This window comes from Pseudorca crassidens, chromosome 20, assembly GCF_039906515.1.
Source record: "Pseudorca crassidens isolate mPseCra1 chromosome 20, mPseCra1.hap1, whole genome shotgun sequence".
In the NCBI taxonomy this organism is placed as follows: Eukaryota; Metazoa; Chordata; class Mammalia; order Artiodactyla; family Delphinidae; genus Pseudorca; species Pseudorca crassidens.
Genome location: NC_090315.1, coordinates 47,896,436 through 48,163,150, shown reverse-complemented (window position 1 = coordinate 48,163,150; position 266,715 = coordinate 47,896,436). Strand labels below are relative to the sequence as shown.

At 40.9% G+C, this 266,715-nt stretch overlaps 6 protein-coding genes, 1 long non-coding RNA gene, 1 other non-coding gene and 1 pseudogene across 25 annotated transcripts; 3 read left to right on the top strand and 6 right to left on the bottom strand.

Annotated features, from left to right (window-relative positions):
* Window positions 1-3,759: 3,759 nt before the first annotated feature.
* On the bottom strand, window positions 3,760-84,800 carry AP1G1 (adaptor related protein complex 1 subunit gamma 1). The gene is made up of 23 exons (XM_067720057.1): window positions 84,422-84,800; window positions 57,965-58,168; window positions 45,780-45,904; window positions 40,096-40,237; window positions 38,151-38,247; window positions 36,899-36,975; window positions 33,040-33,135; window positions 32,497-32,577; window positions 32,198-32,296; window positions 28,479-28,534; window positions 27,302-27,415; window positions 24,786-24,926; window positions 23,994-24,048; window positions 19,215-19,337; window positions 18,954-19,043; window positions 18,213-18,340; window positions 17,060-17,164; window positions 16,003-16,144; window positions 15,684-15,810; window positions 11,833-11,940; window positions 11,552-11,712; window positions 8,810-8,908; window positions 3,760-7,945 (listed from the first exon to the last, which is right to left on the bottom strand). The coding sequence occupies exons 2-23, from the start codon at window positions 58,163-58,165 to the stop codon at window positions 7,844-7,846; spliced, it is 2,469 nt and encodes an 822-aa protein (XP_067576158.1). The 5' UTR covers window positions 58,166-58,168; window positions 84,422-84,800; the 3' UTR covers window positions 3,760-7,843.
* LOC137215773 (small nucleolar RNA SNORD71) lies at window positions 26,944-27,029 on the bottom strand. Its single transcript, XR_010939408.1, has one exon. It is a non-coding gene; the product is annotated as a small nucleolar RNA SNORD71 (small nucleolar RNA).
* Window positions 84,801-104,475: 19,675 nt separating the features above from the next.
* On the top strand, window positions 104,476-115,387 carry ATXN1L (ataxin 1 like). Of its 2 annotated transcripts, none has more exons than XM_067719820.1 (3): window positions 104,476-104,631; window positions 106,504-106,571; window positions 107,788-115,387. In XM_067719820.1, exon 3 carries the CDS (start codon window positions 107,905-107,907, stop codon window positions 109,969-109,971), a length of 2,067 nt encoding a protein of 688 aa, XP_067575921.1. In that variant the 5' UTR covers window positions 104,476-104,631; window positions 106,504-106,571; window positions 107,788-107,904; the 3' UTR covers window positions 109,972-115,387. The 2 variants fall into 2 exon arrangements, with proteins under 2 accessions (XP_067575921.1, XP_067575922.1); XM_067719821.1 differs by having other exon boundaries at window positions 107,785-115,387.
* A 1,934-nt stretch (window positions 115,388-117,321) lies between these two features.
* Window positions 117,322-135,305, bottom strand: ZNF821 (zinc finger protein 821). 8 transcript variants are annotated; one of them, XM_067719825.1, is made up of 9 exons: window positions 135,263-135,305; window positions 133,821-133,883; window positions 132,321-132,438; window positions 130,900-131,014; window positions 123,801-123,926; window positions 121,149-121,294; window positions 120,354-120,458; window positions 119,033-119,199; window positions 117,322-118,271 (listed from the first exon to the last, which is right to left on the bottom strand). In XM_067719825.1, exons 4-9 carry the CDS (start codon window positions 130,937-130,939, stop codon window positions 117,617-117,619), a joined length of 1,239 nt encoding a protein of 412 aa, XP_067575926.1. In that variant the 5' UTR covers window positions 130,940-131,014; window positions 132,321-132,438; window positions 133,821-133,883; window positions 135,263-135,305; the 3' UTR covers window positions 117,322-117,616. The 8 variants fall into 8 exon arrangements, with proteins under 8 accessions (XP_067575926.1, XP_067575927.1, XP_067575923.1 ...); XM_067719826.1 differs by having other exon boundaries at window positions 132,321-132,408; window positions 135,263-135,303; XM_067719822.1 differs by lacking the exon at window positions 135,263-135,305 and adding an exon at window positions 134,534-134,825.
* An 8,729-nt stretch (window positions 135,306-144,034) lies between these two features.
* On the top strand, window positions 144,035-175,118 carry IST1 (IST1 factor associated with ESCRT-III). Of its 7 annotated transcripts, none has more exons than XM_067719624.1 (11): window positions 144,054-144,187; window positions 152,724-152,804; window positions 161,892-161,994; window positions 162,427-162,607; window positions 163,376-163,463; window positions 168,349-168,432; window positions 168,949-169,059; window positions 170,284-170,484; window positions 171,264-171,406; window positions 172,463-172,511; window positions 173,755-175,118. In XM_067719624.1, the coding sequence occupies exons 3-11, from the start codon at window positions 161,907-161,909 to the stop codon at window positions 173,938-173,940; spliced, it is 1,131 nt and encodes a 376-aa protein (XP_067575725.1). In that variant the 5' UTR covers window positions 144,054-144,187; window positions 152,724-152,804; window positions 161,892-161,906; the 3' UTR covers window positions 173,941-175,118. The 7 variants fall into 7 exon arrangements, with proteins under 7 accessions (XP_067575730.1, XP_067575724.1, XP_067575731.1 ...); XM_067719626.1 differs by having other exon boundaries at window positions 144,143-144,292; XM_067719629.1 differs by lacking the exon at window positions 152,724-152,804 and having other exon boundaries at window positions 144,035-144,187; window positions 171,314-171,406.
* Window positions 175,119-175,553: 435 nt separating this feature from the next.
* Window positions 175,554-230,669, bottom strand: PKD1L3 (polycystin 1 like 3, transient receptor potential channel interacting). Its single transcript, XM_067718410.1, is given in 26 exon segments — window positions 175,554-175,804; window positions 176,205-176,339; window positions 178,114-178,230; window positions 185,153-185,268; window positions 187,527-187,712; window positions 188,632-188,772; window positions 191,035-191,128; window positions 195,469-195,533; window positions 196,604-196,795; window positions 197,431-197,536; window positions 197,538-197,565; window positions 197,567-197,613; window positions 198,052-198,276; window positions 198,642-198,840; window positions 202,661-202,804; window positions 208,228-208,256; window positions 208,258-208,413; window positions 208,697-208,798; window positions 210,632-210,862; window positions 214,170-214,194; window positions 214,196-214,389; window positions 219,013-219,066; window positions 219,069-219,263; window positions 221,398-221,447; window positions 226,268-226,384; window positions 230,351-230,669. Coding segments are annotated over 26 exon segments (3,324 nt in total). The 5' UTR covers window positions 230,643-230,669; the 3' UTR covers window positions 175,554-175,720.
* Window positions 213,649-213,826, bottom strand: LOC137215828 (U2 spliceosomal RNA; annotated as a pseudogene).
* A 2,483-nt stretch (window positions 230,670-233,152) lies between the features above and the next one.
* On the top strand, window positions 233,153-246,375 carry DHODH (dihydroorotate dehydrogenase (quinone)). Of its 4 annotated transcripts, none has more exons than XM_067718638.1 (9): window positions 233,153-233,222; window positions 235,643-235,855; window positions 237,760-237,959; window positions 240,273-240,355; window positions 243,128-243,315; window positions 243,923-244,036; window positions 245,057-245,092; window positions 245,386-245,545; window positions 246,026-246,166. In XM_067718638.1, exons 1-8 carry the CDS (start codon window positions 233,202-233,204, stop codon window positions 245,542-245,544), a joined length of 1,014 nt encoding a protein of 337 aa, XP_067574739.1. In that variant the 5' UTR covers window positions 233,153-233,201; the 3' UTR covers window position 245,545; window positions 246,026-246,166. The 4 variants fall into 4 exon arrangements, with proteins under 4 accessions (XP_067574739.1, XP_067574737.1, XP_067574736.1 ...); XM_067718636.1 differs by having other exon boundaries at window positions 245,057-245,210; XM_067718635.1 differs by having other exon boundaries at window positions 245,057-245,261.
* LOC137214614 (uncharacterized) lies at window positions 235,736-252,817 on the bottom strand. Its single transcript, XR_010938956.1, has 4 exons — window positions 249,128-252,817; window positions 245,206-247,119; window positions 236,036-243,789; window positions 235,736-235,874 (listed from the first exon to the last, which is right to left on the bottom strand). It is a non-coding gene; the product is annotated as an uncharacterized lncRNA (long non-coding RNA).
* Between the last annotated feature and the right edge of the window lie 13,898 nt (window positions 252,818-266,715).

Genomic DNA, 266,715 nt, shown 5'->3' with positions numbered 1-266,715 from the left:
TGGGCCTCCGTTGTCGGCCGCCCTCGGTTTGGCGGACTGAGGTACAGGGAGGATTATTTGCTGCTGTCCCCGCCTCCGAAGTACGGGCTGGACAAGGAAGGGGGGGTGGAGGGCTGCACCTGTCAATAGTGACGCGAGGACGCTGCCCTCCGCCAAGGGTGCCTCTTATAACTGACCTTTCCCAGACCTTCCCTCTGTACTTCAAAACCGGATGCCTATATTCAATATCCTATGATAAAACATAATGGAAAAGAATATGAAAAAATAATGTCTATATATTTATAGCTGAATCACTATGTTGTACAGCAGACATTAACACAATATTGTAAAACAACTATGCTTCAATTAAAAAAAAAAACTGGACTGTCACCCTCACGTACAAAGCCACTGAACGAATTGTTGAGAATACTCACCTTAGCAAGGCCCTTTCTCTTCCTTATTAGAGATGCTCACGGCCTTCTTCAGCAAATTCGACCCCACCTCATGTACAAAATGTCATCTCACCTCCCAGCCACTTTTAATTTCTCCTCATTTAGTAAAATTATCAGAATATTGTTCTCTGCTTCAAGCAGTAATGTGGTCTGGTCTGAAAGCCATTTTATTATTTGCAATTCTAGTTCAGAAAATTTTTATTATTTTCTTTTAGTTCCTGCAGTGATAGTTTTGTGACTGGTCAGTGGGTCAAATCAGACAGCCAGATTCCAAATTTCAGCTCTACCTCTTATTATTAGATCTATACCCTTGTGCTATTTTATCTAAGCCTTTGGTTCTTAGCTGTGAAATAGAAATTAGTCTGTATAGTAGTTATTATGAAGATTTTGCAAATGCATACAAAGTGCTTGACACATAGTAGTGATTCATAGGTGTCACTATTATTCTGAATTTCCAAATTTAAGAGACACTCAATTCCTTAGAGTCCTCTTGTTAATTCTGCTCTAAATTGTCTTAGGAAACCTTCTAGACCTCTGGATTTTTAGGTCTCCCACTCCTACACAGGTGTTGAATCTTCAGGCAACTTCTAAGGAATTAGCAGAAAGAAACAAGTTCTTGTGCTTTGAATAATTGGTATCACCTATTAACCATTGCTTCAGCTTGCCTAGTACAGACCAACTATATGTTAAGAATATTTTAATTGTAGGTTTAGAACAAGAGAGTTTGACATCTGTCAGTACAGTCTGTTCCCCTCTTCTATGTATGCGTTTATAGATATTTTAAATTCCAAGACAAAATTTGACTCTTGCAAAGATTCTGACTCTGTACAAATTATTTCTTCTGTGAAAGTTTGGTCACTACCTTCTCCCCTCTCATGAGTTACTTTGTATATACCAAAATTCCAATCTGCAGTCATCTTCATTTCTTTGTCTCATTTTAGTGAATTTAAAATGATGTCTCTGTGAGTCTGGTGTGAAGTGAAAAAAACTCTTTAAGTTGTCTACCTCCTGGGTTTTCCTTCTACCCTGAAATTACTTTCAAGAAAGCTACTCAAAGTAAAGTAGTTGGATTCCCATTTCAGTGCTTATTGGGTAACTTCTTCCAGCAAGAACACTGGTATGTAAGGGATAAGCACCAATATGGAGACAGAAGTGGAGTTGACCAAGGGCAGACAGGCAGAGAAAAGAATGAAAATGTGGTTCAGAATTAAGTGCTTCTAAAAGCCTGTTTCTTGAGGTACTACACATTACATTTTCCAGATCTCATGAGCAGAAGCTCTTTATTAGTTTATCATCTGAAGGGGAAGGATCCTGTCACACGACCAGCATTTGAGTTCATGCTGGGGAACAGCAGTGGTAGATGATTTTTTTTTTTTTTTGTAATTAATGGGAGAGTGGGCTAAAGCATCAATTCAGAATACAAGCATATGCTAAAAGTTATGTATTTACTACTTCTTCAACAACGTAGTACCTCTTTCAAAAAGAGAACAAAAAAGCTAGGAGCCCAGGTGTTGCAGGGGATAATTTATGACGCAGCTCTCTTTAAAGGTCTCCATGGTTTAAGACCCAATTCAGTTAAGTGGTGGCAACCAGTTGATTCTGAGTTTTCTTTTCAGATCATGTATTGCCATTAACATTTTATACTGTTTCAAAGGTCACATATTCATGTTCTCCCCCAGTTCAAGGCAGTGTGCATTATGTATGCCTAGGGTTATGTAACTACAATTTCTAGAAATGGTAAACAGCTCAGACTAACCCTAAAAATAAATTCCTCTGGGATTTTTTGTGCAAATATCCATCTGCCCTCACTGCAGGTTCATCATTACAAAAATCAGTTTGAATCAAGCCAAGAGACAGATAAGTCATTAGACTCCCTCCTTTCTGTATCCTTCCTGTAAGTGCATACCTCTCTTTCCACCTGGAAGGGGTTGGGGAGGGACACACACACACACTTTATCCCAGGAGCTCTTCCTAATCTTCACTACAAAATGGAAAGAAGGTCTGGAGAAGGAGAGTTCACGTCTGTAAGATTTTGGTAGAGGAGCCATAAGAGCTTACTACATTTGCTTCTTTATAGCTAGTTCCCACTCCTTTGATGATCACAAGTCATCTTTAGGCCTAAATCCTTTGTTATTTCTACCACAGATTGAGCAGATTTAGATCTTCCTTATTTTAGTTTCAAATAAACAGGCTGTATTTACCTGGCTTCCAGGTTTGAAGGATTTTTTTTCCTTGAACATTTTTGTATTGTTGAATATGGGGACAACTGAACTAGGGAAGGAAATAGCATGAAAAATACTTTAAAAAAGTGATAAAAATTGGGCTTCCCTGGTGGCGCAGTGGTTGAGAGTCTGCCTGCCGATGCGGGGGACACGGGTTCGTGCCCCGGTCCGGGAAGATCCCACATGCCGCGGAGCAGCTGGGCCCATGAGCCATGGCCGCTGAGCCTGCGCGTCCGGAGCCTGTGCTCCGCAACGGGAGAGGCCACAACAGTGAGAGGCCCGCGTACCCCAAAATAAAAAAGTGATAAAAATTAATTTGGTCCTTCTGGATGGAAGTTCAAATCTGAACACTATTCACTGTATTAAGTAAATGTCTAGAGTCTGTTACTGGCTAACGTTTTCTACTGCAGCTTTTATATTTTCCTCTCGTTACATGGAGATGAAGGTGTCAAGTAAATTTAATATTAGAAACAAAGATGAATTTTAACTAAGCCACATATAAGATTATAGAAATGTCACTTATCAAACAGCACCAAAGGGCACTTCTGCCTAAATTAGATAATTGCCAAGGCCTACTTCCTTCTACTTCTCAGTTAGGGGGCTAACTATCACACTCTCCCTCTTTTCAATAAGGGACTATCAGGGATCATCTGAGTACTAGAACACATAAGCTCCCAACTTTCAACCACTCTCACTTCTATGGAAGAGTTCATATAAAATAGATCATGAAACAGAATTCATTTGGCTGGTCAAGGCTTCCTCTTCTTAGACACAGATAAACTTGAACAAGTCACAAATAGACGCTTTAAACTAAAAGTTCATGACCACCTCTAACACACAATTCATCTTGACATGATTTATTCGCCTTGTTTGAGAATTCACCCATGTGGAGAATACCAGCATGGAAACAATCACTAGTTAAAATTTCCAATTGCACTTTTCACTGTCTGTAACTTCAAGTTTTTAAAAATTTGTTCAAGTTCCTCTTTTGGTGAGATTTCTGTGTAAAAGGAACATTAACAGGTCAGTAAGTTTAGCTCAAAGCTCTGGAATAAGAACTCATCAAAGGCTTCTCTAATCCACTTGTAAGAAGTGAGGAAGCAAAATTTAAATCATTGAGTATTGACTTTTTATTAGTCACTGTTCATAATTTGTTTCAACCAAAAGACAATACACACAGCAGAATTCTAATGCATCCCATGTAAATGTTTACATCCATTTCATTCCTCTCGCCTCTAAGACTTATCATTTAATTTAAAATTTTTTTTACATCTCAAAAATATGTCTGCAATAATTAGAACTTCATTAGCCGTCCCGCCTGGAAACAGCCTTTTAATATTTTTACAGTAAAGAAGATGTGATGGGGCTTAATGAAAATGTAACTTACAACATTATGAAAGAAAAGGGACTATACAGGGACATAGTGGGAGTTCACAAAGGAAAGAGTTCAGAAGCTCTTTCCCATGAAGCCCCCAAAGAGAAAACAAAAACAAAACACACAAAGCGCAACAGCAGGTTCCAAAAACAAAAACAAAAACAAAACTCCAATGTTCCATGTTGAAGTCAGAATCAGCCTCGTGGAAGTTCAAGAAGCAACTGTGCATGCTGCTTCAGCCTTTTCTTCTGTTTGAATGTTCCAGGTCCTGGAACCCTGTAGATGGGACCCACTCACCGCTATTGCTTGAAAAAGAGTTATTCACTTCCAGTTCTACAAGCAGGCCCACCCTCCTGAGCCAGAGCTGGTCAAAGCATTTTAAACTTCAGGACTTTCTGAGCACGTCTCTTTTCAGTGATCCTCCCCATTCCCAAACTCCTGAGTGCACAGACGTGTACCACCTCTCCACCAACCACAAAGCTCGTGAGTATCCACTTTTTGCTCTCTAGCTCACTCTCTGTTTAGGACAATGTGGGTAGTACACATTCACTAGAAAAAAACATACGCATTCAAACTTTCCTTCCCCTAGTTCTCATAGCCCAAATATTTTCCAATGCAGAAGATAATGAAGTTGAACCTTGAAAACAGTATCCCCTAATTTCCATCCTCTCAGAACAACATAAAAATGGAAAGCATGTTATATAGTAGACGGAAATACTCAAACCGTTAGTGCTAGACAGTTTTCTTATATAAATGGGACAAACAAGGGGTATGAAGCACATCTTTAATCTACAAGAGGGAAGAATCCCCTCCCAAATGTTACAGTGAGGAATGTTTCTTTAAATTAGAAAGACCTTAAAATGAACAGATAATCACTATACAGAGCATGAAACATTCCATGGCTGTCCAAATTACCTCGAGGTAACAGCACCGGAGCATAGTGGGAGAAGCTTCTTGGGTAGAGCACCCTTCCTACAGTTTTCTGAGATTACTTAGACGAATTCTCCTTTAGGATTACTGTGGGGGTGGGGAGGGAGTACAGAATAAAAACTACTCTGGAAGAGGGGAAAAAATGAGGTAAAAGTGCATGTGAAATTGTCCAAGTAAGTGTGTTTAGGCTCACTGCTTATCACCCTGGAGTTATGAAAACAGCCATGGAAATCACCCTTTCCTCACAATGGCTCTGAAGTTGTAAATCTAAACAATTTTGCTCCCCCGTGAATGGTTATACTAGGGAAAGAAATAACTGAAATGTGCAAGTATTCATAGAAATTAAGAGATTTCTCCTTTAGCAGCACGGCCAAATGAGAGGAGAACGAATTCTGATCCTAGAAACTAAGGCACACTGAAGCTTTCAAAGATCCAATCATTTGAAACAGTCTTCACAACCATCAGTATCCTAGGCAGTTAGTTACCTGGCCGCTAGTCCTTCAATACGGTGCTCAGGTTCACTCTCTGGAATCATTTCATATTCTACACAGCACCCTTTGTGTTAAGGCCATGATTTTTACTCTGTCTAGACAAAGCTATGGATGATCACATAACTCTACCTCAAAACTACATTCATGCAAGGAGACACTTTGTTCTGAGAGTAGACCCTTTCCAGCCCCATTAGCTAGCACTGTCTCATAGCATGATCTTCAGCAAATTTCTGAGATTCAAATCAGTTCAACTAAAGAAACTTGAGCTGGTTAACTATAAACGTGAGAGAGAAAATAAAGCCTCAACCACAAGAGGAATGTTAGACAAATTCTATTCAAGAAATCCACCAATATTATGTTAATCCTATCACGTTTCACAGCATTAAGTATCCATCCAATGAAATCAGTCTGCAAAGAAACCTTTAAAGACTATTTTTCATCACACAGGCAGAGCAGTTGTTTGAAACACACACTAGACCACAATTACTTTACTGAAAACTACGCACAAGGTAATATCCTGTTCTTGACTCAGTCAACCATTTACCCAGTAGAATAAGTTTTAGCAAATCTTGCTCTTAAATACTAAAATAAGACCAGAAAATTCCCCCTTTGGAGCCTTTAGTTCAACTCCAGTTTGTCAAATGTTAGGAATAATCTAGCATCTGATACAGAGCTAGATTTGACAAGACACTGAAGATTTTAAGTAAAGGCTTGGTGAAATGGAGGGGGAAAAATGGATATCTGTATCCAGTTTTAAGACCAAAGCCAAAGTGGTCCTTATACTGTACTCAATACAGTAATGATTGCAAATGTTTTAAGAGCAAGGTGGGCCTGACTTTTCCTTTTCTTTAGTACATCAGACATGGTACCTGTGCACCTGAACATACACAGTACATTCAACACGTGCCACAGGAGAGTCACCTTACCTCATGCCAGCAACTCAGTGTTAAGGTTTGATAACATGAGGGTCCTTTCTAAAAGCACTCGGTACTCTCACTAGTTTAAAAAGCTCCAGATCTCAAGTCTTTGATGCAGATACTCATAAGATTGGCCTCTCTTGAAAGACCAACTTCTCGCACTCAGGAAAGGATATTCCTACCCTATGGTGTCTATAAGACTTCCTCTGACATAGGGGGCAAGGAAGCTACAAGGCTTCATTCCAACACCATAAAGTACGATATAGGAAAGATTTCATTAACTGCGTGGTCTTTATTTCAGTGCCAGTGTTACAGATACAACACAAATGTTCCAGTTAGAAGAAGGAATTCAAACGGAATGCCAAGGTCCAAACCAGGCTCAGGAAATAAAAAGGGAGATTTGGAGTAATGGAGAAGATGACTCCAATATGCTCTAGAGTGAATCAGATACTCACTCTTCCTGTGGGCAAAGGTGCTTTTGTTAAGGAGTCTGTACTTTAAAAGTGGCAAACTCCTCTTTCCACCCATTTACCATAGTTCAGGCAAGTCATGGGTTTGGGAGAAACTTTAAAATTTGTAGTGGGAATAGGGGCATTAATAACTATTAATATACCTTTTGTAAATTGTCCACTTTGCACTTTAAGGGGAATCAATTTTGAAAATCATGGAGAGTACTCATGACTACAGCTAAAGAATGCAGAGAAAGGGGGGCTGGAAGAGCCTTTGAAGTTTCTATTACAAATAGAGCACCATATCCTTCATGCCAAATCTAAACAAAAGCTCTTTTTAACTGCATCTGTCCAGTGTTTACAAATAACCTTTCAAGGTCTGACCAGTTCTTGGTAACAAACATACATACATGTGTGTGTCTGTGTGTATACAGCAATGCACAGAAAAGGCTACCAGGAGCCTAATGCCTCTTTCAAACATTGGGGGAACCGGTAGAAAAAGGCAGGGCTCCCTCATGTCCACCGTTACATTTCCGTTCTCAATGCCAGATGTAAAAAGCGCCTGAAGATGGTAACCCAGCTAGTGAGGAGTAAATACCCCACCTCGCCCAGTCCACAGAGAAACACAGTAAAAAGAAGGGGCAACTCTTTGCTGCAGAGACAGAGTGAGTGTCTTCTTGCCATGAATTCCAGTCCTCTCCTCCAGACCAGCTGCTTATTTCCTCAGGGGCTCAGGGAATGTTGATTCTGGCTGTAAATGTAGGAGGGGCGGAGAAGTGCAGAAAAAGGAGAGGAGGAGGAAGAGTGCAAAGTAGCCTCCAGAAGCAGCCGGCCTCAACAGTGGAGGAGAGGAGATTAGTCTTTAACAATGCTTCAAGGTCAGCAATAACTTTAGGAAAATCCTCCTCAACAGTTCTCTTCAGCTCCTCATGCCCATGGTACAGTTGTGGGGGACTTGCAGCGATCATAATCTCCTTCCCAGAGTTCCTTTGATTGAGTGGGATAAGAATGAGAATGGTGCTGGACCCTCATTGCCAGGACTGAGGGGGAAAGTTGTTCACCTCTGCTAGATCTTGCATTGCTGAGCCCTTGTGATTATATGTGAGCTTGATCCGCATTCGCAGCTGTTGCTGTCAGAAGAAAAGAGAATAAAAAATTACACACTGAAATAAAATCTTTAGAATCTGTACAGTCTACAAATAGACTTTTAATCTTAGAAAACACATTATTTTAAAGCAGAACTCTCTTAAAAATGAAACACAGGCAAAAAACAACAACAAAAACCACCTAATACTCTAGCTATTAGCCAACATCATGCAGTCAAGTAGAGAAAATGCATCTCCAGAACTCACTGTTGGCTTCAATCCTAGAACCACATTAACAGGACAGAACCACTCAGGAGTATTTTCACAGAAACATTTGCTAAGTGCTTTTCTCAAGATTCAACCCTTGTATCCAATTTTCTAGAAAAATGAGGTAAACGTACTCATCTTATGCTCTACATTCAGATATACTGGTTGCTTTGTCCCCCTCCCCATGCAAAAACCTAGACTTTTAAGCCTCTAAATAGAGAAATCTTTAAATGTGCATTTTAAAGATTTTTTTTTTTGATGTGGACCATTTTTAAAGTCTTTATTGAATTTGTTATAATATTGCTTCTGTTTTACGTTTTGGTTTTTTGGCCATGAGGCATGTGTGATCTTAGCTCCCCGACCAGGGATCACATCCCCACTCCCTGCATTGGAAGGTGAAGTCTTAACCACTGGACCGTGGGGAAGTCCTCTAAGTGTGCATTTTAATGAGATACCACTAAACCATTTTGTGTGTCTGGGCTTCACTTATTATCTACAAAAAAACAAGGAGGTTAGACAAGACATTTAAAAAGATTTCTTTTCTGCTGTGAGTCAGAAAAACCTTTGAGAAACAAAGCAAATTTTATTTCAGGGAATATGCTTACACCTTGCTCAGATAATGTCTTCAACTGTGCTACTCACCTTCTGTGGGTTCAGAACTTTAATGACTTGTGTGATGGTCCCCGTATTAAATGCTGGGACGATGCTGCTGCTAGGAGACAGAAGCTGCAGCTGGAATGTCTGGGGGGAACAAAGGGCACTCTTCAGAAAAATACACTTAACACTATGTCAGAGATGTCAACAAATACAGTCAGACACGCAGATGATGGTTCAATTACCAGATTTACCTACTACTAAATTCTATTTGTTTTTCAGATATCAGCAATTCACAGCATGTGGGCTATCACTTCATGGCATTTATAAAACGCCATTGTTTCTAGCAATGAGCTACTCTTTCCTTCCTGGTAGAAGCAACTTTAGCCTACCACTTTTCAAAAAGTAACCAATTCTCGTTCTGGCAACCTCAGTTAATAGTAACTGATCAACTATGTAACTAAAAAAACAAAACAAACAACAGCAACAAAAAAAATGGGTCCCTGCGGTTAAAAAAAACTAGAAAGAAATGAAAAGCTTTCTAAAAATAGTAAACCAGCACACTAGTCACCAACTACACGCCTTCAAACTTTTGTGTATTTGGACGGTTGGGATCAGAGACTTGAACCTTTGTTTTCTAAAGCCTATATAATCTGGAATGTGTCAAAGGTTACTCCTACAGGACAGAGGTAAAGGAAAAGCTGAAAAAAGCCAGTTTGTTAATACGTATGTGGAACACATCAGGATCTCTACATTGGGGACACAAAGCCCTAACAGAAAAATTATGTGCAGAACTAACCCATACAGCAAAAGACCTGGAAAAGCCAAACACCATAATTTATTGAGTGCTGGTGGATTTTGTTTGTTTGTTTACAGGGAAAAGAGATAAAAGAGCTGTGAGCAAGACAGGTAAGTCATAGTTAGCACTATATAGTATGTATGCAGCTATTTTACAGACTAGGGTTACAAAAATTTTCCTGAAAGTTTAGTCTCCTAAAATATTAGAGAGAGAGGAGAATTAGAGAGAGCGAAAGAGAAAGAAGAGAAGAGGGGGAGAGAGAAAGAAAGGGATGGAGGGAGAGAAAAGAGAGAAGGGCAAAGGGAAAAGAGAAAGAGAGGGAGGGAAGGAAGAAAGGAGGGAAGGAGGTTCGTGGGTCTAGGTCTTCTCTAAGGCCAAAAATTATAAAAGCAGAATTTTAATCTCAATGCACAGGTTTATTACTTTGGGACTTATTCATAAGTCTACTGTCAAGATAAATTATGTAAGCTAAAATTCATTTATTTACATTTATTTCATTAAATGTTAGATGGCATCAACTGTAATTCACACCATTATTTTATATACCACTGAGAAAGAAGATAGGCTGCCAATGAAACTATGACAAGGGTATCAATTTTAAAATGTACCTCAATTTCAGAAATAACAAAAAGTAAAAATAGTATTAGTAGAATCTACGAAATACAACGTTTTGAAGTTCAAGATACATCATGATATGCAAATAGGCATTGTATAGTACAACACCAAGAAGAAGGCCATACTTTAAAGCAGAGACAGTATGTTGCTAGAACCGCAGAGTAAAATAGTAAGTATAAAACTCTAAGTTGTAGTAACTAACGTTTACTGAGCACCGAACATAAGAAAAGTGCTTAAAACAGTACCTGGCACATAAAACTCATTTATTCCTCAAAGGAACCCTATGAATTAGATATCACGATGACACACCCCCTTTGCAAATGAAGAAACTGAGGCATAGAGATTAAGTAACCTGCTTAATGTCATACAACTAGTATTGAAACCACTAACTCTACTGCTTGTAAAACATCTACATTATTCTGACTCCTAAAAATCCAAGTAAAGAAGGTTGCAAAGTCAGCAGTAACCAAGTAAAAGGTCTTCAATTTCCAAAATTGTGTTGTCTGAATGTCATACTTCACATGTCACTGAAAAGATCAGATTAGCCTAATCTATCCCAGGGGTTGGTAAAATATGGTCCATGGGCCAAGAATGAACTGACACCTCTTTCTGCAAGTGTTTTATTGGAACAGAGCCACCACCTTTATATATCGCCCATGACAGTTTTGGCACTGTGACAGCATATAGCCTAAAATACTCACTATCTCATCTTTTACAGAAAAATTTTGCCCACTCCTCATTCTACATTTTCCTTTTTCAAAACTTTTCATTATTCAATGATGAACATAAACACTCCTTAAACTAAGATTTGGTATAAACGAAACTTCAATTTACAAAAACAAGCAGTCATTGCATCAATAGTAAACTAGATGTTAATGAAGGAGGAATGGTTCTCTCACATTATCAAGAGGCAAAAACTTTTAATTCTGATCCAGTGACTAGAAGAGAATATCAAATACATGAAGTCTCTCATCTTGATTGAACTTTAATTCCACATTACAATTTGTGCTTTTTAGGTCTTTACCACTGTACTACTGAACCCCAACCTATCCTCAGTGCCCTGAGCATTAATGAATCACCTTGTAGAATTCTGCTCTGTCGCTATTAGGCTGCCCTTCCTTTATCCATTGTAGACAATACTAACTGTAAGAATATTTTTGACTAAGCAGAAAGTATTCATTAAAAATGACATGCTTAGTTAAAAAAAAAAATGACATGCTTTAATGAACCATAATAGTTAATTACTGTTAGTTTGAGTTAAATCTGCAAATTTAGTTTAATCTCTGAACATTAAAATATATCCCTTACCAAATACATAAAAAATAATCAGCCAATTTTTAATTCAAGGAAAAAGGCCAAGAAGACAATTATAGTACCTTTGGTACTGCAGCCTGGAAAACAAAGTCCGTCATGTCCAGCTCTGTGCTGTTGGAGGCCTGTATCGTTATCACTGTGACACTGGGGTTGGTGTTTGACCGTTCAAAGGTGAATTCTATCTTCAAGCCATTCTTACTGTATGCTGTGATGGAGGGGATGCCTGGGAAAGCACAGGGAGATCAGTCTAATTGTAGTCAGCCTAATGCTTGCAAAATTATTACTTCCTTTCTTCAACAACTATCTCTCATTGCTCTAATGATGATAACACCAGTGATCGTACCTGTAGCAATGTCATTGAAGAGAGGCTGTGATGAAAGCCCATCCAACAAGAAGGGGGGCTGGGATATCTGTGGGACTGAGGCAGGGGCGGGAGCAGCAGCTGGAGCACCTAAATGAAACATCCCAAAGTTAGGTCAATCTTAGCCAGAATGACAAATCTCACCAAGAAAATATGGAAGAAAATTATCATGATCTCAAATTAAGGGAAGGATGCCTTAAACAAGATGCAAAAATAACTAAAAATTCAAATACTTTAAAATGAATAACTTCTGTTCATTAAAAAAACCCATAAAAAAATAGACCAAAGGCAGAAGAAAATGTATGCTACAAAATAACAAATGGATGATTACCCAGAACTATAAATACCTTTTACAAATCAATAATGAAAAAAGTTAACCTAATTTAAAAGTGGTAAGAGAAGTGAACAAGCATTTCACAAAAGAAGGACTGCTTTGATTAATTCTTGCATATTTACACAGGGAGACATGTTACAAAAAGTGTGCATAGCAAGATAATTTCTAACAATGAAATTCTGGAAACAAAATGTCCATCATCAAAATAATGGGTAAGTAAATTGTGGTACACTGACAAAATAAAATACTATACATATACAGCAGTAAAAATGTGAATGCACTAGAAATGCACTTAACATGGATTATTCACAAATACAATGTTTAGCAAAAAAAAGCAAGGTATAAAAGTACACATGCAGTTGGATACCAGTTCTAAAAAGGCAAAAAATGGCAAAACAATACTACACACTGTATCATTCTAGAAATACACATGAATGGTAAACACCAAAGCTAACACTATTTTAGAATAGATAGTAGTTACCTCTGGGATCAAGAGGGAAGGAGATAAGGGGGCAGTACACAGGGAATGTCAACTCTCTTAGTAACATTTTATTTTACAAGCTAAGTAGATCAAGGCATTTATTAATTTTAACACACACACACACCCTGGGAGAGGTGGTGTGGAGTGGGGGAAAGAAATCATCAGATTATCATACTTATTTGATCCTTCCAAATAAGAACAAGTTAAGGAGGACCAGGGATAGAACGTGATCATGAACTAACAGAAATCAAGATTCTAAGAAGAGGCATAAGAAAATTCAGCAAAAGAAAGAGAATGCATTTTATGCTTAAATAGATTTCAAACTACTTATAAAATTAACTGAAATTACACCATTTAAAAAATTCACAAAATGAAATAAAGGCTGAATTAGCTTAAAAAAAATAATGCCCAAGTACACTAGAAAAAAAATCACATACTAAAAATTAGCAAGGAAGGTAGAAATACATATGGCTAAGCAAAGCACAAGGAGCTAAAACAAATGTGGACACCACAGGATGTGCAGTCAAGCAGATTACCAATGAAGAATATAAACAAATATTCATATAGTTATCCTAGTTTTTATAAATCTAATCTAGTAATTTTCCCACAATTTCCATTTTCAAAACAATTTTAGAAACGTGTTCCCATGGAAAATCACAGGCTACCCAAGACACACAGGCAACGTATGAGTCCCTAAGTCCCCCAAATTTTAGCTTTTTTCCTCCTGCAATGGTACAATACATAGTTTTGAGAAACAACAGAAACTCACTGCTCCAGTTCCTCTAAAAGCTCATACTAAATTTATTTCCTACTTTCTACTGATTTAAATTACTGTGCATTACGATATGACTGTAATGATGGCTTAAAGAATCTAGAACTCAAAATTTTTTTACTTAAAAATTTAAAAAATGGGAAAACGTGTTTAAACTCATTATGAATAAGGAAAGGAAAATCTAGACTTTTTAACATTTTATCATTTTACTTTTTCATTTAAGACTAGAAAAACAAGAAAGTCAGAACAAAAACAAAACATTAAGACCCCATGATAAATGAGTTAAAGGATGCAAAAGGAATGTATGAAAAGGAAATTCATGTATAATGCACATATGGATAAATATAAAACATTCCCTTGAATGAAAAAATAAAAATTAACAAAATGATAGCATCAATCTTTCAACTGTTAGGGCTTTTTAAAAAAGACGATAATATTTATGACTATACAGTGAAACTCATGGCCATATACATTGAGGAAACGATAAATAACATTTACCAAGTGCCTACTATGTGTCATGCATGTAATAAGTCACTGTTCCTCACAATACCCTATGACGTTAAGTATTTATCCTTCTTACTTTAAACAGATTCAGACAGATTAAGCCTAACTTAACTTAGCCTAAGAATGTAAACCCAAAATAAATTTGGACAAATTTATGTAATAATGATATGTTGAGGCATCAGTTATGATAAGAAAACTCTGGAAACAAACAAAATGCCCAATAGTAAGGAACTGAATAAATAATGGTTCAAACTTCTTAATGAAATATTAGACAACCATTTAAAATTATAATTGGTAAGATTATGTACTAACATGGAAATGCTATTATGTTAATAAATAAAGCATATCATCTATACACTACGGTTTGTTTTGGCCATGCCGCACAGCTTGCAGGATCCTAGTTCCCTGACCAGGGTCTGAAACCAGGCCCTAAGCAGTGAAAGCACATAGTCCTAACCACTGGACTGCCAGGGAATTCCCCATACACTATGTTTTAAACATGGGATTGTTTTTGTTTTTCCATATATCTAGGATAGCTTTGGCATCTCAAGATTTGAAAATGACTATTTGTAAATGGCTCTAAGTACATGACAAGTAACATTTTTAAATTCTGTTAAGACAAATACAAACCATAAGCTCTGGGAGGCTGCGACGTTAGGAAAAAAATCATTTAGCTTGTGATAGCCAGTCTAGATGAGCATTCAACAACTTTATCCTATGGCTGTTTTCTACGTAAGGTCATGTATGCTGTAACTCTCCATTATACTTTTAAAAAAGTCACTTAAGATAGAAATTATATGCTACAGTGATACTCTTGGACTCTTTTTTTTTTTAATTTATTTATTTTTGTCTGTGTTGAGTCTTCATTGCTGCACGCGGGCTTTCTCTAGTTGCGGTGAGTGGGGGAGCTACTCTTTGTTGTGGTGCGCAGGCTTCTCATTGCGGCGGCTTCTCTTGTTGTGGAGCATGGTCTCTAGGCATGTGAGCTTTTGTAGTTGTGGCACACAGGTTCAGTAGCTGTAGCTCACGGGCTCTAGAGCGCAGGCTCAGTAGTTGTGGCACGGGCTTAGTTGCCCTGCAGCATGTGGGATCTTCCCGGACAAGGGCTTGAACCCATGTCCCCTGCATTGGCAGGCGGATTCTTAACCACTGTGCCACCAGGGAAGCCCTCTTGGACTCTCTTGAACTCTTGTGTTCACAATATCTCTGAACACATTAATTACAAATGTCTACTACATATAAATAAAGAAAAGATATTCCCAAATGAAAAGTTATATTTGAATATTATAACCATGGATGACTTTCTCCTTCCATTGCTTTAATACCAAGGAGAGAGACAGGGAGAGAGAGGGAAGGAGGAAAACAGTTGACATCTCTCCACTCTCTACAAACGGCCACAGTTCTTGGAAACTAACAATGAGTAGAAAGAAACCTAGAAAAAGTAATGTATTTCTTGGGATGTATTTCTTTTCTAACCTGAGACAGTCCTTTCTATCTTAAAATGCTATGAGTAATTTACTCTCCAAAAAATTAAAAATTAGACTTTAAGGAATCCCTATTAATTATCTCTAGAGTATTAGTATGGCAACATATCCCAGATGTTGTGAAGACTCTTGCTTTTCACTTAGCCTCTCCCATCTTCAACTGTTTCATGTGCTAGATAGAAAGGCTATGTTCAGTACAGTTTTTCCCTAAGGCCCTTATCCCTAACCAAGCATGAAATAACTCTAGTCTGGCCTCACCTGTAAGGTTGATGTCTCCCAGCAAATCAAGAAGTTCTCCACCAGCAGAAGCTGGTTTGCTTGTAGGTGCAGTTGGAATGACAGGTGTTATGTCATTTCCTCCCAACAAATCCAATAAATCATTGGCCTAAACAAGGAAATAAAATCTTATTCATTAGTCATTGCCTAATCTGTACCTGATGCAAAGCCCTTTCAACACTTAAAAATAAGGAAGAGAACCATCAATCAATCCAGGAACACTGAAAGGTATCAGCTAAGAGATAGGTTCTAAGGAACTATAAGATCATGAAGATCCCCAGATAAGCAAGGGAAAAGCTACCTGGCTGGTGGGCTGTGGCCCAGAGGGTGGTGGCTTGGTCTCTAGAGGAGCTGGTTCTGTCTCTCCATTTGTCTGCACAATCTCAGTAGGGCCATTTGTGGTTACTTTTTCCATGACAGGCATTCTCTCAAGCAGAGCAGACCTGAAAGAATCTGAAGTGGTTAAATTCTAGGCAGTTAACCTAGCTTCCCTGCCCAAAACAATCACTGTAACTATATTGGAGCCAAACATGTAGAGACATCTCCCCTCCCCAAATCCCAACACAGACACTAAAATAGAAGCTGGATTACAAGAATACATGACCTAAATTCCTGGCTGGATTAAGGGCAGGCAAGAAACACTGAATGGACAAACTGTCCCTCTAAATCCCGAGACACTGGGAATTCTCAGTGATAAGAGAAATTGGAATGAAAGAACAGCAAATAAGTACATTATTAGCAGTTTCCAATTAAGAAGATACTGGGGCTTCCCTAGTGGTGCAGTGGTTGAGAGCCCACCTGCCGATGCAGCGGACACAGGTTCGTGCCCCGGTCCGGGAAGATCCCATATGCCGCAGAGCGGCTGGGCCCGTGAGCCATGGCCACTGACCTTGCGCATCCAGAGCCTGTGCTCCGCAACGGGAGAGGCCACAACAGTGAGAGGCCCGCGTACCGCAAAAAAAAAAAAAGAAGATACTGCATAACAGAAGAGGGAAAAAAGATAGTGCATAACAGAAGACACTGCACACCAAAATGTTAATAGTAATGATATCTGAATGCGATTCTCTTGAGAAAAAAACAACTCCCACTTCTTCACCAAATAAAATGGAAAATGAAGCAAACTTTCTCTACCAAAAGAAAGGTGAGAAGGGGACTAAAGGAACATAGTTCACTTATTTCTTTAGAGGCTAGGCAGAATAGAAGATGGACAAAACACAAGGGGCCAAGCAGTTAGAACTAAACAGAGTTGTGAAGTCCGGCTAATAAAGCACGAGGGATGAATCTCCTTTACGGGTTTATCGTGACAATTTGTTTGAGATGCTAAGAGGCACATGCATTGTTTACTTTCTTTTACTTACCTCATATGGTCATATTTCTTAAAAAGTGCATTATATTCTACTGCCCTCTGCTGGAGCTCCACATCAATGCTGCTTCCATAGATGGAAACCACTTTCTTAATTCGGCTTTGGGATAAAATGACAAACAAATTCAAATACCCAAAAGAAAGTTCATAAACAAGCAGAGAGAATAATGTTTGAAACAGAGGGTTCTGGTTAAAATTTTGAAATGCTCTTTTCTTAATGTACATAACTTTTCAAAAACAAAACACTTTTCCTTTATGTTCATTCATCTGACATATAGCTCAAGACCATCATACTTATTACCATCATACTTATTCTAGTTGTAATACTAGATTTTGTCTGTTAAATATCTCATACCCTAAAATTTGCTAGACAAAAGTACCGATTATTAATTTGCTACAAAAGAATAAATTTATAGTGTTCACTCTCTTCTTTAATAACTTTAAAATAAGCTTTTATCAACAAGTGGGTCATGGCATCAGACTTCTTTCAACAAAAGGTCATTACCTGACACCAAATTCTTCTACTTCACAATTTAAATAGTAAAAAATACCATTCTTCACGAGGCTTAACATTAAAAATTAAAGCAGAGGGCTTCCCTGGTGGCGCAGTGGTTGAGAGTCCGCCTGCCGAGGCAGGGGACACGGGTTCGTGCCCTGGTCCGGGAAGATCCCACATGCTGTGGAGCAGCTGGGCCCGTGAGCCATGGCCGCTGAGCCTGCGCGTCCAGAGCCTGTGCTCCGCAACAGGAGAGGCCACAACAGTGAGAGGCCCGCGTACCGCAAAAAAAAAAAAAAAAAAAAAAATTAAAGCAGAAGGTCTAAGAGAACTAAGTTTAAATATGCTTGGCTGGGAGACTGATCCAAGAATTAACTTTTCGTCAAAACAGTAAAAAGAAAAAAATAAACCAGAACCCTTATATGGGAAAATAACTTCACTACTTTAAAGGAGAAAACAGGCATGGGGGATGACAGGGAGCAAAGTATAGATAAAATAAGGATTAACCATGAAATGATGATTGTTATTGAGGAATAAAGGTATATGCAATTGATTTTACTATTCTACTTTTGCTTTTGCTTGAAATTTTCCATAATAAAGTTTTTAAAAATTACAAAACAACATGTTCACCCTACTTTTTCTCCATACTCACTTTACAGTACAGGTGAATCGAGTAGAAAGCTTCATAATGGCAGTGAGGGCATAACCTCGTGTCACTGAGGTGGACATATTAGAGATTAGGACACTTTCTAAAATATCCAATACTTCATCCTCTGTTACCTGTGCAGAAAAAAAAAAAGACAATATAAGATGAATTTTAACTGTAAATATCTACATCTGATATTAAGTCACAGGATGTCACCAGAAAGACAATCCTGCCATCATCATTACCAAAGCTTCTAACATAATCTGTGCTTTGCCAGAGTAACTGTACAACCTAACCCACCAACCAGAAGCAAGTAGGAGGGAGGTAAAAAGGATGGAAAATACCCATTGGGGGCTGAGAGGCATTTTATGACTTTCAAAGGCAGAAGGAGAGGAAGAAAGGAAAAAGATACATAGAGTTAAAGTGTTGTTGCCACAACTTCTCTGAAATCCAGTCCTTTAATGAGCAAATGGAAACATGGATACACTCTCATTTCTTATCAGCCAGAGGGTAAGAGAAACAATGTAAGTCAGTCTGATGGGATGGGGGATAGGTCCTAAACGCAGTTTTAATATCTCACAATGGCCCAGTAAGTTCCAACTCAAAAATCAGCAGGTTTTCCAATGTAATTCTGGAATTGCTTCTTTAAAACGTTTTCAAGGAATCAATCTCAACTGATTAAACACTACTCTCTTAAAACCAAAAAATTGTTTTTCCCCCTCCTTAACCAAGAGTGACAAAGGGTACCTGAATAGGCTCTTCCTCTTCACATTGGCCAGACACAAGAAGATCTCCATATTCACCTATACACCAGGCAGCTACTTGCACCAAAGGTTGCTGTCAAAAGAAAGTCACCGTTTGTCAAAGATTTCAGTCCTTTAAAGGATTAATACAAATCACAGGTCATCTAATCATAAAGGTCAAAACTGAGGCACCTCTAGAGTGACAGTAGTAAGAGCATATCAGGAAAATAAAGGGCAATTTCCCCCCAAAAGTGAAAGTACTTACCTGAGAATAATCACCAAGAATTGCTTTGTACAAGCGCTGGACAGTATAGGCATGCATCTCCACACTATTGGTTATTAACTGGATCAAGTTGGGAACTGCATCATCACGAACATAGCTTCCTGCCTAAAAGGAAATGCGGACAGTTACCCCTAGAAACACACAGTAATAATAAGAAATGTTAGCTAGTATTGTTGCTGTTCAAAGGAGACTACTACAAAACACCCTCAAAGATAAAGTTGTTTCCAATTCTCATGTTTATAAGCAGTTCAAACTTCAAAGTCTTTTTTTTTTTTACTGGAGTATAGTTGATTTACAATGTTGTGTTACTTTCAGGTGTACGGCAAAGTGAATCAGTTATACATACACATATATCCACTCTTTTTTTAGATTCTTTTCCCATACAGGCCATTTCAGAGTATTGAGTACAGTTTCCTATGCTCTACAGTAGGTTCTTATTAGTTACCTATTTTATATATAGTAGTGTGTATATGGCAATCCCCATCTCCCAATTTATCCCTCCCCCCTTAAAGTCTTATTTAAATGAATATTCTAAAGTTTTAAGATTTTATAAAAAATAAAAACTTCTCTTCGTCCAAAGTAAAAAAAAAAAGTTTAAAATTTAAGAAGCCTTCTCTACTCAAAACAGGTAAGGTCTACGATTACAAAAATTTAAGAAATACATTCACTGGGAACTTAATTACAACAACCTCTCCCTTCCCACAACTCCCCAACACAGGTGTTAAAATCACATGAGCTAGCTATAGTAGTCACGCTACTCTGGGGGATGGAGAAAGGAGTGTACATGAACAGTTCAAAAAGGCTTGTTAAATAAGATGAGACTGAAATAAATAGTAACTTTTAAAAAACCTGAGTTTAGGGGACTTCTTTGGTGGTCCAGTGATAAAGAATCTGCCTTCCAATGCAGGGGACGTGGGTTCGATCCCTGGTCGGGGAACTAAGACCTCACATGCTGCAGGGCTTAGAACTAAGCCCGTGCGCCTCAACACACATGCTGCAAACTACAGAGCCCACGCACTCTGGAGCCTGCGTGCCACAACTAGAGAGAGAAAACCCACACACCACAACTAGAGAGAAGCCCTTGCACCACAATGAAGAGCCCACACGTCACAATGAAAGATCCTGAGTGCCTCAAGAAGATCCTGTGTGCTGCAACTAAGACCCGATGCAGCCAAATAAATACATAAATAAGCAAACAAACAAATAAAAAACCTGAGTTTATTCACACTCCTTTAAAAACTAGTTTATAAATATAGAACCAATAAGTAGTCCCAGGAATAGGAAATATTTTGTATTTAATTATCCACATTAAAAAAAAAAAGAAAACCTTGATCTCTTTATTGTCCTCTTGACTAGTGGAATCTTGAGATTTACAACCACAAAAACAAAATACAGCTATTTAACCTATGAGGAAACTAAATTTTGGCCTTATCAGAGCACGATGATAACCAGGTTGCACAGGACATATAAACAGTGGAACCTGTGCCTAGTATCAGCCCACCTTGGTCAATCTCCCATTACTGGACAGAAGAGTTGATCGGATTTACAAGACTGAGATCAGGCCTACCCATGTGTACTTTAGAGAGGAAAAAGACAAAGAAAAAATCCCAGGTGGCTGGGATACCCACTCCTGTTAAGAAACACAAAGACAGGGCTTCCCTGGTGGTGCAGTGGTTGAGAGTCCACCTGCCGATGAGAGGGACACGGCTTTGTGCCCCCGTCTGGGAGGATCCCACGTGCCGCGGAGCAGCTGGGCCCATGAGCCATGGCTGCTGAGCCTGCGCGTCTGGAGCCTGTGCTCCGCAACGGGAGAGGCCACAATGGTGAGAGGCCCGCGTACCGCAAAAAAAAAAAAAAGGAAACACAGAGACAGAGGGAGAAGTTTAGGGAAATGGTCAAAAAGGAAAGGTGAGAAGCTAAAAAGCAGGTAATTAGTGGTGTGACTTAGATATTTACATTCTTCCCTAATAGGAAAAAGCAGAGTGTTTTATTATTTTTTTTAATAAATTTATTTATTGTATTTATTTGTTATTTTTGGCTGCATTTGGTCTTCGTTGCTGCGAGCCAGCTCTCTCTAGTTGCAGTGAGTGGGGAGCTACTCTTCATCGCGGTGCACGGGCTTCTCATTGCGGTGGTTCTCTTGTTGCAGAGCACGGGCTCTAGGCGCGGGGGCTTCAGTAGTTGTGGTACGTGGGCTTCAGTAGTTGTGGCTCGCAGGCTTAGTTGCTCCATGGCATGTGGGATCTTCCTAAACCAGGGCTCAAACCAGTGTCCCCCTGAATTGGCAGGCAGATTCTTAACCACTGCTCCACCAGGGAAGCACAAGCAGAGTGTTTTAAATAAGAGAAATCATCAACATGATCTAATTGACATTTATAGACCACGCCATTCAACAACAGCAGAATACACATTCTTCTCAAGCTCACACAGAACATTCATTAAGACAGATCACATTCTGGGCCATTAAAAATAAATTTAAAAGAACAGAGGGACTTCCCTGGTGGTCCAGTGGTAAAGAATCCGCCTTCCAATGCAGGGGACACGGGTTCAATCCCTAGTCGGGGAACTAAGATCCCACATGCTGTGTGGTAACTAAGCCCACGCACCACAACTACTGAGCCTGCACACCTCAACTAGAGAGCCTGAGTGCCACAAACTACAGAGCCCACACGCTCTGGAGCCCACGTGCCACAACTAGAGAGAGAAAAACCCAAACGTCACAACTAGAGAGAAGCGTCTGTGCCACAACTAGAGAGAAGCTCTGCAATGATGAGCCCCTGTGCCACAACAAAAAGATCCCGTGTGCCACAATGAAGACCCAAGGCAGACCAAGATAAAAATAAATAAATAAATATTTTAAAATAAATAAAAGAATAGAAATCATGCAAAATTAAACTAGAAATAAGTAATATAAAGATGGCTGAAAAGTCCCCAAATATTTGGAAATTAAATAACACACTACTAAATAACACATGGATCAAAGAAAACATCGGGAACAGAAAACTATAGACCAATATCTCTCATGAACACAGATGCAAATATTCTTAAAAAAATTAGAAAATCAAATACAACAATAATGCATTAAAAAACCTATATGTCACAACCATGTGGGATTTATTCCTGATATGGAAGGCTGATTCAGCATTCAAAATTCAATTAATGTAAGCCAACTATACTTCAATTAAATAAATAATTTTTTAAAAAATCAATTAACTTAACCTAGCACATCAATAGGCTGAAGAAGAAAAATCATATGATCATATAAAAAGAGAACATAAATTGATTGGAAAACCGAAAAGTTGGAGCAATTTTTTAAAAAAGGCTTTGATTTCGATAAACATTTTTCTCCAGGAGCTCTAATTTTTCCCTTCTTTTGAGCCTTATAAAAACCATCGTATCTTTTGTTAGAATATAATTTCCCAATTAAGTATACTGACTTTTAAACTTTTACAAAATTAATTCATTGTAGGTAAACTATTTAATTGAAATTTTTAAAATTTCAATGGTATCATTCCCTGCTACAGATGTTTCATAATTTACTTAACCCATGCCCATTGGGAGACACCTGGTTGTTTCCAGCTTTCCCCTATTATAAATAAGATTAGGATGAACACTTCTGTAATATACATTTTTGTACAGTGACCTTTTATTTTTCCAACAGAAAGTCCTAAAAACATAATTAATAAAGTACTGCCTGTTCTCTATTTTCTAACTAGCACTAGGAATTAGATTGAAAAGTATGACAAGTGAAAAATGATACCTCACTTTTATTTTATTTACTCTCTCTTTAAGAGTAAGGGTATTTTTCACTGTTAACTAGCCATTTCTTCTTTTGTCAAATGTCTGTTCAAATGCCAGTTTTTCCTTTAGTGTTTCACTTTTTCCTATTAATTGTAAAGTATTTATAGATTAAAAATATTAACACACTGTCATATGTTACAATGGTTTTTCCCCTAATTGTCATCTGCCTTTTAACTTTGTAGACTTTTTTTTCCTTCTGCTATACAAGTTTTAAATTTTAACGTGGTCAACTTTGTCAACGTTTTTTACTTCTGGTGACATAATTAGACATAGATAGTTATGCCACTACATTTTCATTTTTACTCTTAAATCTCTAATCCCTGTCTATTAATTGATCGACTGAGAAGCTCCAAAATTCTGGAAGACTACCAAAGAAAGGATATTCTATAAAATCATAATTTAAAATCCAGAATTTAGCCATTCAAAACTTTCCAATGATTTCCTATCATATTCAAAATAAAATCCTAACTCCTGTAAGGCCTTATAGAATCTAGCCCCTGCATCAAGCTTACCATTCTCTGCCTCTCTCACTCTACTGGCTTCACTGGCCTTCTTGATGCTCTCCAGACAGGTCAAGCTTGTTTGCTACCCTAGGGCTTTGCAACACTTACTGTTCCTTCTGATTTGTACACTCTTAGCCCAAATCTTTGCACAGCTCCTCATTTAACCAAGTTCTCTACTCAAATATTACCTCCTCTGAGTGACCTGCCCTATTCTACCTAAGACACCTGGCCCACTGCCCCATATCCCATCCTCTTCTGCCATCAATACAGTCCCATATGCTACTTTAGTATTTTTCATAGCATTTTCCCCTGCCTGACAAGAGAGTGTTACATATTTCCCCATGAATTTCCTACCTCCCCCACCAGAATATAAGCTTCATGAGAACAAGGGCTTTGTCTGACTCGTTAATCGACACATCCAGCCCTTAGTATATGTTGACTTAAGAACACTACTTACCGTTGTCAGAACGCGCATAATTGTGTCTATATGCCACCGTTTGGAAGGTGCATACCTGAGAAAATAATGGCACTAGGTGAAAACACTGGAACCTATAAACTAAGCTCTGCTCAGTGACTTTCAAAAATCCTGTCCTACAGCATTTTTTAGGTTCACAGGTTAAGTGATTATATCTGGATCCATTTTACCTTCAAAACTAGCAGCAATTCCCATTTCAAAGGGTGATGAAGTGGTACATAGTCAAATTCAGATGTTCCACGTAATATGCAATAGGAGTTGCTGAGCTGAGAACTGGGGACTCTGTCTCCAGTTTTTCAGAAAATAAATCATAAAGTCAGGACAGGAGAGGATAGAGAAGAAAGAAGAAAAGGGACTCTTCCAAGACCCAGGCACACCAGGACTAGAAACTTGCTCCCTTAAATTCACAGTGAAAAGAGGTGAAACAACCATACTATCAAAATCTTGAGGTACTTCTTCCTAAAAGTTTTACACAGAACCACCATCCAGATGCTGTAACTTTTCTATTCTTTTCATCAAAAGGACATCATAGATGAGAGGTTAAAGAACAGATAAAAGAGGAGATTTTATAAAAGTGGGATTATTTTGGTCTTAGCATAATGCTTAACATTAGATACTGGCTAGAATGGCCTTCTCAAACCTAATTTCTAATGGGAAGCCTGAAATAAATGTTACATGTTTAAACATGTTTACAACATTTCCCCCATGTTTTAAAGATGCTTTCCAAAATTTTCCAAGCATTTTTAACCAATGAATATAAAAATTAAATCTTACTTTTCTGCAGCAAGGAAGATTCCAGATGCACAGTCTGCTTTAAATTCTGGCTCACATGAATCCAGAAAATAAAGCAATTCCTTCATCATGCCTCGAATATTATTCCCATTTACCAGGGCAAAACTCAATTCCATTGCACGCCTTGCAGGGGGGAGGGAAAAAAAGTTATGATATTTACAGTGGGAATGAAACAAAGACCCAGGTGTGTTGTCTTTGAACACCAAGCACTAGTGGATGTATTGATGTCTTTGCATGATCTTATGATCCCAATCTTTGCACATGAGATAACCAAAGTTATCAAATTTATTTTGAACGTTCATCAACACTTTTCTTCAAAAATCCCCAAGAGATATACTACTAAAGACCAAAAATGCAGTTTGAGTTCAGCAATCTATTCTATGAAGCTGAAATTTAGAATACTTAAAAGGCTCAAAAAGAGAGGCAACAAAATTATTACCCAATGATAATACCTCTGCGTTATTCATTAAAAACATGATATATAGTCACCATACTCTCCTTTTATTACATCCACTTTAGTCCAAAGATGATGTAACATAGTTTACATCACAAGGTACATAGAAGAGTAGAATAAAAACAAACCTTGAGAGCTAAGTGAAGTAAGTTAGAGAAAGACAAATATTGTACACTATCACTCATATGTGGAAGCTAAAAAAAGCTGAATGCATAGAAACAGAGACTAGAATGGTGGTTACCAGGGTCTGAGGGGTGGGAAAAATGGGGAGATGTTGGTCAAAGAGCACAAACTTCCACCTATAAGATGAATAAGTTCTGGAGATTTAATGTATAGCATGATGGCTATTGTTAATAACAATGTATTATATACTTGAAAGTTGCTAAGAGAATAGATCTTAAATATTCTCACCATGAAAAAGAAATGGTAAGTATGTGATAGGATGCAGGTGTTAACTAATGCTACGGTGATAATCATTTTGCAATAGATAAGTGTGACAAGTCAATGTGATGGACATCTTTAACTTACACAATTATATCTCAATAAAGCTGGGAAAAAAACTGAAAAAGAGAATAAGAGCCATGAAAAGGAAAAAAAGGGTATGTGCTATGAGAGCAAATAGGAGTTTCTAAAACCGCCTATCAAATTTGGCAATGAAGGCAAATATGGACATGTTTTACATATAAAAGTTATAAGGTTACGACAGGCATCTTTTCACATTTGGTCAATAATGTCAAACATGGCATATAATTAACTTTCAAAAATCCCAATTTAATAATACTTTCATCTTAGTTAATCTACAAGCAACAAAAACTCAATCCTTACAGAAATGCAATAATAACTAATTCTTACACAGTGCTTAAGTACTTTACATATGTTAATCCAGTTAATCCTGCATATAACCTTTTGAAGTGGGTGCTCTTGTATCCACATTTTGCATATGGGACAACTGAAGCACAGGAAGGCTAAGTAACTAGACAAAGTTTATTAAGGGCAGAGCCAGGATTTGAAATGAGGCTTTCTGGCTCCAGAGTCTAAGCTCCTACTGTTATATAACCTGTCAAAGAGACCCAGGTTTTACTTTTGAAATGCAAAGCCCAGTCATGAGCTATACAGAAACAACACAATAGAAGTCAGAAAGTCTGATTTCTATTCCCACGTCTGCCATGTCCAAGGGGTAAGGTTTGGAGTAAGTCTTTTGATTCCTTTGGTACTGTATTTTAATCTGTTAACTGGGGATAGAAGTAATTGCCTAGTCTCTCTTACTGGCTTGCTCTGAGAACCAACTGAGAGAGTGCTTATAAATCCTTTGCAAAGCACTATGTAAAAGTTGTTATTACTGACTCTAGGTCTTATCTTTAGTTTGCCCAAGCACTTAGCACCTGTTCTCTGCAAATAAAAGGAACACAATTATCAATGAATGTTTGTTAAGTGAATAGTTTCAGAGATCATTTCAAATCTAATTTTTTCTGGTTTGAACAGTAAACCAAAAGTTCACTGAGGCCAACTATAACTAGGTTTTACAAACAACTAGTCATTCTAAGACGAGAACCAGTAGAATTACTACACCAAGGAAAAAATATACATGCCTTTTCTAAGTCCTATGTGCTGCCTAAAAGTCATTCCTAGATGCACTGTTCTAAAGAAACACGGCTGCCTCTAGTATTTTGAAGTACTGTGAGAAAACGTGTGCTGTCAGCAATTTGAGTTTCAGCATTGTGATAAAACACTCAGCCGATGGATCACTCCGTATTTTCATCCTCCAACACACAGAACACAGTACCTCTGTTGAGTAAACATATGCCCAGCTTATCTGTACCTGTTTTACTCATCAAAGAACCAAGGACAACTTCAGTGTGCACTTCAGTATTCCGTACTGGCCTCTTTCATTAATCTAAACTTCTCCCTGCCAATCCTTTCGAAAAAAAGGATTTACTCTGTGAAAATAATGACTAAATACATAAATGTCTACATTCTCCCTCTCAAAACTATTACAAAGTTATCAGGTGATGGGTGGGGAGCAGAATTTTCAATAATCTGTTACCGTTTTATTGAGACATCCAAATCTTTTAGACAGTCCACAATGGTACTTCTGTGCCTCTGTACTGCGTTATGATCTGTCTGCACAGTCTTCAACAAAGATGTTAAAGCTACATATCTGGATGACATAAAGCAGAAGAACAGAATTAAAATTCAGGATAATTCTCTGCTTAACGACAAAGAAGATGTCCAATGACTAAGGGAAAGCATACATTGTTAAATATTTAAAAGACAAGACAGATTAGTGAGTAAAATGGAAACACAGTAAAGCCATAAAAATACTATAATCTAAAGCTGTGGCAACCAGAAGCCTTGGATTTAGATTTGTATTCATGGTCAATTCCATTTAAACTTCTAAAAGTGACTGACTTGATTCTTCCAAACTCTTTCAAATAGTACAACAAAATAAGTATATAGTATGCCTTTTCAGGCTGTCTGAGCCCCAAAACACAAGAGGAAATTATTTCAATTTTACCATTTCCTCTGCTTTTGTTTGATACCAGTACCAAAACTGCCCCTGCAAAAATTTGAGTTTATGATCCAAGTATTTAAAAATTCTTCTGGAAGGAGAAGATAATTCAGGGTACCATAATGATTATTTCCACATTTTTTCAATCGTTAACATGACAAGAAAGAATAGAAGGTAATACTGATAAATTCATCTACTTTAAAAAAGTAGCTGGAGTTCACAAACATGTTCCAGGTTTGCAACTGAAATGTTATATTTTTCTTCTTAATTTAGAGCAGGGGTCAGCAAACTACAGCCTATCTGCAAAAACCCAGCCCTCTGCTGTCTGGTTTGGTAAATCAATTTTTATTGCAATACAGCCATGCACATCATTTACACAGTCTATGGCTGCTTTCACACCAAGAGGCAGAGGTGAGTAGTTGCCAAATAGACCCTAAGGCCCATGGAGTCTAAAATACTGACCATCCATCTGGTCCCTTACAGAAAAAGTTTGCTGACTCCTAATGCTAAAGTATAAACAGGACTAAAAATTAACTCATGAGGCAAATACTTAAATTCTTATCAAAACGGTTTTAAGACCAGACTAAAAATAAAAATCCTGAGTTGAAGTTCTAGATATGTCACTCAATACATGTGTGATCTTGAGCAAAGTCACTCTTGAGTACACTGAGTTTATAATAGCCAGATACAAGACATTTTTCAGTTGACTTACCTAATATTCTTGTCGTTGTTCAATAAGAAACGACCCAGGATATTTATGGCTAGGACCTACAGAGAAACAGCATAGCTTAAAAATTTAGGAAAATCAAATATCTATATTGTTTAAGGGTCACTTTCTGGCCTCTGATAGATGCAAACTATTTAAAGGTGGTAGTTCAGTTAGTACTTCTATAGATTGCTAGCCAAAAAAAAATTCTGAAGGTAAACTCCTAAAACCATATTTTACTTCTGCTGAAAGATTGTTTTAAAGTTTTTATATCGTTAGCTGAAAAATAATATTGTTACAGCCTCACTGGAGGGAAACCTGGCAGTAACTATAAATATTTAAAATGAGGACTTCCCTGGTGGTCCAGTGATGAGGACTCTGTGCTACCACTGCAGGGGGCATGGGTTTGATCCCTGGTTGAGGAACTAAGATCCCGCATGCCACATGGTGCGGCCAAATAAATAAATAAAAGCTACAAAATGAAACTATATCCTCTGCTTCAACAATTTCACTTCTAGGAATTTAGCTGACAAATGTACTTGTACATATGCACAAAAATCTACTGCAACACTATCTATAATCACAAATGATAGGAGAGTCCATTAATAGCAAATTTGCTACATGTACTATGGCACATCCATACAACAGAATACTATGCGACCATTAAAAAGAATAAATCCTGACACATGCTGCGAAATGGATGTACCTTGAAGACATTATACTAAGTGAAATAAGCCGGACACAAACACCCCATATTATATGATTCCATTTATGTGAAATGTCCTGAACAGGCAAATCCATAGAGACAGAAGGTAGAACGGTGGTTGCCAGGGGTTGGGGACAGGGGATAAGGGAGAGTTATTGTTTAATAGGTACGTAGATTCAGTTTCGGAAGGCCAAACAGTTCTGAAGATAAATGGCTGTGTAGGTTGCAAAACATTGTGAATGTGCTTAATGCCACTGAACTACAGAATTAGAAATGGTTAAAATGATAAATTTTATGTTATGAATATTCTACCACAACCTTTTTAAAAATGAAAATGGTCTCTATACATGAATATAAACTAGTTCCAACATAATGTTTTCACCTAACATGAAATGTGTAAGGTGCAGAACAACCCAGATGACAAAAAGAACTATACACAAATACTGTAGTGTAGTTAGTAAATTTGTTTCTTACAAAGCTATGGGTTAGCAATTATTATACTAATAAATGGTTGAAAGAATGAATAAATTCTTGAGGGAGAGTTTTTCCTTATAGAAGAATTCCAATTATTTAATGAGGAAAAAATGAGGGAAATAGAACGGTATCATTAGAACACCACCCTAATAACTGTTGCAGACAAGATCCTCTGATGGGTACTGAAATGGCAGGTAAAAGTCTGAGGAGAACAGAATATCTGCATAGTGTCAAAGTGTTTCCTCCAAAATATTATAATTACAAAGGGGGAAAAAAACAATTATACAGTGGAGAGACACCACCTTAACCAAAAGATCAAGCTTAATATCACCAGTAATGAGACAAACAGATAGCAGGTACCTCCTGATATGAAGCTGAGAAGGGCACACCACTTCTGTGGTAGCCTTGCCAAAAAAGCATAACCTCAAACTAATTATAAGAATGTATTGGGGGCTTCCCCTGGTGGTGCAGTGGTTGAGAGTCCGCCTGCCGATGCAGGGGACACGGGTTCGTGCCCTGGTCCGGGAAGATCCCACATGCCGCGGAACGGCTGGGCCCGTGAGCCACGGCGGCTGAGCCTGCGCGTCCGGAGCCTGTGCTCCGCAACGGGAGAGGCCACAGCAGTGAGAGGCCCGCGTACCGCAAAAAAAAAAGAGAATGTATCGGGGTGGGGGGACTTCCCTGGTGGCACAGTGGTTAGGAATCCGCCTGCCAATACAGGGGACACGGGTTCGAGCCTTGGTCCAGGAAGATCTCACATGCTGCAGAGCAACTAAGTCCATTTGCCACAACTACTGAGCCTGCGCTCTAGAGCCCGCAAGCCACAACTACTGAGCCCGTGTGCCGCAACTACTGAAGCCCCGTGCCTAGAGATCGTGCTCCAAACAAGAGAAGCCACTGCAATGAGAAGCCTGCTTACCGCAACAAAGAGTAGCCCCTGCTCGCCACAACTAGAGAAAGCCCGCATACAGCAACAAAGACCCAAAGCAGCCAAAAAATAAATTTAGAAAAAATTTTTAAAAAAAGAATATATCAGGGACTTCCCTGGTGGCGCAGTGGTTAAGACTCCATGCTCCCAGTGCAGGGGGCCCGGGTTCAATCCCTGATCAGAGAACTGGATCCCACACGCATGCCACAACTAAGAGTTCGCATGCCACAACCAAGGAGCCCGCATGCCACAACTAAGACCTGGCACAACCAAATAAATAAATAAATATTAAAAAAAAAAGAATATATCAGACAGAGCCAAATTGAGGGACATTCTACAAAGTAACTGATCAGTACTCTTCAAAAGTGTCAAAGTCACAAAAATGAAGGAAAGACGAAGGAAATGTCATAGATTAGAGGAGACTAAGGAGACATGACAATAGATGCAATGTGGGATCAAGGATTAGTCATCAGTAGAAAAACTGGTGAAATCTGAATAAAGTCTGTAATATGGTTAATGGTACTGAACCAATATTAACTTCTTAGTTTTGATAATTATACTACAGTTATACAAGATGCTAACATTAGGGGAAGCTGAGCGAATGGTAATATTGGACTCTGAACTATTTTTGCAACTTTTGTGTAAGTCTAAAATTATTTTAAATAAAAAGTTTTTAAAAGTGGGATAGACAAGAAATACACATGTACAGACACATTTAAATATGGATAAAATATCTCCAAAAAAAAGTACATTAGAAAATGGTGAGAGTAGCATTAACACATTTACACTACCAAATGTAAAACAGATAGCTAGTGGGAAGTAGCTGTATCAGCTTGGTGCTTTGTGACCACCTAGAGGGGTGGAGTAGGGAGGGTGGGAGGGAGAGACAAGAGGGAGGGTATATATGTATACATATAGCTGATTCACATTGTTAAATAGCAGAAACTAACACCATATTGTAAAGCAATTATACTCCAATAAAGATGTTTAAAAAAAAAAGAAAAGAAAATGGTAACCGTATTTCCCACTAGAAAAATTGAGAGTCTACACATGAAAGCTACAGACAGACATCTTCCTCCCTGCATACCTTTTGTACTGTTTGAATTCTTTTACTTTGTGTTTATTTCTCAAATAAAAATTTAGAGAAATGAATTAACTCAAATATCATGTCTCATTTGAAGTGATTGAGCCCAACTCAAATCATGGCTTTAAAAAAAGCTCATTCAGAAATGCTTCCTTGGGACTTCCCTGGCGGTCCAGTGGTTAAGACTTCCCGCTTCCAATGCAGGGGACATGGGTTCGATCCCTGGTCGGGGAACTAAGATCTCATATGCCACATGGTGTGGTCAAAAAAGAAAAAAAAAAAGAGAAAGAAAGAAAATTTTCCTTCACTTAACATTATCTATGTGTCTAACCATACCTAAGCTCTTCCAATTTCTATTATAATCAATATTAAGCCTTCAGTGGAGAAAATGATACTTCAGATACCAAAAAAAAGCACTATACATTCTGCATCATTCTTTACTAAAGTTAATTTCCAAATGGAATTCATTTCCAAAATCCAAGTCAATTATTTTAAATAAAATGTTTAGAGAAGAAAAGATTAAAAAGACTTACTCGCAGTCCACTCTCTGACTTAATATCCATGATAGTCAAAACCGTTTCATAAAGAATAGCATTTCCTACATTTTTACTAGTCTCCGTATTAGTGGCAACCTGAAAAGACACAGAGGGTGTTACAAAAGTGACAAAACAATGCTTCCAAAAAATATCCAGAGGTAACAGGAGACATTTTGTGACTGATTACAGCCACCAATTAGAAAACACAAATAAAAACTGCTCCATATACTCAAAATCATTCTACTCCTTGCTTTACTAAAATGAGTGTTTACTTAAATGCAAGTTTAAGTACTCACCTGTGCTAATATATCATTCATAGCTTCACTTGAGTCATCATCATTTCGTCCTAAAATTCTTAATAACCGCAAAATTCGTACCTAATGTGCAAAATATGACAAATGTCAACAAATTCCGCCTGGCACAAAGGAACTTTGCTTGATATGAAATTCAAATAACTTAAATGAAGTCTTAGATCCCAACAGAAATGGTAAAATTCAAACAGAAGAAATTTAAACATTATCTTTAGAGAAGTTATATATGGTTCTATGTCTTAATGAAGTTATTAGACAACCCACACTTTGACACTTCACAGCCAAAGGTTACCACCACCTGCAGAGCTGTATTATATTGGTAAATCAAGTTTCCATGTAGTATATGATTTGACTATTACAACTATAATTTTATCCTATTAATCTCATACAGAATTGTGTCACTATTCATTTGTTAATGTAATTAGTTTAATCAATTAACTACCAAATCTCTACCCAACACAAACATAAGAGGAAGGAAAAATCTATTCCAAAATATATCATTTATCCAAAACTTTCTTTCGACCTCACCTGCAAAAAGGGGTCACTGATCCCAGAAACATCATGTTCTGGTGAATATCCGGACATGATGAGGTTCTTTAGAATACGAACTAACTGGGGCACAAGCTGGGGGGAAGAGAGATGCATCAAAAAACAGTGAACATCAAAGAATTTCTCATGAATAGGCAGGTAATTTGACTTAGAAAAAGGATGCAAGGGTCTGAGTCCAAGCAAATTCTACTGATACAACATACTAGTATACTGTTGATGTTTGATAAATATAACTTAGGAGTATTCTGGCCAAGAACTCAAGAAGGTATATCTGAATTAAAAACAAACCAGATATTTTTACTCCAGAGTTATACATGCAAAGGTACTATAAATAACAGTAGGTTAGAAAGCCTCTGAGAACGAAGTAAAACAGGTACCTATGGGGCATATTGCATTTCTACTTCTATAGGACTTGACACACCAAGGTTGCACAAATATATTCAGTTTTTAATACATTCAACACATGTGGATATAAAATGTTATCACACCCAAAATACTGGTGATTTTATTAAAATTATAGTCTTAAAACAAACTATCTCAAATAGAGAAAAAAATTCTCCCCTCTTAATATTTGGCTAGTTATATCCTTTTCCAACAAACAACAGGGAATACAAAAGCCTCCAACGCTGACTAAGTGGAAAAGACACATGAAAAATTGTATCCTTCACTTTAGGAAGACAGCAAGGCCATGAATAATGTCCTTTTCCTATTCTTAACTCATATGACATAATTTTAGGTAAAATTTAATTTCAGCACCTAATTATACATTTGTTGCCTGTCTTATCTCACTGATGAAACTATACATTCCTTATGGTCAGAATGCCCTTCTTCTTTTTACTCTGTCCATTAGACTGACTGACAGTACATAGTAGACGCAATTTTACTCCCAAGCTGAACTTAAAAATGCTTTAAATATTATCATTCATTTCAAACTCTGTTGATCAATCATTTAAGGTTAAAACCCTATTCCAAAATGTTTGCCACAATAAGAACATTTCCAGTCTCAAACTACAAACTCAATTTAGCTATATAAACAATTCTAATCACCTAACATTAAGAAGTGTCCAAAGCGAACTGAATCCTATCTCTTTTGGAGGCAGTCAAAACAGCCCCAACTTTGCTGCAACTCAATTATTTTTTTCTCATCGTATTTGGATTCCTCCCTACTCTCCAATTCTAAAAGGGGATCAAGACTGAAACAAAAGCCAAGCTCTGCCCAAGGTACACACTCAAAACATTTACAACACTAAGTCTATTGCTAAATACAAGACAACATAATCTGTGGGAATTTAAATAAGTTTGGCCATAACACTTCAATTAAGCACTTCGTAAGTCACCTAAACAAAAATCTAATTTGGACAATTCCAAGATTAAAACAAATCTAAGCTATAATGACCTGTAAATTCTAAACAGAATCCTCATTAACTCTGTCAACTGTGGACAGATTCATATTAGAGGTCAGAATAATATAACTGTATAAACTGCTTTAAAATGTAATAAAACCGGGATCATCTAATTACCAAGCTCTGCACAAAAAGTAGTTCGCCTTGCATACTTCCCAATGGTCTCCTTTTTTGTACTACCCATATCCTCAATTACTTTTTGCGGTATGTGGGCCTCTCACTGCTGTGGCCTCTCCCGTTGTGGAGCACAGGCTCCGGACGCGCAGGCTCAGCGGCCATGGCTCACGGGCCTAGCCGCTCTGCGGTATGTGGGATCTTCCCGGACCGGGACACGAACCCGTGTCCCCTGCATCGGCAGGTGGACTCTCAACCACTGCGCCACCAGGGAAGCCCTCAATTACTTTTTAAAATCTGGTTTCTGGGGACTTCCCTGGTGGTCCAGTGGTAAGGAACCTGCCTTCCAATGCAGGGAACACAGGTTCGATCCCTGGTCAGGGAACTAAGATCCTTCATGCCACAGGGCAACTAAGCCTGTGCCACAACTACTGAGCTCACGTGCCTCAATGAGACAGCCCGCATGCCACAAACTACAGAGCCCATGCAGCCTGGAGCCCGCGTGCACAACTAGAGAGAGAAAAACCCGCACACCACAACTAGAGAGAAGCCCATGCACCACAATGAAGAGACAGCGCACCACAAAGAAAGATCCCACGTGCCACAACTAAGACATGACGCAGCCAAAAAAATTAATTATTTTTTTAAAAAAATCTGGTTTCTGTCTCAGAGAAGTCCTTTTTCCTTCAGCTACTAAACTCACACCACATAAGAGCACCCGGGACAAAAAGCACAAATGTCTAAGTGTTCTGCATACAAATTCCTGGAATCCAGCTTTATTTTTCTGACAAAAATGCAAGTTACTAAAACTGATGACAAGACAAACAAAATAAAATGACAAAGGGAAAGGCTGCAGCCATGAAAATCAGTTGATGCCCACCCACTCTACCTCAAAAAACTTTTAATATTCCAAAACTTCAAGGCAAGACTGAGGGCAAGTAAGGGGGAAATTAAAGCTCTAAGTCCGAACTGAAAGTTCAGAAGTACGTACGGAGCTTTTTAAAGCATGGGGTTACCCACACGGCTCTAAAATATCTGCTTCAAGAAGAAGCAGTGTTTGGTGTCAAGGATCAAAACTGATCTGGAACTGCCATCACCAATGGGAAACTGCTCAAAGTTTCTCAAGTGAAGACAAAGGAAAGGCAGAGAAGGAGGCTTACAAATCAGGAAAGGCTGCAACTGAAATCCAAGGCTGACTTTGGAGTCAGGAGTTTAAGTGACAAGACAAAACCTGGACTAGGAAGTTAGCCAAAAATGCTAGGACAAATAACATAGTATTAAGCACAACTTCAGCATTAGTATATTTTTAAAAGCCACATTTGTGGATGGATACACAAAAGCCACTAAGGACCTAATGCCAGCATGCACCATCTAAAAGAGGGTTAATTCTTACCTTTTCATTCTAACATACAGCAGGATTCCAAACAGACAACAGGAACAAAACATACAAAGCAAGCATTAGGGACAGATACGGGCCTCAAACTATTTTATAATAATTTAATCAATACATGAACATCTAAGGGGGCAAAAAAGCCTCCCAAAAAAGAGCTGCTATTAGAGCTTCATTAGATCTAAAGTACAAAGTAAGCCCAATTTATGGAGTGATCAGCACCCTATAAAAGGAACTGAAATGCATGTAATTACCCAAAGAACAGTCTTTCTCTGAGTCCTCCTTACTAGTCCCTTCTAAACATAAGTGGAGAAAAAAATTTCCACTTTAGAATGCTCTAAGAAAGGGAGGGAGGGACTTAAGAAAGCTAGAGACTTCCATCACTGGAGTCACCACAGCGTAAAATGAATAGTGCGGGACCCTATGTTAGGTAAAAGTAATGTCAAATTTCAGTTTGCAGTTTTCACCTTTAAAAAAAAAAATTACCTGCCTTAAACTACATACACACACACACACACACACACACACACACACACACACACACACACACACACACACTCTCTCTCTCTCTCTCTCTCTCTCTCTCTCTCTCTCTCTCTCTCTCTCTCTCTCTCTTCCTGTGTGTAATTTGACCTCAGGCTACATTTCCTAACTTCAATGTGAAAACAGCAGATAAAGCAATGTGAGAGACTGGTGTGTCTGCCAACAATGAGAGAAGACTTCTATTATGAAAGGGAAAACACTGCACTATTGCCAGTTCTTATATGCCTAAATCTGGCTTCCAGCCCTACCACACAGCAGGGCTGTTTAAGTCCTTTATTCAGCTCCACAGCTTTCTTTCAAAAGAAAATTCATAGGTGAGAAAATCATGTACTTTTCAGGAAAGCCATTTTCAATCAAGAAAGGCTTAGATATACAGAATGGCACCTACCTTTCTGAAATGTGCAAGCATGTCTGGGCTTCGCTCACACATTTCTGTGAGGAGGACTACAGAAGTGTGAAGGACACCTGAAAGAAAAGAACCAATGAAAACTAATAATGAGGCTATATTATTCAACTTCATAGTACAGGGCTCTGAGTTTTGAAGGTCAATTCCAAAAGGATAGCTGCTATTTTTGTTTTTTAATCTCTCAAAGAATCTAAGCATTGAGGTGAATACAAAGAAGGTATTAATAGATACCTGCTGATTTAATACTGGTGATGTCAATCAAAACAGAATATTCTAAAGTTATATGACCAAAATAATTGCTAAAAAATGAGAACCAATACACGTCTCTACATTTGAGAATATCCATAAAGACATGCTCCTAGTCAATATAAACTGGACATCACCTGCTCCAGACTTAATAAGCTCTTAGCTGAGTTTTGATAGATATTTCAAGAAGAAAAATCTTACTAAGATTTTAAATTTCCAGATAAAATATACGAAAAACCCAAGGTAGTTGTGAATGACAAAGTAAATTTGCTTGGTCAAGAGTGAGTGAAAAGAATCACACCATACTTTTCACTAAATAATAAATAAATATCCTAAACATTCATTTGTTCAACAAGTATATTTTGAGTCTTCTAGGCACAGGACTGCATTAATCAAATTAAATACACGTTAACATTTTTTCTCTTAGCATTTAGGACACAAGAATTTTCTTCACTCAGAACTTGTTTCACTGACTTCAAAATAAGAATAAAATGCTCGGTAAAGAACTGCCACATTTCATTTAATTTCTCTCAAGCTTTATAAAAATATATCTGGGTAACCATTACAAATTCCTGTTACAAGTAACCTAAAAGTAGTTTCACAACTCTTACACTACTATGGCAAAGCAATAAAAAAATAACTTTTTCTTCTATTATAAAATAGCCAGGAAATCAAAGGGTTTTACACATGAAAATCAAGGCTAGGATCATTTGTAATTACACTAGTACTTAATATAGTATTTTTAATATAGTAAAAAAGGACCAGAAATGAAAAACAACAAGCTTACTGTAAAGGAATCAATCTCTAATTACAAAAACTAGGATATGGGAGTAGAAGAGAGATTCAACCCATTAGCCCTTCTGGAAAAGTGTCCAAGCACAGTAGAAAGGTGAGTCTACTGCATGAGACAGAAGGCCAACACTGCCTGAAGCCTGTTGTCTTTCCCCTTCTCCCTCAGTACTTCATGAGTGCATCTAAATCACATTACCATGGTTCTTCTCATTCAATAAATTTTTTGTTGCTGGTAAGAACATCTCCATAAGTTCAGGAACCTTCCTGATGACATGAACAGCACAAAGTGCTGCCTATAAAAAACATAAAAAGGACAAAAGAAGATTTATTTCAATTAAGTCAGGACAACCAATCTTATAAACAACAAAACCTTATCAACTAGTTCACCTACATGAAAAAAGAAAGGACTTAGGTATCAGATTTATTATTTATCATTATCAGACTTATTAGTTATTAACTGGTTAGGGCTTTCCAACTTATACTTACTGCATTAACGAGAACTTCTAACTCACCTGTCTCTTCGGTCATATATTACCAAATAAGTGGACAAAAGCTTTCTCGACTAGACCATGGTTAAACACAAACTTATCAAACATGCTAAACATAATTTATGTGGAGTTTCGCAAACTAAAAAATAAAGACTTCCATCTGTGATAATCATTCTTCTGAGTAAAAAGACCAAAAGGTTTTATAAAAACATTATGCAATTGAAAGATGCTTTAAATCTGCTGCTGCTTTTAATAATAGCTATACTTTCCCCAATTCACTCTCTACTGAAATCAAGAAAATCATTTGAAAGTTACTTAGGATCTTAGTTAAACGCCTCTCAGTTAGCTAGTCTCTACTGAAGAAACTTGTTCACAGGAAAGAAAGGCATTCAAAGACTGATTTTGGTTAAACGCCCCCACCCCTGGCAAAAGGAACCATAACTACTATTTGTTGGAATTGAATAACATAAAAGTTTAGATACATTAACAAGAAAAGATTTCAGCTAATTCTTCTCATGCTACAGTGGAGGAAAACAATTTTTTTCCTAATCTGTAGGAATTATTTTATTTAATAATTATTAATCTTTATTAATATTTATTTAATCTTTCTGAACAAGAGCAGCCCACACATTTTTTAAGAGAAAAGACTGGCTTTGGTTTATAGCCATCATTAACAGTACATGTTCCTGGAAAACAGCTTGGCCCTTTCAACAGCTTTGTCTCACACCATTAATACAGAGGCACAATAAACGCCAACCAGACGATATTATGTGACTCACTTCTAAAGTCCTAAATTTTACCCTTTGTTTATGAAGGTTTTAGGATTCAAGCACAATAAAATAATAACAAAATGCTTATATCAACAAATAAAAGCAAATAAGTGAATAAGATCGCTGTCTTCCATTACTATTCCATTTAGATATATCAGTTTTAGGAAGTATGTTCTAAATCATTCCCTAATAATTATCTAGGTCCCCATGGAACTGCACTTCCAAGATTCAAAGGCCCTAATACAAAGACATGGGCACTAAAATAAATTTGTAAAGATCTGTTCATTATCACTTTGTTTAATACTGTTTAGAATCAGGTAACTTAGGAAGTAATTAGGTATGCCATCTAGGGTCCAATAACATTTGCTTGTTTATAAATCATTTCCTTGAAAAATGACGAATTAAGAGAATTAAAGTGTTCACAATCACTTATTAATTGGTGAGTTAAATAGCAATAAAAAAAAAAAAAAATCACCTCCGGGCTTCCCTGGTGGCGCAGTGGTTGAGAGTCCGCCTGCCGATGCAGGGGACACGGGTTCATGCCCCGGTCCAGGAAGATCCCACATGCCGCGGAGCGGCTAGGCCTGTGAGCCATGGCCGCTGAGCCTGTGCGTCCGGAGCCTGTGCTCCGCAACGGGAGAGGCCACAACAGTGAGAGGCCCGCGTACCACAAAAAAAAAAAAAAAATCACCTCCAAAATTAGTATAAAAAAGATTTTGATTTATAAACAACTGATTCACATATAATCATTTAAAATACATTTACTGCACAGGGAAAGATAAGTTATATTACCATTTGAGCTTTCAAATATGAATAATCTGCCTTCTCATCTCCATAATACTGCCTAATCCAAATGCATACATTCGGTTTCATGGAAAGTTACCTTTTTTCTTAAGTAAGAGTTGGAGGTTTTCAGGAGTTTCTCTACCTCTCCTGCAAGATCTCTGCACATCTCTGAGGAGCCCATGCAGCCGAGGGTACAAAGTGCTAGCCCCTGTACATATTGCGTGCTATGATTAAGATCACTGCAAAAGAAAGAAGGTGGCAGAAATGAACATGCCCTGCCTGGTGCTCTCCATGAAGAAGCTTCACAATCTAACGAGGTAGCTCTGAACGATTCATGATTTCTCTAATATGGAAAATATTTATTAGGATTATTTTTGCAAAAAGTGTTTATTCTAACTTTATTACAAATTACAACACAGCAAACTGACTGACATTCTGTTCTACATGCTTGCAACCCAATGTTCCCAAATACCAAAGCAACATAAACTGGACAACATGCTATCTGTTGGATGTTAAAAGACAACTCTCTTTAGGAAACTCAGCAAACCACTGAAAGTAAAAACTAGCAATGACAGAATATGAAGCACAACTGTATATTTAAAAGATTTTAATATGCTCTATTACTAACTACAAAAAAAAGTAATACAGTAACCAAAACCTTAAAAAAAAATCAGAAAACAATCTCTACTGCTAGAGCATTTAAGATGACTTAAACATCACAACAGAAACACTCTATACTATATACTCTATACTTAAACACTGTATACTCTAAATACTATACCATAAGGTCTCTGATCTTATGATATAGTATTAACCTTGATGTTACATTAATTTTTACACTTTTATTTATTCAAAAGAAGAAAAAATTAGTAACTAAAAAGATAGCTAATTAAGCCATCATAAACTAAGCTAGATGTTTACAGTGAGGCTCAGTATCTAGTGATACAGATACAAAAAATTCTATTTCTAACAGGCACTGATTACTATACAAAATTATTTCTAAACCAGCCTGAAGTATACTTTCAGAAAAGCTGAAATATTAAAAGCTTGAACCAGTAAACTCATTTACATATTATAACCAACTCTTACCATTCAGAAGCTGAATTATTGAGTTATGCTACTTCTACCAGCTTTAAGAGCATTTTAAAATCGTTTAGCTCAGTGGTTCTCAAACTGTGATTAAAGAATTTCTGGAAGTCCCCAAGGCTGTTTCAGGGGGTCCACGAAATATAAACTATTTTCACAATACTAACTCATTATTTGTCAGCTTTACTGACACCCGCACTGACAGTGCAAAGGCAATGGTGGGAAAAACTATGGCATGTTAGCACAAATCAGGGCAGAGGCACCAAATAATAGTAGTCACTGAATACACTGCCACACACTTAGAGTGAAAGAGGGGAGGGAGGGAGGGAGTTTCACTTAATACTGCCCATGACAAAGCAGTAAAAATGATTAGTTTTATTATACCTTGACTCTTTTTTTTTTTTTTTTTTTTTTTTTTAAAGCCACGCCACACGGCTTGCAGGATCTCAGCTCCCTGATCAGGGATTGAACCCGGGCCACTGCAGTGAAAGCCCAGAATCCTAACCACTAGACCACCAGGGAACTCCCATATACCTTGACTCTTGAGTGCACATTTTTTAACATTCTGCGTGACAAAATGGAAAGTATGCATAAAGTACTTCTGATGCATACTGGAGTAAAGTAGCAATCTCAGAGAAAAGCACTTGTGTATTTCTTTCATTTGCAAGCTAAACTACAAACTAGCTACTTTTAAAATGAACATCATTCTTATTTGAAAAATAACTGACAACTATAATTATTAAGATGTGATTATTTGCCAAACATTTTCTTGAAGAAGAGCCAAGTAACCTTATCACTTCAAGAGCAACAAGTGACAATATTTGTTGCCAATGATAAAATCTAAGCTTTGAAGTGAAAATTAGAATTTTGGAATATTTTTATTGCCACCATGAACCTGACAGTCTATCAATACTCTAAAACTCAGTGAACCAATTTTCTCCAAATGCCTTAAGCATGATGTTTAAAAAGCATGCAAGAGTAAAAGGTTCATTCAAAGTGTAAGACAAACCAATGGGTTTTAATATAACAAAGAACCAAACTTCACTGATATGGTTTCAGACTCCACATTGTAATTAACCCTAAAGAAACTACCACTTATGGAGTTGTGATATACCATCATAGAACATTATCCATAGTTAATCTGAAAGGTTATTAAAGTCCTCTTTCTTTTTTAAACTACATTATCTGTGAAAGGCTAGATCTTCTTCATATACTTAATCAAAACGCAACATAAGAAACTGAATGCAGAAGCAAATATGAGCATCTAGCTTCTAGCTTCCATTAGGTTAGATATTAAAGAGATTTACAAAATTGTAAAATAATGCCATTCTTCTCACTGAAATTGTTCTTGTTCTGAAAAATAGTTTTTCATAAAAAAATTTATTTCTGTTAACATTGTAATGGGTTCATTATTGGTCTTTTTATTTATTTGGGGGGGGTAATTTTAAATGAACTAATAAATGGTTTTAGGCTTCCCTGAAGAACAAAGAAAGGAAAGGAAACAGAAGGTAAAGTGTCAATCAGTCAGATTTGCTATTGTCTACCAATTTGAATATTTAAGATAAAAATTACTGATAAAGTTTAACTTACCTATGGCTTTACCATTTAGTGTCCTAGTTCCCAAGAGTACTTAGTTGACTCTTCAATCATTTTTCAATGATTAAGAATATTTGCATAATGCAAGCTCTTAAAGTATTATATTTAATTTTTAAAGATTTAATTCCAAGATCATTAATGTCAGAGTTTTTCTAGGCCAATGAACAATGAGGTAAACATTCATCATTAAACAGAAAAACTGTTGGTACATATGATGCCCCATAAGCAAAATGCGAAAAACCTCACAAATAAAAAAACTCATTCATTAACACATTAAAAAAACACATAGGGGACTTCCCCGTGGTCCAGTGGTAAAGAATCCGCCTTCCAGGGTTTCCTTGGTGGCGCAGTGGTTGAGAGTCCGCCTGCCGATGCAGGGGACATGGGTTCATGCCCCGGTCCAGGAAGATCCCACATGCATGGAGTGGCTAGGCCCGTGAGCCATGGCCGCTGAGCCTGCGCGTCTGGAGTTTGTGCTCCGCAAGGGGAGAGGCGACAACAGTGAGAGGGCTGCGTACCGCAAAAAAAAAAAAAAAAAAAAAAGAATCCGCCTTCCAATGCAGGGGACGCAGGTTCAATCCCTGGTTGGGGGACTAAGATACCACATGCCACAGGGCAACTAAGCCCACGCGCCCCAACTACTGAGCTCGCGTGCCTCAATGAGAGAGCCCACGTGCCGCAAACTACACAGCCCAGGCACCCTGGAGCCCATGCACCACAACTAGAGAGAGAAAGAGAGAGAAAACCCATAGGCCACAACTAGAGAAGACCACACGCCACAATGAAGATCCCGCACCACAATGAAAGATCCCACATGCCTCGACGAAGACCCCACGTGCCGCAACTAAGACCCGACGCAGCCAAAAAAATAAAGAAAATAAATTTTTTTAAAAAACTGAATTATCCGAAGTCCTTTAACTGAGCTTAAACTTAAGTGCCAGATCAATTCCCAACTATTATTAGCTCTCTCCTAAATTCACTTGGGGCTTAGCCGGGTCTCATGAAAATTAAACACAAAGATTCCTTATTTGCCTGTATGCCTATTCTTCAATTTTTATCAAGCTACAAACCTATACTTGAGTTTGGTATTAAGTCTCTAATATGAACTTGCTGCTAGGCAGAACTGCCAAATTATCAACATATAATTGAAGGCTTGAATAATAAGGGCACAGAGCATACAAGAACAAAAATTAAAGGAACTTTCAGAGGCCTGTCCAGAATAAATATGTAAAGTCACATTAAACATCTAAAATGTAACCTCCATGACACCAAGGATTTATGTCCATTTTTTTCATTCTCCATCCCCAAAGCTCGTAACACCTCCTGGCATACAACAGGTATACAATAAATATTTGTTGAATAAATGAATCAATTTAGTATTTTCATTATTAATATTTATTACAAGGCCAAAAAGAAGAAGATTCTCCCAAGTTAAGTCACAGAGTCAATATATTTACATGACACACTCTATATTTACAAGCAATCATAATTCTCATTTTGAAATTTTTCATTATTCATTGGGAAATTTTAAATTATAATTTTTACCACAGCAAAATACATGAGTTCAGTGTCTTCAAATTGATCACCTATATCCCCAATTCTACTTTCTGTCAAATACAGAAATACTATAAATGAAAAAGGAATCTAAAAAAGGAGATTAAACCAACAGACAAACCAAAACCAAATCAAAACAAACCAAAAAGTACCTTTAATCAATATGGCCATCAGAACTTCCATAACTTTCTGTTTTTTTTTTCTTAAATTTATTTATTTAATTTATTTATTTTTGGCTGCGTTGGGTCTTTTTTCCTGCGCGCGAGCTTTTTCTCTAGTTGGCGGCGAACAGGGGCTACTCTTCATTATGGTGTGTGGGCTTCTCATTGCGGTGGCTTCTCTAGTTGCAGAGCATGGGCTCTAGTCACGGGGGCTTCAGCAGTTGTGGCTCGCGGGCTCTAGAGCGCAAGCTCAGTAGTTGTGGTGCACGGGCCTAGTTGCTCCGTGGCATGTGGGATCTTCCCGGACCAGGGCTCGAACCCATGTTCCCTGCACTGGCAGGCGGACTCTTAACCACTGCGCCACCAGGGAAACCCTAAAACTTCCATAACTTTCTAAGAGAAATTTATTATAAGAGAGATACTGAGGGGGCTTCCCTGGTGGCACAGTCATTGAGAATCCGCCTGCCAGTGCAGGGGACACGGGTTCAAGCCCTGGTCAGGGAAGACCCCACATGCCACAGAGCAACTAAGCCCATGCGCCACAACTACTGAGCCTGTGCTCTAGAGCCCGTGAGCCACAGCTACAGAGCCTGCGAGCCACAACTACTGAGCCCACGTGCCTAGAGCCCATGCTCCACAACAAGAGAAGCCACTGCAATGAGAAGCCCGCCCACCGCAATGAAGAGTAGCCCCCCCTCGCTGCAACTAGAGCAAGCCCGCGCGCAGCAACAAACACCCAACGCAGCCAAAAATAAATAAATTAATTAAAAAAAAAAGAGAGAGACTGAGAACTGTTAATTCCCTACTCACAGGTCCTCTAATTTCTCCAGAATGGCAAGCATTAACTTTGTAAGTTAAACACATAACTGGACTAGTAAATCAGTAAAGCACCCATTAGAGAAAAAAGGACTTATACACAAAAATTCACAGGGCTAAATATAATTCCCAGCAACTGAAATCTGGGATTAGACTGCTGACAAACAAGACCTCTCTTTTTACCTTTAAATGGTATTTATTAAGAATATACACTGGTAATTATTTAATAAACACAATGTTTCATTACTCATGGTATTCAAAAAAATATATGATAAGAAAGCTCAGATTTACCAATGCTCTTTCTATTCTATGAAAGTCCGAATGCTTATTCATGGCTAAATAGTTGCTATGACTCAAGATGTACAGCAATACCTTCAGTTAAATTATCCCCTACAGAAGTTTTAATCCTTTGCTTAGTCTCTTTACATATAAGCTATAGAACCAAAAGCAGCTCAAATACATTCTAGACAGTAAATATAAAATCAATAAATAGAAGCTTTTTATGCCTTATTATAAAAAAGACCTAAAAGTACAAAGTAGTTATTGGAAGAAAGAAATTAAGACTTACTTCTTGATACAGTTGGTCATGAGAAGATGGACATCTTGTCTTTCATCTAACAGCAGCATTGCCCCTAAATAGCCAATGCGTTTGTCTGTGAATTTTTGAGAGGCGATAAGCTTGAGGCACTCCAACTACAAATAAAAAATAAATAAATAATTTTTAAAAAGAAAGAAAGAAAAAAGGAAAAGAAAAAAATTAAGAAATTGCTACCATAATCAGGAAAGCAATGTTTTTAACCCAGAGTCAATGGTTAACTAAAGTACATAGTTATAACCTGTATCATCAAACCACCTAAATAAAAGGCAAAGGTTTAAGATCGTTCAATATCTTGATCATAATAATCAAGTTCTGGAATAGATCATCTTGTCAAGGTCCTATGGTATCTGCCATCCAAATGGCAGTTTACCTTAGATCTACATATTCATACAAACTACTAAAGTGTTGTCATAAGGTTTTAATAAACCTAATTCCTAATTTAATTCCCAGGTTATATTAAACGAGCAACAAGCTCATGTGTGTATTTAATGTCTGGTTCCTATTGTGAATATCAAAAACTCAGTAACTGGAAACATACCAAGGTGCCAAACAGTGTCCTAAACACCAGGAATGTACAACTGAAGAAGAGATAGACAATAACTAACTTTAACATAATGTGGAAAGTGCTACACTTAGGGCTCGAACCAAGTACTATGGAGAGGTGAGGTTTTAGAAATCAAATACAGAAGTAAACAAACACACACAAGCCAGAGGAAAACCCAGTAATGGAATTAACCTAAAATGTTTTATATGATTTCTTCTTTACATAATTCTTCTTTACACAATCCTCAGAGCTTAAGAATCCGTGTAGTTATTTACAATAGCCAAGACATGGAAACAAGCCAAGTGCCCATCAACAGATGATTGGTTTAAGATGTGGTGTGTGTGTATGTGTATAAAAATATATATGTATATATACATATAATGGAATATTAGTCATAAAAAAGAATGAAATAGTACCATTTGCAGCAACATGGATGGACCTAGAGATTATCATATTAAGTGAAGTAAGTCAGAGAAAGACGAACGTTATTTGATATCACTTATATGTGGAATCTAAAAAATAATACAAATTAATCTACTTACAAAACAGAAACAGACTCAGGAAATAGAAAACTTATGGTTACCAAAGGGGAAAGAGAGAGGGAGAGGGATAAATTAGGAGTAATTAACAGATACAAACTACTACACATAAAATAGATAAGGAACAAGGATTTACTGTATAGTACAGGAAACTATATTCAATATCTTGTAATAACTTATAATGGAAAATAATCTGAAAATATATATATATATATATAAAAAACTCAATCACTTTGCTATACACCTGAGACAATATTGTAAATCAACAATACCTCAATTAAAAAAAAGAGTCCTTGTATTTAAACAGTTTGTCTCTCTACTTAGCCTTTCTTGAACATCACAGTCACTCTGATATACTTTATCATTCCATCTTGACTAACATGGAAGAGGCCAAACATTCCCTCTCGGGCAGTGGTTTACAAAGGGCATACACAAGTTAGACTCTTCAAGAGGGGATTTTCAAACTATGATCCCATTTAGAATCACTGTATTCCAAGGAAAGGGGCTCAGATGCAGACTGGTGTAGACAGGAATGTAAGATCACATGAGACGTACTTCCCACACGAATCTGCCTGTAAGTATGAAAGTCAAACTGAGAAATGTAGAAGAGTTTACAAATAAACCTGTTTCGAGCTATCTAAAAACTGCTCTCTCAATGTACCTACAATGAAAACACCTAAAGGTTGTGGGATGACTACACCATCATGAGCAAGTCAAAGAAGCCTCAAAGGGAGAATAACCAGGATCCCAAGGAAAACTGAAATGCCTCTGAGATCAACAAAGATTATCTAACAACCCTTCCCTTCCGTCTACACATTCAACTTAAATTTCAAAAACAACTTCTGAAATAGAAGATGTTTATAGTCATTCTTACAATGTCAGCAGAAAAATTACTGCTGAGGTGAATGAGAAAATCACAAGTTAAAATGTTATTAGAAAAATCTTTCTCTTTTTCAAACTGAAGGTTTTTAAAGCTTCCCATTTAATCATTCTATAAATAAATATTTTAGCAGTAGAAGAAAATGTTCTAAGAATCAGGTATCACTGAAATGTTTATCATCCTCACTGAATCATGCTTCAGGCAAACAGCAAACATTACACAAACTATCCAAATTTTTTTTCTTAAGGTGAACTAATGAGAAGGACACTCAGGCATTAATATTACTTCATATTTTTAAAGGCCAAGTTTTAAGACAGTCACACTAAAAGTCATTGATGACTGGTGAGTACAATTTGTTGCTTTTTGTGACAGCTGTTAAAACTTACCTAATAACTAAATAGCCAAAAGAAAAACTAAAATTAAAGGGACAAATACTAAATTAATTCTTTTCTAATATTTCCTGTTGGTACAGTGACTTTGCTCTAAGAATGAGCTGCTGTTTTTTTTTGAAGGTGACAAATTTGCGGGGAAAATACAAGATTATATACTGGAAATGGCCTCTGAAATACATACTCCAGTGAAGGATTAACTCTGATCACACTTCACACTTACAGTGGCCAGCAAACAGAGCTCAGACTGTACTACGTGTCATCATTAAAAGTGTTATCAAGGTTTTCAAATGTTGAAAAAGAAAATGATTGGAGGAGAATACAATGGGATGTCAGTAAATGTGAGGAGAGGGCATCCACTTTTGAGCAGCAATCACTAAAAACACAACTCAACACTTACATGAGTTACAGAACAGAAAAAAAATAGTAACCAATTAAATGTATCTACCCCTTAGAAAACAACCTCAACTTCCATCTAGTACTACTGCTCCTCACTTAAAGCTACTTGAAACCGCCACCTGAAACACTGCTAACCCACAAATCTGGCTTTAAATCCACCATAAACAGTCCACCACCAAGGTAACAGAAAACTTTTGCTTTTACCCCAAACTCTTTGAGCAAAAGACAAATGACAAACTTGGAAAAAATATTTGCAACTCATTTCACAGACACGAAATCCTATACAACAGGATTCTACAAATTATTTTTAAAAAGACCAACAACGGGGCTTCCCTGGTGGCGCAGTGGTTGAGAGTCCGCCTGCCGATGCAGGGGACACAGGTTCGTGCCCCGGTCCGGGAAGATCCCACATGCTGCAGAGCAGCTGGGCCCGTGAGCCATGGCTGCTGAGCCTGTGCGTCCAGAGCCTGTGCTCCACAACGGGAGAGGCCACAACAGTGAAAGGCCCGCGTATCGCCAAAAAAAGACCAACAACGAATATAAAAAGTCAAAGAATTTGAACAGACAGTTCAAACTAAGAAATAATTCAAACATACAAAATGAAGTTCAATCTCCTCATAAAACAAATGCAAACCCATCTAGGAAAATTAACTAAAACATCATTGACCTGTACACCTGAAAAGGGTGTGTTATATGATATGCAAAATGTGATTCAATGAAGTTATTAAAAAAGAAAAAGAGGGCTTCTCTGGTGGCGCAGTGGTTAAGAATCCGCCTGCCAATGCAGACGACATGGGTTCGAGCCCTCGTCTGGGAAGATCCCACATGCCGCGGAGCAACTAGCCCCGTGAGTCACAATTACTGAGCCTGCGCGTCTGGAGCCTGTGCTCCGCAACGGGAGAGGCCACGATAGTGAGAGGCCTGCGCACCGCGATGAGGAGTGGCCCCCACTTGCCGCAACTAGAGAAAGCCCTCGCACAGAAATGAAGAGCCAACACAGCCAAAAATTAATTAATTAATTAATTAATTTAAAAAAAAAAAGAAATGCAAATCAAAACCATATTGAGATACCACTTTTTAACCTATTATATAAGCAAAGATAAAAAACTGTCATAACAGTACAAGGACATTAGTAATGGCAGTATAAACTGGCACAAGATGCAGTAAGAAAGATTTGGTCTATCTAAATTACAAACACACATACCCTTTGACTCAACAAATCCACTTTTAGGAACTTACAATGCATTTATATTCACACATGAGCAAAATAATGGATATTATTCCATTGTAGTATTACTTTAAACAGTAAGATTGTAAACAAATGTCCATTAATAAGACATCAGTTAAATAGATTCACACATATAACAGAATATTATGCTGTATTTACTACCATGAGCATGTCAATAAAGTTGGAAAAAAATAAGTACAAGGAAGCTGATATATTGGTATGGGTTAACCTTCAAGACAGATTAATAAGGGGACAGTGCATACAGTATGTTACAATATATTTTTGGAAGAGGTGAGAATATACATGTCCATTGCCTGGAGATGTATAAAGTGTCTCTAGAAGTATAGTCAAGAAATGAATACAAGTTGCCTATAAGGAAGGAAACTAAGTGATTGGAAGAGGATAGAAAGCAGAGTTTTCATCATATATCCTTTTGTATCCTTTAAATTTTGCATCGATGAACTGTCATTATTTATTTCAAAGATAAATAATATTGGGCTGGGAGAGAAAAAACTGCAGGATAAAGAGAACTTACATCTAACTTGTAGTTAGAAAAGTTAGTACAATAATATTATAATTAAAAAGGAAAAAAACAACTGAAATCATTTGTTCCCCCTCCAAAGTTAAACATATATTTCAAAAAATAGCAAAAAAGCATTTGAGTCTTAGAATCATTTCATGAAAAAGACTTTGAAAAATTTAAGAAAATCATATGAAAATATAACTCAGTAAATGGAAACTACCTTTTAAAGATAACTTAAATTCATAATGAGCAATTACTGTGCTATTCTATCATACCTGTGATGCCGTAGGAACATATTAAGAAGTATGCTCCCTTCTTATCTCTATTCCCCACAAGGGCTGTGCTCTTTTCTGCTGACAGTTATTTTGTATTCTTCACCTACTATCAATTTCTTCCTTAACAACCGGTCTTAATATATTGATACTTGCTTACCCACAGCAACCTTCTCCCTCTCCCCCCACCTACATCCCAAAGGGTTGACTGTGGTAACTCTTTGCTACTCACTGATTTTTTTATATTTATTTTCCAAGTGTTTTGAGACACTGTGGTTTTCCTTTAATTTAGAAAGCTCCTGCTGTGTCCAAACCAATGTGCTAGTCATTCTCACTGACACACAGAAAGACACATAAAAGAAAACCAGCATTTGAATATTTATCATAACATATGATAGATATATACCGTGACAGTCATGCACAAGCTACTGTGAAAACAAAGTAGGAAGGCCACCCAATTCAGGTTAGAAACTAAGAAAACATCTGAGAAAGGTTTCTATCTCTTTATATAACACTTAGTGGAACAGAAAGAAACCAGTTAGGAGCTTTGTCTCTCTTATCCTGGTTCTAGCTAAGAGACCTAAGTGAGTTATTTCAACAATCTGGGCCTAATTTCCTTATCACTTAGGTAACTGAGCCACATCATGGAAGACAGCACCCTAACAGCTGTCCTACACTCCATGTCTTCCAAGGCAAATAGTCCCTAATTCTCTCCAGCTGATCCTTGAATTTTTCTCAATATTTTCTCAGCAGAAGCATTCCAGAGAGCCATAAGCAACAAGCCTTAAGGGACTGAAGTTATCAGCCTCCTTTAGAACAAATACAGTGCCTTAAAAATCACTAATCAAAATCACCTGGGAGGGTTCTAAGATTTTTTTATATATATATATATATATATATATATATATATATATATATATGTCACCCCCAGGATATTCTGATGGAGTAGATTTGAGAGAAAGCCTAACAACTTAATTTTTACATACTTTTCCTAGATGACTCAATGCTCCAATTTTCCTTGAATTTCAAAGCAATTTTTAATAGGAGAACTTTACCAAGTTTCTGGCCTTGTTACATTTTTCTGAAGCAAGTACAAATATATTGCCTTTTATCAGCATTTAATCTGGTTGCCCTTTAGAAAAAGCTGCACTCATTTTGTTAGCATTTAGAACAATTTCCCAAAAGGTCAAATGCACATATACATTTGCTTTTAATTTAACATTGAGCTTTATGATGTGAACAATCATCTTGATGAAAAGATGCAATTAAAATATTGTAAACATTAACGGATCTGCAACTGATTGGTTAGGTCTTAGTTATTTGTATTTCATTTTAATGCTCAGAAATAACTTTCCAGTTTATACACATACCCACACACACACACACACACACACACAAACACACACACACACACTCACTCACTCACACACACACAATTTTTGAAGAACAAGATTATAACTGCTTTACCACTGGGTAGCTTGGCAACATAAAATCTACATGGACCAGAGCCTGTTTTTTCATTCTTCTGGCATTAACATTCCTATTGTATCCCATTTTTTTTTCTCTTGAGAAAATTTATCATGAAATATTTTACTCAAAAATTTGACCCACCAACGAGCTTTATCAAATCTTAACATTTTACCCTATTTATTTTAATAAATTTAATATTACAAATTCAACTGAATCCCTCTGAATAGTCTGCCTCAATCTGTTCCCTCTCTCTATCCCAGGACTGACCAAAACTCAAAACTGCTGTTGATCATTGTCATGTCATGTCCTTAGCTATACATGTAGAGACAATTGTTTCTGAATGTTTTAAACTTTACACAAAGTATCATATTGTATTCCTGCTCTTTTCACTCAACATCTTTTGAGCACTACTCACATCCAGACAAGAATCTCTAATTCAGTCATATTCATTGCTATAGAGCATCCCATGTATGAATATACAACTTACCTATTCATTTTTTAAAATAAATTTATTTTTTTTATTTATTTTATTTTTGGCTGTGTTGGGTCTTTGTTGCTGCACGCGGGCTTTCTCTAGTTGTGGCGAGCTACTCTTCGTTGCAGTGCGTGGGCTTCTCATTGCCGTGGCTTCTCCTGTTGCGGAGCACAGACTCTAGGCACGTGGGCTTCAGTAGTTGTGTCACACGGGCTCAGTAGTTGTGGCTCACGGGCTCTAGAGCGCAGGCTCAGCAGTTGTGGCACACAGGCTTAGCTGCTCCGTGGCATGTGGGATCTTCCCGGAGCAGGGCTCAAACCCACGTCCCCTGCATTGGCAGGCAGATTCTTAACCACTGCGCCACCAGGGAAGCCCAACCTACCTATTCTTTTTGTGGAGATACAGATTGTTCCCAATGCTTTCCTAACAGAAACAAAACTACAATGAACACTTATAAAACGTCTCTTTTTAAACAGACAAGGAGCCTTGATCAGATTCAGGTTTATCAGTTTTTCTTTTGTTTTGATTTAGCAAATATAATTCACAGGTGGTGGTATGAACTTTCATCAGGAGGCATATAATTATTTCTGGTGGTTGTCTCTCCTGTGACATGAGCAGCACCGGCGATCATCAGGAATTGCAAAATGGTAATATCCTAATTCTTCCATTCCTTCTTCATTAGCTGGATTATTCCTCTAAGGAGCAATTTCTCTATGTATACCACTGGATCACCAATAGTTCCTTCAGAAGGAACTTAGCAATAATTCCTTTACAAGGAACTACGGGTAAGGAAAGGCAGGATAAATGTTTGTTTCTTTCATTTATCAGTTTTCAAAATAATGAGTCAGTTCCCTAGTATCCTCCAAAGATGACCAATGAAGTTTTCAAAAAATTTTTAAATTATTATGAACTCACTGATATAAACTTACTTGGTATGTTTCAACTACAATTATTACTTTTATTAAAAGCTCAAACTTTCTCATTTTGAGCCATGACAGCCTCCTCTTGTGGCTACCATATCCTTTTAAAATGACCTCTGTAGTTTTTCTTGCCTTCTGGTACAGTACAACAGTCCAAGCTTATTTTGTACATTTCCTGCCCCAGATTTGGGATCAGCCATCTTTCTAATGGGCCTGACCCTTTTAGAATAAAAGGGTATTTGGAGACCACAATCTGAGCTTAAGTGTGCTCAAGGCAAGGATGCCTACTATCACCTCTTCTTTTCAATATTGTTCTACATGTACAGTATAATAAGGAAATAAGAAAATGTTTAAGGATGGAAAAGGAAGGGAACTGCCATCATTTGCAGACAGTATTGTTGACCATATGGAAACAATAGAGTCCACAGGGACTCTTAGAACTAAGTAATGTTGCTAGGCAAAATCAATTATATTTCTATATACCTACAACATAATTATTAAAAAATTTAAAGAATGCTATTTCCAATAGGAACAAGAGCTCCAAAGAACCTACCAATAAGTTTCACCAAAGATGTGTAAGACCTTATGGAGAATACTGTAAAACTTTAGAGAACCTAAGGAAGTGAAATGCTATACTATACTATACTGATGGAGAGGAAGACTATTGCAGACAGGTAATTGGGTACAGCAGGCCAGGATGGAACTGGGGAGAAACAGAACGCATGCCCAGCCTGGAGAAGGTCCCTAGCCTACTACTACCATGTGAAAATGTGGATCCAGTGTTGCCAAATCCTCTGACTTTCTCAGAGAAACTAGAAATCCAGATTTCCATGAGAAGTTCTTTGATTTTTATACATAGACAGCAAACTCAAAACAATTTTAAGTACTGTGCAGGACAAACAAAATACATCTGTGAAGAATTTGGGCCCTGAGTCACCATTTTCTACTCCTGCAATCTACCCACTTCTTCAGATATTCAACTTTATTTCTGGGTTGTGTTTAAGCCAGACACGTGAAAGGTTACACACCCTACAGGAAATCTATCATTGCTTTTGTTGTAAAAATGTTGAGGATATTGTCTCTTACATTACTAAAAGAGCCCTAAATAAAAGATCCATGAAAGAACATCCCTTTTAGAATTCAGTGCTTTTCCTAAATTTTGTTTGCTGTCCCTTAGGAAATGGTAAAATTGGTAATGTCTGACAGTTTTTTAAGAACAAAACATAAATGTTTAACATTTATTAATTTAATTAACCTCTAGAATAACCCTATAAAGTAGTATCACAAATATCCCCATTTTACATATGAGGAAACAAGAAAGGTCAATAGGTTCTTGCTCAAAACCACACAGACAGCAAAGTAACAAAGCCAATTCACATCGAGGCAGTCTGGTTCCCACAACTGTGCTCTTAAATTCTAGTAATAACAACCACATAACTGAATCTTTTTTTTCTTGCCTGAGCTGCCTCCCTAACAGCAACTACACAGGCCTTGTGTTCTGAATTCTTCCTTCTCCTAACTCTTACCTTCTACTATTCTTTTTCCCTTTTAAATAGATGCTGGTAACATATGCCATCTCAAATCCTTTTTACTGCAAGGCAGGGCTAAAATAATTAACTTAAAGCAAATAGCTATTTATAGATTTAAACTAAACACAAAGAATGAATAGGTTTTAGAGTTATACAAGGTTGAGTCACTTAAGTCACTTAAACTCTAAATTTCAGTTTAAATAAGTCACTTAAACCCTAAATTTCAGTTTCCTCATCTGTACTATGAGGATACTATCTACCTCATGGGTTTTATTGTAAAATTTAAATAAGACTCTTAAAATATGGTTATTAGAAATTTTTAAATTATACATCTGGCTCATATTTAATTTCTGTTGTACAGTATCATGTTAGATACTGCAGTGAAAAAGAAACAGGTGAAATTAGCTTTAATAATATATTTTATTCAGCCCAATATATCTAAAATATCATTTCAACATATAATCAGCATATAAATTATTAGTTAGCTATTTTACATCTTTCTTTTGTACTAAGGCTTCTAAATACAGTATGTGTTTTACACTTACAGCACATCTTAATTTGTACACTACATATCCATCAGAAATATGTGAACTGTATTTAGATTTCATAAAACTCACAATTGATAAATAGATTCACATACCCAAGTTTTAAAACATATTTAAAAGTTTTCCAATAACTGCATCAAGTACCCACCCAAAATTTATTTTCCTTTAATATTCACCTCAGTTGAACTAGCCACATTTCCAAAGCTACACAACTAGTGGCTATCATAATGAACAGTGCACATCTAACAAATAAAATGCAATTAAAGGCTGGCTGTTTTTACACATAATTAAATGAAAATGACACTGTGATTCATACATGCAGGAGAGAGAATCTTGATAGGAACCTTTTTATGGGTACATTATAAAGGCAATTCCAATGGGTAGGGTACCAAATTACTGATACGGATAGGGCCGTGACTTATTCAGAGGGAATGTTTGAATTCCCTTATCCAAACAGAATGAGGGCCTTAAAATTATGATTCCTATTCCCACTCAGAAAAATCTTTATTTTTTTTGTATCAAAACTTTCCTTGAGTGTGAACACTCTCCGCCTAAGACTTAAATGTTTTATCTAATTAAGTTCCAAAACACCTAGACAGACCTGAAAAGCAGTTTCATTTAAACATGTTATAAAAATAAATCTTAGAGATATATAGAGAAAACTCCTTTACAAAATGAAATATCACCAAAGTCTATCCTATGATTTTAAATTCAAGAGTTTGTCTTTAAAGTACACCGTTTGGGGTTTCCCTGGTGGCGCAGTGGTTGAGAGTCCGCCTGCCGACGCAGGGGACACAGGTTCGTGCCCCGGTCTGGGAAGATCCCACATGCCGCGGAGCGGCTGGGCCCGTGAGCCATGGCCGCTGAGCCTGCGCGTCCGGAGCCTGTGCTCTGCAACGGGAGAGGCCACAACAGTGAGAGGCCCGCGTACCGCAAAAATAAATAAATAAATAAATAAATAAAGTACACCCTTTGGAGTATATAAATCTACTGTTTCCATGATGTTAACAGCAGTACACTCTGAGTGGAAGGATTAGGAGTCTTCCCTTCACTTGACTATCGAACTTAATGAGTCTACTTAAAATCAACCAAAAAGAATATATGAATATCTACTTGCTTTATACTAATTATGTCACATACTACATGCATAACCACACCTAGATCCATTTCTGATATAGTAAAAGCATATGACGTTTATTTATAGAAGACAGCTGTTGTTTTTGACTGCCTAGTATCTGGTCCTTTCCTCTGATATTAACACCTCAATTTTCCTTTGGGGAATTAATGCTCTCCCACTCTCAACCATGTATTTCTAGAGAGGCTGATCTCATTTCCTGCCCCAAAATGAGCATAAAAGTAACCCAGGTCAGCCTGGTAAAATTCAATCCCATTACTTTTGCTCCTGACGCACAGGCCCAGCCGCTCCGCGGCATGTGGGATTCTCCCAGGCCGGGGCACGAATCCGTGTCCCCTGCATCAGCAGGCGGACTCTCAACCACTGCGCCACCAGGGAAGCCCAATCCCATTATTTTTTTGTTTTAACCTAAGGGTGAGGGAATTTCCTTCCACTGAAGTTAATGAGCTGAACAGAAGATAAACTGATGACCATCTTTCCTGATAAATATATCAAAACATTAACAACATTATCTTTGAATAATGCAAATATGGGTAGTATTTTTTTCTACTTGTACCTTATATTGCACATTGTTTCTTTTAATTTTGCAGTCTTTTCCATAAAAAGACTACTTAGCATATAATTAAATTCTTAAGTGAAATCAATAAGTGAAATTCAATAGCATTCATAAGAATTAAAAAACAACCCACTATTCCCTTCTCTGTGACTCAATCTCCACAACAAACGTGGAAAGAAGAAAGCACTTATCACCAAGAATATCATGCCCAGACTGGCTGTATGTGTTTGTATGTGGGAGCAAATCAAGAGGCAGACCTGTACAGTGGTTATAGCTATCAAGGAATGAGGTAATTAGAACAAAATCCTTAAATCCTATTACTTGGCAACTACCTAATTTCTTTTACTTAAAAACATCTGTCAGTGTTCCTCATAGTATCACTGCACTGAGGAAATAATTAAGAAAACATTTAGCAAACTTTTTAAAATGTATACTCATTATAGTCCAGGCCCTCTGTCAGAACAATCACAATCTACTGGTTAATCCCGGTCAATCTTTAAACTCACTGCCACCATTAAAACATACCCTAATCCACATAATGAGAGATTCCCAATGGAAAGGAACTGATGGCAATATCATGCCTTCCCAGGTCTGCAGCTTTCTCTCTCAATTCTACCCTCAGTCCACAATAATCAGACTACAAGGACATCAAAAATAGCCTGTCCTCCCCAACAGGAAAGACTAACAATCCCTGACCTATTGACATTAAAATAAGAGTACCCTTGCTAGATGTGGTCTCAGCCCAGCCTACCTGTCCAAAGTGAGCAGGGTAGCCCAGCATGTGCATATATAGTAATTTTGCCACATTCCGACACCGGTATGTATTGTCTTCTTCTCTAAAAGATGACCGAATTGCAGCACATTCTTTCTGGATCATTTCTCGTTCTTCGGCTTGGGTTCGGGCTGTCCGGATGGTCCGGATCAGCTCCCGCAATCTGATGGGGGCTGGCATCCTCTGGATATGGAAAGACATTAAATAAAGACGTTCATATTTTTTACTACCAAAACCATTCACACAACTTCCCACACACATTTCTGATTTTTAAGAATTTAAGACTTGCTGAGTCCAGTAATACAAAGTTCCAGCAAAGCTATTACATACAAACCTCTCAATTCATTAAACCTCTGGAAAGAACACAAATAAAAATGTTAAGTATTAACTAAAGCAAAATAAGACATAAAATACACCAATGACGTAAAGCCTATCACTAATATCAAACTATCTTAGGAACTAACTCAACCCAAATCTTTAGGCAATCCTTAAATTAAGGAAAGGCCTATGCCTAACCTTTAAGAAGATAGATATTTTCTGCTCAACTGTTGTTAAACTCAACAAAGCTCAACAAAGTATCAGAGAAATACTGAATATGATCATAATTAAAGCTCAATTCAACAAAATGAAAGTTTAGGAGAAAAGACCAAATATCAGATTTAAACACCTTTCCAAGAAGGATAATCATCTCAGTATCCTAGGTACTCTTTGAAAATGTGATGAGGAAAAAAATAATAAACTGATCTCAGCATACAAAACTGTCAACTGAAAAAAACGCACAACCTAAGAACTGAGAACTATGTTTTATTCAGGGCATTACTGATGCCCAGGATACAGCATCTCAGATAGCTCTTCCAAAGAAGTAAGGGAGAAGCCAGGATATATAGGAGGTTTTGCTGTGGAAAAAAAACATGTAGTTGAACATCAAAAGATGACTGCTAATCCCAAAAACAGATGTCTCAAGGTAATGATTTTAGTGCTTTTCTATGTATGGGAAGATGCAAGAGTCTGGGCTGACTGAAATCATTCCTTTGATATGCATCTTAACTATCTAGGGCCCGTATCCTGTTTTTCTCCATCCCGAATTCCCCTCAAGGTGCACCATGCGGGACAGCTGCAGTGGCTGATGGTTTCACAGCTACAACATCCTTTGTTTACTGAAATGGCAGGTGACAAATTTTTGTCCAAAACACTACTGGTGTCATATTCTCATGAATATTTTTTAAAGTAATAATAATAACAGAGGACTTATAATAGACAAAACAATTACGAAAATTAAAAAAAAAAACCCACAGGTGGAGAATTTGCACTACCTAATTTCAAGAAATACTACAAAGCTACAGTAATCCAGACACTGTGGAACTTAATTTAAGGACAGACAGAGAATAATGGAGCAAAACAGAAAGTTTAGGAATAGACCTACACAAATATGTTCAACTGATTTTCAACAAAGGGGCCAAGGTTATTCAATAGGAGGAAGGACAGTCTTTCAACAAATGGTGCTGGCACAACTGGATATCTACATGAGAAGAAAAAAATTAACCCTGGACCCTAACCTCACACAATATACAAAAATTAACTCAAAATGGGACACAGAAGGAAATCTTTGGAAATGTGAGTTTAAGCAATCATTTCATACACAAGCAAAAAATACAAAAGAAATAATTAATAACTCGCATTTTATAAAAATTTTTAACTTTTACCCTTCAAAAGATGTCATTATAAAAATAAGGCAAGCCACAGAAAGAGAAATAATACAATTCCTATCCTACAAAGGACTTGTATTTAGAATATATACTTCTACAACTCAAAAATAAAACAATCTTACTTAAAAATGGGGAAAAGATTTGAATAGACACTTCTCAAAAGAAGGTATATGAATGGCTGTAAGCACATGAAAAGATGCTAACATCATCAGTCAGCAGGGAAATGCAAATTAAACTATAAAGAGATATCACTCCACACCATTAGAATGGCTAAAATTGTAGGCAAAAATATAGAACAAATGAACTTTCATAGACTGCTCACGGGAATGTAAAATGGTTCAAATACTTTGGAAAACAGTTTGGCAACTTCATATAACGTTAAATATACACTTGGCATATGATTCAGCAAATCCACTCCGTATTTACCCAAGAGAAATAAAAATATATATTCTCACCAAGACATGTACACAAATGTTCAAAGAAGCTTCATTTATAATTGCCACAAACTGGAAACAACCCAAATGTCCATAAACAGGTGAATCATAATCAGTATACCCCTATAAAAGAATACTTCTCAGAATAAAACAGAACCAATACACAACATACAAGAGTCTCAAAAACATTCTGCTGAGCAAAAGAAACAAGAACAAGAGAGTACATGTTGTATGATTTCACTTATATGAAACTCTAAGAAAGACAAGTCTCACCTACAGTGATGGCAAAGAGATCAAAGATTACCTGAGAGGATAAAGATAGGGACTGGACTGGGATGCAAGGAAACCTTCTGCGGTGATAGAAATGGATATATGCACTTCTTGAAATTCACCAAACTGTATACTTAAAACAGTTGCATTTTATTTTATACATATTATACCTCAAAGTTAAGAAAAATGATAGAATTAGATAATCATTACAATCATCTTCAGTACATATTAGCTGTGGAATCCTAAACCAATGACTTTCAATGTTGTTCTAATCTAATATACCAGGAGGATGTCCCACTCCAATCAGTTCACTATGGTATCAATCCTCAAGGTAGGGATAGTACATTAGGAATTTAGAAAAGTTCCCTAGGTATTGATATGCTCTGGTATATTGGCCCTCTTAAGATTGTGTGTCCTAAACTATGCAAAACTACCTGTATAAGGCTGTTTTGTTACTTTTTTTAATATATAAATTTATTTTATTTATTTATTTTTGGCTGTGTTGGGTCTTCGTTGCTGCCTGCGGGCTTTCTCTAGTTGGGGTGAGCAGGGGCCACTCTTCGTTGCGGTGTGCAGGCTTCTCATTGCGGTGGCTTCTCTTGTTGCAGAGCATGGGCTCTAGACACGTGGGCTACAGTAGTTGTGGCTCGTGGGCTCTAGAGTGCAGAGCTCAGTAGTTGTGGCGCACGAGCTTAGTTGCTCCGCAGCATGTGGGATATTCCAGGACCAGGGCTCGAACCCGTGTCCCTTACACTGGCAGGCAGATTATTAACCACTGCGCCACCAGGGAAGCCCCTGTTTTGTTACTTTTTAAAAGAACTATTCAAGGGTCTAGCGTTTGTAGTTTACAAAGCACTTTTACATTTATTATCTTCATCATCTCATTTGTTCCTTAGATCATTTTGAAGTAAGGGCAGAAAATCATTATCCCCACTTTGCCTTTGATGAAACTTGGTCTTAGAGCAACTATTCAACTTGCTTAACGTCACAAAGGCGGTAGCTGACAGAGCTAGCACCTGAACCTGGTATTAAAACTCCAAGAGTTCTTCCCAATACTTCAAAAATAAACATTATATTGGACTTCCCCAGCAGTCCAGTGGTTAAGACTCAGCACTTCCAATGCAGGGGGACATAAGATCTCACATGCCGTGCGGTGCGGCCAAAAAAAAATTTTTTTTAATAAATAAATAAACATTATATATACATGAAATAATATGATTGCTAGGATTTGTTTTAAACTACTCCCGGGGGAGGAACTTCCCTGGTGGTCCAGGGTTTAAGAATCCGCCTTCCAATGCAGGGAACGCACGTTTGATCCCTGGTCGAGGATCTAAGCCCGTGTGCCACAACTAGAGAGAAGCCCAAGCACCGCAACAAACAGCCCACACACAAAGAAGGATCCCGCATGCCGCGATGAAGATCCCAAGTGCCGCAACTAAGACTCAACGCAGCAATAAATAAATAAATAAATATTAAAAAAAAAGAAAATACTCCCAGGGGAAAAAATATTGAGGAAGGAAAATAGGAGAGAAAAATATGCAACAAAATGGGCAAAATATTGATCACTGATGAAGGTATATGATAAATACATGATGGTACATTATATTATTCTCTATTTTCATGTGTATTAGAAATTGTTCATAACCAAAAGCTTTTTAAAAGTCAAAAAGCCTCAACAGGGGCTTCCCTGGTGGCGCAGTGGTTGAGAGTCCGCCTGCCGATGCAGGGGACACGGGTTCGTGCCCTGGTCCAGGAAGATCCCACATGCTGCGGGGCAGCTGGGCCCGTGAGCTATGGCCGCTGAGCCTGCGCCTCCGGAGCCTGTGCTCCGCAACAGGAGAGACCACAACAGTGAGAGGCCCGCGTACCGGAAAAAAAAAAAAAAAGCCTCGACAAACAAGGCATTTCAATCCTTAAAATTTTTCATAAATAATAAAAAATATTAATAGAGATCTAAATAAAGAACTACTTTTCACAATAACCATAAATACCACGAACTTCAGGATAAAACAAAATTTAAGGGTAAGCAAAACCAACATACTCTATATTCTTTCAACACAGTGAAATATAAGAAAAGCATAAAGCTACTACAGCTCTCAGAGATCAAGAACTAAATATAAAATCAGTTTTCAACTGTCTAAAGCCCAGTCACTGTACTTTCTTTCCTTCTTCTTTTTTTTTTTTTATCTTTTGGCCATTCTGTGCAGATGTGGGAGCTTATTCCCTGACCAGGGATCGAACCCATGCCCCCTGCACTGGAAGCATGGAGTCTTAACCACTGGACTGCCAGGGAAGTCCCTGTACTTTCAAAGAGAATAGTATTTATTATCAACCCTAACTTGGTGTGTGGGGAAAAAGAGAAATCTAAAAATCAATCGAGATTAATGGTAATACTCTGCTAAGAAATAACTTCTCTCTAGGAAGACCTCAATGATTCTACAGAGCAAACAAAGACTATCAGAAAAAGCCTAAATCTAGTCCCAAAACGTGTAGTCCAATGGGAAAAATCACAAAAGTTTAAGCCAGCTGAGAGAAAAACAAGTTACCTGGAGCAATTTCTCAGCTATCAGCCTCAGAATCACAGAAATATAGTTTATTCCACTAGCTTTTTTTTTTTTTTTGGCCGCACCATGCGGCATGTGGGATCTTAGTTCCCCGACCAGGGATCAAACCTGCGGGCCTTGCACTGGAAGCACAGAGTCTTAACCACTGGACCACCAGGAAAGTCTCAGAGCCACTACCTTTTTATGGAAGAAACTGAGGATGCAGGATGTTAACTACCTCGCACAAGGTCACAGAATTAGTTGCTAAGGCTGCCTCTAGCTTAGAGAAAAGCAGTGATTTTTTTCCCTTGGGTTATGACAACTTACTACTACTTGACTTCTTTATATATCACAGGAAAATATCTTAATAGGTGTCAACTAAAAAATGCACATGGAAGTTGAGAATTATGTTTTATTTGAGGCATTACTGGAGACTATAGCCAGGGATAGAGCCTCTCAGACAGCTCTGAGGGACTGCTCCAAAGAGGTAATGGAGAAGCCAGGACACATGAGTTTTTGTAGGAAACAAAACAAAACAAAAAGAAACATGTAGTTAAACATCAAAAGATGTTAATCACAGGGCTTCCCTGGTGGCCGCAGTGGTTGAGAGTCCGCCTGCCGATGCAGGGGACACGAGTTCGTGCCCTGGTCTGGGAAGATCCCACATGCCACGGAGCGGCTAGGCCCATGAGCCATGGCCGCTGAGCCTGTGTGTCCAGAGTGCTCCGCAACCGGAGAGGCCACAACAGTGAGCGGCCAGCGTACCGCAAAAAGAAAAAAAAAAAGATGTTAATCACAAAAAACAGACATCTTAAGTTAATGATTTTAGTGCTTTTCTATGTATGGGAAAATGCAAGAGTCTAGGTTTACTGAAATCATTCCTTTGATATGCATCTTAACTACTGAGGGCTGGTATCCTGTTTTTCTCCATCCTGAATTCCCTTCAGGGTACACCACTGGGGGGCTGCAGGGGCAACAGTGGCTGATGGCTTGATGGCTGGAAATGCTCGTTGTTTACTGAAATGGCAGGCAACATTTTTTTTGTCCACATAGGTATGAATGAAAAACAAAAGTTTATTTACATAGTACTGAATTTAGTTTATATTTAGTATATTTCAGAATATATTCTAAGATCAAAACTAAACAAAAAGTTCTAGTTCCAGTGAAGATGGGTATAAACAACACTCCATGGAGACTCCTTCCTCTCTCTCCTCTGAATGCAACTAAAATCCTCGACAAAATGCATGCCACAGCTACCTGAGGACTCTGAAAAATAAATGACAGCAAGCAGACTGGAGAAAGAGAGCAGAATTTTAAGTTCCCTCAAACTGGCAAGAAGCTATCATTTTCCTCCAGTATTGCCCAGCCTGTACCCAAGGGCAGCCCAAAACCCAGAAGTGCTCTGGGTACAGAGAAGGAACTCTAAGAAAAACCCTCTCTTTCTGGTCCAAGGAGCAGGGAAAGAAATATAAAGGACAATGGAGGAAAAGGCTCTCTTTTGTTTAGTTTTGTCCTTCACTCCACCCGTGCCCCTAGGCAATACTGCAACGGTGCTGGCTGTGGCAGAAAAGCAATGGCAGTAACAGCCAGGCAGGCACCTAGAAACGGGGAAAGGGAGACTCTGCTCTTCTGACCAGAGGAGCTGTGATCCTAAGAGCATGGCATAAGTCACTCCCTATCCTCCCACTGCTTGATAAAGGGTGAATTCGCCAAGAAAATACAACAATCCTAATTGCAAACGTATTCGACAGTAGTGCTAAAACATATATGAGGCAAAAATTGACGGATATGAAAGGAAAAATAAACCACCACTCAATTATAGTTAGAGACTTCAACATGCTTTCTAAGAATAGAACTATAGACAGAGTATCAGCAAAGGTGTAAAAGACGTGAATGCCACTGTCAACTAACTGGATCTAACCAATATCTATAGAACACCCCACCCAACAACAACAGAATATACATTCTTCTCAATTACAGAACATTCACCAAGATAGACCATGTCTTGGGCCATTAAAAAAAAAAAGGGAATTCCCAGGCGGTCCAGTGGTTAAGAGTCGGTGCTTTCACTGCCGTGGCCGGGGTTCAATCTCTGGTTGGGGAACTGAGATTCCACAAGCCACGCAGCCAAAAAAATAATTAATAAATTTGAACGAATGGAAATTATACAAAATATGGTCTCTGACTGTAAGGGAATTAAACTAGAAATCAGTAACAGAAAGCTAACTGTAAAACTCTCTGTGTACTTGGAAATTAAACAATACATTCCGAAATAATCCATGGGTAAAAGAGGAAATATCAAGGGAAATTCGTAAATACAGTGAACAAAAACATAAACACACATCAAAATCTGAGTTATACACTAAAGCAGTGCTTAGTGGGAAACATACAGCATTAAATGCTTGTATAAGAACAAAAGAAACATGTCAACAATCTGACAATATAAGGTTCTACTTTAAGAAACTAGAGGGAATTCCCTGGCAGTCCAGTGGTTAGGACTCCAAGCTTTCACTGCTGAGGGTACGGTTCAATCCAGGTCATCCGTGGTCAACCCTGGTCGGGGAACTAAGATCCCGTGAGCTGTGTGGTGCAGCAAAAAAAAAAAAAAAAAAAAACAATACTAGAAAAATAGCAAAATAAACCCAAAAGAACTAAAAAAAGCAAATAATAATAATTTTTTAAAATCCAGAAATCAATTAAATTAAAAACAAAAAATATATCAAGTCAATGAAACCAAAACCTGGTTCTTTGAAAAGACCAATAAAATTGATGAACCTCTGACCAGACGATAAAACAGAAACAATACAAATTACCAATTATTAGGAATGAAAGAGGGGATATCACCACAAACATCAGAAGGATAATTAGGTAATAGTATGAACAACTCAATGCACATCACACCTGGACATCCATATGCCAAAAAAAAAAAAAAAAAGAACCTTGACCTAAATTTCACACCTATTAACTCAAAATGGATCATAGATCTAAATGTAAAACATACAACTATAAAACTTTTAGAAGAAAATATAGGAGAAAACCTTCATGACCTGGGGTTCGGCAGAATTCTTAGACATTATACCAAAGGCACAACCCACAAAAGAAAAAAATGATAAAACTGTACTTCTTTTTTCATAAAAAGTACAAACTTTTGTGCTATGAAAAACACTACTAAGAAAATGAAAAGACAAGTTACAGAGACTGGGATATTTGCAAATCACATATCAACAAAGGACATGTTATGTATTCAGAACATATAAAGAACTCTTTGCGGTACGTGAGCCTCTCACTGTCACGGCCTCTCCCGTTGCGGAGCACAGGCTCCGGATGCACAGACCCAGCGGCCACGGCTCACGGGCCCAGCCGCTCCGCGGCATGTGGGATCCTCCTGGACCGGGGCACGAACCCGCGTCCCCCGCATCAGCAGGCGGACTGTCAACCACTGCGCCACCAGGGAAGCCCTAAAGAACTCTTAAAAACACAACAGTTAAAACAAACCAACCCAGTTTTTTAAAACAGGCAAAAGATTAAAATGGATACTTTACCAAAAAGGTATAAGGATAATAAATAAGCATATTTAAAAGATGCTCAACTACATTAGGCATTAGAGAAATACAAATTAAAACCACAGTAAGATACTGCTACACACCTATTAGAGTGGCTAAAACACCAAGTGCTGGGGAGGATGCAGAGCAAATGGAACTCTCATACACCGCTGGAGGGGATGCAAAATGGTACTGCCATTCTGGAAAACAGTTTGACAGTTTCTTATGAACTTAAAACATACGCTTACCATATGACCCAGCAATCCCACAACTTGTAATTTATCATAGAAAAATGAAAACTTTTGTTCACACAAAAACCTATACATGAATGTTTATAGAAGCTCTGTTCATAACTGCCAAAAACTGGAAATAAAATGAGGTAAATCCATAAAAATGGAACACTATGTAGCAATTAAAAAGGGAACAAACTATTGCTACATGGCATTACACAGCTCTAAGGTATTATGCCTAATGAAAGAAAACTGTCTCAGAAAAGGTTACATATTGAATGATTCCATTTATATGAAATTCTCAAGAAGACAAAACTATAATGATGGAGAACAGATCAATGGTTGCCAGAGGTTAAGGTTGGGGAGACTAAAAAGGGACAGCCTGTGGAAGTTTTTCTGAGATGACAGAACTGTATGCTAATTGTGGTGGTTATTACATAAATCTATACATGTGTTAAAGTTCACAGGACTGTACACTTCAAAAAAGGTCGATTTTACTGTATGTTAACTAAAAAATTAGAGTTTTTAAAAAGTAAACAAAAAAGCCTTCAATTAAACAATTTAGACCTATTTGACCAGGTATAATAATATACACTTGGGATATTAAGTAGGCTAGTGAGAAAGTTACTAATTGTTCCAACCTGCTTTAAGACACATTTAACTGCTAATAAAACAAAACTGTTCAGCCTGTAAAAGATAATAGCAAACCCTTATTTAAGGGGTGGCTGAAGGCAGGTCTCACCTGAAAGATGAAGTCATGTTCTTTGCCAGTAAAGTAGGGATGGGTGACAGGGAACGAAAAGGTGCTCTACTGAGCTAACCCCCATGAAGGTGTGAAGGTGTCAAGCTGTCTAGAAAGGAGTTCCTGAGTGGCATGTGAAACGTAGTGCTTTCCAAACACAGGCAGGCCAGAAAAGGTGTCTGTTAAGCCTGTTAAGCTATATCCCTTTTGGACTTCTAAACAGGTGAACTGAGACTAAAAGAGGATAATGCTTTAATTACATGGAGAGGGACAATGACAAATCTTTGAGTACTTGTATTTCTCTTTATTTCTACCTTAGGGCTTCCCTGGTGGCGCAGTGGTTAAGAATCCGCCTGCCAATTCAGGGTACACGGGTTCGAGCCCTGGTCCAGGAAGATACCACATGCCGCGGAGCAACTAAGCCCGTGCGCCACAACTACTGAGCCTGCGCTCTAGAGCTCACGAGCCACAACTACTGAGCCCACATGCCACAACTACTGAAGCCTGAACGCCTAGAGCCCGTGCTCCGCAACAAGAGAAGCCATCATAATGAGAAGCCCGCGCACCACAACGAAGAGTAGCCCCTGCTCACTGCAACTAGAGAAAGCCCGCGTGCAGCAAAAAAGACACAACACAGCCAAACATAAATAAACAAAACTATATTTCTACCTTAGATATGTAAGAAAGTCTATTCTAAAATTCCAGCCATTTCAAATCCTGCAAAAGAGAAAATCAAAAAGCTTGCATCTGGTCTTCCCTGGTGGCGCAGTGGTTCAGAGTCTGCCTGCCAATGCAGGGGACACGGGTTCGAGCCCTGGGCTGGGAGGATCCCACATGCCGCGGAGCAACAAGGCCCGCGAGCCACAACTACTGAGCCTGCGCGTCTGGAGCTTGTGCTCCACAACAAGAGAGGCCGCGACAGTGAGAGGCCCGTGCACCACTATTAAGAGTGGCCCCCGCTTGCTGCAACTAGAGAAAGCCCACGCACAGAAACGAAGACCCAACAGAGCCAAAAATAAATAAATAAAATTTAAAAAAAAAAAGCTTGTGTCTATGTTTTGGCCAAATCACTGAAAGGAGGGAGGCACACCACAGGAACTATGCATTGGAAGTAGTAGCAATTAAAGTCAAAGAATTAACAAATGGAAGGAAAAATTACTGGGCTACAGAATTGGGCCTAGTAAGGTAGCCTCTCCTCTGGCCTCCTCCCCAAGTCTTCTCACATTAATAAACCTTAGAGATTATGGTTTTATATTCTGAATGAAGATTTTGAATGACAAAGTTCTTAAATCTTTCAAATACATACTCTTAACATGTTGAATATCCCTCAGACACTGTTTCTACAAAGAACATATTTAAAAGAAATGTTAGCATCAAAACAATAAAAGAAAGATCCTAATAATCAACCACCATTGTCGGCCAAGCTACCTAAGGCAAAACCTCCAGACTTCTCCAAGTCTCTGTTCCATCAACTAAAAAATAAGGGTATCAAATCAGCTTTAAAAATCTGTGGGGGACTTCCCTGGCGGTGCAGTGGTTAAGAATCTGCCTGCCAACGCAGGGGACATGGGTCAGAGCCCTGGTCCAGGAAGATCCCACATGCTGCAGAGCAACTAAGCCCGTGTACCACAACTACTGAGCCTGTGCTCTAGAGCCCACGAGCCACAACTATTGAGCCCACATGCTGCAACTACTGAAGCTGCCTAGAGCCCATGCTCCGCAACAAGAGAAGCCACCACAATGAGAAGCCCACACACCGCAAAGAACAGTAACCCCATTCACCACAACTAGAGAAAGCGTGCATGCAGCCATGAAGACCCAATGCAGCCAAAAATAAATTAAAAAAAAAAAAAAAAGAGCTGTTGGAGAAAGTTCACAACTCTTTCAAAAAAAAAAATCTATGAGAACAAATATTTGATGATCACATTACATATCATCCTATTCTCAGTTTGTCAATTTTAAAAGTATCATTATTTATAAATCAAAGGTACTCCCTTTATTTGACTGTTTGTACAGTCAAAGCATCTGTACAAGCATCTCTGTACAAGGAAAAAATAAACTAAATCAAACTTCAATAAGGAACAAAATATCATATACTATACTTAACTGAAATACAGCCATTAAGTTTGAGAATCTTGAATTCAGAAAGCAGCAGGATCAAGGTCTTTAATCAGAAAATGAAAATGAAAAAAAGAAGTTTAACAGTTCAGGGCCCATTAGACTACAATTATAAAACAGAGAATACAACATCATAAATGACATCAACATTAGCATTATTTAAATCCATTTCAAAATGGAAAGGGAGAATGTAAAAACTTTGGAATCAGAAGTTAGCTTCGTGCACCTCTTCGTTTTCCTCCTTGTTCAATTCAATTAGTCACACTACCCCAGAGATGACCTAAGTAACACGTAAGGGAAACACGTTATACCAGTAAGTGCCAATCACTCATTCAACAAATATTTGCTGAGCATTCTCTATGCCAGGCATTGCAATAGGTGCTGGGGACTGGCAAGGACACAGTCTCTGTCCTTAAGATCTCAGTCTACTGAGGAAAACAGATTTTTAAATTGCAGCCACACAATAAAAAGCAGAAATTGCTAGTCAATGACAGAACAGAAAATTGTATTTATGATAAGCCAAATTTAGTCATGGCCAAACTAACTCAATATAATTAGAAATTTTTTCTTTTGTGAAATTTAGTGATTTCTGGATCAGCATGATGACCCTGGAGTAAAATTACCTAGGTTTGAACCCCAGCTCCACCACTTATTAGCTGTGTGTCCTTGTGTAAATGGCTTAACCTCTCAGAGTTGTGTCCTCATCTGCAAAATGGGGGGCGGGATTGTGTGTGAAGTACCTACCTCAATGGATTGTTACAAGAATTAAATCAGAATACATGTAAAATTCTTAGCAAAGTGCCTGGCACCCAGTAATCACTAAACAAATGTTGGCCATAATGTTGGCTATATGAACAAATTATTCTTGCATAAAATAATTGAGCAAAAATAAGTTGAAGAAAGATACACAGTATCAATACTTATAAAGGTTTAAAACACATGAAAGTGTCTATTCTTTAGAGATACTACAAAAATGCATTAAGAGTATATGTATAACTGAATCACTTTGCTGTATACCTGAAACACTGTAAATCAACTATACTTCAATTTTAAAAATGCAGTAAGAGAATAAGAAAGAACATGAATGTAAAAGATAACGGTCAAATCCAACACAGCGGCACATCTGGGAGGGAGGGGAATATGATCAGGGGCAGTGATACAAAGGAAACTTCAGCTATACTAGTGATGTTTTATTTCTTAGACTAGGTAGTAGGTAAGTGAAGGTTTATTATTTTCCATATGCTTTATATCTGAAACATTTCTAAAAATTAGGTTCAAATACATCTAATCTATGTAATGAATGTTGCAGACTATGTAACATACTTTTATTACAGTGTTGAGGATTTCCTTATTTTTTGAAAGTTTTTACTTGCTTTTCAAAATACTCAAAAACCACGAGATTCCTTAAAATACAACAGCTTAAACACCTATCATAAAAAACAATAAACTCTATGCTTTTTAAAAAAATTTGTAAGAATATAATGTATATAGTAATGACTCAGCTATATGGAACATAGCTGAGAATCCAAAACACATTTTCATAATCTCGTGCAGCCAATAGAGAGCATCACATCAACACACACCTACACAGAATATCTACTTTACTCTATTTGCAGGTTCTTATTCAGCCTTTTCCAGAATAGAACAAATTAGAAAACTAGAGCAACTGAAGAGGGTGGGGGCCAGGAGAAAGAAGTTGTTTTGGGAAAGGACACTGATGGTAGTTAAAGTGTCACCTAACAGCAAGGGAAAAAACAAAAACGGTAGCAAAACAAACAAATAAAACTTACATATAACAGAAAAAAGCATTCAAAAGCATAGTAGCAAGACTAATAAATTCTAGAGATCTGCTATAACAACACTGTGCCTATACAATATTATACTGTGCAACTGAAAATTTGTCAAGAGGATAGCTCTTATTGTATTCTTACTACAATTTAAAAAATAAAGTTTGTGCCCTTACTTGACTTCTATACTATTAAAAAAAGTTAAATGATTAATCAAAAAGGAAAAGATCAAATCACTGGTAAATCTCTGCCTTTGGGGCTTCCCTGGTGGTGCAGTGGTTCAGAGTCCACCTGCCGATGCAGGGGACACGGGTTCGTGCCCCAGTCCGGGAAGATCCCACACGCCGCGGAGCAGATAGGCCCGTGAGCCATGGCCGCTAGGCCTGCGCGTCCGGAGCGCTCCGCAACGGGAGAGGCCACATCAGTGAGAGGCCCGCGTACCGCAAAAAAAAAAAAAAACCTCTGCCTTTGACTTCCACAATAATTACCTTAATTTACAGCTTTTTTAAAAATATCCTCAATTAAAGTATTTATCTTACACACACACACACACACACACACACACATACACAGAGCATAGTAGTCTGATGATACTTAAGTGTGCTAGCAAAAAGTCTTCAAGTCTCCCTATAGTCCTAAGGGTATTAACAAATTACAAACAGTACCATAATCCATTTTTATAATAAGACCCTGGTTCATCAAGGAATGGTTCACAAAGATCAACATTTAAAGCAGAAGGTAGAAAAAACTGAATATAAAACTATATCCTAACTCATCAAATTATACATTAAATATGTGCAATTTTGTCTATTATACCTCAATAAAGCTGTTTAAAAAAATAAAGGTAACAATTACATGAAAATAAAGAGTATCCACTGAATAACCAATTTCTAAAAATTATGTAGTTCAGATACTGTCTGCTCTTATTAATTTAACTACCTGACCCATCAAAGGCTGAGAAAGATATATTTAAGTCTATTACCATGAGTATGTGCCTGTCAACTTCTCCTTTTACATCTAACCACCTACATTTAGTATTTCAGTGGTTTCAGCCAATGATTAAATGTCTATATATTTTATATGTACATGCTTGTACACTTTTTCAAAATAAAATGTCCCTCTTTGTCATCTTTTATAAAACTAATAATAAAAAGTAAAACACTAGGACAAGGACAGAAAGGAAACACAGAAAAATTAAAAGTCTGACTTGTTAAGGTACAAGGACTGTGGTTAAATATATTCTATTTAATTAATGGTTATGATAAATAATGATGAAAAATATAGAGAAAAAAGGAAGTGTGAAATTCATTTTGGAAAAATTTCTATCCAAAATGGTTAAACAAAATTAGGTTCTGGAGCTTAAACTAAATTAGATTACTTTACATACCCAAAGTAATCAAAATTATAAATGCTTCATATAGGAGAGAAAAATTTTAAACAGTATAAGAGACCAGAAAAAAAAAAATGACTGCATATGTTCCAATTCTCCTAAATTTTATCCCCCAAATGGAGAAAATGGTTATTTTCCAAAATCTCTGCAAATCCCTTTGTGGGATAAAGATTTTCCTCATACATCAATACCACCTCCAAGCCATAATCTCCTCTTTTTTTCCTTTGAAATACCTATTTTTCCCACTCAAATATAAGTTTCCTGAAGCCTGATCCTTATTTGGTTTATTCATCCTTGTATTCCTCTTGCCTAAAAGAGTAGGAACTCACTAAATACCGTATTTATTGAATTCTAAAGGCTAGATAGAAGTCTTATCTAAAGAAAATACACTTGTCCTTTCCAAAGCATACAAAATAAAGTGCACTGGCTGCTAACACCTATGGGAAAGGACTCAACCCAGTCCTCTATTCTACCCTGCTCAGTTAACTTTCTTCCTACTTCTGAGCTCACTCCCGGGCTATGAGCTCTGAGCTGACAGCCAACAGTCAAAAACATATAACCAGGACTTCCCTGGTGGCACAGTGGTTAAGAATCCGCCTGCCAATGCAGGGGACATGGGTTCGAGCCCTGGTCCAGGAAGATCCCACATGCAGCAGAGCAACTAAGCCCGTGCGCCACAACTACTGAGCCCGCATGCCACAACTACTCAAGCCTGGGCACCTAGAGCCTGTGCTCCACAATAAGAGAGCCCCGGCAATGAGAACCCCACGCACTGCAATGAAGAGTAGCCTCCACTCGCCGCAACTAGAGAAAGCCTGTGTGCAGCAACAAAGACCCAATGCAGCCATAAAAAAATAAATGTACTTATTTTATTTATTTATTATTTAAAAAGCATATAACCAAGAGGCTGGGGCTCCTGCTTGCTATTTGGTCCTTCTTCCTCTAAACTTAAAGCTTAGATTTGAGCTCTAAATCTAAAAAGAAATCCTAAATTAAAAGCGATTTTCAATATTAAAATTATCTCCTTTTCTATCGACTCACTATACTTGAAGTCTTTCTTGCTAAACAATCAGAAATTAGATCTCAGTTAACTTTACCACTCATTACTGTTTAACAATCCAGTCACAGATTTCTAAGTATGGCTGAAAATACTCAAGGGACCTAAGTTAACACTGGGCAAAACCCTCCAAAAGAAGTTACTCTGCTTTCTCTCTCATACTCTCCATATGGCCTATAATTTCAAATTATGCTCCCCACAGAACCTCTATTTCAGATTTTTATCTTGTATGTATATTTGAATTGCTTTAGTGCACTTAAAACTTGCAAAATACTATGACCAAAATAGTAAGAATGCTTAATAGTAAGAAACTTAAACCAAATTGATCAACAGTATTATGCTTCAATCAGACTTTTACTTTCCAATATATCTTACAGACACCACCTGTCATTAATATGACTTAGCTTTCTCACTGTGTTTTTATGGTTTTCTTTCTTTTGGGGAAAGTGGGCGGGAAGGGGGAGGCAGTGCACATCTATTTCTCCTGTATGAAGAATGTGTTCATAGAAGGGAATGTTCTACAGAGTGAAGAAAAAGGAGAGACCAGTGTTAGTACATCATTGTTTGAATAAAAGAGATTAAATCTGGGGATAAGTATTTTGGCCTCTGGAGAGGCAAACACCATTGTGGGACAGGGATAGTTCTTTCATCAAGTTTCACAGTGGCCTAGAATGATGAAACACTCAAGACCAGCCAACTTTATATGCTCTGGTTTCAGGCTCACAATGCAGCTTTCTGATTATTAATCACCTTCTTAAGTACCCTGCCTCCCAAACACCTCCATACAAGGAACAGAAGAATGCCCTGGAAAGTAGACACAGGTAATTCAGTAGAAAAGCATAACCCCTTATGAATTACAACACTGTTATTTTAACTTACACATTAGTGAGTTCAATCAAGATGAATCATTCCAAGGTGAAATACTGAAATGGAATTTCTGGATCTTCAAGGCTAAGGCTGTGAAACGAGTGACCACAGTAAGATACCATCACACCCTCTCTAGGCAGCCAGTCGGCATCCCTCTGAGAGATCTTAAGCTCAATTCTCCCTAAAATGCCACAGTGTTACAGGAATCTTCTTTTATGCTTAATTATCCATAACCAAAACTGAGATTTTAAAAATGGATGTATGTAAATGCAAATGTCTACTGAACGATTCGATCACATTAATTCACATGAAAAGCAATAAAGGCCGAATAGGGCTTCCCTGGTGGCACAGTGGTTAAGAATCCGCCTGCCAATGCAGGAAACATGGGTTCGAACCCTAGTCTGGGAAGATCCCACATGCCGTGGATCAACTAAGCCCGTGTGCCACGACTACTGAGCCTGCGCTGTAGAACCCATGAGCCACAACTCCTGAAGCCCGTGGGCCTAGAGCCCATGCTCTGCAACGAGAAGCCACCGCAATGAGAAGCCCGGGCACTACAAAGAGTAGCCCCCGGTCACCGCAACTAGAGGAAAGCCCGCGTGCAGCAACAAAGACCCAATGCAGCCAAAAATAAATAAATAAATAAATTCATTTTTAAAAAAGGCCCAATAAACAATGATAGATGAACATGATCAACATCAAATTTGACACAAGTAAAATAAAAAGCAATTTTTCACTCTCCTAACCCTGATTTTAGCAAAGATATCCTAGAGTCCTCAATTATCAAAAACTGTCATAAAATTCTCCAAATAAAATCTTAATTTTCTTAAAGATACGCTCCAAAGGATAAGATAAATTTTAAGGGAAATATCTGTGCCTAGTGTAAATATAGATGCATTTTTAACCTCTGTATATTTTGATATCTTTCATATAATGAACATACATAATTTGAGAATTCTTGCTTTGAAGAGTCAAACAAATTAACAAAAACTACAAGAATGGATAAATAAAGCAAAACTGCAAACTTTCAAAATAATAAGATGGTATTCATCCTAAAAGGACAGAGTCACAGTTATCTATGGGCATTTTTCTACACGGTGACATTAGAAAGTTATGAGAAAATGATTTAAAACTAAGACAACAAATTCTCCCTAGCACATTCTTCATGAATCCAAGTTCTGTTAATTTGGGATAGCAAGAAGGGGGTGGGGATGAGGGGCTCTGGTCTATAAGAAATGAAAGATTCATTTTTAACCTATATTTGACATTAGTTAGAAATAGAGGGGGGAAAAGTCCCACTTACAACAGTGCCGAAAACTATAAAATATCTAGGAATAAATTTAGCAAGAAAGGTACATGAACTAGATGAAGACAGGTATTAAATCTATGAAACCTCTACTGAAGAACCTAAAACTAAAATAAGACCTCAATAAATGGAAACATCATAATAAGGAAAAGTTATCCTCATTAAAAAATGTCAGAAAAAAAAATGTCAGGCCTCCCAAAATTAATATATGAATACAGTGCAATTCTAAACACTGGGCTTGGGCTTCCCTGGTGGCACAGTGGTTAAGAATCTATCTGCCAATGCAGAGGACGCGGGTTCCAGCCCTAGTCCAGAAAGATCCCACATGCTGCAATTAAGCCCGTCTGTCACAACTACTGAGCCTGTGCTCTAGAGCCCACGTGCCACAACTACTGAGTCCACATGCCACAACTACTGAAGCCCGCACACATAGAGCCCATGCCTCTCAACAATAGAAGCCACCACAATGAGAAGCCCGCGCACTGCAGAGGAGCCCCCACTCGCTGCAACTAAACAAAGCCCACGCACAGCAATGAAGACCTAACACAGCCAAAAATAAAATAAATTTTTAAAAATTAATTAAAAATAAAAAAACACTGGGCTTTTCTGAGGTTTTCTGAACTCAACAGAATTATTTTCAACCCATACAGATATAAGAATAAATGTTTAAGAACAGTCAAGAAAATGGAAAAGTACAGTGACAGGAGCTATTCTTAACAGAGTGTAAGTTTCTATAAAGTTATGATATTCAAAACAGTAAAATAATGGTACAGGAAGAATAAAACAGAACATCCAGAAATAGAGCAAACATATATGGGAACTTTACATATGATAAGGTGGCATTTAATTCATTGAGAAAAGGATGGTTTATTTAGTCTAGACATAGTTGGCTCTTTATACAAAGGAAAACCATAAGACCCCTTCACACTATATAAAAATTAACTCCAGATTAATAAACGTATGTGTTATACAACAAAGAATTAATGTACCATAAGATGTTCCTACAAGATAAGGAGAAAAATAACTTGAAAGAAAAATGAACCAAGGACATAGACAATTCTCAGTAAAGGAAATCCAAAAGGCCAAAAATCGTATCAAAAGAGGCTAGCTTCAGCAATAGTCAAGGAAATAAAATTAAGACGAAACTGAGAAACCATTTACCAACTAGCAGAGCAGCAAAAATTAAATTAAGTAATTACGTCTAATGATGTGATGTTATGGAGAACCCACTGCTAGTGGAGATGGAAATTATGACAACCTATTTAGAGAGTAATCTGGCAATAATAACATTTAAAATATAATTCCTTAAAAAAATAAATAAAATATAATTCCTTTAACTCAGAAATCCCACCTTGGAGATTCTAGCCTGTAGAAATAATAGCATCAGCAAATAAGGTGACATGTACAAGGATGTTTACTGTAGCGCTGTTTGTAGTGGCAAAATCTAGAAACAGCCCAAACGTCCACAAGAAAATAACTGAATAAGTTACGTAGAGTACATCCATACGATGAGACATGATAGGGATATTTAAAAAAACAAGATAGAATTATATTTACTGACTATGATGTGTTAAGAAAACCTTGTTACAGAGTAACATAAAAAGTATGATCAAAAAAAAAAAGGTATGCTCTACCTTTTGTAAAAACAAAGAATCCTTATATATGCACATTTATGTTGTATATATAGTACTTAACAAAGCATGGAGAGAAATGTTGAAGTATACCCATAACCTGGTAAAATGGCTGGGCAGTAATAACAAAGGGATTAGGGAAATGAACAGCTTTTTTAGAAGTATGTCTTTAGATTTTTTTCATTTATTACAATGGACCTCTATGATGTTGTAAATTAAATGAATTAAAGACTTTTAAAAATCCTCAGCACTATTAAAGTAGATTATTCAAACACAAGGGGAGAGGGACTTCCCTGGTGGCACAGTGGTTAAGACTCCTTGCTCCCAATGCAGGGAGCCTGGGTTCAAGCCCTGATCAGGGAACTATATCCCACATGCATGCCGCAACTAAGAGTTCACATGCCACAACTAAGGAGCCCACATGCCACAACTAAGACCCAGTGCAACCGAATAAATATTAAAAAAAAATTCACTTTGTTATACAGCAGAAACTAACACAATATTGTAAAGCAATTACACTCCAATAAAGATGTTAAAAAACAAAAAACACAAAGGGAGAGTCAGTAACAAATCACTGAACTATTTCCATTTTGGGGGAAAACAAATCACTGAACTATTTCCATTTTGGGGGAAAAGACTGAAGTTCTCAACTTACTATTAGTTTCTTCAGTATAATGAATTACATAATAGGTATTCAAAAGAAAGAAAAAAGATGGCAGGAAGAGTAGATTTCTTTGCTGTCACTTGAAGCTTTTGCATAAGAAAGAGTCTGAACAAATTGCAAAGAGGAAAGGATAATATCAATTTTAGAATTAAACATCTAAATAATATTTTCAAAGACACGAGATAAGGTTTTGTATACGTTCTAAACCTGAAAATAAACTTCACTAACATCAACTCTATCGGTCACAAGTAAATGACCTGTAGTAAACTTCCATAGCTCACTTAGGACCCTGACTGCTTTTGGCTTGACCAATTACCATATATCTGAGGACCTGAACATGTTTCCATATTATTTTCATTCACATCATCTATTCTGCAGAGTAGCTACTAAGTGCCAGGCACTGTGCTATGTACTAGGGATGCCATCAATTAGATAGTTCTTGTCCTCTGAAGCTCAGGAAAAGCAAACAATTCAACAAATACTAAAAAAAAAAAAAAAAAAGTACTATACTCCTTTGCCTGGTGTGGAGAGGAAGGAAGAATAGGTTCACCAGATGGAAGGAGAAAGAAAAGCATTCCAGGTAAAAGCAGAACAGGTACAATGAATGAAAGAACATGGAGTATTCAAGGAACAGCAAAAAGTTCAGTGTGTGTAAATAGAATAATATAACCAAGTGCTAGTAAAGTCAAATTGTAAGCAACTTCCTCATTCTACTTTCTTAAATAATCAACACCATCTATTAAGCTTTCATCATGTAAAGTTTCTAAAGAAAATACAGAGGTCATGTCTTCACTGACAGAGAGAAATACACATTTTAAAAAATCAAATATATTTATTGAGTACTATCAGAAAAAGAGGCTCAGGGACTTCCCTGGTGGTCCGGTGGCTGGGACTCCATGCTCCCAATGCATGGGGCCAGGGTTCGACCCCTGGTCAGGGAGATGGATCCCACGTGCTGCAACAGAGCGCCTCATGCCGCAACTAAGACCCGATGCAGCCAAATAAATAAATAAGTAAATATTTTTGAAAAAGAAAAAGAGACTCTTTCTTTTTTGTTTGGTTGACTGTTTTTTAAATTTTTGGCCACACAGTGGCATGCAGGATCTTAGTTCCCTGACCAGGGATCGAAACCACACCCCCTGCAATGGAAGCAGTCTTAACCACTGGACCGCCAGAGAAAGCCCAAGACTGCTTCTTCTTACAACAGTTTTTCTTCGGTAATCATACCCAAAAAACCCTAATATCTACAAAGATTCAATTAACTCTACACAGTGTACCTATTTTTTCAGTTAGTTTCCCCATTTATTTCAAACCAGTATTTTCACCATATTTTAAAAGTATCATGTTATGAAAAATTTCAAAAAGTGGGAAGGGAATCTTTCGTGCAGACTTTAAAAAGGAATTTAAAAAATTAACTTCCCTTCCTTTTCTTCAGCTTGAAACTGAACAATTTCCCAAGAGTGAGGTTTAGTAAGTAGCTACTAAACTGAGCTGCAAAAACACTGATGGAACTTCTTTTAATTTGAGTTGTTCAACTGTGTGATCATTTACAAAAGTTACATCTTATAACCAAGTAGTGTACATCATCTATGCTCTGACAGTCTTAATTTTAACCCAAAGGCTTATAAGGAGGGGAGTGCAAATATTTTACAGTTCCAAAGATCTAAGTTCATGTCTTTCTCATATTTGCTCTTCCCAAGAATCCATAACATTAACCTCAAAGCCAGATAAGCTGCAAAGCCTAGGATGCTCAGCCCAACACAATCAGCTATAACATGCAAACTGGAGTGAGCAAAGCAACTGCATATCAGGTTACACTGTGACTGCTGCACTGTAACAACAGAGAAAGGAGGGTAAAAACTACTTGCCTTTAAGATGTCTTTAATTATTAATAAAGTGCAAAGGTCACATATGTTTTCTCCATCTTTAAAAAAAGAAAAAACAATTTTTTTTCCTTCTAAGACTGTTTTTCACTGGTAATACTTATAACTCATTAATTTTCTCTCTCCAATGGTCTGAGTAGGCCAAAACAAGGCCCCCCCAAAAAAGGCAAAATTTCCAAGTACCTAGTGAAAAAAGCATTTCTCGTTTTAATCATATTATCCTAACCCTTGCCCGTTTTTGTACAAAAGTGTTAGTTAATACTGACTCAACAAGTTTGGCAAGTGTGGGGGTTTTTTTCTTCCACTTTTGGACTCTTCAAACTTTGACAAGAGATTGTTCCAGTAAGCAGAACTCATGGCAAATTAAGCGTTTTATGTTACTCCTTCAGTGAAGAAAAACCTTACATGTGCTTTGAAGGTAGAAATGAGGCCTTTACTGATACAAAATTTTCTATACAAAAAGCAAATGGAGGGCTTCCCTGGTGGCGCAGTGGTTAAGAATCCGTCTGCCAATGCAAGAAACACGGGTTCGAGCCCTGGTCCAGGAAGATCCCACATGCCACGGAGCAACTAAGCCCATGTGCCACAACTAAAGAGCCTGTGCTCTAGAGCCCGCGAACCACAACTACTGAGCCCATGTGCCACGACTACTGAAGCCCACGCACCTAGAGCCCATGCTCCGCAATAAGAGAAGCCACCACAATGAGAAGCGCACACCGCAACGAAGAATAGCCCCCGCTCGATGCAACTAAAGAAAGCCCACATGCAGCAATGAAAACCTAATGCAGCCAAAAATAAATTAATTTTTTTAAAAAGCAAATGGAAAAATCCTAATACTTTTTAACAAAGATGATTCTCAAAACCTATAAACCAAGAAACATAAGAACTTAGATAAATCTATATGTTCCCTTAATTTTAAAACTGCTACTTTAATACCATCCTGCATGAAAGAAACTGAATGTAAGTAACAAAGGGATGAAAGAACGCCAAAATCAACTGAGAACGATTCATAAAGGAAGACTGAATGATAAGCACCTAAAACAGATAAACAGGTTGCTGCAGTTTGAAGAAAGGAATAGTTTTAGATTTTCTGAAGCTAAATCTAAATAAGAGTTTTAAAGTTTTGATATCAAATCCTGCTGTATACACAAAATTTTTAAATTCTCAGCAAATGCAAATAAGGGGATTAAGCATTTTGAAAATCTGTTTTGGTATGTATTTTCCCAATTCAATTTTTTTAATTAAAAAATAATCTTTTGGAAAATACTCATTCAACTTTTTCAATTTGCATAGAGTTGTTACAAATCACATAAAAACTTGAGTTTTTGTTTTTGTACACGACTGATTTCAAGACTACTTTAAAAATAGTGAGATGAAATATCACCAAGGCATTGCTGACAATTTTTGTACTTTATAGTTTCACTCTAAAATTCATCTTCAAATCTAGAACTGCTGTCAGTGAAACAGATCAAAGAACAAGCAACTGCTCCAAAAGAAAATAAACTGAGGTTTCCTAAACAATGTTTATTTCAAGTATAATCCCAAGAACCCCTTAGACAAAGCAGACATTCAAGTATGTGCTGATCGATCAAAGGTGCACTAAAATAGGTGCTTCCCTGGTGGTGCAGTGGTTAAGAATCTGCCGGCCAATGCAGGGTACACGGGTTCGAGCCCTGGTCCAGGAAGATCCCATATGCCGCAGAGCAACTAAGCCTGCACTAAGCAACTAAGCCTGCACTCAAGAGCCCGCGGGCCACAACTCCTGAAGCCCGGGCGCCTGAAGCCCATGCTCTGCAACAAGAGAAGCCACCACAACGAGAAGCCTGCGCACCGCAACGAAGAGTAGCCCCTGCTCACCACAACTAGAAAAAGCCCACACACAGCAGCAAGGACCCAACGCAGCCAAAAATAAATAAATAAAATAAATAATAATAAAAATTTTTTAAATGTGCACTAAAATAAACACTTTACTTATCATTTGCAAGGCAAAGGATGCTTTCTCCAATTGAACGCAAACTACCTAAGAATGAATGACTTTTAAATACCAGTACATAATACCATGAAATGAACTGAGTAAATAACACCTATCTGATAGCTCTTCCAATACCTTGTTTTAAAAGTGTATCTCAGAGACTTCCCTGGTGGCGCAGTGGTTAAGAATCCGCCTGCCAAGGCACTGGTTCGAGCTCTGGTCTGGGAAGACCCCACATGCCGTGGAGCAACTAAGCGCATGCACCACAACTACTGAGCCTGCGCTCTAGAGCCCGCGAGCCACAACTACTGGGGCCGTGTGCACAACTACTGAAGCCCACACACCTAGAGCCCGTGCTCCTTAACAAAGACGAGCCACCCCAATGAGAAGCCCGCACACCGCAACCAAGAGTAGCCCCTGCTCACTGCAACTAGAGAAAGCCTGTGCGCAGCAACGAAGACTCAATGCAGCCAAAGATAAATAAATAAATTTATTTATTTAAAAAATAAATAAAATAAAAAATATATATAGAAGTGTATCTCAGAAATGGAACATTTCAGTAACAACTACAAGGGGATACTTAGTAAATGAGTGAGGATTCCATATATGTTCTGTTTGACAGTTCTTCAAACCAAAAGAGAAAATTCCATGGCTTCAGAGTAAATACACAAATAGTAAATATATTTTTGAAAAGTCTCCTTAAAACAAATAACAAGAACACTATTTACAATGAAAACATTCACTTTTCTACTAAGACATCATAAGACTAGTACAGGAATTTATCTACCTGATAATAACCTGATAAGAACAACGCACTTATACATGGATTAGCAGTATTAAAAGATTTGATCCAGTTCAAGTTATAAATTTAAGTTTCAGCAGTCACTAGGCTACAATCTCAAATAAGTTATTTCTCTTTTGCAGATGTTAAAACGCAGGCTGAGGTGAAATAGAGGTGACTAAATCACACCTAACTTGAAATGTAAGAAATAATCAGTGAATTGCAGTGAAATGCTTTTTATTCAAGCATGCTATACTGCAAAACATATGTTAAGAGTAGAATAAAATTGGTGAAATTATGGGTACCTGGAGAGTCTATATTTTTAAAACAAAAGTTAAGGGGTATACAGTCTGACAAGCACTATGGAGAACAGTAAAAGTGAGTATTTAAAATCCAACTATCTCCAGAAAAATCCAATACTCGAAGTCAATCCAAGTATCTTTTTGGAGTTAGTCAACGAAGAACACTACTGTACAAACCACCTGAAAGTTAAAATCACTAAGAAATTTTCATTCACTCCTCTCTTCTGTTAACTAATCCCTACAGTAGCCAAAAAAGTTACTTTCCTTTCTACCAATGTCAGATTAAGATTCTTTTTCACAGGCAGAGTTCCATGGTCAGGGATATACATCAAGAAAAAAACTAAGTGTCAAAAAGTACCCAAAAGCTAAGTGTTCAGCACAGAAAAGGGAATCCACAAATGAGAAAACATTTGACAGCCTCTGCCTACCACCTTCCCCCCCAAAGCCCTTTAATGAACTTTATAAACATTTACTGTTGAAGTACACTCTGAGCGAGTGGTTCGACGAATCTCCTATACCTAACAAGGAAACACAACCAACGTCCCGACTCGGTCAAGAAGATCGGGAGAATTATTAGTTATCGACGCCTGCAGGCTCAGGAGTTTGAGAGAAGAGTAAGCAGTGTATTCGCAGGTGAGTTTAAGAAAATAGAGGAGAGAGAAAAAAGCCCGGAAAATTGGGAAAGAAGTTGGTCGGAAGGCTAGAGAGAAGCGAGGCCAATGTCCAGTTTGAAAAGAACGGCAATGCAGGTGCAGACGACGTTCAACTGAGCATTTGGAAGTGCTGAAGAGAGTTCCACGAAAGACCTGACCCAGGTACGAGATACAAGAACGCTGATACGTGGCATAGAGAATACACGCGGGGGTGAGACCCGCCCCGCAAACCCTAGGCTCTCTGAATGAGCCCCAAAAGGAGGAGCGCAGGCTGAGAAAATCAATGGGTCCAAGGAGGCCCGCACCGGCCGGGCAACGCCACAGCAAGGAACGCAGCCGCGCGCGGACCCTCCCGGTCCGACGCTTCGGGGTCGGCGCTCAAGAAGTCGTAACAACCCCTGAGCTCCGGGCCCCTCCTGGCCCAGCTTCTGTCCTCTCTTCACCCCCCACGGTCTGGGACCGTACACCTGGGATTGACAGGAAGCTTCTGGCCGAGCGCTCCCGGCAGGCGCGGGGTAAAAAAGGCAATATGCTCTTTGCGCCGCGAGTGACACTCACCGGCCCGAAACCTCGAACGAAACCTGCAGCTCCGGGGGCGGCGGCAGCAGTGGCAGCAGGGGCAGCAGGAACCTAACATCCAAAATGGCGGCTCCCTCGGGCTCACCACCGCTACTGCAGGCGGAGGGATCCGTAGGTCGGAAGGAGTTTTTAACTAACTTTGCACACTATCGCAGAAACTTCGGTCCCTATCTCCCTCTGCTTGTCGATCCCGCGTCCCCTGACCGCAACTTCTCGTGCCTCCCCTCTCCTATTATCCAAGAACTCGGACCCCACCGAGGACTATTTGCCAAGGAGGAGGTGACTGCTCCTGACAGAGCAACGCAAAGCGTAGCAAGAATCGGGGCTGTCACTGATGACGCGAGACGCTGCTGCCGAGTCACCGCTGCGAAGAGTCTGAGCGAGAAAGATCCGGTCGACCCCAGAGCCCACGGACATTGGTTCCGCATTGGTGGAAGTGGGGGGGCTACCAGGAAGTGGCGGGGCCACCTGAAGAGGGTGGGGCTAGCAAGGTAGCGAAGGAAGTGGGGAGGCGAGGCAGATGGGGGCGGAGGACACTGAACCAGGCTGTGCCGGTCCTAATCCACCAGAACCCCAAATTCTCACCCATCACGTTTGAGACCTTAGCTTTCTCTTTAGGTTAACTTCAGGAACATGCTCCAAGTGGTCTTGGATTCTGAGGTTTTTATGGCATCTTTGCAATGTATTTTATAAAAATAAAAAGGATGACACAGAAGAATAGATTCCAAGCCCAGTATCACCTTTCAACCTGTGCATTGAACAAGATATTTAAACTCTCTGGGCTTCAATTTCCTCAAACGTAAAAAGAGAGGATTTGGACTAGTGATAGCTGAAACCATTCCAGAATGGGCTTTCTGACTGATTCCATGCACTAATGACCTGAGCCAAAACAGTCCAACCATACAGGTCCTGGCTTGATAAATAATCACTAACACCTGACACGAATATTTTCCATGTTTATGTAAAGAGAGCCAAGATATCTTGGCCCGTTTAAATGAAAGGTGACCTACCATTCCTTCAGATGAAATGGCAATAAAGTATCCCTGAAAGTGAATAAAGCAGAGCACCTAGCTAGATGACAAAGAGAACTGAACTAACCACAAATCTTGAGTTTAGGACCTGTCATCAGCAGGAGGTTGTACTTTTTTACTTTGCGGGTTTCATGCAGGGGATTTCAAAACAGTTTACAAAAATTGAATTTAGTAGGCCCGCCTGTACAATTTCGTTCTTGAACTACTGGGGCATGCCAAGTGGCCGTAAAGAAAGGAGGCCAAGGGCGTAATAATAGTAATTATCATTTTTCATGATCAAATATTGATATCACATTGTTTATAAAAGCATCTTCGTATATGTAATCTAATTTGACCCTCGCGACAACCTCCTGAGTCAGACTGGACAAGCATAAGTAACTTAGTTTTACAAATAAGGAGACTGAGGCTCAGAGAAGCTGTAACTTGCTAAACGACCCTCCCTCTCTCCTCCCCCACTAGGGTTCATCTATGTGGTACCACCTTAGGAGTAAGGAAATTGTAGGTACCCACTCACCCTCCCCCACACTGAGCGGTATCAACCGAGAGCAAATGATTTGGGGAGCAGAATGCTTATGGAATTCAGTCACTTCATATCCCCTCCATGCGCTACTGTATAGTACAGCTGTTGATCACAGGGCAAGTAAAGTGTAAAACTAGAACACCATAATAATGCCATAACACAGATTTCACTGAGGTATAGCTATACATGCTAAAGTACATTATGGGGCTCCTGTAAAATAAGGAGTGTGCAGGTTCCAAAGCAGTTACCTACAGCATTCTGTTTGCAAGTCACAAAAATTTGCTTAGAAGTCGAATTTAAGTGTTTACCATTGCAAACCACAAAAGAAAAGTTAAACTATCTTCTTAAGAAACAGGAAGGAGCTTGGATTCTACCATGCCAAGTGGCAGAACATTAAAGAGAAAATGACAGACATTATAAAATGTAAATCCTCTTCATGTATTTTTTTACTTATATTTATCTTTATAATTACTAAGCTCCTCTCGTAATGCAACTGAAAATTAAAAGCAATTGACCCAATATATAGCATAATCATCATTATCCTGGGATCTTTGGTTTCTGTGGCTGGCTATTAAAGTTTGGGAAAACTTACTGCCCATCTACTCAAACATAACCTCAAATGTCAGATAAATAAATTACAGCACATCAATAAAGTAGAATACTATGCTGCCAATAAAAATGAAGCTACACCTCTATCTTTACTAGCAGGGTATGGCAGATTTTTAAAAACATATTACAAAATAGTATTATAGGGCTTCCCTGGTGGTGCAGTGGTTAAGAATCTGCCGGCCAATGCAGGGGACACGGGTTCAAGCCCTGGTCCGGGAAGATCCCACATGCTGCCGAGCAACTAAGCCCATGCACCACAACTACTGAGCCTGCACTCTAGAGCCCAGGACCACAACTACTGAAGCCCACATGCCTAAAGCCCGTGCTCCACAACAAGAGAAGCCACCACAATGAGAAGCCCACGCACTGCAATGAGGAGTCGCTCCCGCTCGCCACAACTAGACAAAGCCTGCGCGCAGCAACAAAGACCCAACGCAGCCAGAAATAAATAAAATAATATTTTTAAATTTTAATTTATTTATGGCTGTGTTGGGTCTTCGTTTCTGTGAGAGGGCTTTCTCTAGTTGCAGCAAGTGGGGCCCACTCTTCATCGCGGTGCGCGGACCTCTCACTATCGCGGCCTCTCGTGTGGAGCACAGGCTCCAGACGCGCAGGCTCAGTAATTGTGGCTCACGGGCCTAGCCGCTCCGTGGCATGTGGGATCTTCCCAGACCGGGGCACGAACCCGTGTCCCCACTAAAATAAATTTTTAAAAAATAGTATTATAGGGCTTCCCTGGTGGCGCAGTGGTTGAGAATCCGCCTACCGATGCAGGCGACACGGGTTCGTGCCCCGGTCTGGGAAGATCCCACATGCCGCGGAGCGGCTGGGTCCGTGAGCCATGGCCGCTGAGCCTGCGGGTCCGGAGCCTGTGCTCCGCAACGGAAGAGGCCGCAACAGTGAGAGGCCCGCGTACCGCAAAAAATAAAATAAAATAAAATGAGCTTGTAAAAAGTGTATATATACACAGAAAAAATGTTGAAGGATAAAACTAAAATGTAAAAGTGATTATCTTTGGATGGTGGGATTATAGAGGACTTTTATTTTCTTTATTACGTTTTGTTTTTTGCAATAAGTATACTGTATTTTTATCTGGAAAAAAAGACTTTCACATTTTGGGGGGGGAAAAGTCCTTATAAGATAATGTAGTTTTATGGATCCAAATACTAGAGGAGATTTTTGTTTTTATTTGTTTTAATTTATTTTACTTTATTTATTTTTGGCTGTGTTGGGTCTTTGTTGTTGCGCGTGGGCTTTCCCTAGTTGCGGCAAGTGGGGGCCACTCCCTGTTGCGGTTCCCGGGCCTCTCATTGTGGCGGCTTCTCCTGTTGTGGAGCACGGGCTCCAGGGGCACGGGCCCAGTAGTTGTGGCACACAGGCTCAGTAGTTGTGCCTCATGGGCTCTAGAGAACAGGCTCAGTAGCTGTGGCACACGGGCTTAGTTGCTCCGCAGCATGTGGGATCTTCCCAGACCAGGGCTTGAAGCCGTGTCCCCTGCATTGGCAGGCGATTCTTAACCACTGTGCCACCAGGAAAGTCCCAGATTTTTGTTTTGAAATCAGCAACAACCAGAAAGGATTCAACAAATTTCCAGCAATAGATAATGGTTGGGGAAAAAAGATCATTGTTTTTATGGTTTTGTTTATTATTGATAACTAGTATGCTTCGATTTAACAAATAATAACAACAAAAACCAAAAACAAACTGAAGAGGCATCTCCAGGAGTCAGACCACACAGATGTCAGTCCTGGCTGGGTTTAACTGAATTTGTGCCCTGAGCAAAGTGTTTAATATTTCTGAACCTGTTTCCTCGGCTGTCCAATATTTATTTATGACTTGCTTTATTCCAGAATGGATTCTAAGTGGCTTATTATCCAGAGGGATCAAATGTGTGAAAGCACTTTGAAAAGTATCACGCATCATGAGAATATAAGTGTAAACACTTTTTGTGCCACCTCATAATTCAACCAAATCATTTACTGATTGTCCACTACTGGTGCAGTAGTGTGTTCTGTCTTACAATTTACAAAAATATTTTCATATATATTGATTCATTTGCTCCTCACCCACCATGAGCTTGTAAACCATGCAGGCTCTATAGCATAGTAGTTAAAAGTGTTGTTTTCTGGTGCCAGACTGCCTGGATTTAAACTTGCTCTTCCTCTCTTCATTGTGTGGCCTTCAGCAAGTTCCCTAACATCTCTGAGCATTTCTGAACCTCAGTGTACCCGTCTGTAAAATGGAGTTAATAGTAGCACCAGCATCTTGGGACTTCCCTGACGGTCCAGTGGTTAGAACTCCACATTTTCACTGCAGAGGGCATGGGGTTGATCCCTGGTTGGGGAACTAAGGTCCCACATGCCACGTGGCATGGCCAAAAAAAAAAGTATCATCATCATCTTAAGGCTGATATGATCATTAAATGAGCTGATACATGTAAAGTATTTAGAAACAGCAGGTGGCACTAAGTAAGGACTCAATAGATACTAGCTCTTTTTAGGATAAATATTATCATCCCTATTTTAGATACAAGGAAACAGAAGGTCAGGGAAATTAAATGATTTGTCACAGCTTCAAACAGCAGAGATCAGATTCAAATCTAGATCGTCCAACTTTGAAAGTAACTTTTAGTCCATACAGTAATCATTCAATGAATGTGCTGCCTGAGTCTTTCCACTACACCACACTGCCCTGGGTGCACAGAATATGTAATAGACAATGCAAAAGAGACAGTCCCTACCCTGCAGATAATTATAATCTCATTGAGGAAAACTGGATTTTTTTTAATCCAGAAAAATATCAGTGATATTATTACTCAGCAGATAAGTCCTAGTTCCCCAAAATCAGAAATATGAGAGGTCACTGGGCACCAGAGCAGTGAAAGATGGTTTTTAGAAGACGTGGCATGTCAGTTGGAATCTGTGGTACTAGAAGGGGACCTGTTCTCTTGGGCCTAGATGCCGCAGGATTCTTAAGTGACTCGGTATCAGCAGCTGAAGCCATATGACCTTTGCAGCGCATGGGGAAAGCTCTCACTACAGAAACGTGGTCAGCGTCTTTCACAAGGGACTCTTCCTGCTTCTCCACGTGCCAGAGACCTCAGCCTAGAAAGAAAAGGAAAGAGGGGATGCAACCCTGGAGGAAATACACTGACGTGAGTCAAAGAGGCAGTTCCACTGGCCTGTTTTGCTATCCTTTGAGTCACCTGAATCTATAAATAAGCCTGAGAGACAGAGTAAAATTAGTCCCTCTGTTTTCTATGTAATGTTTGCACAAAAAGCATTTTTACAATTCTTTTAAGGGTGGCCCCTAAGCACAATTTATCCTGGCCTGAGAAAAGGTTTTAGGAATCAATCCTACAGTTATAACAAAAACCAGAAATGATGTAAAAATTAATTTTCCAACAGCTAACTCCATACACTCTTTGGCCTCCTACCAAGAGCATTAGAAATCTGCTATATGTTCCTTCAAAGTAAAGACCAAAGCCCAGAGGATATGAGGCTCTGACAAGCTTCCTCTTAGCTTTTTAAGGACTTTTTAAAAAGAGGAAACCCATAACTAATAAGAACCTGCTGTTTAAAAAAAAAAAAAGAGGCCAACTGAGATGTTTTATGTCACAATATTTTTTTAATTAATTAGATTTTTGGCTGTGTTGCGTCTTCGTTGTTGCACACGGGCTTTCTCTAGTTGTGGCGAGCAGGGGGTACTCTATTGCGGTGGCTTCTCTTGTTGCGGAGAATGGACTCTAGGTGTGCGGGCTTCAGTAGTTGTGGCACGCAGGCTCAGTAGTTGTGGCTCACGGGCTCTAGAGTGCAGGCTCAGTAGTTGTGGCTCACGGGCTTAGTTGCTCCACAGCATGTGGGATCTTCCCAGACCAGGGCTCGAACCCGTGTCCCCTGCATTAGCAAGCGGATTCTTAACCACTGCACCACCAGGGAAGTCCCTATGTCACAATATTTTGTTTTTTCTAGAGTAGCTGTACTTCGTGTGTAAATGATTCTATACTATGCTAGCACCTTTGGAGTGAAAAATCTTACCAGATATGAGACTGCAACCACCTCAAACCCCAACTTGAGGAAATGGTGCCAGTTTCCTGTTTAGGAAGACAAAACTGAGGAGGGGGACTTAGGGGAGGGGGGAATGAAGGCAGTCAAAAGGTACAAACTTCCAGTTATAAGATAAATAAGTACTAGGGATGTTATGTACAACATGATAATGAAAGTTGCTAAGAGAATAAATCCTAAGAGTTCTCATCACAAGAAAAAAAAATTAACTTTATACCTATTTGAGATGATGGGTGTTCACTAAACTTGTGATAATCACTTCATGATGTATGTAAGTCAAATCATTATGCTGTATACCTTATTCTTCTACAGTGCTGTGTGTCAATTATATCTCAATAAACTGGAAGAAAAAGAACAACTGAGGCCAGTTGTTCTGAGAACAACTGAGAAGGTGAGAAGGATGCACCATCCAGAAACAGAGCAGGGCTTCTGACTCATTGTTTCCTACTCAAGTTATTTTATTTCCTTAGTATGGGCACTGTCATTTCCCTGGAAGGATTCACGGTAAAATGGTTTACTTTTCCTTTAAGTGCATAGCCCCATCCTTGTTCTTTTAAAATCAGTCAGTCCTACAAGTTGCTTTAAAATTAGCCTGGGGGCTTCCCTGGTGGCGCAGTGGTTGAGAGTCTGCCTGCCGACGGAGGGGACACGGGTTCGTGCCCCGGTCCGGGAAGATCCCACATGCCGCGGAGCGGCTGGGGCCGTCCAGAACATGTGCTCCGCAAAGGGAGAGGCCACAATAGTGAGGGGCCCGCGTACTGCAAAAAAAAAAAAAAATTAGCCTGGGAAGTCCAAGAAGTGTTGGGACATCCGCAGTAACTGGGGCAGCCAGTTCCTGGTACCCAGTTCAGAGAACACCAAACTCCTCCGCCAAGCTATTCACACATGCCAGAGGATGATCTAGGACTTGACCAGGTGCCAGGGTGAGGTGGCTTATCCCAAGGAGAGGCAGACAGAGAACCATAAAGTTTAAGAGATGAAAGATATTGTAAATGAGAAAACTACAGACCCACACACAGGTGGCCATATTAAAATTTGTGCCCAGGTGCCCTGATTCCCAAAAAAAATAGGCAATCCAGTACTAAGGAATTAGGTGGTTTCATCAGCATTTCAAGTCTCGGTTAAGAGCTTCAAAATCGACATCCTCAGAACCATAATGACACTGTTTAATATTATGAAAGTAAAGAGTATGTGTTACACATATATACTGAAATATTTACAGATGAAATTATAGGCATAATGTTTAAGATTTACTTTAAATTCCTTCTGTATCAAAAGAAAAATAGGAAGAGATAGGTAGATGAAATAAAAGCAGCACAATATTGATAACTGTTGAAACTGAGGGATGGGTACATGAAAGTTCATTATATTATTCGCTCTAATTTTGTATATGTTTAAATTTTTCATAATAAAGTTTTCTTTGTTTTATTTTTAAGCAGAGGACTTGAATACCTAGAAGCTGAGCAATACACAAAGTGGTTCAGACAAAAATTTCAGCAAGGAAAATCAGAGTCAAATTATGTCTGAGGACTTCCCTGGTGGCACAGTGGTTAAGAATCCGCCTTGCCAATGCAGGGGACATGGGTTGGAGCCCTGGTCCGGGAAGATCCCACATGCAGCGGAGCAACTAAGTCCGTGCGCCACAACTACTGAGTGTGCACTCTAGAGCCCGCGAACCGCAACTACTGACCCAACGTGCCACAACTACTGAACCCCGTGCGCCTAGAGCCCATGCTCCGCAACAAGAGAAGCCACCGCAATGAGAAGCCTGCGCACCGCAACGAAGAGTAGCCCCCGCTCGCTGGAACTAGAGAAAGCCCGCGCAAAGCAACGAAGACCCAACACAGCCAAAAATAAATTTAAAAAAAATTATGTCTGAAATATAAAATCTTTTAAAAAAAGAGCTTCAAGAGGTCAGAAATACTTAGGAAGGCGAAAAGAATAAAACAATTTCTCTTTACTTCATACCGAAGGAACAAAGAGTAAAAATAATTAATGCATATGGTTCTTTAGGTTTTTTTTTTTTTACTTCTCCAGAATTATGTACACAAAGTTATGAGATTTTTATACTATTTTCAACATAAGAGAAAATTGTTTTCACTACATAGTAATTAAATATATCTACTCTAAATCACTACACATTAAAGACTTTCAAAATTGACCAGCTCTTAAAAATGTTCTTTGCAGTCTATACTGTGGTATTGTCAAGAGGTAGATATAAGACTACAGCCCTATTTTCTCATGAATTCATCATAAAAACCATCAAATATCAGCTAAATGATTGCAAATATGCTCCCTGGCTTTAAAAAAAACTTCACAAAGATCATTTTACTATTCAAAAGCCCATTTAGAAATATGTTCTAGCGCTGCTTGGAGTCCCATTCCAGATTCAGTTTCTCTAACCATACTGACCTGTCTTTCAGGAGAAAGGGGTGAGAAATAAGGGGCTGGAGATGACACAAGTGAGGGCCCTGCTGCTAATACTGGCGATGCCCCAAATGGATCACCCGTTCCTGCTACAGTTCCACCTCCTCTGCAAAGAGCACTTTTCTTGACATCCTCGGTGAATTCAGTATTAACCAGGCCTGCTGGGGCTTCAGCCTGAGGCAAGAATCACATTGGCTTCTCAATTTACCACACATTTGTTCACTGCATACCTACTACACTCCAAGCACTCTTGGAAATCCGGGGGAAGAAACAGCGAGCAAGGACACGTGGTTTCTGCCCTCATGAAGTTTAGGGACCAGGGTAAGTCAATGACAGTTACAGCAAACTTCAGGCTTACTGGCCCACATACTTCTTCTTTCTCTCTGTTTCAATGGCTGTGTTTTGAGTGCTTATGAGGTCAGACACTGTGGTACACCAGTGATTAAGAGCTAGATGTCAAAAAAAGAGTTAGATGTCAATATGCATAGATATGTCTACAAGAAAGTTTATCATACTTTAAGCAGTGGTAAACTCTGGATGTATCCGTTCATTTGACAAAATCTATTGACCTTGTAATATAAACTAGGCATAGTGCTGGGAATGCCACAGTGAACAAACCAGACAAAAGTCCCTGTCCTCGTGGATCTGATATTGCAGGGGGAGAGACAGATAAGAAACAAGATCACTAAGTGAACGATAACGGTGTGTTAGATAGAGATAAGATTGATAGAGAAAAAATATAAAACAGTGAAGAGGGAAGAGAAGGTAGCTGGGAAGGGCTTTGCAGAGACGAGAACACTCAAATACAGACCTGAAGTGAGGGAGGGACCAGGCGGAGAGCTAGAGAACACAGAGTCCCAAAGTACAAAGGTCCTGAGGAGGGAGCAGGTGTGTGTTTGAAGAAGCACGAGGAGGCCAGTGTGGCTGAGGCAGAGTAAACACGCGGAGAGTAGAGGGAGTGAGGCGAGAGAGAAGAGGTGACAGTAGGTGTGGGTGGCCTCCTCAGTCATAGGAAAGCTGTTGCCTATTATCCTAAGTGAAATAAAAAGCCATTGGAGGGTTTTAAAAGCAGAGGAGTTACATGATCTGACCTAGGTACTAACCAGATCTGACTGCTGCATTGAACATCAGTTAATGGGGAAAAGGGGTGGAAGCAGAAAAACCAGTTAAGAGGGTACTGCAATCAATTCAGACCAGAGACTATTGCAGGTTAGATCGTGGTACTGTCAGTGGAGATGGTGAGAAGTGACAGAAATCTGGAATGTAGAGTAACCAGCATTTGTTGAAGATTGGTTGGGCTAGGGGTTGAGAAAAAGGAAAGATATCAAGATTTTCCCCTAGCATAGAATTACCACTAACTATAGAATGAGTACGTTCTTGGAAAGGGTGAGAGCACTTTTGGACATGGTAAGTTTGAGATGCATCTGAAACATCCTAGTGAAGATATCAAGAAGGGAGGCGAGGGACTTCCTTGGCGCTCCAGTGGTTAAGACTCCCGCACTTCCAATGCAGGGGGCGCGGGTTCCAGCCCTGGTTGGGGAACTAAGATCCCGCGGGTCATGCTGCATGGCCAAAAAGAAGACGAAGAAAAAAAAAGGCAGGTGAATGCATCAGCCTGGAGTTCATATCAGCCTAGAGGCCTTAGCTAGTGATAAACATGTGGAAGTCCTCACCACAAAGATGGGATTAAAAACTACAATGTTGGATGAAATCACCTAGAGAATAGGGAAGAAGTTGTCCAGAGACTGAGCTCTTAGGCACAACTCTGGTGGCATTTCATGTGGCTTTTACTTCTTCTTAGTCCCTTTCTGTATTGTTTAAATTTTTTTTACAACATGTCATTTTTCAACAAACCACATACTCTTTGGAAAAGAAAAAAAGAGTCCCTTTCAGGAAACCATCAAGAGCAAAGCATCAGAAAAGACAGGTGTGCCCTTTAATCACAATCCAACATGGTACCTGCTGCCAATTTGAGGGCATTAGGGAGAAATTTCTCTTGCCCTAAAACAATTCATGATCACTTTTGGAAGCTTCATCCATCCTCTGTGATAATGATGAGGATGAAAAGCAAAACTTGATTATATTTGCTATGTGCCAGGTACTGCATATAAATTCCTCGTATGTATTAGCTCATTTAATCATCTCAACAAATTTATGAGATTTTAAAATAACTCTTAACTGTTATTATCCCCCTTCTTACAGTCCAGAGAACTGAGTCTTTGAGAGGGTAGGCCACTTGCCTGAAGTCTCACAGTTAATAAATGGCGGAGCTAGGATCTGAATATGGGTTGTTTCACTACTGAACTTAAACTGTGAAACAAGGCTAAATGATGGTGCCTTGTGCCTTTGGATCTTGTAGCCTTTATTCCAAGAGCTCTTTATTAAAATGCAAAATAACCCTCGGATAAAGCTGAGATCTTAAGAACTAAAAACATTTTATACGCTTCTAGGTATAACACCAGGTAACTTCATCTTTGTTTTCCACTCTATTGTTAACAACTTAAAAGGGTTATCTGACCACAGAAGTCCAGCTCTGCTAGAAAAGGTATGTGGGTGGAGAAAAGGTGCAGATGTCACCTGTTTACAATCCTGCCAGAGCTACGGTGGAAGCCACATACCTAAGTTGAAAAAAAATCTTCTGGTGCACAGTAAGAATCTCTGCTTTAAGTCAATTCTCTCTTCTTGAAAGTACTGACCATAAAGGTTGCTTTGGATTTATATGGGCCATTATAGTTCTTAGCCATTTCTGTTAGGTACTGTTCCACTGGAACCTGGGGTAGAGCGTTTACATTCAATTTACACATTAGCTGCAAAATAAAGAGCATAAGAAACAAAAAGTGTTTAAGTGGTCTTTCACTTTTGAATCATAGTACTTCATTTTTCTAGTCTCTGTTATGTAAGATGTATAATTTGTTTTTATTTTATTTTTTATTTATTATTTATTTGGCTGTGTCGGGTCTTAGTTGTGGCATGCGGGGTCTTTTGTTGTGGCACCTGGGCTTCTCTCTAGTTGTGGCGCAGGCTCCAGAGCACGCGGGCTCAGCAGTCGTGGCGCGCAGGCTTAGTTGCCCCGTGGCATGTGGGATCTTAGTTCCCTGACCAGGGATCAAACCCACGTCCCCTGCGTTGGAAGGCAGATTCTTAACCACCAGGGAAGTCCCAAGATGTATAATTTTTAAAAGATGTATAATTTAGCAACAACAAGGAGGGGCCCTGCTTGTTTCATAAGACAGCCTATCCTAGGGCAAAGGAACCAAGTAGAATAAGAGGAAGAATATAAACACAAGAAAAAATACTTTGAGGTAAGAATTCTGATTTCATGATAAACATTTTGAATTATGTCAGAGGTAATAGTCAACATATTCAACAAGGCACTATCCAATCAGAATGGACACCCTGAATGATGAGAGTGTCCACCAGCCTGAAACAACTACTGTGGCCACATGCCCGTGTCCCAGCTGAATGTCTGTCTGAATTATGTATGTGGTCATGATTAAGATGTTCAAAAGTTGAAACTTCTAAGTTGGATTAACTTCCTTCATATTACTAGGCCAGTTACATTTAGGAAAATGTATGCTTTCTTAATAAAGAAATCAGCTCAGTTTTCTTGACTCTAGCTTTTTGATAAAGATCTGAGTTTTCTAGTCCAAAAGCTTTATTCAAAGTTGTGCTGCCTCTAATGCAAAACTTATTTCTAAACATCTTTCAGTCTGTACAAAATTATATGATCTGAGTTTGCTCATATTTGCTTCTCCCAGACTTCTTGGTTTAAAAAATAATGTGTGTCTCTGGAAATGGTATTACCCAAGAGCTGACAGTTCCAATCTCATTGCTTTGACACAGCTGACCATAATTCTCAGCTGTACTTTTTACACAGCCGATTAGATACCTGCAGAAAACCATCACCAAGAAAGAAAGAAAGGCAAAATTCATCAAGTTATGGCAACTTTGCTTTAGATGAAGAACCACCAAAATAGCAAAACTAATTTCATGTTACCTCTTTGGAATTATGTTCTATTAGCTTCAGAACAACAATAACAATAAAACAAGTGCTTTGCTTTTAAGTATCTGATAAATGTGAAACTTAAAACCTCTATTTCTAAACACCTGATAAATTATAACACCCCAACCCTCACAAAAGAAACCCAGTTTCAAGTTTTTGGGTTTTTATAAATTTATTTATTTACCTAGTTATGGCTGTGTTGGGTCTTTGTTGCTGGGTGCAGGCTTCCTCTAGTTGTGGCGAACGGGGGCTACTCTTCGTTGCGGTGCACGGACTTCTTATTGTGGTGGCTTCTCTTGTTGCAGAGCACGAGCTCTAGGCGCATGGGCTTCAGTAGTTGTGGCACGTGGGCTCAGTAGTTGTGGTGCACGAGTTTAGTTGCTCTGTGCATGTGGGATCTTTCCAGACCAGGACTTGAACCTGTGTCCCCTGCATTGGCAGGGGGATTCTTAACCAGTGCACCACCAGGGAAGCCCCCCCCCATTTTCAAGTTTTGTTTTATTTGTTGCCATTGCCATTTTTTTTTAAAAAAGTATTTTTCACTTAAAGACCAACAGAAGAAAATACTTCTTTGGTTAACCCTTAGGAGAAAAAAGGATCCTCCAATTAATCCTAAAACACCAAGCAAGTAACACTAGTGATACCCTCACCTACGTCGTGACACAGGCAGTTAAAAACAGTCAAACAACTATTTTCAACTCAGGCACCTCTGACTGGAGGTGAGAAGCTACCCAGATTAGTGTAGATACAGATTCAGACAGACCAGAATCCAGTTCCTTAAAGGAAACATAAAAATATCAGGGCTTTATGTTTCCCTCTTTTCCCACGGACAATACTCAAAACATAATGTTAAATAAAAAAGTTTTTTAAACTTAAATTACAATACAAACCTATATGTATATATCTGTATATATACACACACATAGATACATACAGACATATAGACTGAAAGGAATATATTAAAATTCTTTTTTTTTTTTTTTTTGGTACGCGGGCCTCTCACCGCTGTGGCCTCTCCCGTTGCGCAGCACAGGCTCCGGATGCGCAGGCTCAGCGGCCATGGCTCACAGGCCCAGCCACTCCGCGGCACGTGGGATCTTCCCGGACCGGGGCACGAACCCGTGTCCCCTGCATCAGCAGGCGGACTCTCAACCACTGCGCCACCAAGGAAGCCCCAGGTTACTTTTATGTTCTAAAATGTTCCATACTGAACATTTATTATTTTTGTAATAAAAAGAGTAGTTATTTTCAAAATGAGAGTGCATGTCATGGTTTGCATTTTAAAAAATGTTTTCTTATATACAGTTCCATTTGATCTGAGTAACACCTGTGTGAGGTTTGCATGTTATCTGCATTTTGCAGCTGACAAAATTGGGATTCTGAGAGATTAAATGGCTTGCCCATGTTCACATGACTAGGAGTAACTGGTCAAATTGGAACTCAAAACTAAATCTTCAGGTTGCAAATTCCTATGCTTTTCCACCACATTATGCCATAGAATGAACAAGTCAAGTCATGTTGGAGATGTAACAAATGTAACCTGTCCCAGATTAATCCACTGCGATAAGGGAAGTCTTACTACCTTGAGCTATCAACTGATGACTGAGCCTGGGGAAATAGGCTTTTCATGAGTCGGGGAAACCTGAACCTGCAAATCATACACTCTGCCTGTCTGCCATACCCTAAAAGTGATGCTCACCTTCTAATCATGAATAGAAAGAGTTACTCTTTCATTGCAAAAAATCTTGACATGAGACTGTACTTGAATCTGAAATAAATGCAAAGCTCAGTACTTGGAAGGTTGCTTAGCTAAGTTCAAAGTACGAAAATGGCCTTTGCCCTGGACATCACAGAGAAGAGAAATCACAGTAAAACTGGACTGTTTCAGATAAATGCTGAACTGTTGTTACACAAGTGCTAATATTGGCAAACATTTATTGGGTGCCCAGGTTATAGTCTGTATTACATATAGAACCCTGGAGTGATAGAAGGTCAAGATTATCATCTCCCTTTAAAAAAGAATATATTTAGTTAAGAGAGCACTCATTAGCTTTATTTATCTTGAATCATTCAGGCATTCCATGTTTAAATTTCTCTATTTGTAAGAAGGGGATAAAATGTATCTGAATAATAATATGTATCCCTGATTGTCAAAATCGAATAAAAGAACACATGGGCATGCAGTTTAAAATTCACAAGTTCTATGTACACCATCAATGTCATCCTCTTTGTTCATGGTAACCATAATGGGTACCACTGGTTTTCCCTAAATTTCATTTGTTTTGGGTACTTTCGTTAGGCTCCTGTTATCTAAGTAATGCACAAACACCCTCTGCAAGATTTGGCTAAAGAATGCCCAAAAATCAGTTTGGAAGTTTGGGTAACATCTGCCTCTCTACTACTATAATAGGCTATAGTAATTCAATAATAAATAGTGCTATTTACGGAGCACTAGGAAAACTGTGTTTACATGAAATACTTATTTCACCTGAACCCTCCTCATAATCAGAGATCACGTTTCTCAGTTTATTGAGGGGTCCATCCCACATGTGATCCATTGGAACAAGGAAAGAGAAAAAGGCAACATAAAATAAGTTGGACTTACAGCAAGAAGACAACAGGCATCAGCTACTACTCCTGCTCATGGGTGTGACACTACTTGAGCTGTCATGTGATAGAAGAAATAGCATTTTTTGTGTGTGTTTGAAAAAAGCTAAGGAAGCTCTTTCAGAAATATTTGCCCGGGAGCTCAAACTTAATAGCTACTGCACATCTAAAAAGGCTTGGCTAGATAAAGTTCTATGCTTTGGTGGAGAGAAATCCAGTAATTTGGACATAATGCTATATTTTAAACCTTTGGAAACATTTTCTTTTTCTTTCTTTTTTTTTTGTCCACACCAGGCAGCACTCGGGATCTTAGTTCCCTGAGCAGGGATAGAACCTGTGGCCCCTGAAGTGGAAGCACGGAGTCCAAACCATTGGTCCGCCAGGGAATTCCCTAGAAACCTCTTTTTAAATTAAACTTTTTATTTTGAGATAATTGTAGATTCACATGCAGTTTGTAAAAAGTAATACAGAACAACCCAGGGTACTCTTTACCCAGTTTTCCCTGGTGGTAATATCTTGCAAAACCAAAGATATTGGTATTGACACAGAACTGTCAAGATACAGAATGTCAAGATACAGAACTGTGTTTGGAAACTTTTAAATGATTTGATCACCGTAATAATCATTCCCACAATTCAGAAACACTCCTTTAAATTCCAGAGTTGCTAAGTAAGGTCTTAGGAGATATGTCATGGGGCTGGGAGGTGGTGGCACAGAGGATTGCACAGGAATCTGAGAGGCAGCTTGCTGTGCTGCCTGGAGAATTTACTCATTTATCTTTTTTTTCCAGGAATTTTAAGCGGTTGACAACCAGTGGCAAGTTGACGCAAAGGGGATCAGCTTTGAAGGAAGAGCTGAAATGATTTCACCACAAGGCACAGCAGCTCGCAAGTCACCTTGCTGAGAAGTTCCCCAGCCAAAGAGAGTTATCAGAGGCTCTAATTTTTCCACATCCACGTTATTTATTCAACAAATCCCGTGTAAGGAATTCCTGGCTGCTTAGTACTGGCCTTAATGCACTTGTTTCTCTGTGGACCAGTTCCCCAGATACAACTCTTGTGATTCAAATAAGGGTTAGATCTCTTTCAGTTTATTCCAATTGTCAGTGTTTTTACTGCAACTTTTGAGAGTTCTGCAGGAAGTTTCTGACAAAAATGAAAGTCTTTGGCAAGTGTCTGAGGAAGTAGACAACAGAGGGAGATTTCCCTCCCCAACGAACATAATAGTCACTTACGGAGAAGTTATAAAACCTCCTTCTAAATAAAATATTTATGAATTTGAAAGGGAAATCCCCATTGGAATCTGGAGAGGTTGCATAACGTTAAAAGCACATGCAAATGAGAACACAGAGAAGTAGATAAAACAGAAGCTTGAAAATTGCACATTCCTATATTTGGCCAGCTAGAAAACTTTTGAAAAATAGTTTAATACCAGGAACCAACACGTTTCTAGGGAAAGCTAAATCTGCTAAGGATTTCTATAATTTCAATGTATGCTTGAGATTAGTTGTTGTTTCTGCCATTGGATCTAAAGATAAAAGTTCCAGGGGCTTCCCTGGTGGCACAGTGGTTAAGAATCCACCTGCCAGTGCAGGGGACACGGGTTCGAGCCCTGATCCAGGAAGATCCCACATGCTGTGGAGCAGCTAAACCCGTGCGCCACAACTCCTGAAGCCCTGGCGCCTAGAGCCCGTGCTCTGCAACAAGAGAAGCCACCACAATGAGAAGCCCACGCACCGCAATGAAGAGTAGCCCCCGCTCACTGCAACTAGAGAAAGCCCGCGCGCAACAGCAAAGACCCAATGCAGACAAAAATAAATAAATAATAATAAAATTAAAAATAATAATAATATAAAGACAAAAGTTCCTTTCCTAAAATGACACCTTGGCATGCTAAAGCATACAAGCAGGAAGACATGACAGTACGAAAAAAGCCACCTACTCCTCTTATGACACACATGGTTTCCCAAGTTAACAGCACTTCTCTCTGGTTTGATCCCTTAATGTCAAAAAAAGTTGGGATAGTTGTCTGAGCTTACCCTGCCTGTACTACATGTCTAGAAAAATCGCCAACTAGGAACTAAGCAAACATAGAGCTGGTTTGAAACTCCTGCTTGCTTTTAGGCAGAGTAACTAGCATGGCAGGGTTTTGTCCTTGTTATTTTCTGTCCAGCAGAGTAGCTCAAGCTCTCTCATCACACAAATTCAACCTACACACATCAAAGAAATTTAATAGGAATCCAGGGAAATGGAAGAGGTGGACAAAGCAGACTAAAGTTTAATTTTTCAGTCCCCAAATGTCCCAAATACCTTTAAAAAAATCTCTTTTCACTGCATCAGTTCTTAAAATTCTGTGGAAATTTAAGAAAAAAAAGCTGTGAAAGAAATGAAGGATTTTCAGATGAGACTAAAAAAAGCCAATAGGCAAAATAGATGAGAATAGAAACGAGGAAATGAGAGCAAAAGAATTAGCAAGGGAAGTCTCCCATTTGGGGATTTCTTTGTGAAATTTCATTCAACGACTATTTATTGAGCCAATTACAGTTTTTTAAACCCTAGGTTGACTTAAAAAACTTTAATAGGGAATTGTCCACATTCCAGAGAATAATACAGATTTTTAGAGAAGTGAGGTAACTTTGGGTTATTTAAGTATCTTAAATTTAAAACTGTATTAGTTTACTTGTCACTAACATTCCTGTCAAACTGTCACTATGGGGCTTCCTACCATCAATATGTACAACCAAAGAAATGCGGATGGCTTGGAGTAAAGAGTTCTAGAAGAGGATACAGAAGATATGACCCACCCTTTTGGGACTGCAGCACCAAACCAGGAAGTCACCAGTGCTTCACCAATCAGAACATCCTTTTTTAAAAAAATTAGACACACCTTTGCACCAAGTGATTATGTTAATGTCTGGTAGCCAAAAAACTTTTTGTTTGCATCTACCAGTGTCTGCTCTTTCAACTTTGCCTGAAAACCAGCTCTCTGAGGGTGTATCTTGATCTGGGAGAAACTGATTATCCTTGAATACACCTGGATGGTCTCTATCTTGGCAGTTTTAATGCCGGTTTAGTGAGCTAAGCAATGAACTAGAAACCATTCTGCCAGTTAGTACTAAAATGGGGCCACTGAGCGACCACAGGACTTCCTTCTTGGACAAACTGAGAAGACAACTGTTATGAATAATATTAATATTCACAAAGCAAAGTTCCCTGTTGATTTAGATGGCTACAAATCAGTAGTGTCACTATATTTTACCCACTGGTGCAAGGTGCGTGTGTCTGTGTAGTGTTCAATAATTTTGATAATTCTCTGTTCCCACCTAAGTGAGAAAATATCAAAGTTGAGGTCTAAGGGTTCTCTAGAAAGAATCTTAGCGATCATATACTTTATTTGTATTTTAACTTACTCATTTTAGTATTTCTAAGGTAATAGTCTCCTTAAAAAATCCAAACAGTAACATAATCCCTTTTGTTCCTCTTGGCCACCACCCAATTCCACTTTCCTCTCCCGAGATAACAAATGTTAGCTAGTTGTTACATATCCTTCCACTCCTTTTCTCTACAAATACATAAATATATGAAACTGTAATATTACATGTCTTTTAACAACAAATATGTGATCTCACACTGTATATATGTGCTTATTTTTTCATTTAAAATGTTTTGAGAGCTCTCCTATCTACATTTCACCCCCACTCCTTCATTCAGTTCAAGTTCCTCATTTCACAGAAGTGGAAACCCAAGTATAAAGTAGTAAAACGATTTTCCAAAGGCTGGATAGCTAGAGCCCAGCCAGTAGTACTTTCAAAATCAAACAAAAATCAATGATTATTTATTGAACAAAGTTTGCAGAAACTGAAAAGGGAAAAATCTGCTCAGAATCCAATTTCTCCAATAGTTAAAGTTACTTTTTTCTCAGTTCAGTTTTTGTCTGTATGCAGAACTACTTTTTTACATAGTTGTAATCAAAGCATAAATTCAATTGGTGTTCATTTTTTTTTCACTTAGTTTTTTTTTTTTTTCTCTTCTATTTTGGCTGAGCTGTGGGGCTTGCAGGGACGTGGAATTTTAGTTCCCTGGTCAGGGACTGAACCCGGGACCAGCAGTGAAAGCGCCGGGTCCTAACCACTGGACCACCAGGGAATTCTCTTTTTTCATTTAAGTTAATCAGATGTTCATATTACTATAAAGTCAGCTAGTTTATTGGCAATGAATGGTGACCTCATAGTTCATCAAGTAGTCAAGCCCTCTTCCCTCTAAACTAAGCTGCTTCCCACTGTACTAATCCCCATCCTCTCACTCCTCACAGACTTTCAAGACATTAGCTTCACTTTCCCCTAGGTCCTGGTTCCGGCCCATTCTCATCCCCCTCAGAGCCATTTCTCAACTCTTAAAGAGCTCCATCTCCATCCTGGGTCTCTAGGGGGATCTCATTACCCTCCTGGGCCGGGGTCGCCTCGGAGCTCTCCGAGGTTCCCCAATGAAGTCTTCACAAAGTCAGGTCCCGAAGTCCAGGAAATGATGGCCACGCCTCAGGGCTGTGTTTGGGAACCCCCAGAATTTACTGGAGTAGACAGATATCAGGGTCCTTGTGGGGTCAGGGTGAAGGGGCCGGGCCCAGTCCTATTTACGTGACCCGGCCCCAGGGAGAGGAGTTCGTTTTCCCACCAGAGGGGGGCGCTGGGGGCGACGGTCGGACAGCCTGCACAGTCCTCTCCCGGGTACTCCTGGGCGTCGCTCTCCGGCCCAGGGCCGTGACGCAATCTCCCCGCGCCGGGGGCGGTACGCGCTTGACACCATCTTCGGGCGCCCGTCTTGGGGGGCGTTGGGTGTGGGGCGGCTCCGGGGCCGGGGATGGCGGCGGCCGCCGTTGCGGCGTCTCCGGGACCAGCGGGAGGAGCCCGGGGAGCGCCGTGAGATGGGCCGGTGAGTGTCGCCGGGAATGGAGGACGCCGAGTCGGCCTCACTGGGGCCAAGCAGGCCTGGGCTCGGAGCTCCGGAGGAAGTGGCCCCCCAGAGCCCGTTGCCCCGCGGACCGAGGGAGCGAAAGAGGCCGCGCCTAGACCCCCGATCGCTTCTCACCGGCCCGGCCCAGAGAGAGGCCTCAGGTTCCTGCTCCCCCGCGACTGTGTCCTGGCGGGGCGGGGTGTCCGAGTCCTCGGGGCGGGAAGGGGCCCCCAAACAAGGAAGCAGCGCCTGCGGGGCCTCGCCCTTACCCCTCTGCTTGAAAGGTCGACCCCCCACTCTCTAAATGCAGAGTTTCCAATTTCGGGCCCTACCCCTTTTGGGGCAAGGATTGCGGGATCAAGGGAAGCCATAACCCCTGTCTCTTCTAAGCTCCTGTCTTTCTGGCGGGCGCACCTCTCGCCCTCAGCGAATTCGAGTCCGAGGCTGGGTTCACCCTCTTGATTCCGGGCTGTGCTGCCAGCGCTGGCAGCTCTCCGGAATGGTCCTCCTTTCCCGTTAGCTCGGTTGGGGTCACAAGCTGCGTCTTCCCCTGGAGAAATCCTCATTGACCCTCTTCAGAGGCCGAAGTTTCAGATTCCGAAATGTGTTTTGCGTTGTGGGAACTTAGTGCACAGGCTTGGCTCTTTGTTATTCCTGCAGACCTTTTGCCTCTTTCAGTCCTTTTATTAGCCTGTGTTTGGCTAACCCCTCTGTGACCTAGAGGCAGGTTTTCTTTAATGCTTTAGTTGTGAGAAGCAAGTATCATTCTGAAATTGAAGTTGTGACCCCATTTTCAGTTGGGAATGAGAGAGAAATCTAACTGCTTTTCAGTCACTGGAACTGCTGGCAAAGAAGGGATGCAAGACTTGTGCCCACTGTGTGAATTTGTGTTTATGGAACCAAGAATTTGTCTTTCCACCTTGTTTTCCTATCTTGTCACTTTTTTCTTTTTGTACATCTGCACCTTGCTGATCTTAAGAGGGAAGTGTCTTCAGTTTGGTTTGAGGCGTGCAGTGTTCTTTAGGACTTGGACAGCGCAGTGGGTAGTAGTTTCTCTGAGTACTGGTCAGTAGTACTTTCTCTGTTTTTAGAGATTAAGGCTCTGTTCTTCAGTGCTTAACGTTTCTGGCATGTGTAGATTCAGATATTGACAGTTTAGCATGAGTTTTGTTTCCCACTGGTAGGCTACATGAGGACAAAGGGAATGTTTTCAGTTACTGTCACACCTGATTCAGCACGTGGTACAAAGTTGTCACTTAGAAAATTTTACACACACACACACACACACACACACACACACACACAGAGGAGCCTGTTTTTTTACCCTGGAAATCTGCTAATAAGGCTTCCCTTTGAGTGACTCCCCCTTGACCTCTTTTTCTGCCCCAGAAACATAAATAATTGTTCTTTTTCCTCTAGTGCCTCTTATCTCATTTAAATAACCTCCACATCTGTGTTTTCATCAGCCCTGAATAAAAGTGAAATCCGTGAGGCTGATTTTTCCTGCTTCCCTTTGTTCACATGGGGACAATGTTGAGTCTTCCACGTTTATTTGTACATTTACCTGAAATTGGGATTGGAAGTAAATTTAACCTTTGGGGAATAGGTACAGGTAGAGAATGAAGAATATGATGTTAAGGAAAACAATGAAGTTTGACACATGGAAATTTTTTTCCAGAGATGTTGTCCTACAAATTAGAATTTAATGTGTTGTTACCTCTGGAGAAGAGTAGGAGGCAGGGCCTCCTGGACTTTAATGTCTTTGTGGTTTTGGAATTACCTTTCTTGATGATCCTGGGGAGGATCAGAGGCTAGGTTCCTGCTTACTCTATTCCTATTTCTGTCTCCTAGGCTCCCAAGCCAGTGGGGAGGACACTGCTTCTTATTACAGCTGCTCAGAAGCACCACTGGAAGCTCAGGTAATACAGGCGCTTTGGATACCTTGTTGTGGAAAAACATCTGGAATTCAGCAGTGGAAAAACAGAACAGAGTGTAACATCATAGAAATCTCATTTCAGATCCGAAGAACTGAAGCCTGATAGGAAGAAATAGGTGAAAAATTTCGTATGTGTTGAAATGTTCAGACCAGAAAGATACTTTATGAAAATGGACAAAAGCATGTGTGAAAGGTGATAGAGAAAGGGGAGAGAGAACTTTCTTATGAATCATATAGACCTGAGATAGCAATAAACAGGCATGTTTGGAGGAATAGAACCAGAATTTTAAGAAGTGGTGCCTAGAGCAGACCTACAATGGAAAAGGAGCCATTGGCAAAAGAAAAAAGAAAGGGAATGCATGAAGAAGGCCAATTGATGGTGGTCAATGGGAAGAAAAGAAGTCTTGCCAAACTAGGGAACACAAAGTCTATGGAAGGTCAGAAGAGTTTTGTTGCCCTTTGGAGAGGAGAAATAAATAAACTGTAGAAAACACCAGTACAACCACCTCCCCATAGGGCCCAAGTTTGAATGTAGTATTTCATGGGGTGAAGAAGATACTTTCATAACATGTTTAGGGAACACGTTTTAAAAAAAAAAACAAGACGTGCAGCCCTCAGGACCTATTGACTGACCCCTGGGTCCTTGGGGTAGTGGTGATATGAGGCAAAGGAGGATGAGAGTTTAGGCAGGCCTGGGGTGGGGGGGATGGGGATAGGTGAGATAATAACCCAAATTAGGCTGGGGAAAGGAAGCAAGGATGAGATCATATGTTCAGGAAAGAAGATAGCATGGTAGTGTTTGGTGGCAAAAGGAGAAAGTTAGGAAAAGGAGCCAGCAGCAAAGACCACGTGTTCAAATCCCCCTTAAGGGAAAAGGCTTAGAATAGTCAAGGTCCCCATCAGAGGAACAGCTAATCATGAAGCTGTTGGTTTCCCTGGGGTTGTGGAGCCCACAGGTTATTTATGCATTGTTGAATGCTTGTCCTTGTACCTCTTTGTGGTTTCCGTGATTGTTTCTTTCACGTCCTAGGCTGGATGAGCGAGAAGGGTAGCATCTTTGTCTGCTCCTTTCTCATTCCTCTTTTTTTCCAGCAGTCCCCTTTGTTACATCTTCCTCCGTGGACACAGTTCCTGCTCTTTCCTTTGACTTGGTTTACCCCTAGGTTACTTTTCTTTGCCTCTGATTTGTTCCCTAGCAGATGTGGGCGCCCCAGCCAGCAGCAGAGAGGGGTGCAGGGGAGCCACAAAGAAGCCCCTTCTGATGCCCCAAGGAGCAAGCCGACCCCTTCCAGGCTCCAGGAACACCACAAAGCAATATGAAACCTGTTCATGAGAGGAGTCAGGAATGCCTTCCACCAAAGAAACGAGACCTCCCCGTGACCAGCGAGGATATGGGGAGAACTACCAGCTGCTCAACTAACCACACACCCTCCAGTGATGCCTCTGAATGGTCCCGAGGGGTGGTGGTGGCCGGGCAGAGCCAGGCAGGAGCCAGAGTCAGCCTGGGGGGTGATGGAGCTGAGGCCATCACTGGTTTGACGGTGGACCAGTATGGCATGCTGTATAAGGTGGCTGTGCCACCTGCCACCTTCTCCCCAACTGGCCTCCCGTCTGTGGTGAACATGAGCCCCTTGCCCCCCACATTTAATGTAGCGTCTTCACTGATTCAACATCCAGGAATCCACTATCCCCCAATCCACTATGCTCAGCTCCCGTCCACCTCTCTGCAGTTTATCGGGTCTCCTTATAGCCTTCCCTATGCTGTGCCACCTAATTTCCTACCGAGTCCCCTCCTTTCTCCTTCTGCCAACCTCGCCACCTCTCACCTTCCACACTTTGTGCCATATGCCTCACTCCTGGCAGAAGGAGCCACTCCTCCCCCCCAGGCTTCATCCCCGGCCCGTTCATTCAACAAAGCCCCCTCTGCCACCTCCCCACCTGGGCAGTTGCCACATCACTCGAGTACTCAGCCACTGGACCTCGCTCCAGGCCGGATGCCCATTTATTATCAGATGTCCAGGCTGCCTGCTGGGTACACCATGCATGAAACCCCTCCAGCAGGTGCCAGCCCAGTTCTTACCCCTCAGGAGGGCCAGTCTGCTCTGGAAGCAGCCGCTGCCAATGGACAGAGACAACGAGAGCGAAATTTAGTGAGACGGGAAAGCGAAGCCCTCGACTCCCCCAACAGCAAGGGTGAGGGCCAGGGACTGGTGCCAGTGGTAGAATGTGTGGTGGATGGACAGTTGTTTTCAGGTTCTCAGACTGCGCGGGTAGAGGTGGCAGTGCCAGCACACCGAGGGACCCCAGACACCGACCTCGAGGTCCAGCGGGTGGTTGGTGCTTTAGCTTCTCAGGACTATCGTGTGGTGGCAGCTCAGAGGAAGGGTGAGCCCAGCCCCCTCAACCTGTCCCATCATAACCCCGACCATCAGGGTGAGGGGCGAGGGTCAGCCAGGAACGCAGCAGAGATGGCCGAGAAAAATCAGGCCCGAGGGTTCTACCCTCAATCCCATCAGGAGCCCCTGAAACATAGACCTTTACCCAAAGCAATGGTTGTAGCCAATGGCAACCTGGTGCCCACTGGAACTGACCCAGGCCTGCTACCCATGGGCTCGGAGATCCTGGTGGCGTCAAGTTTGGACATGCAGGCCAGAGCCGCCTTCCCAGACAAGGAGTCAACGCCACCCCCCTTTACCTCTTCCCACTTGCCCTCCCATTTCATGAAAGGCGCCATCATCCAGCTGGCTACAGGGGAGCTGAAGCGGGTGGAGGACCTCCAGACCCAGGATTTTGTGCGCAGTGCCGAAGTGAGCGGGGGGCTGAAGATTGACTCTAGCACAGTCGTGGACATTCAGGAGAGCCAGTGGCCTGGATTTGTCATGCTGCATTTCGTGGTGGGTGAGCAGCAGAGCAAAGTGAGCATCGAGGTGCCCCCCGAGCACCCCTTCTTTGTATATGGCCAGGGTTGGTCCTCCTGCAGCCCTGGGCGGACTGCACAGCTCTTCTCTCTGCCCTGCCATCGGCTACAGGTGGGAGATGTCTGCATCTCTATCAGTTTACAGAGCTTGAACAGTCACTCAGTTTCTCAGTCCAGCTGTGCTCCCCCAGGCCAGCTGGCTCCTCCCCGAGAAAGGCCTGAGAGGACAGTCTTGGGACCCCGAGAGCAATGTGACAGTGATGGGAAAAGCCGGCCGTTAGGCGAGGGCTCCCGAATGGTAGAGCCCTTGCAGCCAGAGCCTGGTGCTCAGGCCTGCTGGCCAGCCCCGAGCTTCCAAAGATACGGCATGCAAGGGGAGGAGGCACGGGCTGCGCTGCTCCGTCCCTCTTTCATTCCACAGGAGGTAAAGCTGTCCATTGAAGGGCGTTCCAATGCAGGAAAATGAACCTCTCCCAGACCTGGACTGGGATGCTACCCCAGAGCTGGGCCTCACCGTGAGCAAGCAGAGGATTTGCACATGCCGAGCAGGGGATGGCTCTCTTGGCAGTGAGGTTAGTGGGGAAGAGAAGGCGTGAAGGCAGCCTCCCAAGGCATGGTCTGTTGCCCATTACCCCATGGCATCTTTTCAGAACAGCCCCAGAGGGTGCTGTGATGGGGAGCAGCAGGCCCGGGCCAAGGAAGGAAGGGGGTGCACGCAGGATAAGAAACATTCCAAATATCAGGGCCTCCCTGTTCTTTCCTCCTCATCCCTAGCTCCTGCAAGGAGAGAGTCAGGCTTTGGGAGCAGGTGCAGAGGGAGGGAGCAAAGAAAGAGCCAAAAATGATGATCCACAGCTTATAGTAGCAGTTCAGCTTTCTGAAGTTTTTTGTTTTTTTGTTTTTTTTCCTTTCTTTTTTGTGATGGGAGGGCAGGAGGCCCCATGCTTGGAAATAAGAGGGTTCCCACCCAGAACTCTTCTTTTGAGAGCTGTGCACTTTAAAGGGTAGTTTTGTTACAGATGTCTAAGGCTGGGTGTGCAGGGGACTCTGCTTGATCCTCTGCTTCAGCCCTTTCCCATCTCTCCCCATCATTCCTCCCACAAGGCTTCTAGCATTAGGAGAGAGAAGCCGCTCCAGGGTTCAGAGTGAAGTACTGCCTTGGCGGGGACCCAGTCACGGGACTTTGGGAGAAAGACCCGATGGCCAGACTGACCGGGCTGTAGGCAGGGCTTCTGGAAAGGTAGCTGACCTAACAAGGCTCCTCCTACTCAGCATGCCAGACCCACTTTGAAATTGTACTGAATCTCTAGTTGGTAATGGTGACTTTTGAAAGAACCAGTGGACCCTTTTCCCTGGGCCCCTACACCCGATCCTCTGTCTGTCTATGTTGTGCCTAAGTGCCTGCACTGCCCCCACCCTTCCGCTGACCTAACCTGTCTGCATGGTGTCTTGACCTGGGCCTATTTGTAGCTGCACTGCCTTTCCCCTTCTGCAAAACTGGTTTTGTCCACTCTGACCAAGACCTCTAGTTTTTGGTGTGTAGGGGTCTCTCTGGTTTCCCTTTCAGTTCTATTCTCTATTTTTAAAAACTCAGAATCATGTCCTCTCCTCTTCTGCAGCTGAACCAGTTGGTGGAGAAACGAATGGAATTATGCCCCGGGTTGGGACCAGTACAGCTGGCTGGGCAGTGCCCATCCTTGCGCTTTTAGAGTCCCTCCCATCTTACTCCACTCCTCCCAGCATTCAGGCTTCTCCAGGCTGTCTCCTCCCATAGCCAGCTCTAAGGTTTTGGGATACTCTTTTTTTTTTTTAAATTTTGGCCACACCATGTGGCATGTGGGATCTTAGTTCCCCGACCAGGGACTGAACCTGGGCCCTCAGCAGTGAAAGCGCAGAGTCCTAACCCCTGGACTGCCAGGGAATTCCCTAGAATAGTCTTGATAATGTTTCAATACCTGAAAAGTCTCCTAGATTCCATTTCATGGTGGAGTATTCCTCTGCCAGGAGTATTTTCAATCTTAGTTGCGTTTGCCCCCTGTGTCTTAAGCCCACTTTTTCTTCACGACTTTCAGCATCACCTCGGACTGTGGGATTCCAGTGGGTGTTGAGAATTAGGCTTCCCCCATCAGCTTTCAGGTGGGTGGGTGGGTTTTTTGTTTGTTTTTTTGGGGGTCTTTAGACTCTTGAACAACTCAGGGTATTGTCCACTCAGCTCTCTTATGAGGCTTCTCCTGGGGTATGACCCTGGCATTTCCTTTCAAGATGGACTGGCCAAGGCCTAGCCTGTTGTCAGGAGTCCCAAACCTCTGAGGTCTGATATCTGCTCTGTCAGAGACTTTAGGCAAGTCTTGTGACCTTTCGCTCTTTCACTTCCTCCCCAGCTGCCAAATGGGGATAAATAATCTTACCTACCTCCTAGGGGGAGGGGGAGTTCTGAGAATGGAGTCCTTCTTAGTGTTCAGGTGCTAAAGGTTGTTCTCCTGGGGGAACAAAGTGACTGAGACTGGCTTGTTCGCTGCAAGCCCTACACTCCACTGTTTCATTCCTTGAGAGCAGTTACCTGGTCAGTCAGCTTTTGGAGCCCCGTCCAGAGGAAGCTGCTGACCTGACCACAAGTATGTAAGTCTCCAGTTCACCTCAGAACCAAATACCAACCGTGTCTGGTGAACACTCAACCTTGTACACATTTGGGATCATGTCTTTTCCCTTCTCTGTCCCCTTATCTCTCTGAATGCTGCTTTCTCTGGCTTGTTTCCCACAGTTGGGGGCCTGTGGGGCTGAGTCTCGAGGAATCCTCTCAGAGGACGGCCCTCGGAGAAGGCCTTGTTTCTGGCTGTTCCATGAGCAACTCATTCCTAGTTTCTCATGCATGGGTTTCTCAGAAACATCCTTCCTCATTAGGAAGGCTCATCAACTGAATATAGCGACAGGCACACAGTGGACACTAAAGAAATATCCACCAAGGGCACCAACCGAGCTTCCTCCTTATGGGAACAAACCTATATCTAACCAGATAGAGGCCGAGTAGTGTAAATACAAGAAACCCTCACTGCCCAGCCTGATAACTTCCCCTTAATCATGGAAAGAGAAAATCTTGTGCACCTTGGCGAGTTGGGCCCTGAACTTTCTGCTGCTGTTCCTCTTCTGTCTCTTGCTGGTGAAGCAGCACCAGCACTTCCTATAATACTGTGCCATGCGTATGTAATATATTAATACTTGACTTTGTTGAGCTGCAGAGGTGTCTTCTCCCAGGGGAAGAAGCTCTGCTCTAAATCTTGGTCAGAGCTGAGGTATTCCCCTTACCTTTTCCCTCTGTTTCAGTCTTTTCTTCCAGGCATGAGGAATGAGAGTAACCTATGGTGTGTCCATTCGTCCTTTTAAAGATTTCATAAGTGTTATTATAAGAGATGTAAGAGCAGTTTTGAGACAGCATTTTGGAGGGAAGCTGTCAGCTTTTGGGGGAATGGGCAGTTAAAGAAGGCCAATGTCATTAGTAGGACAGTCCCAGAGCTTAGGGGTAGAAAGGAAGATGGCTAACTCTGGCATTAAATAGAAATGCCTATACCAGTTTGGGAGTAGGGGAACCAGGTGAAGGACGGTAATACATCCAAGTCTTGGATCATCATTCCTATCAAGATTAGTGTACACAGAGGAGGGAGAGTGGCATGGGGGAAGGGGAGACTGGGAGGTCAGAGCTGAGCACTCGTACCCAAGGGGGAGGGACCCCAGTAGATCTGGACTGACCCTTCTACACTCTTGGTCCCAGTTGGTCTGTGCTGCTTTGCCACTGCTGCTGTCTATTCACTGTCCTGCTTGCTGCCCTTGATAGCTCTCTGTCTTTCTGTGTCTTTGGCCATATAGGTGAAATCCAGGCATCCTGTCCATCCTTACATGTGCAAGGGTTACTTTATAACAAAGTCATCTTGAGTAGGGATAGTATGAAATGCTGCTGGTGGGCTGGTGAATCCAAAGGGATATGGCTTCAGTGCTTGTTGGGAGCCCTTTGGCTCCAAATATCTGACTCTCTTGAGGGAGAGACAAGCAGGTCCTATAAGTGGGTGTTTTCTTTGTATTAACTGCTTTCCTTTATGATATCTTGTGTCCTGTTTTAAAAATTAAATGATGGGGAACCAGATTAGGGCCTGTGTCAGCATCCCAGGGAGGTTCATCTGGCTCCAGTTAAATGGATTCTGGGGTTGGGGGAGCGTTTGAAGTTTGAAATAGACCCTCAGGTGGGGTTTAGTTTTATTTTTACCACTGGGCGCCATAGAAGATGCACAGGGTGGTGGTATGATTTAAACCTGCAACAAGCAGGCATGTTGAAGAGTTGAGTGATCACACTGGAGATAAAGGGTGGACGTGGGTTCACTGGGCAAGGGCTTGGGTCCATTGGAGTAAAGATAACCAGATTGGTTGAATTGGCCATGGGAGATTAAGTCACAGTCTTAAAAACAAAGCAAATAGGGCAGAGGCCAAGTTTTAGGGAGATTTCTTGGCCTCCTAGGGCTAAGTTTACTAAACCACACTGAAGCTACAATACTTTCCAGATGGGAAAAAGTGTACACTACAGTTGAAGAGCTGAACCGTGTTAGGTTGGATGTTGACCAGGAACCTGTTAGCCCTTTGCCGGGAAGCCTTCACCCTCCAGCATCCCTGGGAGAGGGAAGGCCTCCCACATTATGCAATAATAAAATAAGCATCTGGGTCCTTGCAGCTGTCAGTTGCTCTTTCAACTCTAGGATCCATCTTTGGGCCAGAATCCTGGTCTGGGCCTAGGATGACACTGGCCCTTGAGATGCTAGAGTTGACTGCACTCTCTCCTTACCTGCAGACTATGCACAGTGCCTGGGGCGGAAGGAGGAGAGGTGGTGCGGTTTACCCTGCTGAGCCTCCCCAGCAGGAACAGTAGTAATAAATGCACTTTTCACACTAAGGTTTCTTTATTCGTTCTCCTGTTAAGCCTAGATCCTCCCCTGGTAGACTGCAAATTCAAAGTCTGTGTGATCCCCAAGCCATTCTGCTGCAAATGCCCAGCAGTGAAGATGGCCTCAAACTGGGTTCCTGTCTGCAGTGTGTGTGGCGGCAGCCCATGTGCCTTTACCTATTGTCAAACTTTCAAGCATTTATTTCTGTCTTTATGACTGTCATGGGGACTGAGGTTCTTCAGAGAGAGAGAGAGAGAGAGAGCGCGAGTGTGAACAAGCTGATGACACAGTGGTTTTACACCCACTCCCCAGACAGGGAGTATGCACATAGTTGTGAGCTGTGAGTGGTTAGTGCATTGCTGATGTTGCTGAAGGCAGGGTTCATCCCTCATTTGCGTGACACTCGCATTCAGGAGAAGCTTGTGTCGGGGAAGAGACTCGTGGCAAACTTGAAGTATTAAAAATAAGGCTGTCCCCTACAACCTTCCTAGTCACACACAGGATCCCTGTAGCCAAAACAGTATATGTTCCAGCTGCAGAGAGCAGACTGCTCTCAGCTTGCACAGCACCTTAGGGGAGGGAAGAATATATGGATAGGGAATGGGGTGGAGAAAGGATGGAAATGTTGTCATCCAGGTGGCTTTAGGGTCCTCAGGAGTAGTAGAGAAGGACGGCACTGGGGAGGTCTGATGGATGGATCTGATTTGTGTAGGAGTTCCCTGTAGATAAATTACTGATCCCCCAACTACTATCCCCAGTATGTAATGGCTAAATTAATATGTAATCAACTGCATTGTATCTAAAGCCTTAGAACTAGTCAGGTGCTCCCCCCACCCGATACCATTTCTTACCCTCTAATCCTACCTGATCTTTAACAAAGCATTAATAATTCTAAGGATAATCTCTATTTTGTTGTGCTTTTTTGTAACTGTTTTAAATAAATCAATTTGTACTGTATATTTGTACTTTTGTGAGATCCTTTTTGCTGTTTTACCATTTTAAGTCTCTGTACTTGGCTACACACAGATTGTATTTTTATTGTTAATGCTCTTCTTATGGATACCTGCATTTAACTTGTGGACTATGTAAACACAATATATATCAATATCTATATATCTATATATCTATCTATATAAACTACTAGCTTTTCCTTTTGGTGTTTGCGCCTTCTTCGTATCCCAGCCTTAGATGGTGGCCATGGGGTGGGGGATAGAAGGCCTATGCGGCAGAGCTTGAAATAGAGAGCAAATGGCGCCCATCTTCATGTGGTGGGCTGGGGGCAGATTGCACGAGCTAGTCCTGAAGCATGGTCTGTGTGTTCTGTTGTGTGTGTTTCAGAGACCCAGAAATCTACCTGTAGACTCAGATACTGTTCTAGCACAATCAGTCACAAGGACCTGTAGATGCCCTCACTGCTGGCCTTTTCTCCAATTCTTTTCTCAGGAATACTGCCAGAAATTTCTGGAATAAGTCAGCTCCAGAACTTAGCTTGCCACTAGTAAGAGGTGAAGCACTCAGATACATGATAGTTACTCATACATTTATTGAGCACTTGCTACATGCCACAAAATAGCCTAGGTGCATTATATATTAATACCCATTTGTTGCTAGTACTATTATTTTCACTTTGTGGGTGGGGAAACCAGGAGGTTTAAGTAACTTACCCAAAGTTACACAGCTATTAATTAGCAGTACAGAATGTTAAATCCAGGCACCTAATTCCTGAGTTTGCGTTAACTCACAGTTCGTTGTAAAAATTAAATGAGATAATCCACGAAAGTGCTCAGAACAATCTTTGACACATAATGAGTGCTCAACCATTTTGAAACATCCCAAGTAGGACTTCCATGTGGGGCTCTGTGAGAAAAAGCCATTTGGCTCAATTAAATATTTTCTTTTAAATGTCCAGTATTTTGTAAAAAGCTTATTAATATTTTTGTATTTTTCAAGACAAATATTTCGGCCTGCCTGGTGGGAATTAAACCTGGTTTGGTGGGGGGTCAGTTAACACTCTTAAATAGCCTTGAACCTGTGGAGGTCAGAGAGGAGTCCAAGTTTCCTTGTTACGATATTGGAAGAGGTCCACATTCCTGGCATAGTTATTTTTCTGGCTACAACTTAACTAGGGCACTTCCTTCTGGACTTCAAGATCTGTAATTATCTAAACTGTATACAACCTTTGGTGCAGGCTAAGGAAAGTTCTGTGCTTGTTGTGTACCATCACAGAACCTTTTTAGAAATGACCTCAGCTCGTCTCCTCCATGGTTTGGCAGCCATACAAACTGCCAGAGTCGTCATTTTGCTCTGGCCTTGACCGCTACTGACCTGAGCTCTCGTGGCACCTTAATTCTGGATTTTCCTCAATTATCCTACCTTGGCTCTGAGGAATAAATAAAAAGATGGGTTTTTACCTCTTCTCTCAAACATGAGTTCCTCGGCACTATGAACCTTAATATTGCAGCTATTTCTATGAATGTATTCCTGAATGCAACTGAGTGCTGTCTAGGGTAGAATATTTAAAAGTTTGGCAGACTGGGAAAAGTAGCTGGTACCTGGTCTAAATACGTCATCCTCTTTAGAAATGCCAGTTATGAGGAAAGGCGTCTACTTCTGAGTTTGGAAAAGGAAGCTGGGCTGAAATAGCTCTTGGGATCACAGGTGATCTTCATTAGTGTTGTGGGCATGAACCCTCACAAAGTCAGCATCGGTTCTTCCTTAATGTCATTAACTTGTGAAGGGCCAGATAAGGGATCTCTGCTGGGAGAGCCTTTGTTGAGGAGCACCCTCCCTCGGAAAAAGACAATGGCTAGACGTCCCTGCCTGAAAACTTCCATCCACGTCTCTCCTAGATTTGCTAGAATGAAATCGAGAGAAAAGCAGGAAAGGGCCAGTAAAGATAAAATTAATTTATTAGCCCTCACAACTCCGTGGGGTGGGTGTGGGCCACACTAGGGCCCCAGAGTCCTATGCTCATGCCCTGCAGCAGTGGGCTGGGGAGTCAAGGTGTCTGGAGTGCCTGCTCCCTCATCCAGAGCTGCCTTGAGCTGGGTCCCTCCTGACCCCATCATCCTGCTCCCATATGCAAGGGGTACACAGGTCCACCTGCAAAAAACTCGGGCCTGCCTCCAGCAGCAAGGACAGGACCCTGGGGACGGCTGAGTGGGAAGGCAGGCAGGAGGGTGTGGTTCAGTGCAGAGAGCTGCTGTTCTGCTCTTCAAAGGCCATCTTGCCCAGGAGCTGGCTGTCCAACTCCACCCCACTCACAGGTAGCTGGAAGAAGTTCATTTCGGCTGCTAAGGCTGCCATGGCAGAAGGGTCCTGGCCAAACTGAGCTCGCAACATCATGTCCATTTTCTCCAGCCTCCTCTTGAGCCGCTTGGCCTCCCGCTCCCGGATGAGCCGGGCCTGCCGCTTCTCCGGGGTTTCATTGGCCCGCTTCAGCCTCATGGCCTCCCGATCTCGCTGCAGCCGGCGTGCCCGCTGCTCGTCTGTCTCCTGCATGCGCTGCAGGCGCTTGGCTTCTCGGTCCCTCATGCGCCTTACCTCCCGCTCCTCGGGGGTCTCATTGTCCCGCCGGCTCTTCTTGGCTGTGCGCTCTCGTTCCAGCCGCTGCAGCCGGACTTCCAAAGGCTCGTTCTGTCGACGCAGGGCCCACTTGCGTACACTGGGGGTCTGGGCTTCTAGCAGTTTCCGGTAGGCAGCACAGTTGTTGCACACAAGCAGAATTCCAGCAGGGTACACTGGAGGACTAAAGGCAATGTCCTTCCCCTCAGCACTGGAGGGGCCCTCACTGTGGGCTGGTGGTAGGGATTCCATATTAAGGACTTCAGGAAGTTTCTCACTGGAAAGCAAAAAGTTTAGATGGTTAATGCCACGGTCTAACAAGGCTCAGGTATCCAGCCCTGACTTACTCTGTCCTACCAGGCCAGTTGCTCCAAGTTCACCACTAGGGGTCAGTATGAGTGCTTGGGAGACCTCCTCTACCTTTCCACCCTTGCCCTTCTTTGGGCTAGGTTGTCTACCAAGTCTTAAAGCCCACCTGGAGTTAGGGGCTGAGCCAACCACCACAGCAAGCCACCAGAAACCAGATGAGCCCTTACAATGTGCAGTTCCATTCAAGCTGGACTGATGGTATTTGTAGGAACTGTGCAGGGCAGTCCTCCTTGAGGCGGAGGCTGCCTTCAGGGGAGGTCCAGTCCACTGGCTCCACCTCCCCCCAGCCGACCCTGCGTTGTACACTAGCAAATGGGACTCAGACACAATTTACACAGTTCCAGTCTTCCTGGGACACAGTGGAGACTCTGTCCTTACATTAGGGTCCTCTCAGCACCCTGTAACTTCTTTCTCATGAATGGTCTTGGTCTTCCCCACATCTCTTTCTAGTTGAAGATATTCTGATCGAGGAAAGAAATAAGAATTCATTTCCCTTTGAGGATGTCTAATGGAATGGACATATTTACTAGCCTCATTACTTGTATTTACAAAGAGTCAAGAGTCAGTTCCCTTTGCATTGCCCATCTCTAACCTTCACTTCGACTTGGGAAAGCAGAACCCACACCCAGTAATTTGTTCCCAGCACAGAGGGTCAGTTGCCCGGCTAACCTGTTAAACGTGGCATGGCTAGTAAAACGGGCTCCACACACAGCACAGTTAGACCGCTGGTCCTCCGAGTGGATTAAGAGGTGGCGACCCAATGACCCGGGGGAGCTAAGGGCCCGGCCACAGACAGGACACATGTAGCTCTTGGCGCTCACCACTGCTGCAGTGTGCTGTAAAAGAGAGCCTTAATCTGTCAACTCACACCAGCTCCAGGACAATCTGTACCCACTTAGGAACTACTTTCTGGGAAACGTCCCCTTTCCTTAGTGTTAGAACAAGGACTTGCAACTATTCTCCCTATCTAGCACCTGGAAAAGTAAGAGTCTCTTGTGTTAAAGGGCCTTCGGAAGGGCAAGGCCATCCAGACCATCACTCAGATTTCATTAGTTTGAGTTCTGACTACGTACTGGGACATGTGGCTGGCTTGGGGGACAACGGGACTCCACAGCCTGAGAAGAATTCTTGCTCAGGATAATTTCTCACGGCCTGCTTGCCACATGCTGTGTACAAGTGCATTTTTTTTTGTGTGTGTGCGGTACACGGGCCTCTCACTGTTGTGGCCTCTCCCATTGCGGAGCACAGGCTCCGGACACGCAGGCTCAGCGTCCATGGCTCATGGGCCCAGCCGCTCCGCGGCATGTGGGATCTTACTGGACTGGGGCACGAACCCGCGTCCCCTGCATCGGCAGGCGGACTCTCAACCACTGCGCCACCAGGGAAGCCCACAAGTGCGTTTTAAAGGAGCACTGAAGGTCAAGTCTAGAAGCTGGATGGAAAGACTGATATCCAAAAGGTATTTAAATGCACTGCCTTTTCTTCAGTCTTTTAAAATCAGTCTCCTGAAGAAATGCTTCTCCTCATGAACCAATTATTTTTATGGTAAAACTCAGGCTGCCATGTGTGCTCATGCCTGTTCAATACAGAGCATAAGGCACATGTTCTGCGACTGGATCAGGAAAAAAAAGGAAACAAAAGTTTGTCTAGTTCTGATCCCCTGGTTTACACTATCTTTCTCCAATACTTCAGAAACACCTATGTTAACTCATTTTTTCTTCTTTAAAACAAAGCCCACTTTCTATTTCACTGTTTTAAATATGTCTTAAGTAATTTAGAAAAAAAATGATACTTAATTTTCACAATGTGTCTGCCTGGGAACCCAGAACATATTCACTCAACATATCCCACTTATTCTCTACAATTTTCTGAGGATTGGAGTGGAGTCTTGGTGGAAGCAACAACCCAAGGTTCTTTCCGGGGTTGGAGGCAAAGGCTACACAAGTTGTTGGCGCCCGTGTTCTGGAGCATGCGGCTCCGCACGCCATACCTGGTACACATGCGCAATTAGCTGCCCCCGACTCCCACAGTCCAGCTGGCAGAGGGGACACTGGCAGAGTCCAAGTAAGGGGTCGGAATTCAAATTCTCCGTGACCTGCAATTTAACAAGTAGGCAATTCATGAACACAGTTTACCAGTCTCTTCCCTGCCCCTACTTCTTTTAAAAGGGTATCCTGTTAAAAGGAACACAACCTCTTATCATATGTTATTATTAGGTTCCCACTGTGGGTCAAAGGAAAAAGTGATAGGGGAAAGGGAATTAAATTTGCTCCCATCTTCATTTTCTCCAAGGCTTCCTGCCATGAAGACATAGTATTACTCCAGAGAGAGCTTATCTATTTTTTTTTCCCCTAAGGTAAACTCTGTAGAGAAGATCAGCTTTCCCTACTGCCATGCCTCTTGCAGGAATCCTTAGGAAACAGTTTAGTGAAAAGATGGCACCTCAGTTAATACTTTGACTGAAATTTGCAAGCATATTCAAGAGTACACCTGAGGAAGTCAACTAATAGTTTTGCAAAGACGGATGTTCTGCTGGGAAGAAGTGGGGAGCTTTAGGAAGAAGAGCTGTGTGGGAGTGAAGTGATATGTGGGTGGAAAAGGAAAGCTGGGTGTGAAGAGAACTGTGTGTCTGAGGTTTGGGTAACTCATGTTGGGAAGGAAGACAGGCTTCATATGAAGCCCAGGGGACCCTCAGAGGCAAGAGTGTTACATGTGGAAGAGAGGCATCTTGGGCAGAGTAGAAGGGTAAGGAGGTTCCCGGACTCAGGAGCCATTTGTCACTTGCCTCATGCTCTACCACACTGTTCCCACCAACAGGCTGTTCTGCATTTTCTAACTCTTTTTCCACTTTGACCACCCCTCCGTCTTCCTCTGATGTATGGGAAGAGACTTCATCTTGTGTGGTCTCCTCTTCATCACCCTCACTGTCACCTGGAACACACAAACTGGTCACTTCTTCTGATTTTTGCATGAATACATCTTACGCTGCTTTCCACCCTAAAGTTTGCAGCTAAAATGGAAAACATTCTCAGATCTTCCATAATATAGTTTGTATCAGTGCTTATTTGGGTACAAATCACGTTAAGTGGAAGCCAGCTATAATTGTTTATATTGCCATATACACACTAAAGAGAAAATCAGAGGCAAAACTGTATTGGAAAATGGTTATTAGGTCCTGTATATTATCATAAAAATGATAACTTCTTACACAGCGTTCCCAAATATCTCACACTTTCAAATCACACCTCCTATGCACCTCACACCATGCTCATTCCAACACACCACTTCTGACTTACCAATGCTTATCACTGATTTTATTACTTACTTTTCTCCATAACCTCCCTGCACAATTTCTCCATGGTGTCACATACACTATTCTATTCTGAAACCCACTAATCTGTTCTCTCCCAACAAACCCCAAGGCATGATTACAGAAACACCAACAAGTTTTTCTTTCCTCTTATCAATAAAGGAGGCAGTAGGAAATTAGGTAAAAATGTCACTTTATAGGGAAAAATTTCAGTACAGTGGAAAAGTTAGCACAGCAACCAACCTCGGGCATTCTGTCGTGGTATTTGACTCACAGCGTTCTTACCCTGCTAGTAACTCAGCATTCTACGTTAAATAAGTCCATTGTTTCTGTTGGTTCTTTGGATTATCTGATGGATTATTGAATGCATCAAGTGGAGGGAACAGGACATTCTTTACTTTAGGATGAAATATAATTTCTCGTGGCTAAAGAAAGAATTGATTTGTTTTAGTTCAGGGTGCAAGATGTGGCCATGCAGAGGTCTGCCTGTGGCTAGGGGATCTGCAAGGTTTGTGTGTGCTGATTTCTTTCCTCTATTACTTATAACATTGGAAAAGAAATGATTTTTAAAAAACACAATAACATAGGGAGTTCTTTCTGAAAGGAAAAAAAAGTGCTAGTACTTTGAAGATCACAAGAGGAAGCCAAACCTAGGGAAGCTGTCAGACTCCAGTCCCATCCTAACACCACCTAGATCCTGGACTCCTGGGCCTGACTGTCAGCAAGAGAAATACAGGATAGAGTTTCACCAGGCTCTCAGCATCAGCAGTGAGACTCAGCTTTCCTAGCTAACAGTGTGCTTCTTATCTTCTCTCTACTATCCCTTACATAATTTCTAAATCTACCAAGAACTGGGCAAAACTGGTTACATTCCCTTTCTTCAAAAGAAAATCTAACCAAATCATCTGCTAGTAGATACATGTGTCTCTGTTAGATACTTCACTTGGTTGGTGGACTGGATTTGGGCCCTGGAAAGATCTACAGTATGCCTTATTCCTTGGTCCAAAGCTTTAGTGTGAATCCATCTCAGTAATAAGGGTTGGCACAGATTAAATCATACTATATTTTCTCACCAGCTTATTTGGAATACTTGTAGTCTAAGACAACACTGTATCAAACACTTTTTGTAATTCATCAAAAATCCAAATATATCTCTCTACTAGAAAGGTTAAAAAAAGAATAAGTATGCCATGCAGAGGGATGATGCAACTTTTCCAGAATGGAAACCTATCAGACTTCTATAGATATTGCCATTCCTACCTATTAGTCAAACTGGTGGCTCCCACAGATTTTCTAGAAATATTTGGTTCACTTTTCTGTACCTGAGCAATTACTTGCTAAATTATTATTTTTATTGCTAGAGTATTAGTTTAAATAGAAAATGTAGTTCCTGGAAGGTACAGAACTCTCTGCCTCTTCTTTCTTTTACAACCCCGAACATGGAGAAAAATCAGAAATGTCAATATGAATTGACACTAATAATAACCAATATCAGATGGATCAGATGTGGAAATCATCCTAGGAAATAACACATCTCAAAGTGTATTTGTTCAAGCAAGTCACAGAACAGACAATCCATGAGGCTCAACCAGTTACCAGCCACTGTCTTTTCAATCTCTTAAGCAAAGGGATCTACTCAGGACTTGGTGTGGGAAGACCTCGACATTAGCATTTTACATGCTGCATAATCTCACTGGTAAGCAAGTCCTCTTATAAAACATTAAAACTGGGTCCTCAAGCAAAACTTTCGTTAATACCACTCTTACATTTTATTAATTATGAATAAACAGATCCTAAGAGACAGGGATTTTTTTCTTTTCATTTGACCTAGCCCAGGGGCTGCTTGAGCACTCATTATTCCTATGCCCCTGTCTATCACAGTCATCACTAATCTATCTCTGTATGGCACTATGCCAAGTACTGCAGTCCTTGAGTTAAAAAAACCTGTTCTCTCTCTGGACAAACATATGCCCATACACCTTAGAACACCTTTGGGAACACTGAGGATCCACAAATCTCCTTCTTCATGTCTTCCTCCCAACCCCCATGCATAATCCCCAGAGCACACACACTCTGATAATTCTTCTCCCATTGCCCTGAGTCATTACCAGAAGGTGCAGAACTCACTGCTACTGGAGTCCTGATCTCTTAGTTGTTGGATAGCTTGTCGCTGACTGCCAAGGTCTCCAGGAAAATCAGTTTTCATCATCGCCTGGCGGGCTTGCTCTTCTAGCCCAGCAAATACTTGATCCCCTGGTGGTCACAAGGAAAAATAGTCAGGCCACCAGCTGGGCAGTACATCCCCAGGCAAGCTGGTTGGAAAGTCAGACCATTCAAAGGTAGGAGACAGGCAGGTACCCTGTGGTGGGGTCATTCATCTCCAAGTCAGCTTGTTGCCTCCAGTGGTTTCCGGGGACAGCTACTCTTCTTGGGCAACAAGCCAGATGCTCTAGAAAGCATCATTTGCTTCTCTTAAATCCTCCTAATATTGACTCCTTTTAAAGGTGATCAATTGCTACTTTACCAATTTAACATCAAAATCTCAATTCTATTTATAACCTTCCATCAGGACTGGGGAGACAGAGGCAAGTGGCAAAGTGATGGAATGAAGATGGGGCAAAAAATCTGGGCACAATCTCTGAATCTCAGTGTATTAGCAATATGGTCCTGATTCTGTCTGCCTCTGACTATAAACAAGTGCTTCAAATAATCCAACTGAAACAGTATCTATGACCCCATCTTTCATCCATTCTCCTTATAAGACGTACTCTAGAAGTTCTTCCTTTACTCTCTCACATCTATTAGAATTAGCCACGAGCAAATAAAAAATAATGGATTAAAAGGAAAACAGATAATATGTGAACTCATTTCTGCTGAGGAACAAACTTCCTGAAACATGCCAACCAATTTGCAACAGGTAATATTTCATCTAGTCTCCTTGGTTTAGTGTGGTCTTTTTTTTTTTTCTTCTTTGTATGCAGTATCCAAAAGCCCCGGACCCATCCTTGATTATGCATTTACTGTGAGGAACTCTGCCTGGGATCTGTGTGGTTATTGAAGAGTTAACATTTAAGTGCTCTTTTATTTCCAAGAGGCCAGGCATAAGGAGAAAAGAGAATTGGGTTTCTTGAGGTTTCCATTATCTCAGTCAGAGTGGAAACTACAGTCCCCATTCTCCAGCCACCAAGAGAGAATAATAAAAAGCCCTAGTGAAATGTCTGACAATAGACCAGGCGCTTTCTTAATGAAGAGAGAGAGGAAATTAAACAGGCTCAGGTTCCGAGGCTGATACAATGATGTAGGAGGAATGAACTGGTCAGTTGACCTGTACAACTAGTCCTTGGGCAGTGAAAGAACTGATGTGAAGTAGGCTTCATGTGATTCATTTAGGTATTTGTTCAGCAAATATTCATTGAACATCTACTATATGCTAAGTGCCAAATGCTAATAATAGTGATTATTTGGCACTTCCTAGTTCCAGGCTCTACGTTAAGTGCATTATAGTGGCTACCTCACCTGAATTCTCTGCAAAACTCTATGTGGTAGGTATTACTATCCATATTTTACTTAGAAGAAAACTAAGGTCTATGGTGGAACAAAGTATTCAGACCCCAGTCTGTCCAACCCTTAATTACCATATTTTTCAGTTGCTTTCTAGCAGAGTTGTAAACAGAATTTTAAGCGGTTCATTAGAGCAATTTTACTGAAAACAAACGCTTGTCTCTGTGTGACAAGAATAGCTCTGATCCTAGTGTGTTACCTTCCTACCATCAGAAACTGATATATACAACTCAAATACCAAAATAATGTTCTCAAGGCCAAGACTGACGGAAGGAACCATCATTTTTATGGTTCTGATTCCATGTGATGAGTTACCATGCCTGGGTTAGAGTAATATTATGGCTATTCTGACTGACACTATGAATGGGAATAGAGGTGCTAAGAGTCCAAGTGTACTTCTAGCCACTCAGCCCTCAAGTAAACGAAAAATAACCTGCTTTAAGTCCACTTTTGTAATATTCAGGATGACACACTGGATATAAATTACCGCTAGGGAGAGCAAAATATGAATTCTGTGTTATAGCGCCTCCTCTTCCCTCTTTGCAGGAGTAAAATATTTAATTTCTCCACGTTGGTTCCTCTGTAACCACAAGACCATGGCTAACTGGAATAGTTACTGAATTCTTCTGGGTAAATGCATGTTTTTGGACCTGGTGGCTGTGGGCAGATATGACACTAAGGAACAAGTTATGTACCAGCATATAATGATCAAGGGCAGACCATTCTCATCAATGACATCTCTAAAGAAACCTATCCAGAAACCAGCTAGGTTTATAACATACTAAGAATCTACACTTCCCCCCCTTTCTTTTTTTTTTAAATTTATTTATTTTATTTTTGGCTGTGTTGGGTCTTCATTGCTGTGCGCGGGCTTTCTCTAGTTGTGGCAAGGGGGGGCTACTCTTCGTTGCGGTGCGCGTGCTTCTCATTGTGGTGGCTTCTCTTGTTGCAGAGCATGGGCTCTAGGCGCACGGACTTCAGTAGTTGTGGCTCGCGGGTTCTACAGCACAGGCTCAGTAGTTGTGGCACTCGGGTTTCAGTAGTTGTGGTGCATGGGCTTAGTTTGCTCCGCGGCAGGTGGGATCTTCCCAGACCAGGGATCAAACTCGTGTTCCCTGCACTGGCAGGTGGATTCTTAACCACTGTGCCACCAGGGAAGTCCCCCCCCCCTTTCTTAATGGGGAATCACCACTGAATTAGAAGGACATCTATAAAGGTATGTAATTTTCAAGATCAGCTAGTAATTCAGTCTAGTCTCCATCAAACTTGAGGTAAAAATTTATTCCTATTGAAGCTGTCTAAACATTTCAGCCTTCACAGAACAGAGAAGAGTCTTTTCAATACAGCTGCCCTATCTAGGACTTTTGGGAGCATTCTCACCTAGGATAGTTGGGCTATTCCTTTTTTGGCAGTTTGGAAAGAAAAGCTATGCTCTTCTATTTTATTCCATTCCTGACTTGGGAAAAAGGCTAAGGTAAACTTTACTCCTTAGGGCTATTCTTATTTAAATACCAACATAAAGCAAAATATATAAAAACCATAAAGAGGGATTCTGGCAGACCTCACAGAAAAAGATATGTGAATGATCTCCCAGTAGTCACTATTCACCTAATCCCTAAATCTGACTGTCCAGAATTATCCTTTCATAAGAAGGTAGTGATAATTGCTAAAAGTATGTCATATTAACTCAAGTATAATGTGATCCATAGAGATACTAGTGATTAAGAAGTGTTATACAGTTGCCTGCTTTTACAATGTAGCAGTATTATTTCCTTCTATCCTGAGACTGTTGGAGTAGGTTAAAAAAAATCCTCTGTCTTCTAGATATTAATGTAGGGCAACCATCTTCTTTAACATGGTATTTACTTGTCTATTAATAGTGGAGAAAAAGTCATCTAAGTTCAACAGTAAAAAGCAAGGTACTACCTCTCCTTTTTGTGGTATGAAATCAAGATACTGTTGGTCTGATTTGGCTAAGGTTTTTTAGACCAGATAAGAACAAAGCCATGCAAACAAGCCTGTAGAACAGATGAGAAGCCTGAGATGAAAGTTACTGGAAGACAAAGATTTTACAATTCTCTTTCTTGAGTCTTTGGTGCAGTTAAATAAATGCAATGTCTGGCTGACTTAAATTAAGTAAAGCAGCTGAGACATATTCTAAGACAGCAGATGCCTAATTCAGAATAAAATGAGCTAGAACTGGGAGTGAGGCACTTAGGATTCCTTTTCTAGCTGACAGTCTCCGTAATCCGAGGTGCTATCACATATTGGGAACAGAACCATTTACCTCACAAGGATGCTAACAATGAATGAAGACAAAACAAACTGCACTTTTTAGAAGAGAAGGGACTTTAAAGCCTTCTTTTTCCTACTTCTCTGTAAAAGCTGAAAACTTTAATTGAAGTTGAAAGTTTTTAGTCTCATATATAATCTGAAAACAAAAGTCTCTTAAGAAACGGAAGTTTTCCTTTACTTAGTGGTTTGCTTGGTACAAAAGCACCAAATGAGAGTGTGCAAAGGATTGTATTTTCAACCTCTCTAGAAACAGTTACAGAAATCTGTATTCAGAAGGGGGTGAGATGAGGAAGGAGGGAGGGAAGAGGTCTACAGAGATTTCAACCCATATGCAGTTCCTCTGTGACTAACAGTTCTGGACTTTTATTCCAAAAGCTCTGCATCAAGTCTATTAAGGAACTGGGCAAAACACAAGAGTCTGCCTGGACGTTTCTGGGTAAAGGAGAGATCATGACGGTAATTTAGATACAGAGACAATCCTGAGGAAAGCCAAGTATATGCCAGAGCAGCCTGCCCATTGACTTCTAAAGTGGATCTGACAGATGCTGCCAGGCTACAGCAATGGGATTCTTAATATATTCTTTTAGGAGGGCTTCTTAATATATTCTTTTAGGAGCTGCCTGCTACACAATCCTCTTGTTCCCAGAAGGCAGATCTAATGGAGCTCAGCCATTACTCTGCTCAAATGCCATTGGCTTTGACATTTAAGCAAAGCTTCTGCAGACCTTCCTGCCTCCCAGACCTTGAGTTCATTCTGTTTACTTTAAATAGATGAGCAGCATTAAATTCAATACATTTGATTGGTTCTATTTCACTGCAAGGGGTTAGGAGACGCACGTGGTCAGAAGACTGAAATTACCTATTTCTACTTGGCATTATTGTGGGCAATGAGAAGATGACCTTTCAAAAAATGTAGGACCAGCTTCAGTCCCCAAATAGTAAATAAGTAGAAGGTCCTCAGAGACCAGCAAATCTCAGTGTCTTTCTTCTTTCTTAGTCCATCATGTGAGATGCCTTCACATTTCCCTGCCCAAATGCATCACTGAAAATAGCCCCTCCCTGCGGGTCTGCTTTTTAGTTACACCGAACATTTCTGTTCACAGCCCTCTTAATGGTCACCACTGCAAAGTCCCACCCGCTCCACCACAATACTACAAGCATCACTAGCTCAACTCTAGAAACTGCATTTCTGCAGCTGCGGATATGATATTCCCTCCTTCTCTGTGGTCTGTTTGTCCATCTGTTTTCCAACTCCAGTACCAGCTCATCTTGGCTTTGACTGATTACGGTGGGAGGAGATGCAGCTATCGACTTATGCTATGTGGGCGCAGGCACTGGCCACACAAGCATTTACTGGCTTCCCTGTACCTACCTGATCATACTATCATCCCCACCAGCTACTTTTCTCAGTCTCTTTGGACAGGTGGCTTTTAGAGGTAAATGCCCAACTCCAGTGATTGCCTTATTTGTGAACCCATCACTCTACTAAGAGTTCCTTTCCTGCCCTGCCTTCTTGGGGTCACATCTGTGTCTCTTCTCAATATCCACCTTCAACCAGAGAGGAGAAGACAATCCTTCTGAACCTCTGTGTTGTATTACCTATGGTAGAGATACTTCATTTTATCTCTCTTGAAAATCGTCACATTCAGGCCCACTAAATTTCACTGTTTTAGCAGCAGTTTCTAAATCCTTCCTGAACCACTCACCTTTATATTAGGCAGCCTTCCATATCCACCTACTCCAGAATACACTCCTAGAAGTATCCAACTTGTGCTGTCTTATAAAACTTTTCTAGGACTTGAAGAATGAATTGTATATGAAAGTTTGCTACCCTAATCTCATTTAATCTATAAAATGCTGAAGTCCTCTTAATTCCTCTGAACCTACTGTTTTCTCTCCTACTTTTGAAATTACCCAATAAAATAAAATAAGGTACATACTGTCTGGCATATGGTATGTTTTTAATAAATTTTAGTCCTCTTATATTAACTCCATGACTGATCTATCCTCTCAAATGTAGGTTTTTTTCCTTAAAAAAAACAAAAAACTTTCATATGTTATACCACTGAATTCCCTTCAAATGTTGCTGTAGTCAGTCCTCCATAAAAACACGGAGCTATTTGTCTCTTTTTTACATTTGAATGAGGATGCTTATCTCCTCAGATCATAGGAAACTGGTTAATTGTCTCAAATCTACATAGATATATTAGTGTTAATTCAATAAGGCACTTTTGAAAACCCACTATGAGCAGTGCTAGAAGTAGAGAGGGATAGCAGGAATTATATATGGGACATAGTGTCTGCCCTCCAGAAATTTACAATCCAATTACTAAAATAAAACGTATATATGAACCTGCTGAGAAATAATGCAAGGCAATAGTGCATAGCTGGTTCTTGTTACCAGTCTCTTCTTCATGTGATCCAGCCCACACACTGTTTTGTAGTCCCAAAACACTGTATTCTGAATGTCACTCCATTCTCCCTGCTTAAAAACCTTCAGTAGCTCCTTACAGTCAGGATGAAGTGTGAACTTGGCCTGGCCTTCGGGCCTCTACAATGCAGAGTTAAATGTCTCCAACGTCATGTTCTATGGCTTCTGGACAAATGCAACTTCTGCTTCATACAAAGTCTCCTTGTCCCCTGAGCATACCACGTGCATTCCCTCTTTGTTTCTTTGCTTTCCCCTACCTGATTTTACCTCTCCTTTCCTCTTTTTTTAAAGAATCCACTTTCTACCTTCCAAGGTCCAGTTCAAGTTCATAGTCTAAGGCCTCTTCCATCAAGCATTCCCTGGCTATCTCAGTCCATGGAGCTCTCTCCCTCCTCTTTTTTTTTTTTTGGCCTCAGGGCATGTGGGATTTTAGTTCCCCGACTATGGATCAAACCCATGGCTCGAATCCTTGGCCCCTGCAGTGGAAGTACAGTCTTACCCACTGGACCGCAAGGGAAGTCCCTCTCCCTCCTCTTAATTTCTGTAGTACACACAGTCTGCAGCATCCCTATTTGGCACTTAGCATATATTATCTTGCTATATGCCCATCTATCTATCTATATATCTGTGGCTACGTTATAGTCTTACATATCTTTATATTGTTTTACGGCCTTGGCATCTAGCACAAGGCTTTGCACAGAGTAGGAATCCTATAAATGTTTGTTAATGTGAATACTAAGGATGAATCAAGAGCATCTATTCCTAAGACAGGTTTCTAAGACCTCCTCCAGCATAGAAACACTTTAAATCCATCATGTTTGACACTTTTAACCCTTTTTTCTTCACAAATTAGTGTGAGTCAATCACCTAAATTCAGATTACACTTCCTTTCCAACCCTCAGGGTTCTCAGGTTCCAGAATAAAAAGCCCAGTACTCACAGTGAACTTTATTTGGATTTGTCTGTTTCCGACGGGACATGTTTCCCTGATCCAAGAGCTCTGGCTTTTCCCAGTTTCACAACTGGATGTTACTACCTCCTTGCAAGATGCTGACCTACAAAAAAAAAGGATAATGTTAGCACATGTCATTTTGCTCATAAATTATACACAATTAAAAGATGAGAGACTTTTTAAAATAGTTTTTGAGTATATATAAAACTCACCAGTTATAAATCATTGAACTTCTTAAAGAAAGAAAGAAATGAATAAATCTCTAGCACACTTTAAGGTCCCAAGAAGTTTCAGAGAGAATTCCAAAGGATTTAGAGAATTCCACTCTAAATCCAACTCTGGAATCCATAATACTGTTAAGTGTTCATGATCAAGCTCAGAGGGTAGAAAAGGAAGCAAAAAAACTCAGGCAACCAGCGTTAGAAGCACCATAGGCTCAAAGGGATAACCCTCATGAATTGTAAAAGGAAGCAAAGGAAGCTAAACAGGGTGGCAGCTCATATGTCACATGCCCTCTGGAAGTCAAGCCCTGCAATCTGCACCAATGAGAACCTCCAGATGTTTTTTTCAAGAAGTTATCTCTCCTAGAGGTGACGAAGGCACCACATCCCTGTGAGACAAGAAATATCTCAAAACTTCTGGGCATCTGTAAATGAAATATGGGAAATAGAGCCTCTACCTAGGGATGCAGGCACAGTGCTAGGCACTGTGGATGACAGGGCACTAAAGCAAATCAGACTTCCTGTTGAAGATGGGCTTTTACCAGAAGAGCCAGGTGCCATACACATTGTTGGGTACTAATTCAATACCTCAATGTGGAACATCAACCTGACCCTGCTCACATGCTCCCGAGTGGTGGTCAAAGTTAATAACTTTAGTGCCTCTTCTCAATCCAGCCTCTTGTAGCAAAGAGTGGGAAGAACAAAGAGAAAAGGTCCCCAAATGAGAAGTGCTGCAGAGACATGCACCTGCTTCCCTGAAATAGGTGAGAACAGATACTTAAGCCTAGAGGTTCCTGGTTAGTTATAAGAAAGGCTTTCCCAGTATTAAGTGTTGTTAGAGAGTCCAAAATGGATTAGTAGTGGAAGCTGTGAATTTTCTTTGAAAGACAGAGTGAATGAACAGACATAGATTAAAAGGAGATATTCTCTTTCCTACCAAAGATGAGAACGTGGATCTGGTCACCCTCTAACTTTTCTTTCAGTTCCTGCCTTCTCAAATTGTACTCACACTAATAAGCAAATACAAAATTGTAGTTTATTGCCTTAAGAGGCATTATGAGAGGCTACTTACTATCATCTACACTTTGCACTCCAGTTAGTGAAGACTCACCTCCTGTTATGCCAACTAACTCCTCTATGTAGCTAGAAAGGACCTCAGACCTGTAATCAGATCCTGCCTCCCCTTACCAAAAGAAGAAAGAAACCGCAAATGGCAAAGACAGGCCTCCACAGGAAGTGGCAAAGGAAGCAGCTTTCAGGCAGTCTTCTATCATATCTGCATATCAAACACAGTTCTTTTTCAGACCTTTAATTAAAAAAAAAAAAAAAAAAACTCCAAATGTATACAGTAAAAATCAATTTTAAGGTAGTATGTTGAGTGCTAATGCTAATGACACGTGTTCTCTAAGTTTTGTTTGTGTAGATCATTTCTTTCTAATCAAGTAGTTATTTTACAAATTGAAGCAGTGAATGAATATTACACTTTGGATTTTTTCCTATAAGTCTGTGGAATCACAAAGTGGAAAGTTGAATGAAATGCAGGTTGCCTATCATTTTTTTTTCTAAAATTTGCAGAGCTATAGCTCTCTATTGTATAAGGAAGAAAATGAAACCTTAACTAATCTTTAAATTTTCTTCCTATTAAGATCAGAAATTGAAACTGTGAGATAAAGGTAATAAAGATCCTTCTGAATGAAGGCCAAATAATATGACACAGGCTCTGTTCAGATCATCTTGGTGAGGCAACAGCTCAATACTAAAGCTACAAGTCAGCAACAGAAATCAACATCTGGCATATTTAAAGCACCAGTGTCCACTGCATCTCACAATCCTCCTAGTGGCCAAATGGGAAACCAACCAGATGGTACCCAATGGGACTTCACACCTGAGGGATTAAGGGGAAAACATAAGCAAATACTCTTCCTCCCTCAAAAAAAGAAAGCCTGTGGGGTCGTGGACTCTTGAAAATAAGTAAGTTAATTAATTATGTAATTAATTAACAATAAAAAACTAGCACTAGCAGATAACATTCTTGACTGCACAACAAGATCTCAGAGGTTAAACAATTGTTTTATAGCAGTAAAAGCTAATAAAATCCATAGACACATTGCCGTAAAGTTCACTAACTCAGTTTTACTTTCAACACTGCCTCAGTTCCCAAGCCTGAATCTGAAACCGATACAAAAATGTAAATGGATAGCCCGAACATCACCATCTGGAAGAAAAACAGGATGGGAAGAAAGGTAACCGGTGAGATTCAGGTCTACAAGGGATTCTATTTAAAAAGGGAGGCAGTTTTGTCCATCTTTTGTTTTTTTTCGGTACGTGGGCCTCTCACTGTTGTGGCCTCTCCCGTTGCGGAGCACAGGCTCCGGACGCGCAGGCTCAGCGGCCATGGCTCACGTGCCTAGCCGCTCCGCGGCATGTGGGATCTTCCCGGACCGGGGCACGAACCCGTGTCCCCTGCATCGGCAGGCGGACTCTCAACCACTGCGCCACCAGAGAAGCCCAGTTTTGTCCATCTTTAGAATGTGGTTAAGAATACTTGGGAGCGGGGCCAACGTCTCCCCTTAACACTGCCCCTGCTCTCCCACAGGTGTTAGGTTGCAGCTTCCAGGACACACCACAGACTTTAGCAAGAAAATACGGGTGAAATCCAAGCTTTAAGAAAAGAGGGTGCACTCCCACCTCCAGCTCTGGTGCAGTTCCCACGGAGCAAAGTAAACTCGCCTGAATCCCCGGTATCTGTATCTGCCAAAAAGGAGAGGACAAGAAAGCTGGTCACGTAGCCGCCTCACAGTTCACCCTGTTCCCGGGTGTATAACCAGCCGAGACGGTCCCTCTGGCTTCCTGAAGCATGAGCACAGGTAGATTCCCGGGAATTATCAGACAAGAGCCAGAGGTCTTCCGAGGCGGCTCAGACAAACCCTCAGACAATACAGTCTTCTCAGAAATCTAAATTTAGAAGCCCTTCTGCGAGAAGGCGACTCGGGACTGACACCCGGGTCGGCGCCCCCACGCCCATCCTCCCCTTCCCCCAGCTCCAGCCCAGCCTGTCAGACGCCCGGGCCGTCCCGGCGCTGCCCGGCTGAGCCCGACCTGGGCCCACGCGGGGAGGGCGGCGACGCGGACGCCCCTCCCGCGCCCGAGACCTCCAGAGGGACGGAAAGTGGAACAGCCGCTGTGGGGAGCCAGCCCGGTCCGGCCTCGTCGCGGGAACCCGGGGCAGGGGGAGGGTCAGAGCCAAGGCGGCCCCCGCCCCCCAGGCCAGAGCGAGCCCCTGTTCCCCTCCCCAGACACAGACTGACAAAAGGACCGACAGCCGGCGACCAAGGGAGGGGGCGAGGAGCCCCTGCATCCTCAGCCTGGTCCCGGAGGGAAAGAGTCGGGGGTCTTTTTACCCGGCGCCTTGGCGCTCCGCGGCGCTCCGGGTCCCTGGGCCCCGCCTCCGGACAGACGGACCCCCGGACAATGGGCCCTGGGCCGCAGCTCGGGCCGGCCGGGCCGGGGCTCTCCTGGACTGGGCCCCGGCTGGCAGAGGGCAGCTCCGGGCCGAGCTGGTGGCGGGGAGCCGAGGGGCGGCGCTGCAGACGGACAAAGCCAAAAGCAGACAGACAGACGGAGGGGGAAAAGATGGCGACGCGGGCGGCGGGAGCGCGCTGCTCGCGCACCCGCAGCGAGTGGGGCGCGTGCACGAGTCTCTCCTATCCCCTCCTCCCCCCTTCGCAAGCTTCGTCCCCCTCCCCGCTCCCCAGGCGCGCGCCCGGAGGCATGGGCGGGGCTTAAGGGGAGAGGGGTCCGGGGAGGCAGGACTTAAGGGAGCATCCAATCACAGACATTCGAGAGGGGCCTCGCCTTGTTTCTCGCGCCATGGAGACCACCGAGCCTCGCACCCTCCTAGGTCTTTTTCTGGTCCTGTCAAGTCCTCAGCTCCCCTATGCTCTCCTGAACCTTTAAACTCTACCCTGACTGTCAGATCTGATCCTGGTTTCCTACCCCACCTTCGAGTTCAGCCACAAAAGCCCACATCCCCCAACCACAGCTCCACCGCAGGCTCCCCCTCTCCTTAGCCCAACCTCTTCCCCTTCCCCCAACCCAAACCCTCTTCCCTTCATTTCCCCACATCTCACGGTTTCTTCGGTCCCCACGGCGTTTAATGTGACCGAGATCTAGGGGCCACGGACCTTTGTGGGAGGGGCTAAGTTCGGCTGTCAGAACCTCAGAGGAGAAAAATCTTTAGCTTCGTTTTAGACATGTAAGTCTCCAACATGATTCTCAACTAATAAAACAACAGTAGCTGTAGACCCTGGGGCATAGAATTAATTTAGAGAAGGGTAACTTGTGGCACTGTTGCCACTTAAGAGGCATTTGGGGCAATTGAAAGTGGTTAGACTCACTTCCTAATAAAACACCTCCTTCCCCTCTCATTGTCTCTTTCTATTTCCTCACCGCTTTCCTTCCTTTCCTCTAATTCTCTCGTCTTGTAGAATGCCTAAGCCTGCCTTTGACATAGCTCACTTGGAGAAGTAGGGCATGCGGTGGAAAGATGGAATCTGACATTAGAAGATCCAGCTTTGAGTCTGCAGCTGACCAGCCTGGTTACTTTGGGCAAGTCACTTCCCTATTCTGAATCCCTGCTTCCTAAAAATGTAAAATAGTTAATAATATAATAATTCCTGGTCTCTACTCTCATAGGGTTGTTGTGCTGATTAAGTAAAATGAATATATGAAAGAGTTATGTAAACATCCCTTATGATCACTGGCCCCACAACGGTGGAGCTAATGAGGATGCTGATCATTGCTTATAAAGCAACAAGTCTTGGTATTTGCATAAAGCGCTCTTGCAAAATGTCCTTTCCAGAAATCTCTAACGAGATGATATCATTGTCTGCATCTTGTGTTTAATGTGAGAGGATCTTGGTCCTTCACAATTCTGTGGTAAATCGCTCATTCATTCATTCATTCATTCTTTGTGGCTGGGATATGAGGTAGGAATTATTCTTTTTTTAATAAATTTATTTTATTTATTTAATTTTGGCTGCGTTGGGTCTTCATTGCTGTGCACGGGCTTTCTCTAGTTGCGGCGAGCGCGGGCTACTCTTTGTTGCAGTGTGCAGGCTTCTCACTGCTGTGGCTTCTCTTGTTGTCAAGCACGGGCTCTAGGCGCACGGGCTTCAGTAGTTGTGGCTCGCGGGCTCTAGAGTGCAGGCCCAGTAGTTGTGGCGCACTGGCCTAGCCACTCCGTGGCATGTGGGATCCTCTCGGACCAGGTCTCTAACCCGTGTCCCCTGCATTGGCAGGTGGATTCTCAACCACTGCACCACCAGGGAAGCCCAAGGTAGGAATTATTATTGTTTAACTTCAGTTAAGGAAACTTTTAAATTTCATTTAAAATTTTAATTCTTGGGTAGGTAGCCAGAAAATGGAATATTCTCAACCAATCAGAAGGTTTTTAGTCAGTGTAAGAATGCAAGCTGGAATAAGCACTGGCTTTTGTACTTAACAGTAATTCTTGATGAGTTTAGACTGAGGGATACAAAGATGGCTTTATTATGTCACTTTAAAGTTGATGTAGTTGACATTTTCAACATGACAATAGCTAGCAGGTAAAGTATTAGGAGAGAGCCTCCAGTGAAATTTCTTGGCTTCATCAAATAATAATGTGTAATACTGGGCGTCTTGTTTCATCTCCTTGAGCTGCAAATAAAATGGGATCATAATAATGCTATTCTTAAAACCTTCATGTGTCCTAGAAATGCCTCTGAGGTGTTGTGATTCAGGGTTATAGTCAAATAAGGCAAAAATTATTAAATAAGGAATTAGTTTACTTTTGCTCTCACCTAAACTTGTTCTGGAGCTACAAGACTTTTTCTTTAATCATGGAATTTTTTCAGCTTCATTTTTTATTTCTACTTTTCCGGTCTACTCATGGATTTATGCAATTATTTTGCCATTTTAAGTATCTTAACTTTCCCTTGAAATATCCTCTGGTTTATATTTATTGGCTCCTACCAAGACCCTGTTAGGGCTTTACATTACAACAGTATTGGTAGGGTAATTTAAAGAGCTGCACTTAAAAATTTATTATGATATAATTCACTTACCATGAAATTCACCCTTTTTTGTTTTTTTGGGTTTTTTTGCAGTACGTGGGCCTCTCACGGTTGTGGCCTCTCCCGTTGCGGAGTGCTCCGGACGCGCAGGCTCAGCGGCCATGGCTCATGGGCCTAGCCGCTCCGAGGCATGTGGGATCTTCCCGGACCGGGGCACGAATCCGTGTCCCCTGCATCGGCAGGCGGACTCTCAACCACTGCGCCACCAGGGAAGCCCATAAACTTTTGAGCTTATATTTAGAATCTAGAGTTATAAGTTTTCATTTCTTTGAATTCATTTAAGGAAAAATTACGTTTTCTAGGATGATTGCAATCATGATAAATGTCATGAAAAAAATCTGATTTGAGAACTCTCTTTTGATCTGATATGTGAACCCATATCAGATCAAATCACAGTTTATAACTGTGATTTAATGCATTTTTCTTTTTATTTGTTGATAAATTCAATATACACACATTGAAGGTAAAACAGGATGCAAATTATTATGGAAATATGGACATATGAAAATTATATCATGTCAAGTCTCAAGATCTGGGTTCAAGATCTGATCTTGGCATTTATTGCTGTTGATCTTGGATTGCTCACTTTACAGCTCTAAGCTTCACTTTCTTCCTGTAAAAACTAATAGACATTTCTGACCTACAGCTGCTTCACAGGAATGTTGTGAGCCTCAGACTGAGGTCATGTGCTTGTAGGTGCCGTGTAAATTGCAAAATGCCATGGAGATGTTTAATATTTGTATATAGCCCTAATTATTGATGTTAATAAGTTCTCTGAGGAATCATTTCATAGGTGCTCTAAAAAATGCTCTTGATTTTTTTCTAGGCCTTAGGAAGATATCCAGAGAAGTTTCTATTTCATTCTATAATTTCTAGACTAAAAGCTTTCTGAGACTTTCCCCTTTCTAAATGTTAGTACTTAAAAAAAAAAAAGGCAAATTACTCAATGCCCATCATCTTTCCCTTCTCTCTCACACAATGTGTAATACTTTCTTCTATTGCAGGAGTCCGGAAACTTTTTCTGTAAAGGGTCCAATAGCAAATATTTGGCCCTTTACAAATAGGCTTTGTGGGCAATATAAGGGTTCTGTCACATGTTCTTCCCTTTTTTGGTTTTGTTTCTTTACAACCTGTTAACACTGTAAAAAAAAACCTTATCTGGAAGGGCTGTACAAAAACAGGCCTGACTAATTTTGTCCTACAGGCTTGTAAGACTCTTATATTATTGGGTTTAAGTATTATATCAGGTTTTAGTTACAGCCACTAGTTATAATTGTGTACATAAAAAAGAGTTACTGGTTAGTTAACCAAAGAATGTTTTGTGTTAATTTTTATCCTAAGAGCAAAACAGGATTTTCAAGTGAAACAGTGTGAGCCAGTTTGTTTCTTTGGATTATGTTTAGCTTTGATTGAAACTGGTCTATTCAGCCAGGGATAGAGATACTGTTTTGAATAATTGGTTGGTTGTGGTACAGTTCACATTGATATGTTATCGGATCTAAATAACTAGATGGGACAGGACACAGGTGATGATTGCTGAATCCAAGAAACTACTGAGTTGGAAGCAATTTTTCTAAATGAATCATGTCATTTTTAGCAAGACATGGACTCAATGACACTTTTCACTCGTCTTTACTTTCATGGTTTGTTCGAGGGTGCAATAATGTCAAGGATTCCAAAAGTTATCTAAACACACTGTGTTACTGAGGGCATGGGGAAATAGAAACTCTCATACATTGGTGGTGGTGGTGTAAAACAATACTTCCTTGTTGTAGGGTGATTTGGCAATATCTATCAGCATTAAAGATATACCTACCCTGTCACCAGTTCTTCTGCTTCTAGGAATTTATACCCAATTCGTACAATCCATATAGGCAAATATCTAGTCATTGCAGCATTGTTTATATAGGCAAAATACTGGAAATAACCTAAATGCCATCAATAGAGCAGTACTTTAAAACTATGGTACACATATACAGTGGAATATTATGCAGCTCTTTAAAAGAATGAGAATTATTGATAACTACTGATATGAAAGTCTCCGAGATATGTATCTTAAAGCAAGTTATAGTACTAGACAAGTTACGGTATACAGTCAGCCTTCCATATCGGACAGTTCTACATCCATGCATTCAATCAACCTCGGATTGAAACCAGTGGGAAGGAAAATTCCAGAAAGTTCCAAAAAGCAAAAATTGAATTTTCTGCTCACTGGCAGCTATTTACATAGCATTTACGTTGTATTGGGATGATCTGAAGTATACTGGAGAATGTGCATAGGTTATACGCAAAAACGACAGCATTTTATGCAAGGGACTTGAGATTTTGGTATCCTTGGGGGATCCTGGAACCAATCCCTTGCTGATACTGAGAGACAATTGTAGTATGTATAGTATGCTACTATATGTGTAAAAAAAAGACATATTTATACATATAGTTATACATGCAGATAATATCACTGGAAGGATTTTGATAGCATTAAACATTGTCAGACACTGTTCTAAGAGTTTTTCATAATTAACACATTTAATTGTCCTAACAACTTTATTAGGGTAGGTGATATTATTCCCATTTTACAAATGAAGAAACTGAAGCACAGAGAGATTAAGTAACTTGCTCAAAGGCACGAGAATCTGGTAGCAATGGTTATTTTACTTCTAGAGCAAGGGACTGAAGGACTAAGGGTCTGAGGAAGGAGACTTAATTTTCATTGTACATCTTTTTCAGTTTTGTGTGTGTGTGTGTGTGTGTGTGTGTTTTGCCATATTTATGCCTTACTTTAAAAATTATTTTTGAAAGTTTATCTGCACCATTAGGAAAATGGGCAGAAGACTATCATGAGCGCTATTTACAAGAGAGTCAATCTTACTAATTTTCAAAGATATGCAAATCTTACTAATTTTGAAAGATATACAAATTAAAATAACTGCTTAGTTTCAAAAGGATTAGAAAGGTTGATAATGCCTGCAGTTGGGGAGTATGAGGAGCTGGACACTAGGAGGATAAAGTCATAGAACCTTCTGGGAGAGAAGTCTGGTGATTGGTTTTGCTAGTTTGCATGTGCTGCCATAACAAAGTCTCCAAATAAAGTCACATTCTGAGACACTGAGGGTTAGAACTTCAACGCATGTATCTGTGGGGTACAATTCAACCCATAAATAACATGGGTATCAAAATTTCATACATGCATACTCCCTAAACTTGCAATACCACTTGTGGGAATCTGTCCTTAAGAAATAATCTGAAAATATGCACAAATATTCTTAGAAGGATATTCACAATAGCATATTACAGAATATATTGGAATCTACCTAAATATCAATAAAAGATTGGCTAAATAATGATATAACTTCTTCCATTGTTAAAGATAATGTGGATCTATATGTACTGACATAAAAAGATACGCAGAATATATAAAGTATAAAAAGCAGGTTTACTGAACAGAATGTATATTATCCTATTTGTGTTAAATTTTAAATAAATAAAATTTTGGAATAAAATATTCTAAAAATTAATAATGGCATGGGGAGTGTTACACAGGCTTTTCTTTCATTATACTCTACATATATATATACTCAAATTAGTAAAAACAATAAACATTTTTCTCTCCTCAAAAAACAAAAAGAAGGTATTGAACTCAGTCCCTTTTATTTTGCTTTTAAACTCAATGCAGAACAGAATCAGAATATACTTAACTGCTGGGATCTTGGCTTAGTCTGGTAGTTTCTGGGGGAAAACTACCACTTCCCATTGAGATATATAATAGCCTAGTATGCACACACACACTTTTTGTTTTCCAAACTATATGAAAGTAAGTTGCAGACACCATGATCCTTCAGTTCTACACAGTTCAGCATGCATCTTCTAAGAATAAGGGCATTCTCCTACTCAACTATGTTATTACACCAATGAAAATTAACAATAATTCTATAGTATCTAATATCTAGTACATATTCAAATTTCCCAAGTTGTTCCCCCAAATATCTATTTTTTTCTAATCAGGATCCAATTGAATTTCATTTGGTTATTATATCTCTTAAGTCTCTTTTAATGTAGAGCCAGTTTTCTTGTAGAAGATTCCACATATTGCATTTAATTATTAGTATATATACTGTTTATTTAATTCTCCCCCACAACATAGACTTAATTTGAAAATTTTTACTGTGAACATTTTTTTATTGTGGTAAAATACACATAATATAAAAGCTACCATTTTAATAATTTTTAGTTGTACAGTTCAGTGGCATTAAGTAGTCACATTGTTGTGTAACCATCATCACCACCCATCACCAGAGCATTTTCCATCTTCCCAAACCGAAATTCTGTACCCATTAAACAATAACTCCCCACTCTCCCTTCCCCCAGCCCCCCTGGCAACCACCATTCTACTTTCTCTCTCTGAATTCGACCTCTAAGTATCTCATAGAACTGGAATCCTGCAGTACATGTGTTTTGGTGACTGGTTTATTTCACTTACCATAATGTCTTCAATATTCATCCACATTGTAGCATGTGTCAGAATTTCCTTCATTTTATTACTACCTTTTTAAAATTAAAAAGAAAAATTTTCCTTTTTAACTAACTGGTTATGCTGAAATAAAGTCAGTAGAGGTAAAATATATATATAGAGAGAGAGAGAGAAGATAGTAAAATAATAACTGTCATCCAATTAAATAATTATCAAAAATTTTGCCCCTACCTACACTATGCATTTAAAAAAATTTTTATTTATTTTTGGCTGCGTTGGGTCTTTTTGCTGTGTGTGGACTTTCTCTAGTTGTGGCGAGCGGGGGTTACTCTTCGTCCCTCCCAGTATGCATTTCTTAAACAATTTAAAAAGGACCTCTTCTCGGGCTTCCCTGGTGGCGCAGTGGTTAAGAATCCGCCTGCCTACGCAGGGGGACACGGGTTCCAGCCCTGGTCCGGAAAGAGCCCGCATGCCACGAAGCAACTAAGCCCGTGTGCTAGAGTTACTGAGCCTGCGCTCTAGAGCCTGTGAGCCACAACTACTGAAGCCCATGTGCTAAAAGCCCGTGTTCCGCAACAAGAGAAGCCACAGCAACGAGAAGCCCGGGCACCACAACGAAAATTAGCCCCCCCCCCGCCCCATATGCCACAACTAGAGAAAGCTCCTGTGCTGCAACGAAGACCCAACGCAGTCAAAAATAAATAAATAAACAAAATAAATAAATTTATATATAAAAAAAGGACCTCTTCTTACAAAATCTCAATGATATTTTCATGCTTAAGAAAGTAACAATGCTTTGGTTAGTTGGTACCATATAATACCTGGCCCATCATCTAATTTTCCCAATTGTCTAAAATAATATCTTTATAAAAGACTATAGGCGGACTTCCCTTGCGGTCCAGTGGTTAAGACTCCGAGCTCCCAACGCAGGGGACACGGGTTTCTTCTCTGGTGGGGGAACTAAGATCCCGCTTGTCTCTAGGTGCGGCCAAAAAAAAAAAAAAAAAAGACTATAAATTGGTTTGAATCAGTATCTAAACAAGGTCCACACAGGTAACATTTGCTTGTTGTGTTTCTAAGGCTCTTTAAATTCGAGCAATTTGCTCTCTCTTTTTTTAAGATGCTATTACTTTATTGCAAAATGGACTCAATTCATATATGCACACATTTACCAAAAAAAAAAAAATCCACCACATATTAAATGAAAAAAAGCACAGTGTATTTTGAGGTTCTGAAAGCTGGTTTTAATTTAGAAATACTGAAAGTGGTTATACAGACACGTTATTTCTAAATCCATATGACCCTCTTATGGATACACGTAGCTCCATCCTTGTCACATGACCGCATCACAATTTAGCAAACCACAATTTTGGTCTTGGTAGATGCAGCCTGTACGGCAGGGGGCAGGATTACCTCCTTCTGGAAGCCAAAGCTCAGGAATCCCCTTCCAACGTTAAGCAGAGAGAATGGTTTTCAAGTTGAACACAAGGATAACTAAATGAAAAAGTTTCCTCTCAATCCAGAGATAAAGTAAATTCCCAGAGAATGTGGTGCTGAGGAAACATCTTAAATAAGAAATACTGTAGATATTCTGATTGCAAGAGCAATCACATTTGGTTTAAAAGCGGAGGGGGGAGGGCAGGAGGGGCTTCCCTGGTGGCGTAGTGGTTGAGGGTCTGCCTGCCAATGCAGGGGACGCGGGTTCGTGCCCCGGTCCGGAAGGATCCCGTATGCCGCGGAGCGGCTGGGCCCGTGAGCCATGGCCGCTGGGCCTGCGAAGCCACAACAGTGAGAGGCCCGCGTAGCAGGGAAAAAAAAAACCAGCGGGGCAGGAGTATTAAGAGTGCTTAAGAGAGAGGGTGGGTGGCCTGAGGGAGGAGTGCTTAGAGTCGGATGAAGAGCTGTGTGCTGCCAGAGAAGGGCGGAATCCTGCCCAGCAGGTCATTTCATGAAAGAAACCGAAACGCAGGAGGAAAGCCTCCATGGCGAGTGGAGTCGAGCGAGGAACGAGAGCAAATCTCAGAGACTAACTCAGGGAGTTTGGGAGACGGTGCTGGAGCCGGTTTTTCCATATACTGGAACAACGCTAAACATGGGCGCGGACTCGGAAAACAAGCCTCCTCCGCCAGCCTCCCTGCAGCCGGGGAAACACCAGCGAAATACAACGAACGCCCCAGCAGGTGACTCTGGAGACGTCACGTGTATACGCTGCCGTCCGTGCCTCCGCCGCTGGAAGTAGTCCCCGGCTGCGCCAGCTCCGAAGGGAGCCCGGCGGTGGAGCCCGGACGCCCTCGGGGCGTGAGTCCCGAGCGGAGGGTGCGCAGCCAATCCCTGGAAAGAGGGCGTGGCTAGCTCGGCCCCGAGGATCCCTCCGCCCGTGCTCACTGTGCTGAGGGCTTGTTAGTCGCCATTTTGGATGCTAAGCCTTCTTCCCCAAGTCTGTCTCTTCCGTTTTCAGGTCCGGATTCGGTCAGGTGAGTGTGGCTTCTTCAGCGTCAAGGATCTTTGTTTTCCTCCTCACACTGCGCTCCGGATTTAGAAGTCCCTAGCCCAGGATTCAGAGGACCTTGAGGTGGCAGGTGAGGAGAAAGAGAAGGATCCTGGATGTGAGGGTCGGGCTGGAGGTCGGGCCGGAAAGGCTGTGGCACGGAAGGCCGCCCAAGGCCGGGCCCGGGGGCGTGGCAGGGCCGCAGGCAACTTGGACACCGTTGGTCCCGAATACTTGACGCCGCCAAACTTTGTTGTCCTCCCTGCTCCGAGGCGTCACTTCCCCGGGGCGGAAACGCCGCGGCCTGGGCTTCGGCACCCGACAGGGACAGGGCCGGGCCGGCGCTCTCGGGGACTCCCTTACCCGGTCCCTTTTGGCCCAGGGAGACTTCGGTAAGGTTGTGTCCCCGGTGCCTGCGGGAGTCTGTTCGCTTCCGAGCCCGGCAGCCTCCCCCCGGGCGGGGCGGCCTCCAGGGAAGGTACCTGGGGGCTCCGGAAGAAACTGCGTTTTTCTTTAGCGGAAGCAAAAAGCGACCTTTGGCCCCCTTTCGCAGACCCCTGCCTGTCTGATGAGCAATCTAGTGAGGAGCCTGTAGCCCTGTCCTTGCCCCCCTTCCTCTTTCTGTTCTCATCGCTCCTCTTCCGCGGTGCTGGAGGTGAGAGGACTTGAAACTCGACCTGCATAGTTTTACCGGGATCGGGACCGAAGAGTGTCCGGTTTAATGATTAGGTAATAGGAGAGGCAGCGACTTCCACTCTCTGAAGTAGTAAGATTGAAATTAAGAGCTGGTCATAGTTTTTCTATTATGCTTGCGTATTCATTATTTTTTATTACGAACATTGCAAACAAAGGTAAAGACTGTAATGAATTCCCTCCTAATCCATCTTCAACAACGATCAGTTCATGTCCAATCTTGTTTCGTTTATACCCCCGTTGTGTATTTATTTAATAAAGTAACAGTTGATATATATATATGTTTCCTCCCCCTCCCCCTCCCCCCCTTTGACTCCTTTACCTACGGAGAAATTTCCACGGGAAATTTTGTTTTTACAGCTTCTTCAGAACCTCATCTTCTGGGATAGGAGGACTTAGTAATATCCTTTTATTAGAGGATAAAAGATTGTTTTGAAACCTCAATGTTAGTATTACATTTTAAAGCCACCCAGTTTCTCAAGTTTTCTCATTTTTAAAGTAGTGTTATTCTGTCCAAATTGTTTTCTTTCTTCCTCTACTCCTGTGCCTCTGGCTTCTCAATGATAGGAGCTCCAGAATCCCCAACTCTAGTCTACTTAGTTTAAGCTCTCATTCCTTTAAAATCAGAATCAATTCCCAATGATGTGTAGTCTCTTTTGATTTAAAAATAAAACTAGAAAAGAGTGTAGTCTAATGAAGTAATTTAAAATACAGGAAAAGTAGTATGCACATGAATACTAACTTCAGCATTATTTTATATAGCAAATATAAAAAGGTTGAGGAATTAAGTAAAAATGATTACTCAGTGTGGTATTAGGCAGCCGTTTAAAATAAGGTTCTATAGGCTGTAGCAGATATGCTGTTAAGTGATATAAGGATTCACTAGTGATCAGAGTCCATCATTAACAACTTTGTAAAAATATGCCTTAAGAGAAACTCTTGGTAAAAGTATACCCAAAGAATTTTTTTTTTTTTTTTTTTTTTTTTTGCGGTACGCGGGCCCCTCATTGCTGTGGCCTCTCCCGTTGCGGAGCACAGGCTCCGGACGCGCAGGCTCAGCGCCCATGGCTCACGGGCCCAGCCGCTCCGTGGCATGTGGGATCTTCCCGGACTGGGGCACGAACCCGTGTCCCCTGCATCGGCAGGCAGACTCTCAACCACGGCACCACCAGGGAAGCCGTACCCAAAGAATTTTTTGTAATTTTTTTAATGTTACTTTTATTGAGAAACAAGATAAAGATCCTTTTATAATGCCTACACATTTCAGTATTTATAGCTCCTTCCAGAAAATCTTGATGGTCTCTGAATTCTGAAGCCTGTACTTTTGTTGTGAGTTATACATGATGCTACTGGTTTTGTGGTCCTTTATTTTATTAAATTTTCAATCTTGATTAGTTTGGTCACTGGAGATTTGATTACAGTGTGAAAATACAGTAAACTGGGCATTCTGTAAATGAAATGGTTTTAAGAATTGGGCTATATTATCTTGGAAATGCTTTCTAGCTTGCTTGTACTTTTATGTCACATCTTCATGTCTGCAATACCTAAATCATACCTAAATCTGTTTACATCACTTATTTTATAAGAAAGAAGTATTCAGGATAAATAAAATAATACATTTCAAATACAGAAGTTTTCCTGTGTACTACAAAATTATCATTCTATCCACTATTGACTGTTGCCTCCCTTCCCAGCTTGGTTCTTTTGGAGCTACAAGACTCTAAAGTTGGTTTCTTAGGACATGAGGGTCTGTTTTGCTATTTCTAGCTAAATTTTCAGGATTACTGCCTCTAGGCAGCTTCACTAATTTGGGTAGCTGTTCTGAGCTACAGCAGTCTTTCCCTTCTCCCCCCAGGTAAAATGAGGAATGAGCCAGTCCATGGTTTTACGTTTTCCCTTATTCAGGATGGAGAGATTATCCAGTTTTAAAAGGCTCCTGGAGCTGAGTGATAAAAGAGGGACTAGATCAGTTTGTTGCTCCAATGTTAAGGTCTGGGGTAAAGTGAGGGATCGGAAAGAGCCAAGAAGGGAACATGAGGTTGCTGCCCAGTGTGTGACATAATGGTGTTACACTAATAAAAATAGTAGTTAGAATACTGAGAAGTAGATTTGCAGTCACTAGTTCATAATCCTTTTATAAGGTTTATGTTATAGTTGTTTATGTATCTTATAGTTGTTTTTGTGTCACTTGTCCCCATTAGATTGTGAACTCCTTGAAACACCAGGGTCACATCTTACTTAAATGTCTCTTGTCTCTGTTGGCTTAGCACAGTACTTGATAGAATAGCACTCAACAGATGTTTGGTGAGTGGATGAATGACAGTAAAAATGTTGAGGCACAAAATGATCTCAGAATAACCTGTAAATCAGAAGAGAATTTTAAATTAGGTATTGGACAATATTAGTATGTGGTAATGTATATATGTTTGTTTTATGTGTGTAAATGTTTGTATATGTATAAAACAGTAACTGTTTACCAGAACAGTTTATTAACTTTTAGGTTATTCCTAAAATTAATATTCCTAATCATGTAAGATACAAAGTTTATGGTAGTTAGCTTTGGAAACACAGTTTCAAATCCTGAAATGTGGGAATTCCCTGGAGGTCCAATGGTTAGGACTTGGCACTTTCACTGCTGGGGCCCGGGTTCAGTCTCTGGTCGGGGAACTAAGATCCCTGCAAGCTGTGCTGCATGCCCCCCCCCCCCCCAAAAATCCTGAAATGGTAATTAAATTGATCTTTTGTATTAGATAAGTTTTGAGTCTGATGATTTTTAAAATATATTGGTAATTATTTAGGACCTGTGCCCCCTGCATTGGAAGCACGGAGTCTTAACCACTGGGCAACCAGGGAAGTCCAGGAATCTAATTTCTGAAAGTTGAAAATCCTCAGAACTCAAGTTGACAAAGTGTTTTGGCAAATTATTTTCCTTTCCTTAAATCTAAAACAAAACTAGATTCTGTAAGTTTGTGAAATTCAAAAATCAATGTTATTATTTCATTAATTTTTATTATTTATTTTTGGCTGCATTGGGTCTCCGCTGAGGCACACGGGCTTCTCACTGCGATGGCGTCCCCCGCTGTGGAGCACAGGCTTCAGGTGCGCAGGCCTCAAGCCGTGGCTTGCGGGCCCAGTTGCTCCACGGCATGCAGGATCCTCCCGGACCAGGGGTCGAACCCGTGTCCCCCGCATTGGCAGGCGAGCTCCCAACCACTGCGCCACCAGAGAAGCCCCTAAAAATCAATGTTATTTTTAGTTAAATTTCCACTAATTAACATGATGAATGAGTGACAGCTTTGTACTAAGTACTGTAAGGCAGTGTGAGAATAACAGTGGAACCTCAGAAATAGTGTTTGCCTTCAAGAAGAGCTATACTGATTATGTACAGTTGAAATCCTCCAATGACGTCAAAACAGTTAATCAAAAAAGTTAAAGCAGGGGAAAAAAGATACAAAGCATACCTTTAACATTTTATTTTAACCTAAGACACATACAAAATTCCATTTAATAATGGAGTGTAACCTTTAAAAATTGTGAATCACTGTATTGTATATCTGTAACATATAATATTGTACATCAACTATTCAGTTTTAAAATTTTATTTATCAGCTGATCTTTAGATTATTAGACGTTTTCTTTGAGTATCGGTCTTTTTTTTTTTTTTTTTTTTTAATTTCTGGCTGCATTGGGTCTTTGTTGCTGCGTTCGGGCCTTCTCTAGTTGCCAGTGAGTGGGGGCCACTCCTCGTTGCGGTGTGCGGGCTTCTCATTGCGGTGGCTTCTCTTGTTGCGGAGCACCGGCTCTAGGTGTGCAGGCTTCAGTAGTTGTAGCATGCAAGCTCAGTAGTTGTGGTTCGCAGGCTCAGTAGTTGTGGTGCACAGGCCCAGTTGCTCCGCAGCATGTGGGATCTTCCTGGACCAGGGCTCGAACCCGTGTCTCCTGCATTGGCAGGCGGATTCTTAACCTCTGTGTCACCAGAGAAGCCCAGAGTATGGGTCTGTTGACTAGAGTTTGTTTTATTTTACTTTATTTTATTTGTTTATTTTTTGGCCGCGCCTCTTGGCTTGCGGGATCTCAGTTCCCCAACCAGGCATCGAACCTGGGCCACAGCAGTGAAAGTCTGGAATCCTAACCTCTGGGCCATCAGGGAACTCCCTAGAGTTTATTTTAACAAACGTTTATATGGCGTTTATTGTGTACGTATGTTCTAGGCACTGTTCTAAATGCCACAATTTTTTTTTTTTTTTTTTTGGCTGTACCGCAAGGCTTGCGGGATATTAGTTCCCCAACCAGGGATTGATCCCAGGCCCTCGCCAGTGAAAACACAGAGTCCTAACCACTGGACAACCAGAGAATTCCCTAAACTCCACAGATTTTCATTTAATCCTCATACCAGCCTTTTGAGTTGTGAGGGTTCATGTAAATATTTGTGCTAATTTTCCTTAAATGTTTAACAGAGAAGCTACCTGGGCCTGGATTTTCTTCTGGAATGGTTCCTAATTTTATATTCAATTTTTGTAATGTTTAGGGGCAATTACATTTTTGACTTCTTTGTGTCAGTTTTTGTTTTTTTTTTTTAAATTGAAGTATAGTTGATTTACAGTGTTGTGTTAGCTTTGGGTGTACAGCAAAGTGATTAAGTTATACGTGTATATCTCTTCTTTTTCAGATTCTTTTCCGTTATAGGTTATTTTTACAAGATGTTGAATATAGTTTCACTTTGTGTCAATTTTGGTAAATTGCGTTTCTAACAGATTTGTTCATTTTGTCTCATGGTTGAATTTATAGGTGTAGATTAGTAATAACGTCCCCTTCTAATGTTTGTAGGATCTGTAATGATATCTGTCTCTTTCCAACCTGATACTGGTAATTTGTGTCTCCTCTCTCTCTTCCTCCCCCTCTCTCCCTTCTTCCTCTTTTCAAAAGAACCTGCATTTGGTTTCATTGATTTTCCTCATTTCTGTTTCATTGGTTTTTGCCTTGTTTTTATTGTTTCCTTCTGCTTGCTTTGAGTTAATTTTGCTCTTTTTATCGTTACTTGTGGTGGAAGCTTAGATTACTAATTTGAGACCTACCTTCTTTTTTTAAATATAAATTTATTTATTTTTGGCTGCGTTGGGTCTTCGTCGCTGCGCTCGGACTTGCTCTAGTTGCGGTGAGCAGGGGCTACTCTTCGTTGCCATGCGCGGGCTTCTCATTGTGGTGGCTTCTCTTGTTGTGGAGCACGGGCTCTAGGTGTGCAGGCTTCAGTAGTCGTGGCACGCGGGCTCTAGAGTGCAGGTTCAGTAGTTGCTCCGCGGCATGTGGGATCTTCCTGGACCAGGGCTCGAACCCATGTCCCTTGCATTGGCAGGCGAATTCTTAATCACTGCACCGCCAGGGAAGTCCCGAGGCTTTTCTTCTTTCCTAATGTAAGCATTTAGAGTTGTAAATTTTGCCCTAAGCACTGTTTTAGCTTCATCCACAAATTTTGGTGTTATATTTTAATTTTCATTTTCTTACAGTTTAAACCTTTAAAAATAATTTCCATTTGAAACTTCCTCTTTAACATGGATTATTTAGAAGTAATGGTGTTTAATTTCCAAGTGTTTGGAGATTTTCTGTTATCTTTCTTGTTACTGATTTCTGGTTAATTTCCATTGCAGTTGAAGAACATACTTTGGGTGACTTAAGTTCTGTTTAATTTGTTAAGGTTTGTTTTGTACTTCAGGATACGGTCTGTATTCATGAATGTTCCCTGTGCTTTGCTGTGTTGAGTGGAGTGTTCTATGTAAACATCAGTAAGATACAGTTGGTGTTCAGTTCTTGTATATCCTGATATTCTGTCTACTAGTTGATGAATTACAGAGGGAAGTACAGTTGAAGTCTCCAACTACAATTAAGGATTTGTTTCTTTGTCCTGTCCTGTCTTTTCTTCTTGTATTTTGAAGCTCTGTTGTTCCCTGAATTCACTATTAGTATTGCTACATTTTCTTGGTGAATTCACCCTTTAATGATTATATAATATTCCTTTGTATCCCTGATTTTCCTTGCTGAAGTCTACTTTAACACTTCAGCCCCTTCAGCTTTTTTTTTTAAGTTGAGATATAATTGATCTATAACATTTTATTAATTTCAGGTGTACAACATGATTTGATATTTGTATGTATTGGGAAATGATCACAACAGTAAGTCTAGTTAACATCTGTCACCATACAGAGTTACAATTCTTTCTCTTTTGATGAGAACTTTCAAGATTTATTCTCTTGGGAGTTCCCTTGCAGTGCAGTGATTAAGACTCCAAGCTTCCACTGCAGGAAGCGTGGGTTCAATCCCTGGTCAGGGAACTAAGATCCCACATCCCACATGCCATGCAGCACAGCCAGAAAATTAAAAAATAAAAAAGATTTATTCTTTTAGCAACTTTCGAATACACAGTACAGTATTAACCACAGTCACTACACCACATTGTACATTACATCCCAAGACTCACTTATTTTATAACTGGAAGTTTGTAACGAAATGGGTAGAGGGGGTCGAAAGGTACAACTTCTAGCTTTCTTTTGATTAGTGTTTGCGTGATCTAGTTTTTTTCATCCTTTACTTTTAACCTACCTACATTATTGTATTGACGTGAGTTTTTTCTTGGCAGTATATAGTTGGATCATTTTTTGAACCATTCTAGAAAGTCTAGTTAACATCTGTCACCATACATAGTTACAATTCTCTGTGTTTTGTGTTTAGATCATTTCTATTTAATTATGTAATTATTAGTATATTTGACTTTAGTTCTACCATTTTATTATTTGTTTTGTTTTTCATTTCTGTTTCTGCTTTCCTGCTTTCTCTTGGGTTATTTGAACACTTTAGTATCAAATTTAAAATCTGTCGAGTTTTTTAGTCTATTTTTTGATATAGTACGTTTTATTTGGTCACTCTAGGGATTACAGTGAATGTACTTAACTTTTCACAATTTACTTAGAATCAGTATTTTATCACTTATTGTGGAATATAGAAACATATAGGTCCCTTTGCCCTGCCCCCCTTAATACTATTATGTTGTGGTTATCTTATGTATTACATCTACATACATTGAAAAAAAAACCCATCAGACAATGTTACTAGTTTTGCTTTTAACTGTCAAATACAAATTTTTTTATTTTGGCCATGCCACTTGGCATGCAGGATCCCCAACCAGGGATCGAACCAACGCCCCCTGCAGTGGAAGCACGGAATCCCAACCACTGGACCGCCAGGGAAGTGTCCCTCAAATACGTTTTAAGAGACTCAAGAGAAGAACCATCTATTATATTTACCCAGATATTTGCCATTTCTGTAATATAAGATATAAATACTTGCCATTTCTTCCTTTTTTTAGTTTTCCAAGTTTTCTTATTAATTTTCCCTCATCTGAGAATGACTTATTTCACCTTTATTTCTGAAGGATATCATCTCTGGATATAGAATTCTGGGTTGACAGTTCTTTTCTTTTGGCACTTCTTTTTGGCCTCCATTGTTTCTGATGTGAAATCTGTTATTTGAATAGGTCATCTATTGGTAACATGTTTTTCTCTGACTGCTTTAAGTATTTAAAAAGTTTGTCTTTAGTTTTCAATTTGATTAAGATGAGTCCAGGCATAAATTTCTTTGGAGCTCTCTGAGCTCTTTCAGTCTGTAGCTTTATGTTTTTTGCTAAATTTGGGGAGTTTTCAAAAGTTTTTTGGTACCAAACTGGTTCTCCCATCCTTCTGGGATTCTGACAGTGCAAACATTAGGTCCTTTGCTGTTTGTTCTACAGATATCTGAGGCTTTGATCACTTTTTTCAATGTTTTTTATCTCTGTTTTTCAGATTGGATACGTAGTATTGACCTATCTTGAAGTGCATTGGCTTTTTCTGCTGTCATTTGCTTTCTGCTATCCAGCTCACACAGTGAGTTTCTTACTTTTGATGTATTTTTCAGTTCTAAAGTTTGTTTCTTCTGGAATTCCCTGGTGGTCCAGTGGTTAGGACTTGGTGCTTTCACTGCTGGGGCTGGGTTCCACGCAGCCAAAAAAAAAAAGTTTGTTTCCTCTTTATGTCTTTTGTTTCTTTACTGAGACTTTCTGTTATTCATTTCAAGAGTATTTGGCCTTACCTGTTGCAACGTTTTTTTTTGTTTTTGTTTTTTAAATAAATTTATTTATTTATTTTGGCTGCGTTGGGTCTTTGTTGCTGCGCGCGGGCTTTCTCTGGTTGTGGCGAGAGGGGGCTACTCTTTGTTGCGGTGCGCGGGCTTCTTGTTGTGGTGGCTTCTCTTGTTGCAGAGCATGGGCTCTAGGCGCACGGGCTTCAGTAGTTGCGGCACGTGGGCTCAGTAGTTGTGGCTCGTGGGCTCTAGAGCGCAGGCTCAGTAGTTGTGGCGCACGGGCTTCATTGCTCCACGGCATGTGGGATCTTCCTGGACCAGGGCTCGAACCCGTGCCGGCTGCATTGGCAGGCGGATTCTTAACCACTGCACCACCAGCGAAGTCCTCTGTTGCAACGTTTTTTTAAATTTTTTTTTTATTGAAATATAGTTGAATTGTTGCAACCTTTTTATAGTAGCTGCTGCTTTTTGCGGTACGCGGGCCTCTCACTGTTGAGGCCTCTCCCGTTGCAGAGCACAGGCTCCGGACGCGCAGGCTCAGCAGCCATGGCTCACGGGCCTAGCCGCTCCGCGGCATGTGGGATCTTCCCGGACCAGGGCACGAACCCGTGTCCCCTGCATTGGCAGGCGGACTCTCAACCACTGCACCACCAGGGAAACCCTATAGTAGCTGCTTTAAAGTCTTTGTCAATTAATTCCAACATCTGTATAATCTCAGCATTGATGTATGTTGATTGTCTTTTCCATGAGTTGACTTTCCTGGTTTGGTGTATTTCACCCACTCTGTCCACACCAGGGGTCCCCTTTCTGGTTTCTCAAGGCAGGACTAGAGAGCTTCTCTTGATATTCTTCCTTTCTCTATCAGTGTTCACTTCTGGGTTTCAGGCTGCCTTGCATCTAGGCCAGGGAATATAAGAGGAAAAAAAGTGATAAACTCACTACCACGTTATTGGCATATCAAATTCTGGTCTCCATCCAGCTTCTATTATTTACTTTTCAGAATTCTCGAAGAGCTGCTCCATACGTGCTCTTCAGGATTTATAGCTTCATTCAGTGAAAGGAATGCTGAACCTAGAACCCTGTTCTTTACTTCTGTTTTTTAAGGACTATTCATGTTTTTCTAAGAGTAGCTAGTTCATTAATTCTGATTTCTGGATAGTATTCTGTCATGTTTCTGTTACATTTTATCTGTCTTCTTGTAATGGACACTTAGCATTCCTCCACCTCCTTACTACCACAGAATCTGTATACATGTGTCTTCATGGTCTTCTGTACAGATTTCTTTCAGGGTATATGTCCAGGAATGGGATTGCTGGATCCTAAGGTACATGCATACATTTACCATTAAGATATATATATTATTAAATACTGATAGACTAATACTGCTAGAATACTGATAGATGAATAGAGTATTATTTAACCTTCAATGGAAGGAAACTCATGTGCTACAACATAGACTATTGGAGTATACTAATATTAGTACTCCATTGTGTGTGTATATATACACACATGTATATACATTTTGTTTATCCATCTGTCAATGGACAGATTGTTTCCACCACTTGGCTATAGTGAATAATGCTGCTATGAACATGAGTGTGCAGATTACATTACTGTTTTGTTTTTTTTTTGCGGTACGCGGGCCTCTCACTGCTGTGGCCTCTTCCGTTGCGGAGCACAGGCTCTGGACGCGCAAGCTCAGCGGCCATGGCTCACGGGCCTAGCCGCTCCGCGGCATGTGGGATCTTCCCAGACCAGGGCACGAACCCGTGTCCCCTGCATCGGCAGGCGGACTCTCAACCACTGTGCCACCAGGGAAGCCCTACGTTACTTTTAAGAAATAAGATTTGCAAGAGATGTCTTGAGGATTAATCTCAATTGTCTATGCCTTTTTGCCTATTTCATATAATTCAGTACAATGGGATATTTAGTGTCCTGCAGAATCATAGGGTTGAAACGGACTTTAGAGATTATGTTGTAAGAACTTAAATTATATTCACTATACCGTACTTATTATTGTAGAAAGACCATTTAGCTTCAATTTTCTAGCTTGGTTAACTGAAGTCTTAGTACAGTGTAAATTTGAGGTTGCTTTGGTAGATGTAGGTTCTGGCTTCTTTGGTCTTGTGGAGAAATAATAGTCTTTGGGCTGGATGCCTTCTGTTTCCTCCTCCAGAGCCACATACCATCCTTTTCCCTCTGATCTACATCCCTGGAGGCTCATTCACGTGTACCGTGTCTGTGGGCCCCTTTGCTTTCTGGCTTCCAGTTGAAGGGTAGATGGATTGGCAGGAGGAATGAGGGCTAGGTATTTATTCCCCTGCTGCTTCCCTTCCAGGTTGCTGCAAGTGGTCTGCATACCTCTACCAGTGATTCCTGTCTGGTGGCCCCTTCCATATAGCTACCCTCTCCAGATTCTACTTCCTCATCTTGCCCCTTCAGGCCTAGATGTGTTAATGGTTCTGGGGCAATTCACTGTCCTTTGTTGGTTTCTCTAAGTCTTACCCACGCCTTTGTAAGTAGTCTCTCTTTTTTTTTTATTCTTCTAAATGTCTTTATTGTACATCACAAATATTTCACATTATTTAATTGAGAGGCTTACAGAAATAGAGTATATTTCTATCATTGATCAGTAAAGTTCCTTCAAACCCGCATTGTCTTTATTTGTGCACAATATACTCGATATATTTTGTGGGTTTTTTTGACTCATTTAGAAGGGTTAAAAGCAGCAAGAACTTATGTTTCTTTCCATTACATGCAAAAATCAATTTTGACAGTGATAAACTGACTACCTTATGGATTCTAAATACCACTTTTAGATTCTGATCTCCCATATAGCTATCTATTCCCCTAACCAAATGAATAATCTGCATTTTATTTCATTTTTTTCCCTAACATTACTTATATTATTTTAAAGATGGAATTTTGATAGGATTAGGGGCTAATAATGAGTATGTGGTACCTCACTTTTATTGTTTTTTTTTTTAATAACAAAGTGAATCAGTTATACATACACATATGTTCCCATATCTCTTACCTCTTGCGTTTCCCTCCCTCCCACCCTCCCTATCCCACCCCTCCAGGCGGTCACAAAGCACCGAGCTGATCTCCCTGTGCTATGCGGCTGCTTCCCACTAGCTATCTACCTTACGTTTGGTAGTGTATATATGTCCATGCCTCTCTTTCGCTTTATCACAGCTTACCCTTCCCGCTCCCTGTATCCTCAAGTTTATTCTCCAGTAGTCTGTGTCTTTATTCGTGTCTTACCCCTAGGTACTTCATGACATTTTTTTCCCTTAAATTCCATATATATGTGTTAGCATACGGTATTTGTCTTTCTCTTTCTGACTTACTTCACTCTGTATGACAGACTCTAGGTCTATCCACCTCATTACAAATAGCTCAATTTCGTTTCTTTTTATGGCTGAGTAATATTCCATTGTATATATATATGTGCCACATCTTCTTTATCCATTCATCCGATGATGGACACTTAGGTTGTTTCCATCTCCGGGCTATTGTAAATAGAGCTGCAATGAACATTTTGGTACATGACTCTTTGAATTATGGTTTTCTCAGGGTATATGCCCAGTAGTGGGATTGCTGGGTCATATGGTAGTTCTATTCGTAGTTTTTTAAGGAACCTCCATACTGTTCTCCATAGTGGCTGAACCAATTCACATTCCCACCAGCAGTGCAAGAGTGTTCCCTTTTCTCCACACCCTCTCCAGCATTTATTGTTTCTAGATTTTTTGATGATGGCCATTCTGACTGGTGTGAGATGATATCTCATTATAGTTTTGATTTGCATTTCTCTAATGATTAATGATGTTGAGCATTCTTTCATGTGTTTGTTGGCAGTCTGTATATCTTCTTTGGAGAAATGTGTATTTAGGTCTTCTGCCCATTTTTGGATTGGGTTGTTTGTTTTTTTGTTATTGAGCTGCATGAGTAGTCTCTCTTTTTAAAAATATTTATTTATTTATTTGGCTGCTCTGGGTCTTAGTTGTGGCATGTGGGATCTTCGCTGCGGTGCATGGGATCTTTACTTGGGGCATGTGGACTCTTAGTTGCAGTATGCATGCGTGATCTAGTTCCCCAACCAGGGATTGAACCTGGGCCCCCTGCATTGGGAGCTCGGAGTCTTAACCCCTGGACTACCAGGGAGGTCCTGTAAGTAGTCTCTTTATTAAAGTCTCACATTACCCAGGTGTGGATACTATGTGTTTCCAGCTAGGACCCTGATTGTTAGACTCCTTTAAAGGGGCACTGTGATTTTACTTATTTTTGTAAATTTGAACAAATACTATTACTGAATCGTAAGATTAGTAATTTAGGTTTATTTTTATCTGCTTTCTACAGTAGGTTTACAGTAGGGTTTTTGGGGGAGAGAAACTTCCCCACACATTCCAAGCCAAAAGATTAACAGTGAAATATAGACCTCACTTCAGTGTTTTCAACTTCCTTCACAGAGTTCGATTTATATTTGCAGCATAAAATATTTTTAAGCTCCTCTTTCAGAGAATTTTAGCACTTTCTTCTTCAGAGTCCCTATTCTTATGATTGTTTGGGTTCCTTTCTTTTCCAAGCTGTTTCATTATGGTCCCAAACTAGCATTTGTGGATGCTGACCCATTTTAGGCAAATATGTGAAATAGAGATGTCTTTACACCCTCCAGAGTTTCTTCATGTTGCTAAAGCTACCCCCTTATTACCTGTCTCTTCCATTAACACTTTTGTGTCTTTCAGTGTCTAGCCACTTTAGATACCTATTCTGATAAGTTGATCTTAATGTTTACTGATGAGTTAACATTTTGCTTTTCTAAGGAGGCAAATGAATTTATTTATATTTTTCTTTGTCTTTTGATAGAAATTCCGAATTATATACTTTCTGAGGTAGATTTCGTTTTTAGTGTTAGCTTTAATGTTAGTTCAAATTCCTTGGATTTGAAAAGAGTTTTACATATAGGAAAAACTAAATCTGTTTTTGTTTGTTTTTTTAGTCTAACCTTTGTCTTTACATATGTGCTTTTTTTTAAACTCAGAATTTGGAGTCATCCTGCATATATAGTCATGCTTTTTAAACTAATATCATTAATAAATAAGTTAATAAATGCTTTTTATTTATTTATTTGGCTGCATTGTGTCTTCGTTGCTGTGTGTGGGCTTTCTCTGTATGCGGTGAGTGGGGGTTCCTCTTCATTGTGGTGCACAGGCTTCTTATTGCGGTGGCTTCTCTTGTTGCAGAGCATGGGCTCTAGGCTTGCGGGCTTCAGTAGTTGCAGCACGTGGGCTCAGTAGTTGCGGCACACAGGCCCTAGAACGCGTGGGCTTCAGTAGTTGCGGTGCATGGGCTCAGTAGTTGCCGCGCGTGGGCTCTAGAGCACAGGCTCAGCAGTTGTGCTGCACAGCCTTAGTTGCTCCGTGGCATGTGGGATCTTCCTGGACCAGGGATTGAATCCATGTCCCCTGAATTGGCAGGCGGATTCTTAACCACTGTGCCAGCAGGGAAGTCCCAGTAAATGCTTTTTAAAAAATATTTTAGTGGCTACTTAAAATTCCATCGTAAATATATATAATTTGTTTAACTAGTAAGAACAGTATTTCATTATTCATATGGTTCATTATTTCAATTTTTTGGTCTTAAAATGTGCTGATAAATATATATATTTATTTTTTATTTTTTATTTATTTATTTTTTTTGCGTTACGCGGGCCTTTCACTGTTGTGGCCTCTCCCTGTTGTGGCCTCTCCCGTTGCGGAGCACAGGCTCCAGACGCACAGGCTCAGCGGCCATGGCTCACGGGCGCAGCTGCTCCGCGGCATGTGGGATCTTCCCGGACCGGGGCAGGAACCCATGTCCCCTGCATCGGCAGGCGGACTCTCAACCACTGCGCCACCAGGGAAGCCCCATGATAAATATTTTTGTATAAAATTCTGTGCATGAAGCTCTGATTATTTCCTTAGGTTAAGTTTCTAGGAGTAGATTTACTAGGTCAAAATGTATATGTTTTTAAGGCTTCTGAAAATAAAGTACAGATATGACTAATATTTTGTTTGCAAGTATTGACGGCATCTGATGATTATAGACTACTTAAGAACTACCGAGGAATCTTGACGTTTTTCTGTCATAACTGTATCAGACCCCCAGTATTGTTATCTTTTATCTATGAGATGGTATCCACTGAAGAATTCAAATCCCATAATAATAAACTCCAGAGAACCATTATTTCTTTGTGGCCCTTACTGCAGTTGTTATTTTAGTTACTGATGTGATAAGTTTCTCTAACTAGACTATAAACTTCCATAAGGGCAGTAACTGTGTCTGTTTTTCCTTACCAATATTATCTCCAGGGCCTGTCACAGTATAGTAGGCATTCAATAAATATTTGTTGAAGGGGGTTAAAAATATATATTGTATCACAATTGTTAGTACCAAAAATGATGTAGCACTGTATGATTAGGATTGTTTAATTGGATTTTGAATTCAGATGCACTTAGGTTTTATCCTTAGCTCTACCACTTAGTTGCTGGCTGATCTTGGGCAAGTGCCTGGTAGAGTAAATGTTAGTGCTAGTTACTGTTTCCCAGGCTGTTTTTCTAATTTCCATCTATCTCTGGTTATGAATGCCTTCAGAACAGGAATACTGTATGGATCTAGTCAGCACCAGAACCTGCTATAGCACCTGACATCATCTAAATAATTTTTGAATTGAAGTTTGTTTCTTTTTTTTTTTTGCGGTACGCGGGCCTCTCACTGTTGTGGCCTCTCCCGTTGCGGAGCACAGGCTCCAGACGCGCAGGCTCAGCGGCCATGGCTCACGGGCCCAGCCGCTCCGCGGCATGTGGGATCTTCCCGGACCGGGGCACGAACCCGTGTCCCCTGCATCGGCAGGCAGACTCTCAACCACTGCGCCACCAGGGAAGCCCTGAATTGAAGTTTTGAATTTAGGATTATGAGACATGTGGCATAAGCTGTAATTAGTACCATGCTTCAGCTGTACTGAACTTGTGTTTCTCACAAAACTTCTTGTTCTTTCTAGTACCTGGATTTTACATACATCACTCCCTCTGCCCAGGATAGTCACACCCTCTTTTTACCTTACGAATATCTTGCTTGTCCTTCAGGACTTGGCTTAGGCTTTTCCTTCTCCTAGAAAGAATTCTGTAACATCCCTGAGCAGGTTGCATGTCTTTTCTCTAGAATAGGTTTTTTAATCTTGACACTATTGACATTTTGGGCTGGATTTTTTTTTGTTTGGGGCGGGGGTGTTGTCCTGTTCATTGTAGGATGTAGGCAGCATCCTTGTATGCCTACTATATATGCTAGTACCATCTCCTGAAATCACGACAAACCAAAATGTCTCCAGTCATTCCCAAATGTCCCCTCTAGGCAAAATCACTTCCAGTTGAGTACTACTCTAGAATTCTAGTTCTTAGCAAATAGTAATGTAGTTGCCAGATATTCTTAGCTGTTTTTTTCCCAATAGAATTTAAGTTCTTTTGATCACAAGGACTGTGCCTTCTAAATTTTTTTATCTCCAGCATCTAGCCATTGTCTGTCATAGAGATAATCAGCAAATATTTGTTAAGTGGATTGAACATAATTTAGTATTATCATGGATCCCAGATATTTACCATTGTAAACTGGGACTTGGGTTAATTATTAAATGAAGTATAAAGGATTCTGCAGGCAGTTTCACAAAAGGAAAATACATCTGATGTTTTCTGTTAGTGGTTTATGCACAGGCAGACATACTATTCCTAGTGTTTGTCCTTACACTGGGTATGTTTTTTGGTTTGTCTGTCCTTCGGTTACTTTGTTAGGCCTAGCTTTTGTTTGGATATTACATGTTTTGAAGTTCAGGTCCATAATTAATAGAGAGCAATAGTGCTGTCTTGATACAGAGTGCACAGTGGTCAATGCACAGTGTTATACCCTTAAGTCTTATGGGTGGAGGGAGTGGTTTTGTTGACTTTAACTCTGCTGTTCAGTAAAAGTCTTAGTAAATAATAGCCTTCTGTTGTCGAATTTTATTTTATTTTGCTTTTTGTTCTTAAATTTTTTTTACTGAAGTATGGTTGTTTACAGTGTTGTGTTCATTCCTCCTGTAGAGCAATGTGATTCGGTTGTATATATGTATACATTCTTTTTTTTTAATATTTTTTCCATTATGGTTTATCATAGTATATTGAATTTAGTTCTTTGGGCTATACAGTAGGACCTTGTTGTTTATCCCTGTTGTCGAATTTTATAGAGCAGTTTTTTTTTTTAACTTTTTTACCTCTTTGTATATTTCTTTGTAGGTGGGTAGATGTTAATGATATTTCTGTGATCTTGGGCAGTAGCTTGTTCCAAAGGCTAAGACTTAGTAGGAGGATTTGAGGAATTAAGGTGATAATATTTTTGAATTTAGTTCTAAATTTGATAATCTTTTCTTATTACTACCTCTTATCTTTTTGGGGGGAGAAGTAGGAGGACTTCCAGCTTCTTTGTTTTTATCACCCCACTCCTACACCAGTACAGAGATAGATAATCATTTTATCCATCACCAGGTTCTTTCATCTCTGTGCCCAAAACAGATCTCAAATCCAATCACTTCTACCATCACCACTGCTAACTATCCCAGTCTAAGCTATTTTCATTTTTTGTTTGGACTGTTGTAATAGCCTTGTTCTTGGTTCTCTTGCTTCCATTATTATCCTCCCCCAATCAGTTGTCCACCCAGCAGCCAAATGACCTTTAAAAACTGTGAGTCATATCATGTTATTTACCTGTATTAGAAAACTACTCTGGTTTATAATGTCAAATAATCCACCCTCTAACTTGGTCTTAGTTCCTGAACTAATTTTAACTTGAAAGTAGTCACTGTGCTTCTTATCTTTTTCCAGGAGGAATAGCACAGCATGCTGGGCTCTGGATTTAAAGCTGAGCGTTTACGAGTCAATTTGAGATTAGTCATAAACCGTCTTAAACTATTGGAGAAAAAAAAAAGTGAGTTATGCATGATTGCAGTATATTTTCTTTCCCAAAATACACCACTGAGTCCTAGCACCTCAATATTGGCTCTTTCAGGCTAGCACTATGAAGTTTAAGGATCCCATATCCTTTAGGTTTTGGATACATTTCTGCTGTCCTTTGTGACTAGTTAGACTGAATCACTTTGTTGCAGGGAAAGGAACATATTCTTGCTGTGGAATAGGTAACGTGACTCCATAGGTGGAAATTTCTGGCTACACAAACAATATTCTCATCTAGACGAGGTAGCAAATTCTAGACTAGGTGAGATGAGACTAAATTTGCTAAGGGAGGGTGAGCTAGGATATAGTAGAAACACCCACTTTTCTGTTTTGGGGTGGATGTCTGCCTGCAGGCCAGGGCCCAGTATACTACTACTTTGTGACTGGAGTGGGATTTGTGCTTTAGCGGAACTGGCCCAGAAAGCAAGGAAGGAGATTGCTGACTATCTGGCTGCTGGGAAAGATGAACGAGCTCGAATCCGAGTGGAGCACATTATTCGGGAAGACTACCTTGTGGAGGCCATGGAGATCCTGGAGCTGTACTGTGACCTGCTGCTGGCTCGGTTTGGCCTCATCCAGTCTATGAAGTAAGCTGGTTTGTCTTTTTTTTTTTTTTTTAAACTTCATTGAGGTATAGTTATTTAGGAAAAAACTTCACATATTTAATGTGTACAATTTGGCGAGTTTGGACATAGGCATACACCTGTACACCATCATCACAATCAAGTTAGAAAACAGTTATCACCTCCAGAAATTTCCTTGTATCCCCCTTTTTTTGATAAGAACATTTAACATGAGATCTGCCTTAAACATTTTAAAGCACTCAATACAGTATTGTTTAACTGTAGGCACAGTGTTGTTCAGCACACCTCTAGAACTTTTTCATCTTGTATAACTGTAATGAAGTAAGGTATTTTAATTTGAAGACCTAAGTCAAATCACCTCTGGAATTTGAGAAAGGAGTAGTAATACTTGTCTCTTCCTACACGTAGGGCGATAGCACTAAGGGACTACCACTTCACATACCCAACAACATTCTTCCTGCTATTCACTTGAAGGCTTGATCTCAATGTAAACAACTGGTGAAAAGAAAATTTGGAATCTGAAATCAAGAGGCCTAAGTTTGAGTCTTGGCTCAACTATTTTCTGACTTTGTGACCTTGGGCTTGTTACTTGTTTGTGTTTCCCCCTCCAAAATAGGATGACAGTGATGGCTTGAAGCCTAGAGTTATTGTGAGAATCCAGTGAGATTTGTGAAATTGCCTTAGAGGCTATCAAGTATGGGATACAGATGATGGGGTTTTGTTTGTTTGAAAGAATGTTAAATTTTATTTATTTTTTTTTACCTTAATTAGGGAGTTAGATTCTGGTCTGGCTGAATCTGTGTCTACACTGATTTGGGCTGCTCCTCGACTCCAGTCAGAAGTGGCTGAGTTGAAAATTGTGAGTACAACCAGTTTCAGTGATGCATGAAGTTTATCCTATTAGAAAGGTTGGTAAATAAGTCACTTCTGCTTTTTTGACCACATATTTTTGTACCCTTCTCATGCTGCCTTTGAAAAAGTCTTTGTAAACTTGTTTCTTCCTCCTTTTCAGGCCTTATATCATGGAACAGAACAGTGTTTTCCAAACTTGAGTAATTTTTCTAAGGGGCAAAGTTACAAATATTCCCCAGTTTTTTCTTAAATTATTTTTATTGTAACGTTATTTAAGTATGTAAAAATAGAAGAGTTTTTATACAACTGTAAACCAGTAAAGTTAAAATAACGTTAATTTAAGGGAACGGATGTTTTGCTTCATTGATTCATTCCACAAATATTTATTGAGCAGATGTTGTGAGTTGGGTGGGTACTGAGAGCACAGTGGTGAGCAAAGTATGACACGAGCCCTACTCTTGTAGCTTAGAGTCTGGTAGAAGAGACAGAAAAATTCACTGAGAAATTGCCTGCCACATCGTGGATATGGTACTGACTGCTCAGGTACAAATTCAGTCGAGTTGTTTTCTCTTCTATTTTCTACATCTTTGCCAGTTATTCACTAGGAGATTGTCTCAGTCTTATCTCCCAACCTATCTTATGAGATTTCCTTGTCTTCTGTATGTTTTTATTTTATTTTTTATTTTTTTATTTTTTTGTGGTACACGGGCCTCTCACTGTTGTGGCCTCTCCCGTTGCGGAGCACAGGCTCCTAACGTGCAGGCTCAGCGGCCATTGCTTACTGGCCCAGCCGCTCCGCGGTATGTGGGATCCTCCCGGACCGGGGCACAAACCCATGTCCCCTGCATCGGCAGTCGGACTCTCAACCACTGCGTCACCAGGGAAGCCCTGTTTTTATTTTTTAAGAGCTCTTTTTAAGTCTCTGAATATGTATTTTTTTAATAGTCTATTATTTTTGTTTCATGGCTACAATGTCTTCTAACTCTCTGAGAATATTATAGTCCCTTTTTAACTTTTCTTGTTTCTGTATTGTTTCCTTCTATCTATTTCTTAGATTTAAACTATTTTTATAATAGAGGCTTTTCTGAAAGGTTTCATGGCCCTTGGCTGTTCATATTTAAGAGTGAGGTACTAAAAAGTGGATTGGAACCTCTTGTGTGCTTGGGTGGGCTTATTGCCAGATGCCAATTCATTGTTTGTTTGTTTGTTTCTCTTTTTTCCTTCCAGTTTCATTGAGGTGTAATTGACATACAGCACTGTATAAGATGTACAGCATAATGACTTGACTTACATACATCATGAAATGATTATCACAGTAATTTTAGTGAACATCCATCACCTCATATAGATACAAAATTAAATAGAAAAATTTATTTTTGTAATGAGAACTCTTACTATTTACTCTCAGCAGTTTTCATATATAACATACAGCAGTGTTAATTATATTTATCATGTTGTGCATTACATCTCTAGTACTTACTTACCTTACAACTGGAAATTTGTAGGACCTTTTGAGTGCCTTCATCCAATTCCCCCTTCCCTCCCACTCCCTGCCTCTGGTAACCACAAATCTGATCTCTTTTTCTATGAGTTTGTTGCATGTTTGTTTGTTTTTGAAGTGTAATTGACTTACAACATTATGTTGTTCCTGTTACACAACATAGTGATTTTTTTTATACATTTCAAAATGATCACGATAAGTCTAGTTATGATATGTCACCATACAAACACATTACTTAGTTATTGAGTATATTCCCCACACTGTACATTTCATACTTGTGACTGATTTATTTTGCAGCTGGAACTTTGTACCTCTTAATCTCCCTCACCTATTTCCTCCTTCCACCCACCTCTTGCAACCACCTGATTGTTCTCTGTATCTATGATTCTGTTTCTGTTTTTGTTTGTTCATATGTTTTATTTTCTAGATTCCACATATAAATGAGATCATATGATATTTTTCTTTCTCTGTCTGACTTATTTCACTTAGCATAATGCCCTCTAGGTCTGTCCATGTTGTTGCAAATGGCAAGATTTCATTCTTTTTTATGGGTACTATATTCCATTGTGTATATGTACTGCATTTTCATTCATCTATTGATGGGCACTTGGGTTGCTTCCATATCTTGGTGGTTGTAAATAATGCTTCAGTGAGAATAGGTGTGCATATATATGTTTTTTCTAATTAGTGTTTTTGTTTTCTTTGGATAAATACCCAGGAGTGGAATTGCTGGATCAGATGTTAGTTCTGTTTTTAATCTTTTGAGGAATCTCCATACTGTTTTCCATAGTGGCTACGTCAATTTACATTGCCACTAACAGTACACTAGTGTTCCTTTTTCTCCACATCATCACCAACACTTGTTATTTGTGGTCTTTTTTTTTTATGATAGCCATTCTGACAGGTGTGAGGGGATATCTCATTGTGGTTTTGATTTGCAGTTCCTTAATTAGTGATATTGAGCATCTTTTCATGTGCCTGTTGGCCATGTGTTTGTTGTCTTTGGAAAAATGTCCAGATCTTCTGCCAGTTTTCTAATTGGATTGTATTTTGGTGTTGAGTTGTATGAGTTTTTTGTATATTTTGGATATTGACCCCTTATCAGATACATTGTTTGCAAATATCTTCTCCCATTCAGTAGGTGGCCTTTTCATTTTGTTGGTAGTTTCCTTCACTGTACAAAAGCTTTTTAGTTGGATGTAGTCTCATTTGTTTATTGTTGCTTTTGTTTCCCGTGCCTGAGACATACCCAAAAGAGTATTACTAAGACCAGTGTCAAAGAGTGTACTGCCTGTATTTTTTCCTAGAAGTTTTATGATTTCAGATCTTACGTTTAAGTCTTTAATCTGTTTTGAATTTATTTTTGTGTATGTGTTGAGAGAGTAGTCCAATTTTCCCAGTGCCATTTATTGAAGAGACTATCTTTTACCCATTGTATAGTCTTGCCTCCTTTGTTGTAGAATAATTGCCCATATAACTATGGGTTCATTTTTGGGCTCTCTGTTCTGTTTCATTGATTTGTCTGTTTTTATGCCAGTACCATACTGTTTTGATGACTGCAGCTTTTTTAGTATAGCTTGAAATCAGGGAGCATGATACCTCCAGCACCAGCTTATTGTTAAATGATCTGACTAAGCCCTTTCTTGAGGGAACTCTAGACTGTCAGGAACTAGTTTTCTTTCCTTGGAATGGTCATTTTCCTCAGAGAGGAGTTCTGTCTTCTACCTGGAAGGTATAAGCTGGCTGCATTTTTGAGAGCACAGGGAGAAGGAAGCCAAAGGTATCATTCCTCTCTTAGAGAAGATTTGCACATAATTCTCTTGTTGCCAGTATCTCTGCTCTCTGCTGTGCATGGAGCCCACAGTTCCTTTAGTTTAACCTCCCCAGAGAGTAAGCCTCCTGTATTCTGATAGGGTAGGGAGGGTGGTTATACAGTTTTGTGGGTAGGGGAATGGGAGAGTAGAGGCAACTACTTCTACTTTTAATGTAAATCTTGTTTATAGCCTCTCTTGTACTCCTCCTTTATATCAAGATTAATTCCAGATGAAACAAAGATTTACATGTTTTTTTTAAAAAAATGAAACCTTAAAGAAACAAAGTTAGGCATTAAAAAAAATAATCTCATAGTGGAAAAGGCATAAACATGCCACAAAACCTAAAAGCCATAAACAAAGAGTGATAATATAAGTAAAAAAGATTTCTGCATAGTATAAAGCAGAACAAAAACCATCGTTAAAAGACAAATAACAAACTTATAAGTACCCAGTACCACTGAAAGTCTACCTAACACTGAGTGCCCCCTCACTGAACTTCCAGGTATTGGGACCACTCTGGTCTAATAGCACTGTCATCTCCTGCCTGTACTAACTTCTTTTTTTTTTTTTTGCGGTACGCGGGCCTCTCACTGTTATGGCCTCTCCCGTTGTGGAGCACAGGCTCCAGACGCGCAGGCTCAGCGGCCATGGCTTACGGGCCCAGCCGCTCCGCAGCATGTGAGATCTTCTCAGACTGGGGCATGAACCGGTGTCCCCTGCATCGGCAGGCGGACTCTCAACCACTGTGCCACCAGGGAAGCCCTGTAGTAACTTCTTGAACGTTTTTTCTACATCTACTTTGGCTTCCTTTAGTCTGTTCACCATTCCATCAGAACGACTAAGGGTTCTGTTCAAAACACTCATCTGATCCTGTCACTACCCCTTGCTTTAAAGTCCTTTAGTAGTTTCCTGTTGTTCTTGTGATAGAAACAAAACTAATAAAGCCTACACGGCCCTGCACTGTCTGGCCGCCATCTGCCTTTCTTCATTTCCTACCACACTCTTCCTTTGGGCCTTGCACAAGAGGCTCACTGATTTTATTTTGGCTTGAGGATTGGCCCTGTTTTTCCAGCAGAGGCCTTTGCACATGCTGTTTTCTTTTCCTGGAATGTTCTTCCTTCCCTCCATGTTTAGTTAACTCCTGATCATCCTTTACATCTCAGTGAAGCATCACTTTATCTGACTTTTCTGATCAGGTCTGATTCTACTGTTGTAAGCAGATAGTTTAGTGTACTTTTCCTTTCCCCTATCACAGCTGCATTTGTACCTTTATCTTTGTGATTATTTGAGTAATGATTGTTTTTACCCAGAGACTGTAAGATTTTATAAGAGTAGGTACAATGTCTGTTTTTCTTCATCATTTGTAGTGTATAACATAATGTTTATAATAGAGTTTGGCACATAGTTGCAGCTCAGTGGATGGCTGGGTAAACAAATAACTAAATGAATTAATATGTACCCCTTAAGGCTTTACAGACCTAGTCTTTTGGAAATCCTGTTTACTGTTAATAGGAGGAAGCTTGAAGCCCTCTGTAGGAGTGGTTTCCATTTTTATTTACTGTTCTTTTTCTCTGTAGGTTGCTGATCAACTCTGTGCCAAGTATAGCAAGGAATATGGCAAGTTATGTAGGACCAACCAGATTGGAACTGTGAATGACCGGGTAACGAACATAATTGTTAAACATGAAGCAATGGGTGGGGTGGGGCAGGTTATTTTTATTGCCTGCAGTGAGTCCAGTGGGTACCACTGTAATGTAGGGTTAATCTGGGATTGCACCTTCCATAGAGAGAAGAATGCTGTCTGGCAGTGCAGTCAGCTCCTTACCCCTGTCCTACACCTCTGATTGTGAAGCTTTCCATCATCCTGTGTCATTCCTGATTTTGTACCTTATCCTTTGTGCCACTTGTGATTTATGGAGGTAGAAGTGAGGTGGGGAGAAGGGTAGATGATCTCAAATGTGGAAGGCAGCAATATCAGTCTTTGAGGCATATGTAACCAGAGAATGTGAGAGATACACGGGTCTTGTGCTTTGTGATTGAAAAAAATAATTTAACTGGATGGAGCTTCTTTTTTTCCTCTCAATTTGAAATGTGAGGAACAAAGTTTAAAATTGATACAGGTTAGGCTTAAGCTGGTTGATGCAGATGCATCTTAACCCTGGATCTTTTACTTACAGCTAATGCACAAACTGAGTGTGGAGGCCCCACCCAAAATCCTGGTGGAGAGATACCTGATTGAAATTGCCAAGAACTACAATGTGCCCTATGAGCCTGACTCTGTGGTCATGGTACGTTTAGAGTCTTTTAGAATACAAAGGAAAGTGAGTCTCTCAATATCACTGTCTTTGAAAAATAACCATTTTCTTTGCACTCAAGTTTGCATATGGGAGTTTAAGCCTTTGTCCAGTTAATGCCTCTGGGGTAACAATAAATATGCCTGCATCTCTCAGAGTATTTAGGGATCAGATGAGATGAATGACTGAAAACACTTTGAAAAGGTACAAACTTTGATACAAATATAAAGTGGCATTATTGCTACTTTTCAGTGAAGTTCAAGGAATTGAGAGGCCCCTATGGGTAGCAAGAAAAGCCTCAAGACCCAGAACAGAGCCTGAAAACATCTTTTGTGTGCCTGCCATGTGCTCCAGAAAGCTGAGAATACAGAAAATATATAAACAAGGTCCCTGTCCTAAAGAGGCTTACAGTGAAAGAAGGGCAGATATGCAAATAGTAAATCAGCAGTTCATGTTGACTGGGTATAGTATATGTTTTGGTGTGCTGCTCAGACAGCCCTCCCCCTGCCTGAAGTACACATTTCAGGACAGAAACATTTATTCCGCCAGCTCTTTTTTTATTTTAAGTAAATTTATTTTTGGCTGCATTGGGTCTTCGTTGCGGTATGTGGGCTTCTCATTGTAGTGGCTTTTCTTGTTGCAGAGCATGGGCTCTAGGTGCACGGGCTTCAGTAGTTGTGGCGCGCGGGCTTAGTTGCTCCGCGGCATGTGGGATCTTCCTGGACCAGGGCTTGAACCCGTGTCCCCTGCGCTGGCAGGCAGATTCTTAACCGCTGCGCCAGCAGGGAAGCCCCTCTCCCAGCTCTTGAGAGTATTGATGACTGGTGGCTCACGCAGCTGAGTGTCCCTCCAGCAATGGCCCTCAGAAGACAGCTTCCTTACCCAGGGTCTTTCCTGGGGGCAGCCTGTATTTGGTAACTGGTCACTGCAGGGGATTAAAGACTCTGCCCCTTTGTCCCCAGTTGGGAGCACCTGCTGTAGTCCCAGCCTAGCTCCAGAACTCCCTGGGGGAATTAGCTGACCCCCTTTGTTGTGAATGCATGGCAGCCCACCTTCTTCCTTTGCCCAGCCCTGCTTCCTTCATGTCCCCACAGGTGTCTGTCCCAAGAGACCTCTCTAGTAAACAACTGTCAACGCTAATCACCATCTCAGAGTCAGCTTCCTGGGGAACCTAGCTGGTGACAGGCCTAATGATACGGGTTTCTCTCTTTTTCTTAGGCAGAAGCTCCTCCTGGAGTAGATACAGATCTTATTGATGTTGGATTCACAGATGATGTGAAGAAAGGGGGCCCTGGAAGAGGAGGTGGGGGTGGATTCACAGCACCAGCTGGTGGACTTGATGGAACAGTGCCAATGCCCATGCCCATGCCTATGCCATCTCCAAACACTCCTTTCTCATACCCTCTTCCAAAGGGACCAGTAAGTACACATACAAATAAATATGGATATAAACTCTAGAAAATGTTACAGAAGATGACAAGTTGGCTCTGTGAATACACTCAGGAATTGTAGGTTATCAAGAGGATTTAGCAGTAAGAATATTTGGTATTAGTTTATTGCTCATACTATGGAAAAAATAGCATTGGGATTTGGAGAAAGTCTTTTGGTTCATCTGTAGGTAATGAAGTGGGAAAATCTAGAGAGATGGTACTAGAAAAACTCCTTTTCATGTAGGTTTCTTGAACCTTTGGGACTTGTAGGTATACTAGTAGCATTTTCCAAAAATGAATAACCAATACTTATTACCAGGTCTACCTCCTTTGTAGATAAGAAGATGAAAGTCATTGGTAGTAAGAAAGTGGGGACTTCCCTGGCAGTCCAGTGGTTAAGACTCCATGCTTCCACTGCATGGGGCGTGAGTTCGATCCCTGGTCAGGGGACTAAGATCCCACGTGTTGTGCAGTGCGGTCGTCTCCTCTCCCCCAAAAAAGAAAGTCTGGTAAGAAGCTTCCCTTGTAGACATTGAGGCAATTTAGTAATTTGAAGAATAGCCTTTGGGTACAGATCTTTAAAAATCTGGATTCTTCCTAATCACATGTGGTCCTTTTAGGCACTTTTTCTTTTGGGGCTCTTGAATACATGTATTAAATACATATCTTAAATATATATATATGTATTCAATGTGAATATGTACACATTGAGAAAATAGTTGTATACACACACATATTTATTTCTCCTTTCCTATTTACACACTTCAGAAATTGCAGATCGGGGCAATGTCTCTGATGTTGCCTTTCTCCTCTTGCAGTCGGATTTCAATGGATTGCCAATGGGAACTTATCAGACCTTTCCCAATATTCATCCACCTCAGATACCAGCAACTCCCCCATCATATGAATCTGTAAGTGCCTGAGCCTCTTTTATAAGCAGCAGGAGAGTGAATCCATGAAGAGAGAGCAAAATAATGGCCACAGGGAAGGCAAAGTTTTGATCAACTAGTACTGGCATTGCTCTATGCTTTGGATTCTTGTGTTGCTTTAATATTACCCTGGAAATGGGGAGTGGTGGTGGTGGTGGCAGCAGCGGCAGCATCGTTGGTGGCAATGCTTTGTCTGCAGTTAAGCCAGGAATCAGGAAGGAGCTGCAGATCCTGTAAAGTTGGGGTAGGGCACTTGATCAGACTTTTTTTTAGACTAGGCAGAGAATCATATTGAGCTGGTACAGTCTTGGTACTAGAATATAATAATTGAAATACCAGTTTTATAAATTCTCAACACTGTGTAAAGGAATAAGAACCAGATTTTTGTCTTAAACAGATCAGTGTCTAGTAAATTTCAGCCTATAGCATTAATTTTATATTTTAGTCTTATAGTTAGAGCTTGCTGTTATTGCTAATATGGTAATGATGCCTTGAACTGTAGGTGGTTGTAACGGTTTTGGTTGAGAATTAGATGACTTTTCTGCCAGCCTTGTTTGCTCATCTAGGGAGATCGCCCTGTTCCTGAGCTTGCTTAGTGTTCTTTCCTTTGGTTTTTACATTGGGCCTGAATTTTTATGTTTTGGTTTTGCACGCCTTGAAGCATTGCCCACAGCTGTTTCTAGGAACGAGGTAGAAGATCTTTGTTAGTATTTGAGGACTTGGTTCTTGGAGATGAATGCGGTGGTTTAGAATGCTTTCTCTCTGCCTGGAAGGTGAAGGTAATAGATTAAAGAGAGATGTTATGGTGTGGTAAGAATTTTCTTTTCCTCTGCTTGGCAGTTACGAGTTCAACATGGTATCTGTCTGGTTGGAAGAAGATCAGGAAAGGAGTATAGGGGGCGGAGGGGCAGTTTCTTTGGAGCAGTTTCTGTTGCTTTTGCTGAGCAGCTTAGCTTTTGCAACACACATGGGCTTATACCATTACTTTCACCAGTGATGCCATTGCTTTCTCCTTTGGTCATGATCTTTGTGTTTCAGGTTGATGACATTAATGCTGATAAGAATGTCTCTTCTGCACAGATCATTGGTGAGTCAGAAACCCTCTTGAGAGTTTCTCAGTACTGAACCCTTTGCTGTTTTCTCATCTCTGTTCCTCCCTCAGATTGTTTTTATGATGGTGGCATTCTACCTACATGCCACGTTCTCTCCCCAAATGCAGTATGGTGGAAATAGAACTCAGGATTTCCCACTTCCAAAAAGAAAAGATCTTTCGTGGCTCCAAAGAATCTCCCAAGTTTCTGTTTCTGGTAGTGGTATCATTATTCTTTTTCACCTTGCAGTTTTCAGTCATCCTCAAGTTCGGTATGTTCCTGCTGCTTCCATTTCCACTGTGCCTGGAAATACCAAAATTGTTTTTAAATTTGGGCATTAAAGAGGGGGAAACAGACATAAATCATAAGTGTATAGCTCAGTGACTTTTCACAAAGCAAGCATGCTCATGTAGCCATTCACTGAAAAATTAAAACACTACCAGCACTTCAGAAACCCAGAGGGGAATATTTTTTAAAATTGGGACAGTTTCATTGAGGTATAATTTACATACAAAAAATACACAGAAGTGTATATTGTGATGAGTTTTGATGTGTCTCCACACACATGCATTATGTAACCACCACCTCAGTAAAGATACAAAACATTTCTATCACCCCAGAAAAGTTACCTTGTGTTCCTTTCTAGTCAGTTCCATCCCAGAGGCAAGCACTGTTCTTATTTCCTAAAACTATGGTTTAGGTTGCCTGTTCTAGAACTTAGATACAAATGGAAACATACAGTAGGTAGAGAGGGCGATGATTTTAACTTGTAAGATACAAAACGGAAGACTAGAAATACAGATCACATTCTATTACATCAAACGGTATGGATGTTAACATTCCATATAAAATTTTTTTCCCATAAGCCTTAAAGAGTAGCTCATCCCAATAGAATTCTAGTACCATTTCTTGGACTTTCTTATTATGGGAGTAGACCTTTGTGAAAGGGGACAGTCCATTGAAATGAATGCTGTGTACCTAAGCCCCATGCACCACACTTTGACTTTCCCTTAAACTTTTTTCTCACTGTAGGAAAGTAAAACATATTCAACCATAATTAGAAAATGTAGCTGTTAATTGTCTGAAAATTTTTATTGACCTTTAGAATTATTTTTTAAAAAACAATGTTTTCTCCAGTATTTTGATTATTTTATTGTTTCTGCCAGGGGGGATTGTGGGGTTTGAGGATCTGAGCCACTGGCATTTTTAACACTGTGCTCCTTACTGTAATTTAATTAGGTCCTGGACCCAAGCCAGAAGCTTCTGCAAAGCCCCCTTCCAGACCCGTGGATACCTATGACAACTTTGTACTGCCAGAATTGCCATCTGTGCCAGACACACTACCAACTGCATCTGCTGGTGCCAACACCTCAGCCTCTGAAGACATTGACTTTGATGATCTTTCCCGGAGATTTGAAGAGCTGAAAAAGAAAACATAGGCTTCCTAAACCAGGCAAGGTCCAAGTTCTGGGAAATGAGACTGAGCAATTTCTCCTTGTAACAAAGAATCTCCATGAAATTCTGCTTCATCTGTTAACCGTCACTGAGTACACTCTTCCTCTGGGCTCTCTTCCTGCTCTGACACACTCTGCTGCTTTCCGGTTCTCCATTGTTCCTGAGAGACTAACAACTGGAGATTGTGAGGTTGGAGCAGCTGGCTCCTGGCAGCCTTGCTTGTCCATTTCCTGTCAGTGTGATCCCATTTCTCTCCTTCCTGTCCCACCATCTCTCCACAGGGGAGTGAGAAGGGGAGAGCTGTCAAAGATGGCCGGATGGTGGAGGAGAGTACTTCATGAAGTGTCTCAGCTCTGTGCTGAGGTTCTAGACTTAGAAACAAAGCCCTCCGTACAGAGGGATTGGTGGTGAGTGAGATTCAAGGCCAAGTTGTCTATTTTCTCGCTCTAAGATGAATGGGAGAGAGAAAATGGCTCAGGAAGCCATTGTAACAGTTCTTAGAAGCTGGGTCTTCTCATTGACGTACACACTACTCCTTGCTGCAGGGCACTGTTCCACCTGGATCCAGTTGCAAACTTTGGAAAGTTGAAGGCCTCTCTTAGTTCTACTGGATTCTCAGGGAGCCCTCTGTGGCCTTTTGCTTTATTTTGAGTGCTGTGTTTCCCTTTTAATAGAGGGCAGCACTGTATATAATTCCTGTTTTTCCCCATGGCATGTTCTGTTGGATTGCATTGCTGGCCACATACTGGGCAAAAGTCACCATTCAAGGCTAAGGTGGGCTTCCAGTAGCCTTAATAGAAATATTCAAGTCTCTTGAGTAGTGAGCTGGAAAGCCTACAGGTGAAGAGGGGTTCCTGTTTTCATTTGAAAACGTTATGATCAAGAGAACCTTTAAAAACTGATCTCAGATAAATTTTTGGTGCCCATGTGGCTGTAGGTGTTTTGCTCCTTCCCTTGACGGATGAGACTCTTACTGTTTTGCCCCCTTGCTAAGGCCATCCTTCCCCACAAGGATGGATTTGGGATCGGAAGATACGACTTCGGCTTCTGTGTGGTGTATCTGTACACACTTGTTTCAAGCAACTTTAATGTTTTTGATTGATTTGTATGTCATGGCTCAGTAGCTGCTAATAAAGTTAAAAATTCTGTGCCCCGCTTTCTCCATTGTTTTGGTCAAATGACGAGGGTCAGGATTTTAGTGGAGAGTATTTAAGCAAGTGACCCATACTGGGCACAAGCCAGACCTTATTGGCTCCCTGGGTAGGATGCCTGGGGAGTAAGGGGCCCATTTCGATCTCAGTATTTAAGCCCAGATTGTTACCTGTGAGTTGGCTTGGTTACTTCTCTGTACAGGGCTCCCCCTTAGCCAGATCTCATGCTTGTATCTTTAATTAAAGTTGCAGTGAGCTTACTTCTGACTCATGTTTCCCATAGTCATCCTGGAACATGAATGATATTACTTGGTGTTTGTTTGGCAGCAGAGCTGGTTTATCCTGCACCACTCTTGCAGTGTTAACCCTCTGATAGTGCCAAGTTCCATAAACATAAGAATCTGCAGCTAAGGGGATTTTGATTCTTCACTGACTAACAAAATTAACTAAGTATATTATAAACATCTATAATTTTCTAAAGTACACCATGCAAATAGCAGTATTAATATACTAAGAAGGAATAAGCCAAGCGAAGAGGTAACAGGATTAATCTTTTGAAACTTCATTTGTCAGTGGCCATTGCTGTTACAGCCGTTTGCTTACTTATATGTGTTCTGGTGTTGCTGTATTCCTAACAAACTTGAGAGCTTCAGTAGCAGCATATCCATCAGTGCAGCTTCTTTCTGAGTCTGTTGGAAGACAAAAAGAGAAAAGCAAGGAAATCGAAATTGCTGCTAATGGTGGAGGAAAAAAGTACCAAAGATATTATTTTTAAAAAAGTAGATATAAAGTGTAAAGATACTGTTTCCTTTAATGGTTTACTGTCAGGCCTTGGAGTGTTTCTGCTACTTAACAGTGGAGGGTCAGCTATTTATAGGACAGTGGATATAGAACATAATGTACTTTTGGTAAATTGGGTTTCCTAGGAAAATGGTTGGCAGAGCTGTGGAGACTAATAAAGGGAGTATGCTGATACTGTGCGTTATGTCAGTCTGTAATCTTAAGAGCAGCTAAAATTGAGCTTTTCCAGTGATAAAATCATGATACGGTTTATATTTCAATTACTGAGTCAGAGTTACTTACCTTAAAGGACTTTCTTTCTTTACCAAAGGTCATTAAAATGGCAGAAACAAAAAGGTTAATGATCACAAATACCATCAAAACGACACTGGTTAGGAGTATAAGAAAGGAGCCCAGGACTGGGTTTAAAGCAATAACCTGAAAAGACAATAGGACATTTCGAGTTTAAACACTGAGAGTTTAATATCTACTTTAAAAATGTAAGATATATGCTAACATTTGGGATATATTCACGTAAGGAAACACTTATGTCTGGTGGAAACTAGAAAAGCAAAAATATTAAAAAGGAAAATACTTTTGAGTGGACAGAAAAGCAAGAGTGACTGACTCTAAGAGTGTAAATAATTGTGCCTTCAGGGCTTTCACAAGAAGAAAACAGGTGAGTTGTAATGGAATTATAAGTGACTCAAAGCCCTTGTGAGTTGTTGGCAATTCTGGAAAATATTTCTAAACATGGAAGCTTCAAGGAATAGCAAAAGTGTGTTGAAAGAATACATAGATACCAGCAGTGATAATGAAAACTGTCTCTGCCGTTCCAAGCACTTTCTACTCTGAACATAGGAGCATTTCAATACAGTTTAAAAGGTTAGCCATAGAAAACTGGCTTTTAATGCTTTTTCTAGATTTTTTTTAATCGTTATCTTTAAAAGTATAATTACTGAGTTTTGCCATTCTTGCCTTTTCAGTACAAAGAGATCTTTCTCTTACTAGAATGGTTTCCAGTAAAATTTGGTTTCCAAATTCTTTAATTTAGGTGTTCCTTTTAAAAATGATTATTTTCCTTTGGTATTGGCTCATTCATTATTGCCACTGGGCACTGTTTTAAAAAAAAAAACACCCAACAACTTAGAGGATGAATACTTGCAATAAATACTATTGTGATGGAAATCTCTGTGACAGAGATACTATAATGGCTGCCAGCTTATATCTACTTATTTTAAAAGAGCTTAATCATAACTCCAGGTAAACCAAACAGTTTGGGCAAACGCTGAGTTTGTGATGCAAGACTATTCCCAGTAAGTATACTCCATTTTCCCTTTTAAGTCAAAAAGTAGGTGTCAGCAAAAGTTTATTATGATTGTTATTTCTTTAAGAGCTTTAGTATATAAAGTGTTCCAGGGGTGAGGACTTCATTCCCTAGTGATTGCGGCTGGAACCACAACAAAACAGTCCACCCAAAATAGCAGTTACGTTAATCTTTCTTAGATTTTAGGAAGGTGGTGGTAACTTTCCACGTTAGAAACTATGTTAATTTACCCATTTTAATTAGTAACCTTTGATTTCTAGAGTATCAGAATGATGAGCTTTGATGAAAATCTTGCCAGTTTCACTAATTTGAATTGCAGTTTTTTTCTTATCAAATCTATATGTGCTAGTGTTTGGGACCCAAAACCTCACCTGGGTTTCCTACTTTATTTTTTATGTTGAGTAGAAAGGGATTTGTGTAGGTAGTTCCTGGGAGAAAATAACAGCCTCTCTGAAATTAGTATTTATAAACAGAAATAACTGCAGTTCTTTCTGGACTTGTACCTCCCTAATTTTTCTTTTTTAAGTCACTTCCAATTGTACCCTTCAAAAGGCCGTTGAGAAAGCAGCAGCAATCATGTTAATCTGGCCAGGTGTGAGAACACAAGTTCAGGCCCAGTGTCTTTGGCAGTAAGATTAAGGATAGAAGAAGTGAGAAAGGTGGGACTATGTGCTTAGGAAAGGAAGGATTTCTGAAGGTAACAGCCACTCAAAAGCTATACAGTATCTATAGGTAATACCATAAAATAATGGCAAAGGAACTAAGTTTCTCCCTTTTCCAGTATGCAGTGGTACAGTAGGGGCTGCTTTTATAAGCAATTCTCCCCTTGTTTGATATATTAAACCAAATAGAATTCTGCAGGGAAACCAGGAATAGGGTTTTTACCTCCTTGTGATGAGAGATTCCCATCAGGAGACCAACAACAGTCACTGCTGAACTGAGACAAGTTTGGTAGTCAGAGATGCTCCATCCAAACAGCAGGTTAAACTGGAAAAGAGAGAACTGTCAGATGGGGGTGGAGAGCAGTAAAGGGGACTGCACTTCTTTGGGTCCTGAGGTGCTTGATAATGGTGAGGTCAAGGTAGAAACAATGGAATAGAAATTAAGGAAGCTCCTTAGTGGCCATTCAAATTGCTATGCCTAAAAACTACATAGAATTCTTCTGTAATTACAGTGTTTTCATATAAATTTGACTTCCATATAGTTCATCCTGTGAACTAAATGTTATCCCCATTTTAGAGATGAAACAAATGTCTTGAGTTTATCATACTGCTAGTTAACTATGGGCCTACACAACTAAAACCAGCTCCACTGTCTTCTCCAAAACTCATTGCCAACTTGAACTGATGGTTTTCCATTTAGTGACCTTTTCTAAGGGAAGCAATGTGATTCCAAGACGACAGCACTTAGGAAAAGACAGACGCTAGATGCAGCAAAAGCAATTCTAAGAGGGAAGTTTATAGCAATAAATGCTTACATTAATAAAAATCTCAAATAAAAAACCTAGCTTTGCTGCTCAAGGAACTAATAACTGAGCCTAAAGTTACAAGAAGAAATGAAGTAATAAAGATTAGAGCAGAAATAGCGACTAGAAAGACAACAGAAAAAAAAGTTAGCTTTTTTGAACAAAAGTGACAAGCCTTTAGCTAGACTAACCAAGAAAAGAAAAAGGATTCTAATAAATAAAATTACATAAACGAAAGAGGAGACATTATAACTGATACCACAAAAATACAAAGGATCATAAGAGACTACTAGGAATAATTACACGCCAACAAACTGGATAACCTAGAAAAAATGGATAAATTGCTAGAAACATACAACTGAATAATGAATAAACAGAAAAACTGAACATATGAAGTATAAGTAAGGAGACTGAAGCAGTAATCAAAAACCTCTCAACAAAGAAAAGCCCAGGACCAGATAGCTTCATGGGTGAATTCTATCAAACATTTAAACTTTTAAATTCTCGGACTTCCCTGGTGGTCCAGTGGTTAGGACTCTGTATTTTCCACTGCAGGGGGCTGTGGGTTCGATCCCTGGTCAGGAAACTAAGATCCCATGTAAGTCAGTAAATGTGATACACCATATTAAAAGAATGAAGGATTAAAAACATCTCCATTGTACATATATACAATGGAATATTACTCAGCCATAAAACGAAACGAAATTGAGTTATTTGTAGTGAGGTGGATGGACCTAGAGTCTGTCATACAGAGTGAAGTAAGTCAGAAAGAAAAATACCGTATACTAACACATATATATGGAATCTAAGAAAAAAAAAATGGTCATGAAGAACCTAGGGGTAAGATGGGAATAAAGACACAGACCTACTAGAGAATGGACTTGATATGGGGAGGGGGAAGGGTAAGCTGTGACAAAGTGAGAGAGTGGCATGGACATATATACACTACCAAACATAAAATAGATAGCTAGTGGGAAGCAGCCGCATAGCACAGGGAGATCAGCTTGGTGCTTTGTGACCACCTAGAGGGGTGGGATAGGGAGCGTGGGAGGGAGGGAGATGCAAGAGGGAAGAGATATGGGAACATATGTATATGTATAACTGATTCACTTTGTTATAAAGCAGAAACTAACACACCATTGTAAAGCAATTATACTCCAATAAAGATGTTAAAAAAAAAGACATCTCAACAGATGCAGAAAGAGCATTCAACAAAATTTAACAACCTTTAATGATAAAAACTCTCAACAAATTAGGCAAGAAGGAATGTACTTCAACATAATAAAGGCCATATATGTCAAGCTCACAGCTAACATCATACTCAATTGTGAAAAGCTACAAGCTCTTCCTCTAAGATCAGGAACAAGACAAGGATGCCAACTCTCACCACATCTATTCAACACAGTACTGGAAGTCCTAGCCAGAGATGTTAGGTAAGAAAAATAAATAAAAGGCATCCAAATAAGAAAGGAGGAAGGAAAACTGTCTTTGCAGATGACATGGTCTTATATATAGAAACCCTAAAGACTCCACCAAAAACCTTGTAAAAAAAATGAATTCAGTAACGCTACAGAATAAAAAATCAAAATACAAAAATCAGTTGCATTTTGTTATACTAACAACTAGCTGAAAAAGGAATTAAAAAAAGTCTCATTTACAATAACATCAAAAAGAATAATACACTTCGGAATAAATTTAACCGAGGTGAAAAATCTGTTCAATGAAAACTATAAGAGATTGATGAAAGATATGAAAAAGACAAATGGGAAGATTTCCCACATTCATGGATTGGAAGAGTTAATATTGTTTAAATGTCCATACTACACAAAGTGATCTACAGATTCAATGCAGTCTCTGTCAAAATTCCAGTGGCATTTTCCCCAGAAATAGAGAAAATCCTAAAATTTGTATGGAACCACAAAAATACCATGAATAGCCAAAATAATCTTGAGAAAGATGAACAAAGCTGGAAGCATCACACTTCCTGATTTCAAACTATATTGCAAAACTATAGTAATCAAAATACTATGATATTGGGATAAAAACAGATACATAGAACAATGGAACTGAATAGAGAACCCGCAATTAAACCCACACCCATAGATTCGGCCAACTAATCTATGACAAGGGTGCCAAGAATACACAATGGGGCTAGTCTCTTCAACAAATAATGCTAGGAAAACTGGATTTCCACATGCAAAAGAATGCAGTTGGACACTTTTATTTTGCCATATTCAAAAAAATCAAATGGATTAACAACTTAAACCTTAGACCTGAAACTGCAAAATTCCTATGAGAAAATAGAAGAAGCTTCTTGACACTGGTCTTGGCAGTTTTTTGGATATGACGCTAAATGCACAGGCAACAAAAGCTATAACAAGTGGGACTACCTCAAACTAAAAAGTTTCTGTGCAGCAAAGGAAACAATAAACAAAAGGCAGCCTATGAAGTGGGAGAAAATATTTGCAAACTATATATCTGATAAGGGGTTAAAATCCAAAATCCATAAAGAACTCATACAACTCAATACCAAAAAAAAATCATCCTGATTAAAAAATGGGCAAAGGACCTGAATACACATTTTTCTAAAGAAATACAAATGACCAACAGGTATATGTGAAAATCACTAATCATCAAGGAAATAACAAACTGAATCTGCAATGTGATATCACCTCACGACTGTTAGCATGGCTATTAAGAAGACAAGAAATAACAAATGTTGGTGAGGGTTTGGAGAGCCCTGTTGGTGGGAATGTAAGTTGGTACAGCCATTATGGAAAACAGCATGGAGGTTCCTCAAAAAATTAAAAATAGAGCTACTAGATGATCCAGTAATCCTACTACTGGCTATATATTGAAAGGAAATGAAATCAGCATGTTGAAGAGATATCTGCACTCCCATGTTGATAGCAGGATTCACGAAAGTGAAGATACGAAATAAGCCAAACAGAGAAACATGTATGATCTCTTGTAAGTGCAATTTTTAAAAGTCGAACTTACAGAACCAGAGGGTAGAATGGTGGTTACCAGGGGCTGGGGTGGGGAGGGGGATGGGTGGATGTCAGTCAGAGTATACAAACTTTTAGTTTTAAAATCAGTAAGTCCTGGAGATCTAATGTATAGCATGATTATAGTTTATAGATTATAGTTAATAGTAATATATTGTATACTTGAAATTTGCTTAGAGAATAAGAGTTCTTATCACACTAAAAACAAAACATGTAACCGTGTGAGGTGATGGATATGTTAATTAGTTTGATTGTGGTAAACATTTCACAATTTATTCATATATCAAAACATCACATTGTACCTTAAATATATACAATTTTAATTTCTCCATTGTACCTCAATAAAGCTGGGGAGAAAAGAGAACCTAAAAACTATTACTTAACAAAAATTTAAGCAAGCTGGCTGGGTACTAAATATAATAAAATCAATAGCCTTCATATATTCAAACAATATTTACTTAGAAACTATAGTGAAATAAAATCTCATTCACAATAGACCACAAAAGATAAGCCTAACAAGAGATGTGCAAGATTTATATGAAGAGAATTTAATATTACTGAGGGATACAAATGCAGATGAGAATAGAAAAAGCATACCACACTCCCAGATAGAACATCATAAGCTACCAATTCCCTAAATTAATTTTTATAAATCCTTATTTTGTTTCTGTATAAATATCTAAATCTCTACAACTGAACGAGCTCTTAATACATAAAAAGCTCCCATTTATCAAAACAAGCAAACAAAACCAAGCAGCCCAATGAAAATGGGCAAAAATTATAGAATGACATTGATTCATTCTTTCTCTCAATCAGTATGTATTGAGTGCTCACATACACCAGGTCCTGTTCTAGGTGCTGGGAACACAGCAGTGGACAAGAGTCCCTGTCCACAGAGCATTCACATTTGAGGAGGGAGGGAGACAGGCAATAACCAAACAATATTCAGGTAATAATTGTGCTATGAAGAAAACTGAGCCGCGGAGCAACTAAGCCCGCATGCTACAACTACTGAAGCCTGCGCGCCTAGAGCCCGTGCTCCGGCAACAAGAGAAGCCACCGCAGTGAGAAGCCCGCGCACCACAATGAAGAAGAGTTGGCCCCACTCACCGCAACTAGGGAAAGCCCACGCACAGCAACGAAGACCCAACGCAGCCAAAAATGAATGAATAAATAAAAAATTAATTAAAAAAAGAATAAACTGAGTAGGAAGAGGGGATAGAGAGTGTTCTGTGAGGAGGGAGCAGTGTTATTTATTTACAGGATGATTAGAGGTTTCTAAGAGGAGGTGGCTTATGAGAAAGACCCTAATAAAGTTTGGAGCTCCCAGTGCAAACGTCAGTCAGGGCAACAGCAAGTTCCAAGGCATGTGCATTGTGTTTAAGGAGAGCACAGAAGCTTGTGTGGCTGAATTAGAGTGAATGAGGGTCAGAATGAGGGTAGGAGAAGTAACAGATGTAGCTACAGCTCTGGACAGGGAAGGCCCTAGAGTAAACTTTAGAAAGGGTTTGGGCTTTTATTTTAAGTATGATGGAATCCATTGGGAGGTTTTGAACAGGGACAAAACACATCTATGTTGTAAAAAAATAATATGGGGAAGATGGAATGAAGAAGGGCAAGAGCAGAGGCAAGTTTTGTCCATATGAGAGGTGAAAAATGGTTCCTTAGTTTAAACTTGCATTTTCTCATGAGTGCAGTTGCAAACCTTTTGTATATTTCAGAGTTACCTGTATTGTATGAAAACACCAATGTTCACTGAACTGTTGGCGATGTGGGCAGATCTAATACATTGCTCATGGGAACATTAATTGGTACAATTGAGGAGAACAATTTGGCAATATCTTTCTAAATGAAAAATGGATATACATTTTTAGCAAGTCTTTTCAAGGTACTTATCTTACAGATATATTTGCACATGAGTGAAATTACATGTAAAAGGGTATAAATGGTAGTATTATTGTTAACAGTATAACAGTGGAAACAATCTAAATGTCTATTAATAGGGAACTGGTCATAAAACTTATGGTACATCCACGCAGTGGCATACTATATAGTAAATGAATAAAACATAAAAAGGGACAGCTTTATATATGCTGATGGAACAATCTCCAGGCAAATTGAGGGGAAAAGGCAAAAAGGCATGACAATGTGTATAGTATGCTGCTATTTATCATCTAATGTATTTGCAAATGTATAGATTACCTCTGAAAGAATTTACAAGTATACCTTGGAGATACTATGGGTTTGGTTCTAGACCACTGCAATAAAGCAAGTCACATGAATTTTTTGGTTTCCCAGTGCATATAAAAGTTACGTTTAGGGAATTCCTTGGCTATCCAGGGGTTAGGTAGGACTTGGCGCTTTCACTGCTGGGGCCCGGGTTCAATCCCTGGTTGGGGAACTAAGATCGTACAGGCCGTGCGGTGTGGCCAAAAAAAAAAAAAAAAAAGTTATGTTTACATTGTATTATAGTCTATTAAGTGTACAATACCATTATGTCTAAACAATGTACATACACCTAAATTAAAAATACTTTATTGCTAAAAAATGCTAATCATCACCTGAGCCTTCTTTTAGCAATAGTAACATCCAAGATCACTGATCACAAGTCACCCTAACAAATATAATAATGAAAAAGTTTGAAATATTTCGAGAGTTACCAAAATGTGACACAGAGACACGAAGTGAGCAAATGCTGTTGGAGAAGTGGCGCCAATGAATTTGCTTGACACAGGGCTGCCACATCTTCAGTTTGTTAAAGAAAACATGCAGTATCTGCGAAGTGCAGTAAGGTGAAATGCAGTAAAGTGAGGTATGTCTGTATAATCAATTGGGAATGTAGTTGCCTCTAGGAAAGAGAGAAGGGGGATCAGGGGATAAAGGAGAGTTGCACAATATACATCATGGTACATATGGATTTTCTACATATTCATGTTTTAATTATGAAAAATGTTTTAACATGAAAGAAAAAGATTATGTTACAAAATTTGGCAGGGAGAGGTTTGCAGTAGGTTATTAAAGGACCTAGGGTCCTGCAGAAGATAAAAGAGAAAGGTAAAGGGTGACTTAACCTTCAAAGATGGCCTTACTTTATATTTCTTAAATAAAAACTGTGCAATTCTAGAATTGTGATTAGTGTTTTTTCACCTCAGAAGAAAGTCAAAAGAGATAAAGTTTAAATTGCTGCAAGAGGAATTTTAATTAAATCCTACAAAAAAAATTCTTCCCTAAATGTGTTTCAACATTGGACTAGGCTATTTAGGAAAGTTCTGTTTTTATAGGATACAGATTTATTTACAGGATACAGATTATCTGCCATGAATGGCTTGGGCTTCAATATTCCTGAAAACAAGTGGACTAATGGGACCGGGCTGCATCAATTCTGAAAGCGAAAATTTTTTAGCAGTTGAAGAGTTAAAAAATGTTAGTTACAATTTTTACTGCTGTTTACCCCATATCTACCTAATTCTGTTTCATTATCTACATCTGCAGATTGCTGCTGCTCTTCCTTAGTATGTCCAGGTAACTCATGTAAACTCTGTGGTTCTAGTACAACCAGAGCTCCAACTGCCCCAGTTAATAACAATAGCTAACACCCATCGACCGAACAGTATGTGCCCGACACTGTTCTAAGCACTTAGATCTACTAAGGTTTTAATCTTCACATCTATCTTACAGTGTAGGTCCTAAGATTATCCCCATTGTACAGATGGGGAAACTGAGGCACAGGAGGTTGAGTAATTTACCCAAGAACACACTGCTGGTAAGTGGAGAGCAAGGATGTGAACCTGGGCAGTCTGGGCAGCCTTCTGAGTCTGCGCCTTTGGACCACAACACTATACTGTAAAGCAAAGGAGTCTAAGAGGAGAACATGTCTATTGTGATGGCACTAGCCTTAGCCACCCAGGGTCTGATTCACTTTTTATTTAAGTCAGTATAGACAGTTACTGACTGCAAACAGAATATGCCCTCAACCTAGAACTGTCACCATTTAAAACTCAACTAGAAAGAATCAACACGCAAGGTACAGAAGTTGCCATCTGTTAAAACTCTTAAATGCAACAAGTACACGTTTAAGAAAAGATCATACAGATGTAGAAAACAAACTTATGCTTACCAAGGGGGAAAGTGGGGGAAGGATAAATTGGAAGATTGGGATTGTATATACACACTATTATATATAAAATAGATAACTAATAAGAACCTGCTATATAGCACGGGGAACTCAGTACTCTGTAATGACCTATATGGGAATAGATTCTAAAAAAGAGTGGATATATGTATAACTGATTCACTTTGCTGTACAGCAGAAACACAACATTGTAAATCAACTATACTCCAATAAAAATTAATTTTAAAAAAACGACTATACATGTTTGCTGAGATGAACATATCATTCAGATTTTTTTCAGGAACCTAGGAGATGTTCCAAATCCCAACAGAAAGCCACCAATCCTGAGATTAATGAATGTAACAATTTCCAGAATACAGCTTAATAAGATATAAAGTTATAATATGGCAAGGTGTTGGTAACTGGTGAAAGATACTGAACAAGAAGCATTCATACTGGGACTTCCCTGGTGGGTGAGTGGTTAAGAATCCATCTTCCAATGCAAGGGACGTGGGTTCGATCCCTGGTCAGAGAACGAAAATCCCACATGCCGTGGGGCAACTAAGCCTGAGCGTGGCAACTACTGAGCCTGCGCGCCACAACTAGAGAGAAGCCTGCGCTTCGCAATGAAGAGCCCATGCACTGCAATGAAAAGATCCTGCGTGCTGCAACTAAGACCCGATGCAGCCAAATGAAAAAAATAAAAATAAAAAATTATCTAAAAAAAACCAAGCATTCATACTAACTCCTCTTTTTTTTTCTTTGTTTTTTGACTGCGTTTGGGTCTTCGTTGCTGCGCGTGGGCTTTCTTTAGCTGTGGTGAGCGGAGGCTACTCTTCGTAGCGGTGCACGGGCTTCTCATTGCAGTGGCTTCTCTTGTTGTGAAGCACAGGCTCTAGGCGCACAGGCTTCAGTAGTTGTGGCACGTGGGCTCAGTAGTTGTGGCTCGCAGGCTCTAGAGCACAGGCTCAGTAGTTGTGGCGCATGGGCTTAGTTAACTCCGCGGCATGTGGGGTCTTCCCGGACCAGGGCTTGAACCTGTGTCCCCTGCATTGGCAGCTGGATTCTCAACCACTGTGCCACCAGGGAAGTCCCCATACTAACTCCTCTTGATGGTGAGGTTCTTTGAGGGTACAAACCATGTAATGTCCATCATTTTATTAGCTCCTAGGACAGTTCCCAGCATACTACGTGTTCACTACATATTCGTGGAACTGAACTGGATAACCAAGAAAAGTTACACAGACACATCACAGACTTGGGAAAGACTGCACATCAGGCAATATATCAAAATATCATCTGGTGTGGAGATCTTTCTGGTTACACTGTTTTCGTGGTTTTGTGCTTATAAAACAAACTTCTCAGCTACATGTGGTTCCCTCCTTCACAAGGAGGCAACCAGTCCCAGGGATCACTCCAATTACTTTTCATGTTGTTAGTGAATAAAGTCTCAATTTTGTTTATCAGCCTCTTGTGAAACTCATCAGTGGGAATCAGCCTTCATGGGCCTGATCACCCTTGGGTGAACAGACATACACCTGAACCTGCTTAGATGGGGCCCTGGGAGTGGACCTTTGGGTGCCCACAGAGGTGCAGTCATTTTGAAAAAGCCAGCGGACCTTTCTCCAGTGTTCTAATGGGTTCCTGCAGGGGTGTTTGGAAAACCAACTGCACCCCACATTTGCAGGGCTGGGCCCCAGGACTGTGTTCTTACCTCTGTAATCCCTGTACAGGTTAGGAAGGACGGTGCTACTGGCCCAGGGGTAGAAATGCTTAAGAAGTTTGATCTCTGAGAAGCGGTAAGGAAAGCTCTTGTGGATAGCTTGACGGAGGTAAAATCTGTTGGAGTTGTGTGCTGAGTAGACTGCAGTCATCAACAGGATAAGGAAGAGTATTTGTACTAGTTTTAGAAGAGAAAATCACAGGTGAGTAGTTAGCTTAGAAATCCTCTATGTTTTTCTTCATTTTTTCCTAAGCTGACCGACTTTTACAGGTCAAAAACAGTCAAAAGTTGGCAATTTGATATGGTTCAACCTAATAATTGCAAACAGATAAGCAAAAGCATTTGGCTCTTAGCAATATCTCTCTATATATCTATAGATATCTACATATATCCTTCCCAGAATTATTCTGCCACTGATCAGAAATTTTACTTAAAAATAAGATACATAAAATCTCACACAAGTGTTGTATTTTAGTTCTTAGGTCTAAATGTCCCCCCAGACCACTCCTTTCATCTCCTCCCCTTCCCCTCCCCAGTTATCTATAGATTGTCTGTGTTCACAAGAAGGGAAGGCATGATAAAAACAGAATTTGTCTTCTTTGGTCCAGAGAATCCAATAACCCAAACACTAGACGTGTTGAACCAGTTACCTTGCACTTACAGGACAGCAGTTTTTTTTTGGCCATGCTGCGTGACATGTGGGATCTTAGTTCCCCCATCAGGGATCGAACCCGTGCCCCCTGCCGTGGAAGCGCGGAGTCCTAACCACTGGACCACCAGGGAATTCCCAGGACATCTATTTTTCAAAGCATATTCATTTTCCCTCCACCATGCGATGTAGATCAAGTTTCATTATTACATTCTGCAGGTAGAGAAAGTGACTTACTGAAACACACAATTAGATCTCAAGATTCCAAGTTCAGGAGTCCTTCCATTCACCTTACAGCCTTGCTTAAGGGAATCCAGAATTTTTCGAGGTGAATATTTTAAAATAGTTTTCCACCCTTCTTCTATATTTTCCATTTAATTCTCATTCCCCCTTTTCTTGATGGGAAATGTGCTGCTGTATCAACAGGTTACCATTTTTTCTCCATACCCAAAATATCTCCTGTCAACTTGAAGAATTTCTTCTCTTTCAAGGTTCTTTCTGGGCGCTTAACTGGACCATTCATAGCTGGGGCTACGCAGATGGGGTTGTTTTCATCTCTTGAACCGGGTAATGATGAAGGACATCTTGCTGTCAAAAATTCAAATATAGGCCAAAAAAGGGTATATTTCATTAAGTAGTTATTCATCAACATTTGTTGAGCATCTTCTATGAGTATCTCCTGTTAAATGTTGAAATAGAGAATAAAGCTCTCTAAGCAGCCCTTCCCAAACTATCATGAAAGACTTAAAAAAAAAATTTCCAATCCATCAGGGACTGATACTTTTGTAAAAATACAGTAAAAACGAATTACTAGGAAAATGACATAGAACAGAGGCCTACAAAATACAAGAACCATTTTGAAAATTAGATTCAATAGGCCTCAAATTAGTCTGCCCAACTGCCCTAAAAGTTTCTAAATGCTTATTCTCAATTTCTGTACTTATCTTGGACTAGAAACACAGTTTTAGTCAGTGGACCGCCCGATGGGAGCACTGTTCCAGAGTGGTGGTTCTCAAAGTTTAATGTGCCAGGGGATCACCTGGAATTTTGTTAAAATGCAGTTTCTGAGGTGAGGCCTAAGATTCTGCATATCTGACAGTTCCAGGAGATGCCAGCGCTGCTGGTCTCCAGACCACACTGTAAGCAGAAGAATATAGAGACACGTAAATCAAGACGGAGAGAGAAAGGGAGTTAGAATATGACCTAAAACTTGTCAGCCTGTAAGAACCAAATGCTGAGGGATCACTGAAAGGAAAAACCTCCCTGAGGAATTCAGAGAAGGTGGCCCAGAGGCAGTGACATGTGACATCTGTTTTGAATGTTGAGTCAGAAAGAATTCTTTAGATGGACAAGGATAAGGACAAGAAAAAAGTCATTTTAGTAGAGGGAACAGCAATTCAAGAGACGGAGAGATGAGGGCTAGGAAGGCAGTTTGAAGTCAGATTACTAACTTTTTAATCTCATAAGGAATAAGATACCAACCCCTTAGCAGCGTGCCCACCACTCAGTTTAAGAAATAAGTGATTGCCAAGATAAAATCCGCTGTGTACCTCTGTGATGGTATCCCTTCTTTCCTTCAGAGAGCTAATCCTCTCCTAAATTTTGGAGTGTATCATCCTATGCATTTCTTCATTAAAAAATATGTCTCTAAGCAAGACATGCATTGTTTTGCATGATTAAAATGGTGTGTTAAAAAAACAAATGGTCGGGCTTCCCTGGTGGTGCAGTGGTTGAGCGTCCGCCTGCCGATGCAGGGAACGCGGGTTCGTGCCCCGGTCCGGGAAGATCCCACGTGCCGCGGAGCGGCTGGGCCCGTGAGCCATGGCCGCTGAGCCTGCGCGTCCGGAGACTGTGCTCCGCAACGAGAGAGGCCACAGCAGTGGGAAGCCCGCATACCACAAAAAGAAAAAACAACAACAACAACAAAACAAATGGTCATGAAGAACCTAGGGGCAGGATGGGAATGAAGACGCAGACGTAGAGAATGGACTTGAGGACACGGGGAGGGGGAAGGGTAAGCTGAGATGAAGTGAGAGAGTAGCACTGACATATATACACTACCAAATGTAAAATAGATAGCTAGTGGGAAGCAGCCGCATAGCACAGGGAGATCAGCTCGGTGCTTTGTGACCACCTAGAGGGGTGGGATAGGGCGGGTGGGAGGGAGGGAGATGCAAGAGGGAGGAGATATGGGGATATATGTATAACTGATTCACTTTGTTATAAAGCAGAAACCAACACACCATTGTAAAGCAATTATACTCCAATAAAGATGTTCAAAAATGTGTTAATTTTTCTGCAGTTTGCTTTTCAGCCATCTTTGTGTTTGTGAGTTTCATCCATGTAATATGAGTGGCTCTAGTCAGTTATTTAGAGGGTAGACTCCCTCAGGTTTGGTGACTGAATGGTGGGTGGGATTTAGGATTATTATGTTTTTAGAGAATGGTGATGCTATTAACTGAAATGAGAAAACAGAGTAAAGAAGTGAATTTGTGGGGCAGGCAAACAATTCTGCTTGGGGCATGTTTAATTTGAGACACCTGCAGGCATTCAGATACAGAGGGCGAGCAGTTGGAACCAGCCCTTGGGGCTCAAAGCTAGAAACACTAGGAAGGAATCTCGAATACAGGGAAGAGTAGAAGCATTGAGAGATCTAGGGAGGGGTGGATCACAAAGAGTGTTGGTGACGCACTGGTTAGTCTTGGGCTGGGAAGAAGGTGCAACAGCTGGTCAAAGACAAGATCCTGAATGGATAGATTCCTCTGAGCCAGTGAGGTGGCTAGGAGCCCACTGTTCTGATACAATTTGCTATTTGCAAAATTAGATATTAGTTAGAACTACTTGAATTACCCAAGACTGCCAAGATCCTGTTGATGTTCCTTCTCTTTGTGAAGCACAGCAGCCTGTTCAGCAGCAGTGAGTGAAACAATGTGAGGAAGATCACCTAGACAGGAAAGTCAGAGAAGAAACTTAATGAGCAGATATTACAGGAACCAAGAAGGTGGCGCTGTTAGGTAAAGGTGAAGGTGGGTATGTTTAATACATTTCAGTGACTTGGCCCTTTATTTTTATGGAAAACTGAGAATTAAGTAAATTCATAATTATTTTTGCATAACCATGAGGATGTGGTTGATATAATGTTAATCTTTGTATTTTTGCTTGTAGTCCTTAATCTGCTTGGCTAGGAAAGTTTAAACTATTAAATGATTTGTGATGATCTGTATAAGGTGTTCACTGACACCTGTTTTTGGAACAACTTTGATGTGCTAGACTGAAGAAGCAACATTTTTGAAAGTGCCAGTTTTGCTGAAGCAGGCATGGAATCTTAGAATTGAGTAAGACCTTAAGCCTCTGTTAGGGGAAACAAGTATCCCCCGCTCCTTAAATTTCCTTGGAGGGGAGGAAAGTGCTCCAGTCCTCAGAGAACAAAGGACAAGAGTAGTATTTCCGGCCCGTTGCCACACACCCCTATTGTGATGTGGCAATTCCAGGTGTGTCTGCTCTGCAGACCTAAAGTCGCCCTCTAGTGGATTGTCTCAAGCATTACATTTGAGGGGAAATTACTAAAAAGTACACTTGGCCATGAGTTCAACCAAACTGCACTTTAGCAATACCGATGGCTAAGCTAACACATTGGTTTCCATCTCCTGTTCCTCTTTTAATACTTTCCAACTTTTAAAAACTTATATACATTTATTATAAAAATTTTCAAAAATAGAGACTTTTAAGAAACTTAAAAAATTTGGAATACATCCATTAATCATTTTTGTCTTAATATATCTGGACCAGTTTTCCACATCCTTACATTTTCTATAACATTTTAAATGGCTGCTCGGTATCCCATTACACAGAGATGGCTGTCTTATATTAAGCAATATCCTATTTTTGAACATTTAAATTGTTGCCATTTTATTATTATAAACCACTCTGAATTTTCTCAGGATAGATCCTTAGAAATGAAACTTACTCAGCAAAGGGATGCAGAATTTGAAGGCTTTTACTGTATACTGCCAGATTTTCCTCAACCAGCATTAAGTGCCCATTTTCCCTGGGATCACTGTGTATTATCATTTGTTTTCCTTTGCCATTTTTAAAAGCAAAATTGAATCTTACTGTTCTAAGTTATTTGATCAGTGAAGAGGAACTTTTTAGTTTTTAGCCATTGTAATAACAAAGGTTTTTAGCTTTAAAAAAATGTATTTACACACATTAAAAAAACACACTCTTTTTGGTGTATAATTCTATGTGTTGGCAAATACACAGAGTATCCACCACTATAATCAAGATACCTTACAGTTTCATCACCCCCCAAAATTCCCTGATGCTGCCCCTTTGTGATCAGCCCTTTTTACTACCTCCATCTCTGGGAACCACTGAAAGATTCTTCATCCATGTAGGTTTTGCTTTTTGCAGAATGTCATATAAATGGAATCATAAAGTATGCTTTTGGACCTGGCTTCTTTCACTTACAATAATACATCTGAGATTCATCCATGTCACTACATGTACCAGTAGTTTGTTCTTTTTCATTGCTGAGTAGTCTACTGTATGGATGTACCACAGCTTATCCATTCACCAGCTGATGGGCATTTGGGTTGGTTCCATCCTTGGCAATTATTATTATTAGCCACACCATGTGGCATGTGGGATCTTAGTTCCCTGACCAGGGATCAAACCCGTGCCCCCTGCAGTGGAAGCGCAGAGTCTTAACCACTGGACTGCCAGGGAAGTCCCATCCTTGGCAATTATGAATAAAGCTGCTACAAATATTCACACCATTCTGTGTGAACATAAGTTTTTATTTCTACTTATTTATTTACTTATTTATTTTTGGCTGTGTCGGGTCTTTGTTGAGGCAAGTGGGCTTCTCTCTAGTTGTGGCGTGAGGGTTTTCTCTTCTCTAGTTGTGGCGCACAGGCTACAGGGCGCATGAACTCTGTAATTTGCAGCACGCAGTCTCTCTCATTGAGGCGCACGAGCTCAGTAGTTGTGGCACATGGGCTTAGCTGCCCTGTGGCATGTGGGAATCTTAGTTCCCTGACCAAGGACTGAACCCGCGTCCCCGGCATTAGAAGGCAGATTCTTTACCACTGGACCACCAGGGAAGTCCCGGTTTTTATTTCTTTTGGGTAAACACCTGGGAGTGCAATTACTAAGTTATATGGTAACTGTATAACTCTGTATGAAACTGGTAAACTGCTTTCCAAAGTGGCTATGCCATTTTTTCATTTCTACCACCAATGAATGAGAGTTTCCAGTTACTCTGCGTCCTCACCAGCATTTAGTATTATCGATATTTTAGTCATTCTACTTCAGACAATACTGCAAAGCTACAGTAATCAAAACAGCATGGTATTGGCACAAAAACAGACATATGGCTTAACAGAACAGAATAGAGAGCCCAGAAATAAACCCACACACCTATGGTCGATTAATCTCTCACAAAGGTGGCAAGAATATCCAATGGAGAAAAGACAGTCTCTTCAGCAAGTGGTGCTGGGAAAGTTGGACTGTAGCATGTAAATTAGTGAGTTAGAACACACTCTCACACAAAAATAAGCTCAAAATGGCTTAAAGACTTAAAAATAAAACATGACACCACACAACTCCTAGAAGAGAACATAGACAAAACATTCTCTGACATCAATCATACCAATGTTTTCTTAGATCACTCTCCCAAGGAAACAGAAATAAAAGCAAAAAAACCCAAAAAACAAATGGGACTTAATCAAACTTATACGCTTTTGCACAGCAAAGGAAACCATAAATCAAATGAAAAGACAATCTACGGATTGGGAGAAAATATTTGCAAATGATACAACTGACAAGGGCTTAATTTCCAAAATACACAAGCAGCTCATACAACTCAATAACATAAAAACAAACAACGCAATCAAAAACTGGGCAGAAGACCTTAATAGACGTTTTTCCAAAAAGACATACAGATGGCCAACAGGCACATGAAAAGATGCTCATCACTGTTAATTATTAGAGAAATACAAATCAAAACTACAATGAGGTATCACCTCACACCGCTCAGAATGGCCATCATTAAAAAGTCTACAAATAACAAATGCTCTAGAGGGTGTGGAGAAAAGGGAACCCTCCTACACTGCTGGTGGGAATGTAAATTGGTGCAGCCACTATGGAGAACAGTATGGAGGTTCCTCAAAAAACTAAAAATAGAGTTGCCATATGATCCAGCAATCCCACTCCTAAGCATATATCCGGACAAAACTGTAATTTGAAAAGATACATGCACCCCTATATCATAGGGGTGTCACTATTTACAACAGCCAAGACATGGAAACAACCTAAATGTCCATCAACAGATGAATGGATAAAGAAGATGTGGTACATATATACCATGGAATGCTACTTAGCCATAAAAAAGAATGAAACAATGCCATTTGCAGCAACATGGAAGGACCTAGAGATTATGACACTAAGTGAAGTAAATAAGAAAGAGAAAGACAAATACCATTATATCACTTACATGTGGAATCTAAAAAATAATACAAATGAACTTAACTGCAAAATGTAAACAGACTCATAGACAGAAAACAAACTTATGGCTACCAAAGGGGAAAGGAGGTGGGGAAGGGATAAATTAGGACTTTGGGATTAGTAGATACAAACTACTATATAAAAAATAAACAATAAGGTCCTACTGTATAGCACAGGGATATTCAGTATTCCCTAATAAACCATAATGGAAAAGAATACGAAAAAGAATACAAATACTTATAACTCAATCGTTTGCTGTACACCAGAAACTAACACAACATTGTAAATCAACTACATTTCAATAAAAAAGGTGTCTTTCATACAGCAAAATGTTTAATTTTGATGAAGTCCAATTTACCTATTTTTTCTTTCCTGGATTGTGCTTTTGGTAATGTATGTATATAAGAACTCTCTGCCTAGCCTAAGGTTTCGAAGATTTTCACCTATGTTTCCTTCTAAAAGATTTGTAATTTTACCTGTGAGTATATGATCCACTGAGTTACTATTTTTTTAAATATTTATTTATTTTGTTTATTCATTTGTGTGGCTGCACCGGGTCTTAGTTGTGGCACACGGGATATTTAATTGCAGCATGTGGGCTTCGTAGCTGCGGCATGTGAACTCTTAGTTGCAGCATGTGGGATCTAGTTCCCCGACCAGGGATCGAACCCAGGCCCCCTGCATTGGGAGTGTGGAATCTTAACCACTGGACCACCAGGGAAGTCCCCATTGAGTTATTTTTATCTGACATTTTATTATTAAAATTTAAAAACATACATAAAAATTGGAAAATACAAAAGTTAACTTTTCACCGTATTTGTTTTGCTTCTTTTTCTGAAGCACTTGAAAATAACAGACATGACATTTCACACCTAATTAAAGGTAATTCTTACTTTACATGGTAGTGTGGGATCATACAAATGACCTAGCAAGCTGAAACTGTGCAAAGTGATCTTAATCATCAGTGGGGAAAAATTATGATCATTCTGTGACATTTAAAGATTTGTGTCAAAACATTAAAATCTCTTATTGTTCGTTATAAAGGTACAAGGAAAAATTTAGAAGTAGTAAAACTAATATGTAATTTAAAATATTAGAAACGTTGAGAAGTAAAGTTACTTCTTTGTAGAAAATTTATCAAGAATAATTTGAACAGTGCTGGCCTTCCTCTTGTATAACTTAGGATACGGGGAGAGCATTTTGTCTGTGCCTTTGGTGAACTGTCATACTGTTCTAAGTTTGCATTGGCTTCCAGCATCTTATCCTTTATGCTTTCAATGCTGTGAAATATCTCCGAGAGTCACTTTAATGTTAGTTTTTTGCCAGTGTTACTTCCTTTGGGACACCATCATCCTTTTCTTCATAACCAATTTCTACATTTATGTTGGTAAGTTTGACTTTACTAAGTTCACCTGGCTGCGTATCTACAGTTTCTTGAACACAGGCCACCTTCCCATGGTCAGCGGCTTCTTGTATAACTCCATTTACATTCTATTCAAATTTCACTTTCAGTGTTATTTTGTTAATTTGCTGCATTTTCATCTCTGTTGGCCAAGGTCCTCTTTCAATTATCCATTTCATGGTAAATGTCACAGAGTTTATGACTGGGAGACAAAGAAATAACACAACTACACAATTTGCTGTCTGTACATAAACAGGATAACAGGTGACCAATCACCCAGACTTTGAGAAGTGACACGATTGATCACTGATCATGATGTGCACCTGTTAATTTATGTAGTGAATTATGGCCATTAGAGATGGGCTGCTTCCCGTCTGGGCTCAGGATGGGGAAGGCTCTGGCTGCGTCCCTTAGGAACAGAAGTTGAAGGAATAATCTCATAGCCAACAGCTGAGAGACAGGTTTAGGAAGATTACAGGTGATAAAGAAAGCCTGGTGCTATGCATTAGCTGGATGGCCCTTGCTCTGTGGGAAGAATATGCATTTCCAGCAGTTCCTGGAGTTCTTGCAGTTGGCTGACTGCATCTAGGAAGTCACAAGGCTGATGGGCCTGGGCGGGACCCAGTGTGCCTAAGTGAGATTGAAGCCTCCGCAGAACTCTGAGCAGGTAGCTGTGGAAATGATGGTGGTTTTCAGGAACCACTGAAAGTACATTCCAGGTTGACACTTGGACAAGTGGAAGATTTCAATAAATAGTAATTCCTGGTAGAAATCAGCAACTCATTAACTGATGATGAGGTTAAATTTTCCCAGTCACTGGAGACTGGACCCAACACCTGCAGAATTATTGTCTTCTCTGAGCACGCTGGTGAATTCACAGCAACTTGTAAAATTCTATACTTTGATACAGAATCGAAAAACTTGTAAAGTTAATTGCACTTTTTCATCAGAACTGCAGTACATGTAAACTCTAAGTGCTCAGAAGGCCCAAACTATATTCAAGAATCCATAAATCGCATAATCTCATCATTCCATAGAAGAAAAAGAAGGACAAGTTTCAATAGCCCCCGACAAAGTAGATGAAATATGGGGGTCTGAGACAGAGGACATTTTTTGTGGGTTTTCCTTAATCCTTTACTTTGTAAGACCAGATATATTGTCTAAGAAGCCATCAGAGGGATCTAAGCTATCAGCTCCATACTGGAAGTTTAAGGAAATTAAAACAAGCAGAAGGTCATACCATGCATGTTGGTTATGCTGAGAGGTAAGAATGAATACGAAAGTAAGAGAGTGGGAGGCTGATAAAAGATTAGATATGGAAACTTACTGAACTTTACCATTTGCCCAGTAGGGTTCTGCCCGCTGGTGATGGCCTTGACCCTCTAAGTAACAACAGACGAGGCTGGATAAGAGCTTCACCAGCTGGTTAATGTTGTAAGAAAGAACTCCATGAAGACTGTTCACACTCAGAGTAGGTACGTATTTCTTCTGAGCAGGAATCCCACAGTTTCCTTTAATTCCTGAATGTAGAACCAAGATGAGAAAAGTTAGTTTTACATTAAACCCAGGACCGGTAGGAATTACAGATGGTAAGAAGGCTGTTTCTTCTGGGCATATGCTTAGTGTAAAGAACCTCAGTTTTTCACTTTCTCTCCTTTTTCAGAAAGAAGTCACCTTACAGTAGCTTCAGCACTAGTTTTATGAGAGAATCTAGGATGAAAGAAGAGACCGTTTGATCAAACGTCGAAAACTAAAACACCTCCAGAGTAGTACATTCTGCACACACATCAGTGCTCACATCACTCCATAATGAAGAGAAAAAAAACAGAGGCACAGTGATGACTCGGGGGACAGGAATTAGAGAAAAACTATTAAGTTTAACAGGACCTCAGGAGCCTTGCAGGAGATCCTTTCTACTGACCTTTTCCACTACATGGGGGAGGGAGCATGACGTTTACCTGTAAAATTTGATACCAAGCTTACCTCATCTATCTCTGTGAGAGAGACAGAGGCTCAAAAGGAGCATCTGAGAGGCAGGAGGCCTGGATGGGAGGAAAGAGAGGTAGAGGTTCCTGTGGTTGAATCAACAGGAAAAGCCGCCCAATCCCAAGACTGACGGGGAAAAGGATGACAGCAGTTTGGATGCTGACGAGCAGTTCAGACCAGGTCACAGCGAATGGGCACTGAAAGAAAAGCAGGACGTACAGCCCTCATCCTCAACAATTAAAATCATCTCCAAGGCATTCCTCTCCCAGGTTTAAGTATTTATTTAGCAATTTAACTATGATTATCTAAGGATAACAAGTTATCATGGCAGTAAAGATCCTGATCATGTGTTAATAAAAGAGATCTGTGGGAAAATGTGTAATGTTAGAATAAATGATTATTCTCCTTTAAGAGTGGAATTAAATGAGTATCTTCTAATGTGAAGGCAGCAGAGGAAAAATGAAGGCACATATACTCATTCTGTTTCTAACTTTGGAAGGAAGGAGAGTGGAGTAATCAAAGGACTACGTGCCACAAACAGCACACATCAGGGCTCACCCACAGCGTGCTCATGTCTCTTGGTGGTGGTGCCGTTCATCTTCTAGAACGTGACATAGGTGACCATGTTGCAGAGAAGGAGGGTCATGCAGCAGGTGAGCCGCTGGACTCTTATAAACTGGGTCCAGGGATGTCAAGTTGTGACTGAGAGCCACAGACAATCCTGGGTGAGATTTTCTACAATCATGGAGGAGAACAGGCGTCTAACAAGATAAATTAGAACAGGAAAGGCAGGAGATTTCATTCTGAAAGTGCCCTAGTCTAGAACGTGGTTTGCCTGGCAGCTAGCTGCACAGCAACAACTCGGCCACTGTTCAGCACCTCTGTGAAGAAGATTTCAGGCGACTTGATGATACGATTTTTTTGTTATTTTGGGGTAAAAGGTTTTTGAAGATAAGGGTAATTTTATTGCATGAGATTTTAAAACCAAAACTTGTTTTAGCTTTATCAGAGTTTCGATAAATCTTTTACTCTTAGAAAGTTTGCATTAAGCTTCCACTCAAGATAGTTTGGTAAATTCATACTTGGAGCACCTTCTCTACTCCAAAAGGAACTATAAATAGGATATAAAAAGAAAGAACCCAAAACACTGGCTGGGCTTAAATACACAATAAAAGTCTCTGAGAAAGAGGACTGGAATGAGAAACAACATGGTAGGTGGGGAAAGAAGCCACAGGATTCTGCGCTCCAGGTCTGGAAGAAGGCATACACAGGTCAAAGTCGGATTCCCATAGAGTAACTGGAACTGAAAGTGATTCATGGAGTGGGGAAAGGGAGAGTAAAGCCAACTTCACTGCCTGAAGCCAGGGTTGAGGCTGGAGCTCGTGGAAGAATTCTGCAGAACCGAAAACTGCCACAGGGCCACACATTTGTAAGTAGGGAGGTGGGTGAGAGTGGACAGCCCCACGGCCAGGAACTGAGCCAAGAGATCCACTGGCTCATGGCAAGACGTGCAACAGATCTGGTTTCTTTAATTTCACGGAGGAACAGGAGCTCCAAAATGGTATAATAGAATAAGACCTAGTTCTAGATTAGTGATGTGAAGGGTTGGATGAAAACATCAAAAAAGTACGAGTCAGGGATGTGTGGAGAAAAAGAGAGAGGTTGAGATTTAAAAATGAAACCAACCTACACGCCCAAATTCCTAAACACATGAAGAAATATAATGCTAAGAAAGGCAGCCAACACAGCCAGTAATTCAGTCCAGAAGAAATTAATTTCATGGGACAGTCTGACAAAGACTTTAAGTATTTCAGGTTGCTCAAAGATACAAGGAATAATGTTCACTTTAAAATAATAAAAAATTATGAAAAACAGGAATAAATTAGAACTCTTGACACTGAAAAATATGGTCCTCAAAACAAAAAAATTAGGAGAAAGGGACCTGGTTAAAGAGAAAATTAGTGAACCAAAAGGTAGTATGAAAGAATTCACCCAGAACACATCACAGAGAGACAAAAAAGATATGCACGCAAGAGCGGCTTAAAAACGTGGAGGATCGTTTGAGAGGCTCCAGCATAGAGTAAAGCAATGTCAGAGGAGCAATATTTTCAGACGTGACATCTGAGAATTTCTGCGAATTTAAGACATGATTCTGTATATCAACACTACATTTTATGTTATGTGTATTTTACCACAACAAAAAAATTTTAAGTACATTCTGAGTACTAAACAGTATAAACAGTGAATCTACAGTGAAAAGAATTATGGTAAAATTTGGAACATCAAGGATAAAGAGAAAATATTAAAAAGAGAAAAGACAACATACTTTAGAAGAATAACAGTTAGACTGACAGAACAGAGGCAGTGTTGGAAGGCAATTCTCTATGAATGCTTCCCATTTAGGCATTAATAAAAACTTTGCTCCTGGACTGTCTTTTCAAGTATCTTTGTATAAGCAGACAGCCCTGAAAACAGACAGTCAGGAACTCTCTTTGGAGCCAACTTATTTGCATTTCCAGATTGTAAAGATAGAGACATCCTACTCCCCAGAGACATTCTAGGGTCATAAAGATAGAAATGCCCTCTTCTCACCCCTTGAGAGATTTCTCTACATTCCAGGCTAATGAAGATAATGTCTCATTCTACAGGGAAGGATAGGCAGGTTTTCTGGCAGCTGGTATATCAGATCAGAGTCTCCTAACCTTGAGGTTCCTCTTTTGTGATGCACCTCCATCGCATGTGCAGCTAACACCTGGCTCTCATTACATCACCCTGTCGAATCTGGGAACTGACACAAAATATTGCTCTGGTTGCTACTACTGCTATAAGTAGTAAATTGTCTAAATCCATTTGGGTCAGTGGAAACGGTGGAGTAAAGACCTCTGAAAATTCCTCCATAAAAGCAATGATAAAAGTTCTCTTAAAAAGCCAGAATCAGGGCTTCCCTGGTGGCGCAGTGGTTGAGAGTCCTCCTGCCGATCCAGGGGACGCGGGTTCGTGCCCCGGTCCGGGAAGATCCCACATGCCGCGGAGCGGCTGGGCCCGTGAGCCATGGCCGCTGAGCCTGCGCATCTGGAGCCTGTGCTCCGCAACGGGAGAGGCCACAACAGTGAGGCCCGGGTACCGCAAACACACAAACAAAAAAGTCAGAATCAAAATTTTCAGAACTCAGGTAAATAACCAAAGGTTTGTATTAACCTGGGAGTGTTTACGCAAGAAAAATGGCTGCATATTAGTAAGAACAGTGAATTTTGTGGCATTTTAAATTGCCCTATTTTCCCAGCTCCCTTTCTCTAGCTCCATGGTAACCTTAAAACCAACAGCCTTTGATCACAGTGAAAACCAGCAGCCTGGCAGTCACTAGAGGGAGGAGAATGGGGTTGGAGCTCCTTAAAAGCTGCCTTCCCCAGACAATTGGCATTGTTTGATTTGTCTGATAGTTCCTTGGAAAGCTCCACTTGCAAGGCTGTCCTTATATGATGTGACTGGAGGCTCTTCCAGTGAAAAAGGCTTTTTCCCTGAGGGCACTGTCAAAAATATTCAGAGGCGACCTGTTTACCTTCACAGCTGCCTGATATGGGAGGCAAACGACAGGCTAACCAAAAGGCTTAAATGGAAAAGCTGGAAAATGAGAAGTCCACAGGAGTTTTGAAAAGCTCTGACACAGTCATACACATGCCCAGGGCTGTATGCATGCTCGGGAAATACCTGAGAAGGCCCTACGCTTTCACCCCTGGCTGACCCTGAAGCTCTCAGCAAGCAGGAAGCGAAGGCTGAGGCAGAGCTGTCAGTTGCCTTGCTGAGTGCTAAAGGCATGGCACAGCATGCATGCAAAACCCCTCAGCGGGGACTGGGAGCCTTACTGGTTCAGGCATCTAAAGAAGTCTCTGTCTAGTTATTAGCCGACCACTAAGCTAACTGAGCAGAAACTTCAGTTTTCACACATGACCAAGAATACAGACGTTACAGAATTAATTAGAAACAGACACTAGACAACAACAAACACTAAGAACAACAAATACTGGGGGAGAGGAAGGAAATCTGATCTTCAGAGTTGCCACATTCTATTATTTAAAATGTCCAGTTTTCAACAGAAGATCACAAGACATGAAAAGAAACAAGAAAGTATCTCTCTCTCTCTCACATCCCTCCACACAAGTCAATAGATTATTGTTGAGGAAGCCAAGACACTCGGTTTACTAAAGATTTCAAATCAGCTATTTTAAATATCTTAAAAGAACTATAAAGGAAATCATATCAAAGAACTAAAACAAAGTAAATGAGAATGCTGTCTTGCTAAACAGAGAGCATCAATGAAGATACAGAAATTATTTTTAAAAAGAACCAAATAGAAAGTCGGCAGCTGGAAAAATAAAAAGACTGCAGCTGAAAAATACAGTAAGTGAAATGAAAAGTTCACTAGAGGCTCAGCAGCAGATGTGAGCAGGCAGGAGAAAGAACCAGCAGACTTGAAGAGAGATCAATTGAAATTATCCTGTCTGAGGAACAGAAAGAAAAAGGAGTGAAGAAAATGAACAGAGCCTCAGAGACATGTAGCGCACCATAATTTCTCAAGAGTACCTAAAGGAAAAGAGCTCCTTCTCTGAGACCGGTATGAAGCTCCAGTCACGCTCACACTCTCCAAGGTCCATGGCCAGCCAACAATTGCACAGGAAATGCCACTTCCTTTTACCTGCCATGTCAGTGACAATTTACATACCTATAGTAAAAAAAAAAAAAGAATCATGTTAGGGAGGTGGGCATGAATCAGTTGCTGTAATAAGAAGTAATCTTAGGGAAACAACCTAATTGTCCACTGATGGCTGAATGGATAAAGAAAATGTGGTATGTGTACAAATGGAATATCATTCAGCCATAAAAAAGAATGACATTTTGCCATTTGTGACAACGTGAATAGAGGGCATTATGCTAAGTGAAATAAGTCAGATAGAGAAAGACAAATAAATACTGTATGATTTCACTTAGATGTAGAATGTAAAAACAAAGCAAAACACAAACGAAAAACCAAAACCAGGGATATCCCTGGTGGTCCAGTGGGTAAGATGCAGGGGGCCCAGGTTCAATCCTTGGTCGGGGAACTAGATCCCATGTGCTGCAACTAAGAAGTCTGCATACTGCAACTAAGAACCAGTGCAGCCAAAAATAAATAAACAACACACCAGAGTTCATCAAATAGGTTTAAAGAAAAAAAAACAAAACCAGAATGGAGCTCATAGATACAGAGAACAGATTAGTGGTTGTCAGAGGTAGGGGGTGGAGGGCTGGGTGAACCAGGGGAAGGAAGTCAAAAGGTACAAACTTCCAGTTATAAAATTATCAAGTCATGGGGATGTAATGTACAGCAATGGTGACTATAGTTAATACTGTGTTGCGTATTTGAAAATTGCTACAAGAGTAGATCTTAAGAGCTTTCAGCACAAGAAAAACAAAATTCTGTTAACTATGTATGGTGACGGTTGTTAACTAGACTTATGGTGGTGGTGATTTCACAATATATACAAACCTCGAATTATTATGTTGTAGACCTGAAACTAATATAAAGTTGTATGTCAATTATACTGCAATAAAAATTAATTTAAAAAAGAAGTAATTTTTCACTGACAGTGAGTGTCCAAGTAAATGGATTCTGTTTCATCATGGGGCAAGAATTAAAGAAAGAAACCAGAGCTGATCCCGTTTTTTCCTTCCCAACCTCTAAGGGAGTTCATGTACCAAACACCAGAATGCAGACTTCCATAACCTAGGAATAGTTCAGTGGGTGTTTGTATTCTATAAATTTTCTTGTTCCACATGTGACAGTGCCCTGCCACCTCTGTAAGCATCCTATCTGCCTCTACCTTTAATTACCAGGGTCTGAGGGGGTGTCTTTGGGGGGTGAGGTGGGGAGTGGTCTTTAATGTTTATATTAATGACTTGTCCTATTTGGGTCTGTGGCTTCATCTTGGCTTCAGAGCCACAGGCCCTGAAGTTGCATCCTCTTTCCAACCACAGTGTTTTACCATGTGTCTACCTTCTCCCCTAATTTCAATCATCAACGAACTTGTCCTCGGGGACCCCTAGTCGTTCAGCCTGTTTGACTTCATCTGTACCTAGTCAGCTAATCTCCTCCTTTACTGTAAGGATGCTACTTCCCCAAGAGTCTCTATGAAACCATTCAAATCTCTCTGGTCAAAAGTCTTGCTTAATTTTAGTTGGAAATTATTTTCTGTGCAAGGAGTACAGATTGCTTTAGAGCTAGAATATTTCTGGGACTCTCTTCCTGAGGCAGTTTATAAAATCACAGGTGACTAAGTTGCATTTGAGTTAAACTTAGCTACTGCTACATGGTGGAGTCGAAGGATGTGCGCTCACTCCCTCTTGCGAGGAATCACAACTAACTGCTGAACAATCATCGACAGGAAGACACTGGAACTCACCAAAAAAGATACCCCACATCCAAAGACAAAGGAGAAGCCACAGTGAGATAGCAGGAGGGGCGCAATCACAATAAAATCAAGTCCCATAACTGCTGGGTGGGTGACTCACAGACTGGAGAACAATTATACCACAGAAGTCCACCCGCTGGAGTGAAGGTCCTGAGCCTCACGTCAGGCTTCCCAACCTGGGGGTCCGGCAACAGGAGGAGGAATTCCTAGAGTATCAGACTTTGAAGACTAGTGGGATTTGATTGCAGCACTTTGACAGGACTGGGGGAAACAGAGACTCCACTCTTGGGGGGCACACACAAAGTAGTGTGCGCGTCAGGACTGAGGGAAAGGAGCAGTGACCCCAGAGGAGACTGAACCAGACCCACCTGCTAGTGTTGGAGGGTCTCCTGCAGAGTCAGGGGGTGGCCGTGTCTCACCGTGAGGACAAGGACACTGGCAGCAGAAGTTCTGGGAAGTACTCCTTGGCGTGAGCCCTCCCAGAGTCCACCATTAGCCCCACCAAAGAGCTGGGTAGGCTCCAGTGTTGGGTCGCCTCAGGCCAAACAACCAACAGGGAGGGAACCCAGCCCCACCCATCAGTAGACAAGTGGATTAAAGTTTTACTGAGCTCTGCCCACCTGAGCAACAGCCAGCTCTACCCACCACCAGTCCCTCCCATCAGGAAACTTGCACAAGCCTCTTCGATAGCCTCATCCACCAGAGAGCAGACAGCAGAAGCAAGAAGAACTACAATCCTGCAGCCTGTGGAACGAAAACCACATTCACAGAAAGATAAATTTAGCTACTGTTAAAGCTTCCATTTAAGAGCAAAGTATAAAAAAGGAGAAAATACTCATTTTCTGATTGGTGAGAAACTAGTCACGGGTCTTTTTGTGCTTTTATTCTCTTATTCTTTCATACAGAAGAGAAACAGAGACTCTAATGTGTGTTAGAAAAATCTAGTTAATGCATTCAGTATGACCAATAGAAAGATATAGAAAGCATTATCATTTCCTAAGAAAAAATGCTGGCTGTCTGTTTTTTATTGGGGGTGGGTAGTTCTTTTGCTTTTCTGTTTTCCAAGTTTTACATTCAAACAGCTATTACTTTTGCAATTGAAGAAAGAAAAGCAAATGTTGACTAAAAAAAGTCTTCAAAAGAGCCTTAATAACAAGCTGATATGAAGCTCTAGAGGTGAACAGGTAACTCTGAGAATTTAATTGTAACAAATATTTATTGTTACAATATTGACTGTAATTACCAATTGTAACAAATATTTATTGAGTCCTACTATAATTTTGGCACTGTATGAGTTTTTTTTTTTTTTTTTTTTTGCGGTACGCGGGCCTCTCACTGTTGTGGCCTCTCCAGTTGCGGAGCACAGGCTCCGCGCAGGCTCAGCGGCCATGGCTCATGGGCCCAGCCGCTCTGCGGCATGTGGGATCTTCCCGGACCGGGGCACGAACCCGTGTCACCTGTGTCGGCAGGCGGACTCTCAACCACTGCACCACCAGGGAAGCCCCTGTATGAGCTTTTGAGAATACAAATATGAATAAGACAGCATCTCTATCCCTGAGGAGCATAAAGTCATTATGAGTTAAAAAATATAATTAAAGGCCACATATAAAATTAGAATTGATATAAACCAGTGATAAGAGTAAGAAAAGTGGAAAATATTATATAGGTGTGAATTCCTTTAAGTGTTTCCTCTAAGAGAAATAGCTTTTTTTAAAAAAAACCAAAGGTTTATTTCTTCTTCATGTTACATGCATATCATGGGTTAATTGGTGGTGGGAGGGGTTCTCGATGGTGTGGTTCTGCCCATTGCAGTTACTTAGGGACTCAGAACGACAAAGCAACCACGTGGCACCTGTTTACAACTCTCTTGACAGAATTATATGGTACCACCCACGAGAAATAGCTCCTTAAATTAAAAAATGTACTTCCAATAATTATAAAATACAAATTTATTGTTAAAAAATTTTGGAAATACTTAAAAGTACCCTGAAGAAAAACTTAAAAATTCATAATCCTACCCAGCAATAACTATTGGTAATAATTTAGTGTATATAGCACTAGACTTTTTCCTATACACATACTTTAAAAAAAATCAACTTTGTTGTGGTATAGTTTACATATGATAAAGGCACCCATTTAAAATGTACAAAATTCAATGCATTTTGACAAATGTATACACTTGTGTCCTAAGCACCACCATCATCACCCTGGAAAGTTCCCTTGTGCCTTTCCCAGTCAGCCCCCCTCAGGCTCACCCTTGGCTTCAGGCGACCACTGATCTGCTTTCTGTCTCTATAGAGTAATTTGCTGTTTTTAGAATTTCATCTATGTGGAATCGTGCAGTACGTCTCCTTCTGCGTCTGGCTTCTTTTGCTCAGCATCGTGTTTTCTGAGATTCATCCACACTGCTGTGTTCTCAGCAGATTGCTCTTTTTTGTCGTGAGTCGTATTCCATTGAATGAACATACTAACATTTGTTTAGTCATTCACCCGATGGACATTTGTGTTGTTTCCAGCTTGGGGCCATTATTCATAAAGCTGCTATGAACGTGTCGGAATGGACATATGTCTTCATTGACCTTGGGTAAATAACGAGGAGTGGAATTTCTGGCTCATAGGGTCAGTGTATGTTTAACCTTACAAGAAACCGTCAAACTGTCCTCCACCACAGCTGTGCCATTTTACACCCACCAGCGGTGTGAGAGCCCTAACTGCCCCCCCCCCAAATCCTGGTTTTGTTAGACTTTTTAATTTCAGTCATTCTGGTGGGTGTTTAGTGCTATCATTGTGGTTTTAATTTGCATTTCCTGATGACTAATGATGCTGAGTATCTTTCAAGTGCTTATTATACATTACTTATAAATGAAAGTGGAATGATAGTGTAACAAACCGCTTTGTAGACACCTGAACAGAAAGCAAGCAGCTTATCAGGCTATCCTGGCCTAGTGGTTGGTGCGTCTAGCCTAGCAGGGAAGGACTTCTTTTGCTATCACTTTTAGGCAAGCAGCATGCTCTTTTCAGGTGGCCAATATTCAGCAACTGACTTGTTTGAATACTGGCCTGAGACCTTTGACTTCATTCCCTTCTTTTTTCCTAATCCCAACAAGCCAATAATCCTCAACCTTAACTAATTTTCATCATCTATTCAATAATATCTCCACCCTCCTCTCCTAATTCTTAGAGTGTTGCCGAAGGAAGATGCAGAATCATCTGGATCTAGCACAGGGCAGGTGCACGCACTCATCACTGACCGCTTGTCTCTCTAACTCTCTAGGCACATCCCACACCGTAATTCCGTTCCTTCCCCGCTCCTTAAGCTCTTCATTTTGACCCAAAGTATATTCAGTAGACAGTCATTTACTAAATTTACTCTTTGAAGATAGTTTTCCTATTTAGAGATACTTTCAATTTATGGTACTTTCGGGCACTATTTCATTATTATTTGCTGTTCACCATCATGACAACATTTGATGGAAAAAAAATCTATCATTCTACCACCTGTAAAAAATCGTGTTGTTAATTTTCCATATTTCCTTCCAGGGTTTCTTCTGTGTAGACAGCTCTGAAACTAAAATCTAACAGTCATTTGTTACTATTTGACCCAAAGCATTATAGTTATTTATCGTAAAGCCATGCAGGTCTTTCCCCAGAATGCTAAAGATCTTCAGAGAAGAAGCAACATGCCAGCCTGATACAGGTACTTACCAAGAAGGGCTTACGCCAGAACTGCATGTCATGCCAGAGCTGCAGGCTGTGTAATTCCTGCAGAGAAGACGGAGTACCCAGGAGGAAGACATCCAGTCCCCCTCGTTCAAAGACTGCTTTCTGGGAATCACAAAGATGATGGGGTTCGCTCTGCCCCTCTGATCCATAAAGGGTGATAACCACCTAAAACGTGACAACGAAAGATACAGTATAGGAAGTTATAACGGGATTCTTTTGGTTTATCTCTAAGGAGAAAGATGAGGACAGAGAAAACTGCAATTAAATGAAGTCTTGGGGTCTGAGACAAGCAGAAAGAGCTCTTCAGGTGTACAATTTAGAACCAGGAAAGATCACTGTCTGGGATCCTTGTAAGGGACAATTGGACACAGGGATATCACCAAGTCAGACTGTACCTCACATGGCAGAAGACACCAAGTAACAAATGAGGAACATTTATTTCACTAACGTTAGCTGTTGTAGCAGCCCTTCTTCGACAGCCCATGGAGACCTCAATAAGGTAGTGGAACTGAGAGCTGGGGTCATTATCAGCCAGGACAGTGACCCTCATCTGCAGGAAAAAGCAGAACCGAGAAAACTAGATCTTCACTTAGCATAGACCCCTGCATTCTCCAGCTAGAAACAGGAGGACGCACTGCGGCAGCTTTGGCAGCTCTGTGGAAAGAAAGGGTGAGGTGTGGGGAGAAGATGTACAGATAAGTAGACCTAAGTTAAGTGACAAAAGGGGGGAATAAGGGCTGACAGTCCAGAGTTTATGTCTCTAAAATGAAATATTCATGGAATCAACTGATCGGGTCTTAGACCTCTAAATATCTCCACCTCCCACCCACCCAGAAAGGGTTATCAGATAACATACAGGACACGCAGTTAACTGAATTTCAGACAAATGATGAATAATTTGGGATCATACTTATACTAAAAATGCATTCACTATTTCTAATTCAAATTTAACTGTCTTATATTTTTATTTACTAAAAATGGTAATTCTAGACCAACAGCCATAAAGAAACAGATATTTTGTGTATTCTAGAATTTCCACATGTAGGAAAATATAAGAAAGATATAGAACAGAAATTAGAAAGAAACTGTCATCAAAGGATTTTTTTTGTTTTAAAATAAAGTTTCTGGGTTTCCCTGGTGGTGCAGTGGTTAAGAATCTGCCTGCCAATGCAGGGGCCATAGGTTTGAGCCGTGATCGCGGAAGATCCCACATGCTGCAGAGCAACTAAGCCCGTTCGCCACAACCACTGAGCCTGCACTCTGGAGCTCGCGGGCCACAACTACTGAGCCCGCAGGGCACAACTACTGAGCCTGCGTGTCACGACTACCGAAGCCTGCGTGCCTAGAGCCCGTGCTGCGCCACAAGAGAAGCCACCACAATGAGAAGCCCTCACACCACCATGAAGAGTAGCCCCCGCTCGCTGCAACTAGAGGAAGCCTGCGCTCAGCAACGAGGACCCAACGCAGCCAAAAATAAATAAATTAAAAAAAAAATAAAGATCACTTACAGGTTTCCTATATATTGCCGTTAAATTATAACTTGACTTACACATAATTTTCATATCCAATGTATTAAGTGAGATAAACTTGCATTTGATTATAGTTAAGTTCTTTGGGTGTTTTCTTTTGGCTTATTCCCAACCTAAATGAATCATATGCAGGTTCAACCTTGGCTAAAAGAAAAAAAATGGAGATAAAGAGTTAAGTCCCTGGGCCTTAAGCCAGAAGATATGAAGAGAAATTTAAGAGAAGTCCCACTTGAATTCTTACATTACCTGCCTTTTCTTTTTTTAAAATTAATTAAATTTAGTTTATTTTTCGCTGCATTGGGTCTTCGTTGCTGCACGTGGGCTTTTCTCTAGTTGTGGTGAGCGGGCTTCTCATTGCGGTGGCTTCTCTTGTTGCGGAGCACAGGCTCTAGGCACACGGGCTTCAGTAGTTGTGGCGCATGGGCTTAGTTGCTTTGTGGCATGTGGGATCTTCCTGGACCAGGGATCGAACCCGTGCCCCCTGCATTGGCAGGCGGGTTCTTAACCACTGTGCCACCAGGGAAGTCCCTACCTGTCTCTCTTTTTTTTTTTTTTTTTTTTGCGGTACGCAGGCCTCTCACTGTTGTGGCCTCTCCCGTTGCGGAGCACAGGCTCCGAACGCGCAGGCTCAGCGGCCATGGCTCACGGGTCCAGCCGCTCTGTGGCATGTGGGATCTTCCCGGACCGGGGCACGAACCTGTGTGCCCTGCATCGGCAGGCGGACTCTCAACCACTGCGCCACCAGGGAAGCCCCCTACCTGCCTCTTTCGATGAAGGGTTTTTGTTTCTTTTTTCATCTTGTTCCACATATTTAAGACATTGTGGCAAAGTTTTTGAAATCAAAGTCTCATCACCTTCTGCATATCTGCTTGGTCCTTTCTCCAAGCTCCCACAAAAATGAGCATATAGACTCCAATAAGGCTGGCCAACAGGGGCACCCCGATGGTGTTGCTGGTCACACGAAGGAACAGCTCAGCTGTGTCTTCCGCTTTCACTGCCCGAGGCACAATGAAGAAATCTCCGCCCAAGTAGGTTAGGTGGTTACACAGACACTGTGTCCTCAAAAGTGGGCTCTGTGGCCCAACGTGGAATAACAGTCAAGACGTTGATTCTAACTGGCGTGCTAAGAAAAGGACGCATGTAAAACAAACACAGGCATTTAGATCTGGGAAACAAGGGCTGATCGCTTATTCTCTGCTGGTGTAAACTGGGACAACTGATGGGCACAGCAGCTTGGCAACATCTAGTAAAACTGAAGAAGCAAAACTCCTTGAATCCTGTGATTCCAGTTCTGAATGTATATCCTGGGGGAATTTCACACACGTGCACAAGGAAACGTGAGAAAGGATGTCTCTGTCAACACTGTTTACAACTAGGAGATATCAGAACAACTTGTGTGTCCAGTAACAGAACATACAAACAAACAAATAAGTAAGCAGAGGCAAACTAATGGGCTGCTGGACTTCTCTGGTGGTGCAGCGGTTAAGAATCCACTTGCCAATGCAGGGGACACGGGTTAGATCCCTGGTCAGGGAAGATCCCACATGCCACGGAGCAACTAAGCCCATGCGCCACAACTACTGAGCCTGTGCTCTAGAGCCCACAAGCCACAACTACTGCACCCGTATGCCACAACTACTGAAGCCCGGGCACCTAGTGCCCATGCTCCGCAACAAGAGAAGCTACCGCAATGAGAAGGCCTCGCACCGCAACGAAGAGTAACCCCTGCTCGCCGCAACTGGAGAAAGCCCGCGCGTAGCAACGAAGACCCAACGCAGCCAAACATAAAATAAATAAAATAATTTTAAAAATCCACAACTGATGGACTGCTATACAGCAGTTAAAAATGAGTGAATTGAAGCTGGATTCATCAACTTGGATGAATGCTGAATGAACAAAGCAAGTTAAAAAAAGGATATAATAGGGACTTGCCTAGTAGTCCAGTGGTTAAAACTCTGTGCTTCCACTGCAGGGGGCACGGGTTCGACCCCTGGTCAGGAAACTAAGATCCTGCATGTCATGAGGCACAGTCAAAAAATAAATAAATAAACTTAAAAAGAATATAATAGTATCGTACCATTTACACAAAGACCAAAAGTGTGCAAACCACCATTCATGAATCCAGTTTGTCAGCCTCCCTCATTGGAAAGTAAGCTCATGAGGACATTCTTGTCCAATACTAGCTCCTATACGTGGGTCTGGAATGTATTAGATGCTCAATAAATATCTGCTGAAAGAATGAACACATAGGACTTCCCTGGTGGCACAGCGGTTAAGAATCTGCTTGCCAGTGCAGGGGACGTGGGTTTGAGCCCTGGTCCGGGAAGATCCCACATGCCGCGGAGCAACTAAGCCCGTGTGCCACAACTAATGAGCCTACGCTCTAGAGCCTGCGAGCCACAGCTACTGAAGCCCGCGCGCCTAGAACCAGTGCTATGCAGCGAGAACCTACCGCAATGAGAGGCCTGTGCACCGCAATGAAGAGCCCCCGCTTGCCGCAACCAGAGAAAGCCCGTGTGCAGCAATGAAGACCCAATGCAGCCAAATAAATAAATACATTAAAAAAAGAAAAGTTTGATCCTTTAAAAAAAAGAAAAGGAATGAACACATATACCAAATTCCGGACAGGGGTGAGTGACCCTTTGGTAAGAATGAGGAAATGAGGTTGGAGAGGGATAGATTCAGATCTTCCATTATCCCAGTGTTTTTTTAAATTTTAAAATACTTGAACTAAATACAGCAAAATACAAACTTTGTGATAAAGCTGAGTGGTGTCTTTAATTTTTTAATCATATTATTCCCTATAACTTTTCATATATTGTAACATTTCTTTATAAAAAATATCTTTTAAAATGTCACTAAGCAAATGAATGGAAGGTACCAATTCCACACCTGATTTTGTAGATGAAAAGCCTAAAATGCTGTCAGGATGACTGATTTCCTTCCACAGAACAAGGTTAAGTTCTGGTTGCCCAGTCCACTTTTGGCCATTGGAGGAATTCTCATCGTGCACTCTGAGTTCTGATACTTTCATGGAGTCCAAATTACAAAGGCTTCAAGGAGGCAGGAAATGTCCTGATGCCTCTTGCAGTAGGTGGTCACTGCTGGGAGAGAAGAAAATCTCCCCCACCTCGCTACTCCATGGGGTTTCCCTGCCGAGCCGCACTGGACACTTGTCAGAAGGCAGACTCTCCGGCCCGCCCCAACTTACTGCGACAGACTCTGCATTTTAACAAGCTCCCAGTCTGAGGGGTTGCATGAATGGTGCGGAAGCCTTCCAAGGAACCCTCGTTCCTTGTATTCTCAATCTGGATAACACTCTCACATTAAAAAAAAAAAAAAAATTATTTGTTTTTATTTTTGGCTGTGTTTGGTCTTCATTGCTGCGTGTGGGCTTTCTCTAGTTGCGGCGAGCCGGGGCTACTCTTTGTTGTGGTGCACGGGCTTCTCATTGCAGTGGCTTCTCTTGTTGCGGAGCACGGGCTCTAGGCACACGGGCTTCAGTAGTTGTGGCTCGTGGGCTCTAGAGCGCAGGCTTAGTAGTTGTGGTGCACAGGCTTAGCTGCTGTGTGGCATGTGGGATCTTCCCCGGCCAGGGATCAAACCCGTATCCCCTGCATTGGGAGGCGGATTCTTAACCACTGCGCCACCAGGGAAGGCCTATCAGATCTTTTAGGAAGAGCTGCCTCAGGATTTCCAGACGCTTACAGCCCATTCTTTGTGCACATGAAACCAGACAGGATCTCACAGGACCACTAGTGTGAAAACGTACAGCACCCTTTTAAAGCGGTCAGACACCTGGAACGAGGCAGTAATTGCAGAAGTGACAGTCTGTCCCCACCTGGCTTAGAGTGTACAGGAATCTGTTAGCTTATTTTTAAGTACAAGAGTTCTCTTTTTTTTTTGGAGTGAACGGAGCAAGCTCCTATTCCAACTCCCTGCTCCAAAAATCCAGTTGCTATATTGTCCTTGAACAGAGGCTGTATCAGATATTAAATTGACATAAATAGATACTACACTTGATCTTAGCCAAAAGGCCAAGAAGCAATAAAAGTTCTCTTTTATGCAGCAGAAAGTCGGCCTCATTTTACCCTCCGCATATTTAGTACTTGTAGAATTGATCAGCTTCCACATACCACTTGTCTTACTTTATGTAGATTGTCAGATTCACCCTGGACTAATGTTTGGGGAAAAAATGACACATCTAAAGCAGAAGCCTGCTCCAAAGAGACACGTTCTCTCAGCCCACCACACACGCCTCCTACTTTTAACCAGGCTGATTTATCTCCCTTCCAACGCTTTTGCTTTCTGGGCCGCCCCAAATGAGATGACAGAGCACTGAGTTTACTGCCAGCCGAGGTGGGAGAGCGGCACAAGTGGGCAGCTTCTGACCTGGCATCCGCTGCTCCTCCACGTGGTTGCCGCTGTCCCAGAAATAACACTGGGTGACGGCAGTGACCATCAGAAACAGGGCGGGCGTCTGCTGGGCACCCTCCTTGCTTCTATTCAACAGGGCTGTTATGTAGTAGGTGCCAACCCCATACTGCAGGCTCTCTGGAGTCAGCACCCGTGTATATTGCTCATCTGAGAACAAACAAGAGTACTTAGCTGCCTTTCAAAGGGCGTAAAAATACCATTAGAGCCTTTCTTCAGAAGGGTCTATTATTATCATTATTTTATTTTACAAATGGGGGAATGATAAGCCTAGAATCACAAATGGTTTTTTTTTTGTTTGTTTTTTGTTTTTTTTTTGCGGTACACAGGCCTCTCACCATTGTGGCCTCTCGTTGCAGAGCACAGGCTCCAGATGTGCAGGCTCAGCGGCCATGGCTCATGGGCCCAGCTGCTCCGCGGCACGTGGGAACTTCCTGGACCGGGACACGGACCCGTGTCCCCTGCATCGGCAGGCGGACTCTCAACCACTGTGCCACCAGGGAAGACCACAAATGGTTTTAAAGAAAATGACCGGTGATATAGTCTGGGACTTTGGATGACTCCTGTTCCAATAAAAAAAAAATCATATGCTTTTGATAAATTAAGACTTAGAGCTAATGAATTAGAATGTATTATGAGTTTTAGAAAAATGAAATAATCACACATCAAAATGAGTAGCTAGGGCTTCCCTGGTGGTGCAGTGGTTGAGAGTCCGCCTGCCAATGCAGGGGACATGGGTTTGTGCCCCGGTCTGGGAAGATTCCACATGCCGCGGAGCGGCTGGGACTGTGAGCCACGGCCGCTGAGCCTGCACGTCTGGAGCCTGTGCTACGCAACAGGAGAGGCCACAACCGCAAAAAAAACAAAAAAAAGATCAGATCAGAAATAAATGAAAAAGAAATGAAGGAAACAATAGCAAAGATCAATAAAACTAAAAGCTTGTTCTTTGAGAAGACAAAATTGATAAACCATTAGACAAACTCATCAAGAAAAAAAGGGAGAAGACTCAAATCAACAGAATTAGAAATGAAAACGGAGAAGTAACACTGCAGAAATTCAAAAGGTCATGAGAGATTACTACAAGCAACTATATGTCAATAAAATGGACAACCTGGAAGAAATGGACAAATTCTTAGAAATAGACTTCCGAGACTGAACCAGGAAGAAATAGAAAATATGAAAAGACCAATCACAAGCACTGAAATTGAAACTGATTAAAAAATCTTCCAACAAACAAAAGCCCAGGACCAGATGGCTTCACAGGTGAATTCTATCAAACATTTAGAGAAGCGCTAACACCTATCCTTCTCAAACTCTTCCAAAATATAGCAAAGGGAGGAACACTCCCAAACTCATTCTACGAGGCCACCATCACCCTGATACCAAAACCAGATGAAGATGTCACAAAAAAAGAAAACTACAGGCCGATATCCCTGATAAACACAGATGCAAAAATCCTCAACAAAATACTAGCAAACAGAATCCAACAGCACATTAAAAGGATCATACACCATGATCAAGTGGGATTTATCCCAGGGATGCAAGGATTCTTCAATATACGCAAATCAATCAATGTGATAAACCATATTAACAAATTGAAGAATAAAAACCATATGATCATCTCAATAGAGGCAGAAAAAGCTTTTGACAAAATTCAACACCCATTTATGATAAAAACTGTCCAAAAAGTGGGCATAGAGGGAAGCTACCTCAACATAATAAAGGCCATATACAAGAAACCCACAGCAAACATCATTCTCTATGGTGAAAAACTGAAAGCATTTCCTCTACGATCAGAAACAAGACAAGGATGTCCACTCTCACCACTGTTATTCAACATAGTTTTGGAAGTCCTAGCCATGGCAATCAGAGAAGTAAAGAAATAAAAGGAATACAAATTGGAAAAGAAGAAGTAAAACTGTCACTCTTTGCAGATGACATGATAGCATACATAGAGAATCCTAAAGATGCTACCAGAAAACTACTAGAGCTAATCAATGAATTTGGTAAAGTTGCAGGATACAAAATTAATGCACAGAAATCTCTTGCATTCCTATACACTAATGGTGAAATATCTGAAAGAGAAATTAAGGACACACTCCCATTTACCACTGCAACAAAAAGAATCAAATACCTAGGAATAAACCTTCCTAGGGAGACAAAAGACATGTATGCAGAAAACTATAAGACACTGATGAAAGAAATTAAAGATGATACCAACAGATGGAGAGATATACCATGTTCTTGGATTGGAATAATCAATATTGTGAAAATGACTATACTACCCAGAGCAATCTACAGGTTCAATGCAATCCCTATCAAATTACCAATGGCATTTTTTACGGAACTAGAACAAAAAATCTTAAAATTTTTATCAAGACACAAAAGACCCCGCACAGTCAAAGCAGTCTTGAGGGAAAAAAACGGAGCTGGAGGAATCAGACTCCCTGACTTCAGACTATACTACAAAGGTACAGTAATCAAGACAATATGGTACTGGCACAAAAAGAGAAACAGATCAATGGAACAAGATAAAAAAAACAGATAAACCCATGCACCTATGATAAACTAATCTATGACAAAGGAGGCAAGGATATACAATGGAGAAAAGACAGCCTCTTCAATAAGCGGTGCTGGGAAAACTGGACAGCTACATGTAAAAGAATGAAATTAGAACCCTCCCTGACACCATACACAAAAATAAACTCAAAATGGATTCGAGACCTAAATGTAAGATCGGACACTATAAAACTCTTAGAGGAAAACAGGAAGAACACTCTTTGACATAAATCACAGCAAGATCTTTTTTGATCCACCTCCTAGAGTAATCGAAATAAAAACAAAAATAAACAAATGGGACCTAAAGAAACTTCAAAGCTTTTGCACAGCAAAGGAAACCATAAACAAGACGAAAAGACAACCCTCGGAATGGGGGAAAATATTTGCAAATGACTCAACGGACAAAGGATTAATCTCCAAAATATCTAAACAGCTCATGCAACTCAATATTTAAAAAAACAAACAACCCAATCCAAAAATGGGCAGAAGACCTAAATAGACATTTCTCCAAAGAAGACATACACATGGCCAAGAAGCACATGAAAAGCTGCTCATCATCACTAATAGAGAAATGCAAATCAAAACTACAATGAGGTATCACCTCACACCAGTTAGAATGGGCATCATCAGAAAATCTACAAACAACAAATGCTGGAGAGGGTGTGGAGAAAAGGGAACCCTCTTGCCCTGTTGGTTGAAATGTCAATTGATTCTGCCACTATGGAGAACAGTATGGAGGTTCCTTAAAAAACTAAAAATAGAATTACCATATGACCCAGCAATCCCACTACTGGGCATATACCCAGAGAAAACCATAATTCAAACAGACACATGCACCGCAATGTTCACTGCAGCACTATTTACAATAGCCAGGTCATGGAAGCAACCTAAATGCCCATAGACAGACAAATGGATAAAGAAGATGTGGTACATACATACAATGGAATATTACTCAGCCATAAAAAGGAACAAAATTGGGTCATTTGTAGAGATGTGGATGGATCCAGAGACTATCATACAGAGTGAACTAAGTCAGAAAGAGAAAAACAAATATCGTATATTAATGCATACATGTGGAAACTAGAAAAATGGTACAGATGAACGGATTTGCAGGGCAGAAACTGAGACACAGATGTAGAGAACAAACGTATGGACACCAGTGGGGAAAGCCGCAGGGTGGTGGTGGTGGTGGTGGTGTGATGAATTGGTCAATTGGGATTGACGTGTATACACTGATGTGTATAAAATTGATGACTAATAAGGACCTGCTGTATAAAAAAATAAATAAAATTAAATTAAAAAAAAGAAGACATTAAATCCTGAAATGGGTATAAAACCCATTGTGGAATATTTTCATGGACTTGTTTTAGTTTTTGCTTTTAATTGGGATATAGGCTTGTTTGTCAGGGGAGGAATACTTTTCCCTTCTTCCCTTCCAGGTCCTTTGGCTGGTCTAGTCATTTTTAAGTTGACATAAGACAGATTAACAAGAGAAAAACAAATTTAATTACGTATGTATGGGAGTCCCAAAGATGGGAGACTCAAAGGCAGGCTGCTGAGGTTTAGCTGCCATCCTGAGCTAAGGAGAAGGGGGTAGGGGTCTGGGACATCAAAGGGGAGGAAGACATTTCACAGAAGATGCGAGGGGGAAAGGTCTGTTAAACAAATGTTCGCCACACCATGCGGAGATGTGTCTCTAACGCAAGGAAAGTTATATTTGGTAATAGCTCTCTTCCTGGTACAGGCTCCCTATCTAATTTCTTTTTGGCAATTAAGAGGGAGGTAAAAAGCTCTTCTGGGCTTCCCTGGTGGCGCAGTGGTTGGGAGTCCGCCTGCCGATGCAGGGGACGCGGGTTCGTGCCGCGGTCCGGGAAGATCCCACATGCCGCGGAGCGGCTGGGCCCGTGAGCCATGGCCGCTGAGCCTGCACGTCCGGAGCCTGTGCTCCGCAACGGGAGAGGCCACAACAGGGAGAGGCCCGCGTACCACAAAAAAAAAAAAAAAAAAAAAGCTCTTCTTGAGTTTGTTGGGCCTTCACCATCTTCGGCACATTCTGGGGCAGCCTGCCCTGAACCCCATCATCTGTCATGCATTCTTAGGTTCCGCTCAGAGGTAAAGGGTGAACCCGGCTCCTTTCCAGCATCATTTTCTTGAAACATCACCATATTAGAAAGAAAGAGTAAAAGTGTTTTTTCAGGGTCACAAGGGTACCCAAGTTGTGACTTCAATTTTCCATATTTACCTGATCAGATGTGTTGTGAAATGACGCTTGTGGATGAGTGGTGAAGACACTCTGGAATGTGAGTCCTCTTTGGGGCTTGAAGTTATTTCTACCGGAGCTTTTCCAGCATGTGTTACAGATGCAGGTCTGGTGAGCTCTGGTGGCACAGGGAGAGGCTGGCTGGTAGGTACAGGCATGACTGATACTCCCTGCTGTGTGACTCCAGGTGGTATTGAAGGAAATGGGCTGATGGAATGGCGCGGGGTCTTGGACTAAAAGATTAAAATATGCAAAGGAAAAGGCTGAATATGATTATACCAAAGGATGAATAATTAAGGCAGTATTTCTAAAAGTGTTCTAGAACCCCCATGCCCTGTGAGGTAGTAATAGGCATTTCTCTCAAAAAGATCCTGTGCACTAACAGTTTTGAGAAAGTGGCAAACCATAGTACCTTCTTTAAAATTCACAATTTATATTATTGGGCTCACTGTCAACCATTCACTAAATTATAATTAAACATCTACTATGTGAAGCAATGTTCTGGGGAACTGAGGATACAGCAATGAACAAAACAAGCCAAGTTCTTGCCCTCACGGAGCCTCCATTTTTGTAATGGTGGCAGATAGCCAAATTGTATCGTGTACTGAATAAAGTAAAGGAAAAAACATAAAAAACAAAGGTAAGCGGATGAAGAGAAAGGGTGCTCAGCTATCAGGAGAGGGCATTTTTGCTGACAGTTGGATATAGGGAGAGAGAGAGCTCTGCCAATACATTGGAAATGGACATTTGAGGGGTGAAAAGGCCCTGAGGCCATAGCCTGCTGGCTTTGAGGAACAAGAAGGCTAGATGAGAAAAAGGGGGAATTGGGGGAGGCCAGGAAGGTCCCGGGGTGGGGTGGGAGGAAGGGACGAGGGTGGAGAGAGCATGTCACGTCAGGCGATCAAGAAGAGCATGATTTTACTCTCCATGAGATGGGAAGATACTGGGGGGCTCTGACGAGCAGCAGGATGATCTGATTGTGCTGGACCCCCTCGGACTGCTGGGTTGAGAGGGGACAGCAAGGGGCCAGGCCTGGAAGCAGGGAGATCAGGAGGAGGCACATGCACAGTGTAGAACGGCTGCTCGGAGACGGTGCGCAGTGGTTAGGCTTCGGCACATGAAAGGCTCTGAGAAGTCCTAAGGTCAAAAACCTTTGTTGGGCTTCCCTGGTGGCGCAGTGGTTGAGAGTCCGCCTGCCGATGCAGGGGACGCGGGTTCGTGCCCCGGTCCGGGAGGATCCCACGTGCCGCGGAGCAGCTGGGCCCGTGAGCCATGGCCGCTGAGCCTGCGCATCCGGAGCCTGTGCTCCGCAGCGGGAGAGGCCACAACAGTGAGAGGCCCGCGTACAGCAAAAACAAACAAACAAACAAAAAAAGCTTTGTTTTCCTTCCTTCTGGCAACATTTTAAGAATGTTGGTTGTTATCTTACAGAATATCACTTCGGAAATGCTGCTTTGAGGGGCATTTATTTCACCCCTGTTCTCTTTTATGTTGCTAGAAAACTTACATTTTGCATTTAATGTTGGATCAAATAAATATGCATCTATATTTAGACATCCACTAAAAGGTTTCTATGCAGGACACAGAGGCAAGAAGGCTGAGAAGTTTCTTGAAGGTGAAATTTTTTTTTTTTTGGCCATGCTGAGTGGCTTGCGGGATTTTAATTCCCTGACCAGGGATTGAACCCGTGCCCCCTACAGTGGAAGCATGGAGCCCTAACCACTGGTCTGCCAGGGAATTCCCTTGAAGGTGAAATTTATAGATTATGCAGAGGTCCTACCCTTATTTTCCTTTCACTCAAGATTTCCTTTTCCCTGTTTAAAAATTATTTTTTTAAATTTATTTATTTATTTTGCGCGGGCCTCTCACTGTTGTGGCCTCTCCTGCTGCGGAGCACAGGTTCCGGACGCGCAGGCTCAGTGGCCATGGCTCACGGGCCCAGCTGCTCTGCGGCACGTGGGATCCTCCCTGACCGGGGCACGAACCCACGTGCCCTGCATCGGCAGGCGGACTCTCAACCACTGCGCCACCAGGGAAGCCCCTAAAAGAATTATTAAACTTTATTGCATTGCATATATTTTGGTAAGATGCCACAAGTCCTCTTTTGGGATGAAGCAGGGAATAAACCAACAATCACCCAACAAATGCTAACTGTACCAACATGAAAGCCAAACAGAGGCTTTCAAATTTTCTTTAATAAAGCATCCACCAAACCTGATTCTTTCCTGCACTTAAGTACTTTCCTTTCCTTCTTCAAAAATTACATCCAGAGCCCTCTACGAGACAGAGTAGAGTTCTGCCAGGACCCACCAAGAATGACAAAAAGAATAATATTCCAAGATGCGCACTGTGAAGGTCAGTACTTACCAGAGTAGCACGAGCAGGTTGGTGGCATGTGGTTGAAAGATGAGCGACCACTATAGGAAAAAGAAAGTCAATGAAGCTCAAGGAAAAGTTTTAGGATAGAAATAGTTCTATTTTACTTGGATTATTCACGGCTAAAAACAACACAAACTGTTTTATATAGGAAACCACAGTGATCATTTCCCCCTGTTGATACGTCTGTAGACAAGCCAGAAGACTGACTAACAGGATGGAGGATTGAAAACAGAAACTGGATTCTACAAGTCAAAAATCTGGGGTCCAGAGCTGGTTTGCCTTTCACTGTAACTATGAAGCCTTGAGCAAATGACTTAACCTCTTAGTTTTCTCATCTTGAGAACCGGTGTAATAATATCCAACGATGTGAAAATTAAAGCAATGTATGTAGAGCTGAGTAAAACCTCACCTCAGATTAGGGTCATTAGGTTGACAGCTTGCTGAGAACAGCAAACTAACCCAGAACTTCAACCGTCGATCTGAGAAGGGGTTATGACCACTAAATAAGCCAACAGGCTGCTGAGTTCAGGGTGATACAATTTCTTAGTCTTAGACAAATGCGTTTTGACAGATCTTGCCTTAAAAGATAAGGAAAAAAACAAAGAATAACATGGAGCCTATGAATAGCACTTTAGAACCTGGGAATTGACTCCAAAGGACACAGAGGAAAGTGTAGCTCTGAAAATCATCAACAGCAAAATCCAGAAGAATATTTCAGAAAGCTGTTTAACATCCTTAATTGAAACAGTCTGGTTTTTTTTGTCTGTACTGCGAAACAGAGAATCTTAAAGATAAACCAACTGAAGCTAATATGCATAAGAATGAGACAGATTAAAAGAGAAATAAATGATAGTAGAGGATTTCAAGAAAACCAAAAATGCTACAGAAAAATTTAGATCCATGTTGGAGGTAATACAGGACAGAACTGAGGTGGAAAAGTCAAATCAGTGGTACGCAGGATAAATGTCAGGAGTTCTTTCAGAATGTACAAGAGTGATAAATAGGAAACCATCGTTTCACTTAAAAGAATGACAGGAAAGATATGGAGGACAGGAGCCAGCAGGATAGCACATAGATAACTGGTATTGCTCAGGGACAAAACCAGAGCAAATGAGATAGAAGGGGTAAGTGGGTAGAATAGAATAAAACTTTCATAAGCTAAGAAAGATGTATATATGCCACATCACATTCTAGGCAAAATCGGTGAAAAGTAACCTAGATGCATGCTAAAAGAAAGTTTCTGTAGCACAAGGATTAAAAAATTCTACAAGCAATCTGATATGGGGAAAAAAGGCTACCAGAAAAAAGGGGGAGTGGCTAGCCTTAATCTTTTCCACTGTGGCATTAAGCGCCAAAAGACAATGATGTCTACAGAGTTTTGAGGGGGAAGACTGTGAGGAAAGAACTGCATCACTTTCATTGTAGAGTGTTGGTTATTCTCTACTATGTCCTCCCTTCCTTCCATGAGAACATGGCAGTCCAGCTAAGGACTACGTTTCCCAGCCCTCCTTGCTTGCAGTGGTGTGGGCATGTGATCAGGTCCTGGCCAATGGGATATGAGAAGTAGTAGATGCAATTTCCAGGCTGTGCCCTTAAAAAAAAAAAAAAGATCAGTCCCCACCCCACCCCTCTCTCCTTCCCACTTGCTGGAACGTGAACATAGAGTGCAGGGTGATAAAGCAGCTTTTATAGACCTGAGATGGATGCTGCAAGTTGATGATGGCAGAACAAGGAAGAGCTTGGGTCCTGTAAACCACTGATCCTTTCAGCCTTAGACCTCTTACTCAGACTGTTATGTAAAAGAGAAATGAACTTCCATTTTGTTTAAGCTACCATTTTGGCCTTTGTTACAGCAACTGATCCTACCTTTTAACTGTACACCCTGCTAACATATGCCTCACTGATGTTAAAGTAACCAGATCAGGCCCAAGATGGAGTCACTCATGCTAAGCCCCGCATCAGCAAACAGCTCTTCCAGGAAAGGAAGGCCAAAGTCAACCAGTCAGTGCCTGCCTGCCCAGTACAAGTTACATAACCCAGCTCCATCACTTCCCTTTGCTCCTTCTAAGAGAAGTAAACTTGCATTAACCACTTAGTAAATGCCCAGTACAACCTCCTTGCTCCTGCTCATCTCTATAAAAATCTCTCCCCTTGTACAGCTCTTAAGAGATCCTTTCTGTCTGCCAGAGTGGATGTTGCCCAACTCATGAGTCACTGAATAAAAGCTTACTAGATCAGTAAATTGTCTGGGGAAAGTTTTCCTTTAACATTAGGAAGGGACAAGAAAGACCCCTTTTGATTATTCACAAGCTCCCAAAATATTTCCACCAATAGATCTTTCTTGAAAAAACAATTGGAATAGAGATGAAACGAAATTAAGAACTCGGAAGTGGAAAGTTATGGTACAAAGTGGTTGGTGATAAATACGAAACCAGTTAAAACAAATAAATTCTAAATTATTGTTGGAAATCTGGCTTTGATAAAAGCATGAAAAAAGTATTCTGAAGTTGTATAGTATAAAAATAATTATTTACTATAACAATAACCTGAATAAAACCCACAGAATATCCTAACAAGATCTAGTGAGTGAGGGTGGGGAGGTGAAAAAACTAACCTGTGCTATAATTCTATAACCAGATGAGGGGATTTCAAGAGAGACTGTTTCATTCCTGAGCCCGACAACTAGAAAAACATAAGTATAAGAATGTGTTTAGGGCTTCCTTGCTGGCGCAGTGGTTGAGAGTCTGCCTGCCGATGCAGGGGACACGGGTTCGTGCCCCGGTCCGGGAAGATCCCACATGCCGCGGAGCGGCTAGGCCAGTGAGCCATGGCCGCTGAGCCTGCGCGTCCGGAGTCTGTGCTCCGCAACGGGAGAGGCCACAAGTGAGAGGCCAGCGTACCGCAAAAAAAAAAAAAAAAAGAATGTGTTTAAAAAGCTTCTTGAAGGTAAATAATTAACACAAGACTACTGAAGAACAAAATTTCAACAAAAGACAAAAGCAAGGAAGCGTTAGAACCAGAAGGCACAGAACAAGGCAAGGAATGACATGTTATTAAAATAAAGTTGAATATGATAAACTCTACTATAAAAATATTCTCAGTGAGTGAAATAATTAGATGCATTCACATGAAATTTAGTAGGCACACAGCTAAAGCAAAGTGACAAAATTTTTTAAAGGACCCCCACATACATAAATATGAGGTGACCTCCTTTCTCAATGAGATTTTTTAAAAGTTATTTTTGAGCAAATTTGACTATATAAACTTGAAGGATGTATGTGAAACAAATGTCTACTTATTTAATTCAGTAATTTAGTTTTACAAAGGCATAATTAAAATCACGTTATACAAAGTAGTATATTCATTTAGAAGCTTTGCTCTTGTGAAACTCAATTTCATGACATAGCTTTATTCAAACTTTTCAAATGCATCTTCAACATCACTGCTTTCAATATAACCAGAAGAAATTTCAGAATTATTTAGGTTTTCCAAAATATCTCATCTTCACTTCCGTCTAATTCTATCACTATCTTTTTTCCCAACTCACAAGTACTCATTTACAAAGTATTCAGAAAAGCTGATTTTTACATTTGTTCTTTAGATACATATTCTCTCTAGATGAGAGAATGTCTCTGCAACAATCACACTTTCTAAATTGCTTTTTTAAAGGATACTTAAGGGGCTTGTTGACAAGGACACCCAACCCTTGAAGTTGTGCGCTGCCACCCCTAAGAATATCATTAGATCCACTTTGTTTTTATTATTTTTAGTTTTTTAAAGAGTTTTTTAAAAATTTATTTATTTTATTTATTTTTGGCTGCGTTGGGTCTTCGTTGCTGCGTGCGGGCTTTTCTCTAGTTTCGGCGAGCGGGGGCTATTCTTCATTGCGGTACGCGGGCTTCTCATTGCCATGGCTTCTCCTGTTGCGGAGCACGGGCTCTAGGTGCGGGGGCTCAGTAGTTGTGGCACATGGGGTCAGTAGTTGTGGTTTGCGGGTTCTAGAGCACAGGCTTAGTAGTTGTGGCGCGTGGGCTTAGTTGCTCCACAGCATGTGGGATCTTCCTGGACCAGGGCTCGAACCCGTGTCCCCTGCACTGGCAGGTGGATTCTCAACCACTGCACCACCAAGGAAACCCTAGATCCACTTTAAATTTGTCTCTTTTTTCACCCATTCTGTCAGGTGATCTCTATAATTAGCCAACATTGATACTGATTGAGGTCATTTCATACTCATGCATTTTCCCCAAATAGTATTTGTTTTTCAAAATTGTTTTTTAAAAAAGGGAGAATACCACGATATGAAGGACTTTGCAAGGGCTTTAACACGACTCTTTTTTGATGGAAACTTTTGTGGGAAAAAAACTTTTCTTAGGGCTTCCCTGGTGGAACAGTGGATAAGAATCTGCCTGCCACTGCAGGGGACATGGGTTCGAGTCCTGGTCCAGGAAGATCCCACATGCTGCGGAGCAATGAAGCCCGGGCGCCACAACTACTGAGCCTGCACTCTACAGGCTGCGAGCCACAACTACTGAGCCCACGTGCCACAACTACTGAAGCCCACGCACCTAGAGCCTATGCTCTGCAATAAGGGAAGCCACCGCAATGAGAAGCCCGTACACCGCAACAAAGAATAGCCCCCGCTCGTCACAACTAGAGAAAGCCCACGCACAGCACGATGACCCAACACAGCCAAAAATAAAAACAAATAAATTTAAAAAAATGAAAGCAAACACTGCAATATTAAGATCAGACAAAATAGAATGTAAAGAATATTTACTGAGTACCCGTGATGTGGACACATTTCGGCATTAAGTCTTGTGCATCCCTTAAGGGTGGAATTGATTTCACTACACATTACCTGAGGTCATTTTGTTTCTCGGTATTGTGACTTCTCTTTTTGTCCTTTTGGGTTTCCTATGTGAATGAGAATTATTCCCATTTCTTTCATAACTGGCATCTTGGTCTGAAAAGGCATCTATTTGGAGGCCAATGCAAAAGTTAACTTATAGGATAAAACGCTAGGTGGAAGTCTACAAAATAATCAGTATGCACACATGTGATAATTAAAACACATGTTAAACAAATTAAAGATAACTATCCAGTCGTTTTTAAAAAGAACAACAACGTAGGAATTCTGAAGTAGGTCTTCTGCTCTGGAGCACAGTCACAACATCTCAGAATTAGGTCCACCAACTGGGTCAACAGTGAGAATACAGAGAATTAAGTTTACTTTAGGAAATTACATTCTAAGCATAAGATTCTCCTTTGTATTCGATAATCCTTATTGGTAGAGATTAAAGAGTTCAGAAGGTGGGCAACAGCATTCTTGAATGTGCCTCTCTGTGTATATTTGCTGTCTCTTATCACGCTGCTGAACGTGGCTGGAGAAATCATACAACCCCGTTGACTACGTCTCAGCTTAAATTCAGGATCATGAACCACGAGGGGCCTGCGTTCACCCTGCCTGGTAATCTAAGTATTTCCCTAGTCTATTCTCACTTCCACTCTCCTGGGTGGCCCTTTCCCACTTCCTCCTCATTCTCTCCCCTCAATCTTGCCATGTCTTTATCGTAAAACCTGAGTCGTTTATCCTGTAAAGCTTCCCAGTTCTGGATTTTGATGACTGTATTCCCATGGTGCCATCTCACATGCTCTCAGTTCTGACTTTTTATAAACTGGTTGGCTCTAGAGGCTTAATCAGATTCAAGTTCTACTTTCTATAAGAATGCTTAGTAGGTGGTGTCAAGTACTTCCATCAGGAGTCACATAATATCTGTGTGATAACGAATAACTATTAGTCTAGCAGCCATTGGTGACTATTCCCTAGATCCATTTTTTCATTAGGGATTGTGGGAACTTGTGTTTCATATTTTATTACAAACTACTGAATTTATAAATATCAAAACATCACGCATGTACTACTTAAACAAGAGATATAACACACTAACAACAAAACCAAAGTCAAAGCTACATTATTCAGAAGTAGTAGCAAGTATGTAATTTGAGCTAATGTTATGCTGGTGCTTCTCCTAAAGCACAGAGTGTTTCAAAGGATGTGCAACACTGCGACCTTAGCCAGAATGGCAGATAGGTCTAAAAATATTTTTCAGATGTCTCTAGGATAGATCTCCATTTATCAATAGCTGTCATATCATCCTATGATCGTTAGTTTGAAGTAATGAGTTTATAATATTACTTTACTTTCCCAATGGCATGGAAGTATTTCAAAGCTTTCACAACCAGTACAGCTGTCTTGGCACTTACAAGAGGAATATTAACCCTATTACAACACCACTTTTAACACAAACTGTTACTTTTTATTCCAACTTGTTCACTGTTCCAATTTCTTAATGCTCTTACATGTGAGCTTTAAGTGTTTTTATTTTTAAAGTAAATGAAAAATGAGTTCAACTGTTCAAATGTTGAAAAAGTCAATAAGTATCTGAAGTAATATTGTACAATAATATGAAGCATCAGACTTCTTTTTTGAACGTTAAGTATCTGAACATTTACAGATATTTCTCCTACCGGCATGCTATTTTGGAAGAGGCATTTCTTAAATTCATAATAAGATGTATAAACACTCTGATAATAATGGTTAATACCAATATTGGATCTCCAAAAGTGTTTTCACCTTTGACATGAATGTGAAGCTATCTAGAAGCAGAAGGTAAACTTTGAACAAAAAATTGAAACTGCACAATAACGTTAACAGTAATAATTGCTATAGTATGTGAATTGTTCTAATACCTTATTTGTATTGTCTTAATTAATCCTCATAACCATCCTTGGAAGGACACTGGGCTGCGTGGAGGTTAAGCTGCTTGCCCAGGGTCGCAGAAACAAGATGGGAACCCAGGAAGCCCGACTCCACAGCTCCAGCTCTTCACTGCAGTGACCTACTTCCTCTCATTATCGGAACATAGACTCAGAATTTACAGAACTGGCTTGGGTAAATTGAACAGAATTCTTTTTGTCCAAGATTTTCTTCTGCACAAACTTTCTATGTTCTACAGCAGAAATCTCTTGCCAGTACGTGAAAAATAATACCGGGAAATGCACCTTCACTCCAAAACCAAGAATAACTGAGAAAGTCTAAAAGCTCAACTCTTGGAGAGTGAAAAATGGATGGACAATCAACACTATTTAGACTACATTAGGGGTTGTTTTTCCAATCCTGGAGATGGGTCTGGCGAAATAAACTCCTGTGATGAGAAAAGCGCACAGTTGTAAGATGGCTGCCAGTTCTAGGGATGCAGTTTGTAAGAACGAAACACTTGGGCACTTGACTTGTGCAGAGATTATGCTCACAGCCTTGGCCTCATTAACAATAGCATGCTTACAGCAGAAACTAACACAACTTTGTAAAGCCACTATACTCCGATACAAATCAATTTTTAAAAATAGCATGCGCGTTATGGCAAAAGGGACAAAGATATCACAAAGAACTTGAAAGGGTGACGAAGGAGAGGTCTGAAGCTAGAAATATATTACTTCGAAATACTGGGCCCTTTCAATAGCCAGTATTTGAGGAAGGTGATCTTTTTTTTTCTTGTAATAGAGAAATATTGCAATGTATTCTGTTCTATGAAGCATCCAGAGCTGCTGTATATTTTAATAAGAATGTATTTGTGATTTTTTTTAAAAAAGTGCAACAAGATTTTTACCTAAACAGTCTGAGACATCATTGAGAATTCTCAGAATTCTCTGTCAATTCACTGAGCTATGAACAAATGCTTTGTGACTACTGCATGAAGAACGTTAATTGAAAAAAAAAAACCCAACTACGCACACCCCCTGCTTAATTCTCACCTCCTACCTCTGAAGAAGCAAACCTCTAAATGATAACAAGCTCCCCTATATTCCACTGTATTCTGTGTTCCTCCTTTGTTTCCTGTTCTTCCCCCTAAAGCCCAAATGCTAAAAGGACTGGAGGGGTACATGTGGTTAATGGGGTTTATCAGTACACTTTCTCCCACAGCCCACCAAGTCAGGAAGTGAAGGGAACGTCAAGGAATGGCTCTGCCCAACTACCAGAGGGGCTGCAGGAGGAAGCCTCTCCCGTCCATCACTCACAGACTCTTTACCTACTGCTCTCACACGTTCTCCTTGTTTACAATCAGTTTGTGACAATTAGGTCTTTGGCAGCATGTGGTCTCATCACTTAACAGCCTGGCAAATGAACTCATGCCCCAGCGAGCACAAGTCCACTTTTGACCAGGTCCGACTGGGGTTTCGGAACAGGTAAATGCAGGTGGGCGTGGGGGCCCAGTGGGCTGTGACATCTGCTGCAGAGAGACCAGACCCGGATGAGGCTCATACTCAAAAGTCGAACATTTAGAAAAATATAACTATGAAGACCAAATCCTGCTAGCTTCCAATAGATGGAAATTTAGGATTGCCCCCCCAACAAATTAGAGATTGTTTATTTTTTCATATTATGCATTATCACAAGGCTTAGTATTAATTTACCTAGACTTCAATGAAGATGATGATGATATAATAATGCCTTGGATTTTTCTCTAAGACCACAGGATTATGGTGCATAATTTTGAAAATATCTGTGTAAGAAAGACAAGAGGCAAATAATTTCTCTCCAAGGTTCTGTTAGGAAACGTGGGGCAGAGAATGATAAAGAGATATTTACCAGGAAAAAAAAGTGACCGTAAAAGGATTCCCATTTCAGAATCTTGCGCGACACTTTTAGTGAAATAGCAGGTAAGTTAACTTTAGAGAGGCTCTGAGAAAAATCTCATCATTTTTCTGACACAAACCAAGGCTGAAGCACAAAAGTGGAGATATTTCAGAGGAATGATGGTAACAAAGTGAAGTGATTGCTTTTTCTGTATACAAAAGGGGAAAGATTTAATTTTTTTTCCTTCTCTTGTCTCAGTAAAAGTAAGGAAGTTTCCTTCATAAACACTAAACCTCAGAGCCTTACCTGGGTTGTTTTTTTCTTGATGTTTTCCCAGCAGCGTTAAATTTTCCCCAACGTACCACTTCTTTCCTTCTTCCAGAAAGTCCCGGAGGTCTTGAACCTCCTGGTTCCAAGTGCAAGCAGGGTGTCCTCTCTGAGCACGACAGTAATCTTCTGCTTCCTGAAAGCTGCAATGAAACCTGTTAAGCTGATAACAATTATGTTCTCCATGTTGCTCTGGGCTATCCAGCTCATTTCCTAGAACGATACCTGTTGTGATGTATAACCAAAGCCAGGTTCTTCTTTTGAAGAACATTTTCTCTGTGCACTGTGCACATGAAAAGTGTAGAGGCTCACACAGCTACTGAAGCCCGCGCGCCTAGAGCCCGTGCTCCGCGAGAGAAGCCGCTGCAATGAGAAACCCGCGCACCGCAAAGAAGAATAGCCCCTGCTCGCAGCAACTAGAGAAAGCCCACGCGCAGCAACGAAGACCCAACGCAGCCAAAAATAAAAAATAAATAAAATAAATTTAAAAAAACGTGTTGGGGCTCAGCAGCTGCCTGGTCCTTTAAATACATCCTTGGTGGGTTTATCTTATTAGTATTATTCTTTTAGAAATTGGTAATAATTTGTCAAGGAGACAAAAGGTTTTGTTTTAAGGACCCAGGTGGAGTTCCTATAAGCTGAAAACAAATGCCAGAGATCAATAAAGCAATGGGCCTTCATAGCTAGGGCAGCACCACCTGTGTCTACACAACCGGCTATACCTTTAACTTTATAATAGATCTTTATTTGCTAAGTCTAAGCTGTAAGGGGATAGAGGACGATGAATATCTAAGTCAGTGTTGCTAAAAATTTAGTGATGTATTTTTTTAAAGAAAACCATTCTTGCAGACCCCTACGATGGATTTAAATTATTGTATTGTTTCTTAAATATATTTATACACAAAACTAGGCGTAATCTCTCTCCTAAAGCTCTTACATAATCATAAAAGCCAAAGAATCAATATTTGATGAAAGAATGAATAGAAACTATATAAACAAAACTGAAAACCAATGCAATTCAAATTTTGCCAAACTAAGTAGCCACTTAGCAGATAAACACAGCTCTGGCCTACGACTGCACAGGTTCTTTTGATTTTGTCATTCACGCTACTTCGTACTGTAGGGAAGAATCAATTCTCTCACCACTTTTCTTTAATTTGCTGAAAAACTTTTGTCCAGGGCTTCCCTGGTGGCGCAGTGGTTAAGAATCTGCCTGCCAGTGTAGGGGAAATGGGTTCGAGCCTTGGTCCGGGAATAACCCACATGCCGCGGAGCAACTAAGCCCGTGCACCACAACTACTGAGCCTGCGCTCTAGAGCTCACGAGCCACAACTACTGAAACCTGCGCGCCTAGAGTTCGTGCTCCGCAACAAGAGAAGCCACCGCAATGAGAAGACCGTGCACCACAACGAAGAGTAGCCTCCGCTCACGGCAACTAGAGAAAGCCCGCATGCAGCAACGAAGACCCAACGTAGCCAAAAATAAATAAAATAAATAAATAAAAAACCTTTGTTCATAAAGCATGTAATTTGATCTTCACCTGTAGCACATCCATCATCTATGTATTTTAGCCAGTTCTCTTTCTTGGCACCAAAATGAGATCACAAATACAAATAAATGTGGGCAGTGAAATTGCCTGGCAGCTTTCAGGGTTCAGTTGGTTATCCAAATGGTCCAAATGATGCTTACATTACTTTAAAAAATCACTGTGGAAGTGGACACCAAAATCAAAAATTCTCTGAAGTGTAAACCCCAAGAACACATCCCTCAGTTTGAAAACCAATGCAATAATCAAACGACTGGTACGATGAAATATAGTATCGTCCCTACTTTCAAACAGTTTACAGTCTAATTAGGGAAGAAAAGACATAACACGTGTAGTTAATAAAGTTCCACTACAGAGGTATAGCTTAAATCTGTGAAGGTTCAGATGAAGATGTATTTCCAGCACTTGAACATATAAGGGTGTCCACGTCTAGGAAGATAGAACAGGCATCTTGGCAGAAGCGTCCACGAGAGTAAATGCATGGAGGTGAGACGGTGGAAGGCATTTATACAGAGAAAGAAATAATGCTCTCTTTGTGGGGGGGGTGGGTAGAGGGACAGTAGTGGGAACTGCAACTAGAAAACTGAATTGTTTCAAACGCCAAGAAAATAAGAGTTTGCAATTTGGGGGGAAGATTTCTGAGCAGAGGAGTCCAAGTCTGGGCTGCAATGGAACAGTTTGGGTGCAGGACACTTTCACTTTTCGAAGTTCACAGTCTTAATTTCCCAATATCCTTACAAACATACATACGTTTTAGGCATTTTAAAAAAGTGAAACCTGATGCTCAAGAAATCTTCTTTTAAAGTCAACTCAGGTAGCTTACACAGCACTGTAAATCATTTCAACCCTTTTTAGTGCCCGGTATATACTCAATCCATGCTTTATCTAAAGCACAAACACTATCAATAGCATGTTTAACTTAAATGACAAAAAAACTGGTGAGTGTGGCTTAGAATCGAAGAAACAACATACAGTTAGTCTTCTCTCCAGATTGCAGGATGCAGGAAAGCTCTGCGAAGCAACCCAACCGGATTCGGCTGAGCCTCCGCAAAGCGCAGCGAAGACGCCAGAAGGCGGGCGGGAACGCGGGGATTGCGCCCGCGCGTGATCGCCCAACCAGACTCTCGGAGCTGAGCGGGGCTTTTCCCTCCGCGGAGGGGGCCCCGCCCCACCCTCTTGCCCAGCGATTGGCGAGTCGGCAGCTGGAGGGGCGGAGACTAGAGGAGTCACCGCCATCTGCTCCAATGGAAACGAGACAGAGGCGGGCCCAGTGGCGGAAGGAGCATGGCGTGGAGACAGCTCAAAGTGAGTTCAGCTGGTGCGGCCCTGCAGCGGCGAGGAGAGAACTTGCGGGAAGGCAGGTGGGGGGAGGATGGAGGGAGGGCTAGCCTGGGCGAGGTGTGGACGGGAGGCGGCTCCGAGAGGGTGGGCCTCTTTGGCACGTTTGTGTCTTTGGGGACAGCCGCAAATGATCGTGCGTGTGCATTTACACATGTACGTGGTCACTGTGTAAACGGACGTGTAAACGGAGTAGATGCCGACCTGTGTCAGCGCACGTGGGCCTTTATTGAGCCAGGCACAGGGCGCTTAGTGAACACAGGATCGCCTAGCAGTGTGGTGCAGCATCCAACCTGGAATAAAATTACAGTAAAACATGGTGCCAACCCTTTTAGATAAAAGTTTAGGGCAGGGTCTTTGTAACGGCGCTCAGAAATCTGTTGATCAACATAAGGGGCGTTCCTACAGTCTCCTGGAGGAGAAGCGAGAAAAATGAATACTAGATCTATGTTGACGGCTAGGAGTGACCCTGAAGGCAAATCCGATCAGGTCACTTCCTTGTTCAGGGAACGAAACTCAAATCACCTGGGTGCATCTCATTCTCCTCTGCCGCCAAGAGTGGAGAGAGCATTTACACCGCCCCGCCCTGCCGCCTAATTAACTTCTATTTATCCTTTGAATATCAGCTTTAAGGCACTTGGTCAAGGAAGCCTTTCTCTACCTCTTTGATTGTAAGGTTCTTCTCTCACTTTTTTCTTCATAGCTTTGTCACAGTTATATGTTTGCATGATCATTGATTTCTGTCTCCTTCTGAGGTTGTACTCCTTGTAAAGGCAGGGACTCGGTCTGTAGCCCATCCTTGAGTGCACAGTCACTATGTGCTGAATGATTGAATGAATGAATGAGTGAGGAACTCAGCATTGGGCAGTGATAATTAGAGAAAAGTATTATGAGCGATGTTTGAGCTTGATCCAAGAAGACCTGATGCTCTTTAGAGAACAGACCTGTGGTTGCCAAGGGGGAGGGGGGTGGGGGAGGGAAAGATTGGGAGTTTGGGACTAGCAGATGCAAACTATTATATGTAGAATGGATAGACAGCAAGGTCCTGCCATATAGCACAGGGAACTATATTCAATATCCTGTGATAAACCATAATGGAAAAGAATATGAAAAAGAATATATACATGTATAACTGAATCATTTTGCTGTACAGCAGAAATTAACACAACATTGTAAATCAATGATACTTTAATAAAATTTAAAAAAAAGACCTGAGGCTCCTTTAAAAAAATTTTTTTTTGCAACCCTCTTTATTATCCTGAAGTGGAATTTATGTATAATGTAATCTTTCTATATATAATTTTAAAAAGTCAACATAATGTCCTAACTGGAATATAAAGGAGAAGTAAATTTATAATAAAATAATATGTATTTCAACCCATAAATATTAGGGCATGAGTCACCTAGGTAGTGAGTCAGGTGTTTAAGCCTCTACTTAGAAATTCTAGTGCCACAGGAATGTTTTATTGTCAAACATCTAAGCAAAGCACTGAACCATTCCACATGGATTTTCTGAAACAGTGAGTGATTCTTGGTAATGTTCTGTGCAAAACAGTATAGTCATCCCTCAATCTACAAGGTAATTGCATTCCTGGAAAGTCAATACAGATGAAAACCACACAGGAGATTGTGTTTATGTGGGGAAATAGAGTTTGCATTTCTAGGCTCAGATAATATGAACAGATATTTTTACCTAGTGAATGTCAGTAGGATGTTCAAAAGTCACACACGATAGGGACCGTTCTCACTTTACTGACTTCCTGCTCACTAAATCTATTAACATTCTCCTCCGGGTGCCCACCACATGTCCCTAGGGGGCAATACTGCCTCTCTTAAAGATTTTTAAAAAATTTTTAATATTTAATTTATTTATTTTTGGCTGCGTTGGGTCTTCGTTACTGCACGCGGGTTTTCTCTAGTTGCGGCAAGTGGGGGCTACTCTTCGTTGCAGTGCGTGGGCTTCTCATTGCGGTGGCTTCTTGTTGCAGGGCACGGGCTCTAGGCGTGCGGGCTTCAGTAGTTGTGGCGCACGGGCTTAGTTGCTCCGCGACATATGGGATCTTCCCGCACCAGGGATTGAACCCATGTCCCCTAGTATTGGCAGGTGGATTCTTAACCACTGCGCCACCAGGGAAGCCTTGCCCCTCTTGAAATCCCTGGCCTGGAGTCCTTCAGGGCTAGAGGAGTGCGTGTCAGCAGAAGTGCAGATACAGCCTCTGACTGTAGAGGCAATACGTGAGCAAGAACCCAAGGAGACCAGCGTTAGCAGAAGGCCACGGACATCACTGCATGTTATGTCCTCTGTGTGTGTGTGTGAGTCGTGTAAAGGGTTCAGAGAAGGTGCTACAGCCTGGCCTTGAGGGGGCCCCATTGGCTCTTTTTTCCAGAAGCGGGCCCAGGATGCCATGGTGATCCTGGGGGGCGGAGGACTTCTCTTCGCCTCCTACCTGACGGCCACGGGGGATGAATGTTTCTACGCGGACCATTTGATGCCGGCTCTGCAGGGGCTGCTGAACCCCGAGGCAGCCCACAGGCTGGCTGTTCACGTCACCTCCCTGGGCCTCCTTCCTCGTGCCACGTTTCAAGACTCTGACATGCTGGTAGGTACTCCTGTAACACCTTGTGCGATAGACACGAGGGTCAAGGTCAAAGTTCCCTAATTTATTTAGCTGGGGCTGATCCTTTTGAAAACCAGAGTCCCAAATTAGCCCCCCACCCCAAACCGTCATCCCCATCTACAGATCAAGAACGCTGAAGTGCAGAGTAGTTAAGTGACTTACCCAAATGCACACAGCTAGGAAGTGGCTAAGCCAGGAATCAAACCCATGGAGTCTGGCTCAGCATCCGTCCGTTAGCCGCCATCCTGCCTCGCGGAGGTCTCGGGTAGCTCAGTGTTCACCTCTGCTGAAAAGGGAAGCATGCCAGCATCACTAACATCTAATGTGATGTAGGCATGTCTAGCCAAGCCCTTTGAGGAAAGCATACGACTCCTGTCCCAGCCTCATTCCGTCCTGCATTCAACACAGGGGCCCCACCGTATCCCCTTACTCTTCTGTGTGCTGGGGTTTCTGCAGCGAACAAAGTGCAAGAATCCACGTCCTAGAATCTACATCCTCGTGCAAGCCCAGACAGTTTCCATTTAGGAGACTTCTTACCAAATGGGGAACATTAGAATGATGTGAACATGAAGAAAACACACTCAGACCTCTTTGGGGAAGGGTCACTGTTAGCAATCAAAGGGGCCTTCTCTACATTTTCCCTTTTTGTCTTAGAATCCCTTTCACTTCCCATCCTGCAGTTTTGAGCACACGTGGCACCTTTTTCTGTAAAAGTGAAAATCCTCTTTGGATTCCTGTTGGTTAGAGAAAACAGGTACAAATGTAGGTCTTTCGTAAAAGCAAAGTGACATAAAGAGAACTTCGGAAAGGTGGGGGAGACCTGTACGCAGATGCTCTGGTTTGGTGCCAGCCCCATTTGACCGTCATCTCTGGGCCTGAGGACTGAAGACTGCCCAGGGAGCCTGTTGAGCAGCTGGGGCCGAGAGACCCATCCTGGAGCACGGCCCCCAGGGCCCCCAGTGTGGCCACCCTCCCAGCCTCCCAGTCCCCGAGGCACCGCATGCACACACTCACTGCCATCTCTTCTTCCCCTCCTTGGGGCAACCTTGCTTCCTCCTGCTTCCAAGGCCAGATGGTACCACCCTTGGAGGTCCTTGCTAGTCCTGGCACAGGCTTTCCTGCCATATCAGCTGACAGTGACGATGCTGTTGGCGACTGCTGACTTTACGATATCCCGATTCCTTTCCCACATTTTAACGTATTTATCTTGCTTCTAGATTTGTTGGCTAGATCAGGGTGTGAATACTAAGTCCCTCAGGAGTTAGGCTAGACCTGACAGTAATTAGGCCCCAGTCACTTTCATCATAGAGAACAATCAGGAATCCGCCCCATGTTTGCCAGGGAAGAACCTGCTTCCAGCCCAGCCTGGTTCTGGGGCCCAGCAATCAGTGCTGCTGGGTCGAGCACTGGAGTCGTGAGGACACAGCTGGGCCGTGGTATCACCTGGCTGAGGAGGGACACAGCGGGGGCTGACTTACTAAGATTAAAGGATTTTGCTGCCTGACTGTTTCAGAATAGCACCATCTAGGGGCTAAATAGTGGATAAGAAGGTACAGTTCTTCACCGTAATTGGAAAAGGCAGCACCTGTCTCCCGCTCAACCCATGGTGGAAACACTGTTTTTCTCCTTAGTGATGATAAAGCCTGATGGTTCTCAAACTCTGGCTGGCATCAGAATCACCTGGAGAGCACTGTTAAAAACAAGTTCCCTCAGAGTTCCATTCTTCCCCACCCTCCCCCAGAGATTCTGATTCCTTAGTCCGGGGATGGGCCCTGGGATCTGCTGTTTAACAAGCAGGTGATTCTGATGTAGGCGTGCCGTGGACCACGCTTTGAGAAACACCAACGTGGCCTTGTGTGCCTGTGACTTTGTCTCCTTCTCCCTAGGAAGTGAGAGTCCTGGGCCATAAATTCCGAAATCCAGTAGGAATCGCTGCAGGATTTGACAAGCACGGGGAAGCTGTGGATGGACTTTACAAGATGGGCTTTGGTTTTGTTGAGATAGGCAGTGTTACACCAAAACCTCAGGAAGGAAACCCCAGACCCAGGGTCTTCCGCCTCCCTGAGGACCAAGCCGTCATTAACAGGTAGGTGAGCAGCCTTCTCCCCAGCAGGACACTTGGGGTGTTTTTTCTGCCATACAGTGTGGACATTTTTCTGTCATTTGGAATGTTCTGGAACCATGTTGAGCATCTACTCTGTGCGGGCATAAAAGCAGGTTTTATGATTTCAGTTTAACGTGTATACACGATGAGGTTAACAGAGCTACACGACTTAGCTACAGTCACGAGATCAGAAGCGGGAGAACCTGGGAACGGATGTTGGCTTATCTGACTTTAGAGTTTGTGCTTTTTCCACATTGTTACTCCAGTGTCCTTGCCCAGCTCTGTCCAGTAGAAATATCATGAGCCCTATATGTAATTTAAAATATTCTAGTAGCCACAATAAAATAGCAAAAAGAAACAGGTGCAATTAACTTTAATAATATATTCTATTTAATTATTATTTGTAACAGTTATTCATTATACTACTTAATTAGAAATACTTAATATACTCTATCATAATTTTAATATTAAGCAATATAAAAATGACTGGCTGTTTCCCTTCTTTCACTTGTACCAAGTCTTCGAAATCCAGTATGTTTTCCTTACGGCACTCTTGCTTTGGACTGGCCAGGCTTCGCTCTCAGTGGCCACACATGGCTAGTGTCTCTTGCACCTGACAGCACAGCTCCAGCCTTTAGTAACTGGGAAATTTAATAATCAACATAGACGGCTGCTTTTAGGAAGAGAGGCCCTTCTAGACCGTGTAAAGCCCTTCTCTTTGTAAGCCCTGGGCAGTTTTCTCTACAGCTAACCCAGAGAGTGAAGAAGTTCCTTCTTTTCGGTAACAGAGTTTTGAGAGCCTCGTTGGGGGCGTTGGTAGGCACCTTTGGGATCATGAAGGGCCTCCTGGGAGACTGACGTGGTTTATTTGGCTGCACGTCCTGCATCATCGTGCTTGTTTCGGGGAAAATTTCCAGCATTAGACATCGAGTTACTGACCTTTCCCCTGTAGGCTGGGATCAATATCTTCAGAACATTCAGGCAAAAAATATTTGTTGATGATTCGGCTGCCACAAATAATTGCAGGTACCAGGAAGACAGTGCCTGGCAGAGTCCCGTGGGTGAGAAGTGGCACAAGAGGGCCGGGCCTGAGCTCCAAGCACTTGTGTGCCCAGGCTCCCTGCTCTGCCTCGCACAGGGTGGGTGCTGAATGAACATGAGTCAACAACTACATGTATCTGTTAGGTGTTTTTGGCTGCAAGTGACAAAGTGGCTTAAACAATAGGCATTTGTTATTATTTTCTTCTCATTACGGGTGAAGTAGGCAGTTTTAGGGTTGGTTGAGCGGCAGGGTGGCGTCAGTACTCTGGTCCAACCTCTGTGGGCCTTCCCTTCTCGTTTGTAAGATGCCTACCCCAGCTGCAAGCATACATCCTCGCATGAGGACATCAGAGAGCAGAAAGGGAAAGGAAGTATGGATATGGGGGGAGATATTTTCCCAGAAGCTCCCTGGTAGGCATCACCTTGTGTCTCAGTGACCAAGCCCCATCTCAAGTTCATGCTTGAGTTGCCAGCGAGGCTGGGAAAGGAGTCATTGGCATTTTTACCCCATGTCAGGGGAGCTGGGTTCCACAGGCAAGGAGGAAGGGAGTGGGGATGGCCATTAGGCCAACAACCCACCGTGGGGCTGGGGACGTAGAGATGATCAAGAGGGGCGAGGCCCAGCCTTTGCGGAGTGTCTAGTGGCAGGTGAGGGAGGAGATGTGTCCCTTGTCCTCGAGGAGACTGGAACCCAGTAGGGGAACTGAAGCATATACGTACATCCCAAGCTAGGAGAAAGATAGGTACAAAGCACTCCATGAATGCCAGGAGGTGAGGGATCATTTGTGGCTGGAAGCTTTATGCAAGGAGGAGAGGGTGCATTTGACTTGGGCCAGGAAGAGGGAGATTTAATAGGTAGAAAGGATGGGGGAATGGAGCGGCAGGATGGGTTCCAGGAAGCGTGTTCGTGGGGCACAGGCAGGAGGTGGGAAGATGGGTCATCAGAGTGGTGAGGGCCCCGTTGGGTGGGAAGCAGGAGTGGGCTAGGTCCAGACAGGTCTGGGCTGTTTATAGTGCTAGTTGGCTAAGTGGCTTGTTGGCAAATTTTAATCTTTCCCTTTGTATTTGATGGTGTTCTGGCAAGTTCTCTAGGACTTCCAGGGGTGTTTAGACTTTAGAAGTCTAAGAACTGACTCTGATTTTTACATCATAAATATATGTTGAAAATGGCCATGGAGCCATCCCTCCAGAGTCTTTGCTTTCTGCCTGAGGGCTCTAACCTTATCTCCTCCCTAACGCTCTTCTGTGCTACAGATACGGATTCAACAGTCATGGACTCTCAGTGGTGGAACACAGGTTACGGGCCAGACAGCAGACGCAGGCCAGGCTCACAGAAGGTAAAGGGGGCCTGCCTAAGAGGGCTGTTCTTCAGTTGTTGGAAGGAAACTTGTGGGAGAAAGTCAGGAACATTCCTAGTGAAGTGAACATGATTGAACAATAGGAAAAAACAGTATGGAACTCAGGGCTCCTCTGCTAGAGGAATTTTCCTGGCTCCATCACACCCTCCAAGCTCTTAACTGAATTTCGCAACTGAGCAAAGATACACTTAGTTCCTGCCTCGTTATGTAACCTGTGTCAAACTGGGACAGCTTGGAAGTAAGCAGTGCAGAGTGGCTGCTCTGTGATCACATAGGCAGTTGATGCGAGCAGGGCTTGGGCGCCATCTTTGTACATCCTGCTCTGTTGTCCTTTTGTCCATTATAAATAATGAATGCTAATTATAGAAGTGTTAGTAAATGCAGGGAAGCATAAAGAAGAACATTAAAATTACTCACACTCTTCCCTACTCAGAGATAACTACTCCCGGCATTGGGGAAAATATCCTTCATGACTTATTTGGAAACACCATGCATTTTTTTTTAATTCATTAATTTATTTTTGTCTGCATTGGGTCTTCGTTGCTGCACTAGGGCTTTCTCTAGTTGCAGCAAGCAGGGGCTACTCTTCGTTGCATTGCATGGGTTTCTCATTAAAGGGGCTTCTCTTGTTGCGGAGCACCGGCTCTAGCACGTGGGCTTCAGTAGGTACAGCACGCGGGCTCAGTAGTCGTGGTGCAGGGGCTTAGTTGCTCTGCGGCATGTGGGATCTTCCTGGACCAGGGCTCGAACCGGTGTCCCCTGCATTAGCAGGCAGATTCTTAACCACTGCGCCCAGGGAAGCCCACACCATGCATTTCTGAAGGCTGCCTTGGAGGTGCTGATACTCATTCCCTGGGGCTCTCTGCCTTGCTGTCCCTTGGGGTGAACACAGTGGTCTTGGCACCATGCCATCCTCACTGTACCTTCCCAGGTGCCCTCTAGGGTTGCATGGGGTTGCAGCCATCTTCCTTGGTGGGCCTTTCTGGAACTCCTTCCAGGAGTTTAGCCTCGTTAGATGTCCTGGTGGTGAGATGAGAAAAACCTGCGGTACTGGATTCATTTCTGAACGCGAGATTGAAAGGGCCGAGGCAGTTAGCAATCTCTGATTTGGGGAGTAGGAAATGACCTTGTTTGGAATTCCCTGGCTTTGGCAGAACCAGACCCTGCTATACTGTAGATAGACCTTGCCACTTGTGGGCTTTGAAGGTCATGATAGGACTTTCATGGTTTGTGATACTCTCCTGCCTTCTTGTCTCCCTTTCCTTCTTTTAACTGTTCACGGTGCCCCTTATACCACTTTTCTCCCGTTCTCCCTTGCCCGTTCCTCGCCCCCCACTGTGGTGCTGACATTTGTTGGAGACAAAATCCCATAGCAGAGCTCTGCACATGGTGTTCACCGGCAGCTGGAAGCCTTGAAGACAGCTTATTGCTAGCATCATACCAAGCAACATGAGTTGTTAAGAGCTGTGGTGCCCTTTGCGGGTAGAGTAATTCAGCAATTTTTGTCTAACTCCAAAATCTTGTCATTTGGGGCAAATGGCTACTAATGAAAGATCCACTGGCTACATGAAAGTGATATTCTCTATTAAGCTGGTTTACCTGTGTGGAAAAGAATTACAGTTTCCAAACCATCTTCACTTGATTTGGGAGGCTTGGAGACCTTGTTATATAATTTGTCTAACTGGATACTAAACCCCTCCCCTCCCTTCCACTCATGAAGTGAGTGACACGAATTTCATTTACTTTCAAGTTGATGATAAAACAGGTGACTGCATTTAAGGTGTGAGAAGGTAGTTAGCAGTACTGGATGTTGTTCTTTGATCCTCCCTGACCTGACATACATTTTGTGAGCTAACTGGACGTCCCAGTTAGCTGGAAAAAGCAGGTGGTACCATGGATATACTTTAGCCTTTGCAGATAAGGTAGTATCTTAGGAGAAGTCAAGTACAGACAAGCCCTTGCTTTCACACATAGAAAAATACATTTCAGAAACACACTGAAAGTCGAAAATACAAGTCAAGTGATAATTCCCTGGATTTTAAAGTAAGGTGACCATATTACTTACTGTGCAAACTGAGACAACACTTTTGAGAGTGGAAGGGATGCAGGCATGAATAATTATGCCCAGGCTACAGGAGTATTCAGGGCTGTCCTGGGAGCACTGGGATGTGTGGTCACCTTAGTTACAAGGGGGAGTCCCTTCTCAGAGAATGGAAATTATAAAACCGTTATGCCTCTACATTTTAGGCATGAGAATCGAAAATATTTTCCAGTATTTTATACATATCCTTTAATTTTGCTTTTTCTTCATGACTGCACACCCAGTCACGTGACCCAAGTCTAACAAGCAGCCCTTGAGGGTAAACAGCTGCCCCTGTGGCATGCTACTGACTTCTGTCTCTTCTCAGTCGTATTTCATTTACGAGCCCTACCTTTTTAAACACTAGTATTTGCGCTCCTAATTTCTCCATTTTCCATTAAATCTTAAAAAAGAAAAAGGGCACAAAGCGGTAAAACATCCTAGGAGCTGCCCAAACCCAGCTGCGCAGATGAAGGTGGAGGGCTCGGTTCTTGGCCCGCAGGCAACAGCGCCGTGCGTAGGTCAGCGTTTGTCAGCTGGCGCGGGAAAGGTCACATTTGGAGTTGGAAAGCCTGTGAGGCTGTTCGTGGGCTCTTCGGTCAAGGATGGCTTCAGAATGTTGCACAGGAAGCGGTGAGTGGGGACAAAATCCTGACCAGTGATATTTACAGATGGGCTGCCACTGGGAATAAACCTGGGGAAGAATAAGACCTCGGTTGACGCTGCCTCGGACTACGCAGAGGGGGTTCGAGTCCTGGGCCCCTTGGCTGACTACCTGGTAGTGAATGTGTCCAGTCCCAACACAGCTGGGCTGAGGAGCCTTCAGGGAAAGGCCGAGCTGCGCCGCCTGCTGACCAAGGTGGGCAATTACATCCCGCTCCACCAGCCTGTCCTACCTGCTCATCCTCTAGGGCAAAGCTTCAACGTTGCTATCCACTATCGAGCAGTTGTCCTTAAGACCTGGACCAGTTAGGACCCCTTGCTTCCCTCTGATTCCCGGTATAACACTGATTGTGCTCAGTATTAGTCAGCTGCTCAGTTATGTATCCCTGCTGTTAACCCACAAGGTCCGTGAGAGCAGGGACCACATCTCTCATTTACCACCCTGTCCCTAGCATCTAGCACATTGAATGAATGAATAGAATGACTTTTCATTAAACCGTGCTTGTGACAGTATTTGCTGTCTCTTTTAGGAACAAAAGTCTAAATAAACCTTGATATATTAGCCAATGCCAATGACATTAGGGACTCACTCTTGGGGATCTCTTGGTTCAAGAGAGTGGAATCAGCTCTGACTTGATGGGGTCTTTTGCATAATTGAGAGCGGTGTTTCCTGAAAAGGAGAAATTGCTGGTGCTTTATTCTGACAGCTAGTGTGAAAACACACTGATCTGCGGCTGCAGGTCACGGTTATACTGTCAACTGCAGTCTTGGGGGTCCTCATCTCTGGCCCCATGTTGCTCTAGGTGCTGCAGGAGAGGGATGCCCTGAAGGTAGTGCACAAGCCAGCCGTGCTGGTGAAGATCGCTCCTGACCTCACGGCCCAGGACAAGGAGGATATTGCCAGTGTGGTGAGAGAGGTGAGTGTCGGTGCCTGGGGGATGCCCTTCATTGCCTGTAGAGGCCACCTGGCCAGCTGGGTTAGCCCAGACGGCAGTCTTTGTGGTTTCCTTTCTGTTATATGGAGGGCTGTCAGGATGTAATTTATCGTATACAGGCAGACCTTGGAGATATTAAGGGTTCAGTTCCAGACCACTGCAATAAAGCAAGTCACATGAACTTTTTGATTTCCCAGTGCATATAAAAGTTACGTTTACACTACTGTAGTCTGTTCAGTGCACAATAGCATTATATCTAAAAAAAATGTACATACCTTAATTAAAAAATACTTTATTCTTATTTTCTGTTTTATTAAAACATTTGAGGTGTAATAATCCAGATTAAAAAAAAACTTTATTGCTGAAAATATGCTCACCATCATCTGACAGTGCAGGGTTGCCAGAAACTTGTAAAAAAAAAAAACCAGTACCTGTGAAGCACAATAAAGTGAAGTGCAATAAAATGAGGTATGCCTGAAATAAAAAGTAAATGTTTCAATAAATGTTTGAATGGGTCATTTTCTCCTGCCTCTTCCCTCATCTTCCCTCCTCTTCCTTCAGCAAGGGCTTTAAGGCTGTGCATCCTTCAGTCTTGGGCAGACTGCAGTGTTCTGTCTTTCTCCAGTCTAACCCTGGGTTTGTGTGTCATACGGGAGTAGCGCAAACACAGACTGAGCCCGGCAGTCCGGGGTTGAAATCCTGATTCCGCCACTTACTACCTGGAGGCTTTGGACAGGACACTCTAGATTGAGTTGTTCTAAGGATTAAACCGTGTCCTGGGGGAACTGTACGGGTGGTTGGTACATGATGGCTGCTACTATCATGTTGAGGCTCACTCTGACACTTGCCCAGAAAGCATAGTGAGTGAGGCCTGGTCTAGCTCTTGCTTCTGTGGCCTTAGGCGTGGGCGCCCGGCCTGGCTGCTCTCTCAGACCCCCGGGGAAGCTTCTCCAAGTCCATCGTGGCCTGACTTAGGGGCTCTTTCTCTGTCTCACACTGCAGTTGGGCATCGATGGACTGATTGTCACGAACACCACAGTGAGTCGCCCTGCCAGCCTCCAGGGGGCCCTGCGCTCTGAAATGGGAGGGCTGAGCGGGAAGCCCCTCCGAGATTTATCAACGCAAACCGTCAGGGAGATGTATGCACTCACCCAAGGCAAGAATTTGGCGTCCCTGTCTTCAGATCTACGTGTGGCTCAGGCGCCGGGTCTGTGATGGTATCGGGGTTCCTGAACTGCTGCACTCAGCAGGGGGCCGGGGCTGCAGCCAAACAGCTCCTGGCTCTCCTGTCACCCAGCCTTCCTCACAGTGTGCTGTGTGCTTCTCTGCAGGCAGAGTTCCCATCATCGGGGTTGGCGGTGTCAGCAGCGGGCAGGACGCGCTGGAGAAGATCCGGGCGGGGGCCTCCCTGGTGCAGCTGTACACAGCCCTCACCTACCGGGGGCCGCCCCTGGTGGGTAGAGTCAAGCGGGAGCTGGAGGCCCTTTTGAAGTGAGTGGGGCCACCTGTGGCTTGAACCAGGCAAAGTTAATGTGGTATCAACTCAGAATGACTCAAATCAAGGGGATGCTATTCATCAGTCTTTATTCTTCATTGAAAATGCGTTTGAGGGGTACACCCCAAATGCAGGGGAAACTTACCCTGTTGCTCTTTTGACAAAGGTCAAACAGTGCCAAGGAATTCAATTAACTTCCAAGGCAATGGTGTTTATAGGCCCGAGGAGTTCTGGTGGCATTCAGTAACACTGGCTTGATGTCAGGAGCTGTCGGTACTTAAAATTGATTCCCTCCCTGGCCTGAAGACCTGGGTAGATTCCAGGGTGAAGACACTGTACAGGGCACGAGCATGCGTTTGGGAGAGCGAGGCAGGTGCAGTTACGGACGAGATGGAGCCTGGTTGAGCGTGGGCTTCCAGTAAGAGCCAGGCCTTTCCTTTACCATTTGCTGAAATTGCTTTGTTTTCTTTCTCCAGGGAGCAGGGTTTTACCAGAGTCACAGATGCCATTGGAGCAGATCATCGGAGGTGAGGATGGGTCGGTGGGAAGCCTGATCTGGAACCGTCCCGCTAAATCAAGCGAGCCTTTGTGGCTGATGGAGAGAGGAGACCACATCCCCAAACCACAGGGGCCCCTCCACCGGCTGGACTGGAAAAGCCAAGCATGAGGGTCACCAGAAGCAATGCAAGGCTTTGTTCAACCACTTGTTGGACAGGAACTGCATCCATGATTCTTTCTAGATTCAAACCCCAGGATCCTTTAATATTACAAGGACATTAGACATTTGGAGGGAAAATCACGGTAAAATAAAGTCATTTAAAAACTGAATTTAAATCCCAGCCCTCTTGCCCAGATCCTGTAGGTCCTTCCAGGCCTCTGCTCCCCCGGGATCTGTAGTGGGCTTCCCAGGAGCTTGACTCTCTTTCATTCTATCTTTATTTTTATTTAAAATTTTAACTGTATTTTGAAAATATTTCAAACTTAGATAAAAGTTGCAAGAATAGGGCTGTGGATGGCCATCCTCTCCATGTCTGCACCCGGTCTTCCCTCTGTGCGCAGAGGGACACTGGTCATGCTGGTCATTTTAACTTGATTACTTCTGTAAAGGCCCTGTCTCCAAACAAGGTCACATTTTGAGATACTGCCAGTCTGGATTTTAACATGGCAATTTTGGAGAGACATAGTTCAGAAAATGGGCTTGTTATCCCCCTTATTTAAAAATCTGTGACTTGTGGGCCATTGGGCAGGCAGGTTCTCGAGGTGCTTGAAGACACTAGACAAGGGGCTCAAGAGGTCTAGTCATTAACTAAAGAAACAGAAATGCTAACCTTTTCAAAACTGAAAAGCAAATGGTGATTGGAGGTTGAAAACCTCGGCTGGGAAGTGCTGTAGATGTCAGTACGCCTTCGCAGCCAACAGGAAATTACCTTTATTCTCTTCACCTCAGTGCAGGTTTGATTTTAAAATTTCTTGGTAGCTCTGTGGAGAGGCCTGTGGCTGCTGTAGAGGTAATATGTCCTTGTCTCATCGTTGAATCTCGGCCTCAGCCCTCAGCCTCTGCCCACTGCCTCTGCCAAGAAGCCAACAGTCAGTCTCCTGCTGTCTTTTACAAAGATCTTTTTCCTGTTTCTTAAAAAAGAATCTTAGGGACTTCCTTCGTGGTGCAGTGGATAAGACTCTGTGCTCCCAGTGCAGGGGGCCCAGGTTCGATCCCTGGTCAGGGAACTAGATTCCACATGCATGCTGCAACTAAGAGTTTGCATGCCACAACTAAGGAGCCCATGTGCCGCAACTAAGGACCCGACATGCCACAACTAAGGAGCTGGTGAGCCACAACTATGGAGCCCTGGAGCCGCAACTAAGGAGTCCACTGCAGCAACTAAGACCTGGTGCAACCATAAATAAATAAATAAATAATAAAAAATAGAGGTAATGATCTCTTAAAAAAAAGAATCTTAGTATGAAAATAATACCTATTCATGAATTAAACAGTATAGCCCCCAAATAAATGTTGTCTACCTCCTTCCCTCCTCAAACAATCCCACGTATTAGAGGTAGTCACAGTTAACTTTTGTATCCATCTAGATTTTTCCAGTCAGTTTTCTTTGTATATGCACGCACATACCCATAGCTATTCTGTCTTTTTAAAAAAATCTATCACACACACATATAAAAGTGTTTCAAGAATAGTACAAAGAACTATTTTTTTTTTTTTTGGCCACACCATGTGGCTTGCAGGATCTTAGTGCCCTGACCAGGGATAGAGCTAGGGAATATACATGTACACATACATCTATATTTCTATATCTCTCTATATTGAAAACCATGAGTTCAGACTGATACCTTCAATTCCAATTCCAAACCATAAGTTTAATTCTAGTTTCTTCCCTCCCCATATTTGTAACTCTCTTCTCTGACTGTGGAAACCCTGACTACCTCTATACTTACTCTATTTTCTTATTTGATCAGTCCTCTCATATGTAAGTAATCTCTGGTTTCCACCCCCTGCCATGTGCTGGCATCCTTTTTCCTTGCTTGGGTCCTGACATCTTTCACCATCCCTTACCCCTTGGGCACTGTCCTCACTTTGTACAGCTCCGATACCTGCTCCAGGCTGCTCCCGGGGGCAGACATCCCCCTCACCTCATTTAGGCTCTGACTTCTTTGCTGGCCTGTCCCCCTGCATGGCCACTTTCCTTGTAAGCTAGGACTCTGACGCCCCGCACCAAATGCTTACGCACACACACACTTTGTGGGCGCCCTGTTTGTCCTGTGTGGGTATTGATTGATTTTCTACTTTGAGCCCCTTGCTCCTCTTTTGCTGCCACTGCAGGCACCTACCTTGCTCTGTGCCAGCTAATGGCTTTATGACTGAACTGTTCAGGGAAAGGGGGAAGGAAAGGGGAAGAGTTGCCCTTTGGAAGATTCTCTGTTGGAGACTGACAATCTGTCTTTTAGCACAGCTTCAACGGGCTGCTGTTTCTCTTGAGCACGAGCGTAAGTAGTTGGCTTGCGTTCAGGGGCCCTGTGGTGTAAGGAGTACCTGTTTTTCTTAACGCTGGAAACTACACTCAGCCCAGAGAAGCTCAATGCTGGGAGACACATGGGAGGAGGCCCAGGTTGCCGATGCCCCGTGAGGCCCAGGACTGTTGGGTGGATTAGTGTGCAGAATTGCTAATATGATTTACATTATTGACTCTTGCATTTTGTGTTGTGTGCATCCCCTGCCAATTTCACATTAGTTAAATAAGTAAATTCACATTAGTTAAATAGTAAGTTAAATCTTATTTCACAACTTGCTTTTTTTCCCCATATAATCATGGAGTCTTTCAATGTCCGTCCCTTCAATCTACCTTGCTCTTTCTAACAGCCCTTTGGTTTTCCGCAGCTCAGATATATCAGTATTTGCTTATGGCTAGACGTGCAGACTGTTTGTTTTTCACATCACAAACAGTACATCAGCGAGTCTCTTGGTTTATGTATCTTTGTGCTCTTCCAGTAAAATTTCTGTGGAATAGATTCCCAGAAATGGTATCGCTCAGGCAAAGGTTACGTGCACTGAAAATGTTGATAGTTACCGCCAGGTTGCCATTAGAGGGGGTTGTTCAGTTCATACTTTCTCTACAACTTTGTAAGAGAGGCCCCTTTCCTCTTAGGCTGCTCCACGCGGGAATTTTCAAGTACTGCCCTGGAATAAACTTGTTCCTTCTCCACTTTCTCACTGGAGATAGTTTCCATTATGTCTCTTCCTTGGTGGAAAAAGAAAAAAGGAACCGTGGGTTTAGCAAGCCACTTTGGGCTGCAGCCAGTGTGATTGCCACATCCATTTGTGTGTGTGTGTGTGTGTTTGTGTATCTGGGAGAGAGAGAGAAGAGATTTCAAATAAGACACAGGGGGACTTCCCTGGTGGTCCAGTGGCTAAGACTCCGCACTCCCACTGCAGGGGGCCCGGGTTCGATCCCTGGTCAGGTGACTAGATCCCGCGTGTCGCAACTAAGACCCGACGCAGCCAAATAAATAAATAAATAAATGTAAAAAAAAAAAAAAAAAACGCAGGGAAGGGCAACAGAAGGGGTGTAGCTTTCCCTGGGTTCACCCATTCTCAGTTGTTTCAGGCGACCCTGCATGTCTTTCCTCCTGCTGTGGGCATCATGTAACTTTTGTGGGCCTCAGTCTCCTAATGTGTAAAATGGGGAGAAGGACAGACCCATCTCAAAGGGGTGTTCTGAGGATTAAATACTAAGGGCAATATGGCTCAGCACATCCTAATCTCTTAATAAACAATATTTTCAATGTTTCTAATCATCAAAAAAGTCCTGCAAATAGGTATTACTATGCTTGTATTCACAGATAAAATGAGGGCTTTGAGAGATTAAATAACCTCCCCAAACCAGGCAGCTGGGAATCAGCGGAACTGGGCCCCAGGGCCTGAGTATCTCCTTCTGATGAAGGTAAAGGTCCTTACAGGACCTCTGACAAGTATTAGTCCCTTTTCCCTTCTCTTCTCCCTCAAAAGTTCATCTTCTTTTAACATATAGACTTCCTGTGTGCAATTACTTTTTATAAAAAAGCTTTCATAGATACTTGCCCTGGGCACTTGATTGGTCTGAAATAAGGTGGTCAAGTGGGATCTAGTGATCGAAGCTCAGAGTCCCGTAGAAGTGGGGGACATTCTGTAGGGACCACAGTGCCAGCCAGGGCTGAGCCTGAGGATCCAAAACATAGCAGCTTGAAACAACAATCATTTACTGTTCCACACAGTGTCGGGTCAGGAATTCAGGAGCAAATTAGTTGGTGGTTCTGGCTCAGGGTCTCCCAGGAGGTTGGCCAGGGCTGCAGTCATCTAAGGCTTCACTGGGGCTGGGGCATCCACTTCTAAGATGGCCTGGGAGCTGGTGCTGGCTGTTGGCAGGAAGGGCTGCCTGAGTGTCCTCATGCCAGGGCACCCAGCTTCTCCCAGAGCCAGTGACCTACAGCAAGGTGGAAGCTCCGATGCCTTTTATGACCTCGTCTTGGTGGTCATACACCATTACTTATGTCACTTTCATTCTCTTCATTAGAATAGAGTTGCCAGTTTTAGTAAAACAAACAAAAACAACGGGATACCCAGTTAAATTTGAATTCCAGATAAACAATGGATATGCTTTTAAGTATAAGTACATCCCATGCAATAGTTGGGACATGCTTATGCAAAAATTTACTTGTTGGGCTTCCCTGGTGGCGCAGTGGTTGAGAGTCCGCCTGCTGATGCAGGGGACACGGGTTCGTGCCCCGGTCCGGGAGGATCCCACATGCCGTGGAGCGGCTGGGCCCGTGAGCCATGGCCGATGAGCCTGTGTGTCCGGAGCCTGTGCTCCGCAACGGGAGAGGCCACGGCAGTGAGAGGCCCGCGTACCGCAAAAAAAAAAAAAAAAAAAAAAATTGTTGTTTTTCTGAAATCCAAATTTAATTGGGCATAACGTAATTTACCTGGCAACTCTATGTTAGAAGCAAGACACTAAATCCAGCACACATATCAGTACAAGGGGAGGGAAATTAGTTTCCATTTTTGAAGGGAGGAATGTCAAAAGAATTTGTGGAGATATTTCTAAACCACCATGAACAGAATTTTGAAAAGTTCATTTGGTCCTGGTGTCTGTGGTAACTGCATGGCAGCCTAATAGGATGAAATAGTTCTCAGACAAGCAAGGTCATCTTCCTAATTATCTTGTACATTGGTAAATTTACAGCAAATCACACACTGTCTTCTTTGATCTTCAGACAGCTTTGTGTGAGGTAGGTGAGGCAGAGGTTATGACCTGCACTTTACATATGAGGAAACTGAAGCTAAGTGCCTGCCCCAAGAGGATATGGGCAGAAATGGCAGAGGGAGGACACAGTCTCCTAATTTCAAGTCTAGCACTTGCTCTGCTCTACCCGGTAGTATCCTGATATACCACTGAGCCCTCTGCTGTACAAGATGTCTTGGATTCATTTTCTATCTGTTATCTCAGATGGTGATGGGACTTGTGGATCCTTGCTGCTGTGCTGCAATCTCGGTGATAGGGGACACCCTTGGAGAAGCTGAGGGCCAAGATGCCATCTTCTCTCTCCACACCCACAAACTCTGAGATCCACCCTGGCTAAGACTCAGGATTCAACCCACTACCCGCAGACCCTCTAAACTGACTGGCTCCAGAGTGCCGACAGGAACAGCATTCCTGTTCATCAGGAGGTAGTCAACCTTATGTGAAAAAGACCGTGGAACAGCCAAACCAAATAGAGAATTACTCTCCCCCAATTTTTATTGTAAGACATTTAGACATAAGAAAAGTTGAAAGAATAGTGTAAAAAATTACTCTCCCCCAATTTTTATTATAAGACATTTAGACATAAGAAAAGTTGAAATAGTGTAACAAACATCTATACCCCCCTCCACCTAGACTCATTAATTCTTTCTATCTTTTCCATGCTTTTCTTACCAATCTTTTTAATCTGTTTATATACAGTATTTTGATGAACCATTTTGAAGGAAATGGTAGATGTCAGGACACTTCACTCCTAAGTACTTCATAGCCTGCATCTGCTAAGAAAAAGGATATGTTCCTATGAAAACATAACTCTATGATCTTACCTAAGAAAACAGCCATGATTTCCTAATATCATCTAACATTTAGTCCATATTCCAAGTTTTCCCATTGCCCTAAAAATAACTTCTAGAGTCAATCAAGGCTCACCTGTATGTTTCTTTAGTCTTTAAATCTAAAGCCGTCACCTCTGAAGACATCAGGCGAGTTGCCTTATAAACGGTTCTACATTCTGGATTCCCAGAATAAAGGCTATATTTCCTTCAGCCTTTGATCTCTGCTGTAGCTGCATGACCAAATGCTACTCAGTGAGATACGTATGAAAGTACCGTGTGCAACTTCTGGGAAGTCTGCCGCTGCCCGGATCATGATGTCTGGAGCTTTGGCAGCCTTTTTAGACCTGAGGATCAAGGTCATCCCAGAGGCATAAGCTGGAAAGGGCTTCATGCCAGCTCTGTCTGCTTATTTCCCTACCTCTTTTATTTGAGAAAATAAAACCTTGTGTGCTTAAGTCACTGTCAATTGGGGTTTTCCCTCATATTTAGCCAAATTTAATCCCAGCTAATAAAGAAGCCAGATTGAGACTTACTGTAATCTTGTACTTACCTGGAAGATATGTTATCTGCTTTCTACTTGGCTAAGACCCATGTCAAGATTTCTCTTTCCTCCAGGTGCAGATCTCTGGTGCTAGCACAGTGTGAGAATGTTACCTGTGGAATCAGACTGTCATGTTACCTGTGGAATCTTGGCAGTCAGGGAAATTTTTTCTAAGCAACTTGTGGTTGTAAATGTGGGAAATGAAGTTAGTGTGGCTGTCACAGCTAAGAGGACACCGGTGGGCAGGGCCGAGAGGTGTGTGTGCAGGGGCAGGGTGAGAATGACCCAGCACCGGCAGGCAGTGGGTGTTTGTAAAATACCTGGGCAGCAACACAGGGGCCAGGCTCGGAAGGGCAGGGCCTTTTGGGGAGGAAATGCAATTACCATGAAAACTCCCCGCATTCTTGCCAGCCAGGGAGAGGTTTCCTGGGTGTTGAAAGCCACAGTTGGCAAGTGTCCCACAGGAAACAGAAAGAGTTACAGCACGTGAAGGCAACCTGCCCGCACCACCTGCTACCCCTTTAATCACTAGGGTTGACCTGGTTGGATCCAGGAACAAAGCTGTGCCAGGAGGGTCAGAAGGCCTCCTGGGGCAGCACAACCCCTTTCCTGCCCAGACAAGCGTAAGCTATAACTGAGGTGCTGCCATTTCAGCCCTTGGTTATGCGAGAAGCTGGCTAGCCTACTGAGCTTCGTCCATTTTATTGGATGTGGAATTTGTAAGGTTACTGGATCACCTTCCTACCTCAACGGAGCAAAAAGTGTGGAATCCATGTCCTGGATCCTAAAAAATTCACTCTGGTTAGATGAGAATTTCAACTACAGTTGAGACTCTAACATAACCATTAAAAAACAAACACACAACCATACAAATATATATTTATATGCACATATACACACATGTATGTATACACATATGTGTGTGTGAATACAGCTGACCCTTATTCATCTGTTCTTTCACTCACTCATTCTTCCAAGAATCATTTATTGAGATCCTACTTCCTGCTGGCGGCCGTGTCATGTGTTGGGGATGAAGATAGCTGAGTTTTCCACCATCTTTCCAAATCTCCAAAGACACAAATTCTGTTGACCCTTGAACAACGCAGGGGTTGGGGCAGTGACCTCTGTGCAGTCAAAAATCTGTGTATAACTTTATGATCCCTGGATTCGACCAAACACAGATCGTGCAGTACTGTAGTACGTGTTTATTGAAAAAAATCTGTGTATAAGTGTACCCACACCGTTCAAACCCTTATTCAAGGGTCAACTGTACAAACACAACTGGCCAGAATCCACTGGGTTACACCCAACAACAGAGGAAGGAGCCCAGGGCTTCCCTAGCAGAGAGAAGGGCCACCTGGGGGCTTAGCAGGTTACAGCTATGCTGATTTCTCTGTGGCCAGGACTAATTTCATACTATTTCCTGGAGCCATAATTAAGCAAATTCCTGATTTCTTACACTGATTCAAAAGCAGAGCTCCATTTTAACACCATTCCATCTAGAGATCTGTCTTGGGACTGGGGTGGATGGCTCAACTCCACCCAGAATGTGGCTGGCACCCAGGGGTGACTGTTCCCAAATGCTTGCCAGGCAGTTTCCTTGGTCTATTTCCTAACGCGTCTTGCAGCCAAGGCCCACATGGTTCTTCCTGCTTCCCCGCTGTGGTGCTCTCAGGGCCTGGACAGGGGCTCACTTCTTTGCAGCATCAGGCTTCTCCAGCTTTGGGTGCCAGTGTTTTAGGGTCTTCCTTGCCCTCTGCTGGGTATCACTGCCAGGGTCCTGGTTTTAATGATACACACGGTTCTTAATGGGCTTTGATAGCCACTCAGAACTGATATCCTTACCCTGACTAGTGAGGTTAGCTAGCAAGTTTGTTATCCCTTCCAGGTAATAATGTCTTAATTCAGTACAGGATTTGTCCCTAGTTGACCCTTAAAAGTGACTCTAATTGTGAGAACTCAAGGCTGGATATGTGAGGGGCCTTGAAAATCCAGTTAAGTACTCCCTCGTGTTGGGGAGGGAGTACCTTAAGGTGGCCGAGGGCTCTGCTCAGGTTTGAATCCTGCCTCGAGGTAGCTGTGTTGCCTCGAGCAAGTTCCTTCTCTTCTCTGTACCCAGTTGTAAAAATGGGGTTATTAGATAATAAAAGGATCTATTGCTTAGGTGCTGTTGAAGAATTAAATGAACAAACACACAGAAAGCTCACCCAGCAGTGCCTGGCACACAGGAAGGACTCTGACAATGTTAGCTGTTATTGTTATGAGGCGGGTGCCCACTCTCCTGAGGCACTTGGAGGGCTGGTTCTACCAACAGCTTTCACGCCCGAGGGCCTGCTCGTTACTGCAGATAGAAGCTGATGTGACAGGCAGCGTTTAATTATGCTGTATACTCATTTCTCCGCCACTCTGAACTCTTTGAGGGCAGAGGCTCTGTTTATCACCTGTTCTATTCAGCAAACTGGAGTGTGTGTGTGTGTGTGTGTGTGTGTGTGTGTGTGTGTGTGTGTGTTGGGCACTGCTGGGTGTAGTGATTAAGGTGAAAAACAAATGCCAACCTGACCCCTACCTGTTTCCTGGGACCTAGAAGAAGTCCTTGCTTTCTGTCCTACGAATGCAGTTGCAGAAACTGAGGAAAGTTTATATGAACTCTTTGGAATATAGTTTTTTAAACTTATCCTAAGATCCTTATGCTCTGACTTCTGACCAATTTCATCCTGGGGAAGGCAGATTATGTTTGAAGTTTTGACAGACTGTGGGTTTACCATCTCTGGTTGGCTGTCTTTACTGATAGGAAGCTGGTCTGAGGATAATATTTGATTTAGAAGTCTGAAACTTGGAAGTTCCTCATTTATAAAGTGTCAGGGTTGGTGCTAGTTTAAGAAGCTTTTTAAAAGGCTTAAAATATCTGTTTGTATGTCTGCCAGTGGCCCAGTCTTTACAAAGAGAATTGCTGGCACTAAGGAAGTATCTCTGGGAACCAATGTCCATGTTCTGGGCATACTAGGATTTCGTAGTTCCTGGTCCCTGAGGAAAAGGGAGATAACCTAGAAAGAGGCATAATAGCAGGAACGTCTTTGTTTAATTTATCAAGACGAACTGAAATTTTGAACAACATGTGCTGTTCTGAATTCAACACCCAACTAGTCATTCTGTTCTAAGGTCATGTGCACTGCTGGGAAAATCCAATTGGTCTCATTCCATGGCTGCCCATGCACTTGTGACCAGAGAGTCTCATCAATTCTAAGATGCTGATTATTGTTCCATTATAACACCTCTGAAATTGAGATGCATCTTGCATTGATGGTATCTTAAGCATTTTGTCAGAGTTTAATTGGCAGAATTTTCTCTTTCTTACAATTCGTAGCATATTAAACTCGACGAAGTATGACAGTGGTTCCCAAACTTCGCTGCATTTGGAATCACCTCGCTATCTTTAAAAAATGCTCGTGCCTGGCACCTACCCCCATGCATTTGGATGTAACAGGGATGGGGTATGACCTGGGCATTAGGATTTTTAAAAGCTCCCCAGGAAATTCTAAAGTACAGCAAAGTTTGGGAGCCATTGAAGTACAGTATTTCTGCCTTATTCAAGCTTTTCTTCAACTCCTAGGTTTCATGGACAGCATCTTTACAGATTCTGCTTATATAGTGAATACTCCTCTGTCTCAATTAATGATGTATTTTTAACTCCAACCACTAATCATCCATTATATTCCCATTAGAATGTCAGCTCCAGGAGGGCAGGGGTTTTGTTTGATTTGTTCTCTGTTATGTCCTCAGCACTTAGGACATGTAGGCACATTGTAGACACTTGATAAATGTTTGATGAATGAATGAATGAATGAATATGCCTCCTTTTATATTTGGTGTCCTGATAAACTCATTCCTCATGCAAGTTCTAGTAAAATTGTTATATATTTAGATGATTTCCAAATCTGGTCCTCTGCTTCATCTTTCACACCCCAATTTTACATAACATTCATTTCAAAACTTGAGCTCAGTGTTTTCTCTTCCCATACACACCCCAAACTCCCAGTCCTAGTCTTCCCGTATCTATTCACTTGAGACCCTGAGTCTCAAGGTTATAACCCTGAGTCATTTTCAAGCCTTGTCTTTCCTTTGCCCTCCCCATATTTGATCACTCACTGAGTTTTACAATTTGTTTTTCTGAAAATTCTCTTGATTTTATCCCTTCCTTTTAATTTCCACAACAGTGAATTTGTCTTCTATTTACTCACATTTCAAATTATATCATATCTACCTGCTAGCAACTGTTTTTAAAAAATGATTATGGGAGTTATAATATGTAGCATAAAGAATGGGAGAAGGTAAAAAGATTTAAATTGTAAAGTTCTTGTATTATTTGGGGAGTGGTAAAGGCATTAATTTAAAGTAGATTATAATAAGTCAAGGATGCATACCTTGAAATCTTTGGGGTAACCACTAGAAAGATAATACAAGAATAAATAACAAAAAATGCTAATAGAGGATATTTTTAAAAACTGAGTAATACAAAGAAAAGAAAGGCAGGAAAGGAGAAATAAAGAGAAAAGAACTTAAGGATTAAATATAAAAAAAATAGCACGATGGTAAATGAAACCAATTCTATTAATTACATTAAAGGTAAATAAACTAAACATTCCAATTAAAATGCAAAGATTGTCAGAATTGATTAAAAAAATCAAATACCAATTATATGGCATATAGATAGAAAAAATATACCATGAAAACACTAACCAAAAGAGTCAGTAACATCAGTTCAAGAGACTTTATGGCAAGAAAAATTGCTAGAGATAAACAAGGACATTTCATAACGATAAAGAGTCAATTTAGGGACTTCCCTGGTGGTGAAGTGGTAAAGAACCCGCCTTCCAATGCAGGGGACGTGGGTTCGATCCCTGATCGGGGAACTAGTTCCCACATGCTGCGGGGCAGCTAAGCCCACGCGCCACAACTACTGAGCTCGTGCACCTCAACGAGAGGGTCCGTGCGCCACAACTAAGACCCAGTGCAGCCAAAAAAAAAAGAGTCAACTTAAAAGGAAGACATAACAAACCTAAATTTGTATGTACCTAATAACAGAACTTAAAGAAAAAAGAGACAAATTTATAAGCTTTCTTTCAGTAACTAACACAAAAAGCAGGAAACAACTCAGTGAGCCTATAGAAGACTTGAACAACACAATTAACAAACTTGACCTAATTGACACTTTTAGAACACTATACCCAAGAACTGCTGTCTTCTTAACTACACATGGAACACTTATCCAAACAGGTCATATGCTAGGCCATAAAGCAAGTCTCAATAAATTTCAAAGGATCAAAATCGTATGGAGGGGACTTCCCTGGTGGTGCAGTGGTTAAGAATCCACCTGCCAATGCAGGGGACACGGGTTCGAGCCCTGGTCTGGGAAGATCCCACATGCTGCGGAGCAACTAAGCCTGTGCGCCACAACTGCTGAGCATTAGCTCTAGAGCCCGCGAGCCACAACTACTGAGGCCGAGTGTCACAACTACTGAGCCCACGTGCCACAACTACTGAAGCCCGAGCGCCTAGAACCTGTGTTCCACAGCAAGAGAAGCCACAGCAATGAGAAGCTGCACACTGCAATGAAGAGTAGCCCCCGCTCGCCACAACTAGAGAAAGCCGGTGTGCAGCAACAAAGACCCAACACAGCCAAAAATAAATAATAAATAAATAAATTTAAAAAAATCATATGGAGTATATTCTCTGACCACTGTGCAATTAAACTAGAAATCAACAGAGGAAAAATAATTTTAAAATCTCCAAATGTTTGCAAGTTAAACAGCATACTTTTAAATAATCATGGAATGAACAAGACATAAAATGGAAATTAGAAAATATTTTAAACTGATTGATAAAAATTTTGTTAAAACTTATGGGATATAGGTAAAGCAGCATGTAGGGGAAAATATATAGTTTTAAATACATGCATTAGAAATGAAAAGTTAAAATTGATAAAAGTTTCTGCTTTAAGAAGTTCAAAAAAGAAAATTAAAAAATTAAAGTAAGAAAAAAAGAGGAAATAATAAAGTTAAGAGTGGGAATCATTGAAAGAAAAAGAGGCAAACAATAGAAAAAAATCAACTAAAGCAAAAGTTTGAAGTTTGAAAAGATTAATAAAATCGATAAATCCTTAGCAAGATTTTTCAAGAAAAAAGGGAAAAATCCCCCACAAATTACCAGTATCAGGACAGGGCATCACTACTAATCCTACTGATATTACAAATATAATAGAGTAATGTTAGGAACAGCTTTATGCCAATAAATTTGACAACTTTGCTGAGATGGGTAAATTTCTAGACAAACACAACCTACCACTAGAAAAAACAGGAACTCTGAACAGTCCCTTATCTATTCAAGAAACAATCTGAAATTTTAAGTTTTCCCACAGGAAACTATAGGCCTGTAGGCCTTCATTGGCAAACTCTTCCAAACAATTAAGGAAGAAATAGTGTCAGTCCTACATAAGCTCTTTCATGGAACAGAGAAATAAGGAACACTCCCCAACTTGTGTTACGAGATCAACATAACCTTAATATGAAATCTTGATAAGGACATTACAAGAAAGGAAAATCATAGGCCAATAGTTACCATGAACTCAGATGGAAAAATCCTTTAGAAAAATCAGCAAATGAAACCCAGCAATATTTAAAAATTCTACTACATTATGAGAAATTGAAGTTAATTTCAGAAATGCAAGGGTGGTTTAACATTCAAAAATCAATCAATGTAATTCACCACATTAACACAATAAAGAGAAAATTTTAGTGGATAAAGAAAAAGCATTTGACATCTCTTTATGTTAAAAAAAATAACAAAACTTCAACAAACTTAGAAAGAAACTTCCTTAATCTTATAAAGGATACCTAAAAACAAAACAAAACAACAACAACCTCAAAACAACACAAAACAAAACAAACCTACAACTAACTTAAGAGTGAAATTTTGAATGTTTTCTGCCTTCTTGAGTTTGGGAACAAGACAAGGATGTCCACTCCCTACTTCCATTTAACACTGTAATGAAAATCCTAGTTAGTGCAATAAAGTGAGAAAAAGAAACAAGGTATAAAGGTTAAAGATTGGAAAAGAAGGGCTTCCCCGGTGGCGCAGTGGTTGAGAGTCTGCCTGCCAATGCAGGGGACACGGGTTCGTGCCCCGGTCCGGGAGGATCCCACATGCCGCGGAGCGGCTGGGCCCGTGAGCCATGGCCGCTGAGCCTGCGCGTCCGGAGCCTGTGCTTCGCAACGGGAGAGGCCACAACAGTGAGATGCCCGTGTACCGTAAAAAAAAAAGATTGGAAAAGAAGAGGTAAAAGAGCCATTATTTGCAAATGGCATGACTGTGTACCTAAAAATGTAGAACATTAATCAAAGTATTAGATTTGGTTAGTGAATTTACCAAGATTGCTGGATACAAGGTCAATATATGAAAATTAATTGTACTTTCCTATATTAGTAATAAACAATTAGCACATTAAATTAAAATATAATTTACAATAGCATAAAAATCAAATACTTGGGAATAAATCTAATGAAAGGGGTACAAGAAATCGCAGCAAGATCTTTTTTGATCCACCTCCTACAGTAGTGAAAATAAAAACAAACATAAACAAATGGGATCTAATTAAACTTAAAACTTTTGCACAGCAAAGGAAAATATAAACACAATGAAAAGACAACCCACAGAATGGGAGAAAATATTTGCAGACAAGGGATTCATCTCTAAAATATACAAACAGTTCATGCAGCTCAATATCAAAAAAACAAAACGAAACAAAACAAACAACCCAATCAAAACAAACAACCCAATCAATAAATGGGCAGAAGATCTAAATAGACATTTCTCCAAAGAAGACATACAGATGGCCAAGAGGCACATGAAAAGATGTTCAACATGACTAATTATTAGAGAAATGCAAATCACAACTACAATGAGGTGTCACCTCACACCTGTCAGAATGGCCATCATCAAAAAATCTATTAACAATAAATGCTGGAGAGGGTGCAGAGAAAAAGGAACCCTTCTACACTGTTGATGGGAATGTAAGTTGGTACAGTATAGAGGTTCCTTACAAAACTGAAAACAGAGCTACCATATGATCCAACAATCTCACTCCTGGGCATATATCCAGAGAAAACCATAATTCAAAAAGATACATGCACCCCAATGTTTATTGCAGCACTATTTACAACAGCCAGGACATGGAAGCAACCTAAATGTCCATCAACAGAGGAATGGATAAAGAAGATGTGGTATATATATATATATATATATGGATACACACACACACACACACACACACACACTGGAATATTACTCGGTCATAAAAAATGAAAATGCCATTTGCAGCAACATGGATGGACCTAAAGATTGTCATACTGAGTGAAATAAGCCAGACAGAGAAAGACAAATATCGTATGATATTGCTTATATGTGGAAGCTAAAAAAAAGTGTACAAATGAACTTACCTACAAGACAAAAAGAGTTACAGATGTATAAAACAAACTTATGGTTACCAGGGGGTAAGGCGGGGGAGGGATGAATTAGGAGATTGGGACTGAAATATACACACTACTATATATAAAATAGATAACTAATAAGGACCTACTGTATAGCACAGGGAACTCTACTCAGTACTCTGTAATGGCCTATATGGGAAAAGAATCTAAAAAAGAGTGGATATATGTATAAGTATAACTGATTCACTTTGCTGTACAGCAGAAAATAACACAACATTGTAAATCAACTATACTCCAATAAAATTAATTAAAAAATAAAATTAATATGAGGATGAAATGCAAAGGACCTAGAGTAGTCAGTCAGATCAATCTTGAGGAAGAAGAATATATTTGGAACACCTGAAATACCAGATAGCAAGATTTACTATTAACTACTCCTTATTGAGACTGTGGCATTGGCCTAAGATTAAACAAATAGATTCATGGAACAGAATAAAGAATACAGAAAGAGACCAACACATATATGGTCATCTAACTTCTGACAAAGATACCACTGCAAATTAGGAGCAAAGGATGATCATTACAGCAAATGATACTGGAGCCATTGCTTATCTATATGGAAAAAAATGAACCTGAACTTTTATCTCACATCATACATGAACATTAATTCCATATGGATCATAGACCTAAATGTGAAGATAGAATTCTAGAATAAAATTTAAGAGAATGTTGTCATAATCTTATAGGCAAAGATTTCTTAATCAGGACAAAAAACACTAACCATAAAATTTAAAAAGCTGATAAATTAGGACATTAAAATTCAGAACTATTGTAATTCGGGGCTCCCCTGCTGGCGCAGTGGTTAAGAATCAGCCTGTCAATGCAGGGGACACGGGTTCGAGCCCTGGTCCAGGAAGATCCCACATGCCATGGAGCAACTAGGCCCGTGCACCACAACTACTGAAGCCTGCGCGCTTAGAGCCTGTGCTCCACAACAAGTGAAGCAACGGCAATGAGAAGCCCATGCACCGCAACGAAGAGTAGCCGCCGCTCGCTGCAACTAGAGAAAGCCCATGCGCAGCAATGAAGACCCAACGCAGCCAAAACTAAAAAATAAACAAATTAAAAAAAATACTGTACTTCTGTTCATCAAAATACACGATTAAGAGAGTGAAAGACAAGCCTTAGAATGCGAGATGTTGACAATACATTTACTTAACAAAAGATTAGTGTTCAAAATATCTTAAAAAAAAAAGACAAAAAACCCCAGCTCCTAACAAATCAACAGGGAAAAGACATTTTACAGAGAGAATATCTAAATGGGTCAACAGGACAGAAAAAGTGTTCTACATATCATTTGATGTCTGGGAAATGCAAATTAAAGTCATTATTATATTTTGCTGCATATGCACCAGAATGGCTAAAATTATAATGCACTGGCGAGGATATGCATCAACTGGAACTTTGCCATATTGCTGCTGGGACTGTATATTGGAGAACCATTTGGTAGTATCTATCAAAGCTAGATATATGCCTACCGTTGACACAACAAAGTATTTATCCAAGAGAAATGAGTGCATGCATCCACCAAAAGACATGCAAGAATGTTCAAAGCAGCTTTATTTATAATAGCCCTGAACTGGAATAAATTCAAATATCCATAAACAGGAGAATGGATAAATCAGTTGTGGTTTATTCATACAGTGGAATACTTCTCAGCAATGAAAGAAAAAAAAAGAAGTAAACTAATATGACAACATGGATGATTCTCACAGACATAATGATGGGCAAAAGAAGCCAGAAACAAAGAATGACTACTATTTGATTTTATTTATATGAAGTTCAAGAACAGGCAAACTTATTCTATCAAGATAGAGAAGTCAGAACAATGGTTACTTTTGGGGGGTTGGGCGTTGACTGGAAGAAACCCAAAGTAGGCTTCTTGGGGGCTGGAAATATTCTAAATCTTGATCTGAGTGTTGATTACACAGGAGTTATATAAAGATTCATCAAGCTGAACACTTAAGATTTTTAGTAAATGATGCCGGAATCAATTGTGTATCCATATGGAATAAAGTGAGCCTGGCCTCCTACCTCACCTCCCTGTGTTTATATAAGATATTTATAAAAGACAAATTAGAATCACCTTAAATTTGCAACAATGAGGGGATATTTAAGTTAGAAATAAAATATGGCATTAAAAATGGTTCACAGAGATTTGCTGCAAGATGGAAAATGCCTATAACATTGGGTGAAAACGGCAGACCACGCAAAAATTCTGTATAAAGAATTATCAAAACTATGTAAAAATGTGTACAGAGAAAAGCCTGGAAGGAAGTGACACTAAAGTGTTAATAGTGGTTAGTTACTGGCTGTCTTGGGTCTTGGGGTGGTGAAATAATGGGAGGACTTTTTCTTATTTTTATTTTTCTGTAGCTTACAAAATTTCAAGACTTCCATATTGGCAGAACAAACTTTTAAAAATAGTTTTTTCTTCCAAAGTCAAAACTTTGCCCTTTGGGCTCCTCCACTAATTGCTGTCCTGACTTATTGATCTTTTAAACTTTTCTGCTTTCTGTTCTCCCTATAAAATGTATTCACTATGATTCATTTTATTTTATTTTAATTTTTTTTAAGTTTTTATTTATTTAGTTGCGCTGGGTCTTAGTTGCGGCTTGTGGGCTGTGTAGTTGTGGCATGTGAACTCTTAGTTGCAGCATGCATGTGGGATCTAGTTCCCTGATCAGGGATTGAACCCTGGCCCCTGCATTGGGAATGCGGAGTCTTAACCACCGCGCCCCCAGAGATGTCCCCAGAAATGTTTCATTTTAGATCCCTTAGGAGGGGTAGCTGCAGCCCAAAGAGAAAGCCTCCCCCTCCATTTCATAGGATCATGGAGCTGCACCGTTGCGCAGTAGCGTGCATACGGGGCTGGGAGAAGTTATGGTCATTTAAAACGCAGATTTGTAGACACTGACAGACCTATCGAATCAAAATTTCTGGAAGGAGGGGCCTGGGCTTTGCTTCTTAATAAGTCTATCACGTGATTTCCCCCTCCTTCATATTTTTAAATGTTATTTGATACCTATAATTATATGTGATATACATATATGTGTATGTGTGATGTCTTTTTAAAAATAAATCACAATAAAGTGTACTTTCATGAACCTATTACCCAGCCCAAAAGTTGGACCATTAACAATAATTTATGTTTATATTTACCTATATGCTTCTCTCTTATGCCTTCCTTCTGCCTCCCTACGAGAGGTAACATTTTACATTTTGTGTTTTCCGTTCTATTAAAATTTTTTAAAATAAAGTTTTTGTCTTCTTGGCATCTATGCCTATACATTATATTGTTCAGTCTTGGTTGTTTTTAAAAAGTTTTCTTTGGCTAAGAAAAAGTTTATTTTTTTTGAATTTTTTTATTGTGATAAAATATATATAACATGAAATTTCTGATTTTAACAATTTTAAAGTATACAACTCAGTGGCATTAATTATATTTGCAATATTGTGCAACCATCACCACTGTTTGCAAAACTTTTTCATCATTCCAAGCAGAAACTCTGTACCCATTAAGCAATAACTCCCCTTTCCTCCCTTCCCCCGGCCCCAGGGAGCCTCTATTCTACTTTCTGTCTAGACATTTCATACAAGTGGAACCACATAATATTTGTCTCTTTGTTTCTGGTTTCTTTCACTTAGCATAATGTTTTCAAAGTTTCATGTTGCAGCATGTATCAGAACTTCTTATAGGTGAATAATATTCCACTGTATGTATTTTTATCCACTCATCTGTTGAAGGACATTTGGGTTGTTTCTACCTTTGGATCATTATTGTGAATAATGCTGCAATGAACATTGGTGTACAAGAATCTGTTTGAGGACTTCCCTGGGGGCACAGTGGTTAAGAATCCACCTGCCAATGCAGGGAACACGGGTTTGAGCCCTGGTCCAGGAAGATCCCACATGCTGTGGAGCAACTAAGCCTGTGCGCCACAACTACTGAGCCCATGCTCTGCAACAAGAGAAGCCACTGCAATGAGAAGCCCATGCACCGCAACGAAGAGTAGCCCCTGCTCGCCACAACTAGAGAAAGCCCGCACGCGCAGCAACAAAGACCCAATGCAGCCAAAAATAAATAAATAAATATATTAAAAAAAGAAAAGAATCTGTTTGAGTCCCTTTTCAATTATTTTGGATTAAATACCTAGAAGCGGAATTGCTGGGTCATATGGCGATTCTAGTTTAGCTTTTTGAGGAACCATCATACTGTTTTGCAGATACTACTCCATTTTACATGTCCACCGGCAATGTATGGGAGTTCCAATTTCTCCACATCCTTGCCAAGACTTATTATATATAGTTTTTCTTGTGATTGTAGTCATACTTGTAGGTGTAAGGTGATGTCTTGCGGTTTTGACTTGCATTTCCCTAATGACATTTTCCAGCAATGTTGATCATCTTTTCATGTACTTGTTGACCATTTTTGTATATCTTCTTTGGAATAATGTTTATTCATGTCATTTGCTCATGTTTAATTGTTTGTTTGTTTTTTATTTTGTTGCTGTAAGAGTTCTTTATTCTGGATATTAAATGCTTATCAGATATATGATTTGTAAATATTTTCTCCTATTCATAGATTATCTTTTCACTTTCTTGATATTATCCTTTGATGCACAGAAGTTTTTAATTTTGATGAAGCTCTATTTACCCATTTTTCCTTTTGTTGCTTGCGATTTTGGTGTCATATCTTAGAATCCATTATTGAGTTTACCTGATTTTGAGCTCTACAGAAGCGGTATCATTCTTACTTAATATAATCTCCTGAAACTTGAAGTTCTCTTTAAAAATTATGTTTATAACGCTATCCATGTTCTTTCATAGTTCATTCATTCTCACGGCTGTATAATGTCCTGTTATACAAATATACCAACATTATTTAGCCATTCTCCTATTGATAGACATTTGTGCTGTTTCCAGTTATTCTGCTATTACATCAGTGCCACCTTAAGTATCCCAAAGGGATTCTTCTGCACACTCTAATTTAAGAACCACTGGCTTTTTATAAATGAGTTGATATTAAATTTCAGTTGAACAGTACTTGGGATACACAGCTGCAGGCATCTGACTAAAGCACATCTATTTTTCTCGCCTGCCTATTTGGATTGATTACTGGACTATAAAACCACGATAACCACTGCCATTGAGTATAGTTTGCGTCTACACTATAGCTTTAACAATGTTGTGTGATTTCTTGGAAAAAGAGATCAGAGAAGACATAATAAATACATTTTACTGATTTCAGGTTGGAGAGCTTTGCAGCAATAAGGAGATGGCAACACAGAGTGGGGAAAATGATTCTGAAAAGGACATGCTTACTTTAGAGCCCTATCTCAGCCAGGTTGCAGGAGTGTCTCTAAGGGATCTGAAATAACCCCAAAAAGGCTCTATTCAGTGCTGAAAATCATCCAAAACAAAGAGACACAGATTGACGGTTCCTCCCCCAGTCCTGCA

What these genes read in the sequence shown, in the direction of transcription:
- AP1G1 (XM_067720057.1), bottom strand. Translation starts at nt 58,165, where the DNA reads ATGCCAGCCCCCATCAGATTGCGGGAGCTGATCCGGACCATCCGGACA. An exon ending in CGATTCACCTGTACTGTAAA is followed by an intron (nt 17,165 to 18,212) that starts GTGAGTATGGAG and finishes TTTATCCCAAAG; the next exon opens with CCGAATTAAGAAAGTGGTTT. An exon ending in GGCCACAGCCCACCAGCCAG is followed by an intron (nt 15,811 to 16,002) that starts GTAGCTTTTCCC and finishes TTCCTTGTTTAG; the next exon opens with GCCAATGATTTATTGGATTT.
- ATXN1L (XM_067719820.1), top strand. Translation starts at nt 107,905, where the DNA reads ATGAAACCTGTTCATGAGAGGAGTCAGGAATGCCTTCCACCAAAGAAA.
- ZNF821 (XM_067719825.1), bottom strand. Translation starts at nt 130,939, where the DNA reads ATGTCCCGTCGGAAACAGACAAATCCAAATAAAGTTCACT. An exon ending in AAATCCAAATAAAGTTCACT is followed by an intron (nt 123,927 to 130,899) that starts GTGAGTACTGGG and finishes TGTGACCACCAG; the next exon opens with GGGATCAAGTATTTGCTGGG. An exon ending in AGATCAGGACTCCAGTAGCA is followed by an intron (nt 121,295 to 123,800) that starts GTGAGTTCTGCA and finishes TGTGTGTTCCAG; the next exon opens with GTGACAGTGAGGGTGATGAA.
- IST1 (XM_067719623.1), top strand. Translation starts at nt 161,907, where the DNA reads ATGCTGGGCTCTGGATTTAAAGCTGAGCGTTTACGAGTCAATTTGAGA. An exon ending in CTCCCCCATCATATGAATCT is followed by an intron (nt 171,407 to 172,462) that starts GTAAGTGCCTGA and finishes TTTGTGTTTCAG; the next exon opens with GTTGATGACATTAATGCTGA. An exon ending in CTCTTCTGCACAGATCATTG is followed by an intron (nt 172,512 to 173,754) that starts GTGAGTCAGAAA and finishes TAATTTAATTAG; the next exon opens with GTCCTGGACCCAAGCCAGAA.
- DHODH (XM_067718635.1), top strand. Translation starts at nt 233,202, where the DNA reads ATGGCGTGGAGACAGCTCAAA. An exon ending in TGGCGTGGAGACAGCTCAAA is followed by an intron (nt 233,223 to 235,642) that starts GTGAGTTCAGCT and finishes TCTTTTTTCCAG; the next exon opens with AAGCGGGCCCAGGATGCCAT. An exon ending in GCAGGCCAGGCTCACAGAAG is followed by an intron (nt 240,356 to 243,127) that starts GTAAAGGGGGCC and finishes TGATATTTACAG; the next exon opens with ATGGGCTGCCACTGGGAATA.